The 259,108-nt window shown below is 39.0% G+C and overlaps 3 protein-coding genes and 1 long non-coding RNA gene across 17 annotated transcripts in view; 2 read left to right on the top strand and 2 right to left on the bottom strand.

Moving 5' to 3' along the window:
• The window catches only part of NAGK (N-acetylglucosamine kinase), an 8,915-nt gene extending 7,757 nt beyond the window's left edge, over window positions 1–1,158 (top strand). Inside the window, exons 8-9 of the mRNA XM_057558689.1 lie at window positions 103–181; window positions 840–1,158. Coding sequence (XP_057414672.1) covers window positions 103–181; window positions 840–1,030 — 270 coding nt within the window. The 3' untranslated portion in view covers window positions 1,031–1,158. The remainder of the gene's footprint in view (window positions 1–102; window positions 182–839) is intronic.
• A 3,682-nt stretch (window positions 1,159–4,840) lies between these two features.
• PAIP2B (poly(A) binding protein interacting protein 2B) lies at window positions 4,841–53,217 on the bottom strand. Of its 2 annotated transcripts, none has more exons than XM_007175536.2 (4): window positions 53,048–53,217; window positions 14,764–14,912; window positions 11,495–11,671; window positions 4,841–10,518 (listed from the first exon to the last, which is right to left on the bottom strand). In XM_007175536.2, exons 2-4 carry the CDS (start codon window positions 14,899–14,901, stop codon window positions 10,462–10,464), a joined length of 372 nt encoding a protein of 123 aa, XP_007175598.1. In that variant the 5' UTR covers window positions 14,902–14,912; window positions 53,048–53,217; the 3' UTR covers window positions 4,841–10,461. The 2 variants fall into 2 exon arrangements, with proteins under 2 accessions (XP_007175598.1, XP_007175599.1); XM_007175537.2 differs by having other exon boundaries at window positions 53,083–53,217.
• A 17,537-nt stretch (window positions 53,218–70,754) lies between these two features.
• LOC103000812 (uncharacterized) lies at window positions 70,755–87,034 on the bottom strand. 4 transcript variants are annotated; one of them, XR_009009839.1, is made up of 6 exons: window positions 86,974–87,034; window positions 86,762–86,864; window positions 85,748–85,903; window positions 75,871–78,440; window positions 72,962–73,136; window positions 70,755–71,614 (listed from the first exon to the last, which is right to left on the bottom strand). It is a non-coding gene; the product is annotated as an uncharacterized LOC103000812 (long non-coding RNA). The 4 variants fall into 4 exon arrangements; XR_009009840.1 differs by having other exon boundaries at window positions 75,871–76,780; window positions 77,492–78,440; window positions 86,762–87,014; XR_009009838.1 differs by having other exon boundaries at window positions 86,762–87,014.
• Window positions 87,035–157,434: 70,400 nt separating this feature from the next.
• ZNF638 (zinc finger protein 638) lies at window positions 157,435–258,867 on the top strand. Of its 10 annotated transcripts, none has more exons than XM_057557838.1 (28): window positions 157,435–157,546; window positions 169,403–170,918; window positions 175,287–175,348; window positions 181,366–181,404; window positions 182,164–182,456; window positions 183,603–183,877; window positions 185,260–185,406; window positions 186,331–186,453; window positions 219,750–219,808; window positions 220,037–220,089; window positions 227,875–227,925; window positions 229,810–229,881; window positions 230,680–230,766; window positions 231,034–231,102; window positions 231,475–231,515; window positions 233,547–233,678; window positions 235,562–235,690; window positions 237,586–237,627; window positions 238,125–238,259; window positions 239,413–239,538; window positions 243,807–243,844; window positions 248,092–249,316; window positions 249,902–249,967; window positions 251,838–252,792; window positions 253,602–253,706; window positions 256,069–256,170; window positions 256,912–257,030; window positions 258,548–258,867. In XM_057557838.1, exons 2-28 carry the CDS (start codon window positions 169,605–169,607, stop codon window positions 258,611–258,613), a joined length of 5,925 nt encoding a protein of 1,974 aa, XP_057413821.1. In that variant the 5' UTR covers window positions 157,435–157,546; window positions 169,403–169,604; the 3' UTR covers window positions 258,614–258,867. The 10 variants fall into 10 exon arrangements, with proteins under 10 accessions (XP_057413821.1, XP_007175597.2, XP_007175595.2 ...); XM_007175535.3 differs by having other exon boundaries at window positions 157,435–157,556; XM_007175533.3 differs by lacking the exon at window positions 258,548–258,867 and adding an exon at window positions 258,281–258,541 and having other exon boundaries at window positions 157,435–157,556.
• Window positions 258,868–259,108: the final 241 nt, after the last annotated feature.

The raw sequence follows: 259,108 nt of genomic DNA, 5'->3' as shown, positions 1-259,108 counted from the left end.
GAGGGAGAGCGACTGGGATAGGTCAGGCTAGTCTTAAGAAACTGCCCCTCTGGCACTAGAGAGGCTTGCTTGCCCCCAATATCCATTTCTGCTCTCCTCCAGGTCTTGTTCCAAGGGGAGATTGGCCTCCCCATCCTGTGTGTGGGCTCTGTGTGGAAGAGCTGGGAGCTGCTGAAGGAAGGTGAGTATAGGGTGGGGGGCAGGTTGAGACAGGCAAGGGCAAGAGATGGGGCTGGAAAGGGGGTGGCCTGGGAAAACAGCCTGCCCTGGGGAGGACTTGGGACCTGGGCCCTGAGGCCTGGACAGGCCACTGATGTCTCAGACCAAGACCCTCAACCTTCACTCTTCCAGGGAGCCCTTTAACAGTGTCCCATCCAGCTTCCTTGAACTCTTAGAAAGACATTCTCTTCCAAAGGATTTATTAAATAGGCACCACCTTTTAAAAATTAAAGACAAATCTAACTTGAAATTGGAGCTTCTGACCAGCATGTGGTGACATCCCAGTCACCATAATCCTAGCTAGGAGGAAAGAAATGTGCCTTCTGCAACCTTGCAGCTTGTTTCAGGCGGCGGTGTGGTTTCCATTAGATACTCTGAAGTAGCTCCAGGATCCCTGATGCTACCTAGGAACCCCCGGGAGGCATCGGGGGCTGGGGGCCTCGGGCTCCAGCGCCCCACAGCCGTTACTGGATTCACGCACCCTGGTGCAACCATCTGTTAGGGATTTGGCATGTGGGACCTCCACAGGATGCCTCAGGGCCTGGGCCTCTTCTTTCCCTCCCTCTGTCCCCACCTTCTCCCTGGTCTCTCACCTCCATCCTCTACGTTCTTTCCTCCAGGTTTCCTTTTGGCGCTGACCCAGGGCAGAGAGATCCAGGCTCAGAACTCCTTCTCCAGCTTCACCCTGTTGAAGCTACGGCACTCCTCTGCCCTGGGCGGGGCCAGCCTAGGGGCCAGGCACATCGGGCACCTCCTCCCCATGGACTACAGCGTCAATGCCATTGCCTTCTACTCCTACACCTTCTCCTAGGGGGCTGGCCCTGGCTCCACCCACTCCAAGCCCAGTGGACATTGGGTGCTGGAAGGCAGGAGGCTTTTCCTTTTCTTTTTTTTTGAAAAAGAAACATATAGAAGAAAATAAACGCACTTTACCCACTCCCCAGTTTTACTGTGTTATCAAGCACGTTTGCTGTGTACATCCTCAGCTCACCTGCCAGCAGGTATCCCAGAGGGCTCAGAGATGGTCTTAGCCCAGGGTTTAAAGTCCCATCCCCAGATGCTTGGCCTGTGGTCTGCAATCGGCTCGCCACACGGTTAGGCAGATAACCTGTGTGCTGCCCCTGCCCACCACGTTAGATACTTAACGCCATGTGGCTGCCAGTTAACCTGTGATCTCAGTTTTCTCCAGTCAAAGGTAAGGGTCAAGATCGCTGCCTGACCATTTTAGTGGAACTAAGTGTTGTCCATGGAAAACATCACCAGCAATAACCTTAGATATATCACACCCTCTCTTGATAGTCCCAGTAGGATTTAGGGGACAGAGGACAATTCTAATCTGGGAGAATTTTTACCTCACTGGATTTGGTACTTACAGGTAAACAGCACATTCTGCAGTTGTTCTGCATGAATGAGTTCTTAAGAAGTTGTGAGGATGGCTGAGATCCAAGAAGGCCAGCTAGACACAACTAGGTGGCCTGCCTGTTCCTGGTGACTGCTGGCCTGGCTCTGGTTACAGGATGACACTTTGTTGTGTGGCAGCGGGAATGATGAATGTCAGTGAGGGGCAGACATGATTTCCTGTCCTCTGGATACTGCCGTTTGATTGGTCAAGACAAGCCCAGAGCTTCCTGTTCTGCCCATGCTGCTTGGCGAAGACTGAAGCCAGAGTCTTGATCCACAGTCGCTGCCTCTCCAGGTGTCTGGAGTGTAAGCTCTTAGAGGCACGGATCATGTCCTAAGCGGCAGTTCTCAAACTGCTGTGCATCAGTTACTCACGAGCTTGTTTTAAACTCAGGTTTCTATTTTTTCCCCCTTCCATAAGGTGTCTGATTCAGTAGGTCAAGGATGAGATGAGATGGGGAATTTTCATTTCTACCAAATACCCTGGGTAATTTCTGCTGCAGAGGGGAGCTCTACCCAATAATTTTGGAGCTCTGATTAGGCTCTCAACGGGGTCTTGAATACTTGTTTCCCAAGTCGGATGACACTTATTTCACTGTCTAGAACACAACGGTAGCGGCTCTTGTCCCATCAACTCTAGCTCAACACAACAATAAGAACTCAAGACAAGTCCCTTCTGAAGGGACAGCCAGCCCTCTTCACATCTAGGTATGGTCCAGACCACTGGGGTCAGCTCTCAGCAAGTCACCAGTACGTCATCAGCTAAAAAGCTTGCAAGGAGTCAGGGACACAGCAGAGTGCCTTTGCTCCATCTCATAGTCATAATAACACTTACTGATGAGTGGTGAACTTTGGAGAAGTCTTTTCACATGATCTCAGGACCAGGATCAAGCAGTATTTCGGATTTATAATCTAAAACTATTGATGAAGAGTTTAAAAAGAGACATATTTGGGCTTCCCTGGTGGCGCAGTGGTTGAGAATCTGCCTGCCAATGCAGGGGACATGGGTTCGAGCCCTGGTCTGGGAAGATCCCACGTGCCGCGGAGCAACTAGGCCCATGAGCCACAATTACTGAGCCTGCGCGTCTGGAGCCTGTGCTCCGCAACAAGAGAGGCCGCGATGGTGAGAGGCCCGCGCACCGCGATTAAGAGTGGCCCTCGGGCTTCCCTGGTGGCGCAGTGGTTGAGAATCTGCCTGCCAATGCAGGGGACGCGGGTTCGGGCCCTGGTCTGGGAAGATCCCACGTGCCGCGGAGCTACTGGGCCCGTGAGCCACAATTACTGAGCCTGCGCGTCTGGAGCCTGTGCTCCGCAACAAGAGAGGCCGCGACAGTGAGAGGCCCGCGCACCGCGATGAAGAGTGGCCCCCACTTGCCACAACTAGAGAAAGCCCTCGCACAGAAACGAAGACCCAACACAGCCATAAATAAATTAAATAAATAAAATTTAAAAAAAAAAAGAGAGTTCCTACTCTCGCTTTAAAAAAAAAAAAAAAAAAAGAGTGGCCCTCACTTGCCGCAACTAGAGAAAGCCCTTGCACAGGAACGAAGATCCAACACAGCTGTAAATAAATAAATTAATTAATTAATTAAAAAAAAAGTTAAAAGCAACATTAAATGGCAACTTAAAAAAAAAAAAAAGACATATTTATGTTCTTCAGGGTACAGCCATCACTTCCTTACCATTGCCCAGGCTCTGCTATTCCAGATGGACAGTGGAGGGCTTAGAGCACAGCAAGGAGCACAGCTTGATGGACTTCCTAGTGCCAGCTCATAAGTATTCACTAAATATTAGTTGAAAAAATGAAGGCAGTGTTAAACTGCACAAGGTCACTTTGTGTTCCTTTTTCCTTTGGCCAAAGGAGATGTGATGGGGTAGCTTATTCTCCAGTTAGTTAGGCTCTGTTACACAGAGGTTGCAGTGCAGAAGGTCATAAGTGATTTTTGATGAGATTCTCCCCCTTTAATTTTAAACTTATAATCTCCTTCACTAATAAGATATCAGGAGCAATTAATGGGATTCCGCACTGCCAGGGCATTGAATATGTATGTATTCATCTCATCTCAGCTTATAACAGCCAAACAAGAGAGCTGGGAACAAGAACTGGACTTGAAGAGGCCGGCACTGCCTTAATCTACCTGTGTGATCTCGTGGACAGCACAGCCTCACCTGCGCCATCCATCCAGCAAATGTTCACTGAATGTCTTCTACCTGTGATGAGTGCTCTAAGGATTTTCAGTATAAGGATTAAAAATGAGTACACCGTTACACCTTATACCAACAGAAAGTTGGTAAAAATTTATGGACTGTACTGTTTACAATATCTGCACTTCTCTTTAATGTACTTAGTTTAATGAAAATTTTAAATGAATGAATACACCATTCACATCTTTAAGGCTGTGAATAGTTCAGGCCCTGTATAGACATAACTATCTCAAAAAGCTGTAAATAGGCAAGTCAGCTCAGATTTTTTTAAACCTGATTGTAGGAAGGAGGCAAAGAAAAGACAGCACTCAAAACAAAACCCATTGGCTATGGTCTGGTCCCGTGATCTTTTTACCATAAAATAAAGCCCCTCAGAGAATCATTGGGAGATTCAAGCTAGGTGTAAACCGAGTAAGAGTTACTAAACTAACCTCCACAAGAGCAAGGATGATGTCTGCTTGTTAACTCCAGCAGCCCTGGTACCTAGGACAATGCTTGGTACCTAGCAGGTTCTCAAACTTGTTCAGTAGTTGAAAGGCAGATACAGAAGCCCTTTACTTGTTTTCTAGATGAGTCAGTTTTGCCCAGGAACAGGAAAATATCAGCTATCCAATTGCCCTTCAAACCCAAGGATTTCCTGTTACCGCCTCTGAGCAAAGCCACACACATTATTGCCACTGTCACTACCATGTATTAAGTGCCTATCATATGCCAGGAAGTATTTTGAAATTAAATTTGGTCTAATTTTCACAATAGCCCCAGGAGGAAGGTGTCACACCTTTACGAATAAACAGGTTCAGGCCAAAGGCACAAAGTGGTGGAGGTGGGATTCACTCAGGTCTGTGACTTCCAAGACAATGCTTGTACTACTTTGTAACACTGTTTAGAATGGAAAATCACGCAACTAAAACTGTGATCCATATTGAGACAAAATCAAACACACCCCACATATACGCCCCCTTGTAATATGATATGATGACCCAACTGTAGGAAAAAGGGTACCACTGCCAGCAAATGCATTTTATTCTCATTTTAATGAGATTTTCAACAGCTGCCATTTGGTTTGTATAGCAAATTTTTTAAAAAGTAACTTTTTTTCCATTTTTGATATTTTTATGAAAAGTATTTTCTTCAATTTTAAAGCCCTGCCCCTCCCCCAAAGTATTAATAACTACCATGTGATGTGTATTTAGGGGAAAAAAAAGGAACAAAAACAGCTTTTAAAACACTTGAGAAATAGGGATAAAGGTCCAAAGTCCAGGCCTGGGCCTGCTGGAGGTGCTAAGCTGCCCTGGCACGCTCGGCGCTTCACCGTCCACAACAGCAGATGCGTGGGCCGTGCACAGACCCGCTGGGATGTACCGCAAAGGCCACTCCCTTTCTCCTCCTGACCGCCTCTGCTGACTGTCCTCTTTCCTTCCAAATCGGTCTAACAAAGGCAGCACGATCTTTAACACAAGTTCAGCTGTGTAATGGAGACGACGCTATTGAGCAAGTTCAGAGATTCCTCCATTTTGTCGGGGAGGAAAAAACATTCAACACAGTATTGATGGTTTCACTTTCTTGTCCACTCAAACACATTCTCATTAACTTATTAAGCTAATCATCAGATGCTTCAGAAGCCCGATGTGTAGACAGCACAGAAGTTTCATGTAAAAAGGAAGTTGCAAAATTATAAAAAATTTCTGCAGCAGTTCAGGCTCCTCGCGGAGCTTCTGATGACGAAGCTGGTTCTGATAGGCAAGTCCCTTTGACATGCGCAGCAGCCCCGCCAGGAGCCCTATGGTCTCAGGGGTCCATTGAGACCACAGGAGGTTGAAATCCAAGTTTAAAAGACCCCCTGCTGACAAAATATATATCCATCGATGGAATATTATTTAGCAATAAAAAAGGAACAAACTACTAACACAAGTTATGCCATGGATGAACCTCGAAAGTATATGTAAATGAAAAAAGCCAGATACAAGAGACCACATTTTGTGTGATTTCATTGAGATGATGTCCAGAAAAGGCAAATTTATAGCGACAGAAAGATTAGTGATTCCCTAGAGCTAGGAACAGGTATTATCATGTAAATAGGCATGAAGGATCTTATTGAGGGGGATGAAAATGTTCTAAAACTGAGAACTGTATGGCTGTGCCACTCAGGAAAGTTATTAGAATCACTGAATTGTACACTTGAAATGGGTGAATTTTATGTTATGTAAAATATGCCTCAATAAAGTTGTTTAAAAAAAAAAGTCCCTGTCTCGCAAACCACCCGTCAAGCATTAAACATTTCTGAAGGCTCACAATCAACAGGACAGGATTATCAATTAGTGTTGAGTTACAGCGTGAAAACATTGTACTCTTATAGTACATAGCCTAGAATGTTTCTTTACTATTTATAATAGTAAAAGGTAGCCAGTAAGAAGGGAGGATTGGGGAAGAAAACTCAGCAGACCTCACAAATGGGACTCCTAGTAACAAAATCTAAAGGGGCTTTTTCTTTTAAAATAAAGATGGTGCATCTGTCCCTTTGTAGATTTCTCTTCTGTCCCCTGGGGGTAGGGTGGTGAATCACTTGGCTAACGCCCCATAGAGATCAGTGTACTCAGCTGTCCTGTTTGTATGACCCCACCCCCCCTAAAATCTCGACTGGGGACAGCAGTGGGGGGCTGGGCAGTGAGGGCAGAGGCCAAGTAACAAGCAGGAAACTTGAGTGTTTCCTTGGGTCAGCCTCCTATTCCCCTGTCCTTTGTCACTAATTGCAGATTCAAGATGGGAGAAATAAAGACAGAAGATTAAAAACAAAGGGGGGGAAAAAAAAAACCTTACAAAATTGTGATGAAATTCAAAAGGCAGCAGAGCACCGGCTGCAGAAAAGTACTCTGTGTACTACACAGGGACCAGGAGAACTAATGATCTCTGCGAGGCGAAACGATTCCCATGGGTAACCGTGGGCAGAGCTAGGAGGAGACCAAGGTTCCTGATGCTCACCAGATCCCAGTCAATCCTCCTGTTCTCTCCATCAACTTCCCAAACTAATGAGGTCCACATTTATCCCAGAGGAGAGTGGCTAGGAATACACAGTCTTTCCCAAAAGGTGCACGTCTCCAAATCTTGGTCAAATTTGTCAGGTCTCTGCCTGAACCCATACATCAACATAACCTAACCAAGCAACATTCTTAACCCGTGATGCCAGGACCCTTATTGAAGAACACTTGCCCCCTCCCATCTCAGGAGTGTAGATTCCTGGGCTCCTGATGTTTATACATGGGCTTTGCAGCAGCACCAATGCAAGAAGATCCAGTCAAGCTGTTTCCTTTGGCTACTTCTTCACACAACTTTCCCAACATATATTAATTTCTACTCTGAAGTCAGAGTGTTTGACTCACCTCCTTACTTCCCAGCATCTTCAAAATCAAGACAGAACTTTGACATTATAGCAATACACAATTTGAAAAATGCTGATTACCTCTAAAAACATTTTAAAGTTATAATTAGCATTGTAACCTTAATTAAAGAGACCCCAGCTGTTATGACTTTGGAAACTAAAGGTGCTGCAAAGGTCCGCCCTTTTCCTTGCAATCTTTTTGGGTCTGACCTTATGTGATCCCCAAAAGTCAACTGCTGCAGTCAGAAACTGCTCCAAAGACCCAAAGGTGCAGGTGTTCAGGCCTAGGCTGTATCTATCAAGTTTCCTGCTGCAGTTCAAAGGGCAGGAGAAAATAAAAGGCATTTCTTTTGTTTTTTACCCCTTGAAGAGCAAGAGATAAAATCATTTTCATTTTGGAGTTTTAGAGTCCAATAATCACAAAATCAGTCACTAATAAACTAACAAACACTGGGACCAGCCAGAATTGGCAATTGTTGAAAATACATATTCTGTTTCTATACTTAAACTTCCAGTTGCCAATTAAAAAAACTTAGAGTAGTGGCTTAAATTCAATATCAAAATCATCACTTATAATACCAGCTTCATCCTTAAAAGGTAAAGGTGTCTAGTTTGGCTTGCACCCAGAACCTCTCCTATGAGGAAAAGTCTGAGATAGAGGTTCCCAGCCTTTCCCCAGTGAAGATCCAATAAGACCCACACGCATTTCCTGTTAAGGACTTGGCAAACTCTGACTATAGCTGGGCCTGTGATCTGGGTGACAATTGTGCTCCCACCTCACAACATAGAATAGATGGAGAAAAAGGTCACGCTGCAAGAGGAACCGCTGGAAGCACAAACCTACACATTTGTGTAGGGGGTCGCACTGCTAGCTGCTTCCTGATCCTGAGTCAGCGCACTGTGTCTGAGTGGGACCGGAATGGCCAGCCCGCAGGTTCCACTGCTTGGCTGGAAGGAAGCTTTCTTAGTTCTGACCAAATATGCCTTGTGGAACCACGCTGACATCCTAGATGAAACCCCACAGCAGATGGGAAAACAAGCCCTTTGAACTACACCAAATACCTTAGCCTATCCTGGTGTCGGAAGGGCAAGCCTGCTTCAGGATGAAGAAACGGCTCGATCTGGATCCCTGGAGGACTTCCCAGACCAGGAGCCACAGAAGAATCCATGGTGCTCTTTGTGATGGAGACACCATGGTCAAGACAAAGGCTCTTTCTGCAATCCCAACACATTTCCAGCAGCCTTCAGAAGTCTGAGCTTGGACAAGTTAATGCAGATTGAAGGAGGAAAAGCAGCCCTGGAAGAAAGAGACCTCTATTTCTGCACTTCCAAGGTCCTCTCCTTATTAGAGGCAACAATTCCAGCTGAAAGCTGAAGCTGGAATTGAGACATTTCTTTATTCGTAGCCCTCCCTGAAAACGAGTTAAGAGTTCCATTCTCTCGAGGTAGAGACTTTGGGAATTCATGAGCACATCTGACAATACGAGCTCCCTAAACCACTCTCCCATGACATGTGACCTAACAAGGAAGGGCATTTTTCAAATGATGCCATCCTAAAGACTCAAACAAGGAAAAGATGTGGGTTCATATTTTCAATCTGACATTAACCTGTGGCTGTTCAAAAAGTCAACAAGGGACCTCATAAGAAAAAGGAGAAATTCTTAAATTTTCCAAACCCTAGTCCTTTCCTTCCAACCTCTGTCCCACATCCACATACTGAATTTACACAGACTTGATTTCAAGCTACATGATCTTTTCCTGATAGGCCTATCACACAAGACAGTGGCAGTCATACAGAAGCCACTGTCCTTCTCAGGCCCCTGCAAGTCCTTGCCCATCCTGGGAGAACGGCCAGGACTGGACATGCTCTCTTTTAGACCTGACTCTCCCACCGACTTCTCTAGCACACAAAGGCAGCTCCTGGGCCAAGTTTAGTTCCTTATGAGTATCAACAATGACAACAAAAACCCCTGTGACTTGTGGGCAGGAAAGGAACATACCCAGGAAGTCCAACCTAGAAAACTCAAAAACCTGGGTATGTGGGAACAGCAAAATTTTACAACTGCCGAAACTGTCCTGGTGGGTCACACAGTCGCAGGGTCAAACGGGAGTCACTCTCCTAGGCTTTTTTGGAGTTCTTCTGCATAATTCTGTAAGGTGGGAAGAAGCATCCAAATTGTGAACTGAGCTTCTTGCTAGTGTCCTGAAAAATACATTGAGTTGTGAAAGTGCATAAACCTTTCTAAGGAAAGTAAAGTACCAGGTGGACCAAGTCCTCATGGGGCTGGAAAAAAATTGTCGAAATAAATTTAAGACATAACTAACAGGATTCAAGGATGACTTCTCCAGGCTGATGCTGATGGCCAGCACCACATGCCTCTCATACACCTTTGGTAACAATATCTTTTCTTAAAAACAGAGTGGAGTTGGGGTGGAGAGGAGACAGGGGACTAGACACCATGAGACGAAATGGCAAATCCACTCTAGTGCTCTTTTACCTTGTAAATTTTGAGTCTGATGGTAGCTGTAAACAGAGGCTTAAGAGTAGGCCAACAGTAACTGAGCGACTCAGGTGACAATCACCAGCCCAGTCCTCTCCTTCTGCTTTACAACTTTCATCAACCAGATGGTTGATGATAGTTGCTTCTATTGGTTTCCAGTACTTTAAGCCTGTGTTTTCTTGAATGGGGTTCAGGCAGGGAGACATGGGCTCAGCAGGCCACTGGTAATCCCAGCTCATCACAGGAAACTCCCAGGGATCAGGGAGCTGTGCATTCTGGTTTACAACACCTGCTTCTTCCTCTCGCCCCTCTTCCCATCCAGCTTAATAGACTGAGTAAGTAGTGCTCTAGGTGTTCATTGCCCTTGGTAAGTATACAGCAGAGCGGGAAGGGCATTCTTAAACACCCAGATTTTCTTGGTCAGCTTATTTTGTTTAAACACATACAGCAGAACATTCCTGATGAAGGACGGGGTGGGGGGGGGGCGGGAATTGCAATTTCCCTAAATCAAAAAGCTAATAATAATAGGAAATTGCTCCAAATGAAAGTCAGTAGAACAAAAGAGAAATACTCAGAGCCTTGTAGAGAAAGACTGAGCACATTAGTTACTCCAATCACAGTGTCGAGTTAAACCACTGTCCCCTTTCCCCGCTGTGCACCCCTTGCCCGCCCCGCCCCCCTCTTCAGCTCCGCCTTTTTTGTGCAGCGCTGTCCCCAGATGTGGGGACGTACAAGTTCTCCTCAAAGCTTTCTGTCAGCTCAGTACTTCACTCCTGGAATAAATTCCTTGGCATCCGGGTTCAGGTTACTTTTGCTCTGAAATAAGAACCAAGAGATAATAAATCCCAAGGCAAGCTGCACTTTAAAACGTATTTTCTCCTTGCTTCCGTCATTACCAGTACCTTCCTCTCAGCCTCAAGGAGAGAAAAAATAGAACTCCTTGCAACTCAAGCTGTTGTTGAGTTGTTCCTTGCTGGGCTGCTCTCAATGTTCTGATGTACTAAGCCCTGCTGACCTCATTTTCTCCTTCCTGCTTTAGACTCCTGTTCCCTTCATGATGCTTTCATTTAAATTTCATTTAAATTTGACTCCAAAAATAATTTTTCTATTTATTAGTACCTCAACTTGATGAAAATCAGAGTACTCCATCAAACTAGTTTGGTTACCACAATCCCTATTTTTTTTTTTTTTCTCATCTTTCTGTACTCTCTGGTTATCTACTCTCTTGTGAATATCTAAAATCTCATCAAACTGCAGGGCACAATCATTCAGAAAGTGAGTTGTGTGAGAACAATATCACTTACAGAATTCTGACATTAGGTCAACATGGAATGCAAGGAATTTATTTATCTGGGCTTCTAATTATAAGTGGAAGATGGTCTCTTAGGAGTATATTCCTTCCAAAGTGAACAGGCAATTTTTATAACAGCATCATTCAAAATTATAAATACAGATTTGTGGGATTGTAAAAGAAAAGGACAGCAGCAAGTGATAATTTGAAACCAAACCTCTTCCATGTTCAAATTTTTATCCTTAATCCCAGTTCTGCTTTGAAAAGCCCATGGGAGAAAATGAAGTTGGTGATGCTGCAACCATGACGTTTGCACAGTGCTTTAAGAGGTGCAATGCATCTTCAACGCACCCCCTTATTAATGCCCAGGTGATGAGTGAAGAATCAGCGGCTCAGAGGGCTCCACAGCTTGCCCAAGGTTGTAGGGCCAAAAAAGAGTCTGTGACTCTAAATCCTATATTCTTTTCACTATGTCACATGTGGAACTACATATGCTCTTACCAAAATATCTTCAGAATCATGACCATCACTGACTGACAGTCCATTTAACTGTTGTTGCAACTGTCCCACGGCCTGAGGCAGGTCTCGCGATGGAATAAACCAGTCCTGGTCTTCCTCATCCAGCATCTCCTGGAAGCAGCGGTCCAAGAATTCTTGCTCCTGCAGCTCCTCTTCCACCTAGCAAGCAAAGGGGAAGAGCTCAGACGTACTGCCCCAGTGGGGCTCACACCTTCCAGTTTTTTCTCTACCTCTTTCTTTCAGAGGTTGTTACTCTGCAGTTAAGAATGATCTTGTGGACTTCCCTGGTGGCGCAGTGGTTAAGAATCCACCTGCCGGGACTTCCCTGGCAGTCCAGTGGTTAAGACTTCGCCTTCCAATGCAGGGGGTGCAGGTTCGATCCCTGGTCAGGGAGCTAAGATCCCACATGCCTTGCGGCCAAAAAACTAAAACATAAAGCAGAAGCAATGGGCTTCCCTGGTGGCGCAGTGGTTGAGAATCTGCCTGCCAATGCAGGGGACACGGGTTCGAGCCCTGGTCTCGGAAGATCCCACGTGCCTTGGAGCAACTGGGCCCGTGAGCCACAATTACTGAGCCTGCGCGTCTGGAGCCTGTGCTCCGCAACAAGAGAGGCCGCGATAGTGAGAGGCGTGGCGCGCGCACCGCGATGAAGAGTGGCCCCCGCTTTGCCACAACTAGAGAAAGCTCTCGCACAGAAACGAAGACCCAACACAGCCATAAATAAATAAATTAAAAAAAAAAAAAAAAAGAATCCACCTGCCAATTCAGGGGTCACGGGTTTGAGTCCTGGTCCGGGAAGATCCCACATGCCACGGAGCAACTAAGCCCGTGAGCCACAACTACTAAGCCTGTGGGCCACCATTACTGAAGCCCGCGCGCCTAGAGCCTGTGCTCCGCAACAAGAGAAGCCACCACAGTGAGAAGCCCGCACATCACAACGAAGAGTAGCCCCCGCTCGCCACAACTAGAGATAGCACACACACAGCAACGAAGACCCAACGCAGCCAAAAATAAATATAAATAAATTAATTAATTAAAAGAAAAAGAATGATCTTGTATGAGATCTACTAAGAATTATGATGCTTCTAATGACAGGCTAGAGAAAATATAACTTTTAATTTTTCAACCAAATTCCATCAAAAATAAGGCTGAGGAAATAGTCAAAATAGCAGAAATTCCAGGTATTCACAGATCTTCTAATATGTGATACAGATATTTTCCACTCATATGGCACTTACAGAAAATCATTTTAAAGCTTGAAATTCTTTTCTCAATCTTGTTGAGAAGCGATTCTTCCTAAATTTCCCATCTTTCAGCTATGAAAAGGGTACAGGAACTATGTAACTAGACCACTACCTGGATAGTGGAGATTAAATCAAAACCAACTCCCAGCTTCTGGCCCACTTTTCCGGTAATGAGGCCCCTACATGACTTTCATAAACTTAGAAAGATATAAAGAACACTTTTTTGCATACCAGTAGAAAATGATGTCATCAACGCAGTATTCTTTCAAAACAAGAAGAAGTAATATGAGTATTTACACAACTGCATATTTCTTTTTTTTAATTAATTAATTAATTAATATATATATTTTTATTTTTGGCTGCGTTGGGTCTTCGTTGCTGCACACGGGCATTCTCTAGTTGAGGTGAGCGGGGCTACTCTTCATTGTGAAGTGCGGGCTTCTCATTGCAGTGGCTCTTGTTGCGGAGTATGGACTCTAGGTACGCGGGCTTCAGTAGTTGTGGCATGCGGGCTCAGTAGTTGTGGCTCACGGGCTCTAGAGCGCAGGTTCAGTAGTTGTGGCACACGGCCTTAGTTGCTCTGCAGCATGAGGGATCTTCCCAGACCGGGGCTCAAACCTGTGTCCCCTGCACTGGAAGGTGGATTAGTAAACACTGCGCCACCAGGGAAGTCCCCAACTGCATGTTTCTTAAAGACTGTCTTAATCTAAAGCAATATATAGCTAGGATATTTTACACTTTTTTGCAGACACTGTTAACTCTTAAGAAAGAGTATGCTTCACTCTGGAGGTTAAGTGTGATTTTAACAGGCTTCCCGCTTCTTGTTTGGCCATCACTTTCCTGCAGGAAGCCTGGTGACAGATTCACAGTTCACTTGAGCCACCACCAGAGGGCTGGTCAAGCAAAAATAATCACCCAAGCCAGCCAATATAGTTAACCTCATGAATTCAAAGGAAAAGTCACTGGTAGCAAGACTTAAACATATTATTTCAACATTACAATTAGCCACACTTTTCTTTTTTTAAATATCAAGTACTTAAAATAACGAGAAAATATTTCCAAGCTACAAGATTTAACCTGACTGCTCAAGATGTGCCCTTCCTCTCCCCAAGAGCGTAACAACATGCTCCCTGGTATTAAATCTACCCTTATTCACAGGCACAACCCACGAAAATGGTTACCTGGGCCCAGGGGTGTAACAGGAAGCATGGCCTATGTACTATTCACACAGATCATACCACAATGGGCCACATGGGGTGGTAACTCCTGGCTGCCCCCCTAAACTTGTTTCCTTCTCCCCAAAGCACCAGGCTGTTCAGTTAAAATCACATTTCCTGTCTCTCATGCTGGATATGGCCATGTAACTATTAATCATGTAATGTCCCCAGAAGGGATGTGAGCATTTTGGCATCACTTGGTTAAAAAGAGATCTTTGCCTTGACATTTGACGCTCTGCCTTTCCTTGTGGCTTGACTTCCAGCTATCCTGCATCTGATAAAATGCCCTGGGCGCGGCAGAGCAACATCATGGAGGGCACCGTGCAGTTGCAGAGTCACCTGTCTACCTGGAATGCTTACCTTGGGCTGTTAATGCCACAGACATATAAGACAATGAATTATTGCTGGATCTTTGTGGAAGCAGTCTAGCCTTCCCCACCTAATACACTCTCTATCTCAGACTTGCATTCTGCCAGTCTCTGAGTTCCTATGTGGGGCATGCCAAGCTGGCCTGTCTGCACACAGCTGCTGTTTCCCAGAAGTCTACACCAAAACACCATGGTATTCGATCCTCTTTTAATTAGCATGGAAGAAATATTTCAGTATCGTCCTCCAAGGTATCTTCAATCTGGTCTCAGCAGCTGAAGTTGCTTCTTGGTCAGCCCCGACCAGGCTTCTACATATTTTCAAGTTGTTCTAAAGCCAATGAACCCATTTCTCTTGTAACAGACTGACGGTAAAATACTATAGCTGTTGAATTATACATCTCATTAGCCTTCCACTTCTTTACCTGTCTGTTGAAATCCTCTTCATTCTCCATCCACATGTACTCTGCAAATGGGTTTTCCTTCTCATCATGACCATTTAACCCCTGGTCCTCTTTGGATTTTATATTGGGTGATGTATTCGCCACACTGGATCCATTCATTATGATAGAACCTAAACAGGAGCAAAAGAAAGGATAAAATGATACAAGGATCAAGGAAATGAAAAGATTCTTCCAGATGCTTCTGAAGTTCTAAATCAAAGTTATTAACTATAGATGAATAGAAACTGCTAGTCTATAACTGTTACAAAACTAGCCATATCCTCTTACCAACTATACAGATGCACGGTGCTTTAAGAGTTAAAAGAAAAAAACATCTAGGCTCAGTTAGCCTTTCTAAGCAAGCGGGTTGGGGGCCGGAGGTGGGGGGTATTTTTTCAAGCCAAATTTCTGTAGGTTCTAGAACGTAACCAAGATCACACAGCTTCCTTATTAACGTTTAACTAGGTAGAGAAAATGCATTCTTAATAAACACTGTAAACAATTGCCCCTTATTCTGATTCTTAAGCTGTGTTTTTCTTTAAAACATTTTTCAAAAATAATACATGTTAATTGTATTGAAAAGCGAAAAGGAGAAAAGTTAAGGTCACCAGTTGTCTAACCATCTAGAGTTAAAAATGATTAACAATGTGGTGGATATAAGCTTCCTGACTTCCCCTACGTGTGTACATATACACACACCCATTCTCCAAGGAGGCATTCGTACAGTAACAGCATGATGCACCATCCTTTGCTTTTTCTCATTTCTATGTTAATACAGCCACGCTGTCATTTGGTGTATTTCCTGTATTTCTGTATTATAAAGGTTGGATGAACTTCTGGTGTTCATTTTTTCTAATGATTTCCTTAGGATAACTCCTAGAAATAGAACTGCTGTATAGGAAAGAACGTTTGTTTTTTTTAAGGTTCTTGATCTATTGCCATGCCGCCATAAGAATTTAAATTCCCACTGGTATTATGTAAATGCCTTCTCTGCACTCATGAGTATTATTATTTTTTAAACCATTGCCAATTTCATATAAGAAAACTTGCAAGTTATTGTTTACATTTACATTTCTTTGATTTTTACTGAGGCTAAGTATTTTGAGATAAGCTTACTAGCCATTTATATTTCTTATATTGTAATTTTTCTGCTAAAGTACTTCACCCATTTTTCTCTCAGGGTATATATATCATTTCCTTACCTTTTGTAAGAATTTTTATTACATTTGTCATCATTTTTATTTTTCATAAACTAATTTATAAATAAAAATTATTTTTCGCTTAATTTTTTGGTGGCAGTTTTTACTGGCTTTAATTTTTGTCTGCAGTTTGTGTGAGTGTCTGTCTATGGCTTTTCAAATACGTACGTATTTTTAAAAATTGGTTACTTTGGTTTCCAAATCCATTTTGATGTGTTCGCTATCATCTGAAATATGTCTTTTTTCTGTACTTTATTTAAATCTTAACGATTCTTTAAAAACCACTGCAAGTCTTTACTCACTCTATACCACCTCCCCTAAGCTCTTGTATGTAATGAGCATGGTGTTACTACTACTTAATTGTTCTGTTTCATATGTTTAATTTTTCTCTTTCCAATTATAAACTCCTGAAACACAAGATGTAGGTTTCTATATTTTGTAACCTACCTCAGTATTAGGAACTCCATATCTACTGTGGATCATCGTGTTTAGGCGGATCATCGTGTTTAGGCAACTTTCTCTTTCTAGCCTGTCTCCTTCCAGTCTCAACTCAATCCCCTCCCAACCATCCCTGGGGCATTTTTAAGTTTTAACAAATTATTTCCTCACTCATTTCTATCTTGGCAACACTCATGAAAAAGTCCTTCTCTGCTTCTGGGTACACTAAAAAAATTATTGCTTACTCCCCTTTAAAATTTTTGCAATTTTCTAACCTGTTATGAACATTAGAAAATCTCATCTTCTTAAAAGACAAAGTAGAATTGTGAAGAGTAATAAGAATAGATGGAAACACAGCTCAGTGATAGCTCAAAAAGAATTTAAGACAGAACCCATTTAATTCACTGTTGGTTTAAATAGGGCACCTAGTATGAAATATATCAGTTTAACATATTTCAGATAGAGACAAAAGAAATCAATGATTATTCCAAATATTGCTCCAGAATAATAATTCCATAAGGCTGTAAAAGGGAGGAAACCAGCTCTTGACTTTCACCACTTCCATTTGCAGCATTACAATGATAGAATCAAGTCTGCTCTAAATGCCAGGGCAACTGCATAAGTAGGTATTCCTAGTCAGAGACCTTTTTTTTTTTGGCTGCATTGGGTCTTCGTTGCCGTGCATGGGCTTTCTCTAGTTGCCGCAGTGGGGGGTTACTCTTCTTTGCGGTGCGTGGGCTTCTCATTGCGGTGGCTTCTCTTGTTGCAGAACACGGGCTCTAGGCGCACCATCTTCAGTAGTTGCAGCATGCAGGCTCAGTAGTTGCGGCACGCGGGCCCTAGAGAGCATGGGCTTCAGTAGTTGTGGCGCGTGGGCTCAGTAGTTACAGCGTGTGGGCTCTAGGGCGCGTGGGCTTCAGTAGTTATGGCGCACGGGCTCAGCAGTTGTGGCGCACGGGCTTAGTTGCTCTGCAGCATGTGGGATCTTCCCAGACCAGGGATCAAACCTGTGTACCCTGCATTGGCAGGTGGATTCTTAACCACTGCGCCACCAGGGAAGTCCCAAATCAGAGACTCTTAAAGGTCTTGAAACTTGCTGGGTAGCAGATTACATTCAGTATATATAGTATTTCCAAAGATTCATTTGGCAGTTGTTTACCACCAACACTGATTTCTCCCCACATTATGGAAATCACCCACAGAGAATCAGAGTTCAGTTTTCTGAAACATCTGCCTTTGCCCAAAAAATAAATCCTGAGTGCACATGACCATAAGGAAAAAGGGAAGACAGAGGAAGAAAGAACAGAATAACCCTGCGAATTCAAGACCAAGGCAGAGCACAGAGAACAAACTGCAGGATACACCTTCATGAGAAAGGGAATGGAAAATTACCACAAACGCAACATGGGGATTATCCAATTTAACACAAACACTTTAGAGAAGTTGAAAACACTGAGATATGAGACTGTCAATACTAGGAAAGTGGTTCTCTCCACAGTAGGTTATACAGTATTGATTCGTATTTTATACCATTCCACCTGTGTTTTCCACACAATTGGGAAGTTTGGTTTCTCTAAATAGCAGCAATCCAACAACTTAATTTGTGCAGTGTTTAACAATTTATAAAGCACTTTCATATCTATGCTGTAACTTAAGGCACATAATCTGTCCAACCTCACTTTTAAAAAACCACCCAGACAGTGCTAAAGTAAGACCAAAGAAGGTACTGGTTCAGGGGTTAAGCAAACTGGGTTGCTGGGTTAGTTCAATAACAACACTGGTTTGTGGGCCTTCTGGGTGACAGTGAATTGGTGCTTAATGTGCCCCTCGACTTTAGAAGTGGGGTGGGAATGGGGAGATTTTGCTGGAGAATGGTAACTCCTAGGTAAGACACTTGGGGAATGCCTTCCAACTTGAGGAAGACACCAGGTAAGATACCACCATTGCCTGTAACTTCCCAGACTTTCCTGCTTCCGAAGTTGCATGTTAACATTCTCTTTCTGTTTCCAGCCCCTCTCCGGCTCACCATCCATCATGCGTGCCCTCCAACAGCACAGTGTTTCTCTAATCATCTTATTTTGATTTTTTACGTTCATTATTTCACTTGATCCTCCCACACCAAGGCATATCATTGTGAAATTCTAGTGTAGTGGAGACAAAGAAAATACCCCCAAAGCTTCCAGAGATGGGGGGAAATGCTTGGTTACATAAGCAGATCACAAATCAGAATAGCTGCTACGTTGTCAGCTACACTACGGAGAGGCGCATGTGAAAAGGAATTCAATCTTATTAACAACCATGTGATTGACTTTAGAAGTTCATCTTCCCCCAGTCAAGCCCTCAGGTGAGACAGCCATTCCAGTTGACAGCCTGACTGTAACTTCATGAGAGACTCGGAGATAGAGGCACCCAGCTAAGCTGTTCCCAGATTCCTGACCCACAGGAACTGTGAGATAATAAATGTTTGTTGTTTTAACCTGCTAATCTTTGGGGTAAGTTGTTATATAATAATAAATAACTAACACAGGTATTCAGTAAACACTGACAACTATCTCTGCCACATAGACCACCAGTTGCCACATCTTTCCACTTATCTATCAAGAAGTCAAATGTGCAGTCTGAAGTAGGTCATTACTTGAGAAGTTCTTCAAGAATTAGACCTCAGCAGTACATAAAGTAGTTGGTGTCTGGTCTGTGTCTAAACTGCATTATGAAATCTAAGAACTATTTGAAACTTCTTCCCCCTCTATCTCACTTTCCCTCTTACAGACACGGCAAACATGCTGAAAATGGAAAATAACGATTGTCATTTGGCTGAAGATGGGAAAGCATGTAGTCCTGTTCATAGTCAAAACAGGAGTGCTAAGCTCCTGCCAAGCATTTGATTTAGCACTTTACCATGGTCAAGGGTTTGTGTTTAAGATATTTGGCTTGAAACAGAGGCCTTGGGTCTCAGCCACAAAGAACGTCAGGGCTTTTAATGTATCTAGGATATTTCTAGAATACATACTTCATCAGTTCAACACTTTGAAAAACCACAACTTTCAGATACAACATGTTCACACCAAAAACTGACTATTTTTTTTAACCTAAATGAGATTTTTTCAGAAGCTATAAACCTAGATCGTGCCCAGGATAACAGTCTGACTGTCAAGAACACTTGGAACTTTTGACTCAATTACTGGGAAAAAGTCAATTGAGTAGCTGATATAAAAACTAGTCTCTACTATTCTGTTTCCTACAGTTTTGTTAACTTCATTCAGTCTGGTTAATACTGGTTAATAAAAATTAAACATTATGGACAACAATTTTACATTTTATTTTACTTCAAACATGCTGCCACTAGATTCAGGTTCTGTCTTTTCCCAGTTACATCTTAGCAACTCAGGTAATTAGATGCACTCACTCACTAATATCTGTGTGCCTATCTACCCCGGCACTGTGCTTGACTGCTGCTTTGACAGGGTACACAGTCCTTTCCCTGGTGGTATTTACATTCTCTCAGGAGAGAGACAAGCAAATAATTAAGAATAATTACTATTAAATTAAAAGGAGAAGTAAAAGGGAGTATGAGAAGACAACAGGAAGACCCAATCTAGTCCAGGAGTGGGGGACGGTTAGGAAAGGTTTCCCTGAACAAGCAACATTTAGACTGATACCTGAAGAACTTAAGTTAGCTAGCAATAGGGAGGAGAGGGTAAAGCATGTGCAAAGACTCAGAGGCAGGAGGGAACTTTCAGGAACTACAAGAAGGTGGGTATGTATATAGTTGGAAGGTCAAAGGAGAACCAGAGGGAGAATTGCCAAGGAAGGGAAATGAGGTTGCAGAGGCAGATGGGGCCAGATCATGCAGGACATCAGAGGCCACATGAAGGATTTTAGATATCATCCTAAAATCAATGAAAGACATTAAAAAGTGTTCTCAGTAGCATAGTGACATGACTCAATTCATATTTTGAGATCACTCAGGCTGCCACATGGACAATGGATTGGAGAGACTGAGAGTGGATAATGGGAGACCAGTAAGGCAGCTAATGCACTAATCCAGATGAAGGAAAAAAAAAAAAAAAAAAAAAGAGGTAGCTACTTGGACTAAGATTATGGCAGTAAGAAGAGAGTAGGTAGATTCCAAAACTACTTTAGGTTGTTCTGGTGAGGAACTGGATGTGGGGAGACAGGGTGAGGAAATATCAAGGATAACTTTGGCACAAGCAACTGGGTGGGTGGTAATGTTACTCACTGAGCTAAGGAACTCCGTGGGAAGGGCAAATTTTTCTTGGGTGGTGATGGGGAGTCGAGGTATAAAGGGTGATGCGTTCTATTTTGGACACATTAAATGTGTAATGCCTCTGAAACACTCAAATGGTGACATAAGTAGGTTGTTTATATGCATCAGTAGGTGAGGTATGGCTAAATATAGAAATTTGGACTAGCTGTTTATAAATGGTAACAGAAGTCATGGGACTAGAAGATATTGCCTAGAGAAAAAGGGCAAAGTGAGATGAGAAGAGGGTCCAAGACCCAGGCCTGACAAGTGTGAACATTTTAAAAAGTCAGTTACAGGAGGAGATAATATAGAAAAGGAGACAGAGAAGGAAACCAGAAGAGTGTGCCATCACAGAAATCAAGGGAGGACAGAACCCCAGAGTAGTGAGTTGAATGGTAGCTCCCAAAAAGATATGTTCAGACCCTAATCCCTAGAACCTGTGAAGGCTACACTGTTTAGAATAGGGGTCTTTGCGGATGCAACTAAATTAAGGACCTTGAGATAAGTAGATCATTCTGGACTATCCCAGTGGGCCCTAAATCCAATGATGTGTCCTTATAAGAGAAAAGCAGAGGGAGATTTGAGACAGAGAGAAGGTGGCAGTGTGACCAGGGAGGCAGAGATTGGAATGATGTGGTCACAAGCCAAGGAATGCCTATAGGCACCAGAAGTTGAAGAGGCCAAGAACAGATTCTCCCCGACAGCCTCCAGAGAGAGAGTCCAGCCCTCCCAACACCTTGGTTTTTGACTTCTGGCCTCCAGAACTGCAAGAGAATAAATTTATGTTGTTTTAAGCCACGAGTTTGTGGTAATCTGTTACAGTAGACACAGGGGACTGACACACCCAGTAAGGCAGGTGTGTTGAAGGCTGATGCAAGGTCAAAAGGAAGGCTGAAGAGTGTCCACAGAATTTAGGACCATGGAGGTCTCTGATGACCTTAATGAAAGCAGTATCCATAAAGAGAAATGAGGGAGAAAGTCAAATGGATGAGGTATGAATCGCAGTGACAGGAAGTATTAGATACTCTCCCAAGGAGGCCAGCTGCCAAGGAAAGGAATAGGAATGAACAGGAACTGGAGGGGTGAGAGGTCCCTGGAAACTTTAAAGACTGGACAGTCTAGAAAATGTTTAAATGTTCACAGGAAGAGTCTAGTAGAGACAGAGAGGCTACAAATAAAAGAGAAAGAAGGAATAACTGACAGTGTAGGCCATCGGAAGGTAGGAAGGGATACGTCCCTACATTATTTTATCCTTCCAAAACTCTTGAGAGGTAAATAGGCCATAGAAAAAACACTGAGTTCACTGAAACACTTGAAGGTTGAATTAACTGTGATCACACAATCAATAAATGGTGATGCAGGGAATTCAACACACATCTTCTCTGTCCTCCTTTCCTCCTTCCCTCCCTCCCACTTGCTGACTCTATTCCAGCCACAGTATTTACTAACTCTTCCCTGAGGACACTGGCGTCTTTCCTCTGGGCCTTGCAGAGGTTATTCCCATGATCTGGAATGCTTTTCCCTCAGATGTCTGACTCATCTGCCTCGCTCTAGACTGTTCAAATTCCACCTTCCCAGTAAGACTTATCCTGTCTACCGTTTAAGCTGAAAGCCTTGCTTCTCTCTGCCCACAATCTCAACTCACCATATACTGCTTAATCTCCATAGCATTTATTACTGGCTAACCTACCAGATAATTTACATGGGTTTCTGTTCTCCCCTCCAACTGGAAGATAGGCTGCACAGACTCAGGAATTTTGCCATTATTAAACCTAGTGGAGGCCCAGCAGAACTCTAGGGTCAGCCAGAACTGGGCACAATTATAACTCTTGTGATTTGATATTTCAGCGGTTTAGCTCAGAGCCAAGCCAGTTATTAAAGAGGATCTTTTCTGCTATTTTAAGCAGCATGGTAAATTTGAGGTAAACTTAAATTTTCAATAATTACAGAGCAGGTATGAACTCTTCCTTTGTTGCTCCAGACACATGAACCTGGATGCCAAATCCATCCTCTCTGGGTGGAGTGGGAATGTATGAAGATGACTGGCCTAAGTCTCAACTGAATAAAAAGATGCCCCGAAAGACATTTAAACATTTTCAAAAACTAAAATCATAAAGTGTGGTTCCTTATCACACATCAGGGATTATCTAGCCTCCAGTGTGGTCGGAGTGGTGAGGGGACAGAGACACATATAGAGAAGCCAGGGTGAGCCACCCCATCTCTCCCTCCTCTGGACCTTAGTTCCTCCTGATTGTCACTCCTTACACTCAAAACAGATTTCAGGAGTCAGCACATGCAGCCATAATGTGTGCCTAATTCCACATTCCAGTCACTGGGACACAAAATTTTGGTGTCTTAAGTCTTGCTCCCACATCACCACTCACATATGTCAGTTCTTCCTCTACAGCTGAGTCAGTGAGTAAAGACACATAAACAGAAGCAGATTAACACGAACAAGATTTTATTGACATATATATATGTACATAAAGCTGGGAAAGAGAAGGGCCCATTGGGGCAAATGCATAGGGGGAGAGGAAGCATCTGAAAACTGCAGTGGGCATCCTGCCAGTTCCAAGTCTAGGGAAAACTGGCCAGGAGCTTGGGTGGCCAAGTTAACAGTCAAGCCAGGGATGGCACAGGGGATGATACAGCCAGCTCTCTTCCATTCTCCTAACTGGAACTTCTCAAGTCTGGTGTAGTTCTGAAGTGGGCTCATATGCTCCTCACCCTCCAGCACACACACACACACACACACACACACACACACACACACACTCTTGCACACCCCTGAGGTGTGGTCCTCCGGCTTGCTGTAGGAAGAGAGGAGGTTAAGTTTCACTTAAAGGGGCTGAGCCGCTTTCCAGTGAGGCAAAGTCCATTCATGGTGACACACAGTTTGCAGAATAAGATCTGCTCTTCATTTGTTGAGTTTCTTCAGAGAAGAAAGGAATTCGCTGGTGGCTCCTACGAAGCCCTGGGCAGGTTATGCGGCTGCCAGACTCCTATGAGCACAGGCACAGCTGCCCTGACCAAGGCCTGCAAACACAATGCTGGCTCGTCTAAGTCAGAGAGGTGCCCTGACTCGGGGACCCCAGTGTTCTTCCTGAGAGTGGCGCTTCCTCTCTAAGTATGGATGCTGCTGTCCCCCATGCCACCACCTGGGTGTTGACCGGGAGGCCTTGGGTGCTTTGTATGAATGCGGCACCAGAAGTGTATCCAGTCACAGCAGGTGTGGTGCTGTCCCCCATCGCCCACCCCATTCTCTGCACAGATGGGTTCCAAGTCTGATGGCAGTTATTGACACAGGGCCTCCCAGCACCGGTGAGATGTTGTGCCCTCCATCCGCACCACCTGTGTGTTGGCCAGGTGGGTCCCAGTTGTAAGCGGGAATACCAGGTCCTCCAATCATGGGCATGATGTTGTTCCCTCCTATATGACCACCACCTGGATTGTGGGCAGGTGGGCCCCTTGTGTTTGGTAATAAGGTAGAACTAGAAGTGTGTTGAAACCCACGGGTGGTACCCACACTTGCAACTCCAACAGATGTGGTGTACTCTGATGGAAGGTGGAAACTGACACGTCCCTTGACACAGATTTCTTCTCCTTGGTGATGGAGCTTTTAAATGTAGATTTTCTACATCCAGATGGGCCCTGGGTGCAGTGATGGAAAGTGGCCTCCAGTCGTGGGGATGGTGTTATCCCCTGCCATCACCATACCACCAGTATTCAGCCCAGGTAGGTCCCAGGTATTTGGATTTAAGGTGGAATCAGGTATGTTCCCAAATGCTGAGCTGGTGCCTGCCCCTCCTACTGCAGCAGCCTTGCCGTGGTCGGGTAGATGGCAGGTTGTCTGGCCCAAAGTAGGAACAGAAGCGCTGCTGGGTGCCCCACTTAGTCCTGCCCCAAAGTTAAGTGGTCTGGATTCCTGTGAGTGAGTGAGGCCTGGGGCTGACACACTGACTCCAAGGCTCCCACCGGCCGTAGGGGCTGCAGGTCCCATGAACAGTGGGCCCGGTGTGGTGTCGGCAAAGAGCGAGCTACTGTCCCCAGTACTGGGCATCCTGGTGGCAACTCCAAAGCCAGTAGCAACGGACACAGCCCTGGGGAGAATGCCTGGGTTGTCGCCAAAGGCCGGCTGTGTGTTGCTGGTGGTGGCAAATAGGGAAGCTGGCAAAGCTGACTGCATGATGCTGACTCGCGGTGGCTAGGCTGCAGGGGCGACTAGGACTTTATCTTGTGCTGGGGCTACTGGGTTTCCCAATAGAAAATAATCGTTAGGCCTCTGCCCATCGTTGGCCCCAAATGTGGCCTGAGATGGGAGACCTGGGTCCAAGAGAAGCTTGAAGTGTTGGTCTGTTGGCCGATGTTGCAGGTAAATGAGTCAAGGCATGGGCTGAGGCATTGCTACCACTGGGTGGTGTGTTCTCCGCAATAGGAACAGCCGTGTGAAATGGGTATTGGTTCTCCCTGGAGACAGGGGCAGACTGGAAAATGACAGCCTAAGAAGGAGGTGTGGTGTCCATAGCTTCGGCGTCAGAGGTGTTGCCTGCTGAAGCACCGATAACGGCTGAAGCCATAAATGGGGGGCTGGGGAAAACAGGAGCCGAAGCCGTAAATGGGGGGCTGGGGAAAACAGGAGCACCAGGGGGAGAGGCTCTCTGCTGCCCGTAAGAGGTCCCAAATATGGGCTGAGGGTTGGTTTGGGGGCCAAAGGGATGGTTAAAAATTGAGGTGGCGCAGGGAACCATCGGCACAGGTGGGGTGATGGACACTGGTACCCCTGCAGGGTGCCTCTGCTCCACCCTGAAACCTGGGGGAGACCTAAAAATGACAGCTTGGGAAGGGGCAGTAGTGTCCATGTCAGTGACATCAGGATCTACAGTAGGCTGGAAGGTCAAACTTCCAGATGCCGTGACCATGGTGGAAGGGATTGCCATAGAAGTCATGGGCTGCCCAGTTAGAACAGGGGGATTGGGCTTCCCTGGTGGCGCAGTGGTTGAGAGTCTGCCTGCCAATGCAGGGGACACGGGTTCGAGCCCTGGTCTGGGAAGATCCCACATGCCGCGGAGCAACTAGGCCCGTGAGCCACAACTGCTGAGCCTGCACGTCTGGAGCCTGTGCTCTGCAACAAGAGAGGCCGCGATAGTGAGAGGCCCGCACACCGCGATGAAGAGTGGCCCCCGCTTGCCACAACTAGAGAAAGCCCTCGCACAGAAACGAAGACCCAACACAGCCAAAAAAAAAAAAAAAAACCCAGGGGGATTGATGGTAGGGACTGGGAGAGGAGTAGGTAAGTAGTAAAGGAGGAGTAGAATCTACAGAAATGGGTGTTGGGGGTTCCTTTTCATGGGACGGTGGCTGGACCTTCCTTATATTATTCAGGATCTTGTTCCACTGACACTCAGTGTTCTTCTCCAAGGTGCCTGGGTTTTCGGCAAGAGTTAAGCACTGAAGCTAAGGAGGAGGGGGCCACTCACCTCGATCCCTTGTCAGTGGCAGGGGCGACCTCAGCCCTGGCGGGGGGGACCTCAGCCCCAGCAGCAGCAGAAAAAGCGGCAGGGGAAACTTCCGCTTGCAGGGCCTACTGCTGGTAGACACCAGAGAAGGGGACTTTCTTGATGGGATGTCTGAAGATTTTTCACGCTGCAGCTCCTTCCCAGACATCAGTGAGCCTGGTGAGTTGGGCCGGTGGTCTTCACCCAGCACTTCTTTTGTTGGCCTCTCCAGCAGCAGGGAGCAGCATGTGGTTGGGGCAGAGAACACCATGGCATGGGATTCAGGCTTCCAAGGAGGCAGGACATCTCCAGGATCTCTATCTGAGCAGATGACATGGCTTTCTGAGGAGGAGCTCACTGGAGACATCCGGGCGTTCTCACTCAAGTTGTCTTCTGGGTGCTCGGGAAGGAGGTCCAGAGGCTCAGGATCGCACTTGAGGGAAGTGAGGACTCCACTGGTCTCCTGGGGCCTAGATGTCAATGGTATATCCCCATTGCTACAGTGGCCCCTCTTCCGATCGTCCTCTCCTTCGGTCTCTGTGTGATCCTCCATCTTTGCCATGCCTCTTCGGGACTCTTCTTGGACCTTCACCTCACTCTCCTTTGGGCAAGGAAGTGGGAGGTGACTGGATGGTACCTAACCATCTGGATGGCTTCCTAACCTTGACTACCTGCTCAGGTGGTGAATGAAGGAGGGTAAATTTGTGCCCCAGTGGAGGAATCTTGATGGCTGAGTGGCCGAACCTGATGGAATCACGAGCAGACAGCACGGGCTTCTTGGGCGAGTCCCTCCAGTTCACCAAGGGAAGCATCCCCAGATGGGAGTACCTGGCCTGCTGGATGGGATACTGCCTTTTTGGCGTGATGTAAAAGCCAGACGATAAAGGCACTCGGTCCTGGGGGGACAGCCTGCGACCAGGGCAGAAGGCAGGCGCTGGAGCAGCGGGGCGGTCCCGGTCAGATATGGCAGCCTCCTGGGAGGGCAAAACCAGCGGGTGACAGCCCACCAGGGCCCGCAGCGGGGCCAGCGGCGGTGGAGCCAGGTACGAAATTTACAGAGTAAACTGCCTACGTAGAAGCGGTTGTGTGCCAAGCAATCCGAGAATAGAGTGTGAAACTGGGAGAGTTTCTCCCTAGCTTCTAACTTCTCTTGAGTTCTAGCACGTACTGGACGCTGGATGGCTCAGCCTGGCGCTTGTGACATGTCCATTTTACCTGTCACAGAGAAAGGGCGGGCAGGGCGGGGGGTGTGGTAGGGGGCACACGCAAGCCCAGCCTGTGGAGAAACCCAGCCCAAAGGCAAAGGGCAGGGCCCCAGAGCCCGACCCCTTCTGGACTTTCTAGCGGCTGGGACTTCTCACTGTGGGTGGCAGGTGTTTGGCACCGGATGGGCCACCATGCGGAGACTGTTGGGGACTGTGGAAGCCTTCTCCTGCAGAGCTCACCCTGCCTGGGCACCGGCTCTGCAGGCCCCCTCAGCGCCTGGGTATGTATCGGCCAGCCCTTCCCCCCAACGGGGCCCAGAGGCCAGAGCCTGCTCAGAGCTGAGGGCAGGAGCCGCCCAGATCTTGCCAGGGTGTGGTCCGCCTCCTCTGGGGACCCCCCCCAGCTTCGCGAGGCCTGGAGACAGGAGCACCTTCTCCAGGGCTGCTCAGCTGCCAGCATCACCATGAGCCAGGCGGCGAAGGTTTCTGAGCAGGGGATACAGAGCCTTGACCCGACTGGATGCTGCACCCCACAATGTCCCTTCCTGGCAGATAGGTTCTTTCTTCACTTCTTTTTCGAAATTTGGTAAAACATTTAAACCTTCGACTGTTCTTCAGCGTATACAGTTGGTAGTGGCTTAGCCGGGATTTGAACCAAGCCTGTGTGACTCCAGAGCTCGTGCTCTGGACTGTGGTGCCTCCTTATCACATATGCTTCATCTGTTACTTCTTTTTTTTTTTCTTGTAGTCCTTATGATACTTAGCCCTAAGTGCCATACCTGTAATGAACACATACACTGCCCTGTAGGAGGTCTTCTTTTGTTCAACTCATGAACTGGTCATCCACCACACTGGGTTCTAGTCTCAGAAGATACAGGTCAGGGACCACCAGTTGTCAGCATAGCACCATCCCACCTTTTTTTTTTTTTTTTTTTTGATGAAAAGAGCAATTATTTAATGCTTACATAGTAGAGATGTCTGAATGCATAACATACAATTACCAGTAGGCAATAACATGGAAATTACAAAAAAAAATTAAAAATTAAAAAAGAAGATTGACCTATATAAACCTAAGTGTAAGGATGGACTTTATTTTTTTTAAAAAGTCTTTTAAGGACAAATTACAAAGTAAAAGCAGATCACTATGTAGAAACCTAGTGAATACATTTTGTGCATGAAAGCTTTATCAAAGTCATTCATTTAACAATTTCACCCCCTTCACAACGGTATCAGTTATAATGCTCTTCTTCATAAGGTTATTATACCTTTATTTCAAACTATAATTACATGTTATTCCCTCAAGATAAACTTTTAAACACCTAATTTTTAGCTCCTAAGAACGGCACCTCTGAAAGGGGCAATTCCCACTCAGTCTCTGGTGGCATTATTCCAAACTCATTTCTTTCACCAATCAAAAAAACTTTCAAAATGTTCACTTTTAACATGAAATCTTTCCACCAAAAAGTGTGGCCACATTTTGTTTTCTAATGACTACATATAAAGATGAGTAGCAGCAAGAAAAGAAAGATGGAAATTAAAAGGCAGCCACTTAAATAAATGTATCAACTGTACAGAAGAGATATTTGGCTCATGGCAATTTAAAATATTGGCAACTGGGGTAAATTAATAGGCAGATGCTTGAGTCATATATGAATCTGTGAAGAGAATGAAGCTGGCCCAGTATGACCAAGTAGGATAATCATTATCACTGCACTTCATTCTTTGCAACAAATACTCTAAGCCAACAGGAAATATGAGTTATATTTAGAATCCCAATTAGAACATGCTAACCACTTTTCTTTCAACAATTTTCTGGGTTTAGTACAGTCATTTGCTTTACTTATACTGTCTTATGAGTCCTTTCTTACCAATCTAAGTGTATGACAACTGTAAAATACTTTAAATGACAAGGCTTTTCCAAGGTATATTTGAAAATGGCGGTATGAAAAGAATATTCATTTGTTTTGTCTAGAAAGAAGCAACATCCCACATTTCTAATTGAGGCTTGCAGCCCAGATTTTCCCTTTGGTCTAGTCTGAAGGATCCAGATATGTAAAGATTATATTCTAGATAAATCATGGGCTATCCTGAAAGAAATTCACCAGTGACTTATTCCACATGGATTAGAAGCCAGTTTCTCTGGCCTTCCTGGAGTATATCCAGTAAGGCATCTCATTCATGTCTAGAAAGCAAATATATCATTTATTGCAACTTCATCGTAGAGCGATGTATTGGTTTAAAGTACAATCAACACAATTTGGTCATTGTGAGTATGCCAGCTGGGTCCACTCTTTACTACACATATGTAACTCTAGAGATTCTTATGCCCAAGAGAGGAGACATACTCTTGGGTGTCTAGGACAAGGGAAACATGTGTTATTATTCAGGAGCTGGAAGCTTCAGCATGACAGGAAAAAACTGAAAAATCCTGGTCTACACATCACTTTACCTTGTTTGAATCTTGTTTCTTTGGCTTGCTTCATTGGAGTGTTTTCTCTCTCCTGGGGCTGACATTGTGTGTTATGTATCAGGCATGTGACATGTAGAAGTTTTAGAACCCAGAATCATATAGATCAGTAAAAATTTATTTATATATTTTAGCTTAAAATCTATTTAAATTAACACTGGGCATAATTCATATATTACAAAATTAGTTTGACCCTCTGCTCATGAGATTCTTTTAATGGTATGTCAAAGCAAATCTGAACTTCCATCCCCAATAATCTTTGAGGTTGGAGGATACAAAACGTTTTGCTCAGACCTAAATTCTGTCTGAAAAAAAGGGGTAAATATTATAAGCCCTTTCTAACCTCGCCAGGAGCAGAAATGATTTACAGCTGTGGCATTTAACCATAATTTCTTGATCTCATTTGAGAAGAGTTCAGTAAGAAACAATCTCTTGATTTTTGTTTGTTTTGTTTGTTCCCTGTTTTCTTGTCTTGCTTACCAGCAATCCATTGTAATTCATGAGTTAGTATGGCAGCAGGCTGAGTGCTCCCTGGAGCTCATTAAATGCACTTTTTTTCCTAAAATGACTTTTGTCTCCTTGTTTTCAGCCCCTCTTCTTTCCTCTGCCCTTTACTATAACCAGAGCTCAGCAAAAGCTGACTGGCTTTGTGCAGACCCTACTTAGGGTAGTCTTTTCTTTATTATTTTATTCATTGCTACTCCATTTCATTGTTTGCTTTCTTGAAATGTGCTGAAATCTTTCTGTGGTTGATGACTTCCACAATCTCTTGGCTTTTATTGGTTTATTAATTTTGGTATTTCTACACTTTTATTTAAATATGGTTTCAGGAGGAACAGAAAGTAAATATGTTTCCTAGTCTACCATCTTGAGCTGAAAATCCCTGTGGATTTTAGCATCCAATGTTCCCATGGAAAAAAACCCAACCTCAGCATTAATAGATGTAACACTCAAGATTTCAGCTTTTCTTGAGCAATCACTAAGGATTTAATATGTGGTAATTTCTAATGGGAGAATAATAACTATCTCATGGAGTTGATCTGAGGATTAAATTAGATAATGAACATGAAAATGTAAGGTTTAAAAATCTATAAAAATGTTTTTTGTTATTTGATTTGTTGCTATTTCAACTTTACTTGTTTATTCTTTTGACTAGCTAATTCATTCCCATGAGTCAAAATCTAAATGCCTGGGATTCTTAATTAGTAATAGACAGTTGCAGGGTGAGCATGAAGTCAGAGCTGAACGAAGAGCACTGGGAGAGAGAGTTTATCCATTACAAAGCCTTACTCCACGAAACATTCTAACTCCATGGCAGGAGATTTTCACTTCCCTGATGGCAGAAGTATAAGTCTCCCTGTCCAAACAGTTGCTGGATAAACCTACCAAACTCTAACTTTCGGACTTTGTTTTTGTTTCCTCTTCTAATTTTTCACAGTCATGTATATGTGTGTGTGTGTGTATACATATAAACATACACACACATTTTAAAGCTACATAAGCAATACAGGAAATAATTTTGTAAAGCCTTTTAAATACATGTTGTCAACAAAGAAATAATGCAGGAGGCTGCAAATAAGAAAACCGTTCATTTGGGACTTCAGAATTGCAATTCAGGAGTCACAGATTTGGGAAACCCTGAAAGAGTATTCCAAGGAAAAGAAAGAGTCAGGGGCTCGTAAACACAAAAAGGCATGAGATTGTTAAAGGTTGCCTTGTGAGAGGGGCAGAAAACATATGTGAAGGCATAATAGCTGAAAACTTCCCTAACCTGGAAAAAGAAACAGACATCCAGCTCCAGGAAACAGACAGTTCCAAACTGGATCAATCCAAAGATGGCCACACCAAGACACATTGTAATTAAAATAGGAAAAATTAAAGATAAAGAGAGAATATTAAAAGCAGCAAGGGAGGGCTTCCCTGGTGGCACAGTGCTTAAGAATCTGCCCGCCAATGCAGGGGACACGGGTTCAAGCCCTGGTCTCGGAAGGTCCCGCATGCCACGGAGCAACTAAGCCCACGCATCACAACTACTGAGCCCACGTGCCACAACTACTGAAGCCCACGTGCCTAGAGCTTGTGCTCTGCAACAAGAGAAGCCACCACAATGAGAAGCCCACACACCGCAACGAACAGTAGTCCCCACTCACTGCAACAAGAGAAAAGCCTGTGCGCAGCAACAAAGACCCAAGGCAGCCAAAAATAAATAAATAAATAAAATAATAAAATAAATAAATTAAAAAAAATAAAAGCAGCAAGGGAAAAGCAATGAGTTACATACAAGGGAACTCCCATAAGGATGTCAGCTGACTTTTCAGCAGAAACTCTACAGGCCAAAAAGGAGTGGCACAATATATTTAAAGTGATGAAAGGGAAAAACCTACACCCAAGAATACGCCACCTGGCAAGGCTTTCATTTGATGGAGACATCAGAAGTTTCACAGAGAAGCAAAAGCTAAAAGATTTCAGCACCACCAAACCAGCTTTACAAGAAATGTTAAAGGGACTTCTCTAAGCAAAAAAGAAAAGACAACTAGAAGCATAAAAATTATGAAAGGAAAAAGCTCACTGGTAAAGTTAAATATACAGTAAAGGTAGTAAATTAACCACATACAGAGCTAGTAGGAAGATTAAAAAACAAAAGTAGTAAAAGTATCTATATCTGCAATAAGCAGTTAAAGGATTCACAGAACAAAAAGATGTAAAATATGATGACAAAAACAGTAATCGTGAGGGGAAGGGAGTAAAAATGGAGAGTTGTTAAAATGCATTTGAAATTAAGAGATCAACAACTTAAAATAAATATATATTGCTATAGATAAACCTCATTGTAACCACAACCCCAAAACCTATCATTGTAACCACAACCCAAAAACCTATAATAGGTACACACACAAGAAAGAGAAAGACTCCAAATATAACACTAAAGATCGTCATCAAATCACAAGGGAAGAGAACAAAAGAATACAGGAACAAAAAAGAACTACAAAAGCAATTAACAAAATGACAATGAATACATACCTATCAATAATTACTTTAAATGTAAAGAGACTATAGGCGCCAAGCAAAAGACACAGAGTGGCTGAATGGATACAAAAACAAGACCTTTACTTATGCTGCCTACAAGAGACTCACTTCACATCTAAGGAAACACAAAGACTGAAAGGAAAGGGATGGAAAAAGGTATTCCATGCAAATGGAAATAAGAAAGCTGGGGTAACAATACTTATATCAGACAAAATAGACTTTAAAACAAAGACCGTAACAAGAGACAAAGAAGGATATTACACAGTGATCAAGGGATCAATCCAAGAAGAAGATATAACAAATATAAATATATATGCACCCAACATAGGATCACCTAAATACATAAAGGAAATATTAACAGACATAAAGGGAGAAATCAACAGTAATGCAATAAGAGTAGGGGACTTTACCACCCCAGTTACATCAATGGACAGATCACCCAGAGAGAAAACCAATAAGGAAACATTGGCCATAAATGACACATTAGATCAAATGGACTTATTAATAGATATACATAGAACATTCCATCCAAAAGCAGCAGAACACACATTCTTTTCAAGTACACAGGGAACATCTTCCAGGATAGATCACATGCTAAGCCACGAAACAAGCCTCAGTAAAATCAAGAAAATTGAAATTATATCAAGCATTTTTCCAACCACAATGCTATGAGACCAGAAAGTCAACTACAAGAAAAAAACTGCAAAAAACACAAACATGTGGAGGATAAATAATATGCTACTAAACAACCAATGGATCACTGAAGAAATCAAAGAAGAAATTTAAAAAATACCTGGAGACAAATGGAAACAAGAACACAATGATCCAAAATCTATGGGATGCAGCATGAACAGGTAAGTTTATAGTGATATAAGCCAACCTCAGAAAATAAGAAAAAAATCTCAAATAAACAACCTAAACTTACACTAAAGGAACTAGAAAAAGAAGAACAAAATCCAAAGTTAGTAGAAGGAAAGACATCATAAAGATCAGAGTAGAAATAAATGAAATAGAGACAAAAAAAAAAGAAAAAGAAAAAGAAAAAAAAGAAAAAAGAAAAGATCAAGGAAACTAAGAACTGGTTCTTTGAAAAGATAAATAAAATCAATAAACCTTTAGCCAGACTTATCAAGAAAAAAAAGAGGGCCCAAGTAAATAAAATCAGAAATGAAAAAGGAGAAGTTACTACCAACACCACAGAAATATAAAGGACCATAAGAGACTACCACAAGCAACTGCATGCAAATAAAATGGTCAACCTAGTAGAAATGGACAAATTCCTAGAGATGTACAATCTCCCAAGACTGAACAAGGAAGAAATGGAAAACATGAACAGACTAATTACCAGTACTGAAATTAAATCAGTAACAAAAAAACTCCCAAGAAACAAAAGTCCAGGACTAGATGACTTCACAGGTGAATTCTACCACACATTTAGAGAAGAGTTAACACCTTTCCTTCTAAAACTACTCCAAAAAATTGCAGAGGAAGAAATGCTTCCAAACTCATTCTATGAACCAGCACCACCCTAATACCAAGAAACCAACAAAGATACCACAAAAAAATAAAATTACAGGCCAATATCACTGATAAACATAGAGGCAAAAATCCTCAATAAAATACTAGCAAACTGAATCCAACAATACATTAAAGGGATCATACACCATGATCAAGTGGGATCTATCCCATGGATACAAGGATGGTTCAATATCTGCAAATCAATCAATGTGGTACACCATATTAATTAATAAATTGAAGAATAAAAATCATCTAATCATCTCACTAGATGCAGAAAAAGCTTTTGACAAAATTCAACATCCATGTTTAAGAAAAACTCTCCACAAAGTGGGTATAGAGGGAACATACCTCAACATAATAAAGGCCATATATAATAAGCCCACAGCTAACATCGTATTTAACGGTGAAAAGCTGAAAGCATTTCCTCTAAGATCAGGAACAAGCCAGGGATGCCCACTCTTGCCACTTTTATTCAACATAGTGTTGTAAGTTCTAGCCATAGCAATTAGATAAAAGGAATCCAAACTGAAAAGGAAGAAGTAAAACTGTCACTATTTGCAGATGACATGATACTGAACATAAAAAAATCCTAAAGATGTCACCAAAAAACTACCAGAGCTCATCAATGAATTTGGTAAAGTTGGAGAATACAAAATTAATATACAGAAATCTGGTGCATTTCCATACACTAACAACAAACTATCAGAAAGAGAAATTAAGGAAGCAATCTCATTTACAATTGCTTCCAAAAGAATAAAATACCTATGAATAAATCTAACTAAAGAGGTAAAAGGTTTGTACTTGGAAAACTATAAGACACCAGTGAAAGAAGTTAAAGATGACACAAACAGATGGAAACACAGTCCATGTTCACAGATCGGAAGAATTAATATTGTTAAAATGACCATATCACCCAAGGCAATCTATAGATTCAATGCAACCCCTATGAAAATACCAAGAGCATTTTTCACAGAATAAATAAATAATAAATTCAGACTATACTACAAAGCCACAGTAATCAAAACAGTATGATACAAGCACAAAAACAGACACATAGATCAATGGAACAGAATGGAGAGCCCAAAAATAAACCCACACACTTATAGTCAATTAATCTATGACAAAGCAGACATGAATATACAATGGGGAAAAGACAGTCTCTTCAATAAGTGGTGCTGGGAAAATTGTACAGCTACATGTAAAAGAATAAAATTAGGACATTTTCTCACACCATATACAAAAATAAACTCAAAATGGATTAAAGACCTATATGTAAGACCAGAAACCATAAGACTACTAGGAGGAAACATAGGCAGAACACTCTTTGTTGTTGCTGTTGGTTTTTGTTTTGTTTTTTTGGCTGTGCCACATGGCTGTGGGATTAGTTCCCCGACCAGGGATTGAACCCATGCCTCCTGCGATGGAAACGCGGAGTCTTAACAACTGGACTTCCAGGGAAGTCCTGGCAGAACACTTTTTAACATAAATTGTAGAAATATTTTTTTGGATCTGCATATAATGGATCTATATAGTGGAATACTATTTAGCCATAAAAAAAGAATGAAATTTTGCCATTTGCAACAACATGGATGGAGCTGGAGGGCATTATGCTTAGTGAAATAAATCAGACAGAGAAAGATGAATACTGTATGTTATTACTTATATATGTGGAATCTAAAAAATAAAACAAATGACTACAACAAAGTAGAAACAGACTCACAGATATAGAGAAGAAACTAGTGGTTCACTAGGGAGAGGGAAGGACATAGGGGCAAGACAGGGGTAGAGGATTAAGAGGTACAAACCACTATGTATAAAATTGTATAAAATAAATAAGCTATAAGAATATATTTTGCAACACAGGGAATATAGCAACTCTTTTATAATAACTTTAAATATAGTATAATCTATTAAAATTTTGATTCAGTATGTTGTATACCTGAAACTAATATAATATTGTAAGTCAACTACACCTCAATTTAAAAAAATAAAGTGTTCAGAACAGTGCCTTGTATATCGTAAGTAATCAGTGTTAACTTTCATTTGACTGTAATTAATAAGTCCCGATTTTACTATTTAACAGCTCACCTCTATAATTTTGCATACATGTTTGCCTTTAATGGTGATTGCTGCTAAATTACCCTGTTACTGCTACTTAATGGAGTGCCCAGTTCTCTTCTATTGGCTCCAGAGATTTCTCTACTATTCCAATAAGATTGATGTCTGCATTACATTTGTTACCTGTAGATTAATAAAAGAATATTATAGGCTTCACGTTGGAAAAAAAGTTGCCTGGTGAGAACTGTGACTGACTCTGACACGAATCAGAAAATATTTGTCCTTAAGGCACAAGTTGTTTCAGGGTAGGGGTCCGGTAAGTAGATAGACTGTTACAGTTATTTTAGGGCAAAGGTCAGATAAGTATCCTGAGTTTTTGGCAGATGTTCTGGATGACTTCATCAGGTCAAAAGGTCAGATTCCATCCAGGCTGAGACATATATAAGTCACACTTCATTAATGGCCTCCCAGCTCCATTTTAAAGAGCTCTCTTAGCAAAACCGACTCCATTTTGATTTTCTTTCCACAATGTAGAACATAGTTTCATATACCATGTTATATTTTGAACTAAAGTAATTTATCTGTCTCTTTGTTTTACAAAGTCTTCTTTTACTGAGTAAATAAACCCAACAAATTTTCTCCATCATTTGGTGGAAGATCAAGGTGCAAAGGAGGCAGAATGAGTAGCTCAACTTTTTTGGGGGGTGGGGGAAGTATAGGGAGAACAGGTAGGATATGTATATGGAGATTTTAAAAACAAGTTCTAGGTCAGTCTCGAGTTAGAATGACCTTATCCCCTCTGTTTCCACTTCATTTGTTCTCGGAGAAGCTGCATTGCCTTTAACAGAAAACAAGGAAGTAATCACTCTGCTAAGCTTTCCTATATTGACCTCAATACACAAATGTTCCATCCTTTCACTGGATGCAAGAAAAGGGCTTGCAAATAGAATGTTAATACGCTTGTTAAGCAATATGACTTGTTAGTCCTGAGCCAGGGCCCCAAATTTGTATTTTTGCCTATTAACTGCTATAGGTGATTCTGATACACAGAAAGACTAAAGACTAAGAACAATTCCTGTAATACAGTGGCAAACACTACGTGGAATAGTACAAATCCCAATTTCCCTAATTCTTACTAATGTACAATAGTTCGCAAATTGGTGTTTTACAAAACATCAGTCTTGTGAATGCCCTTTGCAAAAAATAAAAAAAACAAACAAACGGTGGTTTCCAGTGGTTAGGGCTCTGTGCTTCCACTGCAGGGGGCACAGGTTTGACCCCTGGTCAGGGAACTAAGATCCCACATGCTGCACAGGCATGGCCCAAAAAAAAGAATCCATGGCCAAGTAAATTAACTGCTCTGAGAAGTCTTAACTACCAAGCATTTCCCTAATTAATTAATTGCCTTATTTATCTATTCATTACATTGTTATTCTAACAACTCACAAACTTTTAGAAACAATGTCTAGAATGTTCTGTGATATTACTATTATCCTACTGGAAATGTACAAAACAGACATAAAATGCTCTCCATAAAGCATTTAAAGGCACTTTCAAAGGTAGAATCAACACTTGACTACAGTCAGTGGCAAGTTCTACTTCCCCAGGTAAAGTCCATCAATTGTCCTCCCAGGATAACATCAAGTGGTGGTTATCATAGGGACCTTGACTTCTCCATATACAGCTCCAACAAGATATTATATACTATTAACAGAGAAAATATTGCAAACTGAATCTTTAGCAGATAACATTAATCAAAACATTCCTATGGGGCTTCCCTGGTGGCGCAGTGGTTGAGAATCTGCCTGCCAATGCAGGGGACACGGGTTCGAGCCCTGGTCTGGGAAGGTCCCACATGCCGTGGAGCAACTAGGCCCGTGAGCCACAACTACTGAGCCTGCGCGTCTGGAGCCTGTGCTCCGCAACAAGAGAGGCCGCGATAGTGAGAGGCCCGCGCACCATGATGAAGAGTGGCCCCCGCTTGCCACAACTAGAGAAAGCCCTCGCACAGAAACGAAGACCCAACACAGCCAAAAATAAATAAATAAATTAAAAAAAAAATAACAAATGTTCAAGTACAATTGGTGTCTTTAAAAAAAAAAACATTCCTATGGGCAAATTATTACATATGAAATATGTGTAACTTTTCTGAATAACAAAGGCTTTTAAATGTCTTAGACTGATCTGAGGACAGTTTAGCTTGTTTTTTAAATGCGTAATAGTATTAGAAATGCCATGGGACTTCCCTGGTGGCACAGTGGTTAAGACTCCGCGCTCCCAATGCAGGGGGCCCGGGTTCGATCCCTGGTCCGGGAACTAGATCCTACATGCATGCTGCAACAAAGGAGCCAGCGAGCCACAACTAAGGACCCCTTGAGCCACAACTAAGGAGCTCGCCTGCTGCAACTAAGACCCAATGCAACCAAATAAATAAATATTTTTTAAAAATTTTTTAATAAAAAAAAGAAGGAATGCCACTATAGAAACCTAAATACAATCTCTGCCTAAGGTCTACCCCACCTGCATCACCATTTCACATTTGATTATACCTACATTAGAGTAAGCATTACTTGTTATTTGTTTTGGGAACAGTCTATTTATAACCTTAGACGTTTCTCGAGGGCAAGAATCAAGTCTTTTACACTTTTTAGTATGCTTTTATGTGCCCAATAGGTCTTCAATAAATAATTTGTTGACAAACTGCCATTTCTAGAATGCTGTATTCTAAATCTCATTTCCTAGGAAGGGAAGTCCATGCCTTCAGGGGCCTGGATTTGGGCTGAGCATTCTTCACTGAGTATCAACAATTATTCCCCACAGCCAGTGACAATATCACTCAGGAATCTGTTTTTGACAGGTTAAATTACTCTTGAGGGGAAAAAAAATCCTAATTCTATTCTTCAAAAATACTTTACATGTTCTTATTTACTATTTGAGTGTTTAATAACACCAGGTGGCTACAACATTCTCTTCACGAGCTGCAGGCTAGGTATAAAATCTTGCCATAGAGGATTATGTAAACTGGAAGAAATCCATACCATGGATCTCAACAAAAGTCACCAAAAAGGACCACATGCTCATTTTATTTGATATATTTCTAGAGAAAAGAATTGTCTTCCACAGCAAAGTGGGGAAAAAGGAGCTAAGTAGTCTAAATACATGTGTAATGAGATAGAGAAAACTGTATTCACTGGAAGTCTTTTTAGGAAAGGTACCATTCAGGGTGGCAGAAACTCCTTGAAAATTAATTTGGGGTAGAAGGTGAGTCCTTGAGGGGCCAGGGTAAGAGCAGAATTGTTTCATGGGAGAAAGGGAAAGATTTCCCTGGTTAGTGGGAGCACAGTACTGGAACAAAGTAAAGATGAAAAAATTAAGAGTGATACATTTCAGGTAGTGAAAGGCCTCATACTGTGTAATGTGGACTCTACCCTAAGACATTCAAATTTTGGTAAAACTACTAGGCCCATATAAGGCTTAGAAGCTTGTGGATTTTTTGGTGTGGAAATCATTGATGAGGAAGGATTTGATGTTTAAGTTGCAAGAATGGAACAGAAGCAGATCATGAATTGGGAAAATATTTTTTAAGCAAGCTTATCCAGAACCTCTAAGGCAGTGGTCCCCAACCTTTTTGGCACCAGGGTTTCGTGGAAGACAATTTTTTCACGGACTGGGGCGTGTGGTCGGGGGGAATGGTTCAGGCGGTAATGCGAGCAAATGGGGAGCGGCAGATGAAGCTTCCCTCGCTCACCCTCCGCTCACCTCCTGCTGTGCGGCCCGGTTCCTAACAGGCCGCGGACCAGCACCAGTCTGCCGCCCGGGGGTTGGGAACCCCTGCTCTAAGGGAAAGAGAGGGTACCATGGGACAATTAAGTTACACAGAGGAAGCAAGTAATCTACCCAAATACCAGGGGAAAAAGATGAGAATAGAATAACAGCTCTTCCAAGTACTTCACTAACATTCTCTCTTAACCTTCACAGCAATCCTGTTGAGATAGATGCTATTATTATCCTGGTTTCTCAGATGAATTCTCTGACATTCAGATATTTGTTAAAGCAAGGTACAATCTAGTGAGTGCCAGAACTGGGGCTTAAGGTTAGGTCTTTCTGTCTCCAAAGCCCATGTTCTTAGCCACTACCTTACACTCTTACTCTTCCCACTTTAGTTCTAGAATGGCTCTGATATAAAACTCTGATTTTTCTCAAATACTGCAAATGGGAGTAGGGGAAGCAGGCTGAAGAAAAACGCTACTCAACAAAAGGACTAGGTCTTTGGAAGGAAAATACAAATAAGGATACATCACACACTAGTGTGTTACATCAAAATAAATTATTCCCTACCATAAACATACAAAGCTCCATTTAATTTGAAGCTTGCTGGCACTTTTAGGATGAGAAAGCAGACCTCAAATAGGTCTATCCTATCCCTTATGTACAATTCCAAAATCCAAAAAGCTCTAAAAACTAAAAATTTTCCATACACTTCATGTCAAAACTCAGTTGACAGTATAACTTGGCCTGAACTGATGTGAAGCTATATATAGCCTTAATTTACCTCACCTAGTGTGAATACTCTTGTTTTGCTCAGAAATATTAATGTGTGCGACTAAGGGTTCTGCACCAGACCCCCTCAGGCATTACATAACATACAGAGAAAGGATCTCTATAAAATCTGAAAATTTCTGAATTCTAAAACTTATCTAGGGCTTCCCTGGTGGCGCAGTGGTTAAGAATCCCCTGCCAATGCAGGGGACACAGGTTTGAGCCCTGGTCCGGGAAGATCCCACATGCCACAGAGCAACTAAGCCCATGCGCCACAACTACTGAGCCTGCGCTCTAGAGCCCACAAGCCACAACTACTGAAGCCCACGCTGAGCAACAAGAGAAGCCAGCACACCACAATAAAAAGTAGCCCCCACTCGCCGCAACTAGAGAAACCCAGCGCACAGCAACGAAGACCCAACGCAGCCAAAAATGAATAAAAAATGAAATTAAAAAAAAATTAAAAAAAAAACTTATCTAGCCAAAGATTTTGGACCCTCTATGGACCTGTATTCCAAAGTATTTTAGAAAGAATTTCCAAAAATGGAAATCAGATCAGAGATACTCAATCTTTAGGATTTCACAGACTAGGAAATTTTCACAAGTATTTTGAGGAGAACATAAGATTGCAATTTGTTTTAACTAAATAAGGGTAATAGAAAACATCCTTATCAACATAATTTTATAAAGGGATATTTTAACATCCAAAAACATAGGAAGGCCTTAATCCAATGCAAAAAAACAATTCTTTGTATTAATAAATGCAATTTTATGAAAAACACTATGTGGTCCTAATTTTTTTACTTTTACCATGGCTGGTGAAAATTCACCTAGGACCAGCACTGGTCTGGTCTGAGGCATAGAACCCAGCTGGCTACATAAAATTACTTCAGGCAGTTATTTAAAATGCAGCCCCCAGGCTCCGTTCTAGCAGATCATGATTCAGAAGGTCTCGGGGTGGGGCCCCCAAATCTATATTGTGCATTAGAACGCTAGTGGCTTGTTTCTGCTGTGCAACAAGCTTCAGAACCACTGGCCTGGTCTGTTACGATCTAGTTCTCCTCTCCTTTTTCTCCTCCTAATTCTCCTCTGTGGGGGTGGGAGCAAAACAGGAATGTTTCCAAGTAGGGAGTCTGCCAGCCTGCTGTGTATGACACCAGTTATTCCGCCAACAGTCGATGTTGAACCAGCTGGTCAACTTTAAAACCGAGGGTGTCAGCAGTGGAACAACAAAATTAGGTAGCAGACAAGTGAGAGAAACTTGTTGAAGGAAAACTCCTTCATGAAAAGGTGTGGCTTCCAGAGCTGAGGCCTAAGTTCAGCACAGGTATCTTTGTCTTAGTTAAAATAATAACAATAATAATCATTTAAAAAATATATATGTGTATGTATGTGTATTTTATGTGTGTGTGTGTGTGTGTGTGTGTGTGTGTAAATGTGTGTGTATATCTATCTATTCCTTCATAGCTGTCTCCTGTATCCAGCTTCTGTGCCAGGTCTATGATTTTGGCCTTCATTTTTCATCTTCAGAGGGATTATAAGAATTACTAGTATTACCTCAAACGATGTAATGACAAATCACTAAAAAAAGAATGAAAATCCATAGTATGCTTGATGTTTTATGAAGCAGGTGATATTCTCCAACATATAAAATAATTTCAGTGAGTTCTCTCTTTTTAAAAAATAGTTTCTCTTATTCTCTTAAATTACTGTTTAAAAAATGTTAAGACTAAATATAGCTAATATCTTTAAAAACACAAAAACTTTCAATTTAATAGGCACTCAAAGTTCTTTCCCAGTTAAAAAAAAAATCAGGCCCTTCTAAGCCAAGGCTAAATGTTAAGTGGGAAAGACAAAAGGGACATATAAATAACCCCCATTCTCATGGGATTAATCACTTAATCCTATTTGACCAGAATCCCCTGGTATCCAAGCTCTGCAAATGAAACAAAATTTCTCACTTGATATCTGGCTAGGACTTCCAATCATGAAAAAAGAATTGTGTCATATCCCTGTATGCTGCTCATTACCTGAACTCAAACACTATGCTGAGCAGCAGCAGAGTTGAATCTTTCATGATCTGCCCCATAACCTGTGCACTTCTTATACTCCCAAATTTAGCTTTCTCTTAGAACCAGATTTCTAGAATTTACAGTTAGTATACAGCAACTGGTCACAAAATTTAGTCCCTGGCCTAGCAGCATCAATTATCACCTGGGAACTTGTTAGAAATGCAAATTATCAGGCCCCAGCCCAGACCTGTGGAATCAGAAACTCGGTGGGGCCCAGCAATGTGATTGTGAAGCACCACTGGTCTACAGCAAGTAGAAAAATATGCTTCCTTCTATAGGTCCAAAGGCAGGGGTACTGTATATCCTATCTTGATATGAAATAAAGACATCCGATTAAAAGACATATTCTCCTCACAACTCCCACCCTCAACCCAATGTGTTTTATTTCAAATGAGTTAGATAACAGCACAAGCAGCAATCAGAGATTTAGTCTGAAATAGATACTAACCAGGTATCAGTTCCCACCCAGCCTGATTTCATGCAATACCATTTACATCCTCTTACACCTAAAGTTCTAAAAAAGGATCTTCAAATATGCGCCTAATACACTTTAGTGATTCTATAATAAAACATCAGCTAGGTCTGAAGATATCAAACTTACTAAAGAAGAAAAGTGGAATTATTTGCTACATATTAGAACTGCATTCAACAGGGAGTTAAACTTCAGGATTTTTTTCACCTTTATACTTCCAAAGTTAATAGAATTAAACCAGAATACCCCATTCTTCAAAATCTTCTAGCTAGGTAGATTTTTACTGCATTACTTCTTGCTTTCTGTGGGGATAAAGCAGAGCCCTGGTAGGCACATTTAGTATATGTGCAACACCTCAGAACTAGACAGTTACATCTGGTAAACCCTCAGATGGTGAGTGTAACCTCAGCACTAGCTTTGGTGGCAAAAAGACACTGAGAACACCACTATCAAACAAAAGTAAGTTCTCATTAGATAATTACACTGTTTTGCTTCTGTTTACACTGCAATCACTATGTTAAAACTTCACTTCCCCTGATTTTAATGCATTTTATTTTACGTATTTATTTTTGACTGTGCCACGCGGCTTTCGGGATATCGTAGTTCCCCGACCAGGGATAGAACCTGTGCCCCCTGCAGTGGAAGCACGGAGTCCTAACCAGTGGACAGCTAGAGAATTCCCTTAATGCATTTTAAAGGGTGGGCAAGACCAGTCTATAGTCCACAAAGTATCTACTTTCAAAAAGCAGGTAATCCCCGTGCAACTGCTTCAGAACACAGACAAATGAAGAGAACCTTCTAATGATTAGTATACAGGTAGCTCAACACATTAAACAGAACAAAAATAACACAAAAGAAAATCACAGGCCAATTTCCATGTTACAAACATATAATTTCAAATAAAACAGGATTAAATAAAGTGAAGCAATTTATTTAAAAATAAAGCAAAACAAAAAAGTTCTGATCAAATAGGGTTCAGCCCAGAAATGCAAGGATGGTCTAAAATTAAGAAATATGAAAATGTATTTTACCATACTAACAGGCAAGGGAAAAAAACTACATGAGCATCTCAATAGTTGGGAGAAATATATATATAATTCTATTTTTTTTAAGTTTATATGCATTAAAAAGGTCCAAAAAGCAAAAAATAGAATGTTTGGGGTAGAAAATAAAAGATATTTTTCTTTATATTTTGTTTTCCGTATTATTATAAAAAAAGTGTGCTTTCTTTTATAATCAAGGAGAAATGCTATTTTCATTGATACATATTCAAATCTTTTCCTTTTCTTATTTTTCCTCATGTATGTATGTCACATATAAACTAGAGGGCTTGAATTTCCTGCCCCTTGAGGTAGATTAGACCACTTTGGGGATGTGCACTAGATAAAACTGCCCTACCTTCATTTTTTTTAAAGGTCCTCTTATAGCAACATGGAAAAAATACAATTAGATAAGTTTAGAAATATTAAAAGTATAAATACAATTAAAAATAATATGTATGCATATGAAAAAATACTATAAGTGAATATGAAAAAGAAAGCAATGCAGCTATTGAAGCAATGGGTACTGCCATTTGACAGTTTCAAATAGTTTCATTGTTCTCAAAATATTTTTTAAATATACAAAACTGAGTAAAAGAAGAAAAACAAGGCTGCCACTCCTTCCTGGGGCCTCTCTTCCAATCTTTTCTACTGTTGCTATGTATTCACCTGGTACCAAAGAGATGGGCAGCACCTCAGATCCCTTTTTCTTCTCTCTTTTTCCTAACTCCATTTCATTAATTCATTCACTCATTTTTTGAAAAGGTAATACAAAAACATGACTCAAAAATTTTTTTAATATATAAAATATATATGAGGGCATATGGCAAAATCCCATTCCCACTCCTATTTCTTTCATTGGTTTCTTATATATCATTTCAGAATTTCTTTTGCAATTATAAGCAATGTATATTCTTATTGTACCCTTCTTTCTCTCTTCCTCATTCTTTTTACAACTATACAATATTCCATGATTTGGATGTTTCAAGGTTTATTTAACCAGCTCCTGTTGACACACTGGAGTCATCCTTTTCATGCTATTACAAACAATGCCAAGCATAACTATGTACATATATCAAGTTCATTTCTGAATGTGCCTTGCATGAAGCTTCTGAAGTGGTGCAGGATATTAGATAACCACAAGGTCCTACGTTCACCAGGCTGAGAAGTCAGCTCCTTTTCGTATTATAGTTCTCATTATATACAGCAATATGTAGCAAAAGATTTAACAATTCCTTGAACCAAGCAAATGTACTCTTAGGGGACTTATAAAAGTAAAGTGACTAAACAAAACACCCAAGATGAACCCATTTCTTTTAAATAATGCAGACACACACATCCATCAAATATATCCATCGAAATGTTAATCATCTCAGTATGGTAGATCTATGAAGTGCTTTGTAGCTTTTCCCTCCTTTTGCCTATCAATGCTTTCTAATTTTACAATGGTAAATATGTATTATTTCTATAATACAAAATTAAAAACTAAAAATAAAATGTTAATGAAAATTAAGTTGGATACATTCCATTCCTTCAGTCTGCCTTTTATTTGCATAGTGCCTCAGAGTTCATAAGGTATGTTTATATGCATCATTTAATTCTTATACTAACCCTATGTACTTTCATTTTGTCAAAATGGGAAAGGAAGAAAAATGTAAAAGGAGGCCACAGATGGTTAGACAGCTGTGCCCAAGGTCATTCAAATAGAAAGTTGGCAGTGACAAATCTCAAACATAGATCTTCTGACTTCAAATTCAGTGAGCTATCAAAAACATGATCATTGCTTCCTTAATTTTAACAATACCTTGGGAGTTAATCACATAATCAGAATTTGACAGATGAATTAAAATTATACAGCAAGGTCATTAATTAATGCTCATATAACCAAATCTTATTGAAAAGAGAACATTGGCATACAACCCCAAAAATTCCAGAGTCAGAAGAGGGTGTCGATTTTCAGTATCCTCTTAAATAAATTACCCATCTGGCAAAATATGTCTAACATAGCCTAAAATGAATGCATAATAAAAGAAGCATTCTCTCAAGGTGGAAGAGTACCACTTCCAAAATGACCTCTGCCTTTGCCACCACCATGGACTCCTGCTCTAGTTCTGCAACGCCCCAGGGTGTCTCTGATCACCTTAGAGAATTTCAAAATATGAATAAGCCATACTTTTCAAGGGAGGGTGTGATCATATAACAATTTTTTTTAAGTTTGGGACTTATTGACCAAGATGATGATATTTTGGCTAGACTGTATTCTTTCTCTCCAAATGTCTCTCCTTCTTTTCTATAAGATTATAGAATTATACACTATTTTACAGTGGACATGGAGACTGCCGATAAATCTTGGTTTGGTAAAAATATATTTTAATTCATCATTCCTCAAACTATGTCTCATGTAATCCTGTTCCAAAAGATGTTTAGGTATGCTGCAGGGGTGGGGATGGGGAGAGAAGCCATGGTTAAATACAACGTAGCCCTTTTGGAGAGGCATGCTTCACAAAAGACATTAATATAATAAAGGCTCTAGAGATGTCCTGCATTTCAGAAACCTTTGTTTAACCCAGTTTATTTTGACACAAAATTCTACTATGGCATAACTATTCACATCTTATGCTCAGAGAAACTGCTTGAATAAATGTAACTATTACCTGAACGCCCAAAACAGATATGGCAAATATGGATAATTCTTAAATCTTTCCTACCACAAATTATCTTCATAAAGTCCTTATTTTCAGTATAGTGCACCCCTACTTCTTTACCTACCAAGGCCCAGCTCAAATACCACCTCATTTGGGACTTCCCTGGCGGTCCAGTGGTTAAGACTTCACCTTCCAATGCAGGGGATGCGGGTTCAATCCCTGGTCGGGGAGCTAAGATCCCACATGCCTCGTGGCCAAAAAACCAAAACATAAAACAGAAGCAATATTGTAACAAATTCAATAAAGACTTAAAAAAAAAATACCACCTCATTTGAGAAATCTTCCCCCAGTGTTCCATACCACGAAATACTCCTTTCTCCTGGTTTAGATAGCATTTTATTCATATCTCTATTACTTCACTTACATAATAAATCAGTTCATCCATCTGTCTCCTTGTTAGCTTGTGAGCCACTTGAGAATAAGTTTGATTACATTTTCAGCACCTTGAACAGTGTAGGACACATATGAACTTCATGATGAAGTAAACAATTTCACTACAGTGCAATAGTTCCCAAAAGTCAATATTTGTATTTCTAAACTGTTACTGATACCCTGCCAACAACTTGAGAATATTACACTTTCTCCCTAAAATTTGCATCCATTACTGAGCGGCTGTGGTCATAGTTAATTCAGGTGTGACAGGTCTTCTGGCCAAGCCCACTGATAGTTTTTTCCTGAGGTGATTTTTGTTTGTTTGCTTTTTGTTTGTTGTTTTAATCTACCAGGAGCATACAGTAAACTTCATTATCTTTTTATATCTCTGCCTTTGCACCTGCTAGTCCCTACTTGGATTACTGCCTCAAGGTTTTATTCACCTGGAAAACATTCCTACTCATTCTTTAAGAATGTGCTTAAACAATGCCTTCTCTGGGAAGCTTTCCTATCCTTCCATACTTTTAGGAAGAGTGAGGGAATTCCTCAAGTTAGACATTTGTACATTTATTACCATGTATCAGGCACTGAACTAAGTGCCAAAGATAGAGGATGAAGATGTTAACCCTCCTGGGCGGAGCACAGTCTAGTAAGGAAGACAGCCACGTGAACAAATAACCACACTATAATAATGTTAAATGCAATACCAAAAGGAATATCTATGCAATATTTGACGTGTGTCAGGTACTTTGTTAGGTGCTTTATTAAACACTGTCTATGACCATGTTAGATAGGTATCTGAATTGGACAGAAGTCCACGAAAAACTCTAAGGACCACTCTATATTCAGTTGTTTTCTGAAGAAACTGTCTCCAAGGGGTTCTTTTTGTATATGCTACAGTCTGTGTCATAAATAATACATGAAATTAATGCTACTTCTTTGGCCACAAACTCCTGGACCAGACTCAGAGCTCTAACTAAGAACAATCTACAGGTTGAAATTGAGGGCGATCACCTAGGACATGGCCTGGTTCAATATTCTGCTCAACAGGGGTTCTCCATTTTAGAAGGTGACAAACCAATCCAATCAGATACTCTCTCTTAGAAAACACAAATGTTGGGTGAACAAAGTAAAAGAAGGTAGGTCTCCAGAGCTTAAATCCTATCCTAAATACTGCTAAGTTATTGTTCTGTAAGGTTGTGAAAGCACTAGGGCCAAGGGACAATATGGTGGCTAAGATGATATCCCATTCTAGTTTACATTAAACCCTCATCATCAAAAGTAATATGTGTGTCTCTTCCTTGCAACCCACAAGGGCCTAGCACATCAGATCACCACTTTTGAAATTAGGAAACAGGCTTTAAAAGTTCAACAGTTTGACTAAAGTCACTCAGTTGGTAGGTGGCAAAGGCAGAAATTAAAGACCAGATCAGTATGATTCTTCTAGAATATCCTGCCAGTTACATGGGTAAATGGCCTCAAAATCAACTGATAACAAGTAGAGAGGCTCAAAAGAGTGTATGCAGAGTAGAACAGAAATGTTCTGGAAATCAGTATGCTAGGGGATGTGAAGTGGGAGGGACCACAAAGGGTTTCACCTTGGTCAAGTTAATCTCTAATTCCAAACTAGACCTCTCTCCTGAGCTCCAGACTGTTAGCTGTCTGTCTTTCTTATTCAAATTTAACATCTGTAAGAGCAGCAGCTTTTTTTAAAAAAAATATTTATTTATTTATTTGGCTGCGTCAGGTCTTAGTTGCAGCACACGGGATCTTCGTTGCCGGTGCAGGATCTTTAGTTGTGGCACATGGAATCTTTAGTTGTAGCACTCAGGATCTTTAGTTGCGGTATGTGGGATCTTTAGTTGTAGCATGTGGGATCTAGTTCCCTGAACAGGGATCCAACCCAGGTCCCCTGCATTGGGAGTGTGAGTCTTAGCCACTGGACCAGCAGAGAAGTCCCGAGCAGCAGCTTAATTGCTAGTTTGTTCACCACAGTCTAAAACAGAGCCTGGCTTATAGTAAATGCTTAATAAATATTTGTTGAACAAATGAATAAGAGAATGAACTCTCAAAGAAGCTAAAGGCACATTCTACAGTGGATTGCAGGGAAAGTTACCATAAAATAGATTCCAGGGCTTATTTACAAGTACAGCTGATACTCATTATTTGTGGATCCTGTATTTGTGAATTTGCTTATTTGCTAAAATTTATTTGTAACCCCCAAATCAGTACTGATGATGCTTTCACAGTCATTCATGGACATGCACAGAATGTCAAAAATTTTGAGTCACTCCTGAGCACGTTCCCAGCTAAGGTCGAACTAGGCAGTGCTCTGCTTTTTAGTTTCAGCTCTCATGGGGATGACTAAGGACACAGACAGTAGGGGGCAGTGCAGTGTAGTGCAGGAAGCTCTGGCTCATGGGCCAGTAGGGTCTGAATCCTAACTCTGGCACCTCTTAGGGGTTGGCCTCAGGCAAGTCACTTAACACTTCTGCACCTCATTTTCTCTTTTGTAAAATAAGGAAATAGAATCTACCAGGATGAGTTGTATTTAGGATTTAAGATTAAATCTATGTGAGAAATGTACATATTTTCACTAGGAGCAATGGTTCAATATTCACTAATTTAGTGTTCTGCGTGATTTTATAGATCATAATCACCATGAATAATGAGGATCAACTGTAATTACTTATAACAAGGTAACAAAAAAATACAGAAAATAATTATTTGGATGGAGGGTAGGCAGTGGGAAGCTTCAAGAAGATTTTGAAATAGAACCCCACCAGGCACATAAGACGTGGAAGAGGCTTTCAAGAAGAGAGAACAGTACCTACAGAGAAAGGCCCAGGTATGTGAAATAAACAGGTAGTTTGGGAAACGGCACTTTAGAAAGTCTAGAGCAGTAGGAGATGAGGACAGAACACCAGGCCACAGTGCTTCTCTTTGCCCTGTACACACCTTATACTGCAGAAGCTCTCCCTCTGCATTTAATTCTTGGTTTACAGGTCTCTCTTCCATCAAACTATGAGCTCCTTAAAGACAAGGTCTCTAGAAGAAATCATAACTATAGTGCTCTAAATTTGCAAACGAGTAATTACTAAGCACCAACACACCTGAAAAGACTGAACTTTGGTTTTCAACTGCAGCCTTATACCAACGCACAATAGTGACCAACTCATAGGACTTAGTTGATGACTGCTAATAATTCTGTCATAATTTTTTTGTTGTTGTTCTAGACATCTGGACATTTGTTAGTTTTAAGATCTTCCTCTTTTCAGTGTGATTTTCTGTATTAACAGGGCTCAAACATATGGTCCTTTAGACAATGCTGCCTCTTTAAAGACTCCTTTTAATTCACTCTATTAGACTTATTTCTTTATATACAAGATACAGTCTTAACATAGTAAAATACAAGGAGGCATATTGATATATATGTCACAAATAGGATAAGGAAAACAATAAGAATTTTTCACAAAAGCTTGCAAAATTCTGGCCAAAACACAGTGGACGTGACGTTAAACTCACTGCTTACATTTCCCCACTAAGAACTAGGAAAAACAACTGCGATTTATGTAAAGTCATGAAACTAAGCACAGTTAGAATCTACTAGGCTTTGTACACGTGTGTTTTCTTTCTTCCCTCTTCCCCCCCTGCACACAGGGTAAAGGACCTATCAGGCTTCTCCCAGTACTTCCATTTCCTCCATCTCCTCAAACAAAATCCTCACTGTCCAACATCTAAATTAATATTTTCAAAACTCTAAGTCTCAATCAAAACTGAATATGATGTTACTTTTTCCCCATAAAATTCTTGGCATATTTTATTTAGGCACAACATAATTTATACTTTTATCTAGAAACATATGGCTACAACCAACCCTATTGAAACCCAAACTGATATACTATGAAGGTGAATACAAATTCTCTGTGAAAGGGGAATAGAGAGTGCTGTTTTTAAACAGATTTAATGCTATATTATCCATAGGCTGGGTGTGATCAAATCACATAGCGCCATACAGCTAAAGCATGTCCTATATTTCATGACAAAGTAGGGAGTCAAGCCTTTACTTACACTGCAAACTCTCGGACACCCCAGTTAAGTTGTTTAAAGTATAACCCAATTCTACCTACTTAAAAAATAATAATGAGGGCTTCCCTGGTGGCGCAGTGGTTGAGAATCTGCCTGCTAATGCAGGGGACACGGGTTCGAGCCCTGGTCTGGGAAGATCCCACATGCCACGGAGCAGCTGGGCCCGTGAGCCACAATTGCTGAGCCTGCGCGTCTGGAGCCTGTGCCCCGCGACGGGAGGGGCCGCGATAGAGAAAGGCCCGCGCACCGCGATGAAGGGCGGTCCCCGCACCGCGATGAAGAGTGGCCCCCGCTTGCCGCAACTGGAGAAAGCCCTCGCACGAACCGAAGACCCAACACAGCCAAAAATAAATAAATAAATAAATAAGAAAATCCTTTAAAAAAAAATAATAATAATAATAATAATGATACATTTAAAATTTTCTTGCTTCCAGTAAACCCTTCTCATTTGCATTTTCAAAAATTATCACCAAAACAACTATAATGGGACAGATTCTAGAAAGGATATAATGATCAATGCCATTTTCAGGAAGGGAAGAATGGGTTATCATTAACAAAACCGATTAAAGTCCCCAACCTTGAAAAGCTCCCTCTACAGTGTATTCTGCCTCTCTTGTGTTCACCTTCCAGCAGCCTGGAAGGGGCAAGTAGAAAATGTTAGTTTCCATGAGAGATGAAGATGAAATTTAGGGGATGGGAGGGAGTAAAGGGCTCACTCGCTTAAGGGAAGGATGAAGACAAGTGGCCAAGGTCCCTAACTCAAATTAGGTATCAAGAATGAAGGTTAGAGTAACGCGGGAAGCACAGGGAGTTTAAGAAACGCAAATAATGCAGGGGGACCCGCGAATGGGGGAGGGGCGAAAATGCGCAACTCCTCCCCCTTCCCACCTCCGGGAGGAGGACGGCAGGAGGCAGCACTGGTCAATGTGCCTGGCAGTGTTGCACACGGGCAGTAAAGGGACTCGCAAGCCAGAGACTTCAGTCCGAGTATTAGAAGGGGGCTGAGTGGGGGTCAGGGAAGTTGGGGGCGGAGGAAGAATAGCGCGCCGGTGCGGGGAGAAAGGGACTAAAGACCGCCTAGCGCCCCCGAGGGGCAGGGACTGACCCCGGCGGATGCCCCTTCTCGCCGAGGGCCACGACGTGGGACCCGCCGGCTTACCCTCCTCACAGGAGCTCGGGGAGGCGCGCCCCACCCCTCACAGCCCGGACGGCAGCGGAAAGAGAGGCGCAGGGTGCCCCCAGAGCCGGGAGAGCGGCGCTTCCCGCGGGTCCCCTCCCCGGCAGCCCGGGCGCCCGAGCCCACCTGGGCTGACCAGAAGCCCCTCCTCCAGGCCGTACTCTGCTACTCCTCCGAGAACCTGAGCCGTCGCCGCAGAGATCGCCGTCGCCAGAACAGTCTCGGCCTGTAGTACCAAAGCGTGAGCCACAGCACCCGAGGAGCGCCGCTATCACTCGCTAGGTTACCTCTTGCTGCACACTGGTCCTCACCCCGCCCCCGAACCCAAGCCATTGGTTGTTGGGCACCGCCCCATTCGTCTATTGGACCAACGAGGATGCCGCTCAGTCACCTAGAAGGGCACGTGTGCTGCTTATTGGCCTAAATGTGAAGCAGTTCCCGCCCACTCCCTCAGAAGTTCCAGCTTCTGATTGGTGTTAATGTCTGTCTTTTCGCTCCCTGAGTTCTTCCCCTCGGGGTGGAGCACCTCCTTGAGAGAGACACCAGCTCTGATTGGCTGAAAGGACGCTACGCTAGTCCAGTATAGGCATTGGGCCAAGGATCCTTCGGGCCCCCACGTGGGGGAGGAGCCCAAGGCGCAGCACCTCTGGGTTTGTTTACAGAGGCCCTTGCTCCCGTTTTCTTCCATTGGCTGAGCCAGCAGCCGCTCCCACTGGGTTGCGCCACTCAGCCTAGCACGGAGGGGCGTGGAGGCGGGCCTCAGTGGGTTTCCCCCCAGCTGTCAATTACCAAGGGAGGCGCTTTGAGCAAGGCTGACTGGGACACGGTGCGGCCCTCCGTTGAGGAAATTTGGGGAGTTGGGCTCCTTGGAGGGGCTGGAGGGAAGCAGAGGCACTCTTCACATTTCTAGAGACAAATCTAGCTTCCTGAATGTTAAAAAATGTATAAAACCTTACTATCCCCTTGGATTTACGGTGTCCAATCTTTGCTTGCGAAGGACTTTGAATTTTATCCTTCAGGAAGTGGGGATTTCTTTATGGAAATCCTTACACATCTTTGTCTCTCCCCACCTCTCATGTTAACTGTGTACATAACACAAAGTAGAAGCTTAGTAAGTGATTGCAAAATGAGTGGATACATGATAAAAATGACAAGAACAGCTAAGTAAGCTCATTAAATAATACAGTAATTAAATAAATATATGTAATATATTAAATATAATAAGTAAATACATAAATAATTAAATCATTCATTTAACAAACATTATTGAGCATATGCTATGATGTTCCAGGCTCTGATCTAAGCTCTGGGTATATGATATGAACAAGACAATGAAGATGCACCCAGGGTGCTTATTCTCTAGCTGAGGAAACTGACAATAAACAAGTAACCAGTAAGTAATAAAATGTCCCAGTCAGAATGACCATCATCAAAAAGTCTACAAACAATAAATGCTGGAGAGGGTGTGGAGAAAAGGGAACCCTCCTACACTCTTGGTGGGAATGTAAATTGGTACAGCCACTATGGAGAACAGTATGGAGGTTCCTTGAAAAAATAAAAATAGAGCTACCATATGAACCAGTAATCCCACTCCTGGGCATATACCCTGAGAAAAACATAATTTAAAAAGATACATGCACCTGAATGTTCATTGTAGCACTATTTACAATAGTCAAGACATGGAAGCAGCTTAAATGTCCATCAACAGATGAATGGATAAAGAAGATGTGGCACATATATACAATGGAATGTTACTCAGCCATAAAAAGAGTGCAATAATGCCATTTGCAGCAACATGGATAGACCTAGAGATTATCATACTGAGTGAAGTAAGTCAGACAAAGACAAATATCATATGGTATCACTATATGTGGAATCGAAAAAAAGGGTACAAATGAACTTATTTACCAAACAGACTCACAGATTAAGAAAACAAACTTATGGTTACCAAAGGGGAAAGGTGGTGGTGGTGGGGGGGATAAATTAGGAGTTTGGGATTAACATGTACACACTACTATATATAAAATATATGATCAACAAGGACCTACTGTATAGTACAGGGAATTCTACTCAGTACTCTGTAATAACCTAAATGGGAAAAGAATTTGAAAAAGAATAGATATACATATATGATGTATAACTGAATCACTTTGCTGTACACCTGAAACTAACACAACATTGTAAATCAATTATACTGCAATATAAAATTAAAAAAAATTTTAAACAATAAAATATTCTTTGACTAAGCACTACAAAGAAAAATAAAGCAGGGTTAAGAAATGGTTAAGGGAATGGCTGTTTTAGGTTTAATAGTTTAAGAGCTGTTTGAGGAAGGAGCATTGAACAGAGACATGAATAAGGTGAAGAAAAGGGAAGAGGGTACCATCCCCAGGGCCATTATGCTGCACAACTCTAGAATCACTAGTCATATTGCTTCTTGCATTTCCAACTTGGGTTATTAGGTATATATCCTTTTAGGATTGTGTACTCTGGTTTTAAGCTTTATCTGATTAAATAAATAGATCTTACAAGAAACACGTCTCTTTTAGAAAAAAAAATCTGTCTCCAAGATGACTTCCCCATACCCTCCACTGCTTATTTTCCTAAGGTGGCTTCAGGTGTATAGTGAGAGAGGGACTTACATGATCCACAGCTTTGAAAAACAGAGTCTTCAGGTCAGTATGGTGTCCTTGCACAATCAGAAGTACTCTTCAAGGATGAAGATTTATTGCCAGGATAGCAAAGGGATGTGGGGAAGAGTTGGTGGGCTCTTGTTGCTTCCCTCCATACTACTGACACTGTCTCTTATAACTTCGTGACTGGATATCACTAATGATAAAGTCTTAAAAGCAGATAGAGAAAAAAGGTACATCACATGGTGGAGGTGGGGAGGGGGAGACAAGAACTACATCAGACTTCTTATCAGAAACTATGGAAGCCAAAAGACAAGGGGGAGGTAGCTTTGTGGATATTTGGTGGTAGTATACAGACTAGATAGGAGTCCATAGGGACAGAAAGGAAACAATAACCAGTCATGTAGTTATAGGGGATGGTGTCATCTGGAGAGAGGGAGACAAGAGGAGTCCACCAACCCTTCCCCACATCCCACTGCTGTCCTAGTGATAAATCTTCATTCTTTAAGGGTATTTCTTTTATTTTTACTGTGGTAAAATACACATAACAAATTTTTACTATTTTAACCATTTTAAGTATACAGTTCAGGGACTTCCCTGGTGGCGCAGTGGTTAAGAATCCACCTGCCAACGGAGGGGACATGGGTTCAATCCCTAGTCCAGGAAGATCCCACATGCTGCAGAGCAACTAAGCCCGTGCACCACAACTACTGAGCCTGCACTCTAGAGCCCACGAACCACAACTACTGAGCCCACGTGCTGCAATTACTGAAGCCCTCGTTCCTAGAGCCCCTGCTCCGCAACAAGAGAAGCCACCTCAATGAAAAGCCCATGCACCGCAACAAAGAGTAGCCCCTGCTCGCCGCAACTAGAGAAAGCCCGCGTGCAGCAACGAAGACCCAATGCAGCCAAAAGTAAAATAAATAAAAATTTAAAAGTATACAGTTCAGTGGCATTAAGTATATTCACATTGCTGTGCAACCATCGACACTGTCCATCTTCAGAATGACTTCATCATCCCAAACTGAAATTCTGTACCCATTGACCAATAACTTCCCATCCTCCCCTTCCCTCATTTACTGGAAATCATCATTCTATTTTCTGCTCTATGAATTTGACTACTATGGATACCTTGTGTAAGTGGAATCATACAATGTTTGTCCTTTTGTGTCTGGCTTATTTCAGTAGGCATAATGTCTTCAAGGTTCACCCATGTTATATAGCATTATAGCATGCATCAGAATTTCATTCCTTTTTAAAACTAAATAGTATTTGATTGCATAAATATATGCCACCTTTTGTTGATCCATTCATCTGCCAATAGAATTTGAGCATTGTGAGTAATGCTAATATGATTGTACAAATATCTGTTCAAGTTCTTTCATTCTTTCAATTCTTTTGGGTATATACGCAGAAGCAGAATTGTTGGATCATATGATAATTCTATGTTTAATTTTTGGAGGAACTGCTGTTTTCCACAGAGGTTACTCCATTTTACATTCCCACCAGCCGTGCATAAGGGTTCCAATTTCTCCACATCCTTGTCAACACTTTCTATTTTCTGTTTTTTGTTTATAATATAATAGCTATCCTAATGAATGTGAAGTGGTATCTCGTGGTTTTGGCTTGCATTGTCCTAATTATTAGTGATGTTGAGCATCTTTTCATGTGCTTTTTGGACATTTGTATGTCTTTGGAGAAATATCTATACAAGTTCTTTGCACATTTTAAATTTAGGCTGGTTTTTTGTTGTTGTTTGCTTTTGAACTGTATGAGTTCTGTATGTATCTGGGCAGTAATCTCTTATCAGATATATGATCTGCAAATATTTTCTTCCATTCTGTGGGTTGCCTTTTCTCTGTTGATAGTGTTCTTTCAATGCTTGAAAGTGTGTTTCTGGAGGGTACAGTGGAGGCTAGTAGGCAGACAAGTAATTTTTTTTCTGAAGGAGCTAAGCATTCCTTGTAGGCTCTGTTTAAATTACTTAATCAGACAAAGCTTTAAACCAGAGTGGTTTAAACTACTCTGAAGCCTGCACGCCTAGAGCTCATGCTCCGCAACAAGAGAAGCCATGACAATGAGAAGCCTGCGCACTGCAACGAAGAGTAGCCCCTACTTACCACAACTAGAGAAAGCCCGCACACAGCAACGAAGACGCAACACAGCCATAAACAAATAAATTAATTAATTAATTAAAAACATAAGAAGAAGAAGAAGAAAGAGGAAGACACAGAACCAAGGAAAGCAGGAGATCTAACAGAAGAGAAAAATGAAGGGAATCCCGAGAAGGACAATGAAGGGGCAGTAGCTGTGCAACAGGCCTAGAGAGCAACCTGCTTGCAGTGAAGAAGAGAAATTGGGACTCCAGGAGTGATGTCTCCCAGAAAAAAATGGAATGGATATGTCAGCTATATGTATGGCCATATCAACAGGCAATTTTATAGCTGCGGATTAGTTAGTGATAAATTCATAGAAGACTAAGAGGGACTTATAAGTGTGAGAAAAAGACAAAAGAAAAGGCACATAATTATACTACTCTTGGTGGCTTAGCTACAAACGATAATAGCAAATACACACATAGCACTTACTATGTGCCAGGCACTATTCTAAATATTTTACATTTATTAACTCATTTAATCCTCACAGTAGCTCATTTTGCCAATAAGAAATCTTTGACAAAGAGGTTAAATACCTTGTCACACAATGTGTTCATTTCCTCTTGTTGCTGTAACAAATTACCACAAACTTAATCGTTTAAAACAATACACATTTATTATCTTACAGTTCTGGAGTCTAGAAGTCCAAAACAAGTTTCAATGAGCTAAAATCAAGGTGTCTGCAGGCCTGGGTTCTATCTGGAGGCTCTAAGGGAGAGCCCATTTCCTTGTTTTTTCCATCTTCTGGAGGCCACCTACATTCCGTGGCTCGTGGCCCCTTCCTCCATCTTCAAAGCCAGCAGTGTAGCATTTTCTCTCCCTCTGACTTCTGCTTCCATCTTCACCTCTCCTCTCTCTGACTCTGATTCTTCTGCCTTCCTCTTAATAAGACCCTGGTGATTACACTGGGCCCACCTGGTAATCAGGATAATTGCTCCATCTCAAAATCCTTAACTTAATCACAGCTACAAAGTCCCTTTTACCATGTAAAGTAAAATATTCACAGGTTCCAGAAATTAGAGCATCAGCATCTTTGAGGAGACATTATTTAGCCTATCACACACAGCTAGGGGTGGAGGCAGGATTCAAATCCAGATACTGTTATCTCCAGAGTTCTTACTCTTATCATGCCCTGTTGCCTCTATGACAATATTTACATAGTCAGAATCATGTTGGCACTGAATATGGATTCACGCTGGGAAGACGGGGAGAGGGAAAGTATGTAGTGAGTGGCGTAACAGAGCTAATTCCCCTTATTTTACAGTGGAAAGGCATTAGATAGACTAAATAGATAGTCTAAAACTAAAAAAAAAAAATCCAAGAATAAATATATAACCAGATTATTAATACATGAGGATACATCAAAAGAAAAGGTAAAAAGGTTGAAAAAGTTGCCTCAAGGATGGAGGAGGGGACTGGTGATTTTCATTGGAAGCCTTGGAAAGCCAACTGATTTTGTAAAACATGCATAGGCATTAGTTTGATTAAAGAGATTTAATTAGAAACCCATAAGGTGTGAATATGGGACCCTGTTTACGGAGTTTCTATTTGCAGTGTTCACCCTGCTGGTTTTTGCTCTCATGTTCCCCGGCTCCCTGACCTTGTCTCAGGATCCTATTTCTTGGCTCTGGCTCCTTGCATGATGGCTAGATTTGGCCAAGTTCCTCAGCCCTGGCACCCTTCCTTGGACACAGCTTTGGTATTTGTCCTCCAGCTGCAAGTCTGGGCCTCTGAGTAGCTAAACCTCCACTGTCAGAAGGGGGACAGACAAGGACTAGTCTAGCTTTGGTGGGTTCCAGGCATGACATGTGGGCAGAGCAAGTCTTTCTGATTTTTATGTGGGCTGAAGCCAAAAGGTAGAGACCAGAATGAGAGGCAAAAGTAGGGATCCTATACCTGGGAGCTCATCTCAGGGGAAACGCAGAGAGCAGGAGTCAGGTTGTAGAGCCAATGTAGGATGAGTGAATAGGGGTGAAAGAATGGAAATTTCTTCCAAGAACAAAGAGAGACAGAGGGGCCTGGGGCACTGGATGGGCCTTGACTAGGGGTGACAACCAAATGGGCCATAGCAAATAGGTCCTGGGCCTCTCGTTAAGATCATTAACAAATACTCCAGTATTTTTTTCTAGACTCATGGTAGATTGTACTTTTCCTTCCCTTTTAAAGTCATGCATGGACATGTGATTTGCTTTGGCCAATGAAATGTAAATGGAAGCAATATGTGTTATTTCTGAACAGGCGTCTGACGAGCCAGCATATTATATGCCACATCTTCTTCCTACCACAGTGATCATGTAACAGGTGTTGAGATGGAGCCTCCATCAGCTTGGGTCTTTTGAGTAACTACAATGAGCACAGCCCCCTGCCACCTCACACTGGACATAGAGAATGAGTGACAAACTTTTGTTATATTAAGGCTCTGAGATCTTGGGATTGTTTGTTACCACAGTCTGACCTTACCTATCATGGCTGATGTACCAGAGCAGTGAGTACAAGGCCGAGTCTTTAATAAATAGAGTGGTCAAGCCCAGAAAACCAGGTTCATTCAGTGGACACAAAGGGCAGGAACAGAGTCTCAGATGATGGCAAAGTCAAGAATCAAGAGCTGAGGAGAGCTGGGATGAAAACAGGTTGGAAGTAAAATTGAGGATGCTAGTTAATCCCTAGGGAAGGAACTGAATTGAAGTGAGCAATCCTTGTCTTTCTTGTTCTCTCAGTTCTGACCCACAGGCTGGTCTGGTGGATTTGAAGGCTCCAGGTCAAGTGGACATGAGAGTAGTTGAAGCATCATGACTATGCAGGTTGGTAGTGCAGGGGGATGTGGAAACATGGTGGGAGTGCTCTGTCTAGAGAGCTGGACATAAACCCTGCAGGGACGAGGAGCTCTGCAGAGGCACCCTGATGGTGATAGTAGGTTTCCTTTGAGCCTTTGAATGAGATGCTCTGTTTGGTCATCACTGTGTTTGGTGGGCAGTGTTCAGGTAGACAAGGATGTACCCTTCTAAACTGGGAGGCGAACTGGCGGCTAGGTCAGAAGTCAAATGACTCTGAAGGAAGATGACCTCACTGATTAACAGATTGGCTGTGGAGGCACAGATAGGGGTTAATATGGAAAATGTCCACGATAGGAGGTTGGGTCAGAAGCATGAAAGGAAGCGCTGGGAGTTGGAAAGGATGCATGAATTCCTCACGCTTCCCACACATTCCTTGACTTCAGGATGAAAGTCTCACATAGAGGTAATGCACAGGATGTCATTTTTGATTCTGTACTTTACAGACTATATTCAGGGCAGGTTAAAGCTAGCCAAGAAGCACGGTGACAGAGCATCAACCTGAACACATGCTCCTTGAACACAGGCAGTTTTGGCTGTCTAGAGTGTATGAGATTGAAAACTCAGAGCATTAAAAAGAGGCGGCCTGCCTGGTGTGAACAGAGCTCCCTGCATGTGGCAGCTGCTACAGGCAATGATGGTATGTGTGTCTTAGCCTCAGATGTGGGTCCCTTAGGAAACTGTGACTAAAAGCTGATTTTAGGCTGGAATTCCATTTCCTGGGATAATATTTGACCTCCTCTGGGGTTATCTTCCATGAGAAATGGGCACAGAGTTGAGGTTACCAGACCTGACATCCCCCATGAGATACAGTTGCCCCCATAACTTTGTAATAAGCTAAGAGTCTATGAAATACCAGACTGGCTAAGGTCAGGGCAGAGATTAAAGCCTGCAGCATCTGGATTATAGAGCAACTTTCAGGGACCTAACAAATCACACTGCCTTCTGAATGAGTCAACTGTGGTGCTTTCAGAGTAGGAAAGGAGTGAATGAGCATTAGTAATATCAATGCCCCTAGATATGATGATAAATTATTTTGAGGCCTTGGTAGTCTTGGTGGGAGTTCTTTACAAAGATCATTGGAGTCTTGCTGGGAAATTGGTGTTAGGGTTTGTGAGAAGAGCTTCAGCTTCAGGCTAGAAGAGGGAATGCAGCTGCTTGGCAAGAACTCAGGCTGGGCACAAGTTCAACTGGGCACTTTACTAGGGAGGGTGGTGATAACGGGGTCACTCCTCAGCCTCCCTGTAGGTTGTATACATCTGGGATCTCTGGCATTGAAGTGGCAGGGGAGCTGGGGTCCCATGGGGCCAAGCAATGTTGGTGGATAGCAGGCATGTGTCCTTCAGGAGATGCTCTGGTTGTTGGTCTTGTCTAGAGAGGCCAAGGGACTCAGAGAGTGTGGGCAGCATGGGACTAATAGTAGCTGGCTTTGGACACATTGCCCCAGGAACAGCTGGAATGAAGTGATATGGGTCACTGTCCTCTCTCCCTGCCCCTCCCTCCATTTCAACCTCAGCAATATTGCCTCATCTCTTCCCTCCAACCATTTTTTAAGAAGAGTGGGGCCAGTTAACTGCAAACCTTTGTTGTGTTGAGTCAAATGTGCAAGTGGTATATGTGACACCTATAGTCCTTCTCCATGCCTCTCCACACAGTACATAACTCTTCCTCTAAAGAAACATCGAACAAATATTCCTTAAGCATTGATTTAATGGAGCATCAAATCATTAGCTTCGCTGGGCACCTGTGTGTCCTGATCTGGCCCTTCTCTAACTACTCTAAGAAGGAAGACTCTGCCCAAGTACAACTGGAATGCAGAAAAACCCTTTTTGTAGTTGAGCCTGGAGCATAGTACCAAACATATAGTTCAATGAAGCATCAATTTGAAGATGCCAGATGGAGAGACAGGAGCAGGAATGAGGCCATGGAAGAGTGGTCAGCAACAGCAAATACAGGGCAAGACTGGCATGGGCTGAACTATGATCATCGGATCCTCCATGGTGCTTGAAATCCCGTCTAACCCACCCGCCATGAGCTAAATGCAAAAGTGTCCCATCTCCCTAGATGGGGACCCCAGTAGACCTCGGCGGCATAGTTTGGCCAATGTTGGCACCGGTTTGGTCAAGCAAAGTAGAACAGCTGAGAGAAAGAGATCCAAAGCAGGGTCCAAAAGCAGTCCAGAAGAGAGCCAAAGCCAAGACTGAAGATGGCAATGGTGTCAGGTCGGAGAGATGACAAAAATCAGACAAAACCTAAAAGTTTGAAGCCAGGTGAAAGGAAGGTGAGGAACAAAGGCCAAAAATGGGGAAAGGAGTCTAGCCAGGACTTGTAAAGAGGGCTGAGATACCCAGAGTTCTTTTGTGTTAGGCGTAAGCCTAACACAAAATAGGAGGGGATATTATGTAATTAAGAACACAAGTGATACTAACAGTAGTAATCTAATGGTAATGATGATTTCAATGAGCATTTAAAAAACAAGCTAAAACAGCTGTAGAATACATTTGGAATAGTTGGGAACATATGAATGCGTACTAGATGTTAGCATTAGGGAATTATCGTTCATTTTGTTGGCGTAATGGTGGTATTGTGGTTAATAGGGAGAATATTCTTAATTTTTTAGAGCTACAAGATGAAATATTTAAGGATAAACTCTCATGATAACTGAAATTAACTTTGAAATGGTTTAGCAATACACACATATATACATATTGGTAAAGTCAATACGACAAAATGTTAACTAGTTTTGGACTCAAGTAATGAGAATATGACTGTTTGGTATACTAGTCTTTCTACTTTTCTGTTTAAATATTTTTCTTAATACAAGTTAAAAACAAGAAGGCTAAAACATTAGCTTTTATAAATGGATCAATCAGAAACTAAAATACAACTATGTAATAAATGATTATACTAATGAGAAATCAAGACTATGTGGGTGAACATATTATCAATTATTAGTGTTGACCAGAAACTTTTGGCATAAAAGTTTGGCAGAATCTTTAACATAAAGAGACTTTGCAGAATAAACTTGAGGTTAGAGCTGGCTGATAAAATATTGATAGTTTCCGAATTTCTCGAGAAGTTTCCTAGGTCTATCCTGATTTCAATGATCTAAATATTCATTTGCAAATTCATCTATTTTAAGCACATTGGGAGTAATGATTTTTTTCTTCTCCTGAATGCTTGCATCTATTACGTGATCCTTATTTTTAGCCTGCCATTTTTAATTACATGTTGTGACTGCCTGATTTATTCCTCAATAAAATTGCCACCTCTTTAATGGTCATGTTTTAGAATTCTTGATTTCTCTACCTCACATGCACATGTCCAACAAGTATCTATTTATGGATGAACTTTAAAGATTCATGTTTTGAATATGAGCCCATAAACACCACCACTACCCAATTTATCTTTCGCAAGCCTTTATGTTTATATAGGAACTTGCATTCTGAGAGCAAAGCTCGTCCACATTCCCAGCGATCAGAAGGGTTCCACAATACTTTGTGAACCAAAATTCCAAGAATGCCTCCAGGTTCCAAATTTACCCCTCCTGTAATAGAAAATCCAGGGCTGACCTCTTCTGCTGAGGTGGTAGTTTCTGATTACACAATATCGTGTTCCCTTCCTGGGGTTGCAGGAGCCCAAATAGTCTTTTGAGAACCTCTCGCCTACATAGAAACACAGACTGTTCATTTATCAATTAGAGCTGTCAGCACAGCAAGCTGGCAAGAGAGAGAGCAGCTTCTGACCCTGGGCAGGGAGCCCTTGGCAGAGCCAGGACCTCAGGGCCTAGGGAAATAGGTAGGACAAGTGACTCTAATTTGTTACTTCCCCAGCACTTATTTGCATCTTGTATCCTGGCAAACAACATATATATTAAGCATACTTATATGGTAGAGAGGAAAGTTAAACAGGAAATGTAGGAAGGAGGTAAGAACAGGAATGGTCTGTGGGTCTCCAAGAGCTCAGATCTAGGTGATGCTGCCTCATCCATTCATCCCTCCATTCAGCATCTACCTACTGACCATTTATTCTATACCAGCTACAGACTTGGTGCTGGGGACTCACTGGTGAATGTGACCTGGTTCTTGTCTTTGAAGAGCACACAGTGAGTGCAAAAGACCAAAATATAAATAAGAACAACAACAGGTTTCAGACTTTATGGGGCATAGAGAGGACATACAAATAGAAATGGAATAAACTGTGGTCTCCACAATTTCCACCTGCCCCTTTGCCCAAAGGAGCAAAATTTCCTGTTTCAGCTAATGCTAATGCTGGGAAGAAAAAAAAAAAACAAAAAAAAAAACCTAATGCTTTCCAAGATTCTTCTTTGAGGTTTTCCATCATCTGAACAGGAATTCCTGAAATTCCTCAAATTTTTACGGTACATGCTACCAGGTGTGTTTTATTTTGGCCTGTAAATTGTGTTAAGCCTGGGATGGCTATTTAGGTATTACATGTGTATAAATCTTGTCACCCTGAGATCCCTTACTTGATGGTGGTGATTATCTTGTACTCTCACATAATGGCAAGCATAGCACTAATTATATAATAGCTACTCCAATAAAAATTTTAAAAAAAACTTTCCTTCATCTTTTCACTGTATATAGTTTTAAAAATATGTATCTATAGAGGTGTTGAGGTTTTGATGTATTTAATATATACCCAATGATATGATTGGTGTACATATTAACTCCTTATTAGTCATATTTGCTACACATATATTTCAAGTACAGCAATTTAGTAATATCATTTTGCATTGAGTGAAAATTTTTTAATTTCATAGAGTTGATTGGCTGGCCAGATTTATTCTATTGCATCAATGCTTACAAGGATTTTCCTTCCAGGATCTGATGCTAATTTCTCTTTTATTTCATTGCTTTTTAATGTATTTTACTACTTTTTTGTATTTCACTCCTTCATCTGGAAGTTAGTCTGGGCTATACACCACTTACCATGATAACATTTATTAAGTAATCCTCATTCAGTTATTTCAGTGGTGTCTCTTTTTGTTAAGTACTAAATTTTGACATACTTCCGTTCCATTCATCACAGTCTAATTTACAGAAGGATACTGTGCTATTTTGACTATAGCTGCTCTGTTGTACATTTTAACATTTAGTAGGGTTAGACTCCTTCTGTGCTATTCTCTATGTTTTATTTTTATTGTTTTGAATTTTATTTTATTTTATTTTTTTATACAGCAGGTTCTTATTAGTTATCTATTTTATACCTATTAGTGTATGTATGTCAATCCCAGTCTCCCAGTTCATCCCGCCACCACCCCACCTCCCTCCCCCCACCGGCTTTCCCCCCTTGGTGTCCATACGTTTGTTCTCTACATCTGTGTCTCTATTTCTGCCTTGCAAACTGGTTCATCTGTACCATTTTTCTAGATTCCACATATATGCATTAATATACTATATTTGTTTTTCTCTTTCTGACTTACTTCACTCTGTATGACAGTCTCTAGTTCCATCAACGTCTCTACAAATGACCCAATTTTGTTCCTTTTTATGGCTGAGTAATATTCTCTATGTTTTAGAATAATTTGTTTCTTTCACCCAATTATTCTTTCTGATGCAAAAATTGGGCAGTATGCCCTGAGTCCAGCTAACTGGGGTTTTCAGAATGGCTCTAGTTATGGGGCAGGAAATTATGTAGTTCTACCAGAAGAAACAAGATGCAACACAGTGGCCCAAACCTACAAGTGTGTGTTTGGGGGGGTGGAGGTGGGCAGCATGGGTTCAAGGTAGAGAACGAGAAAAGTGCAGGGAGTGCTACGTTTCTCGGGCTATATGGAAATCCTGGGTGGACAGGAATGAGATATATTTAATTATTTTTAAATTAATAAAAATATTATTTTAATATTTTTCAAATTTTAAAAACTGTTACTGAGAAAATTGTATGTTATGTTAATAAACATCCAATGATTCAGAAAACTAAGAAAATGAAGCCAAATGTGTCCAGAAATACCAAGGATAAATGCTATTAATAGTTCCTTCCACATACCTCTCTCTTAGTTTAACTACATGCACTTACACACACACACACACACACACACACACACACACACACACAGATGGGACCACTGTACACATGATGTTCTCTAATTTCCTTTTTTCATTTGAAAACATATTGTGGGCATCTTTTCACGTTAATGTATCTAGACTAACATCATCTTTAATATATGTGTTTGTATGTAGGTCATAATTTATTTAATCAGTTCCCTATTAATGAACTTTAGTGTGTTATTTCCTATATAAAAATACTGGTATTAACACTCTTGCAAATATATCTTTAGAAATTTGTATTGTTCATTCCAAAGGATAATTTATAGAAACAAAATTGCTGGGTAACTTTCTCCCCAAAGGTAATCATCATATAGAATTTTGTGCTAATCATTCTCTTATTTTACTTTATAATCTACCTCACCTGTATTTATTCCTAAATGCCCACATAGAAGCTTTTTAAATTCCAGTGTAAGTCAAACGTATCTATTCTCCTTTATGATTTATGACTTTTGCTATATGCTTAGAAACATGTCTCTCATCTATATATTCACTGTATTTTCTTTTTGTACTAGTTTCAATTTTTTCCATTTAAGTGCAAAAATAACCTGGAATTTATCCGTTTGATTTAGGAATAGAGGTAGGAAATCCAACAAATTTTTTTTCCAGATGGCTAACCAGTTGACCCAATAGCATGGTTTAGAATAATCTTGTTTCTTAGCAAGGATAATACAACCCCTTTTTCTGCTCCCTTGTAGAAACCAAGGAAGATGTGGTTTTGAGTTAAGAGTATAATTCAATCATTAAGAGCGTTAGAGGAATCTCCACAGCCTTAGTCAAGGCTTTGTGCAACTGAGGAAGGGCCATAAAGAGGCAACGGGCTTCTTTTTCTCAGCAAGCCAGAATGAGCACAATCTGTAAACCAAGTAAGGGGAGAGAAACCAACAGAGCTCTGCATAATAATGCGAGGCCCTGACACCATGAGAAGGTGCTCTAGATGAAGTTAAGAAATAGCCCTTCCTCCTTAAGGATATATACTGAATTAGGAGTCATATGTGTCTGATTTAATAGTTTGTTCTTTTGTTCATTCATTCATTTATTCAACAAATATTTATTGAGTGCCTCCTGTGTGTCATGTACTGAGGCTGGATTTTAGGACCTATTTGTCCCTTTGGCCAGAGCCCAACTATATGCAGTGGCCCTGGGCAGGGAGGCTATCACTCGAAAGGTGACACGAGCAAATATCTGAAGGAAGTGAAGGATAATTGGGGGGAGAGCATTCTAACTAGGAGGAACAGAAAGTACAAAAGTCCTGAGATGGAAAAATGCCTGGCACATTTCAGGAAGGCAAAAAAGGCCCACATGGCCGGAAAGTAGTAGGGGAGGGAGAGTAGTAAGCGATGAGGTGAGGGTGGTAAGTGGAAATGTAGATCGTGTAGCACCTTGCAGGCCATTGTAAGGACTTTGGCTTTTACTCCGAGGTGATTTGACCTCTCTTTAAAAGGATTTCTTCAGTTGCTGGGTGGGAAATAAATTGCAGGAGGAGCAAGAGGCATGCAAGGGAGACCAGTAAGACAAGGGATGATGGTGGCCTGAACCAGGTGTCAGCAGTGAAGATGCTGAGAAGTAACTAGACTCGGGGTATATTTTTAAGGCAGAACTGGCAGGATACGCCACTGGATCGGATGTGTGAGGTGAATGAGATGAGTCAATGAAGTGACTGGGCTTGTGGGCGGCGTTTGGTGTAGTTTGTGTGGCAGATTGCATTTTCTACCGACGGCCACAGTATCTCCCATCTCACACGCTCATCTACACTGTGACCTGACATTCTTCCAGTTGAGCGGTGATGTCTACATCCTCTCCCCTTGAATCTGGACTAGTTTGTTCATAAGCAACAGAATGTAGTAGAAGTGACACTGTGTGAATTCAGAGGCTGCCATAAATGGCTGTGTACTTTCCACCTTGTGGAAGCACTTGCGCTTGGAACTCTGAAATGATGTAAGATATCTTCCTACCCTGAGGCTGCCAAGCTAAGAGGAAACCAAAGCACGAGGCGAGGCTGGGCTTAGGTGCTCTAGTCATCAGTCCTAATCTTCTCCCCCAGCCCAAGCACCATACACGCAAATGAATGAGTCCAGTCACTGCCTATGGAGACACCCCCAGGTAAGGCCCTAGACATCAAGGAGCAGAGACAAACTGTTCCTCCTTTCCAAAATCTCTGACCCACGGAATCCACAAGTCTAACAAAATGGTTATTGTTTTACATCAGTAAGTTTAATAACTGGACACTGTCGGGGTTTGGGCTTTAATCTGAAGGCAACAGGGAATCATGGAAGTGGTTTCAGGATATGAAGAAACATGGCCGCGCCTGGGATTTAGAAGGCACATTCCAACAGTATCGCATACAAAGCCTCAGTGCTGCACAACTCCAGCCAGCCCCAATAATAGAGCTTGCAATGGAGTGATGGTACCTAGAGCCACGTGGGGCAGCAACTCTGGCTGCTGTGGATGAACTGCCCACAGCAGAACTCGAAGGAAGTGAACGACTAATGAGGTCAGTATCATTATCCAGGAGGGAGAAGAGGAGGGCCTGGGCTAGAACGTTTCAGAAATGTTTCAGGACCTACTGGACCCTGAGGCAGATCCTAAGGGTGAGGTAAAAGAAGATTTTCAAAAATAAAAAAGAATGCCACTCTTCTCACTTATTTTTGTTGTGTTGCGGAAAATACAGTTAAAATTTTCATAAAAATATGCTACTTATGTTAATATATTTTTATTGTCATTTTAGATCACTTGGCTCACGGAAGATGGTGGTGTAATTCCCCAGGCTGGAGACCATAGGAGAAGCAGCCAGTTTGAAGGGAGAGATAATGGTTAGGATTTGGATGGGTTAAGTTTGAGATGTCTGAGGAATGTCTAGGCATCATTTGGACATATGACACAGGGCTGGGCTGTAAATAATGTCTTTGGGTGTCAACAGTATATATTTAGTAATTAAAGCCATGGAGGTGAATGATGTGGCAGTTGGAGAAGTTATACAATGAGAAGAAAGAAAGGCCTAGGACCGAACACTGAGGAATGAAGATATGTACAGTTCAGGCCAAGAAAGAGGACCTTGTAAAGAATATTTAAAAAAATTCTTTATTGGATAAGTGGTAAAAGAAATAGAAGTGTCTGGTGTCAGAATAACCAACAGAGGGGAACATTTTAATAAAAAAGAAAATGGTCAATAATATCCCATATCTTAAAGAGCAAGGAGGATGAAGACTGAAAATTGGCCACTGAGTCTGGTAATTATAAGGTCGATGGTACCTCAAGAGAGAGCAGTTTCTGTGGAGTGGTGGGAATAATGAACAACAGGCAATGGATAAGGACTTACTGCAGAATGAAAAGAAACAAGAGTTCCCTAAACAGGCAGGGAAAGAGAAAAGAGCATTGAAATCGAAAATGGCAGAGAGAGGAGGGAGAAGGGGTGGATGAATGGGATGACTCAACCCTTTGTCATTTCACTGCAGGCCTTTGTCCCTTACAGAGGCAGGATTGTGCAGTGGTTAGGATAGGCTTTGGAGCCAGGGCTGCCTGCATTTGTATCCCAGCTTCACCACCATTTACTAGCTATGTAAACTTGGGCCAGTTACTTAACTTCTTTGCCCTTAGTTTCCATATCTGGAAAGTATCATTGTAACCACTTCTTAGGTTTTTGTGAGTGCTTAGAATAGCACATAGTAAGCACCCAATAAATGTTAGCTATCAGTAATATTACTATTATCATCATCGTTCCTATATTTGTAAATTCTGGCTTTTTCTCTCAGGAAAAGCTCTAGGGTAGTGATTTTCAAAGTGTGGTCCAGGGACCTCTGTGGGTCCCTCAAACTCTTTCAAAGAGTCTGGGAGATCAAAACTATTTCCATAATACAAAAACATGGTTTGCCTTTTTCACTCTCATTCTCTCACAGTTTTCCAGAGGCAATGTGATGTGTGATATTGTAACAGATGGATGCAGAAACAAATATGAAAACCCAGCTGTCATCTATTAAGCCAGACATTAAAAAGATATTCAAAAATAAAAAAGAATGCCACTCTTCTCACTTATTTTTGTCGTGTAGTGGAAAATACAATTTTCATACAAATATGCTACTTATGTTAACATATTTTTATTGTTATTTTAGATAATTTCAAACTAAACATTTAAAAATTTATCCATTTAAATTTCTAATACAGTAAATATTCAAAAGATGTCATCCACATAGACAAAAGTTCTTTGAGGTCACCAATAATTTTTTTTTTTTTTTTAGCCGCGCCGTGCGGCATGCAGGATCTTAGTTCCCCGACCAGGGATCGAACTCGCACCCCCTGCAGTGGAAGCTGGAGTCTTAACCACTGGACTGCTGGGGAAGTCCCCAAGGTCACCAATAATTTTTGAGTGTAAAGGGAAACTGACACAAAAAGTTTGAGAATCATTGCTCTAGGGACTAAATCAGAATCAGAGTAGGAAGTATTAACTAGTTTGTACTCCTGTCCTGTCACACAAGACAACTTGCCTTCCCCTAAAGAAATGATTTATGTTCAGAGCTCTGAATTTTTCCTTGTGCTGTTCTCTCAGTTTAGAATGTCTGTTTCCTTTTCTTTGCCTGTCAGAACTCTGCTCGTCCTTTAAGACATCTATAACCCAAATTTCACGGGCTTAAGGTGATATAGGTCCTCAGCTGCCCTTCTCAGAAGCTGCCCAGAATCAAGGGTGCTTATGCTCCTTCCCCAGTCTCTTTCTTTCTTTTTTTTTTTTTTTGTGTCCCAGTCTCTTTCTTATTTATTGTCTCATAGTTTCTGTGGGTCAGGAGTCTGGGCTGGCTTAACTGAGTCCTCTGCTTCACAGGCTGCAGTCAATGTATCGAATGGGGCTACGGTCATCACAAGCCTCAAGAGGGAAATGATTTGCTTCCAGGCTGACTCACATGGTTGTTGGCTGGATTTAGTTCCTCACTGGCTTTTGGCTGGAGGCCTCCCTTAGTTCTCTGCCACGTGGGGCTCACTGACATGGAAGCTTGGCTTCATTAAAGCATGTAAGCTAAGGAGGCAATAGAGAAAAGTCCAGTAAGATGAAAGTCTGTTTTTTGAATCCCCATCATGGAAAAAAAATTTGCAGTATTCTATTTGTTAGAAGCAAGTCACTAGGTCCAGCCTTCATTCAAGAGAAGCAGATACACAGGGGCATGAATAGCAGGGTCATTGAGGGCCATCTTCAAAGATAGCTGCCTCACTCATTTTCCCAGATAATGCACCTGAAACTCAGTGAGGTTCAATAACAATAATCAAGGTCACTCAGTTAGTAAATGGCAGAGCTGGATGTGAACTTAAGTCTTTCTGACCCCACAGCTTACCTCTAGCACTTATTTCACATATTCTTTTTTTTTCTTCTTTTCATGCAAGTCTTTATTGGGGCCCCTGCTGCAGCAGCGGGGAGCGAGAACAAACAACAGGTTCCCTTGCTTGCTCGCTCCCTGAGGCGGGGGTGGGGTGGGGGGGTGAGCTTATTCCTTACATGGGGTGAGGGTAGGGGTGTGTCCAGGAGTCAGGCCGGAGGGGTGGCTTAGGTGTTTTGCCCACCTCTTAGGTGGTGTTGTGTGCAGGGGGCAAGCCGAGCACCCTACTTTTTCTCCTGGCTCTTCAAAAGCGGTAGTTGGGTTTTTGATCTCTTTGTATCTTTTGTCCAGAATTTGCTCCAACTGCACATGCATGCAGTTGTTTTTAGTCCCATACAGTTTCTTTGTATTCTGTTGCTGGAGGACAGCACGTGCAAGCATTGCAGCACTGCAGCAAAGGGTCCTGGGTCCCAGCCTGTCTCACTCCCTGCTGAGAGGCTCTACACGCTTATTCTTTTTTAAAAAAACATTTATTTATTTATTTATCTATTGATTTATTTATTATTTGGCTGCACCGGGTCTTCGTTGCGGCATGGGTGATCTAGCTCCCTGACCAGGGATCGAACCCGGGCCCCCTGCATTGGGAGCATGGAATCTTAACCACTGGACCACCAGGGAAGTCCCTACACACTTACTCTTTTTTTTTTTTTTAACATCTTTATTGGAGTATAATTGCTTTACAGTGGTGTGTTAGTTTCTGCTTTATAACAAAGTGAATCAGTTATACATATACATATGTTCCCATATCTCTTCCCCCTTGCGTCTCCCTCCCTCCCACCCTCCCTATCCCACCCCTCTAGGTGGTCACCAAGCACCGAGCTGATCTCCCTGTGCTATGCGGCTGCTTCCCACTAGCTATATATTTTACGTTTGGTAGTGTATATATGTCCATGCCACTCTCTCACTTTGTCACAGCTTACCCTTCCCCCTCCCCATATCCTCAAGTCCATTCTCTAGTAGGTCTGCGTCACACTTATTCCCATCACACTTACTCTTAAGGGGTAAAGGCTGAAGGTCTCTTCTGAAACTTCTTCCTGCTGGACAGGGGCCACAGATCCTAGCGTACCCTGGAGGTGTAGAAGTCCCTTGCTGACTGTTCCAAGGACCTGTAGGGACCTGGGTTGAACTCCTTGAGCCATCATGAGCCTTACTTCAAACTGTTGGAGTCTAAAAGACATGAACTTAATCAAAAGGTTAAACAAACAGGGGCTAAAAAGGAGAAGAACAACAATAGCTATTAAAGGGCCTAGAAAGGGAAGCAACCAGGGTAACTTTGGGAGGGCTTCCTTAACTGTTGACCAGACAGGGGGCGACGTTGCCCCTGCCAAAAAGCCATTCTGCTTGGTGTATATTTTTGTTAACCTCGGGGCTAAAGTTTCGCATGTTTCTCAATTTTTAGAATGGACGGTCTGGACCTGTTGGTCCCAGGTCTCCTTCTTGGACCGAAAAGTCTTACTCACAGGTTTACAACAGTAGGAAAGACAGCAGAGTACTAGGTGAAATATGGCATAACTCAGTATGACTGAAAAGAAAAGGGTTAGAAGAAAATGAAAACCTCCTGCCAGAAAGTTTTTTACACCTTGTGGTATCCAAGAGAACAAACTAGAGAGCGAGTTTTCAATTTCCCTGCCCATATTGAATAGCAAGAATTGGTGGTTACTTGTCTGCTGAAGCCAAGTGGCTTGCCGTCGAATTTTCTCAATGTTGGTTTCTACTTGGTATGGGCATAAGGGCTGCTTTCTTTACCTCCCGATCTGCCCTGTTGTTCCCTTGGGTAATTTGAGAATTTTCCTTTTGATGTCCGTGGTAGTAAATGACTGCTACTAGTTTTGGTTTTTGAGCCGCTTCTATGGGATGTAAACTCTTAGCCCCATATTTTACAGGGGACTTTTTTGGATTTAAAAGTCCTTTTTCTTTCCAGATAGCTGCATGAGCATGTAAAACAAGGAAGGCATATTTCCAGTCTGTACGTATGTTTATATTTTCTTTTCCCTAAGGTTAAGGCTCGAGTTAGGGCTATTAGCTCAGCCCTCTGGGCTGAAGTGTTAGGTGGCAAAGGTTTTGCTTCTATAACAGTATGCCATCAGTAAACCATTCTTCCTCAGGGTTTTCTATGGCCTGGTCTGTTAGATCAGGCCTACGGCATAAACATGGTCAAGGGTTTCAAGGCAGGAATGTATTAGCTCTGGGCTTTTCCGCCGGCATTAGTATAGCTGGGTTGAGGGTGTGGCAAGTTTTGAATGTTAGTTCTGGGGAGTCAAGGAGTGAAGCCTGGTACCTAGTAGGGTGGCCTCCAGTTAGCCAGTGGTGGCCTTTAATCTCCAGAGTCCCTTGTACTTGATGAGGGGTCTGGACTTCCAGCGGCTGTCCAAAGGTAAGCTTGTTAGCTTCTTCCACTAATAAAACAGTGGCAGTTCCCACCTGGAGGCAGCCAGGCCAACCTCGGGCCACAGAATCTAGTTGTTTGGCAAAATAGCCTATATGTTGAGGAGCTTCTCCTAGCTGTTGTACAAGGACCCCTCGGGCTGTCTCCTATTTTTCAGCTATGTACAAGATAAATGGCTTTTTTTAAACTGGGGACACCCAGAGCAGGAGCTCTGGTGAGGGCCTGTTTGATATTATTAAAAGGTTTTTCTTGTTCCCCAATCCAAAGTAATGGTTTTATATCTGGGTCTTTAGTGGCTTCATATAGAGGCTTAGCCATTAGTCCGAATTCTGGAATCCAAATTCTGCAAAATCCTGCCACACCTAAGAAAGTACAAAGATGTTTTTTTGTCTTTGGGGTGCTGAGGCCTAATATAGCTTGTTTTCTATCTGGAGATAACTGTCGACTTCCAGGGCTTATAATATATCCCAGATATTTAACCTGTTGTTTTGAGATTTGTGCCTTTACTTGGGAGACCCTGTAACGCCGGGTCTCAAGGAAATTAAGGACTTCAGTGGTATTTTGATCTGAGGCTCCATGGAGGGGCTACATGTTAATATATCATCTACGTACTACAGAATGGCCCCTTCTTTCAGGTGTATTTCCCTTAGTTCTTTTCCTAGGGCCTGGGCGAACAAGTGTGGACTATCTCGAAACCTCTGAGGCAATACTGTCCAGGTATATTGTTGCATTTGGCCTGTGTGGGCGTTAGTCCACTCCAAGGCAAACAGATACTGAGATGAGGGATGAACTGGGATGCAAAAGAAGGCATCCTTGAGATCAAGCACAGTAAACCATTTGGCATCTCCAGGAATCTGGACTAATATAAAGATTGGCCACAAGGGGATGTATAGGGACCACAGCCTCATTTACTGCTCTAAGGTCTTGTATCATTCGATATTCCCCATTTGGCTTAACAACGGGCAGAATAGGGGTATTGCATTGAGACGGACAGGGCACTGGGAGGCCATGTTTTAAGAATTTATCCATGAGGGGTTGCAAACCTTTTTTTGCTTCCAACTTTATGGGGTACTGTCTCTTGTTAGGATAAGCGACTTCTGGCTTAAGGCTAATTTTTACAGGTTGGATGTTTATAACCTTCCCAGGGATTCCTTTGTCCCAAACTGCAGGGTTTACTGAGTGTAGAATATGGCTGTTAATAGGACCTTGTTCTTCCAGCTGATTTGTCTTAGTCAGAATCAAGAAAAAGGGCTGCTCAGGACCTCCTAATCATAATATGGCTCCGAGGCAGCCCAGAAGATCTCTCCCAGTAGTGGGGTAGGACACTCAGGCACAACTAAAAAGCCATGTGAGATCAAATGCTGTTCAAATTGACAAGTGAGCCAGTGAAGAAACGGGTGGAAGGCTTTCCATCAACACCAGTCACAGTACAACTTTTGGAGGAAACAGGCCCAGTGTGAGAGATCAGGACAGAGTAAGTGGCTCCCATATCAATTAAAAAACTGGTTTTCTTACCTGCCACCTTTCTCAAGGACCACCCGGGGCTCCTCGATGGAGATAGACATCTCGTTGTGGGGAGCCGTCAGAATCCCTGGGCTGCCTCAGTCGTCCAGCATGCTGTCTCGGGAGTGGGAGCCCCCCTTCCTCTTCAGGACTGAGGACAATCCCACTTTCAATGACCTTTTTGTTTGCAGACTGGGCATGGACCAGGGGGTTCCTTTTGGCACTTTTGGGCCCAGTGGCCGGTTGACTTACATGTGAAGCATTCCCCCTTGCTGTTTTACCTCCAGGCGGATGGTTAAACTTCCTTGGCCCCCTTGGGTCGTCCTGAGGTTGCAAGACATGGCTGACAGCTATGGCCATCAGTTTAGCTTGAGCGCTGGCCTTCCTGTTTTTACGTCGGGTTCTCTCTTCTTCCTCAGCTTGATCTCGATTATTAAATACCCCAAAGGTCCTCTAGGAGTTGGTGCATTGGGGTTTGGAAGCCTAATTGTAACTTTTGGAGTTTCCGCCTAATATCAAGGGTGGACTGGCTGATAAAATGTTGTCCCAGCAAGGATTGATCCTTGCGAGTGGATGGATCAATGTTAGTAAATTTTCTAAAAGCCTTCACAAGCTGCCCCTGAAAGAGGGTTGGATTTTCTTTTTCTTCTTGGGTCACTCCTTTAAGCTTTTCATAGTTAACTGGCTTTCTGATACACTTTCTCATCCCTTCTAATACACATTGGATCATGTGCTTCCTGACTTCTGTTCCCTCTCAGGAATTATAATTCCAACAGGGCTTCTGATTTGGGACTGCATCTCCACCCATAACAAAATGTTCGGATTGGTCCCTGGCAAGCTGGTCACCGTGCCCCTGGGCTGCTGCCCAAATTCTCTGTTTTTCCTCAGGGGTACAGCAAGTAGATAGGACTATTTGGACATCCTTCCAAGTTAAATCAAAGGCCAGAGTTAGGGCCTCAAACCCTTCAACAAACTTACTGGGGTCTTCAGAAAACCTGCCCACTCTCTTTTTGCATTGGGCTAAGTCAGTTAAAGAGAAGGGCACATGTACTCCGATTGTCTCATCACCATTTGCCACTTCCCTAAGAGGGCATAATTTTCCCGATCCTGGGTGATAGGATGTTCCATTACAAGTTACCCTGGTGGGACTAGTCTCTCCTCCCTGGGGTAACAGAGGGTATAAAGGGACACAGGGAGGCGGAGTTTGGGAGCCGTCAGAGGGATCTGGAGAAGTAGGTGCCTCTGGGGAAGTAGGAGGCTCTGGAGAAGCAGGTAGCTCTAGAGAAGCAGGGGAAACTTGGTTTGCCCCCCTGAGAACTGGGGAAGGTTAGAAGGAGATCATCTAAAATGTCAAGAGTGCTTTCTGATTCCCCAGGCTTTTGATTACAGGAGCTGCTTAGAGCTGGGTTTTGGTAAAGGACCATGAAGGCTTAGACATAATGAGCCTCAGTCCATTTTCCCATCTGTGACAGTAAAGATCCAATTGCAAGATGGTATTGTAATTTAGAGGCCCATTTTCAGGCCATTCTTCTCCATCCCCCAACTTATATACAGGCCAGGCAGTGTGACAGTAGAGTTTAAGTTTTTCCCTTTTCAGCCCATCTATTTTTAAAATTTCAATTTTTAAGGATACATTCCAGAGGTGTTTCTCCTGGCTTAGAAGAGGTTCCTCCCGTGTTGAGTAACCTGCAACCAAGAGCGCTCCTAGAAGTGAAGTCTGGCATCTCAGAGACGTTTTACCAGGAGGCTTTTGTTGGAAGGGGGTCAAAGTGTCCTCCGAATTCCCTTCTTACCTAATGGGATTTTTGAGCATCCTCTACTCTCCCACTGCTGAATCAGATGTCTCTTGTCATCAGGCCCTCGTGCAAGGGGTCCCTGATAGGGGGCATTTGAACCAGTGCTAGTGCATTGCCAGGGCTCTCCTTGAGGGGGATCTGTTGTCTATAAAGCTTGTGTCCTGTAACAGTTTTCCCTGTGTTGGGGTGTATTCCTCGAGACTGAACATCTACAAAGCCTAGGATGTGTGCTGCTTGGATATGGGCTGCTTGGAAGTGGCCAGCCCAATAGGTAGTCTGTAACAAGGTATAGGCTGCCAAGGCCTGGAGTGAAGAGGGTCCTAGAGGTGCAAAAAGGAACTCCTGGAGGAATTGGAGTTGGCTGCAATGGAAAATGCCACGGGGGTCAGGACCTGAGGGCCTAGAGGTGGGAGTATTCCCACAGGGGATTTTTTGGACATAGAGCAAGTTGAGAAACTAGACAGAAGAAGAACCCAAAACCCTTTCCCTTATCTTTTTGGTGGCTGTGATAAAATTGGGGAGAGCCTGATGATTCCATCTCACACAGGCAACAGTGAGTTTGGACAATGTTTCCCATATAATTTAACATACCAAATGAACCCAATTAGGTTAGGATCTCTCTTTGGGATATTCCAGGGGCCCCTTGAAGCACCCCAAATTTAACTGGAAGTCAAAAGAATTTCAATTGGAATTTGATATTTGGGAAGTCTGTCAAAAATCTCAAAAAGTTTTAAAACACCTGGTCAGATAGAATCATAAGTCGCTGTGAAGCAATTATTCCTTGAGCTAAGGTGAAAAAAAAAAGATTTCAAAAATAAAAACAGATCACTTAAAGGCACAGAAACTCACACAATCTGATATCAAAAGCGGCATTCCAGGAAAACTTTGTTCTCTTATAAGAGAGAGAAACCAAATCCAGTCTTGCATCAGCCTACTTTTAATAAAATCCATTTACCTAATTAAATTTAATCCAACCTTAGAAAATCCTGACCACATACAAAATTCTTTTCTCAACGTTCCTTTTCTGCGAACCTTCTGCACCTTTCTGTAGCCATACTTTATCCCTCATTCTTTCCATTTAGAAACAGCCAGCTTTAGGACAAAATCACCTTTTTTTTCCTTTCAAGAAAATATATTTCCATTCCTCATACCTTCTTTTCTGACACATCCGACTTTCCTTAAGCAACCATGAACTGTCTTTTTCGTTAGCATTCTATAGATTGGTAGAGAACATCTCAAGGTGGCACCAAAGAGCTTTAGTTTCCCTCTCACAAGAAGACAAAAGTAGGTAAATTTAGACCTGTTTAGCAATTAAAGTTCTCAACATTTTATCTTATTTGAAATGGTCTGGATATTCAATGACTTCCTATCATTTAACTTAATTTAAAGTTACCAAAATTTGGAGGGATTGTTTTAGATGGACATTTCCAAAACATAATTATTCCTATAGAGTTTACCAAAAAGTTCTTATCCCAGTTACATTTACTTAATAAGTTAATAATATCAGGTAATTTTCCCTGTTGACAAATTTCATAACAAAAACAATATGCACTTACTGACTTCAGTAACCCTAGGTACAATAAAAGTATTATACTTAATGTTGATGGCTCTAAAGACAGGTCTGTATTAATTAAACCCACAAGCTTAAGTTAGCTTTAATACCAGATATTAATTCAATATTGAGTATTTTCCAGATCACATGAACCCGAAATGTATTCTGGTGAGCCTCTTTTATATTTCTGAGAATGTATATAAGTGCTTGATTTCCTTTAAGCAAATTAAATACAGCTCATTTACAAGTTAATTTTTATATGAAGACAGACAGAACCAGAGACCTCATAGTTTTCCTGCTTGAATTTAAAATGGCTCTGTTTTTTCTTCTTCAGTCTGGGGGACTACAGATGAATCAGGTAGTTCCTGAGAGCCCAGGCAGAATAGTTACACTGCAAAGGCAGAGGAGAGAGATGCAAGCTCTTCCAACCCAGGCACAATAGTTACATTGCAAAAGCAGAGGAGGGAAAAATGCAAGCTCCTGTCTTTTTTTGTTTGTTCTTTAAAATCCCACCAAGTAACCCAAGGTTGGAGTTTCAGGCAGTGTGGGCTGCATTTATATTTCAAGGTTTAAATACTCCACCATGCCCACAATTTCGACAGAGACTTGCAGAAGCAGGTGGACAGACAAAACTACGTAAAACAAAGATACCAATGACAAAAACTTAAAGACACAAACAAGAAGTTTTCAGGATAAAGGGGATGGCAGTGCAGGTATAAGGATCAAGGGAGGGCTTCCCTGGTGGCTCAGTGGTTAAGAATCTGCCTGCCAATGCAGGGGACACGGGTTCGAGCCCTGGTCCTGGAAGATCCCACAGGCCGCGGAGCAACTAAGCCCGTGTGCCACAACTGCTGAGCCTGTGCTCTAGAGCTCGTGAGCCACAACTACTGAGCCCACATGCCATAACTACTGAAGCCCGCGTGCCTAGAGCCCGTGCTCTGCAACAAGAGAAGCCACTGCAATGAGAAGCCCGCGCACCGCAACGAAGAGTAGCCCTTCTACCAGTAGCCCTGGTTCTTTCTCAACCAGAGAAAGCCCGCGCATAGCAACGAAGACCCAACGCAGCCAAAAATAAAAATAAAAAATAAATAAAAATTTTTTAAAAAAGGATCAAGGGAGAGGTAAAGGGAGGAGGGACAGATGAGACTGTAAAAGAGAAAGAGACAGCAGGAAAATAAAGGTGAGGCTACTGGGATGATAGGACTTCCAGCCACTACAAGATATGAGGTTTAAACCTCTATCACTCTCATAAATCTCCTATCAGGGAGAGACTGCTGGACCAGGGTCTGCATGGTATGAGGCGAGCCTCTCCCACCTCTGCTTGTCACCCATCAAGGTGAGCCATTGCTGGCCAGAGGGAGCATGGTCTCACAAGCTGAGAGGAGTGATGCGGTAGCTGCCCGATGTCCACTCTCCCGGAAGGAGAGGACAGAAGTAGGAGAGGATCGAGAGAGGAGAAGCAGAGAGATATCAGGAGAGGGAAAAGGACAAAGGGGAGGGGAAAAGCATTGCCTGAATGAGGGTACTGAGGCCCCCAGGGGCCAGGAAGGCAGACTTACCAAATGCGGTGATGCTGAAACAAGAGGTTCAGGTTGCCACTTGTCACCCTTGGGGAAGCTGCATTCAGTGGTCCTGGAGATGCCCAGATCCTCTCCCCAAAAGGTGACAACAGCCCCACATTAGGCGCCATAAATCTGATACCGACCAGGGTTCTTGACCTTCCCCAATCAATAGAAATTGACCGGAGGCCAGACAAGAAATTCAGGCAAGGCTTTACTGGGGCCCCTGCTGCAGCAGGGGGGAGCTTGTTCGGTTCATTTCATATATTCTTACCTTGTCACTTGGCTATCTCCCTTATTCAACTGAAGCCTTATTAAGGGCAGGGAATGCTTATGTTCCTTAAAGTGACAAAACTGTTGGTGAATAGATGGATGGATGAATACATGAATCAGTTAAAATAGTCCATATGTTGGAACTGTGCAGACAGAAATTGCTGGACCAGGGTTCAAAATAAAACAGGACTGTAAAACAGAGCATGGGTCCAAGTGGGAAGGGAGGAGTGGAAATGAGCAGAGGAACATCCCAGACACACTGCTGACCCCTTGGAGTTTCTCACATTTTTTACCTTCTTTGTGAAACATAGCCTATGTTTTGGTGAACAGAGGCAAATCCTGAATATTGCCAGAATTTAGACAGAATGGCTAAGAATGCTCAAAAGGCATTCTGAATTAAGCTAGATCTACTTCCCACCCCAAATGTACTTAACCTGTGTATTTATATGTATTTAACTCAGAAATGTCCTAACCTATGTCACTGTGCTGCTTAAAAGGGGAAAAAACGGTAGCAGCCAAAATATTTATGCTAAAAGAGGCTGAAGGAGCAAAAAACTTCATGCAAATCTGAATGTTTGGATTATTTCTTCACCTCACAATAACTGAGTTATTAACATATTAATAAAATATTGCCTGCAAAAGGTAACATTTCTAATAACCCTGATTTTTTTGGTGGATATTTTGATATATATTTTATCCATGTAGTTCCATCGTTCCTGCTTTTCATGGAGCCTCTGTAAGATGCTTTCAAATATGATGCTATGCTATTGAAAGGGGATTGGCTTCCGCCACGCTTACCAGTTAAGTGAGAGCTCTCGGAGAAATAGTTGCTGGACCTATCACTTCCTTTCTTCTACTGTACACTTCGATTTTATGTTTCTTCTGGTCAGGGTCTTGTAGAAGGCACAACTGAAGAACTGAGTAGAAGCAGTAATAGTGCAGCCTCTTATATGAAGGGGAAGAAACTAGCAGTCAAGAAATCCATAGTCTGGGACTGTTTGTGACATCTGCACTTAGAGCTGGACCGAAAGTATTAACCCACTTTACACAGCAATCATCACAAAGAACTCTTTCTGAAAAGTGGGAGTGGGATTAACAACACTCCTGAAATATAAATTTTTGAAGTTATTCTGTTGACTAGATCAGTGCAATATAAGAATCTACCCTAGAGAACAGTCACCTAACCAGTGGTACTAGCTTTTGTTGTTTGCCTAAAAATATGAGCATAGCAGCTAGCTGAGCAATTCCTCCATGGCCTGAGTACCTAGAGACATAAATTTAATGGCTAAGCCCTGGAGCTCTAACTATCTGACTGTCCCATTTTAATTTCCAGTTCTGTTAATTCAGCAAGGAAACTTACAGAAAGTTATCTGTCTCCAGAAAATCCTACGCTTATGAAAACGTTTACACACTTCTGCGAGATTCTGTAAGCTTGCCGGTATTACAGTGTTGAGAGTCGTTATTTGGAAGCTTAGTCCTGAGAGGAGGAGGACCAAAGGTGACGGTCTCTGCAGTTTAAGCATTGTACAAGTAGCGGCTTCCTGATAGTGGAGCTGTGCATTTAAAAAATTCTGCAGTCGTCAGAGAGAAAATATTTTTTTTTTCTGCAACTTTTGCTTAAGTGCTCAGGTTGTTACTGTTTATAGGATTAGGTAGGTCATTCACCATTGTCAAGTTACATTTGCAATTGCTGAGCAAGACTCCTTTAGCCATAAAACTATGCTAACCTCTCCAGGACATTCATTCCTTAACTCTTTGCTGACAGTACACAAGTTATCATATAGCCTGCATGGGAGCGTGAGGTACAGTTCTATTTTCAGCTCACCCTCTGGCTTGCTCTATAACCTTGGCAAAATCACCTCTAGGCCTTGTGCCACAGACCTGCCATCTATCTGTCAGTTTGGGCTGGTTAGTAACCCTCCTCTGGCTAAGTCAGTGGAAACGATGAATTCTGAAGTTGGGCAATTAAGAACTTTGATGTGCCCACTGAGAGTCATTTACAATATTAATTCTTTTCTCTGTGAACTTTTCTCACAGACCAGTTCTTGAACATTTGTTCACATTTTTGCTCTAATAACACTTCAACAAACACTCAGAACAATTTTTCTAAAATTGGACAGCCCAACTACATTCCTTCCAGCCCTGCTGCCAAGAGAGAATGGATGTTAATTTTTCCATCTTACCTATTCATTTCCATTCCCTCCAGCCATTATCCACAGTGTACCTGAACATCACTTCCACTGGATTTTGCTGTGGCAGGGGCTTAGCCATGATCCATTCGTTCTGTTTTAGTCAGTGGATGGGGATCAATATTGTTAGAACAGACGAGAATTTTTTCTTTTTAAATTCATACATTTAAGCCTCTCCTAAACGTAAAACATCTACATTTACTTCATGTTATCTTCTCATCCTTATGTAAGGCACATGTCAGGTAGAGCTTCCCTTCCCTCTGTAATCTAAATAAGGTCTTCCCGAACATCCAATCTGGGCATGTAGAGCTATTCCCAAGATTACCGATAATTTCTGAGAGACTCACTTTCTTCTATCTTCCCTGGCCCTGAGCCCCTGTATCCAACGGTGCTGTCCTTTCACTATTCCAACTGCCTCAACTTCAGTCTCTTCCTCAGTTTCTACAAAACTCCACTCACACAGAGCTTTAGAGAGGTTTTCAGATTTGAGAAAACAACTTAAAATTTATATATTAGACACTCCTACTCCTTTAAAAGTCCCATTTCCCACCCAGTCACCAGAGACTTCCCACCAACCTTTAGTCAATGCAGCAACCCAGACTTTTCCTCCTCTCAAATCCTCTCTCCCATCCCTCCCTTGCTTGGCCCATCTCTTCTCCCTCCTCTCTCGCTCTCTCACAGGAGCAAAAATAAATTCCCCCCGTGTTTCCAGGCAGAGCAGCTTTTCTTGTGTTGCTAGGGCTTCTGCTCATACCCATGTTTTCAGAGTCTCACCTTATACCAGAAACAGCTTATGAGGATATTTTCCCAAACACAGTTGTTTTTTTTTTCCTAAGAAGAATTCTGGTCCCATTTATTACTAAATTTCCTCCTCTTTATACTCAACAGTGTACATGTATTTATGTACAGTCATTAGAGTTTAGAAACTAATTTGTATTCTACTTTCTCATTATTTTGGATGTACTTTTTCCCATTCATTAATGCAGTCCATGTTTGCTACTTTACTAAACACCCTTCCAATTATCATGTATTTGAGTTATTTCCAGTTTTATTTTGTTTTGCATCATGAATAGTATTGCTATAAACATTTAGTGAAAATTGATTTTTCTCATTTGGATTATTTTGAGGTATCCCCAAATGCGGATTATGGAACAAATATGAATAATTTCATAGGTCTTGTGTTTTGCCTCAGTACTTTCAAAGACAGTTGTCCTAGTAAATAATTTTATCAGTTTAGGAGTTAGCCATTTTTCTTAGCTCTGCCAATATTCTCCTTTGTATTTTCAATTAGCCTTGCAGTAAGGTTAATCATTTCCCCAAGATTAACTTCTCTGAGTTTCTTCATGTATGAAATATTTGGTCACATACTGTGACCTCTTGTTTAGTGAAGTCTGTGTATTGGTTCTGTTTTTAACACTTTTTTTGAGATATAATTCACATACTGTATAATTCATCCATTCAAAGTATATAATTCAATGAATTTTAGTATATTCAAATAGAACTATGAAACCATCACCACAATAAATTTTAGAACATGTCATTACCCCACAAAGAAACCCTGTACCTCTGGTCATTACCCCCAATCCCTTCATCCACCTCCAGCCCTGGGCAACCATTAATCTTTCTGTTTCTATAGATTTGCCTATTTTTGGATATTTCATATAAATGGAATCATATAATATGTGGTCCTTAGTGACTGGCTTCTTTCACTTAACATAATGTTCTCAAGGTGTTTCCATGTTGTAGCATGTATTACTCCTTCATTTATTGAAGAATAATATTCCATTACATGAATATATCATATTTCTTTATCCATTCACCAATTGACAGGCATGTGGGTTGTCTCTACTTTTTGTCTACTAAGAATAATGTTGCTATAAACATTCATGTACAAGTTGTTGTGCGTACATTTATTTGGGAGTATATATGTAGGAGTGCAATTGCTGGTAACTCTATGTTTAACTCTTTGACTGTTTTCCAAAGTGGATGCACCATTTTACATTCCCACCAGCAGTGTAAAAGGGTTCTAGGGAACTTCCCTGGTGGTACAGTGGTTAAGAATCCGCCTGCCAATGCAGGGGACACAGGTTCAAGCCCTGGTCTGGGAAGATCCCACATGCTGCGGAGCAACTAAGCCCATGCGCCACAACTACTGAGCCTGTGCTCTAAAACCCGTAAGCCACAACTACTGAGCCCACGTACCAAGACTACTGTAGCCCGTGCGCCTAGAGCCCATGCTCTGCAACAGGAGAAGCCACCGCAATGAGAAGCTTGTGCACCGCTGCGAAGAGTAGCCCCCGCTCACCACAACTAGAGAAAGCCCGCGCACAGCAACGAAGACCTAACGCAGCCCCCCCCCAAAAAAAAAAAATCAAATCCAGTATGTGTAAAAAAAATAATAAATTAAAAAAATAAATAAATAAAAGGGTTCTAGTTTCTCCGCATTCTTGCTGTATTAGTTTACTAGGGCTGCCAAAACAAAATATCACAGACAGGGTGGCTGAAACAACAGAAACTTACTTTCTCACAGTTCTGGAGGCTGGAAGTCCCAGAACAAGGTATCAGCAGGTTTGGTTTATCCTGTAGTCTCTCTCCTTGGCTTGGAAATGGTCACATTCTTGCTGTGTCCTCACATGACCTTTTCTGTGTACATGCATATCCCTGGTGTCTCCTCCTCTTTTTACAAGGACACCAGGCATAGTAGGTTAGGTCCCCACCCTCATGACCTCATGTCACCTTAGTTACCTCTCTAAAGGCCCTATCTCCAAATATATATATTTCCAACAATTAAGAAAAAAGACTAACATTATTGAATAGAAAAATGGGCAAAGGATACAAACAGAATGTTTACAGAAAGGAAATTTCAAAAAATTAAGTTTGATAAATACTGTACAAAGAGATGTGGTGAAACAGGTGCCCTGATAAATTGCTGTAGGAGCATAATTGAAACAACAATTTGATGGAATACTGTGCAATCATTAAAAACAATGAAAGTTGTCCAAGATATAGTGGTAAGTGAAGAAAAAGCAAGGTGGCAAAACTGTGTAGAGTACAGTGTGTATGTGTGTGTGTGAGAGAGAGAGAGAGAGGGAGAGAGGAGACTGAGGGAAGAGTAATGAGTATATATATATATATATATATATATATATATATATATATATATATATATATATATATATATATCACAGAGTCTCTCTGAAAAGATATGCAGGAAATTTGTTAACAGTGGTAGCCTCAGAGGTAAGAAAACCAGGGGCAGTGGATGATGGAAATTTCCTTTCATTGCATATCATATATTTTTGACGCTATTGAAAAATTAACTGTCACATATGCTATCTAGTCGTCTTTAAGGAATAAAGAAAAAGAAAATGATGCGTGGACTGTTCTCCACTGTGAATCATGGCCACTAGAATTCCAGGGTATCATGCCCTTTAGCTCTCACCTGGCCTAAATCTCCTCCATGCTCTCCTCTCCTCCATTGCAAAACATGACTTTTGATATTGGAATGCACCCCATGCGGGCTCCCCTAGTTACCTGTTTCCTTCTGCACCCGACTGTCTGGGAGACCCTCTAAAGTAGGGGCTGTTTCCCATTGTCATGCGTCCGCAAGCACTGGAGCTGGGCCTCGATAGGTGTTCTATAAACAGCACACGAAGAAATGTTTGTCTAAAAAGGGAAAGAAAGAGACCCCGCAAGATCAGAAACGTGTCCCGCACTTCTTAGACATTCACAGATCTGAAACCCACTATTCCACGCCGGGTCAAGTGGAGACCCGGGCGCCTCTTGGTCGGCGGGGGAGGACCTCGGAGCCCGCGGCGTCGCTGGGAAGCCTGGTCCGCTCCGCCCCGCCCCTGGGTTCCTGCGCTCCGCGCCCATTGGCCGCCCTCGGGGGTGAGCGGCCCCGCCGCGCCGTTCCCTGCGCCCTGGGGCCGAAGGGGCGGTGTGCGCGGAGCGCGGAGAGCTGCGCGGATGCTGCAGGAGCGCCTCCGGCAATGCCCCGGCACCGCGTTCCTGCCGGGGCTACAACCCGGGCGGCAGCTGGGGCCGCGGCGCCGAGCTACGTCTCCGCGACTGCCGCGGCGCCGCCGGTTGCGGACTCGCTGAAGCGGTGAGCGCTTCCTGGGCTCCCCGCCCCTTTCTGTGCTCCGGCTCAATTGGCAGTGGGTGGGTAGGCAGGGGCGGGCGGGCCGGCAGGGTCCGAGCCAAGGCATTGTCGCGTCGCGGGGTTTGGACCCCGCACCCCACTCCACCCGGTGACTGTCACTCTCCAGTCGTCTCGTCTTTAGCGCTAAGCAAGTTGTGTTTGCGGAGGCGCCCAGCCGGTCGGCTAGCAGTGGAACGCCTCACGGGCACTTGTCACTCGACTTCGCTGTCCCAGTAACTCTTCTCGCATCTGGACAGGCTCCGTGGACGCGGCGCTGCCCGGGCGGGTCTTAGGAGATTCCGATTATGTAAATAATCGTTGCACTGCGGGGTATTGGAGTCGGGGTGGGGTGAGGAGGGGTCGCCAGAGAGCCTAAGTTTCGCTTTAAGTCAATGAAATAGCTCGGATGAACTCAAGCTCTTTCTAAAGATTTCTCTTTTAAAAATTTACACCGTAGAATTGCATAATATGCTGTATTTCAGCCAAAAATAGTGTTTGATATCAAGGTAGTCGTTTAAAGGCAACACTGACACTTTTGTTTTCTAAGTAACACGTTTTGAGCTTTCTTTTTTTAGAGTAATACGTTTCTTTCATTAAAGGAATTTCTCAAAGTACAAAACAACAAAGGAAAGAAACCATGCGTCTCAAAGTACAGAAAAATAAAAGAAAGAAACCCTGCGTACCGTTTTGAGTCATCAATCTTTTTTTTTTTTTTGGAGCCATCATTTTTGAGGGATTTCCCCCCCAGTTTGCTTAGGCTTGTTTTCACCCGCAACCGCATACCCAGGCTCCAGATTTTGGAATGGGGTAAAAAGAGCGTGCGCCCCCTCCCGGCTCCCACTGGATAGCGGAGGGAAATCGGCCACGCCTCGCAGCCCCCCTCGGCCGCGGACTCGGGTCTGTCCCCCAGGAGCGGACGGCCGCCCGGCTGTTGATCGCAGCGGTCTGCGTGTTCCAAGAGTCCCCAGGAAGCCGAGCTGCACACCTGTTACGACACTGCTCAAGTCTCAGTCTGGGGGGCACTTCGTAGCAGCATCGGCTCTTTCTTTTCACCTTTGTGGCCTGAGTCTGTCTCCGGCCCTTACAGCAATTAAGTGAATTGCTCTGACAATCCAATACCAGTACTGTACTGCCCTCTCCCAATCTCTGTGGCTTTTGTTGCGAGTTGATGGGGGCCGGGAGTGAAGAGAATGAAACACATTTTGCAGAACGCGTGTCATGCTTCTCGGCGCTGGTTTCCGGGTCCAAGTTCTGGTGGCATTGTTTCAGTCGGCTTTGCCCTTTTCAAAGCCCCCGTGGGTTAGTTTGAATCAAAAAGGAATGCTTATTTCTTAGCCCGTAAGGATGAGGAAAAGGGATTGCTGGCTTGAGAAAAAGGTGCTGGAATTTAGACTGCCTCCTTCCGAGATTCAGATTGTGGATTTTTAAAAATGAGGGCATGTTGGAGATTGTCGAATACTGAAATTTTTGTTCCTATTAGGGAGTTGGAAAATAGAAATACCTCTCTCTTTTATTCAGTAATTAGGAAAGGTGTAAGCCCTTTAAACACCCTTTAAAATTGTGAAAGCTTCTGTGGATTCTCTTGTAAAATCAAAAAGAACCCTTAATTTATCTTTTCTGTAAATCTTTTTTTTTTGCATATGCTTAAAGTACTTGGATTGTGTTTGGTCGCCCATAGTTGTTCGGATTCAGAGTGACTTCTTATCTGAACTTTAAGTGTATTTTAGGGAGGGGAGTTAAGGGAGCTATAAGTGTAGTGAACCTTTACCTTTGGCTTCTGGGGACATTTTGTGGTGGCCAGGAAAACTTATTTAGTACTGATCTATGAGAATAGAATGGTTTAAAGAATTTGTTGGGGATTGCTCTTTTTGAAAAAAGTTACATTATGTTCATTATGATTTCTAGAATTGTATACTATGCTGTATCTCACCCAAAAATAATTTTTGATGTCAGTTGTAGTCATCAGAATGCAACAGTGACACTTGTTTCTTAAGTAATAAGTTTTAAGCTTTATTATTTTATGGTAATACCACTATTTTCGTTAAAGAAATTTTGCCAAATACAGAAAAAATAATGTATATTGTTTGAATCATCAATTTTGAAAGATTACTTTTTTCCTAATTTACTTAGGCCTGTTGCACCCACAGCTAAATACCCAGGTTCCAAATTTGGAATGGTGTTAATAGTGTTGAATATGCAATTTGGGAGACTGGGGGCTTATTAAAAAATGTTATTTTTCTCCATTGAAACGTCAGCACCAGCAGAGACTATTACAGCATTTTCTCCTTAAAGAAAGGGATGTTGGGACTTCCCTGGTGGTGCAGTGGTTAAGAATCCGCCTGCCAATGCAGGGGACACGGGTTCCATCCCTGGTCTGGGAGGATCCCACATGATGGAGCAACTAAGCCCATGCACCACAACTACTGAGCCTGCACTCTAGAGCCCGCGAGCCACAACTACTGAAGCCCACGTGCCTAGAGCCTGTGCTCTGCAACAAGAGAAGCCACTGCAATGAGAAGCCCGCGCACCGCAACGAATAGTAGCCCCCACTTGCTGCAACTAGAGAAAGCCGGCACGCAGCAATGAAGACCTAATGCAGCCAAAAATAAAATAAATAAATTTATTTAAAAAAAGAAAGGGATGTGATGATAAAATGCTATAATTTTGAATATTACAATAACTAACATTAATGCTGAAGTTTTTTAATGGCAGTAAGTTGGAAGATTTTGAGAACTTAAGTCTGTCATCTCTCAGTGATGTGTCATTCCTAGAAGAGTTTATCATAGAGATCTCTCTTTGAGGCCTCAAAGATTTTCTTTGCAGCATTCATGTAAGAGCTGTGATTTGATGTTAAGGCTTGTCAACTTCTTTTTGAATTTTTGACATGTTACATGAGCAAAATTTTGCAGTTTGAGATTTGGGGATTTACACAGATCAAATTAGTAAAGCATCCTTTGTCATTTCCCCTAAGTACTTTTTATTTTCTTTCCCATTAAGAGTTAATTAGGTTTTTGGAAGGCATATCACTCATACTTATGAAAATTCTTTAATATTTTGATACATCTGACCCAGCAATTCCACTTCTGGGAATTTATTCTAAGGAATGGATATGTACACAGGGTTAGTTACTGGATGTTTGTTGCAATGTTGTTTATGATGATGGAACTTTGAAAAAACTAATTGTCCCTAAAAAGGGAAATGGTAAAATAATTTAAATCATAGAATATAATAATTCATACTATATATTAATACAATGTAAATCTGTACAACCATTACAAATCATGTTGTGGAAGAAATTTGACAAAATGAGAAAATGGTCATAATATCAGGGTAAAAAAGAACAACTTCTTTACACCTATGAATATAATCCCATTTTGGGTAAAAGAAGTATAAAAAGATTGAATTGTAGTGAAGATAATACTTGATTCAGGCTTGCCACTTTGAGAGAAATTCTTCTGCATAGTATAGTGCTAGACTGCAAGAAGGAAAAAGGAAAGGCTATATTCACATATCTAGGCACCGAAACCATTCTATCTCTGAAATAATCATTGACTACCTAGAGATGAATGGGGAGTTTTCAAGTGTCCCTGCTTATCCACAAGGTTTACTCCTTTTTATTTTATTTGAGCCTCTATAATCTTACTATAGGTTAGTGGATTTACTATTGTGAGGATTAAAAGACTGGCAAGTAGGCTCTCAGGTTGGCATGTAAGTGTGCAAGTTCAAAATATGTGATAAGATTCCACTGTATGTACATCAAAATGTTTTATCTCTGGAGAGATGGGATTTGGGGGTATTGTTTTCTGTATTTTCATTATTTCCCAAAATATTGAAAATTATTATATTTTAATTTTACACCAAAATAAAGAGGTATAACTTAAAATTTAAAAAAAATTTTTCAGGTGGGCAATCATTTCACAGGGTTAAAGATCAAAAAGTTAAAAAACAGTATACAATGGAAAGGCTCCCTCTTTCCCCTGTTCTTCATCTCCTCAATTCCTATTCCTTCAATTTGCCTGCCCTGGGTAGTCATTATTACCAGTTTATTGCTTGTCCTCCAGAGATATTTCATGCATTTCCATATCAAAATAGATTTACATTTTCTCCTTCTTAGATATATTTCCGGTTTTCTTCCATTGCTTTTTCCACTTGACAGTGTATCATAGAGACATTTTTTGTATCAGTACATACAGAGCATCCTCAATAAAAGTGTTTTTCTTTTTTTTTTTAATTTTATTTTATTTATTTTTTTTATACAGCAGGTTCTTATTAGTCATCAATTTTATACACATCAGTGTATACATGTCAATCCCAATCGCCCAATTCATCACACCACCCCCCCACCCCCCCGCCACTTTCCCCCTTAGTGTCCATACATTTGTTCTCTACATCTGTGTCTCAATTTCTGCCCTGCAAACTGGCTCATCTGTACCATATTTCTAGGTTCCACATATATGCGTTAATATACGATATTTGTTTTTCTCTTTCTGACTTACTTCACTCTGTATGACAGTCTCCAGATCCATCCACGTCTCAACAAATGACTCAATTTCGTTTCTTTTTATGGCTGAGTAATATTCCATTGTAAATATGTACCACATCTTCTTTATCCATTCGTCTGTCAATGGGCATTTAGGTTGCTTCCATGACCTGGCTATTGTAAATAGTGCTGCAATGAACATTGGGGTGCATGTGTCTTTTTTTTTTTTTTTTTTTTTTTTTTTTAAGATGATGCATATTTTGCTATCTCTGATTCTAGTTATTCTAGTCTTTTTTTTTTTTAATTTTTATTTATTTATTTATTTATTTATGGCTGTTTTGGGTCTTCGTTTCTGTGCGAGGGCTTTTCTCTAGTTGTGGCAAGTGGGGGCCACTCTTCATCGCGCTGCGCGGGCCTCTCACTATCGCGGCCTCTCTTATTGCGGAGCACAGGCTCCAGACGTGCAGGCTCAGTAATTGTGGCTCACGGGCCTAGTTGCTCCGCGGCATGTGGGATCTTCCCAGACCAGGGCTCGAACCCGTGTCCCCTGCATTAGCAGGCAGATTCTCAACCACTGCGCCACCAGGGAAGCCCACATGTGTCTTTTTGAATTATGGTTTTCTCTGGGTATATGCCCAGTAGTGGGATTGCTGGATCATATGGTAATTCTATTTTTAGTTTTTTAAGAAACCTCCATACTGTTCTCCATAGTGGCTGTATCAATTTACATTCCCACCAACAGTGCAAGAGGGTTCCCTGTTCTCCACATCCTCTCCAGCATTTGTTGTTTGTAGATTTTCTGATGATGCCCATTCTAACTGGTGTGAGGTGATACCTCATTGTAGTTTTGATTTGCATATCTCTAATAATTAGTGATGGTGAGCAGCTTTTCATGTGCTTCTTGGCCATCTGTATGTCTTCTTTGGAGAAATGCCTGTTTAGGTCTTCTGCCTATTTTTGGATTGGGTTGTTTGTTTTTTTAATATTGAGCTGCATGAGCTATTTATATATTTTGGAGATAAATCCTTTGTCTGTTGATTCGTTTGCAAATATTTTCTCCTATTCTGAGGTTTGTCTCTTCATCTTGTTTATGGTTTCCTTTGCTGTGCAAAAGCTTTGAAGTTTCATTAGGTCCCATTTGTTTATTTTTGTTTTTATTTCCATTACTCTAGGAGGTAGATCAAAAAAGATCTTGTTGTGATTTATGTCAAAGAGTGTTCTTCCAATGTTTTCCTCTAAGAGTTTTATAGTGTCCAGTCTTACATTTAGGTCTTGAATCCATTTTGAGTTTATTTTTGTGTATGGTGTTAGGGAGTGTTCTAATTTCATTCTTATACATGTAGCTGTCCAGTTTTCCCAGCACCACTTATTGAAGAGACTGTCTTTTCTCCATTGTATATCCTTGCCTCCTTTGTCATAGATTAGTTGACCATAGGTATGTGGGTTTATCTCTGGGCTTTCTATCTTGTTCCATTGATCTATGTTTCTGTTTTTGTGCCAGTACCATACTGTCTTGATTACTGTAGCTTTGTAGTATAGTCTGAAGTCAGGGAGTCTGATTCCTCCAGCGCCGTTTTTTCCCCCCAAGACTGCTTTGGCTATCCAGGGTATTTTGTGTCTCCATGCAAATTTTAAGATTTTTTGTTTTAGTTCTGTAAAAAATACCATTGGTAATTTGATAGGGATTGCATTGAATCTGTAGATTGCTTTGGGTACTAGAATCATTTTCATAATATTGATTCTTCCAATCCAAGAACATGGTATATCTCTCCATCTGTTGGTATCATCTTTAATTTCTTTCATCAGTGTCTTATAGTTTTCTGCATACAGGTCTTTTGTCTCCTTAGGTAGGTTTATTCCTAGGTATTTTATTCTTTTTGTTGCAATGGTAAATGGGAGTGTTTCCTTAATTTCTCTTTCAGATTTTTCATCATTAGTGTATAGGAATGAAAGAGATTTCTGTGCATTAATTTTGTATGCTACAACTTTACCAAATTCATTGATTAGCTCCAGTAGTTTTCTGGTGGCATCTTTAGGATTCTCTATGTATAGTATCATGTCATCCGCAAACAGTGACAGTTTTACTTCTTCTTTTCCAATTTGTATTCCTTTTATTTCTTTTTCTTCTCTGATTGCCGTGGCTAGGACTTCCAGAACTATGTTGAATAATAGTGGTGAGAGTGGACATCCTTGCCTCGTTCCTGATCTTGGAGGAAATGCTTTCAGTTTTTCACCATTGAGAATGATGTTTGCTGTGGGTTTGTCGTATATGGCCTTTATTATGTTGAGATAGGTTCCCTCTTTGCCCACTTTCTGGAGAGTTTTTATCATAAATAGGTGCTGAATTTTGTCAAAAGCTTTTTCTGCATCTACTGAGATGATCATATGGTTTTTATTCTTCAGTTTGTTAATATGGTGTATCACATTGATTGATTTGCATATATTGAAGAATCCTTGCATCCCTGGGATAAATCCCACTTGATCATGGTGTATGATCCTTTTAATGTGTTGTTGGATTCTGTTTGCTAATATTTTGTTGAGGATTTTTGCATTTATATTCATCAGTGATATTGGTCTGTAATTTTCTTTTTTTTGTAGTATCTTTGTCTGGTTTTGGTATAAGGCTGATGGTGGCCTCATAGAATGAGTTTGGGAGTGTTCCTTCCTCTGCAATTTTTTGGAAGAGTTTGAGAAGGATGGGTGTTAGCTCTTCACTGAATGTTTGATAGAATTCACCTGTGAAGCCATCTGTTCCTGGACTTTTGTTTGTTGGAAGATTTTAAATCACAGTTTCAATTTCATTACTTGTGATTGGTCTGTTCATATTTTCTATTTCTTCCTGGTTCAGTCTTGGAAGGTTATACCTTTCTAAGAATTTGTCCATTTCTTCCAGGTTTTCCATTTTATTGGCATAGAGTTGCTTGTAGTAGTCTCTTAGGATGCTTTGTATTTCTGCGATGTCTGTTGTAACTTCTCCTTTTCATTTCTAATTTTATTGATTTGAGTCCTCTCCCTCTTTTTCTTGATGAGTCTGGCTAATGGTTTATCAATTTTGTTTATCTTCTCAAAGAACCAGCTTTTAGTTTTATTGATCTTTGCTATTGTTTTCTTTGTTTCTATTTCATGTATTTCTGCTCTGATCTTTATGATTTCTTTCCTTCTGCTAACTTTGGATTTTGTTTGTTCTTCTTTCTCTAGTTCCTTTAGGTGTAAGGTTAGATTGTTTACTTGAGATTTTTCTTGTTTCTTGAGGTAGGCTTGTATAGCTATAAACTTCCCTCTTAGAACCGCTTTTGCTGCATCCCATAGGTTTTGGATCTTCATGTTTTCATTGTCATTCATCTCTAGGTATTTTTTGATTTCCTTTTTGATTTCTTCAGTGATCTCTTGCTTATTTAGTAACATATTGTTTAGCCTCCATGTGTTTGTGTTTTTTACGTTTTTTTCCTGTAATTGATTTCTAATCTCATTGCATTGTGGTCAGAAAAGATGCTTGATATGATTTCAATTTTCTTAAATTTACTGAGGCTTGATTTGTGACCCAAGATGTGATCTATCCTGGAGAATGTTCCATGTGCACTTGAGAAGAAAGTGTTATCTGCTGTTTTTGAATGGAATGTTCTATAAATATCAATTAAAACTATCTGGTCTTTTGTGTCATTTAAAGCTTCTGTTTCCTTATTTATTTTCATTTTGGATGCTCTGTTCATTGGTGTAAGTGAGGTGTTAAAGTCCCCCACTCTTATTGTATTATTGTCGATTTCCTCTTTTATAGCTGTTAGCAGTTGCCTTATGTATAGAGGTGCTCCTATGTTGGGTGCAAATATATTTATAATTGTTATATCTTCTTCTTGGATTGATCCCTTGATCATTATGTAGTGTCCTTCCTTGTCTCTTGTAACATTCTTTATTTTAAAGTCTATTTTATCTGATACGAGTATTGCTATTCCAGCTTTCTTTTGATTTCCATTTGCATGGAATATCTTTTTCCATCCCCTCACTTTCAGTCTCTATGTGTCCCTAGGTCTGAAGTGGGTCTCTTGTAGACAGCATATATATGGGTCTTGTTTTTGTATCCATTCAGCAAGCCTGTGTCTTTTGGTTGGAGCATTGAATCCATTCACGTTTAAGGTAATTATCGATATGTATGTCCCTATGACCATTTTCTTAATTGTTTTGGGTTTGTTTTTGTAGGTCCTTTTCTTCTCTTGTGTTTCCCACTTAGAGAAGATCCTTTAACATTTGTTGTAGAGCTGGTTTGGTAGTGCTGAATTCTCTTAGCTTTTGCTTGTCTGTAAAGCTTTTGATTTCTCCATTAAATCTGAATGAGATCCTTGCCGGGTAGAGTAATCTTGGTTGTAGGTTCTTCCCTTTCATCACTTTAAGTATATCATGCCACTCCCTTCTGGCTTGTAGAGTTTCTGCTGAGAAATCAGCTGTTAACCTTATGGGAGTTCCCTTGTATGTTGTTTGTCATTTTTCCCTTGCTGCTTTCAATAATTTTTCTTTGTCTTTAATTTTTCCCAATTTGATTACTATGTGTCTCGGCGTGTTTCTTCTTGGGTTTATCCTGTATGGGACTCGCTGCGCTCCCTGGACTTGGGTGACTATTTCCTTTCCCATGTTAGGGAAGTTTTCGACTATAATCTCTTCAAATATTTTCTCAGGTCCTTTCTCTCTGTCTTCTCCTTCTGGGACTCCTATAATGTGAATGTTGTTGCATTTAATGTTGTCCCAGAGGGCTCTTAGCCTGTCTTCATTTCTTTTCATTCTTTTTTCTTTATTCTGTTCCATAGCAGTGAATTCCACCATTCTGTCTTCCAGGTCACTGATCCCTTCTTCTGCCTCAGTTATTCTGCTATTGATTCCTTCTAGTGTAGTTTTCATTTCAGTTATTGTATTGTTCATCTCTGTTTGTTTGTTCTTTAATTCTTCTAGGTCTTTGTTAAACATTTCTTGCATCCTGTCGATCTTTGCCTCCATTCTTTTTCCGAGGTCCTGGATCATCTTCACTATCATTATTCTGAATTCTTTTTCTGGAAGGTTGCCTATCTCCACTTCATTTAGTTGTTTTCCTGGAGTTTTATCTTGTTCCTTCATCTGGTACATAGCCCTCTGCCTTTTCATCTTCTCTATCTTTCTGTGAATGTGGTTTTTGTTCCACAGGCTGCAGGATTGTAGTTCTTCTTGCTTCTGCTGTCTGCCCTCTGGTGGATGAGGCTATCTAAGAGGCTTGTGCAAGTTTCCTGATGGGAGGGACTGGTGGTGGGTAGAGCTGGCTGTTGCTCTGGTGGGCAGAGCTCAGTAAAACTTTAATCTGCTTGACTGCTGATGGGTGGGGCTGGGTTCCCTCCCTGTTGGTTGTTTTGCCTGAGGCACCCCAACACTGGAGCCTACCTGGGCTCTTGTGGGGCTAATGACAGACTCTGGGAGGTCTCACGCCAAGAAGCACTTCCCACAACCTCTGCTGCCAGTGTCCTTGTCCTCACGGTGAGCCACAGCCACCCCCTGCCTCTGCCTGAGACCCTCCAACACTAGCAGGTAGGTCTGATTCAGTCTCCCCTGGGGTCACTGCTCCTTCCCCTGGGTCCCGATACACACATTACTTTGTGTGTGCCCTCCAAGAGTGGAGTCTCTGTTTCCCCCAGTCCTGTCAAAGTCCTGCAATCAAATCCCGCTAGCCTTCAAAGTCTGATTCTCTAGGAATTCCTCCTCCCGTTGCCGGACCCCCAAGTTCGGAGCCTGACGTGGGGCTCAGAACCTTCACTCCAGTGGGTGGACTTCTGTGGTATAAGTGTTCACCAGTCTGTGAGTCACCCACCCAGCAGTTATGGGGTTTGATTTTACTGTGATTGTGCCCCTCCTAGTGTCTCATTGTGGCTTCTCCTTTGTCTTTGGATGTGGGGTATCTTTTTTGGTGAGTTCCAGTGTCTTCCTGTTGATGATTGTCCAGCTGCTAGTTGTGATTCTGGTGTTCTCGCAAGAGGGAGTGAGAGCACGTCCTTCTACTCTGCCATCTTGGTTCAGGACCCTAAAAGTGTTTTTCTAAAAAATGATCAGAACGGAAAGAGAAAATAAAGACAGAAAATGGACCTTGATCAAAACTTCTTTTTGTTTTGTGTTTTTTTATTAACAATGTTCATTTCTTTTTATTTATTTATTTAGGCTGCACCGGGTCTTAGTTGCAGCATGCGGGATCTTCGTTGCAGCACGCAGGCTCATAATTGCGGCATGCAGCCTACTTAGTTGAGGCATGCGGACTTCTTAGTTGCGGCATGCAGACTCCTTAGCTGCGGCACACATGTGGGATCTAGTTCCCCACCAGGAATCGAACCTGGGCCCCCTGCATTGGGAGCATGGAGTCTTACCCACTGGACCACCAGGGAAGTCCCACCTCGATCAAAAAATTGAAAAGACAATTAAAAGAAGAGTTTTCCTCATGGTTGTTGGGGTATTGAGTACAAGACTCTCTTGCTTAGTGAAGAGGAAATTGCTCTGAGTACTGATGTAAGGAATCGTAAAACCTAGTTTAATTAGCCAAGAAATTATTTTTTAAATGTTACTTCAACATCGAAGTAATAATATATATCATTGAAAAAATAAATCGATTCTTAAAATTTTACTACAGAAATGTGGGACACATTCCTCTTGAGTGCTTGTTTATTTCCTGGGAGGCAACTACTTTCAACTCTTGCAACTTTTCCTACTAGTATTTACCTCTGTCTTTCTAAAAAGAATATAACTACTTCTTGATTTAAATGATTTAATGGCTTTTTTGATAAATTGAGAACTAATAAATGAAGATGAGGATTTAGCTCCTTTTCTCTCTATTCTATTTTGACTTCTTCCATCCTCTCAATTGAGATTTTTATCTCAATATTTAGTTAAATCAGTAGTGAGGTTTTATATTATTATGACTAGGTAAATATGATTAACCTTTCAGCCAAAAGATAAACTAAGATTGTTTCTTTCATTTACTTAATTTTCTATTAATGTATGGTTGATTTTTTCCAGTTACTCAGATGCCTTAAACAAATGCAGGAATCTGTCAATTTCATTTTTTCCTTAAGACTTCCTTTCTCTAGACCTCATTCTTTTTTTCCTATTTATTTATTTATTTAGCGGATTACATTCCATTATAGCTTATTACAAACTGTTGGGTATAATTACCTGTGCTATACAGTAAATCCTTGTTGTTTATCTATTTTATGTATAGTAGTTTGTATCTGTTAATCCCATACTCATAAATTTGTTTTCTATGTCTGTGAGTCTGTTTCTGTTTTGTATATAGATTCATTTGTATTACTTCCACATATAAGTGATAACGTATAGTAGTTGTGTTTCTCTGTCTGACTTATTTCACTAAGCATAATATTCTCTAGGTCCATCCATGTTGCTGCAAATGGCAAAATTTCATTCTGTTTTATGGCTGAATAATATTCCAATATATATGTATCACATATTCTTAAGCCAATAGGCTGTTGATGGGCACTTAGGTTGCTTCCATATCTTGGCTACTGTAAATAATGCTACTGTGAACATTGGGTGCATGTATCTTTTCAAGTTAGAGTGTTCACTTTTTTTCCCAGATATATACCCAGGAGTGAAACTGCTGGATCTTATGGTAGTTCTATTTTTAGGTTTTAAAGGACCCCTGTACCGTTTTCCATAGTGGCTACACCAATTTACATTCACATGAACAGTATACAAGTGTTCCCTTTTCTCCACACTCTCTTTGGCATTTCTTTGTAGACTTTTTGGTGGTAGTCATTTTGACCCATGTGAGGTGATACCTCATTGTGGTTTTGATTTACATTTCTCTAATAATTAGCAATGTTGAGCATCTTTTCATGTGCCTGTCAGCCATCTGTATATCTTCTTTGGAAAAATGTCTATTTAGGTCTTCTGCCCATTTTTTTATTGGATTGTTTGTGTTTTTTTTGATATTGAACTATATGAGGTGTTTATGTATTTTGGATATTAACCCCTTGTTAGTTGCATCATTTGCAAATATTTTCTCCCATTCCGTAGGTTGTCTTTTTGTTTTGTTAATGGTTTCTTTCACTGTGCAAAGGCTTTTAAGTTTGATTAGGTCCCATTTTTTAATTTTTAATTTTATTTCTTTTGCCTTGGGAGACTGATCTATGAAAATACTGCTGTGATTTATGTCAAAGACTGTTTCACTTATGTTCTCTTCTAGGAGTTTTATGGTGACATGTCTTACATTTAGGTCTTTAAACCATTCTGAGTTTATTTTTGTATATGAGAAAATGTTCTAATTTCATTGCTTTACATATAGCTGTACAGCTTTCCCAGCACCACTTGTTAAAGAGACTCTCTTTTCTCCATTGTGTATTCTTGCCTTAGTTGTCATAGATTAATTGAGCATGGGCTTATTTCTTGGCTCTCTATTCTGTTCCATTGATCTATGTTTCTGTTTTGGTACCAGTACCATGCTGTTTTGATTACTGTAGCTTTGTTGTGTGTAGTCTGAGGTCTGGAAGGGTTATGCCTCCAGCTTGTTTCTTTTTTCTCAGGTTTGCTTTGGCAATTCTCGGTCTTTTGTGATTCCATAAGTTTTTTAATATAAATTTATTTATTTAGTTAGTTAGTTTTGGCTGCATTGGATCTCTGTTGTGGCACACGGGCTTTCTCTAGTTGCGGCAAGTGGGGGGCTACTCTTTGTTGAGGTGCGTGGGCTTCTCATTGCAGTGGCTTCTCTTGTTGCGAAGCATGGCTCTAGGTGTGCGGGCTTCAGTAGTTGTGGCATGCGGGCTCAGTAGTTGTGGCTCGCGGGCTCTAGAGTGCAGGCTCAGTAGTTGTGACTCATGGGCTTAGTTGCTCCACGGCATGTGGGATCTTCCCAGACCAGGGCTCAAAACTGTGTCCCCTGCATTGGCAGGCAGATTCTTTTTTTTTTTTTTTTTTTTTTTTTTTAAATTTTTTTTAATTAATTTATTTATTTTTATTTATGGCTGTGTTGGGTCTTCGTTTCTGTGTGAGGGCTTTCTCCAGTTGCGGCAAGTGGGGGCCACTCTTCATCACGGTGCGCGGGCCTCTCACTATCGCGGCCTCTCTCGTTGCGGAGCACAGGCTCCAGTCGCGCAGGCTCAGTAATTGTGGCTCACGGGCGTAGTTGCTCCGCGGCATGTGGGATCTTCCCAGACCAGGGCTCGAACCCGTGTCCCCTGCATTGGCAGGCAGATTCTCAACCACTGCGCCACCAGGGAAGCCCCAGGCAGATTCTTAATCACTGTGCTACCAGGGAAGTCCCCATATAAATTTTAGGATTATTTATTCTAGTTCTGTGGAAAATGTCATGGGTATTTTGATAGGGATTGCATTAAATCTGTAGATTTCTTTGGATTATATGGCCATTTTAACAATATTAATTCTTTCAATCCATAAGCATGAGATATTTTTCCATTTCTTTGAATCATCTTCAATTTCTTTTATCAGTGTTTTATAGTTTTCAGTGTATAGGTCTTTTACCTCCTTGGTTAAGTTTATTCCTAGTTTTTTTTTTTTTTGATGTGATTTTATTTAATTAATTAATTAATTAATTAATTAACGTCTTTATTGGAGTGTAATTGCTTTACAATGGTGTGTTAGTTTCTGCTTTATAACAAAGTGAATCAGCTATACATATACATATATCCCCATATCTCTTCCCTTGATGTGATTTTAAATGGGATTGTTTTTTACTTTCTCCTTCTGATATTTCATCACTGGTGTATAGAAATGCAACAGATTTCTGTGTGTTAATCTTGTATCCTGCTACCTTGCTGGAATCATTTATTAGTTCTAGTAGTTTTTGTGCGGAGACTTTAGGGTTCTCTATAGAGTATCATGTCATCTGCAGATAGTGAGTTTTACCTCTTCTCTTACAATTTGGATACCTTTTATTTCTTTTTTTTTTTTTTTGTCTGATGACCCTAGCTGGGACTTCCAATACTTTGTTAAATAAAAGCGGTGAGAGTGGGCATCTTTATTTTGTTCTTGAATTCAGCAGGGAGGCTTTCAGCTCTTCAACACTGAGTATTTTGCTGGCTGTGAGTTTGTCATAAATGACCTTTATGATGTTGAGATATGTTCCCTCTATACCCACTTTGATGAGAGTTTTTATCATGAATGGATGTTGAATTTTGTCAAATGTGTTTTCTGTGTCTATTGAGATGATCATGTGGTTTTTGCCTTTCCTTTCGTTAGATCTCATTCTTCATACTCTGATCTGGTCTGGTTCTAGGTTTGCACCAACCTAAAGATTAGGATCTTTAAAGAGATAAGAAAGGAGGTTGCACCCATGAAATAAGAATTGGATGCTATGGAAAGAAACAATCAGAGAAGGGGAAAGTGCTCTATAAAATTAAAAATATGATAGCCAAGATGGAATTTTGAACTGAAGGGAGAAGATAAAGTTCTCTCAATTTGGTGCATAGCTGGGACTTTCCTTCACGTCTCTCCTAGTTTGGATCCTTTATTTGGATCCTGGTTTGGTTTACTCAATCACTTTGGTGAAGCACTTAGTCCAGTTACTTTCTAAGAATGGATAAATTTTCTAAGTCCTTGTGTGTCTCAGAAATGTCTTTATTCTACCCTTATACTTGATTTCTCTGGCATGCTTCTTCTGGTACACTCCTCTCTGGTATTCTGAAATTTTATGGTTATGTGACCTTACTGTGGTTCTTTTTTTCCATTTATTGTGTTTTGGCTCTTTCAACCTGAGGCCTCTTTTTTCCTAGTCTGGTGAAATTTATTTCAATAAGTTTTTTCTTTCCATTTAAAATGTTCTCTCTCTCTCTCTTTTTTTTTCTTTAATAAATTTATTTATGTTATTTTTGGCTGCATTGGGTCTTTGTTGCTGCGTGCGGGCTTTCTCTAGTTGCAGTGAGCGGGGGCTACTCTTTGTTGTGGTGCGCGGGCTTCTCATTGTGGTGGCTTCTTTTGTTGTGGAGCACAAGCTCTAGGTGCACAGGCTTCAGTAGTTGTGGCTCGCGGGTTCTAGAGCGCAGGCTCAGTAGTTGTGGCGCACAGGCTTAGTTGCTCTGCGGCATGTGGGATCTTCCTGGACCAGGGCTCAAACCCGTGTCCCCTGCAGGTGGATTCTTAACCACTGCGCCACCAGGGAAGTCCTCTCTCTTTTTTTTTCCTGTTTATTTGTTTTTGTTTTTGTTTTGCCACACCACGTGGCTTGCGGGATCTGGAACAGGGATTGAATGCGGGCCACAGCAGTGAAAGCCCAGAAGTAACCACTAGGCCACCAGGGAACTCCTGTTCTTTTTCTTTAGTTAAGTATTTTAGACCTCCTGGATTGATCCTTTAGTTTTCTTCTCTCTTCTGTTTTTTATCCTTCTCCTTTTTTTTTTATACTTCTCAAGGCAATTTTTTTTCAACTCTATCTTCTAGCACTTCCACTTCTATTCAGTATTTATTTTTGATTATCATATTTTAAATTTTAACCTCTCTTGTTCCCTGATTGCTTCTTTGCATTTTATGGATGCAATATATTTTCTTATCTTTTTAAAGATATAAATTATAGTTTTATTTTTGGAGTTTTCTTTTGCTTTTTTCATTGTTTCTGCCCTTTGTGGTCCTTTTTCCTGTTTGTTTGGCTTTTCAGTTTCTTCAGGGAGAAGCCTCCAGTCCTCTGTAGTGTGGGATATAATCCTAGGTGTCGACATTCTGGGAGCAGGGCCAATGAAGTGGAATATGTCGAGATTACCTAAGACTACCCCCAGGTTCAGTGATTCACTAAGAGGACTCACAGGACTTGGCATGTAGTCATACTCACAGCTATGATTTAATACAGTGAAAGGATACAACACAAAATTAGCAAAGGAAAAAGGTAGGTGGGGCAAAGTCCAGAGGAAAGTAGGCACCAACTTCCAGAGTCCTCTCCCACCGGAGTCACACAGGTTGTGCTGAATTTTATGCACCAAAATTCTAGACTCCCAGAAGGAAATCAGGTGTTCGGCACAAACCACATTGTTTGTGTTTAGGCACATTAAACCGCTTCTATCAGTTAGGGAATGGTGGGAACCTTCTTGAAATCAGAGTTTCCAGATACCAACCAAAGGCTAGCCTTGCAAACAGGCCTTTCAAAGAATAGCAGTCTTAGGCCTGCTATGTGAATTCTTTCCTGAATAGGAACTGAGGGCCCCACAGTTTAATATACAGTTGACACTTGAACAATATGGGTTTGAACTGCGCAGGTCCACTTGTACACATATTTTTTTAAATAAATATATTGGAAAAATTTTTGGAGATTTATGACAATTTGAAAAACTTGCAGACAAACTCTGTAGACTAGAAACATGTAAAAAATTAAGAAAAATGTATGTTATGAATGCATAAAATATATGTAGCTACTAGGCATAAGGTGAGTGATATTTAATATAAAATTAATGTGTTAGTTTTCTTACTGTTTTATAACTTTGATTTCAAAGAATTACATTACCATACAGTATGCCTCTCTTTCTTCCTCTCTCCTAATTGGAGAAATTGTGTATCAGGCTATCATCACAGGTAAGTGGTTTCTTTAAAAACGTAACAATGCTTCCAATACTGTATTATGAATATGACTGTATTACTGTATGCCATAAAAATTTTATAATGACTTATTTATTAGTGTATAGACTAGGCTTACCGTGAAATAATCACATTGATTACACTAGGCTACCATAAAACAATCATGTTGCTTCTTCATTATCAATGCATGAATCGTTATACCTGTAAATAAATATAAATTTCTTTTTCACATTATCCTTTCATTTTTGATGTCTGGTGTTAGTAATACATATAATATCTACAGTGTTTTGTATCTTATAAGACAATATGATGTAGATACTTATAAATGGTTGTAAATTACAGTATCAGTAAATACAGTCCAGTACTGTAAATGTATTTTCCCTCCCTTATAATTTTCTTAATAATGTTTTCTTTTCTCTAGCTACTTTATTGTAAAAATACAGTATATAATACATATAACATACAAAATATGTGTTAATCGACTGTGTTATTGGTAAGGCTTCTAGTCAACAGTAGGCTAGTAGTATTGATAGTTAAGTTTTGGGGGAGCCAAAAGTTATAGGTTGATTTTCTGCTGCATCAGGGAGGTAGGTGCCCTTAACCTCACATTGTTCAAGGGTCAACTGTATAGGCTTTCTCTTAACCTCCTTATCTTCTGCCTGGTGCCCTATCCTTACCCTCTACTGGTAACCTGGTGGCCGGAACCTTTCACCTGCTGTAGGTGACAAAGTCACCTGTTTGCAACAGGGTAAGAGAGTGGCCCTGGGTGAGTGAATATCTAACATTTTGCTGTTTACTTGTCCAATAACTAGGTGACTGGTTCTCAAAGTGTGGTCTCAGGGGGGCTCCTGAGACCCTTTTCATAATAATACTTACATGATGTTTGCTTTTTTCTTATAAGCATACAATGGAGTTTTCTAGAGGCTATATAGTGTTACAATAGACTGAATGCAGAAATATAAGCAATGCCACTCTTCTCACTAATTTATTTTTTGTTTTGGAAAATATGGGTTCTTTTCATAAAAATCATGAGCTTATTATTTTTAAATGGACTAATAAATGGAGTAAACATTTAAAATAATTTGAATTTCTCAGTTTTTCTTAAGATAATAAATCTAGATAGATATAACCTACATTTCCTATTCTTCTGAGTCTAGCAGTTTGTCCTTTTACTAGTTGTCTATCTATACCTGTGTTGTCCAGTATGGTAGCCATTAGCCACATGTAGCTATTTAAATATAAGTTAATTAAAATGAAATAAAATAAAAAATTCAGTTTCTCAGTCACAGTAACCAAATTTCAAGTGTTCAGTAACCACATGTGGGTTGTGGCTACTGTATTGGGCGGCACCGATCTAGACCATTTTCATCATTGCAAAAAGTTCTGTTGGACAGTGCTGATCAAAGCTGTTAATATTTAGAAGCTGTTCTTATCTCTTCCCCTTATTCTTTTCTACTCTCATGCTCTGCTTACATTACGATAGCTGAGCCTATATGCATATATTATTGGTTCATAAAACATTTCATCACCACCAGGGCAAAGGGACAGGACAGCCTTTCCTAGTGCACACACCCATGCACACTTGTGAAGTGGAGGTGGTGTTGCCATATATGCAGTGCAGACCTGTGCAAAGCACTATGCAGTGAAGCACATTCACAAAAACTGCAATGTGAATGGCTCCCACTGGAGGTATGCAGTGCAGGGGCCCTGAGTGCCTCAAAGAGGCAGGATTTGAATCCAGGTTTGTGTAATTCTACAGTCTGTGCTTTTTAAAAACTTTGGTTAAGATCACGCAATCAATCCCTCTTGTCCTAGATATATGTGCTGTCGGAGGAAAACTTTCAGAAATGGGTAAAATCATGGTTTTTATACAGATATAAAATGAACAAGCATTAAACATTTTATTTAACTCACTGATTAAATGAGGGAACCAGTAAGATGTTACAGCCAATTCAAAGGGAGAGTTCAAAGGGAGAGTCCAAAGAACGGACACGTTTATGGATCAGGACTATTGAAATGAATGTGCAGAGAAGGCAGAACTGGCCTCTTCCATTGTAGAGGGAAGTCAGTTGACCCTCCACCAGACAGAATTCACATGCCTAAAGGCAAGAGTTATTTTGCATCACTATCAGTTTTCTTCAGTAGAAACTAATAAAGTAAAACAGCTCAACAGCAATCAAAGGCTAGAATCAGATAACCTGGGAGGGCGTCATCTAAATGCAGCATAGTTTTCCACTGAAGCACACATCTTCTCTTACAAAACCCATCCAGCAAATTTTGGATTTTAATTTGCCTGCCCATGTAGAATTATCTAAATGAAAATTCTGGTTAACAGAGAAGTTACATCTAGCGTTGAATTGAATCAATGTGTATTCTGGGTTCGTTGTGTTTGCTAGGTTACTTGCTTGTTTTAAGCAAGTTGTTTAGGTTTATATGGCAAATCAGTGATGAGCTGAATAGATAATTTAGAAGGTTTCTCGCTTTGGTCCCAGAGAGGTTTCCTTACTGATACAGTACTGAGAATGACTAGCAGTTTTTTTAAGTTCAACACTGCCTGGAGCTTGCGGGGGCATCAAACTTAGTAAGTCTCAGTCCTATATTTTCGTTGGAGAGACAGCCGTATACATAGCAAACCATTGTACCGTGTGATAGGTACTGCACCAGAAGTGGGAATGGTGTGATGTAGAATCACAAACAACGAAGCAATGAAATCTGGCTAGGGAGTTAACATTTCGTCAGGGCCTTGGAGGACAACTAGAATTTAACCAGAATGACTTTTCCATTCATACATATATGAGAACTTCCGATTGTACTTCCAAGTAAAAAGCCCATCTCCTAGATGATCCCCAGACCTAGCTTCCTGGTAGTCGCAGCCTTTGTAGGCTCGTTCAGCATTGTATCAGGATTGCTTTGTATACTTACATACACAGTGGTGGAAGTGGCAGCATACGGATTCCAAGACTTGGTCATAAAATCCATTGCTGCTTCCATCGTGGTCTCTTGGCTTTCTTGCTCTGAGCGTGACCAACTGTCACGTTGTGGGAACACTTGAGCAGTCCTATGAAGAGGCTCCTATGGGAAGAAACCAAGTTTACCCTCGGCCAACAGCCACCCAGCCAAAGAGTATTTCCTAGCTTCCCTGGCATCTAGTTTTATCTTTGTGAGTAAGTTCTTGGGAGCAGGAGAGATGTGTGCAACTTCTGTTACTTGCCTTTAAAACATAATTTTGCAATCTGTTTTTCATGATCACTTCCGTAAGGAGCCTTCTTAGACTTTTTTTCCCTAATTGCCCCCATGAAATTTTAATACCACAGATGTATATCTATTTATGCACTGTATGTAAATATCTGTGCTTTAGCCATAAAAAGACTAAAGTTTTTTTGCTCTTCCACCACCCGTGAACCAGATTTTGCCCCTTGGGGGCAATATGTCCTTTCTGAGAATGCATGCTTTAATGGGCTGGGTTTGTTCTCCCCTTCTTCTCTTTCTTCCTTCTCATGGGCAGAATTGTGCAGTGAGCTAACTTCAACTAGGCAGACAAAAAGAGAATGCAAGCAACAAGGTAGAAGGAACCTGGATGCTTAGACATCATCACAGAACAAAGCTGCTAGCCTATGTCTAGACAGTTAACTGAGAAAGAAACCTACCCTGATCTCATTTGACCCATTTTATTTGGGGGCCTTTATTACAGCAACTTAGTCTGTATACTAACAAATATGCCTCCCATTTCTTCAAAATTGTTTTAGAAATTTAAAAAATGTCTCTTCTATTAGTCCATGTCACCCAGATCTGCTTACCCATGGTACAGAAACATTATTAACCCTTCTGCCATTTGCAAGCACCTTATGATTACCAGTACTGCAAATTGTATACATATTAACATTATTTTATTCAAAATTTGGGCCCCTCTAAGTGATATCTCGTAATCATTAAACCAAGGTGTTACCATGCTTTATCTCATAGCATATATTACTAATTTGCTGTAGTTTTGCTTTGCTGGGTTTTTTTTAACCATTAGTTTTGAAGCAGTAGAGTGTACTTGGAGCACGTTACAGGATCTTCATGAACATTTTAAGGTACATTTCAGAAACTTGAAAAGAGAGTATTTGAGAATTTAATTCCCCAAACTTCAATAAAATGATAAGAGAAGGGAATAAAAAAGGCAAAAGAGAGGGGAACAGGAGACCACAGTAATTTCAAGCATCTTTTAGGGCAGTGATCCCCAAAGTGTGGTCCCTGGGGCAGCAGCGTCTGTATCATCTGGGAACTTACTGGAAGTGCAAATCCTTGGGCCTCACCTCAGACTTACTAAATCAGAAACCCTAAGGATGGGGCCCAGTAATCTGTTTTAACAAGCTCTCTAAGTGATTCTGATGTGTGTTCAAGTTTGAGCAGTACTTCCTTCAGAGAATGGAGATTCCCTTGAAAAGTAAGCCAGTTCACCACTGTCCTTCCCTCACTCTCCATGCTCAGTATTTGTTGGCACCAGGGGCCACAGAAGACGAGAATGAGATGTGCAAGCAAGGGTATCCTTTCATCTTGAGGTGGCCACCAGTAACATTCTGATTATCATGCTTTCATGCATCTCTGTATGTATATACATGTGCATATGTTTAATTTTACACATATGAGATCATATTGATATTTTTTAGTAGTCACTTTTTGGTTAATCTTTCCCTTCTTACGTTCCACATCTTAACAATGTGATCTTATATTAGCAAAATAATATGTATATTTCAGCAATGTGTATATTTTGTATATAGCTACACTTTTCTTTATGCTCATATATATATCATACATAGACACAAGTTTTTCTCTTTTGAAGTAATTCATCTAATCAAATTTTCTATTATTTCATGAGTTAATTTTTATAATTTATATTTTGCTGAGAAGTCATTTGTTTTCTTTTGGTTTTCAAATTTGTTGTCATGGAGTTGCACATGATATTCTCTTGCTGTTTATTTAAGCTCTTTTATGTCTTCTTTCTTCTTTCTGATCCTATGCATTTTCATTCAGCCCTCTCCCTCTTCCCCACTATTTACCGAAATCAGGGTTTTGTTTTTTGTTCTTCCAAAGAGCAAGCTTTTGGATTTATATATCCTTGCTATTTTTTAAAATTTACTCTTAGGTTTATCTGTATCAATTCCTGCTTCCTACTGTATTCTGCTGTTTATCCTTTTTCCTTACTTTGCATAATAATTTCCTTACATTTTTTAAAAACCCTATTTAATGATGAAGGCATTTAAGGCTCTAAAATTTCCTCTGAGGACTGTTTTAGTTCCTAGAGTGGTATCTCATGGGTCTAAATTTTTCTCCTTTTCATCACCTTCAAAATGGTTTGAAATTTCACTTCTGATTTCTTTGATTGAAACATTATTTAGTAGTATGTTTGTTAATTTCCAAATATTTATGAGTTTAAAAAATCTTTTTTACTGGGCTTCCCTGGTGGCACAGTGGTTAAGAATCCGCCTGCTAATGCAGGGGACACAAGTTCGAGCCCTGGTCCGGAAAGATCCCACATGCCACGGAGCAACTAAGCCCGTGCGCCACAACTACTGAGCCTGTGCTCTAGAGCCGGCAAGCCACAACTACTGATCCTGCATGCCACAACTACTGAAGCCTGCGGGCCTAGAGCCTGTGCTCCGCAACAAGAGAAGCCACCACAATGAGAAGTCCACGCACCGCAACGAAGAGTAGCTCCCGCTCACACTAACTAGAGAAAGCCCGCATGCAGCAACGAAGATCCAATGCAGCCAAAAATAAAATAAAATAAATAAATTTATGAAAAAGAAAAAAAAGACCCACACATAAAAAAGAAAATTAATGTAAATGGGTAAAAATATATTAACTTGATTACAGATAGTGCTCCTGGAATAGTGAATAGCTGGGGTTAATACTGGACCATGTTGGAAAGAGAAGTCATAGATTTAATAATTTGTTTATTGCAGATTTTACTAGGAATAATTTTAGACCAAAAGCTTAAAAATGCAACCAATATAGTAATTATCACCGTAAATTGGATACTGATTCCTGAACTTAAGATGTTTCAAGACTTTGCAGTACTTATGGTATGCACAGCTCTAGTTTCCAATATGTAGCTTAGAACTCATAGTGCTTTTTTAACTGTTATAAGAAATCAATCTGGGGACTTCCCAGCGGTCCAGTGGTTAGCACTCTGCGCTCTCAACGCAGGGGGCACCAGTTCGATCCCTGGCAAGGGAGATAAGATCCCACATCCCGCATGCAGCACAGTGCAGCCAAATAATAATAAAAAATAAAATAAAATGGAAGGAGGAAAAAGGAAAAAAAAAAGAAATCAATCTGTACTTGTCATTCAAGGGAAAATCTTTGCCCTCAGTTTACCAGTGATGAATGGCTCAATGATTTGGCTTGTTTGGTTGACATTACGGCTCATCTAACTACTGCAAATACAGGGGCATTCACAAGGAGTGCAGCATTTATATGATTCAGTTCTCTCGTTTGTAGTAAATATATATGATTTTGGCAAACTTTTTTTTTTTTTGGCTGCTCTGCGCAGCATGCGGGATCTTAGTTCCCCCACCAGGGGTCGAACCCGCACCTCCTGCAGTGGATGCATGGAGTCTTATCTACTGGACCACCAGGGAAGTCCCTGGCAAACATTTTTTTATGGAACAATCTGGATCACTTTCATATGCTGAAGTTGGTTTCCAGAAATGAAAATTATGGCCTTAACTTAATTCCCCAAATTATGGAATTTAAGACTGAATTCCAAGCAGGCTTTTTGATTTTACACTTTATGAAAATGAACGTTTTTCAATTAATAGCAATAAGGTGAATGGATAGCTACAAATGAAAGTATTAAAAACTAAATATTGTAGGGCCTTTCCTGGTGGTGCAGTGGTTGAGAATCCACCTGCCAATGCAGGGGACATGGGTTCGAGCCCTGGTTTGGGAAGATCCCACATGCCACGGAGCAACTGGGCCCGTGAGCCACAATTGCTGAGCCTGCACGTCTGGAGCCTGTGCTCCGCAACAAGAGAGGCCGCGATAGCGAAAGGCCCGCGCACCGCGATGAAGAGTGGCCCCCGCTCACCGCAACTAGAGGAAGCCCACGCACGCACAGAAACGAAGACCCAACACAGCCAAAAAATAAATAAATAAATTTATTTTTAAAAAAACAAAAAACAAAAAAAACTAAATATTATAACATCGGAGCACGGAACTCTGCAAAGAGCTTTGAATTATCCTAAATTTAAAGAACTATGCAAGAACTTCATCTTTGTTTGAAAGCACCTGTGTTTAAGAAGAGTTTTTTTCTCTTATGAAACTCAGTTTTAAAAAAATACTGCTCTTAGTTCAAGGATTCAGGGCTGAATTCTATATTATACATCGCATGTTAACTACATTGACATCTTGGTACAGTTTTAGATCAAAAATATGTGAGCTACCAGAAAAATTTAATAATTAAGTTCCTATTTTTTAATTTGTGTTATTTATTTATTTTTGGCTGTGTTGGGTCTTTGTTTCTGTACGAGGGCTTTCTCTAGTTGCGGCGAGCGGGGGCCACTCTTCATCGCAGTGCGCGGGCCTCTCACTATCGCGGCCTCTCTTGTTGTAGAGCACAGGCTCCAGACGCGCAGGCTCAGTAATTGTGGCTCACGGGCCCAGTTGCTACGCGGCATGTGGGATCTTCCCGGACCAGGGCTCAAACCCGTGTCCCCTGCATTGGCAGGCAGATTCTCAACCACTGCGCCACCAGGGAAGCCCCAATTTGTGTTTTTTGAGTTTCAAATTTATGATCTATCATAAATGCTTGCATTATGTTACATGCCTAAATCATAGTTCATTAAAAATAATGTTTGATTCTATTTCTGGCATTGAATTTTCTGTTATCTTGATCACTTCAATTATTTGTTACTAGCTTGCCCCCTGTGGGTATTTGAGTTTTCGACCTTTGTCATAGTTGAAAGGTAAAATCTTAGCTGTGTCTTTGGGGAAGATGCCTGTGAAAATATGGTGATCACATCATTCTAATTAATTTTACACTGTTACCACTTTTCCTTAACTTAGGCATTAAATATATTTTCTTGGTGACTTGTTTCATGGTGGCAGTTTTAGGAACTGAAAATTGAGCATTTATGCTTATTTATTTCAACATTGTAAGTACATATTAGACAACTCAGTATCATGGGGCAAGAGCTTTTCCCTTCACCCTTCTCTCACCCCCTGTAGACTCTTCAATGAAAATTCCCTGTGAAAACTTCTGGGCAAAGCATTGAAAAATAACACCCATAAGCTGTGATAGGATCAGAGGCTCCACCCAGACTGTTTAGATGGGTAATTCTGTTCAGGTGAGGAACCAGAGGTTGTGCTATGTTTTGTAATAACTCCCGAGTTTCTGTCGTTGCCTCATTGAAATTCTTTGGTTTGGGATCAGTCGTATGCCGTCTGTGAGAAGCTGCCTGGTACTCCTCTCTCCCTGGCAGCACTATCCTTGCCTTGGCTCCGATGCAGCTATGGCTCTGCCTTCTCAATTGCTTGCTGTGTTTGCCTTTTCATAGAATTATAGACTTTAAAGAGTGTAGTAAAACTTTTGACCACAGAAGAAAAAGGTTTTGTCTAGTTTCTAAACTCGTCCAAGGAAAACAGAAAAAGACGATGGAAAAAGTTTTTCTAAATCTTATGTAATTTGTAGGTACTGAATTGTCACTATTCATATTTCCTTTGTTCTTCTCTAAAGTTCAGTGTCTATTTGGGTGTTTAAATTTTAACTTTGCTGACTGATTAGAAAAAATACGTTTATTTAAAGAAATGACAATATCAAGGGGTAAAATGGCAACTCTCCGCTCTTCACATTTCTCCTCGCTCCCTTTTGATCCTTCTTTGGGGTCAGATAGGTATAAGGGGAGTTGTGTTTCTGAATCTGTTCTTCAGTGGTTCTCAAGTGTGATGCCTGTGCGAATAGTTCCCCATACCACCTGGGAACTTACTGAAAATGCAAAATCTTGGGGGCCATCCCAAACCTACAGAATGAAAAACTGTTGGGGTGTATGTGGGCAGCAATGTGTGGTGATTGTGGCTTACACTAAAGTTTGAGAACCACCGTGCTATATGACTTGAATTATACCTCTGTTAGCTTTGTACATGGAAACCTAGAAAAGTTTTCAAACTCCTTTAGTGTCTTTGTGCTTTCCTTTCATTGCTTTGGGAGTCTGAGATAAAGTATATATATTGTGGTAAGCTGGGGACCTTTATCCTAGCTGGCTGGGACTTTGTGGTCCCTGCAATCAGTGAACTGCCTTGAATGATAAAACTGATTGGTGAGGCAATGGATGAGACAGAGATGCCATGGGTACTTCCAGAAGAAGTCAGTTAGGTCTGGCATCCCAGGAACTATTGATCAGAAGGGAATCTAGTTTTGAGAGATGGCCAAGAGCAATTATTCTCATCTTGATTAGTTAGTGTATGTAATTCATTAGAGAAAAAAGAAAGTCTGAGTATATGACTTTGCATGCGAAATCGTGTGTTTAGTTTCTTTTTATTGTGGTAAGATATACATAACATGAAATTTACCATTTTAATCATTTTTTTTTTTTAGTTGTTTTGTTTGTTTTTTTATACTGCAGGTTCTTATTAGGCATCAGTTTTATACACATCAGTGTATACATGTCAATCCCAATCGCCCAAATCAGCACACCACCATCCCCACCTCATCGCAGTTTTCCCCCCTTGGTGTCCATATGTCCATTCTCTACATCTGTGTCTCAACTTCTGCCCTGCAAACTGGCTCATCTGTACCATTTTTCTAGGTTCCACATACATGCATTAATATACGATATTTGTTTTTCTCTTTCTGACTTACTTCACTCTGTATGACAGTCTCTAGATCCATCCACTTCTCAACAAATGACTCAATTTCGTTCCTTTTTATGGCTGAGTAATATTCCATTGTATATATGTACCACAACTTCTTTATCCATTCGTCTGTTGATGGGCATTTAGGTTGCTTCCATGACCTGGCTATTGTAAATAGTGCTGCAATGAACATTCGGGTGCACGTGTCTTTTTGAATTACGGTTTTCTCTGGGTATATGCCCAGTAGTGGGATTGCTGGGTCATATGGTAATTCTATTTTTAGTTTTTTAAGGAACCTCCATATTGTTCTCCATAGTGGCTGTATCAATTTACATTCCCACCAACAGTGCAAGAGGGTTCCCTTTTCTCCACACCCTCTCCAGCATTTGTTGTTTGTAGATTTTCTGATGATGCCCATTCTAACAGGAGTGAGGTGATACCTCATTGTAGTTTTGATTTGCATTTCTCTAATAATTAGTGATGTTGAGCATCTTTTCATGTGCTTCGTGACTGTCTGTATGTCTTCTTTGGAGAAATGTCTATTTAGGTCTTCTGCCCATTTTTGGATTGGGGTGTTTGTTTCTTTGATATTGAGCTGAATGAGCTGTTTATATATTTTGGAGATTAATCCTTTGTCCGTTGATTCATTTGCAAATATTTTCTCCCATTCTGAGGGTTGTCTTTTCGTCTTGTTTATGGTTTCCTTTGCTGTGCAAAAGCTTTGAAGTTTCATTAGGTCCCACTTGTTTATTTTTGTTTTTATTTCCATTACTCTAGGAGGTGGATCGAAAAAGATCTTGCTGTGATTTATGTCAAAGAGTGTTCTTCCTATGTTTTCCTCTAAGAGTTTTATAGTGGCCAGTCTTATATTTAGGTCTCTAATCCATTTTGAGTTTATTTTTGTGTATGGTGTTAGGGAGTATTCTAATTTCATTCTTTTACATGTGGCTGTCCAGTTTTCCCAGCACCACTTATTGAAGAGACTGTCTTTTCTCCATTGTATATCTTTGCCTCCTTTGTCATAGATTAGTTGACCATAGGTGCGTGGGTTAATCTCTGGGCTTTCTATCTTGTTCCATTGATCTATGTTTCTGTTTTTGTGCCAGTACCATATTGTCTTGATTACTGTAGCTTTGTAGTATAGTCTGAAGTCAGGGAGTCTGATTCCTCCAGCTCCATTTTTTTGCCTCAAGACTGCTTTGGCTATTCGGGGTCTTTTGTGTCTCCATACAAATTTTAAGATGATTTGTTCTAGCTCCGTAAAAAATGCCATTGGTAATTTGACAGGGATTGCATTGAATCTGTAGATTGCTTTGGGTAGTATACTCATTTTCACAATGTTGATTCTTCCAATCCAAGAACATGGTATATCTCTCCATCTGTTGGTATCATCTTTAATTTCTTTCATCAGTGTCTTATAGTTTTCTGCATACAGGTCTTTTGTCTCCCTAGGTAGGTTTATTCCTAGGTATTTTATTCTTTTTGTTGCAATGGTAAATGGGAGTGTTTCCATAATTTCTCTTTCAGATTTTTCATCATTAGTGTATAGGAATGCAAGAGATTTCTGTGCATTAATTTTGTAACCTGCAACTTTACCATATTCATTAATCAGCTCTAGCAGTTTTCTGGTGGCAGTTTTAGGATTCTCTATGTATAGTATCATGTCATCCGCAAACAGTGACAGTTTTACTTCTTCTTTTCCAATTTGTATTCCTTTTATTTCTTTTTCTTCTCTGATTGCCGTGGCTAGGACTTCCAGAACTATGTTGAATAATAGTGGTGAGAGTGGACATCCTTGTCTCGTTCCTGATCTTAGAGGAAATGCTTTCAGTTTTTCACCATTGAGAATGATGTTTGCTGTGGGTTTGTCATATATGGCCTTTATTATGTTGAGGTAGGTTCCCTCTATGCCCACTTTCTGGAGAGTTTTTATCAGAAATGGGTGTTGAATTTTGTCAAAAGCTTTTTCTGCATCTATTGAGATGATCATATGGTTTTTCTTCTTCAATTTGTTAATATGCTGTATCACATTGATTGATTTGCATATATTGAAGAATCCTTGCATCCCTGGGATAAATCCCACTTGATCGTGGTGTATGATCCTTTTAATGTGTTGTTGGATTCTGTTTGCTAGTATTTTGTTGAGGATTTTTGCATCTATATTCATCAGTGATATTGGTCTGTAATTTTCTTTTTTTGTAGTGTCTTTGTCTGGTTTTGGTATCAGGGTGATGGTGGCCTCATAGAATGAGTTTGGGAGAGTTCCTTCCTCTGCAATTTTTTGGAAGAGTTTGAGAAGGATGGGTGTTAGCTCTTCTCTAAATGTTTGATAGAATTCACCTGTGAAGCCATCTGGTCCTGGACTTTTGTGTGTTGGAAGATTTTTAATCACAGTTTCAATTTCATTACTTGTGATTGGTCTGTTGATATTTTCTGTTTCTTCCTGATTCAGTCTTGGAAGGTTATACCTTTCTAAGAATTTGTCCATTTCTTCCAGGTTGTCCATTTTATTGGCATAAAGTTGCTTGTAGTAGTCTCTTAGGATGTTTTGTATTTCTGCGGTGTCTGTTGTAACTTCTCCTTTTTCATTTCTGATTTTATTGATTTGAGTCCTCTCCCTCTTTTTCTTGATGAGTCTGGCTAATGGCTTATCAATTTTGTTTATCTTCTCAAAGAACCAACTTTTAGTTTTATTGATCTTTGCTATTGTTTTCTTTGTTTCTATTTCATTTATTTCTGCTCTGATCTTTATGATTTCTTTCCTTCTGCTAACTTTGGATTTTGTTTGTTCTTCTTTCTCTAGTTTCTTTAGGTGTAATGTTAGATTGTTTACTTGAGATTTTTCTTGTTTCTTTAGGTAGGCTTGTATAGCTATAAACTTCCCTCTTAGAACCGCTTTTGCTGCATTCCATAGGTTTTGGGTCGTCGTGTTTTCATTGTCATTTGTCTCTAGGTATTTTTTTATTTCCTGTTTGATTTCTTCAGTGATCTCTTGGTTATTTAATAACGTATTGTTTAGCCTCCATGTGTTTGTCTTTTTTACGTTTTTTTCCCTGTAATTCATTTCTAATCTCATAGCGTTGTGGTCAGAAAAGATGCTTGATATGATTTCAATTTTCTTAAATTTACTGAGGCTTGATTTGTGACCCAAGATGTGATCTATCCTGGAGAATGTTCCGTGCGCACTTGAGAAGAACGTGTAATCTGCCGTTTTTGGATGGAATGTCCTATATATATCAATTAAATCTATCTGGTCTATTGTGTCATTTAAAGCGTCTGTTTCCTTATTTATTTTCATTTTGGATGATCTGTCCATTGGTGTAAGTGAGGTGTTAAAGTCCCCCACTATTATTGTGTTACTGTCGATTTCCTCTTTTATAGCTGTTAGCAGTTGCCTTATGTATTGAGGTGCTCCTATGTTGGGTGCATATATATTTATAATTGTTATATCTTCTTCTTGGATTGATCCCTGGATCATTATGTAGTGTCCTTCCTTGTCTCTTGTAACATTCTTTATTTTAAAGTCTATTTTATCTGATATGAGTATAGCTACTCCAGCTTTCTTTTGATTTCCATTTGCATGGAATATCTTTTTCCATCCCCTCACTTTCAGTCTGTATGTGTCCCTAGGTCTGAAGTGGGTCTCTTGTAGACAGCATATATATGGGTCTTGTTTTTGTATCCATTCAGCCAGTCTATGTCTTTTGGTTGGGGCATTTAATCCATTCACGTTTAAGGTAATTATCGATATGTATGTTCCTATGACCATTTTCTTAATTGTCTTGGGTTTGTTTTTGTAGGTCCTTTTCTTCTCTTGTGTTTCCCACTTAGAGAAGTTCCTTTAGCATTTGTTGTAGAGCTGGTTTGGTGGTGCTGAATTCTCTTAGCTTTTGCTTGTCTGTAAAGCTTTTGATTTCTCCATCAAATCTAAATGAGATCCTTGCTGGGTAGAGTAATCTTGGTTGTAGGTTCTTCCCTTTCATCACTTTAAGTATTTCATGCCACTCCCTTCTGGCTTGCAGAGTTTCTGCTGAGAAATCAGCTGTTAACCTTATGGGAGTTCCCTTGTATGTTATTTGTCGTTTTTCCCTTGCTGCTTTCAGTAATTTTTCTTTGTCTTTAATTTTTGCCACTTTGATTACTATGTGTCTCGGCGTGTTTCTCCTTGGGTTTATTCTGTATGGGACTCTCTGCGCTTCCTGGACTTGGGTGGCTATTTCCTTTCCCATGTTAGGGAAGTTTTCGACTATAATCTCTTCAAATATTTTCTCTGGTCCTTTCTCTCTCTCTTCTCCTTCTGGGACCCCTATAATGCGAATGTTGTTGCGTTTAATGTTGTCCCAGAGGTCTCTTATGCTGTCTTCATTTCTTTTCATTCTTTTTTCTTTAGTCTGTTCCGCAGCAGTGAATTCCACCATTCTGTCTTCCAGGTCACTTATCCGTTCTTCTGCCTCAGTTATTCTGCTATTGATTCCTTCTAGTGTAGTTTTCATTTCAGTTATTGTATTGGTCATCTCTGTTTGTTTGTTCTTTAATTCTTCTAGGTCTTTGTTAATCATTTCTTGCATCTTCTCAATCTTTGCCTCCATTCTTATTCCGAGGTCCTGGATCATCTTCACTATCATTATTCTGAATTCTTTTTCTGGAAGGTTGCCTATCTCCACTTCATTTAGTTGTTTTTCTGGGGTTTTTTCTTGTTCCTTCATCTGGTACATAGCCCTCTGCCTTTTCATCTTCTCTTTCTTTCTGTAACTGTGGTTTTTGGTCCACAGGCTGCAGGATTGTAGTTTTTCTTGCTTCTGTTGTCTGCCCTCTGGTGGTTGAGGCTATCTAAGAGGCTTGATGGGAGGCTCTGGTGGTGGGTAGAGCTGACTGTTGCTGTGGCGGTCAGAGCTCAGTAAAACCTTAATCCACTTGACTGTTGATGGGTGGGGCTGGGTTCCCTCCCTGTTGCTGTGGCGATCAGAGCTCAGTAAAACCTTAATCCACTTGACTGTTGATGGGTGGGGCTGGGTTCCCTCCCTGTTGGTTGTTTTGCCTGAGGCAACCCAACACTGGAGCCTACCGGTGCTCTTTGGTGGGGTTAATGGCAGACTCTGGGAGGGCTCACGCCAAGGAGAACTTCCCAGGACCTCTGCTGCCAGTGTCCTTATCCCCACGGTGAAACAGAGCCACCACTCGCCTCTGCAGGAGACCCCCCAACACCAGCAAGTACGTCTGGTTCAGTCTCCCCCAGGGTCACTGCTCCTTCCCCTGGGTCCCGATGCACACATTACTTTGTGTGTGCCCTCCAAGAGTGGGGTCTCTGTTTCCCCCAGTCCTGTCACAGTCCTGCAATCAATTCCCACTAGACTTCAAAGTCTGATTCTCTAGGAATTCCTCCTCCCTTTGCCGGACCCCCAGGTTGGGAAGCCTGACGTGGGGCTCAGAAACTTCACTCCAGTGGGTGGACTTCTGTGGTATAAGTGTTCGCCAGTCTGTGAGTCACCCACCCAGCAGTTATGGGATTTGATTTTACTCTGATTGCGCCCCTCCTACCGTCTCACTGTGGCTTCTCCTCTGTCCTTGGACGTGGGGTATCCTCCTTGGTGAAGTCCAGGGTCTTCCTGTCAATGAATGTCCAGCAGCCAGTTGTGATTCTGGTGCTCTCGCAAGAGGGAGTGAGAGCACGTCCTTCTACTCCGCCCCATTTTAATCATTTTTAAGTGTACAGTTCAGTGGCATTAAGCACATTCACATTGTTGTGCACCTATCATCACTATCCATCTCCAGGACTTTTCCATCATCCCAAACTGAAATTCAGTACCTATTAAGCAATAACTACCCATTCCTCCCTCCCTGGAGCCCCAGGTAACCACTATTCTACTTTCTTTCCTATGAATTTCACTATTCTAAGTTCCTTATATAAGGGGAATCATACAATTTTTGTACTTTTGTGTCTGGCTTATTTCACTTAGCATAATGTCTCCAAGGTTCTTTTATGTACAGTAGCATGTCAGAATTTCATACTTTTTAAAGGCTGAATTCCATTGTATGTATATACCACATTGTGTTTATCCATTCACCTGTGGGTAAACATTTGGGTTGTTTCTACCTTTTGGCTCTTGTGAATAATGCTGCTATGAAAATTGGCATACAAATACCTGTTCAAGCCCCTGCTTTCGGTTCTTTTGATTATTTACCTAGAAGTGGAATTGTTAGATCATATGGTAATTCTATGTTTAGTTTTTGAGGGACTGCCACGTTGTTCTCCATAGTGACTGCACTATTTTACATTCCCACCAGCAAGGCACAAAGGTTCCAGTTTTTCCAAATATTTTCTTTTTTCTTTTTTCTTTTTTTTATAATGGCCCCCCTAATGTGTGTGAAGTGGTACCTTATTGTGGTTTGGATTGTATTTCCCTAATGATTAGTAATATTGATTTCATGTGCTTATTGGTCATCTGGATATCTTCTATGGAGAAATGTTTATTCAAGTCTTTTGCCCATTATTTTAATTGGGTTATTTTTTTGTTCATTTGTTTTTGAGTTGTAGGAGTTCTTTATATATTCTGGATATTAGTACTTTATCAGATATACATTTTGCAAATATTTTCTTCCATCCTGTTGGTTGCCATTTTACTTTTTATACTGTCCTTTGATGCACAAAAGTTTTAATTTTGATGAAGTCCAGTTCATATGTTTTTATCTTTTATTACCTGTGCATTGAATGTGTAGATCCCTTTGGGTATTATTGAGATTTTAACAATTTTAAGTCTTCCAATACATTTATTTGTTGAGTATTTTTATCGTGAAAGGATGTTGAATTTTGTCAAGTGCTTTTTCTGTGTCAATTGAGATGATCATGTGGTTTTTCCCCCTCGAATTCATTTTATGGAGCTAGTATTACCCTGATATCAAAACTAGACAAAGAATTAAAAAAAAAGAAAAGTACAGACCAACATCCCTCGTGATATTGAAGATGCAAAATTCTTAGCAAAATATTAGCATTAGAATTCAACAAGATATAAAAAGAATTATACACCATGATCAAGTAGAGTTTATTCTGGGGATGCATGGATGGTTTAATACCTGAAAATTAATCAATGTAATCAATCATATTAACAAGTTAAGAAGAAAAATCACATGGTCATATTAATCGATGTAGAAAAAGCATTTGACAAAATGTAAAATACATGCATGATAAACACTCTCAAAAAATAGGAAGAGAGGAGAACTTTCTCAACTTGGTAAAGAGAATCTACAAAAAGCCTACAGCGAAAATCATATCAGTACTTAATGGCGAAAGACTGAATGCTTTCTCTTTAAGATTGGGAACAAGAATGGTCTGGGAGTTATAGCAGAGAATAAAAGACATACAGATCAGAGAGGAAGAAATAAAACTGTCTCTATTTGTAGATGACATAATTGTCTTCATAGAAAACCCCAAGGAATCAAAAGAAAAACTAGAACGAATACATGAGTTCAGCAAGGTTGCGGGATACAAGAAAAACATACAAAACTCGATTGTATTTCTAAATGCCAGCAGTGAACACATGGACACCAAAATTAAAAATATAGTGCCATTTACAATTGCTCCAAAAATCTGAACTACTTAGGTGTAAATCTACCAAAAAATGTACAGGACTTGTTTGCCAAAAACTATACAACACTGATGAAAGAAATCAAAAATGATCTACATACTTCTTTGGAAAGAAATACCGTGGATTGGAAGACTCTACATAGTGAAGATGTTGATTCTCCCCAAATTGATATACAGGTTTAATGCAATTCCTATAAAAATATCAGCAGCTTTTTTTTTGGAAAATCTAGGTAAGTTTATTCTAAAGTTTATATGGAAAGGCAAAGAACCTAGAATAACTACAATTTTGAAGAAGAATAAAATGGGAGAAGTCAGGCTACCTGACTTTAAGACTTACTATCTTTAGCTACAGTAAACAAGACTGTTGGTATTGCTGGAAGGAGAAACACATAGATTAACGGCACAGAATAGAGAACCCAGTTATAGACCTACACAGATATGTCCAACTGATTTTTGACAAGATGCAAAAGCAATTTAATGGGGGAGATAGCTTTTTCAGCAAATAATGCTACTGCAAGTAGATATCCACAGGCAAAAATATGGGCTTTAACCCAAATTTCACATCTTATACAAAAATTAACTCAAAATGGATTACCGACTTAAATGTAAAATGTAAAACTCTGAAACTTTTAGGAAAAAAAATACATAGTAGAAAATGTCAAGATCCAGGGCTAGACAAAAAGTTCTTAGAACTAATACCAAAAGCACAGTCTAGAAAAGGAAACATTGATAAATTGGAATCCATCAAAATTAAAAACTTCTGCTCTACAGAGGACCTTGTTAGGGGATGAAAACAAGCTACAGAGTGGGAGAAAACGTTTGCAAACCACATGTCTGACAAAGGACTAGTATTTAGAATATATAAAGAACTCTCAAAACTCAATAGTTAAACAAAAATCAGTCAAATTAGAAAATGGGTAAAAGACATGAGGAGACATTTCAACAAAGAGGATATGCAGATGGCAAGTAAGAACATGAAAAAGATGTTCAACATCATTAGCCATTAGGGAAGTGCAAATTAAAACCACAGAGAGATATCACTATACAATTATTAGAATGGCTGAAATAAAATATAGTGAAAACACCAAATACTAGCAAGGATGCCAAGAAACTGGATCACTCATGCTTTGCTGGTGAGAATATAAAATGGTACACTCACTCTGGAAAACAATTTGGCAATTCTTATAAGACTAACCATGCAATTACCATACAACCCGTCAGTAGCCCTTGGGCATTTATTTATCCTAGAGAACTGAAAACTTTTGTTTACACAAAATCCTGTACACCAATGTTCCTAGCAGCTGTATTCATAATAAACAAAGATTGGAATCAACCTAGATGTTCTTTAAAGGATAAATATTTAAATTATGGTACATCCATACTATGGAAAACTATTGGGCAATAAAAAGGACTGAATTATTGATATGTGCAACAACCGAGGTAGATCTCCAGACAATTATGCTAAATGGAAAAATCCAATCCCAAAAGGTTACACACCATATGACTGCATTTATATAACATTCTTGGATACAAAAATGGTGAACAAATTAGTTGTTGTCCCTGATATGGAAGAAGGTGATTGTGAGAGGGAAGTAGATGCGGGTATAAAAGGGCAATGAGAGGGATCCTTGTGATGGACGTGCTCTGTATCTAGGCTCTATCAATGTCAGTATCCTGGTTGTGATATTGTACTATAGTTCTACAAGGTGTTACCTTAGGGAAAATGAAATAAAGGATACAAAGGACCTCTCAGTATTATTTCTTACAACTGCATATGCATCTACAATTATGAAAAGTTTAATTTAAAAATTGTCTGTAGACAAATTCAGCAAAGTAGCAGGTTCCAAAGTCAACACACAAAAATCAGTTGCATTTCTATACACAAACAATAAACAATCTGAAAAGGAAATTTCAAAAACAATTCCATTTACAAAAGCATCAAGAAGAATAAAATACTTAGGAGTTAACTTAACCAAGGAGGCAAAAGTCTTGTACAATGAGAACTATAAAACATTACTGAAAGAAATTAAAGAAGATATAAATAAATGAGTACATATTCCATGTTCATGGGTTGGAAGACTTACTATTTTAAAAATATCAATACTACCCAAAATGATCTACACATTCAATGCAATCCATATCAAAATGCCAATGACTTTTTTTTTTTTGCAGAAATAGAAAAACCCATTCTAAAATTCATATAGACTCTCAAGGGAACCCCAAATAGCCAAAATAATTTTGAAGAAGAAGAACAAAACTGGAGGATTCAGACTTCCTGATTTCAAAATTTAGTACAAAGCTACAGTAATCAAAAGTGTGATACTGGCATAAAGCCAAACATATAGACCAATGGAATAGAATAGAGAACTCAGAAATAAACCCTTGCATATATGATCAAATGATTTTTGCTAAGGGTGCCACGACCATTCAATGGAGGAAGGATAGTTTTTTCAACAAATGGTGCCAGGAAAACTGGATATCCACATTGCAAAAGAATGAAGTTGGACCTTTACCAAACACCATATAAAAAAATAACTCAAAATGGATCAAGGATCTAAATGTAAGACCTAAAGCAATAAAACTCTTAGAAGAAAACATATGGCAAAATCTTCACGACATTGAATTTGACAATGATTTCTTGGATATGACACCAAAAGCATAGGTAACAAAAGAAAAAAATAGACAAATGGACTTGATGAAAATTTAAGAATTCTGTGCATCAAAAGACACCATCAGCAGAGTAAAAGTGCAACCCACAGAATGTGAGAAAATATTTACAGATTATATATTTGATAAGGTATTAATATCCAGAAACTATACAGAATTAAAACTCAACAACAAAAAAGGCCCAATTCAAAACTGGGCAAAGGACTTCCCTGGTGGCGCAGTGGTTAAGAATCTGCCTGCCAATGCAGGGGACATGGGTTTGAGCCCTGGTCCAGGAAGATCCCACATGCTGCGGAGCAACTAAGCCCGTGCACCACAACTACTGAGCCTGCATTCTAGAGCCCGCGAGCCACAACTACTGAGCCCCTGCGCCACAGCTACCGAAGCCCACGTGCCCTAGAGCCTGTGTTCTGCAACAAGAGAAGCCACCACAATGAGAGTAGCCCCCACTCGCCGCAACTAGAGAAAGCCTGTGTGCAGCAACAAAGACCCCACGCAGGGCTTCCCTGGTGGCGCAGTGGTTGAGAATCTGCCTGCTAATGCAGGAGACACGGGTTCGAGCCCTGGTCTGGGAAGATCCCACATGCCACGGAGCAGCTGGGCCCGTGAGCCACAGCTGCTGAGCCTGCGCGTCTGGAGCCTGTGCCCCGCAACGGGAGGGGCCGCGATAGTGAAAGGCCCGCGCACCGCGATGAAGAGCGGTCCCCGCACCGCGATGAAGAGTGGCCCCCACTTGCCGCAACTAGAGAAAGCCCTCGCACGAACCGAAGACCCAGCACAGCCAAAAATAAATAAATAAATAAATAAATAAATAAATAAAATTTAAAAATAAATAAATAAATAAATAAAAGGCTGCTAGTAAAAAAAAAATTGAAAAAAAAAAAAGACCCCACGCAGCCAAAAATAAAATAAATAAATTTTAAAAAGCAGGATCTCAAAGATATATTTGTAAACACATGTTCATAGCAGAATTATGCACAATAGCTCAAATGTGGAAGCAACCCTATTGTTCATCAATGGCTGAAGGGATAAACAAAATGTGATATGTACATACAGTGAAATATTATTTAGCCTTAAAAAGGAAGGAAATTCTGCAATATGCTTCTCAAAGATATGAGTCTCAAAGAAGTGACCAGAGCAGGAGGAAGCTTTTATACATTTTAGACAAAGAAACAATACATTTGTGAAGAATTGACAAGGCAAAGGTTTGGGCTAGGGACAGTAAATGGTGAAGAAGTAAGGTTTCTGCAGCCTTCTGGTCCCTATATTCCTTGACTCTGGTTGATAGGGATTTCTCCCTTCCTCCTGGTACAGGGAGGATACCTTTCACATAAAAAGGTTTATCTCTTGCTTTCAGGGAAGAAGGGCAGGGGTGGGGGCTGAGGGGGTGGTCAGAGTGATCTTGCTTCTGCCGTCTTCTCAAACTCCTTCAGCTTAAGAGCCACATTTTGGGGTGGCATGTCCTGAACCCCATCATGTGTAAATTGGTAGAAAGTACTTTGGAAAAACTGTTTGGCATTATCTACTAAAGTTGACCGAGAATTTTTACTCCCTTGGTTTATATTAGGGTAATCAACCATCCCAGTTTGCCTGGGATGAAGGGGATTTCCCTGGACATAAGACTTTCAGTGCTAAAACTGTGAGAGTTCTAGGCCCCCCGGGACATTTTGTCTCCTAGTGTATAATCAAGAGATGTGCATACACATGTGCACCAGGAAACGTTCAAAGGATGTTCATAGTATCATTATTTAGAATAGTTCCAAACTGCAAACAAACTGTTCAAAAACAAAATTCAAATGAGTAAATTTTAAAAACCTTATTGATTTTATTCAATGATTCATGAATTGGGCAGCATCCCATCCAGCAGATAGAAATGCGCTCCAAGAAGCTGTACAAAATGAAATATTTTTATAGGCAGAAGAGAGCAGGACAAGCAAGTTCTACTAGCAAAAAGTGGATTGACTGTGGCAAGGTCGCTTTCCTTTAGGGGATGATGGGAGTCTATGTGACAGATTACCTCACTAGCCTTGACCAGGTAATTCCAGATTGACCGGTTTAAGATTCTGTTTCCAGAAAAGCTGAAAGTATAATCAAGTATTGGTTTGGTGATGTGGGGCTTAGCGTAAGTAACTCCATTTTGAGCCTGTTGTCTTGTTTTTAACAAACCCAAATGCCCTCCAACAGTGGAACAGTTAAATTATAATATGTTCAAATAATGAGATATTATGCAGCAATGAAAATGAACAATGAGAATGTAACCATATAGGTGAAATTCACAAACACAACATTGAGTGAAAGAAGCTATTACAAGAGAATACATGCTGCATGATTCTAATTATATAAAGTTTAAAAATAGAGAAATGAAATTAAAATGTTTAGGAATGCAAGATTAGGTGGTAAAACTATAAAGAAAAGCAAGGAAGTGATTATCATAATTGCCAGGCCCATAATAGTGGGCCTCTGAAGGGGAGGGAAGGGATATTATTGAGAAGGGGCAAGGACCATCTTTGCAATGTTTAATTTCTTGACCTTGGTAACAGTTATATGGGTATTTACTTTGTCATGAATTACTAAGTTATACATTTTTGTTTTGTCTTTTTTTCATGTATATATGTCATATTTCTCAAAGAGCCCCCCTCCCTCCTTTCCTCCCTCCCTCCCTCCCTTCCTCCCTCCCTCCCTCCCTTCCTTCCTTCCTTCCTTCCTTCCAAGATTTAGCCTTGCTGGGGAAATATTAGAGAGCAACAATAAAAAGAAATCATTGCTCACCAGGAATATGATGGTAGTATCCTCTCACAGGTATCGTCACATAAACTATTGCAAACCTTCAAACCATTCTCCACAATGAATGATATCTGGCATTTATCAGTCAGAATAATGGCCGTTTCAAAATAGACATCTGATTATGCTCTTTGGCTTAAAATCCTTCCACAAAGACTGGTTAAGTATACTCTAGGATAGCTCCATAAAATGAAATATTCTGCAGTCATTAAAAAGGATGAGGTAGAGCCCTTTGTATTAATATAGAATAATCTCAAAGAATTAAGTCAAAAACAAGGTGCAGAACAGTGTTTAAAAATGGGTTGATATAGTGGAATTTCATCAAAATTCATTTAAGTTACTCAAAATCAACCAATTCATGGAGGTGAAAGAAAGAGAAATAATATATTATTAGAGAGGGCCAAGGGGACTGCCGTTGCCGTTTTCCCACTTTTTGAATATATAGTCCACTCTATAACAGTCTCTGGAAATAGTTTGTGAATAATTTTAAGGGTTTTTTTTTTTTTTTTTTCAAACATCTTTATTGAAGTATAATTGCCTTACAATAGTGTGTTAGCATCTGCTTTATAACAAAGTGAATCTGTTATACATATACAATATGTTCCCATTTCTCTTCCCTCCTGCATCTCCCTCCCTCCCACCCTCCCCATCCCACCCCTCTAGGTGGTCACAAAGCACCGAGCTGATCTCCCTGTGCTATGCGGCTGCTTCCCACTAGCTATCTATTTTACATTTGGTAGTGTATATATGTCCATGACACTCTCTTACCCTGTCACATCTCACCCCACCCCCTCCCCATATCCTCAAGTCCATTCTCTAGTAGGTCTGTGTCTTTATTCCCGTCTTGCCACTAGGTTCTTCATGGCCTTTTTTTTTTTTTTTTTTTCCCTTAGATTCCATATATATGTGTTAGCATACTGTATTTGTTTTTCTCTTTCTGACTTACTTCACTCTGTATGACAGACTCTAACTCCATCCACCTCATTACAAATACCTCCATTTCATTTCTTTTTATGGCTGAGTAATATTCCATTGTATATATGTGCCACATCTTCTTTATCCATTCATCTGTCGATGGACATTTAGGTTGCTTCCATGTCCTGGCTATTGTAAATAGAGCTGCAATGAACATTTTGGTACATGACTCTTTTTGACCTATGGTTTTCTCAGGGTATATGCCCAGTAGTGGGATTGCTGGGTCGTATGGTAGTTCTATTTGTAGTTTTTTAAGGAACCTCCATACTGTTCTCCATAGTGGCTGTATCAATTTACATTCCCACCAACAGTGCAAGAGTGTTCCCTTTCCTCCACACCCTTTCCAGCATTTATTGTTTCTAGATTTTTTGATGATGGCCATTCTGACCGGTGTGAGATGATATCTCATTGTAGTTTTGATTTGCATTTCTCTAATGATTAATGATGCTGAGCATTCTTTCATGTGTCTGTAGGCCATCTGTATATCTTCTTTGGAGAAATGTCTATTTAGATCTTCTGCCCATTTTTGGATTGGGTTGTTCGTTTTTTTGTTATTGAGCTGCATGAGCTGCTTGTAAATCTTGGAGATTAATCCTTTGTCAGTTGCTTCATTTGCAAATATTTTCTCCCATTCTGAGGGTTGTCTTTTGGTCTTGTTTATGGTTTCCTTTGCTGTGCAAAAGCTTTTCAGTTTCATTAGGTCCCATTTGTTTATTTGTGTTCTTATTTCCATTTCTCTGGGAGCTGGGTCAGAAAGAATCTTGCTGTGATGTATGTCATAGAGTGTTCTGCCTATGTTTTCCTCTAAGAGTTTGATAGTGTCTGCCCTTACACTTAGGTCTTTAATCCATTTTGAGTTTATTTTTGTGCATGGTGTCAGGGAGTGTTCTAATTTCATACTTTTACATGTTCCTGTCCAATTTTCCCAGCACCACTTATTGAAGAGGCTGTCTTTTCTCCACTGTATATGCTTGCCTCCTTTATCAAAGATAAGTTGACCATATGTGTGTGGGTTTATCTCTGGGCTTTCTATCCTGTTCCATTGATCTATATTTCTGTTTTTGTGCCAATACCAAACTGTCTTGATTACTGAAGCTTTGTAATATAGTCTGAAGTCAGGGAGCCTGATTCCCCCAGCTCCATTTTTCGTTCTCAAGATTGCTTTGGCTATTCGGGGTCTTTTGTGTTTCCATACAAATTGTGAAATGTTTTGTTCTAGTTCTGTGAAAAATGCCAGTGGTAGTTTGATAGGGATTGCATTGAATCTGTAGATTGCTTTGGGTAGTAGAGACATTTTCACAATGTTGATTCTTCCAATCCAGGAACATGGTATATCTCTCCATCTATTTGTATCATCTTTAATTTCTTTCATCAGTGTCTTATAATTTTCTGCATACAGGTCTTTTGTCTCCTTAGGTAGGTTTATTCCTAGATATTTTATTCTTTTTGTTGCAATGGTAAATGGGAGTGTTTTCTTAATTTCACTTTCAGATTTTTCGTCATTAGTGTATAGAAATGCAAGAGATTTCTGTGCATTAATTTTGTATCCTGCTACTTTACCAAATTCATTGATTAGCTCTAGGAGTTTTCTGGTAGCATCTTTAGGATTCTCTATGTATAGTATCATGTCATCTGCAAATAGTGACAGCTTTACTTCTTCTTTTCCGATTTGGATTCCTTTTATTTCTTTGTCTTCTCTGATTGCTGTGGCTAGGACTTCCAGAACTATGTTGAATAATAGTGGTGAGAGTGGGCAACCCTGTCTTGTTCCTGATCTTAGTGGAAATGGTTTCAGTTTTTCACCATTGAGGACAATGTTGGCTGTGGGTTTGTCATATATGGCCTTTATTATGTTGAGGAAAGTTCCCTCTATGCCTACTTTCTGCAGGGCTTTTATCATAAATGGGTGTTGAATTTTGTCAAAAGCTTTCTCTGCATCTATTGAGATGATCATATGGTTTTTCTCCTTCAATTTGTTAATATGGTGTATCACATTGATTGATTTGCGTATATTGAAGAATCCTTGCATTCCTGGGATAAACCCCACTTGATCATGGTGTATGATCCTTTTAATGTGCTGTTGGATTCTGTTTGCTAGTATTTTGTTGAGGATTTTTGCATCTATGTTCATCAGTGATATTGGCCTGTAGTTTTCTTTCTTTGTGACATCTTTGTCTGGTTTTGGTATCAGGGTGATGGTGGCCTCGTAGAATGAGTTTGGGAGTGTTCCTCCCTCTGCAATATTTTGGAAGAGTTTGAGAAGGATAGGTGTTAGCTCTTCTCTAAATGTTTGATAGAATTCGCCTGTGAAGCCATCTGGTCCTGGGCTTTTGTTTGTTGGAAGGTTTTTAATCACAGTTTCAATTTCAGTGCTTGTGATTGGTCTGTTCATATTTTCTATTTCTTCCTGGTTCAGTCTCGGCAGTTTGTGCATTTCTAAGAATCTGTCCATTTCTTCCAGGTTGTCCATTTTATTGGCATAGAGTTGCTTGTAGTAATCTCTCATGATCTTTTGTATTTCTGCAGTGTCAGTGGTTACTTCTCCTTTTTCATTTCTAATTCTATTGATCTGAGTCTTCTCCCTTTTTCTCTTGATGAGTCTGGCTAATGGTTTATCAATTTTGTTTATCTTCTCAAAGAACCAGCTTTTAGTTTCATTGATTTTTGCTATTGTTTCCTTCATTTCTTTTTCATTTATTTCTGACCTGATCTTTATAATTTCTTTCCTTCTGCTGGCTTTGGGGTTTTTTTGTTCTTCTTTCTCTAATTGCTTTAGGTGCAAGGTTAGGTTGTTTATTCGAGATGTTTCCTGTTTCTTGAGGTAGGCTTGTATTGCTATAAACTTCCCTCTTAGCACTGCTTTTGCTGTGTCCCATAGGTTTTGGGTCGTCGTGTCTCCATTGTCATTTGTTTCTAGGTATTTTTTGATTTCCCCTTTGATTTCTTCAGTAATCACTTCGTTATTAAGTAATGTATTGTGTAGCCTCCATGTGTTTGTATTTTTTACAGATCTTTTCCTGTAATTGATATCTAGTCTCATAGCGTTGTGGTCGGAAAAGATACTTGATACGATTTCAATTTTCTTAAATTTACCAAGGCTTGATTTGTGACCCAAGATATGATCTATCCTGGAGAATGTTCCATGAGCACTTGAGAAAAATGTGTATTCTGTTGTTTTGGGGTGGAATGTCCTATAAATATCAATTAAGTCCATATTGTTTAATGTATCATTTAAAGCTTGTGTTTCCTTATTTACTTTCATTTTGGATGATCTGTCCATTGGTGAAAGTGGGGTGTTAAAGTCCCCTACTATGATTGTGTTGCTGTCAATTTCCCCTTTCATGGCTGTTAGTATTTGCCTTATGTATTGAGGTGCTCCTATGTTGGGTGCATAAATATTTACAATTGTTATACCTTCCTCTTGGATCGATCCCTTGATCATTATATAGTGTCCTTCTTTGTCTCTTGTAATAGTCTTTATTTTAAAGTCTATTTTGTCTGATATGAGAATTGCTACTCCAGCTTTCTTTTGATTTCCATTTGCATGGAATATCTTTTTCCATCCCCTCACTTTCAGTCTGTATGTGTCCCTAGGTCTGAAGTGGGTCTCTTGTAGACAGCATATGTATGGGTCTTGTTTTTGTATCCATTCAGCCAGCCTGTGTCTTTTGGTGGGAGCATTTAATCCATTTACATTCAAGGTAATTATCGATATGTATGTTCCTATTCCCATTTTCTTAAATGTATTGGGTTTGTTATTGTAGGTGTTTTCCTTCTCTTGTGTTTCTTGCCTAGAGAATTTCCTTTAGCATTTGTTGTAAAGCTGGTTTGGTGGTGCTGAACTCTCTCAGCTTTTGCTTGTCTGTAAAGGTTTTAATTTCTCCATCGAATCTGAATGAGATCCTTGCTGGGTAGAGTAATCTTGGTTGTAGGTTTTTCTCCTTCATGACTTTAAGTATATCCTGCCACTCCCTTCTGGCTTGCAGAGTTTCTGCTGAGAGATCAGATGTTAACCTTATGGGGATTCCCTTGTGTGTTATTTGTTGTTTTTCCCTTGCTGCCTTTAATATGTTTTCCTTATATTTAATTTTTGACAGTTTGATTAATATGTGTCTTGGCGTGTTCCTCCTTGGGTTTATCCTGTATGGGACTCTCTGTGCTTCCAGGACTTGATTAACTATTTCCTTTCCCATATTAGGGAAGTTTTCCACTATAATCTCTTCAAAAATTTTCTCAGTCCCTTTCTTTTTCTCTTCTTCTTCTGGTACCCCTATAATTCGAATGTTGGCACGTTTAATGTTGTCCCAGAGGTCCCTGAGACTGTCCTCAGTTCTTTTCATTCTTTTTTCTTTATCCTGCTCTGTCGTGGTTATTTCCACCATTTTATCTTCCAGGTCACTTATCCTTTCTTCTGCCTCAGTTATTCTACTATTGATCCCATCTAGAGTATTTTTAATTTCATTTATTGTGTTTTTCATCATTGCTTGGTTCCTCTTTAGTTCTTCTACATCCTTGTTAAATGTTTCTTGCATTTTGTCTATTCTATTTCCAAGATTTTGGATCATCCTTACTATCATTATTCTGAATTCTTTTTCAGGTAGACTACCTATTTCCTCTTCATTTGTTAAGTCCAGTGTGTTTTGAGCCTGCTCCTTCATCTGCTGTGTGTTTTTCTGTCGTCTCATTTTGCCTATCTTACTGTGTTTGGGGTCTCCTTTTCACAGGCTGCAGGTTCGTAGTTCCCGTTGTTTTTGGTATCTGTCCCCAGCGGCTAAGGTTGGTTCAGTGGGTTGTGTAGGCTTCCTGGTGGAGGGAACTAGTGCCTGAGTTCTGGTGGATGAGGCTAGATCTTGTCTTTCTGGTGGGCACGTCCACGTCTGGTGGTGTATTTTGTGGTGTCTGTGGCCTTATTATGATTTTAGGCAGCCTCTCTGCCAATGGATGGGGTTGTGTTCCTGTCTAGCTAGTTGTTTGGCATAGGATGTCCAGCACTGTAGCTTGCTGGTCGTTGAGTGAAGCTGGGTCTTGATGTTGAGATGGAGATCTCTGGGAGATTTTTGCCGTTTGGTATTACGTGGAGCTGGGAGGTCTCTTGTGGACCAGTGTTCTGAAGTTGGCTCTCCCACCTCAGAGGCACGGCCCTGATGCCTGGCTGGAGCACCAAGAGCCTTTCGTCCACACGGCTCAGAGTAAAAGGGAGAAAAAATAGAAAGAAAGAAAGAAAGAGGCTCCAACCGGGCAGCCCTAAGGCCGAGGCTGGACCTACAAGCGACCTCATCCAACGGGAAAGATGAGAAGTGTGTAGCAGGCAGGGGTGCCTGTGTTTTGCTCGGCGTCCAGAGAAAGGGCAGCAGCGAGCGCCTGGTCCCGAAGACGCTGGAACGTGCTGGGCCGCGCCGGTACGCTCCTCGCCTGGCGTTACGCTGCACTCTCAGTTCAATCATAAAGAAGGCTCAGAAATTCCTGGGTGGGTCCAAGGGAGGCACAAGGTGGCTGTGGGGTCAGCTGGTGGCCACAATGATCACATGGTTCCATCTGATGGGTTTTCAGCTCGATGTGGAATAGTGAATAAAAGGGTCAGTTCATCCTCAGGGTTCCTGGAATTGACTCTCGAGGCCGCCATCTTAAGGGTTTTACTAACCATTTATAAAGAAGAGTTATGCATGATTTGAGAGGCCAGACAAATGAACGGTAGTGGTTTTCCTAACTATCGTGCTGGATTATTAATTTTAAGAGAGTGTCTCGCCCATTGCAGGATTTTTATTTATTTTTTTAATTGAAGTATAGTTGATTTACAATGTTGTGTTAATTTCTGCTGTTCAGCAAAGTGATTCAGTTATACATATATATACATTCTTTCATTGCAGGATTTTTAGTACATCTGGCCCTCAACCATTAAGTGCCAGTAGTTCCTGAGTTATTGAGTCAAAGAACCACCCTTACAGATCTTCAAACATTAGTGGGTGGGGCAGGGGTTAGGAGCGTACTGTCTCAGGTTGAGAACACTAGAAGAACAAAAGAAGAAAGAATATAAGGTCATAGAGAAAGAAAGCTGAGTGAAGAAGAATTAGAGGAACTGACCACCTGGTCTTTAGGATTGGTTGCACAAAACTGTGAATGCTGTATTTGAATAAGGAATTTTCAAAGATTATTTTGACCATAAGCAAGGCAGAAAAGCAGGTAAGCTGGGTTCATTCAAGTTCTCTCTGGGGCTTAAGTTGGGCTCTCAGTTGCCAACACCAGGGAGCTGCCAGGAAATGGACTTGTGCCTAAGGGACTCATCAGTCTTCCCTTCTGACCCTCACTCGGAAGTGTTCCCCTGAGACCTGCACTTGCCTTGTCTCCGCAGTGCCAGCTGGTCCCTCCTCCCTCCCAGAAGAAGGAAAGGGGAAATACCCTTGAGGGGGAGACTAATTTAAGATTTCTAATTTGATACAATGTGTTACTGGAGTTAACTAAGGAAACCCAGAATGAATTCTGCATAAAAACTGTCTTGAGACTGTTATAACTTGTGAAAAGTCACACGGACTTCCCTTCAGAAGGGGCTTGGTGGGACTTCCCTTTCTGGTTTTGGGCATGGCCATCCTTTGTCTAGCACTTTAGTGATAGACTGGATTATGCCCAGTTTTGGTTTCTACACTTTTAAAATGATGTAGATTAATTCAGGAGCCGGTGGAAAGGTGATCAGAGCCCAGCCCAAAGGTTTAAAGTTTTCAGTAGCGATACTATAAAAGACCACAAGATGGCAACAAAAGAACTCTAACATGCCACTTTTTTTTTTTTTTTAAAGCTAGATTTGGGAGAGGCAATTATCAGATCAGATGTTCCTTGATGAAAACAAGAAAAAGAGTTTAAGAATGTCTATATTTTAGGTGGTGTGATGAATTGGGCGATTGAGATTGACATGTATACACTGATGTGTATAAAACTGATGACGAATAAGAACCTGCTGTATAAAAAAATAAATTAAATAAAATTCAAAAAAAAAAAAGAATGTCTATATTTAAAAACTTACGGAATGATCAAAATACTTGCTGTGGTAAATTTTTGCAATGCTTGCTTATTGTTTAGGCGAAGGATTTCATACATGTTAAAGAACAATATTGTGGTATCACTTATATATGAATCTAAAAAAACACCTCAAACTCATAGAAACAGAGAGTAGAAAAGTAGTTTCCAGGGACTGGGGGATGAGGGAAATAGGGAGAGGTTGGTAAAAGGGTACAAACTTTTAGCTATAAGAGGAATAAGTTCTAAGGATCTAATATAAAACGTAACTATAGTTGATAACACTGTATTGTATAATTGAAATTTACCGAGAGTGAAACAAATATTCTCATAATATATATGTGTGTGAATCTAGTATATATATCATTTATATAGATATATACAATATATAGAGTTAATTAATATATCCATCACTATATAGAGTATAATATATATAATATATATAAATATATATATATATATATAAGGATCTTAGTAAAATATATATATGTAAAGCCACATGTTGAGATGGCAGTGTCACAAGAAGGAACCATTTCTTGGTTCCATGGACATGGACACTCTGTGACTACTTGGAACAGAACCCTCTACCAAACTGCATTGGACGGGTAGCACAAACAAAAAATAAACTTTGTTGTGTTAATTTAAATATATCAATATATATGTATATATACACACGTATGTGACGATGGATGTTATATGGTGATGGATGTGTTAATTAACTAGGTGGGAGGAAGCCTCACAATTATATCTATGTCAAATCATCATGATGTACACTTTAAAAGTCTTACAATTTTATTTGTAGAGTTACCTCAACAAAGCTGAGAAAAAAAAAAAAGAGCAATATTGTTAAGTGAGTTAGATATTTGTTTCTCAGACTTTAACAGGTGTCAGTATTGCCTCTTAGCTTTCTGCCCTCCTTTTCTCTCTTTTCTGACCTCTGACCCTTTCTCTGCTTCCACCAAGACATTATCAGAGGAAAACAATATAACAAAGTGGTGAAGGGCATGGGTTATGGAGCCCTAGTGCTTGAGTTCAATTAGAGACCACCAGTTATTAACTGTGTGACATTCAGCAAATTGCTTAACTCTGTGCCTTGGTTCCTTTGTCTGTAAAATAGGGATAGTAATAGTGCCCACTTCATTGGCTTATTCTCAGGATTAAATGAATTGATATGTGTAAAAGCACTTAAAACAATGCCTGGCATAGAAAAATGTTAAATCTTTATGGAATTAAGGTTTCAAATTTTTCTACTCATGTATAGAGTTACGTTGTTTTAATTTATTAAGCAGATGAGTTAACTGTTTGAGGATTTTCTCGTTAAAAACAAAAAACAAAAAAACTTATAGGGAATTCCCTGGCGGTCCAGTGGTTAGCACTCTACACTTCCACTTCAGGAGGCATCTGTTGGATGCCTGATCGGGGAACTAAGATCCTGCAAGTCACGTGGTGCGGCAAAAACAAAAACAAAAACAAAAACAAAAAAACCCCAAAAACCAAACTTTTAAATCAAATAGTTGCTTTTGCTGTAGGTGGCATTTAATAGCTTTTTTTTTTTTCTGTCAGTCATGTTTCCCTATCTTCCACCCTTAGATAAGTCACTGAAGAGACGATGGCATGAATTTTGTTTATTTATATGGAAGACTTTTATTAAAGGGTTTAGGGTTGTTATATTCCAGAAAGTGAAACAAGAAAATAAAAAGACAGATTAAAGCAGAATAGATTTTTATTTTATAGATATTTGCTATCTGTATAGAAGAAAGACCTTTTCAATAATCCAGAAGGTTTTTTTTTTAAAGGATACTATGCTTACTTATTTAACCATTTCAGGATAATATTTTTTTAGGGTTTTTAAAAAATTGAAATACATAGTGATTTAAAATTTTTATAGATTATACTCCACTTATAGTTGTTATAAAATATTGGCTATACTCCCTATGCTGTACAATATATCCTTGTAGCTTATTTATTTTATTCTACTTTTTTAAAAATTAATTTATTTTTGGCTGCGTTGGGTCTTCCTTACTGTGTGCGGGCTTTCTCTAGTTGCAGTGAGCGGAGGCTACTCTTCGTTGCAGTAAGCAGGCTTCTCATTGCGGTGGCTTCTCTTGTTGCAGAGCACAGGCTCTAGGCACGTGGGCTTCAGTAGTTGTGGCACACGGGTTCACTAGTTGTGGCTCACGGGCTCTAGAGTGCAGGCTCAGTAGTTGTGGTGCACGGGCTTAGTTGCTCCGCGGCATGTGGGATCTTCCCAGACCAGGGCTCAAACCTGGATTTTTACCCACTGTGCCACCAGGGAAGTCCCCTTATTTTATACAGAGTAGTTTCTACCTCTTAATCCCATACCCCTATCTTGCCCCTTCCCCTTCCCTCTCCCCACTGGTAACCACTAGTTTGTTTTCTGTATCTGTGAATCTGTTTCTTTTTTGTTAAATTCATTTGTTTGTTTTCTTTTTTAGATTCCACATATAAGTGAAAGCATCCAGTATTTGTCTTTCTCTGACTCATTTTACTAAACATACCTTCCAGATCCATCCATGTTGTTGCAAATGGCAAAATTTCATTCTTTTTTATGGCTGAGTAGCATACCATTGTGTACATATATATCTTCTTTATCCATTCATCTATTGATGGACACTTAGGTTGCTTCCTTGTCTTGGCTATTGTTAATAATGTGCTGTGGGACAGGAATAAAGACACAGACGTATTGAATGGACTTGAGGACGCAGGGAGGGAGAAGTGTAAGCTGGGATGAAGTGAGAGAGTGGCATGGACACATATACACTACCAAATGTAAAATAGCTAGCTAGTGGGAAGCAGCTGCATAGCACAGGGAGATCAGCTCTGTGCTTTGTGACCACCTAGAGGGGTGGGATAGGGAGGGTGGGAAGAAGACGCAAGAGGGAGGAGATATGGGGATATATGTATATGTATAGCTGAGTCACTTTGTTATACAGTAGAAACTAACACACCATTGTAAAGCAGTTATACTCCAATAAAGATGTTAAAAAAAAATAATGCTGCTGTGAACATTGGGGTACATGTATCTTTTCAAATTAATGTTTTTGTTTTCTTCAGATATATACCCTGGAGTGGAATTGCTGGATCATATGGTAGTTCTATTTTTAGTTTTTTGAAGAACCTCCATACTGTTTCCCACAGTAGCTGCACCAATTTACATTCCCACCAACAGTATACAGGGGTTCCCTTTTCTCCAAATCCTCACCAACATTTGTTATTGTGGTCTTTTTGATGATAGCCATTCTGACAGGTGTGAGGTGCTATCTCATTGTGGTTTTGATTTGCGTTTTCTGATGATTAGTGATGTTGAGCATCTTTTCATGTGCCTGTTGGTCGTCTGTTTGTGTTCTTTGGAAAAATGTCTATTCAGTTCTTCTGCCCATTTTTAAATCAAGTTGTTTGGTTGTTTTTTTTTAATATTGTTGAATGAGCTGTTTATGTATTTTGGATATTGACCGTTTATCAGTCATATCATTTGCAAATATCTTCTCCCATTCAGTAGGTTGTCTTTTCATTTTGTCAATGGTTCTTTTGCTGTGCAAAAGCTTTTAAGTTTAAATAGGTCCCATTTGTTTAATTTTGCTTTTGTTTTCTTTGCCTTAGGAGAGAGATCCAAAAAAAAAAAAATTGCTACAATTTATACTGTTGTTTTTTTTTTTTCTTGTCTTACCTCATTAGCTAGGACCTGCAATGTAATGCCAAAAAAAGCAGGGAAAATGGGTGTAGTGATTGAACGGCATTCCTCAAAATTCATGTCTGCCTGGAAGCTTAGAATGTGAACTCATTTGGAAATTGAGTCTTTGCAGCTGTAACCAAGGATCCCGATGAGGTAATACTGGATTAGGGTGGGCCCAAATTCCAATGAAAGCATTCTGATAAGGGCAGAAAGGACACACACAGCCACAAAGAAAAGGTGATGTGAAGAGGAAGGCAGAGGTTGTAGTAATGTATTTACAAGCCAAGGATTGCCAGTGACCACTGGAAGCTGGGAAAGAGGGACATGTCCCTGTTCCTCCCTCAGAGCTTTCAGGAGTAACCAACCCTGCCAATACCTTGCTTTTCGATTTCTGGTCTCCTGAAATGTGAGAATACATTTCTGTGTTTTAAGCCACCCATTTTGTGATTGATTGATTGATTGATTTTATAAATTTATTTATTTATTTATTTTTGGCTACATTAGGTCTTCGTTGCTGCACGCAGGCTTTCTGCAGTTGTGTCGAGGGGGCTTCTCACTGCGGTGGCTTCTCTTGCTGCAGAGCACTGGCTCTATGTGTGCAGGCTTCAGTAGCTGTGGCACGTGGGCTCAGTAGTCGTGACTCGCGAGCTCTAGAGTGCAGGATCAGTAGTTGTGGCACACGGGCTTAGCTGCTCCCTGTGATTTATTATTACAGCCCAGGAAACTAGTGCAATGGGCATCTTTATCTTTTTTCTGGCATTACTACTGTATTTATTTATTTAATTTCTGTGTGTATGTGTGTGTGTTAGCTTTAAATCTGAGAGAACTTTTAAAAATTACATTCTTTTAAAAAATTATTTTGAATAGGCAATGTATTTAAATGGTTCAAATTTAAAAGGTATAAAAGGCTATACTCCAACCACCCGCTGGACACACTGTTCTGCCTCTTATTTTTTGCTTGTCACTAAATATAGCTCAGGGATTATTCTTGATCATTCTACAGATTCCTTGGTCATCTCTACAATTTCACAGTATTTTTATTTGTTGAATGTACCATAGTATTTAAACTAATTCCTTACTGGTGGATATTTAGGATGTTCTCAATTTTTTTGCAATTACAAATATTGCTCAGTGAATAATCTTATATGTTTGTACAATTATGAGTACATCACCAGGATAAATTCCTAGTAGTAGAATTCCTAGTAATTCCTAGGAATTGCTGTTTCAAAGAGCATGTGCTTTTGTAATTTTTTTTTTTTTTTTTAACAGCAGACACCACCATTCTTTTTTTTCTTTTTTTTTTTTTTTAATATTTATTTATTTATTTATTTATGGCTGTGTTGGGTCTTCGTTTCTGTGCGAGGGCTTTCTCTAGTTGTGGCAAGCGGGGGCCACTCTTCATCGCGGTGCGCGGGCCTCTCACTATCGTGGCCTCTCTTGTTGCGGAGCACAGGCTCCAGATGCGCAGGCTCAGTAATTGTGGCTCACGGGCCTAGTTGCTCCGTGGCATGTGGGATCCTCCCAGACCAGGGCTCGAACCCGTGTCCCCTGCATTGGCAGGCGGTTCTCAACCACTGCGCCACCAGGGAAGCCCCTGCTTTTGTAATTTTGATAAGATATCGCCAAATTGTCCTCCATAGAGATCACAACAGTTTACACTCCAAATAGAAATATATGGGGGTGCTGCTCTCGGCCTTAGCGCCATCATCTGATAAACCTCCGCGCCATAGGAACGGAGTAGAGGAAGATGCGAATGCGCATGCCGAAGCGCAAAAGAAAGTTGAAGCGGATGTCCGAGTAAACTCTTACACCCACGGAAGCCACAGGAGCAGAAACAAGGGAAGCCAGAGGCCAGGGACGCTGGTACAAATTGTTGGACTGCATGCCTACTGTCTAGAACTTGTCTCAATGGATCTGAAACATCTATGGCCATTCTGATGGCCTTGACCACCTTTGAGAGACCCACCTTGCTCTTATCAAAACAGCCTCTTTTGGTCCTTTGCCCTGGACCTGGGACATTCTGGACTAGTTCTGTTCTCAGTTGTGACAATGTAACATGTGTACAATAAATTGTCTCTCTTGCTATCTTAGCTGAAGAAAAAAATATATATATATGGGGGTGCTGGTCAGCCACACTCTAACCAACGTAAGTCATACTTTTTGATCTATGCTAATCTGATAACAATAACAATGAGTTTTTTTTTCCTTTTTGATTTATAGGTCCTGTGTTGGGAAACTAGTCCTTTGTTCGAAATATGCTTTACAAATATTTTCCTTGATAATTTACTCTTTAATAACGTTTTCCACACTTTCTGATTTTGTGAATTCTTTTGTAAATTGTTTTTTTTCCCTTGGTGCTAGTATGTAGTTGTGATAGGTGTCAAGCCAGAAAAAAATAGAAATTTAGCATGCCTGAGAGATTGTATTTTCAAAGAATCCTTATGTGACTTCGGCAATCTTTAGTCAAAACTTGAGGGCTCTTATTCTGTGTTTCAGGTAGAATTTTAAATCTGAGAACTGTATCTTGATGGACACATAAGTTTTGCAAAGTTTTTTGCTTCGGCACGAGGAAAACACTGTGGTCATTGTAAAAAAAAATAAATAAATAAAGTAGAAATAACAATAAGCAGGAAAAAAACCCTCTCAATCTCTTCCACTGTTAACACCAGGCTTTTTATGACATATACTTTTGGATATATGATTGCATATATATTTTGTTGTTTAAAAACGGGAACATACTATAGATACTTTAAACTTTTTCAACTAATTGTACAAATCTAAAAAATGTAATAGGTTAATAATATTCTATTATATGAATATAAAACAGTTATGTGGTCTGTCCTCAATTATTGCTGCATGCTCATCCTTTTCTTCATAGTTATTCATTATTGCCTATTCTCAACACTTGGCCTTGGCCGTCTGCTCTTCTCACTCAATATTATCTCCCCAGGTCATCTCATCCATGGTTTTCAGCTTCAATTATTAGATACATGCCAGTGACTTCCAAATTTACATCTCCTAAGCCTCTTCTGAGCCCCAGCCTAGGTATCTAACTGCCTATTTAGCACTTCTAATTGTGTCAAAGACACCTCCAACTCTGCATATACAAGCTAGACAGAACTAATGAATCCCCTCTCCCCCAAACCTGGCAGTCTTCCAGTGTTCCCTGTCTAAGTGAACAGCAAGATCATCTGTCCCACTGAATAAGCCATAAACTTAGGAATCACCATTGCTGCATATTTCACCTCTCCCCTCTATCTACTGTATTACCAAACCATACCAGTTTTTCCTCTTAAATATCTCAAGTCTTTCTTGTCTTACTGTTTTCAATGCCAGCGTCTTAGTCTCTGCTATGATCTTTGGCCAGACCAGCTGGTTTCCTGGACCCAATCAGGTATTTTTTGTTAGATACAATAAAAATAAGTTACTGGAAAAAATGAAATAATTAACAAAGGTATACAAAGTACAAGCCTCACATTTTATTAGATTTAACAGACATAAAACTTCTCTGTCAAATTGGTATAAAAGTTTCTGAACACTCTTGATGTTTGCACGTAACTTGATGTGTTGCATCCCCAGTGCTTAGCACAATGCCTGGCATATAGAAGACATATAGAATAAATAAATTAAGAAGTATTTGTGAAACGAAAGATATAACTTTGGCAATTTGGGGACATTTAAGTTGTTTCCAGTGATTGGCCATTTTGAATACTATGAGAATGTTCTCATAGTATAGTTAAGTCTTCATTTCTTTCTTTTTTCTTTAATTGAAGTATAGTTGATTTACAGTGTTGTGTTAGTTTCTGGTGTACAGCAAAGTGATTCAGTTATACATATATATATATATATATATACACACACATATATATATTCTTTTTCATATTCTTTTCCATTATGGTTTATTACAGGATACTGAATATATTTCCCATTCTATATATAGTAGTTTGCATCTGCTAGTCCCAAACTCCCAATCCAACTCTCCCCCGACTCCCTTCCCCCTTGGCAACCACAGGTCTGTTCTATGTCTGTGAATCTGTTTCTGTTTCGTAGATAAGTTCATTTGTGTCATATTTTAGATTCCACATATAAGTGATATCATATGGTATTTGTCTTTCTCTTTCTGACTTACTTGGTAAATTGGGAGGTTGGGATTGACATATACTGTACACACTACTGTATATAAAATAGGTAACTAATAAGGACCTACTGTATAGCACAGGGAACTCTACTCGATTCTCTGTAATGACCTATATGGGAAAAGAATCTGAAAAAGAGTGGATATATGTATGTGTATAACTGATTCACTTTGCTGTACCCCTGAAACTAACACAACATTGTAAATCAACTATACTCCAATAAAAATAAAATAAAATAAAAAATACGGGTGTTCCCTGGCTGTCCAGTGGTTAGGACTCTGTGCTTCCACTGCAGGGGGCCTGGGTTCAATCCCTGGTGGGGAACTAAGATCCCTCAGGCCACGCGGCACAGCCAAAATAAATAAATAAACTAAAATAATAATAATAATAATAACCCTGTCAACCATAAGTTTGTTTTCTACATCTGTGACTCTATTTCTGTTTTGTAAATAAGTTCATTTGTACCATATTTTAGATTCCACATATAAGCGATATCATATGATTGTCTTTCTGTGTCTGACTTACTTCACTCAGTATGGCAATCTGTAGGTCCATCCACGTTGCTGCAAATGGCATTATTTCACTCTCTTTTATGACTGAGTAATATTGCATTGTACATATGTACCACATCTTCTTTATCCATTCATCTGTCGATGGACACTTAGGTTGCTTCCATGTCTTGGCTATTGTAAATAGTGCTGCAATGAACCTTGGGGTGCATGTATCTTTTCGAATTATGGTTTTCTCTGGATATATGCACAGGATTAGAATTGCTGGATCATATGGCAGCTCTATTTTCAGTTTTTTAAGGGACCTCTATACTGTTCTCCATAGTGGCTACACCAGTTTACATTCCCACCAACAGGGTAGGAGGGTTCCCTTTTCTCCACACCCTCTCCAGCATTTGTTATTTATAAGTCTTCATTTCTTTAGGATCAATTCCTATATATAAAATTGCTATATCCAGGGTGGATACATTTTTTAAAAAATTTTTATTGGGGTATAATTGCTTTACAATGGTGTGTTAGTTTCTGCTTTATAACACAGTGAATCAGTTATACATATACATATATCCCCATATCTCCTCTCTCTTGCGTCTCCCTCCCATCCTCCCTATCCCACCCCTCTAGGTGGTCACAAAGCACCGAGCTGATCTCCCTGTGCTATGCAGCTGCTTCCCACTAGCTATCTGTTTTACATTTGGTAGTGTATATATGTCCATGCTACTCTCTCACTTCGTCCCAGCTTACCCTTCCCCCTCCCCGTGTCCTCAAGTCCATTCTCTAAGTCTGCATCTTTATTCCTGTCCTGCCCCTAGGTTCTTCAGAACCTTTTTTTTTTTTTTTTTTTGGATTCCATATATATGTGTTAGCATATGGTATTTGTTTTTCTCCTTCTGACTTACTTCACTCTGTATGACAGACTCTAGGTCCAAGGGGTGGATACATTTTTTTTTTTTTTTTTTTTTGGATACATTTTTTAAAGAGGTTTTTTTTGGAAATTCCCTGGTGGTCCAGTGGTTAGAACTCGGTGCTTTTACTTTGGGGGCCCGGGTTCCATCCCTGGTTGGGGAACTAAAATCCCTCAAGATACGAGGCGTGGCCACAATATTTTTTTTAAAAAGGTTTTTGTTAAGCTAAATTGCCTTCTAGAAAGACTGCATCCCCATCGATATTGAATGGGAAAGCTCATTTCTCTTCCTTAGGAATAGACCTGTTTCTCTGTTAAGCGCCTTCAATCAATTTGACTGTTTCAGTCTTGGCCTCTGTCTTCAGGCAGCTTTGAGGTGGGGAGGCACAGCTTATCTTCCACTTGTCCCCAGTCTGCATCCCAGAGACTGGCTCACCCATGTGGTATTTACCTTCGTCCCACCTAGAGCCGTTTGGGGTGGGCTGGAGGAGGCAGGAAGGACCTTGGCCCTTCAGCTGTCCTGGTTCTTTGGCTCTTCCTGGATCCTGATCAGACCTCCCATTGTGTCTCCTTCTTTACTTTAGCATGCAGTAGAAGTTTTGGCTTTTGCACCCTAGGAAGGTTATTATATCTGACTCACACCATTTTGGGATTTCTGTCTAGGCAATAAAGGTACCTCTTTGCAAGGCTATCTATCGTATTTCCTATTTGCTTTCAGATGGACCAGTTTGACTGAAGTTTGTTCTTTCCTGCAAGAATTATATTCCAGAAGTGGCCTATTATATGACTTAGAATAGTTTTTGACTTTGAGATACAGAAAAAAACAATTCAAACAAATTTATTGTCTTATGTAACCGAAAGTTCAGCAGTAGGGTGGGCTTCAAACTGCTAAACATCAGCAATGGCTCCTTTATGTCATTATAGACCCAAGTTTATTCCTCTCTTCATCTGCTGTTATCAGCAGAGGCTTCATCCTAAGACAGGCTTCTTGTGGTGGCAGGGAAGCTGCCAGTAACTGTGGAGAGCACCAGAGACTTCCTTGGTGATTTCTTGGAATAGAGGCAGGGAGGGTCTTTCAACTAAAATGAAATAAATCTTTTCCCTTAGTCTGATTGGAACAACCTAAGTCATGTGTTCACATCTAAAATTTTCTAAAATCCTCTAAAGCTTTAGGTTTGATAGGCACAAAGTCGGTGTTCCAAGTTACAGCAGTTTTAACGAGCTCCTTTGTAACCACAGAATAAGACTTGTTACTTCCCAGCCAGGGATAGAAGAATCCTCATGGCATTCCATACTGTAAGGTCTATCATTGCCACCCCTCCCCTTTTCCATATCAATTTATATATTAGTTAGGACTCTGGTTTGCAAGTGACAAATACCCAACTTAAACTGGCTTAAAGAAAATGGGAATTTATTTACACATGGAACTGACAGGGCTGTGGAATAGACTGGTTTGGGGCATGCCTGGATATAAGGGCTCAAGTGATGTCATCTACGTCCTCCTTTTCTCTCTAATAGGTTTCCTCCATTTGGTAGTCATGAGGGCCACCAGAAGCTCAAGACTCACATGTTATCAGTTTAGCAACCTTGGCAGAAAGAGAGCTTCTTCTCTGATAAGTCTGGCAGAAAAATCCCAGAGAAGATTCTGATTGGCTCTGTCCTCATTCCTGAATCAACTACTGTGACCATGGGAATGGAATATGCTGACTGGTCATGTGTCTACTGTGGTCAGGGGAGGCAGATCAGCCACACCTAAACTATTTAGAAGTGGTTCCCTTCTGGAAAAGGATTTGGTTACTGGAAGAAGGCAGGATGAATGCTGCGAAGGCAAAAATAACAGCTGCTCACTATAATGGTATTTTAGCAATTCGAAGGAGGTCAATTTGGCTAGAGCAGTGGCTCTCAAATTGTGGTCCCCAGACCTACTGAATCAGAAACTCAGCAATCTGTGTTTAATAAACCCACCAGGTGATTCTGATACAGGATAAAGTTTGAGATCCAGTGATAAAGAGGTTTCCCTCAGGGGCTATGGAAGTGCAATGGAGCTAGCAATTAATTCTGGGTATGGGGGTATTTCTTAGGGGAGGTGGAATCTATTTGGGTCCTAAAGTAGGAGGTGGACCTCATGTGTGAGGAAATTTCCATTTCGTACTCTCTAACTTCCTACTTTTCTTTTTCATTGAAGCCTGGCTAATGCCAATTTACCATATTTATCCTGCCTCTTTGAGCCACTGTGACTCATCTTTTCTTTCTCCTAGAATATCCTTCTTTTTCTCCTCACTGATTCAAACTCTAGCCATCCTTGAAGGTTCAGCTCAAACTTTTGTCTTTTCCAGGAAATCTTACCTGATAATCTCAATTTTCACATGCTTAATGATTCCTTATATACCAGGTACCATGGTAAGTACTGGAATTGCTTAAATGAATTATACTCCCTGGTTTAAAGGCTATATGCATATTTTTAAAGATGCCATTAGAATGCCCTCTAAAAACGGCTCTACCAGTTTACATATTCACCAGCATGTGAGGCTGCTTAGTTCCCCACATGCTCATCACCACTATAGACACTATCAGTCTTTCTCATTTTTTTAAAAAATTTATTTATTTATTTATTTATTTATTTATTTATTTATTTTTGGCTGTGTTAGGTCTTTGTTTCTGTGCGAGGGCTTTCTCTAGTTGTGGCGAGCGGGGGCTGCTCTTCATCGTGGTGCGCGAGCCTCTCACCATCGCGGCCTCTCCTGCTGCGGAGCACAGGCTCCAGACGCGCAGGCTCAGTAGTTGTGGTTCACGGGCCCAGTTGCTCCGCGGCATGTGGGATCTTCCCAGACCAGGGCTCGAACCCGTGTCCCCTGCATTGGCAGGCAGATTCTCAACCACTGCGCCACCAGGGAAGCCCTCAGCTTTTTATTATTGCTATTTGCTTGATATATGTTTTTCCATCCTTTTACTTTCAACCTGTTTGTATCTTTGAGTTTAAAGTGTGTGTCCCATAGAGAAAATATATTTGGAGATATATTTTTATCTATTTTGATGATCTCTGCCTTTTGATTGGATTCTTTAATCCATTCACATACAATGTTATTATTTATGTGATTGGATTTATTTCTGCTGTTTTACTTTTAATTTTCTGTTAGTCTCATAACTATTTCCCTCCTTTATTGCTTTCTTTTGTATCATGTGGATGTTTTCCTACTGTAATATCTTAATTCTTTTAATAATTTTTTTCATTATATAGATATTTTTGAATTATTTTCTTAGTTGTTGCTCTAGGGTTTACCATGTACATTTTAACTTTTCAGAATCCATTCAGATTTATACTGACTTATTTGTAGTGATATTTAAAAGCATTACTCTTGTGTAGCTCTAGTGCCTCTTCCCCTTTTTGGTGCTTTTAAAATAACGTTACTTTATATATGTTACAAACCCCAAAATATATTGTTATAAGTATTACTTTATATAATTTTATGTCTTTTAGGGAAGCTGAGAGAAGAAAGGACAGCAAGTGTATATTTATAGAGTTTGTTATAGTAATCTTCTTATTTACCATTTTTGGTTCTCCTCATTTGTTCCTGTGTTTTCAAGTTACCACCTGGTGTCATTACCTTACTGAAATACAAATTTGCTTCCATTCACTTCCTTCTATTATTGTCAAATAGATTACATTTCTATGTGTTGTAGGCCAACAAAACAATTATATACCTGTTGTTTTAAAAGTTGATTTTTAAATCACTTAAGAGAAGAAAGAAGAATAAATAGGCATTTATATTGTCTTTCATAATTACCTCTACTGGTATCTTTGCTTTTTCATAAGGATTTGAATTACTGTCTGCAGTCTCTTGTTTTCCACCTTAATAACTTCCTTTCGCATTTCTTATAAGATAGGTCTTCTTGCAACAAATTCTCAGTTTTTGTTTGTTTGGACTGTCTTTATTTCACTTTCATATTTGAAAGATAGATTTGCTGGATAGAAGTTTCTTGGTTGACAATTTTTTTCCTTTAATACTTTGAATATGTCATTCCAGTGCCTTTTGGCCCCCATTGTTTCTGATGAGAAATCAGTATGCAATGAGTTGTTTTTGTACTGCTGCTTTCAAAATTCTTTTTGTCTTTGTCTTTCAACATTTTTACTATGATATGTTTGTGTGTGGATATATTTGTGTTTACATGACTTGGTCGAGCTTCATGTACGTGTAGAATAATGTTTTTCATCAAATTTGGAAAGCACTTGGACATTATGTCTTCAATTTTTTTTTTTTTCTGCTCTTTTCTCTGTCTCCTCTTTCCTCTTCTTCTGGCACTTACATTATGCATATGTTGGTGCACTTACTGGTATCCAGCATTTCTCTGAGGCTCTGTTAACTTTTCTTCATTCTTTTTTTCCCTCTGTTCTTTGGGTTGCATAATTACCATTGGTCTATCTTCAAGAGAGCTGATTCTTTCTTTTGTTAGTTCAAACCTATTGTTGAGCCCCTCTAGTGAACTTGTCATTTTAGTTATTGTGCTTTTTTATCTCCACAATGTTCATGTAGTTCTTTTTAAAAGTTACTTCTCTCTCTTTATTGACATTCTCTATTTGTTGCAATGTTGTCATACCTTTGTCTACTTCTTCTAGCATGGTTTTCTTTAGCTCTTTCAATATGTTTATAATGGTTATTATGAAATCTTTGTCTGTTAAATCCAATATCTGGGCCCTCTCACAGCCAGTTCCTGTTGCCTATCTATTTTCCTATGTATGAGTTAGTCACACATCCTGTTTCTTTGTATGTCTTGTAATTTTTTGTCATTGAAAACTGGACACTTAAGGTAATATACTGTAGCAAATCTGATACTGATTCTCCTTCTCCCCTGGGACTTGTTTGTTGTTGTTTATTTATTTATTTGTTTAGTGACTTAACTATTTTAGTGAAGTCTGTTGCCCCTGCAGTGTGCAGACCCTGTACTTGCTCCTTAGAGATTATAGCCTTCAATGTGCACAAGTTGCCCTGGGATGACAGTGTTTTAGCAGTGCTCTCTTTGACTGTCTCTTTCCCTGATCTCTCTGTTAAGCTGTCTGCCTCTGTTGGTATCACATCCACCTTTTAGGCTGATTTCTCTATTGTTTCGGACATAAATTTCTTTATAATCTGGTCCAATTTAATTTGGGCTCCTTGGCTGGTGTACTTTTTGAGACTAGTCTCTGACATGTCGTCTGTCCCCAGGAGGCTATTTTAACTTTTTCTTTCCCTGGTTCTCTCTGTTAGACTTGCTGATCTACCAGTTTAGCTTGCTGATATTATGAAGCTATCAGCCTTCCTCTTAATTTCTTACCCAATTTCTCCATTATTTCTGAGATTGCCAGTGTAGGTTTGAACTTCCCTACACTGTTTTAAATAAAGTCATTTCCTCTGAGGAGAGCTTAAGAGCTCTCTGTTGTTATGACTGCCTTCCTCCCTAGGCAAAATCTCTGAGGCACTGCTCCAGAGCAGGTGTTGGGGACAGTGGCCCACTTCTTTTGGAATGACAACTCTGCTTATGAACAGGACTTTGGGTGGGGGCAGTAGCCTCTGGTCTTCTTGGCTTGCCTCTCCTGGAGTAAAATCTCTGTCCTACCAACAGATTGGGACAAGAGCAATTAGGGCCACAGTATTTTTGGCCTGCTTCATCTGGGAATGAGCCTCCAATTTATGAGTGTGGTCTGGGCTTAAGAAGGGAGCCCTAAACCTCTGTGCTGCACTTGCCTGAAATTTAGCCTCTATAGCACAGAGCTGGGAAGGAACAGAAATGTTGGTGGCCCATCCTTCTTGATGGGGGGGATGCCATATCCCTTGGGAGTTAGGGGAAGAGGGAGCCCCATCCTCTTATCAGTAGCAACTGGAGTAGAGCTTCCATCACACTGAGATTGGTGGGAGTGGCAAGTGAGTGGGCCATGGGTAAACTGCCACAAACTCTCACTTCTTATCAAGATTTAGTAGATTTTCTTGAATAAATATTTCTTCATTTGCCATCTAAACTTAGGACAATTTACAGACACTTTAAATGATTGTTTTTTAAAAATAATTTTCACCAGTATGTTTGGTTCACTGGGGAGTATGTCTATAGAACTCTTCATGCTTCCACTCTTGAAGTGGATCTTTTTCTGGAATTGCTTTTGTAGCTGGTATGTAGACTCTACACAGAATGTATAGGGGTAAGGAATTCATAAGATGAAAATCCTGAAGGTAAAGGATTATTCTCATTTTATGCTTGTGGAAACTATTATTATCGCTTAAATTAGAGTTCAAGTCAAAATTCGATTGTTTCTAAATCCCAGGTCTTTGTTCACTGATTGATATATCATGCTGTTTTTTTTAAAAAAATTATTATTTATTTATTTATTTTTGGCTGTGTTGGGTCTTCATTTCTGTGTGAGGGCTTTCTCTAATTGTGGCAAGCGGGGGCCACTCTTCATCGCAGTGAGCGGGCCTCTCACTATCGCGGCCTCTCTTGTTATGGAGCACAGGCTCCAGATGCACAGGCTCAGTAATTGTGGCTCACGGGCCCAGTTGCGCCGCGGCATGTGGGATCTTCCCAGACCAGGGCTCGAATCCGTGTCCCCTGCATTGGCAGGCAGATTCTCAACCACTGCGCCACCAGGGAAGCCCTATCATGCTTTTGATTTGTATTTTTAATGAATTGAGACCCCAATCTTCAGATAACAAATGCATTAGTTATGTCGGCTACATAAAAAATTACCCTAAAACCTAATGGCGCAAAACAAAAATATACTTTTAAAAAAATATTTTATTTATTTATTTTTGGCTGCATGGGTCTTCGTTGCAGCATGCAGGATCTTTTTTTTTTTTTTTAACATCTTTATTGAAGTATAATTGCCTTACAATAGTGTGTTAGCTTCTGCTTTATAACAAAGTAAATCAGTTATACATATACAATATGTTCCCATTTCTCTTCCCTCTAGCATCTCCCTCCCTCCCACCCTCCCCATCCCACCCCTCTAGGTGGTCACAAAGCACCGAACTGATCTCCCTGTGCTATGCGGCTGCTTCCCACTAGTTATCTATTTTACATTTGGTAGTGTATATATGTCCATGACACTCTCTTACCCTGTCACATCTCACCCCACCCCCTCCCCATATCCTCAAGTCCATTCTCTAGTAGGTCTGTGTCTTTATTCCCGTCTTGCCACTAGGTTCTTCATGGCCTTTTTTTTTTTTTTTTCCCCCTTAGATTCCGTATATATGTGTTAGCATACTGTATTTGTTTTTCTCTTTCTGACTTACTTCACTCTGTATGACAGACTCTAACTCCATCCACCTCATTACAAATACCTCCATTTCATTTCTTTTGATGGCTGAGTAATATTCCATTGTATATATGTGCCACATCTTCTTTATCCATTCATCTGTCAATGGACATTTAGGTTGCTTCCATGTCCTGGCTATTGTAAATAGAGCTGCAATGAACATTTTGGTACATGACTCTTTTTGACCTATGGTTTTCTCAGGGTATATGCCCAGTAGTGGGATTCATGCAGGATCTTAGTTGCAGCATGCAGGCTTCTTAGTTGTGGCATGTGTTGCGACATGTGAACTCTTAGTTGCGGCTTGCATATGGGATCTAGTTCTCTGACCAGGGATCAAACCAGGGATCCCTGCATAGGGAGCTTTTAGTCTTACCCACTGGACCACCAGGGAAGTCCCCAAACTACACTTTTTTATCCTTACTGTTTCCATGGGTAAGGAATTCATAACTGGGTAGTTCCTCCTTAGGGTCCATCATGAGATTGCTTTCAGGATGTTGATTTAAGCTGCAGTCATTTATGCTTCACTGTGGCTGGAGGTTCTGTCTCCCAAGTGGCTCAATGAAATGGCTGCCAATTTGGTGGTAGTTGTTGGCTGGAGGCTTTAATTTTTCTCCTTATGGGCCTCTCAAAGGCTGTTTGGATGTCCTCATGACATAGCAGCTGGCGTTCCCTGGTATGAGTAATCCAAGGGAGAGAAGGGAGGGTCAGTCAGAGGCTACCCTTTTCATGACCTAGCCTTGGAAGTCACATAGCATCACTTGCACCACATTCTATTCATTAGAAACAATCTGCTAAGTCTGACCTACATTCAGAGGAAGTGGAATTAGGCTCCACCTTGTGAAGTGAAATGTATCAAAGAATTTGTGGACAGGTTTAGAAACCACCTTAACAAGAAGAGGCAAACAGATTTCTGGTCACCATTGCACTAGCTTTGACAAAAACTCAGAAAAATAACTGCTTGTTTTTTTTAAAAATATTTATTTATTTATTTGGTTGCACCAGGTCTTAGTTGTGGCAGGAGGGCTCCTTAGTTGCGGCTCGCCAGCTCCTTTGTTGCAGCATGCATGTGGGATCTAGTTCCCTGACCAGGGATTGAACCCAGGCCCCCTGCATTGGGAGCATGGAGTCTTATCCAATGTGCCACCAGGGAAGTCCCAACTGCTTGTTTTCTTGAGTTAGTTTCTAAAATTCTATATATGTTATACCTGGGTACACACCTTATAGTCTGGCATGAATGCTGCAAAATTCAAGTATCAGAACTAAGTATTCTCGATGTTTATGTTCTGTTGCAGGACATGAAATGTTGTGGGATTTCTCAAACTTTCATCATGGCCCTGTGTCTATCCCAGTCATTGGATTTGGATTCTAAAGACAGAAGGAAGGCAATGGTTGCCCCCAAATCCTATTTATTAGGACAGTTGCAATTGAGATGAAATGGTGATGAGATTCTTTATGTCATTGAAACAAAGCCCCATTTATGTTAACAAATCACAGGAAACAGTTTGTGATGACTATTCTTTTTCTAATACGTTCAGGCATTGAGCTGTGGCTGTGCTGAACAGGCAGAAGCTGAGCTTTGGATAGAGCTGCTCAGGACTTGTCTGGCCAATCAGAAAACAGAGTGGGTAAAAGTAGAGGATGGGGAACTGTAAAATAGAGTAATGGTGAGAAGAGGATGTGGGGTAGCATACCTTTTTTTTCTGTTAAGAATATTGACATTTTTAGATGGGAATGAGAATTTCCATAAGTGGTCCAAAGAGACTAGATGACATAAAAGCTTGGCATAAAAACATGAATACAGTAGACTCTAAGGGTAAAAATATATTTTGCTTTGGAATGCCATGAATATTGGTGAGCATCTTTCAGTTTACAGGAGATTTCCAGGCTCACATCTTATAGGCAAGTTAATCTAGTCCCCTCCCTTATAAGAAATTGAAATCCAGTGAGATTAGTATCAGAACAGGGACTAGAAAGGTAACTCTTTTGATTCCTAATCTAGGGTTTTATTCAGTGTTCTATATTGCCGTAAGGGGTTTATAAGGCTTTGCATTATCTGGTTCCTTGCTATCTCAACTTGTTCTTTCTTTACATCACTTCACCTCAGCTGAGCTGGCTTTCATGTTATTCCTCAAACACACCCAACATGCTCCGGTCCCAGGGCTTTTGCACTTGATGTGTCCTCTATTGGAAAGCTCTTCTTCCAGATCTCTGTGTGACTTTCCTCCTCCCTTCCTTTATATCTCTGCTTAGCTGTCACCTCACCAGGGAGGACTTCTCTGATTACCTTATTGAAAGCATTACCCAGCCCCTGCTTCATCATTTTCCCTTACATGCTTTATTTTCCTTTAAAGAAGTGATTACAGTTAAATGAGATCATATGGGTGGGCCCTAATCCAATATGACTGGTGTCCTTATAAGAAGAGGGAGAGACACCTGGGATGTGTAGGCATACAGAAAAGCCCACATGAGGACATGGCAAGAAGGTGGCCAGCTGCCAAGGAGAGAAGGCTGAGGAGAAACCAAACCTGTCCACACCTTGATTTTGGACTTTCAGCCCCCAAAACTGTAAGAAAATAAGTTCCTGTGGTTTAAGCCACCCAGCCAGTGGTATTTTGTTATGGCAGCTCACGCTGACTAATACAGCCTGTAAGTATTCCCTGTTCCCCTCCACTCATCTCCTCTGTCTCCTCTTACTCATGCTGTTGCAGCCTTATTGGCTTGCTGTTTCTCAAATATGCCAAGCTGGCTTTCACCTCAGTGCTTTTGTGTTTTACATTTACTCTGCCTGTAATACCCTTCCTCCTGGATATCTCTCCTGCTTATTCCCACACTTCATTCAGATTTCTGCTCACATGCTGCCTTCTTAGTGATGCCTTTCTTGACCATCCTATTTAAATTATAGCTTCTGTCACCTCCTGGTTCCCTATGTCCTGATCCCTATGCTTATTTTTATCCATAGCACTTAACACCATCTGACATACTACATACTTACTTGTTTATTGTCTGTCACCCCAATCAAGGCTGTAGGTGTCATGAGGGCAGGAGTTAGTGTTGCTGTCTCGTTTGCCACTGACCCTTTGGTACCCAGAAGGGTTCCTGGCATAGAGTAGGCCCTCGAGTAATATTTGTTGGATCAGTTAATGAATGAACAAATGGTACTGGCCCATAGGTAGACAAATAGATTGGTAGGATAGACTAGAGAGTCCATAAATCCATTTTTATATACAGGAATTTAATAATGTTTGATTGTTGTTTTTTAAGGGGAAGGAGCATTTCAGTGAAGGGGGAAAATGGTGGTTTACTTAATATCTGGAAACTTCATGATGGATCTAACACATTTGGAAGAAAACAAAGGTAGGTTGCTACTTCATGTCACAAGAAGAATACATCTTAAATTAATTGAACATCTAACTGTAAAAAATAAAGTTATAAAATTGTAAGCAAAAATATAGAAATTTTAGAAGAATTTTTATATAATTTCCAGGTGTATATGCTTCTGGGGGTGAGATGAGCCTTCTTAGACCAGAAACAAACAAAACAAAAACCCACACCATTTAGAAGTCATAAAGGAATAGATGACAAATTTGATTATGTATAAATTTTATAATGGCAAAAGACACTCAGAAACAAAATATCAATGTGGAGAAACCCATTGCAACATATTTGACAAAGGGTTATATTCCTTATATACAAGCACCATCTCCTGATAAAAAAAGAGACAATCAGCTCATTAGAAATAGCAGTAAAGAATATTAAAGGTTTTTTTTTACCCATCAGGGTCATTCACCCTTTCATCAAATATACACTGATTTTCTACTGTGTGCCAGGTATCGTTCTAGGTATTTGAGATAAAGCAGTGAAGAAAACAGACAAATATCCCTAACATCATAGAGCTCATGTTCTAGTGGAGGGAGATAGATAAGAAATAATAAGAGCTAAACTATATGGTATGTTAGAAGGTGATATGTGCTATAGAAATAAAGCCATGTAAGGGGGCAACATAAAGGAAATGAATTTAAGAAGTTAGTTTGCCAACTCTAGGGAAATGAATTAGAAAACCTAGATGAAATGGATGCTTTTCTGGGAGAATGTAAATTATAGGAATGATTGTGGAGGAAAGAGAAAAATTGTAATCAAATTATATATCATAAAATATCTAGAGAAAGTTGTTCAAGAGCAGCCGCTAGAGAAAGCACCAGAAGAGATATTTCAAAGGTGAATTCTACCAAACTTAGAAAGCAGACAGGTCCACTGATTTTTAAACTACGTCAGTTTAGAAAAAGAAGTGAGGTTGTGGAGAAATGGTCATTCTTTTACATATTTAGTGACAGTGGGAATTTGTATAGGCTTTTTGGAAAGTATTCTGTCAATATCTAGTAAAATTAAATATCTATCTATCTATCCATGTCCTTTAATCTAGCTGTCTCACTATTGGGATTCTTGCCTTTGGAAATAAAAATATTAGTTGGTAAGGCTGTTTGTATAAAACAATGTTTGTAAGTATCAAAAAGACTGAAAACAACTCTAATGTTCAGCAGGTTGAATAACTGATGATAGAGTCATACTGTGAATCTTATGCAACTATTAAAAAAAAGAGGATTTATATGGTTTACTTGGAGAAATGACAGTAATCAGGAAAGCAAATAGCAGGGCAATGTGTAAATCTTTGGAAAAAAAAGAATGAAGAACATTTCCCATTATATGCAATTAACACGTTTGGGTATGTTTGTATGAATATAAAGAAATATATGGAAGGAAATAATCACACTTTTAACATTGGTTATTTGGAGTTTTGGGAGAGCTTCTTGGCTTTTTCTTTGTTGTTTTTGGCTTGTTGCCTCTATCAGGACTTTAAGTTTGAAAAGAAAATCCAGTAAGATATATTTTATAAAAGACTTTTCTTTCAGCCTTTTCTATGCTTAATGTGAATAAAAGAAATGCATCTACTTGGGTTCTAGCAGTTGCTCGTAGGTGATGTGAATTGCATGGTATCCAAGGGACAGGACTTGTGTATTCTACCAGATTTTGCCCAATGATTGAATTTTTTTGTTGGTGTAGTAGAGGTACTTTGAGAAGTTACTCAAATTCTCTCAACCCAAGGTTTTAATCGGTAAAATAAAGGTAAAAAATATCTACCACATTAGGTAGGTATTTTTATTATGAAACGACTCAAAGGATTTTCCAGGTGTTAAGTTTTAGCTCAGTTAGCTTTAATTGAATTCAAATTTCCTGACGTTTTCAGTGGCTATGATATGCCTCGCATCATTGCAAATTTATATCTATTGATTTGATATTGAAATATTAAGTATTTCTATATCTATGTTTAGAGGATAAAGGCAAGCGAAATCTTAACCATACAAAGCATTACGATATCCAATGCCAGATGAATACTATGTATTTTAATGTATTATTGAAGGCAAAAATGATCAGGGAAGACTTCATGGAGCTGAGACAATGCAGGTCTTACATATGCGCATGATTTGAACAGGACAATACAGGACAGGCACAGAACAGGCAGAGGCTCTGATACCGGTGCCTGAGTTTTGCCGGGGAGGCCTGCAACGCCACACGAGAGAGCGCCCCCTTCCGGAACCGAGTTCCTCGTGCCCCTTTCTCGTGCCTCCGGGCGAGCGCGGTGCCGGCGGTACGCAGGCGCCGCGAGCAGCTGAGGGCTCGCAAAGGCTCGACAGGAGCGCATGCGTGCGGCTCTTTGGAGGCGGTAGCTTCTTCGGCGTCGAGACTGGAGGCTGAGTCTAAACTGTGTGGGGCGCAAATGGGATCCGGCTGTTAGTCGGGTAGGCATAGGTAGGACGGCTGCCTTGTGGGGAGCAGGGGGCTGGAAGGCGGGAGCCCGTAGCGTGGAGGTCCTGAGCCTTTGCTTTGCAATCCGGGCCGACTATTGTATCTGTGTCGCAGCGGCTGCGCACAAAATGGCGGCGGGCTGACGGCGGGGGCGGGAGGAGGTTGGGGGACCCCCGGGATGGGAAGGGAGCTCGGCTGCCTCGCCACCGCGTCGTTTCACCGCACTGCCCCCGGAGGGCCGGGTCGGGGCCCGTGCTAGGACCCTACTTCAGGAAGAGCCGCCTGACGCCGTTTGCACTGGGTGGAGGAAGGAAAACAGCCCTTTGGCAAGGCCGTGGCGGCCCCTTCCCCATCCGCGCAGGGCCTGCCGAGAGCGCACCAGGCCTGACAGCCGGAGGAAGCGGTGGTGAGGGAGCATCGCGGAGGGAGTAACCATTCCCGTCGGGCCTGGAAGAGAGGCGGTGGAGCTCGAGCTGAGCCCTTTGGCGAGCGATATTGTGCAAGAAGCGTGGAGAGAAGAGCGTATTTGTGTTTGGGGCTGGGGAAGGGGGAGTTGGGGTTAAGAGGGAATCTACGATCCAGCGGCTTTTGCTGGTCGGGGTTTCCTCTGCCTGCCTTGTGCGGGCCTGAAAGCAAAGAGAGTGTCACCTCTGTGCGGGATACCGAGGGCTCGTGAACTGCTCTGATACTTATTTGCAAATTACTCAGAGGAATCCAGAATGCGGATCGTTAGTGATTTAGTTTTGCGTGATTCCTAGCTTGGGCCCCGTTCTGTTCAAGGTGGGGGGAGAATGTGTACCACACACAAGAATCCTGGAGGACATCTGAAACAGATCTTTTGTTGTTTGGGATAACTGTGAATAAGGGAGACATATTATTACAAGATCTTTAGTTGAAGTAGACAACGAAGGCTGCCTCAAGCTATTTTTCTCTTAATTTAAAAATTTGCTCTGAGGCAAAATTTGGGGGGAAAGTAATATTTTAATCTGGAGGAGTTCTGAAGAAAAATTTGTTAGCAGGATCCGGCGACTTATGTTGATTCAAATTCTTTTTCTAACCAGCTTTGGAATTGTGCACAAAATTTTTTTTTCTTTATTTGTTGTAAAGGCTTAACTCATTTTTCAAGGATGTTTGCTGGGTCAGATTTGCAATTAAAATTGATAACCTGAAAAACAATTTACAAAAAAAGTGAGTTCAATGAAGTTTATACAGAAAAATGAACGCATAATTTACATTATTTCAACATAGCTTTAAATATTGTTGATGATTAGGTATTCTAGACTTAGTGGGCTTATGTTGCATTCTTTTTCCTTTTGACAGCATTTCATATACACTTTATATTCTCATACTCGGTGATATACACTTAAATAATCATGAGAAATTATCATGTTAATACACAGAAATAATGCTGGGCCTTCTTGATTGTGTTGGAACCAAGTGAGGGTAAAGATAAAACAGTTGGAAGAAACCACAGAATCTCGTTCGTTTTTATTAACTAGTTTTCATGTCACACGTATCTATCACCTTGAGTAGTGGTTGTATTTTAGTTTTGTAATCTCTTGTATTTTGTTATGGAGGGTGTATACAGCATATACTCAGGTTTAAAAAAATACTTCTTACAATCAGTGATCACTTTGTACTTCATGGCTGTCTTAAAAATTTTCTCTTGGGTGCTCTTAGGAAGGTGATCTCTGGAATTTTTTTTATGTAGTGAAAGAAAATGAGAGACAAACAGTTTAGTGGAAAGAGAATATAGGCTTTGGAATCAGAAGATCTGGCTTCGAATCCCTGTTTTCCTCTTACTGTATGAGTGAGATTTGGGGTAAGTTATTTTAGTCTTTCTGAACTTTTGTTTCTGTATCTGTAAAATGGTGATAATACTACTTCCTGCTTGGGATTATTGTGAGGATTAAGTTAGAAAAGGTATAAAAAGCCCCTATCCTTTGGCAGGTAGTAGGTACTTAATAAATGTTAGCTGTTACTATTGTTGCAAGTTTTTAAGTGCTTAGGCAGCATCTTTTAATAGAAAATTGCAACCTGTGGATACTACCTCTTAATTAAAAAGAAGAGGCTTAAAGGAATTTAGGTTAAATTGATAGAATTTTGGAGCTGAAAGATCATATAATCTTTCATTAAAATATTTTGTTCATCTGTTGATATAAACTTATCAAAATATATTGTATCCATTTATTTATATGATTGTTACGTTCATCTTTGTATCTGTCCCAGTGCCTGGTATGTATTAGATGCTCACATGTTGAGTGAACGAACTCAGGTGGTGGTTGCCACAGTCTGGATAAGAACACAGGCCCTTGGGAGTCCAAATCGTGCTCTTTCTACTGTGACTTAATGTATACTGGTCAAGGTTTGGAAAATATCTGTCCAAGTAATTAATAAAGAGCTTTATATACTGAGAAACAGGGCTTCCAGTATGGGTACCCAGTAATATATTTTGGGCTGTTGTGCAAAGAAACAAGCTACTGAATGTTGAAATGTGGTGGTTTAGAGATCCTCCAAACTGAAAGTAATTATACTTGTGGCTAAAGCCAATAAGCCCTCTTTGTATCCAACTTTACTTACTCTTTCATTGCTTCAGCTTTATTTACTGTAGTCTGAAATTTGTGATTGAAATGAAAATGGAAAGAAGATAGGTATATGGAAAATAAGAGAATAATGGAAAGGAAGAAATAATGGTAGGGAAAAGGTGAGGTACAGAAATAAAACACAGCTCTTATGATCAGTGAGGATCAAGAGCAACGGGCTTTGTATTGAAAAGAAATGTTCAGGGAGTATAGGAGAAGGGGTTTTAAGGTGCATATATTTTGATGTTTTCTTAGTGCTTACCTTTGGGTGTGTACATTTTGGATTATTTTTCTACTCTTTTGAGCCCCTTAAATAACAAAGTATATTTATTGTTACAGTCATTCTTAAGTTTTCATACTTTTTTCTTGCCTTATTTCCACAGTCTTCATTTTATTAATCTTGCAACTGATTTCCCTGTTGTCCTTGCTAATGAGTGAATGTTGCCAACTTTCTATTCTTTTGAATTTCTTCACTTAAAAAAAATTTTTTTTTTATTAGGGAAAATTTTAAAGATACACAAAAGCAGAGGGTATTTTATAATGATTCACCTATCACCCAGCTTCAACAATTATAAGCTAATGGTCAATCTTGTCTCTACCCTCCATCCTGTTATTTTTAAGCAAATCCCATAACATATCATTCATCAATTTATAGTTTAGAATTTTTCTCCAAAATATTTAGGAAAAAACATGCATATCACACCTAAAGTAATAATAGTTCCTTAATATCAGCGATTCGGTCAGTATTCAAATCTCCCTAATTGTTTCTTATACACCACACACGTGTCTGTGTATACATGTATTAATTTAATTCCTATTTCTACTACCATTTTGAAATTTTCAGAAATTACCCACGTCTTAATAAAAGGAACAAACAACTACCTGCTTCTTAGGTAAAGCATTTTGTTTACTAACATTTTTTGAGCATCTGTTGCATGTCAGAGGGTATAATTTTAATCATTCTTCACATCAACATTCTGTGCTGTTATACTGAGTCTTGGGTTAATCAGCTTGCTGAGGCTCGCATTTTTAGCAAGCAACAGGATCAGAATTAAAGCACTGAGTCCAGGGTCTAAGTTCTTAAAAAACACTATGCTATGTTAGTGTTAAATTTTACTTATGGGAGTTACCCAATTTTGCATGAAGTCACTTGCTGGCACCCCTTGTAGCGGGTGGATATCTTCAGATCAGTGGAAATTTCCCCAAAGATGAGATTATTATGGATTGCATAATGGGCTGACTAACAGTCAATAGTTAGGGAGTGAACATGTTACAGAAGAATAGCCAAATCCGAAAATGTGCTTAGGACTGATGCTCTTTATCGTTGCCAGCTTTTTGTCTGTTGCCATACTTGCTTATAGTCCTTTTTTGACCTAGTACTAAGGTGTTAGATAGCCTGGTATTGGGTCATTTACTATTTGAATGAATTAAAGTGCTGGCTGACAGGGGAGTTCCCTATTTCCCTTCCCTTTATCGTTTTGCGTGCTTGCATGCACACACACGCACCCTTATTTTTTTCCTGAACTATCTTGAGAGTAAGTTGCATGTATTGTGCTCCTTTACCCTTTACTAGTTTATTAATTAGTGTAATAGTTTATTTCCTAAGAATAGGATGTTTTCTTTTGTAGTCATAGTGCCGTTATCAATCTCAGTAAATTTAACATTGATAACATTTTTTACCATATTCTGATTTTGTCAGTTGACCCAATAATGTTTCTTATAGCAGTTTTTTCCCCCCTCCAGTACAGGATCGGTCTAGGATTAGGTAATTGCATTTAGTTGTCATGTTTCTTTAGTCTTCCTTGCTTTGGAATATTTCTATAGTCTTTTAATCTTTTTGTGAAATTGCCATTTTCGAAGAATACTATTTGCTTTCTTTTTTTTTTTAATAGAACATTTTTCATTTTGGATTTTTTTGATGTGTCCTCTTGAATAGATTCAGATTATGCATCCCTGGAGAGAAAAATCAAATTGCTTTGTTCCCCCATGGTATCAGATCTGGAGGTGTAGGAAGTCCATCTGCCCCTCATGGATAATATGTTGTTTGATCACATGTTTGGTCAAAATTTGAGGTTTTTTCTCCCTTGAACTACTTGATCTGTGGAGAGATATTTTAAGACCATGCAAATGTCCTATTCCTCGTCAAAATTTCACTCAGGATTTAACATGCATGGATGATTCTTGCCTGAACCAATCTTTACATTACTGTGATGGTTATAAAATAATTTTCCAACTTAGCATTTCCTCTACATTTACAGTGATTGATTGGTGTGGCGTTATGGACTCCTGGTTTTCTCAGTGGTTACTGTCCAGTTCTTTCTTGCTTTATCTTATTCCATATATATATCTTGTTTTCCACAGTGAGAACCCTGGTTCCCAGCACTATCAAAACATTTACTTATATGTTCAATCCCATGATATATCTAAAGTAATTTAAGAATAGCTTCATCCATACCACTGCAAAAAAAAAAAAGCAAAAAAAACCCAAACTACTAAAAAGGGTAAGAATTTGTTTGTAGTTCTCAGTTTTCTCCCAGCTCCACCAAAACTGAGGGTGTTATAGATCAAATAGTGGGTTCATAAATTACTTGTTTTTAGTTTAGTTTTCTTTTTCACCTTCAGTGAGTTACGGTATTCATTTGAAAAATGAATTAGTTTGCTTTCAGTTTTAGCTTTTTTCCTTCTTCCCATCCTTGATTTAATTTTTTTTTAAATTTAGTTTGTTAACATGCTTCTGAAAGTCAAAATTATATAGTAAGACATACTCCATGAAATATGGTTCCCATTTATTTCCTTTGAGTCCTGTTTTCTGTGTTATCCTACCTATATTTCTTTTTGTAACCATAAGCAGATGCATGTGTTTTCTCATTTCCATTTTTTATATAAAGTAACATTATATATGTTCTTTTGTACTTTGTAAAGACTTTAAGGCATTTGGCATTTTAAGGCATTTGGTCGGATAATTTTGGTATGCTTAATTGAAGATTTTGGAAACCCATTTTAGGCAGATGGGAACATTTTCTGGCTCATGCACTTCATGAAAGAAGTGAACAACCAAATGGCAGGAAGGGTAGGGATGCAGTTTGACTTCAAGAACAATTGGAACTGGGTAGTGAATGTCTTCAGTACTATATTTACCTCTTGGTCCTGCTTACCTATTATACTGGCTTTCCTTTTTTCAGTATTCGTGCTTTCTCACTAAGGCAGTGAGTATGCTGTCAACAGCATTTTGACAACAGAATTTTATCAGTGTTCACCATTTTTCTCATTTCTAGTTTAAAAAAAAAATCCCAGAAAAGATTTCTTTATTCCAAGTTGGATCTAGTAGTTTTTCTTGGACTAATGTGTTGTATTTGTTGAGGGTAGCAAAGTAATAAGCAGGACCACCAATGAACATCTCAGGGGGGCATCATTTACTGTGGGAATACAGTGTTGTCTGTAGAGACCCATTTATGTATGCAGTATACATATTCCTGAAAAAGAAAAAAGCATCTGATTATACTCACATACCCTGTTTATCAAAAAAGTTGTTTTCCTGGAAATAATAGCTTTTAAATCATTGCTATATAAGGTTGTTAATGGTGATCTGTTCCTGGTATTGTGCATTATTAGCAAGTTGATCTTCCATTTTCTTTCAGATCTGAAATCATGATGGTTACCAATCCTTCCAGGTAGCAGTGAAGTTTGATGATGCCCTTCATGATAAAAACAATGTTTCTAGTTTTCTGCTTATTTTTTTCTTTCTGTTTCTTTGACAGTTTCATTGAGGTGTACCACGTTTTGGCATTTTTAACAGTTTCATTGAGGTGTACCACGTTTTGGCATTTTTAACATCCAGCATGGTACTCGTGGCACCTTCAGAATTATGACTTGTGTACCTTTTGTGAGACATGAGAGGATAAAACTAAAGGCAGAAAAGAGTTGGCTGAGTGGATCTACCTATATACTAGAGGAGATTAGAAGATTGAGTACCAGTCAAACTGAGAAAAGCACGGAATGACGTGTACTCTTGTATTAACTGGCCAGTGTAATACTTGCATTCTTAGGTGTGAAAGTAGATATTATATATTTTGAAACAAACATTTGCTCTAACACAGGGTATCAAATGAAGTATGTGGGTATATACCTAGAAAATAATGTTAATTGTAGTTTTCCCTTCGTGGTAAGATTATAGAAAACTTTTAATTCTTTTCTGCTTGTCAAGAGGAGGATTTTTCTTTCTTTTGGGGGAGGGTGTTAATGAACATGTATTGCCTTTTTTAATAATTAGAAAAAACAAAGCTACAAAATTTAAATTTTATATATCTAGAATACAGCATGGAAAGAACACCAAGAGGAGTCACAGGTTCTGTTTGTGACCTTGCCACTTAGTTCTAAGGCTTTACTTAACCTGTAAACTTGGATTCACTTGCTTACTGGGTTGTTGCAAGGCTCAGATGAGATAACGGATATCAGATTGCTTTTTTATTTATTTATTTATTTATTTATTTATTTATTTATTTATTTATTTATTTATTTATCTATTTTTGGCTGTGTTGGGTCTTCGGTTCGTGCGAGGGCTTTCTCCAGTTGCGGCAAGCGGGGGCCACTCTTCATCGCGGTGCGGGGACCGCTCTTCATCGCGGTGCGCGGGCCTTTCTCTATCGCGGCCCCTCCCGTCGCGGGGCACAGGCTCCAGACGCGCAGGCTCAGCAATTGTGGCTCACGGGCCCAGCTGCTCCGTGGCATGTGGGATCTTCCCAGACCAGGGCTCGAACCCGTGTCCCCTGCATTAGCAGGCAGATTCTCAACCACTGCGCCACCAGGGAAGCCCCAGATTGCTTTTTAAACCGTGAAGTGCTATAAAGTTCAAGTATGGGGTTTGATAAGTCTTTTCATTATGAATCTAATGGAGCCATTATGATCTGGCTGACTAATTTTTGATGATGCTTTTATATTTTTAGATTTCAGATTTCTTTATGAATATCTGTAAAGAAAATTAAGGATTCCCTTCCATCTGAAAGACTATCAAAATAGCAGGTAGTGGACATCTCAGAAATATCTCATGGGATATCATGGCGATTTTTAAAAAAATCTGTTAAGCCATTTCTTCATGTCTGCCTCAAGAACTCAGTTTCTACTAGATGCTTCTAAAAGAATTTTTATGGTTGACATTTTATTGAATATTTCATTTCTTTTCAGAGTGGCATATTTTCGTTCTTGATAGGACATAGAAGAGTTTTTAACTGCTACTTGTCAAAATAATAATCCTTCAGGAGTTCAGAATGTTTTGTGACCATTAAATATCCTGTTTTTGAAAACCATTAAATATAGGAAAATAAAATGTTGATTGAAAATAGCAAATAGCATAGTTCATACAATAAAGTTTGGTGTACCCTCTTCCCCTTCCCATCCATGTATGTATGCACATACACAAAACTAGAAGAAATTACATCAAAATATTAGTTCAGTGTTGGTAATGGTTTTACTGGTAAGCGTTTCATTTACTACTATTTATTGTTTTCTTTAACAATCATCTGTTATATCATCAGGAATAAAAATTTATTTTAAAGGGTAAGTGTTATTTAATTGCAGTTGTGTTCAGAGGAGTTAATAATTAAGAACTCAGATCCCAACTCAGATTTTTCCAAGTTAGTTTAATGATTTGATGTGTTGGCTCTCTGTAAATTTCATTAGGTGAATGAACCTCTTTATGGCCAGAACTCCCAGAGTTAAGTGAAGAAGGCTTTATAATTGTTGTCTTTATTTGTTCAGTTGTTTTCCAGGTGTTAATGCCAAATTTACCCTTGTCTTCCTGGTTCTTGTTGTTTTTTTTTTTTTTTTAAAGGAAGCAAGTTTTTTGTTTTTTTTAAAATTTATTTATTTTTTATTTATTTTTATGGCTGTGTTGGGTCTTCATTTCTGTGTGAGGGCTTTCTCTAGTTGTGGCAAGCGGGGGCCACTCTTCATCGTGGTGCGCGGGCCTCTCACTATCGAGGCCTCTCTTATTGCGGAGCACAGGCTCCAGATGCGCAGGCTCAGTAATTGTGGCTCATGGGCCTAGTTGCTCCGTGGCATGTGGGATCTTCTCGGATCAGGGCTCGAACCCGTGTCCCCTGCATTAGCAGGCAGATTCTCAACCACTGCGCCACCAGGGAAGCTCTCTTGTTTCTTATCACATTGTTTTCAGGTTTTATCAGTTTCATTCTCAAAAGACTGAGGGTTTATTTTCTTTGGTGTGGCATAACCTAATTCTTAATCAGCGGTTTCATATCAAGAGTCCTTTGCTTCTTTTGCTTAATTTTACTTTTTTCATCTCACAAATAGTTTAACTTTTTTCCACACAGAGAAAGAGTGAAATATGAAACTGTTTAATAACTAATAAGTCAGCTGAGTCAGGTGGGAAGGAATGATGTAGGGGAAAATGAACTAAAATGAGATTTTAGATTTAATCTGCGTGTTATTTATACATTGCCTGTTAATCATAGCAAATTAGCTGATTTTGGCTTTTGTTAGACTTTGGTGTGATAATACTAAATTCGATTGAGAAGTATGAAGCTACGTTGGTTTTATACTCTCCCACCCTCTTTTTTTGTTTTGTTAAAAATGTCATACTTAATATTTAGCACTTTAATTTTTTATTTTGGTAATGTTCAAACACGTAAAAAAGTAGAGAGGAAAGGTGATAAATCCTTTTGGACCCGTCACTCAGCTTCCACAACAAATATTTTTGCCAGTTGTGCTTCATCTAACTTCTCACTCGCCAAACCCCACCCCTCACTCCCGCCGACATGCACTCTTTGTTTTCTAGATTATTTTAATGAAAATCCCAAATTCATCATTTCACTTGCTAGATACTTGAGTCAACATTTGATTCTTTAAATGCCAGTGCATCATCGAATCTATGTGGATAACTGTAGATTTTCAGTTTATAACAGCCAAGGAAAAAGTGTTAACGTTAGACTGGAGCGTACTATTGTGTAGCTGGGAAGCTTGCCTTTTTCTGATCATTTTGCATTTTGAGTTTTTTTTTTTTTAAGATATTGACATTATCGGGAATTAATTGCTTCAAAACACTTTTATAAAGCACAGCTGGCTTTTTGGATTGCTTTTACTTTTGGGCTTCCAGAGCACCTATTGTGTTGTAGTTCTTCCAGGATAGGTTTTGTGTTCAAGAGATTTAACTCTATTCTTCTGAATCTGTTAAGATAGAAAGAGGTTGTATGTGAATAGAGATAGAAATTATTTTTATGATTTCTGCTTTTACTCATCTCTTACCCTTTTTGCCCCCCTAAATTTAGCTACCCTCTGCTTTGCAGAGGCAGAGATTAAAAGGTATTGATGCTTAGGAGTGAGATTTGTCTGCCTGAAAGACCCCTGCTCAGTGGAGTGAGGGGAGGGAGAGTGAAACTAACATTTATTGGGCAGCTCCTTTGTTAGACACTGTACATGTTTGTATTTCATCTTAGTCCTTAACAGTAATCCATAGAGGAAGATACTTTCCTTTTTTACAGATGAGGAAACTGATGCTCTGGAGATTAAGTAGCTTGCCCAAAATCTTAATAGTAAATGGTGAATCTGGTAGAATTCAAACCCTTCTCATCTGACATGTAGAGATAATTACTAGCTTAGAAATGAATTTGAACATTGCATGTATTACTGCGTTTATTAGATTAATAGCTTAATGTGTGCCATAGGAGATGATCAGAGAGATTCTTGTGGGGTGGGACTTGGAAACAATCTTGAAGATTGAGTTTGATTCAGAGAGCTAGGAGTATTCTAGGTAGTGAGGTATGAATAAAGTATGGAATGTGTTGAAAGTGGTCAGGAGATTGCAAATAGACCAATTTGGCTGTAGTAAAAATTTTTCATTAAGTATTATTGGCTAGGAAAGTGTGAAAGGTAGATTGGGATTAGGTTATATACTAAATGCCAGGTTGACAAGTTTGGACACTATCTTACGAGAAGCAGTAAAGTGGTGAAGATTTTTATGTAGAGGGGTGATAATAAAAGAAGTGTTTCAGGGATATTAATCAGTAACGACAGAATGAATTGAGATGGAGGCCAGCTGTGGTATAGAGTGATGAGAGCTTGCAGTAGGGTGGTGGTGGTGGTGAAAGGAGAAAGGAAAGTATAAGAGACATCGACAGGAATACGTAGAATTTTATGATTAGTTAGAAATGGAGAATAAAATGTTTTTGAGCCTCATTGACTAAAGGAATTGGTGTAGAGAACAGAGGGTTGAAAATGGATAGTTTTGGGAGAAAGTTCCAAAGTCAGTAAAAACAGTAGCTAAAAGTTGGCATAAAGGAGAGAGGTTCTTGGCAATTTTTTTTTTTGTCTTCATAGATAATTTTATTAAATAGTCCTGGGGTTAATGAAGAATCACATATCTTAACTGAAACTATATTTTGTCTTGGTCCAGAATTTTATAGCTTTGTCAGAAACATGCAGTTAATAAGTTTAATTAGTTTTAAAATTTTAAATCATCCTAGCAAGCTGTTTCATCTTATTACAGTGTTTTATTCAGAAGCCTTAACCTAGGCTATTCTACATTTTAAAAAATTTGATAAACACATGTTTAGTAAGACCTTGTTATCTGAACTCTTACCCCAGTTCCCTCAAAACTCTAGAAGATACTCATCCTATAAAACTCAACTCAAACACTCATGACCTCTTCCAGAAATAAATCCTTTTATGATGCTTTTTAGCATTGTTGTAATAATGAAAAACTCTATTTTGTTTTTCTTGTTAGATTGCTTGCACTTTGGCAGGAATCATGTTTTATTTGGCTTGAAAACTCCATAATGACTGTCATATTAGACAAAAAATGTTTAATAAATTGAATGATTCTGAACTCATTCCTTTCCACTAAAATCAAAAAGAAGGGGGAAAAAGATCTATGATGATAAAGAAACAACTTCTGAGAACTTACCACAGCAACTGAATGTATATTCTCACCCCATCCCCCAGTGGCATGCAGGATTTGGACACTTCTAAGAAGTTTTAAAAGGAGTTGTAATTACCGCTCAGCACCTAGGACAGCACCCAGTGCAACGCAGTGTACATGAACTCTGGCTTGAGGTTTGGGGTTTGTGTTCTGGATTCGGGAAAGAAAAGAAGAGAAAGTTTTGGGGAAAATTTAAAATCCTCGTAAACACTCTAAAAGTGTATGAAATGCAGAATGGTTTCATGGCTTTGTTTCAAAATGTTTTACACTGGCTGTAGAACCCACTTCATGAAGTAGTTTGAGTTAAAATGATCTAATATTTGTGTTTTAACTTTCAGCTTTGTGTTATTCTTGGAAAATTTCGCACCACTTGTGAATTCCTTGAACCTGGGCATTGCAAACCCACTTCTGTTGGGCCCATCTCCTTTGCACTTTGCTCAGATTAAGACTCAGTTGGCGCTTCAGCAGCTGAATGCCGTTGCCTCACATAGTTCAACACCACCTTATACTTTATTAAATCAGGCTTTCTTGAAAATAGCCATGTCGAGACCCAGGTTTAATCCTCGAGGAAACTTTCCACTTCAGAGGCCACGAGCACCTAACCCTTCTGGGATGAGGCCTCCAGGACCATTTATGAGGCCTGGATCTATGGGTCTTCCAAGATTTTACCCAGCAGGGAGAGCCCGTGGGATACCACACAGATTTGCTGGCCATGAATCTTATCAGAACATGGGACCACAGAGAATGAATGTTCAGGTAACTCAACACCGAACTGATCCAAGATTGACCAAAGAAAAATTGGATTTTCATGAAGCACAACAAAAGAAGGCGAAGCCTCATGGTAGCCGGTGGGATGATGAGCCTCATATGTCTGCATCAGTGGGAGTGAAACAGAGTTCTGTAACGCAGGTTACAGAGCAGAGTCCTAAAGTACAGAGCCGCTATACAAAAGAGAGTGCCTCAAGTATTTTAGCAAGTTTTGGATTATCTAATGAAGACTTAGAAGAACTCAGTCGCTATCCTGATGAACAACTAACTCCTGAAAATATGCCATTAATTTTGAGGGATATAAGAATGCGAAAAGTGGGGCGCCGATTACCTAATTTACCTTCTCAGAGCAGAAATAAAGAAACACTTGGTAGTGAGGCAGTTTCGAGTAATGTGATTGATTATGGGCATGCAAGCAAGTATGGCTACACAGAAGATCCACTTGAAGTACGTATTTACGATCCTGAAATTCCAACTGATGAGGTCAAGAATGAATTTCGGTCACAGCCGAGCATTTCTGCATCTGTTGCTGCTCCAAATGTGATATGTAATTCTATGTTTCCTGTTGAAGATGTGTTTCGACAGATGGACTTCCCCAGTGAGTCCTCCAATAATCAGTCCTTTTTCCCAGTTGAGAGTGGAAGCAAGATGTCAGGCTTACACATTTCAGGAGGACAGTCAGTCCTTGAACCTGTAAAATCTGTCAGCCAATCCATTAGCCAGCCAGTTAACCAGACAATGAGTCAGTCTCTGATTCCTCCTCCTATGAACCAGCAACCGTTTTCATCGGAATTAATTTCAGCTGTAAGCCAGCAAGATCGGATCCCACGTGAACCTGTCATTAATTCATCTAATGTACATGGATCGGGAGGAAGTAAAAAGAATTACCAGTCAGAGGCTGACATCCCCATTCAGTCTCCCTTTGGGATTGTGAAAGCATCATGGCTACCAAAGTTTTCACATGCTGATGCCCAGAAGATGAAGAGACTTCCAACTCCTTCTATGATGAATGATTATTATGCAGCGTCTCCAAGAATATTTCCACATTTGTGTTCTCTGTGTAACGTAGAATGTAGTCATTTGAAGGTGAGTGTTTTTAAAGATCACTGTATCATGATACTCAGCGCCCAAGTTTCCTCTAAATTCTCATGTATGCTGGTGTTAACTAGTCATTAAGGAAAAGGCAGAAATTTTGATTGCAACATCAACACTTAGTTGTAATCTTAAGTAGCCTGGCCTAAGTACTGAATTGGGTGTTAGGCTTTGTGTATTCCTGTGACTGGGCACACCACATGGGTCTGTCCATTTATTTTGAACTTCTGAGACGTTATCCCAGAAAATGCAACATAAAATTGATATGACATAAACTGTACTTATAAGACAATGTCACATGAGTTACCTTTATCTAAATGAGAGAATCTGTTAGTATAAAAATAAAAACTTGGAATAAAACATTTGTACTGCACACTTTTAAGAGACAGTCTATTGTAGCCTTGCATGTATCTATCGGTCTTGGGCTAAAGAGAGTTAATGTTGATTTAAATATCTTCTGATTCTGTCTGAATTAGGATTTTTAGCGTTTCATGAGGAGGAGCTTCCTCAAATAACCTAATCCATAGCAAAGTTGAGTCAAGATGAATTATTCGGACCAGCTGTGGGCTCAGAGCATAGAGTGTAGAATGATAGAACTTTAGAGAGAAGAGTCTTTAAAAAACAAAGAAGCCTTAGGTGTCTTCATGGTTAGTATAGTTAGAATGAAGTGTTTTACAGAGGTGCTGAAGAGTAATGTAGACTATACTGTTTGATAGTAATCATTGGTGGATTTGAGTAGAAATTTCCAAGTATGTTTTATTTACTTACATATGTTTGGAAACCACTGTTTCTTCTATTTACTAATGTGATTTGAAGATGTATATTATTCAATACAAGTGGTCAGGAAGGAATGTACTTCCCATGGGAGAAAGCTTTGATTCAAGGCCATAGCATTGGTTGTATACTTTGAATAGGCTTAAAAGTCTTTCGGTGTTAATTCTCTTGTTTTTTCTCCTTCCAGTGCTGCCCTTTTATTGCCTTTCTATTTCCCACTCACCAGGTTTCAGCCAACAAGAATCTGATACCTAAAACTGATGCTTTTGTCATAAAGGTTAACGCCAGCAAAGGAAATCAGCATTCTATCTCATTTTAGCCATATTTGCTGAGTTCTAATAAAATAATAATTGCCTTGCCTTATCACAGGGGATAGCAAAGTCTTGAAAAATCTCAGAATAATTTATAGCACTTAGTTAAAATCTGTAAGTAGCCCTGGCCTAAGTACTGAATTGAGTGTTAGGCCCCCTGTATTCCATTTATTTTGAATTTCCAGTTAGTCATGATAAATCCAAGAAAAATATCTTAAATGTTTTAATTTTTAATCTGGTGAATAGAAAAGATATACATTTATTCAGTAACTATTTACTGATTACTAGTTTTTTACATGACTATATTAGGTGCTGGGATGGAAATAAAGAACTATATAAAGTTTACATGTTGTTCTTAAGCAGTTTTTACAGTCTCACTGAGGAGAAAAATTATACACCTAAAGAATTTTTTAAAAATTGGAGGGTAACAAATGGTTCATAATTGTTTGGTTATGCTGTAGGGGGAGAGATATTTAATATTTCTGTTTGATTGCAGACATATCAGTTCAGGCTAGCATTATCAATTTACTGACACTTATTGTGTATTTAGCAGTATGTAATTAGAAAGTATAATATACTTTCTGACATCAGAAGACTTCCGTACTCCAGTTAAATAAGACTGATTGAGTGACTACTGCACTAAGTCTGTCTGGATTAGAGTGGTCTGGGAGGGAAGACTTCATGGAGTAGGTTGAAGATGGGTCTTGAATGATGAGTAGGCTTAGATATACCCAGGGGAGGAGGGATGACATTTCAGATAGGAGCAACAACAGTAAGTTTGAGGGGCCTTGAAAAGCTAGCCTAAGGAGTTTAGACTTGAGGTGAGAGGCATTAGGAAGCTAATTAAGGTTCTTGACATGCGAAGTGACACATTAAAAATGTCTTTCAGGGAGATAAATCTGACTGACGTGTACAAGATGAATAGAAATGAGAAGAGAGAGGGTAGGGCACCTAATTCGAGACTTCCCTAGTTATTCAAGTATAAGTTGGTGAAAGTATGAATTACTATGATAAAAGTAAAAATTAGGAAAAGAAATCATTTAACGATTATTAGAATTCACAGAGATTGATTGCCATTTTAAATGAACAGATACCTTTTAATAGAACAACACAATGGACCTAACTAATGAATTCTGCACTACTGGATGACAAATGATAGGGATGTGTGAACATGGACTTAGGTAGTACAAACTACCTCTCTTGTTTCTGTGATATATCTTGCTGCCTTGTAAGTGTGCATGTATTTGACATTATAAATATGTAACCAATAAATATAAATTACCAACTGCAAATTTTTTCTTGCTAAGTAATATCTGACAATATGTTCCCCATCTCTGAGTCTTTAAAACTATAGCCTGAAAAAGACAACAAGAAAATGTGAAATTATTTTTTTTCTAAACTGGGTTTCAGACAGAGGAGGAGCCGACCTTAGTCTAGAAGTTATGTCTTTTTGACTGTCACAGTTGGTTTAGAAGCCATGTCTTTTTGACTGAAATAATTCAGTTTGAGAAAATACTGACAAAAGATTTTTGAAATAGTTGGTGGATAGAGAGTGAGCTCTGATATGGGTAGGTATTTTCACAGTTTGATTCTGGGCCCACTCAAGTCTACAGTCCTTGCAGCATCTCCTGCTTAGTAGATAATTATCACTTTTTCTCTGGAGAGGAGTACTGCTCTTGGACCCTTGTCTTACTGGAGAGTCTAGAAATTGGGGTGGTGTACATCTATTTACTGAGCTTAAAAGCGAGTAATGTCAGTGAGTAAAGTGGACCTATTAAAAGGGTGTGTGTGTGTGTGTGTGTGTGTGTAGAACTGGAGAGAGTATGCCCTAAGTAAGTTAGCTGTCAGCATCACCTGTTGGTTGCTATATCAAATACATGTCTAGTATTAATTACATCTTCATATTTTTTCAAGAAAAGCTGGAAATCTCTGGATTTTTAAATATCGGCAATTTATTCAAATAAAACACTTTATGGTCCAAATAAGTCATGCCCAACTTGATACCTGCCAGTGTGTCTGATGTAAGCAATATCCAGTTAATGTCAAAGACATGGGTTTAACAGTACTAAAGACTCTTAACTGCCAGTCTCTTCTAGCTTTCTAAATATTTGTATCACTGAGCAGGATATGCAGACATTTCTTTTTTGCAATCCACAATGAGTTACATGGCTTAATGAAATAATTTAGGGTTTGTCATAACCTGCTGCTGAGCATTGCAAATAGCATGCACTTATTTTCAGATAGTTCTCAACAAGGCAGATTCCAAAATTAGTGTCAACTGTTGTTTTTAACTCTGGATATTTCTAGTTCGTCTTTGGCAATGACAAACTAAAATGTTTTTGAAATGGAAATGAATAACATTTTCCTCAAGGAAAGCGTTAAAATATGGAACTGTTCAGTAAGTTTTCTGCCTTTCCAAATGTTGGAGAAACAATAAAACATTGAGTAATATACACATTGCTTTTAACTAACTGTTTCGTTTGGGGGACTGTATCTTTGAAAACTGTATTGCCTTTAAAAAAAAAATCAGATGTATCTTCCAGGAGCTTTTTATGGATATGGAATGTAATTTTAGGGCAGCTTTGTGACACATGAAGTTATGTATAAGAAAGCATTTTGTTCATTGTAAAGCTCTATATGTAAGGGATATTATGTCTTTGAAATGATGTTACTTTTCATTATATCCTGAAAATAAATTAGATTTGATCAGCAGCATTTTTTCATATTTTTACTAATCTTATCCTTTGCCAATACATAGTGAGTACCTTGTTTGGAATAGTATTGGCCTAAGAGGTAGGATTTTTTGTTGTTAATGTTGTTAGCTTGAATTTTAGAGTTGTAAGGCATTGAGACTATATTTTAGAGACTATATTTTAGACTATATTTTATAGAATGATACCATTCTATTTATAGAATTTTTGGTGTTCTCTGTAGTAGTGTTTTATATTTGAGATGAGTTATTTCTGATCCATGCTTTTATTTTCTCCAAGTTTACACGTATATTTGACTTCAAAACGAGTATCCATGGGTATGATTTTAAAAATGTTTTCTATACTAAAATGTTTTAAAATGGCATCAATGAGTTGGTATTAAGTGCTTTTGTTTGGAGGCCTTTTATTTTTGTTTGTGAAAATTTTTATTGTAGCCAAATGGTATTTATAACTAGATTTGGTTAATTTTTGATAAAACAAAGTATACTGTGTCATGTTAAAAAGCCTAATTTCATTAGTCAAATAAGGAATGTTCTAATTTGTGCACTCTTCTCCTTTTACAATAGGATTGGATTCAGCATCAAAATACATCTACTCATATTGAGAGCTGCCGACAGTTACGTCAACAGTAAGAACAATTTTTTCCTTTTTTATAAGTAGCAAATTTACAAAATAAATAATGTTTCAGGTATGACTGCTTAATACCTTTAGTGTGGTACTTTGGAGAAAAATATTTTTTTAGAAAGCTATTGTGTATTTGAAATATTAATATACAAATATATTTAATCTTTTCCCCAAAGGAGAGAATTAAATATGGTCCTTTCTTCTGACTCCTTCCTAATTTAATCCCAGTAGGTAACTTTAGTATCATTGGTTCATTCCTGCTGGCTTGCCTTCCCTTGGGATGGTTTATCTTTTTCAGAGCACATAGTCTACCCTTCTCCTACACTTCTTCCCCCTCATCCCCACCCCTTTCCCAAAGGATAAAAAACTAAAAACCACCCAAACCAAACACTAGTCGTTAATTTCAGGTCTAAACCTCTCCTGGTTTAGAACCTATATTCAGAAAAAACCTTGAGTAGGAGATGAATAAGCTAGATATGGTGCTTCCTCAACATTGGTTCTTCAATTCTTTGACCTTTTCCTTCTTTAAGACAGGGCACCTATGAAGGTGAAAAGTGTGATATTAACAGTATTCTCTAATATCACCTGGAGTTACATAAAATTAAATTGTGCTCCTTTTAACATCATTAAATATACTGATATAGTTGTGTGTCAAATTCCTGGTCACTATACTGATGATAATAACATGTTCTTGAGCAAATGGATTTGTGGCAGCTGTTTTGGTTTTTTGTTGTTGTTCTTTATGAAAATATCAACAAAATTTTTTGAGATTATTCAGGACTCTTCTAGTCATATGTGATAAACCTAACTCAGACTAGTTTTTTAAAGTAAGGAAATTTATTAGCTTATTTAACTGGGAAGCTTAAGGAGTGTTTCTAGTGTCAGGAACAGCTGAATAAGATGCTCAAACAAAAATCAGAGTGTCAGAAATATTTTCGTTTCTTGGCTGTTCTCTTCTGCTTTAGCCTCATGAGAAAGGCACACTTTTCTCCACAAAGCAAAGTGACCCCCTTAGTTCCAGACTTAAGTGATCTGTATAGCTAGCAATTCCAGGAGTTAAAAAATAAATAAAAACACTTCTTTCCTCATAAATTTTGTGGAAGTCCTTGGTTTGACTCTTTTGGTTCACTGTGGGTTAGTTGTCCATCTCTAAACCAGTTATAATGGTTGCAGGAATAGGGTACTGTACCTCAGTTGGTGTCAAGTGTTGAGTGTGATATAAGTCCTACCTTAATTGTATAGACTAATAATAGAGTTGCTTACCTGTATAGATGTGTGCACACAAACATTGGTTATCATGCGGAGATAATTTGTTACTTAAATTGGATAGGCCTTACTGCCACTGTAAGTGGAAAATCTCTCCTAAGCCACAAATTTTCCCATGGGATGTCTCATTTTTATGAAGGTAAGGGATTTAGGTGGGAGTTAGTTAGTTGCTGTAGGTAGGCATTAATGCTAGTAAGAGGATTCTAGCTACATGCACTGTCATTAATTTACTACATCAAATGGCATTTATGCCTATTTAAAGACTTTTGTGTAGATAAGCCTTTTTTTTTTTTTAATGCACACAGGATCCTGATTTTTTTTTTTATTTATTTTTATTTTTTATTTTTGGCTGCGTTGGGTCTTTGTTGTGTGTGGGCTTTCTCTAGTTGTGGCGAGTGGGGCTGCTTTTCGTGGAGGTGCGTGGGCTTCTCATTGTGCTGGCTTCTTTTGCTGCAGAGCACGGGCTCTATGCATGTGGGCTTCAGTAGTTGTGACACGAGGGCTCAGTAGTTGTGGCTCATGGGCTCTAGAGTGCAGGCTCAGTAGTTGTGGCCCATGGGCTCTAGAGCACAGGCTCAGTAGTTGTGGCACACGGGCTTAGTTGCTCCGCAGCATGTGGAATCTTCCCGGACCATGACTCGAACCCCTGTCTCCTGCATTAGCAGGCGGATTCTTAACCACTCTGCCACCAGGGAAGTCTCCAGGACGCTGATTTTAAAGCATGTGCTTTCCATGCCTGCTACTTCATTGCTTGTTTTACATTTTTATGTTTTTCAGGTTATGTGCTCTTGAATAGTTTCTTTATGGCTTTCTATTGCAAAAAAAATTTAACAAATATGTTAGATTTGATTAGGTGCTTTGGATTTTTCCATGGCAAAATATATGCTACTTCATTCTTTTTTTTAAGCTGCGTTGTGTTTCTAAACCTTAATCTGTTTAGTCATTCCTCTGCTGATGTATATTTAGGTTCTTATTCCTTTTCTTAAGGCTGATTATCTCTTCTCTCTCGTTGTCTTGGATCTTTCTGGATTATGACATACGAGTAGTTGGTTAACTTGAGAAAAGATAATAGTGCATTAAAGTTTTAGTATTAAAAATAAATAATAAGAGCTGTATGCTTATTGTGTGCTGGGCGTTCTTCTAAGTGCTTTACACAGTGTCTTTAATCTTCAGAGCAACCCTATGAGATATATGTATAATGATTATTTGTGATTTTACCAGTGGGGAAACTGAGAGGCAACTTCCCTACTACAACACAGCAAATAATTGGCACAACTAATCTGTCTAACTCATGGATCTTTGCTCCTTTTTTTCCTCTCAACATTTTATTTTGAAAAGTTTCTAAGCCACAAAAAAGTTGAAGGGATAATAAACATTCATATAGTCTTTGTCTTTATTAACCAATTATTAACATTTGACATATCTATTATATCTTTATATGTACATTTTTAATATTATAGTTTTTGAAAACTACTTGAAAATAAATTACAGACATTATGACACTTTACTCCTTAATTCAACATCTGTCTCTTAAGAATAAGGAAATTTTTCTACAATGGTTATGTGTTATAACCACAGTATAACACAGTGATTAACAAGGATTTCATAATGCCTTCCAGTACATAGGCCAAGTTCAAATTTTGCCATTTGTTTCCAAAATGCCTTTATAACTATCTTTGCCTACCCCACCCCTACACTTTTTTTTTAGCATTAAATTTTTTTTATTGGAGTGTAGTTGCTTTACAATATTGTGTTAGTTTCTACTGTACAGCAAAGTAAATCAGCTGTATATATACACATATCCCCTCTTTTTTGGATTTCCTTCTCATTTAGGTCACCACAGAGCATTGAGTAGAGTTCCCTGTGCTATACAGTAGGTTCTCACTAGTTATCTATTCTATACATGGTATCAATAGTGTATGTATGTCAATCCCAATATCCTTTTGAGGAGGATTTTTCACAGTGGTTGACTTCTGAAATGTCCACAAAAGTTGTCTTGTAGAATATTCCACATTCTGCACCTTTTTGGTTTTTTTTCCTCTTTAAATTCAGGTTGAACAGTTTTGTCACAGAAACTTTATAGGTGATGTGTATACTTACTGCATCACATTGGGATACAGATAATGTCGTTTACTTAGGTTCTTGTTCTTAGCCATTATGTTTATATTGCTTATGTATCATGCTTCTGAAACACATTTTAAAAAACTAGTTAGTACCAAATGTAAAATAGATAGCTAGTGGGAAGCAGCCTCATAGCACAGGGAGATCAGCTCGGTGCTTTGTGACCACCTAGAGGGGTGGGATAGTAGGAGGGAGGGAGACGCAAGAGGGAAGAGATATGAGGATATATGTATACGTATAACTGATGCACTTAGTTATAAAGCAGAAACTAACACACCGTTGTAAAGCAATTACACTCCAATAAAGATGTTAAAAAAAAAAAACTAGTTAGGCAATATACAGGCAGTCCAAACTCTATTTGCAGAATAGTATGTATGCTTTATCTTTCTGCTCTGGGCAGCAGAGACAAGAATATGTATTCTAGCAGTTAACCTAGTTCTGAAACATCATTTCACATCTGAAACATTGTTACCCACTCTTGAACTGGAAAGCTCTGGAAATTTAATAACTTCTGTGTGTCCACAACCAGCTATATTTCCAGCATTGTACATAAGAGAAAGCTAAGGCTTACTCATAGTAAGTAACTGGCTTTCAGATACATGGCCATTAAGTGGCAGTACCTACACTTACACCCAGCTGTGTTTGATTCCAAAGGTCTTGCTTTAGTTTTTTTTTTTTTTTCTTTTGGTCTCACCACATGGCTTGTGGGATCTCAGTTCCCCAACCAGGGATTGAACCCAGGCCCCAACAGTGAAAGTGCCAAATCTTAACCAGGAGACCACCAGGGAACTCCCAAAGGTCTTGCTTTTAAACACAGTAACATGAGACCGGAAATGTATCTTCTTAGATGGTACAGAGTAACAAAAGTTTTTAAAAATGTAGTAGTAGATGAAACAAAATTGTTCATGTTTTAACAATTGTTGATGCTGGGTGATAGATACATTGGATTGAAGTTAAGTTTTTTTTGCCTTCGTAGTTTGTCACATTATAGTTAGAAGATGCATCATGTCTGCTCTTAAAGCAGGAAGAAGTGGGCAGAAGCTTTCTCAGAAGTCTGCCAGTGGTTTTGCACCTATGGCTGTCTCATTGGTTTGAACCTATCACTGGCTATCTTCTAAGGAGGCTGGGAAAGCAAATATTTAGCTTTTTTAGCCTTTGTTGTGGAGGCAGGCATGGGAAAAGAGAGTTGAGAATTGCTTTTGAGTTAACCTGCTAACAATGTCTGAGACAAATATCAACAAATAAAAACCACTTTACCTTCAGTAAGGTTTTGACCTCACTTTATTTTCCTGCCAGGTGACTTGTTGAGTCTGCTGCCTTCATTTCCTTACCTGGCTCTCCTCTTGGTTGCTGAAATTGTATTTTTGAACATCAGTGATTCAGTAATTTAATTTAATCACCATTTCCAGTTAACTTTTAAGAGTCCAGAGCATCTAGAAAAGATGAGGATAAAGATGTCTTTTTTTTAGGCTTCCATGATGTTGCTGTTCCCCCTACTTTTTCTTTCTGTAATTAACCCTTAATCTCTTTCATTGGTGTATCTTTGTCTGCTTTACTCTTAAGTGTTAGTGTGCATAAGATTCTGTCCTCAGCCCTCTTTTTTCCCGCAAACTATTCTGTTTATCTCACTCATTCTTAGTAGTATAGCTGATGCCTGATTTTTAATATCCCAGCCCTCATCTTTTTCTGTAATCCAGATATTTCCAGTTGTTCTGAAAACATTCCTATGTTCCCTTCACTTCAGAAATGTTTATTGTTCCCCGTTGCCTTTTACTTATGTGCAGCCTCCTTAACCTGATTTCAAGGACGTTCATAGTTTGTCTCTGAGCTGCCTTTCCAGGTTTTCCCCCTCATAATTGCTTTTCGTCACTTACATGCTGCAGCCATACCGGTTCCTGGAATAGAACACATGTTTTGCCTCCAGTGCTTCTTTTATGTATCACCACTGTATGAAACCTAACCTGATCCATGCCTATTAACAAGACCTTTCGCCACATGGCTTGTGGGATCTTAGTTCCCCTGAAAAGCAACCTTTTTCTTTGAATTCTCCCCTGAATCCTCCCACTAGATCCTCTCTTGAGGAGCAATTGGTACAGTGTAAGGGGCACTATTCATGTCTTATTCTGTAGAGTGGTGTCCCCTGGGGTTCTGCAAAGTGGGTGAACTGTCTTTAACCCCTACCTAAGCTTGTGTTTTATACCTCTTCTGTACCTCTCAACACTTTTATGTGTACTGCTTGTTTTACCTAAATAAACATCGAGGCCTTTGAAGTATAGGGAATGTGTTTCTTTTCCCTGAATTGCCTAATAAATCACTGTGTTAACTTTGGTTTTTTATCTTTTTTTAATCTTTTTAAAAATATTTTTTAAATTTTTAAAAATTAAAAAAAAATTTTTTTAATTTTTATTTATTTATTTATTTATTTGCTGCACCACATGGCTTGTGGGATCTTAGTTCCCCAGCGAGGGACTGAACCCGTGCCCTTAGCAGTGAAGCACGGAGTCCTAACCACTGGTCCGCCAGGGAATTCCCTTAACTTTGGTTTTGAACAGTCCTCTTGATACATTGCAGGGAAAGATTGAGCCTTATAATCTTATTTTAACTGTTCATTAATATTGTTTATTCTCAAAATAGGTATCCCGATTGGAATCCTGAGATCCTCCCATCAAGAAGGTAGTTATTTTTTTTAATAGTGGTATTATTGAAATTTGATTTTCTTTTAAAAGTAAACAAGTACTTTTTTTTTTTTTTAAAGGTACTGTTTTGAATAGAGTCCTGTTTTGACCATTTTTACTTTTAAACAATAGGCAAATGCAACCATCTCAATGAATCTTTCTTTAATTACCCCAGTTTAAGTGTGATAGCTCCCATCTGTGAACTTCTTTTTTTTTTTTAAGTCTGTTCTGAAAATACTTTATACTTTAATACTTTTTATTATTATTTTATGTTTGTGGGATCTTAGATTTGAAGGCTGGGAATGGGGTTCCCGGTTCAATGTGTAGGTATACAAGTACAACAGTCAAAAGAAATATTTGTGGATGGCATAATGTTTCAGGAAAAATTGTTGAAAAACATTTGTTTATGTAAGTCATTTCCTAAATTCTTCATGTAATATAATACTTTCAAAACATAATTGGATATAATAGTGGTATAGGAAAAATGCAAGAAATTGATGATAATATTCTTTTGTAAATTAACAAAACAGAGGAATCTAAGCAATGAGAGAGGTGATCATCTGCTCTGATTGTTTCTTACTCATCTACAAGGCTGCATTGCATCATGTCAAACAGGTTTTTGCTTTACGTAAATACATGGTATCAGAATTTGGCGTTGTTAATAGTCTGTTTTTAAGAAGATAAATCTGTCATTTAATATAGATTTAAATTTATGTTAAATTGATGAATCTTGTGGTTTTTTTCCTACACTTTGTAGAAATGAAGGCAATAGAAAAGAAAACGAAACTCCAAGAAGACGATCTCATTCTCCCAGTCCTAGACGTTCTAGGAGATCAAGCTCAAGTCACAGATTCCGTCGATCCCGAAGCCCAATACGTTATATGTACAGACCAAGGAGTCGAAGTCCAAGAATTTGCCATCGTTTCGTTCCTAGATACAGATCCAGATCCCGTTCACCGTATCGAATGAGAAATCCATTTAGAGCTAGTCCAAAATGCTATCGATCAGTTAGCCCCGAAAGGACATCAAGGAGATCAGTGAGATCATCAGGTACACTTATGGTTGTGAATAATAAGTACTTATTTTGACTAAATTTTTTTAGTTTTTTTGTTTGTTTGAATTTTTTATTTCTATTAAGCTTGAAATGGTGACTTATATACTACTGTCAAGATTTTTTTAAATGTTGACATTTTGAGGTATTTGGCTCAGCTCTTTTTAAAACTTTCAAGGTTTTTAAGAGATGGAATGTTCTACTTTATTGAATTTTAGAATTTCTATATGAAATCTAACCCACATCCCAACCTGTTTCATTCTTCTTCCCTTTATTATGTATCAGAAGAAGTGTGGGAGACTGTATCTATCCACCCAACATCAAACTTAAAAACCAAGGATATACAAACATCTTAGTTTGCTTTAGTAATTGATTATAGACTTGTCTTCGGTGAATTAATTTGAAACATTTTAAAAATTATTCATATTTTCAACCTGTGTCTTTGTATTGGTTTAGTGACCTTTCTGGAAATAGCTCTTATATAATTTTTTTCTGAGATCTTTGCAAAGGTCTGTGAGGTCTTTCCTTTTCCAACTACATGTCTTTGTGAAGCTGGATTTTTCTTTTAGTATTTCAGCTGAAATAATGTATCCAGCAGATTGGATGCAGAAGCAGATACGAGAATTCAGACTTTTTTTAAGACCAATATTAAAGTATTTGGAAAATATACAGTGGTGCTACTCATCTAACTAATTTTTGTTTTGAAATTAAAGTTTTTTATAAAAATATATTATTTATATTAACATAGGAGTTTATTATTATTAAATGAATTAATATTTTAAAAGTTCTATTTTAGTTTCTTAAATGGTAAACATTGATAAATTGAACACAAACAAAACTCTTTGGAGTCCTCAGTTTTTAATAGTGTAAAGGGATACTGAAACCAAAAGTTTGAGTACCACTGGTATAAGAGAAGCTCACTGAATAAGGGATCTTCATGTTTTTATATCTTCACTTTTGAGTGAAGAATTAAAGAAGAATAATTTTGTGTGTGTGTGTTTGCCACCTGTTTGGCCTAACAATAGCTCAATGTGATAAATATTTGGACAGTTGAGAGATGATTCTTTTTTTTTTAATAATGTGATGAGATGTTTCCTACCTTAAGTTCTTTTCAGTTGAAGTAGTATTTATATCCTTTTTACCAGACAGAAAAAAAGCATTAGAAGATGTAGTACAACGGTCTGGGCATGGGTCAGAATTCAGTAAACAGAAACATCTTGAAGCAGTTGATAAAGGACACTCACCAGCACAAAAACTTAAAACTGTCAGTGGAGCAAAGCCATCAGTTAAATCTACGAGCTCTACAAAGAGTGATTCAAATATAGGACGTTGTACTCGTTACAAATCAAAGAATCTTGAAGATGACACCTCACCAGAAAGTAAACAGGTGTCTGATAAAGCTGTTTCTCTACAACGTAAGGTCAGTAGTTCTTTGTTAGTGGAAGTGTGTGCATACACTTGTTAATATGACAGAGAAAACAAAGTTTTCAGCATTTTTAATTTTCATATTTCCAAAAGTTTGAAATCGTGACTTGTTATGTTGATATGGAATATTTATTGGTTTCTCTTCTGAATATAATAAAAGTCCAATAAAGTCCTGTAGATTACAAATCCTAGAGGTTTGGCATTTGATATATCAAAAGTGAAAAGATTTTGACGGTTTGGTGTTTTTGGCTAACCACACAAACAGATCCTTGTGATAAGTTTTGCTCCCTGATTGGGGAAATGGATGTAATCAGCAGCATTAATGAGGTTTTATAATCTTTGTTAGTAAGTTATTAGTGAGTCTCTGCTGAGAATTGGTCATTTTTAATCTGTTTTATACTTTTTGCAGTACAGTTCATAAGTTAAATACTTCATTGTCCAGTGTAGAATACTAGTCTCTTTTCCGGGTACTAACTTATTGGTGTATTTTGATGGTATTGCTTTATTGTATATGTTAATGAAATTACTATTATAGCAGATAATATATAAAGCATCCTGAGACTATCAGAGTAACTCCTGATAGGCCAGATTTTCAAATGTTTATTATATTGTAATAGTAACAAGTCTTCAAGTATTTAGGTATACATTGCTCTTAACATTGTCTTAACTTTCAACAACTACAGTTCCCTGCCCCAGAGAGCTTATATTTAGAAGGATAAACTTAAAATAATCAACCTGCAATTACAGGATTTTGAAGAGCATTAATTAGGAAGAAATGTTGAGTACAGGGCATTAATCTCGAAGAGGCTTAGTTATTCTGTAACGTTCTTTCATTTTGTTTCTAGACTTCTAGATGGTGGCGGTGGAACTTTTAAAAAGTTTTTTCTTTTTGAGTCAATTTTTAACATAGGTGGCAAATTTGATAAAGTATATTTAAATGGTATGTAGTATAAATCTTTAAAAATATTATGCCCATCTAGATAACATTTTTAATTATTAGAACACAGAGTAAGTAAAGCTATAATTTCAGCTTCACTAGTGATGTGCCATGCAGATTCATACGGAAAAATACTCTTTAACAGTTTTGGACCATTTCATTTCATAGGTCTTCTTTGTTACAAAATGCTTCTAAACAGAGAAGAGCATCTGTGATTGGTTACCCATAAACTCTGACCACTGTTGGGTTTGAGTGGTAAAATGTAAAACATATTTCTTACTACTTTTCTTTGGCCTTTAAAATTTTTTCAGATATGCTAAAATATGTTGAAAAGACTGCTTAAAGGACTAAGATTAATGGTAGAAGAAATTATAGTGGGAATTATTATAACTGTACTTTGTCACTTAATTTGGTTTAATTTTCTTTCATCCCAAAAAAAGCTTCGGAAAGATCAGTCTTCACAGTATGGTCCCGTTCTTCTTATATCTGATTTACCAGAGGATGGCTGTACTGAAGAAGATATTAGAAAAATATTTCAACCATTTGGAAAAGTTAATGATGTCCTGATTGTTCCATATAGAAAGGAAGTGAGTCATTTAGTCTGTTCTAAAATTCATACAAAGTCATTATTTTATAAAGACTGTTGTTGGATCTTATAGCTGCTTTTCCTGCATACACAATTGTTAATTGAGTTATGTAAATGTTTGGATTTGAATGAACAAGGTCCCTAAGTACTGCTTTATATCGTTTCAGACAGCACACTGTTTTTTTAGAAGAGCACACTTTTTCCGTGAAGGGCCAGATAATGTTTTAGGCGTTGCATATTATAGGATTTCAACTATTCAACTCTGCTCTACAACTCTGTTGTTGTACAAACACAGTCATAGATAATATATAAATGAATGAGCATGGCTGTGTTCAAAAAAATTATTTACAAAAACAGGTGGCAGGCCATAGTTTGCCATTCATTGCTTTAGCACACCAGTAAGGTCATATTAAAAAAATGATTTTATCTGTACAGTATTTTTTTACATATGAGTTGTATTCCTATAACTCGCATAATAGGGTTCACCAGAACTACAAACCCTAGGTTAAGCAGAACGTAAAAAATTGTGAGGTAAGACAACGGAACATAGTTGGTATTGTTTTCTTTGTTGCAAGAACCCTTAAAAAGGTCAGACTTAACAGCAGCTAGACCAGATCCTGCCTTCTCTTCGATTGTTCAGTGAGCCCTGCCTTCGCATTTCTTATTGTTCCATGATCCTGCCATGGACCCATGCTTCCTTCTTACCTTGGTAATGGTATAGAAATTCTGTAAGGTTAAATGTCCATTTCATGTGTGAAAACATCCTAAGCATCAAATTGAACTTTAGCAAAACAAAAAGAGGTGAAAGCAACGAGGACTTGAGGTAATTTCAGTTTTATATTCCACAAAGAAGTATTATATTAGGTCATACAGAGAAATTTAAGGTAGATTTTTGTGACTAAAAGTGGAATACATTTCATTTTAGGCTTACTTGGAAATGGAATTTAAAGAGGCAATTACTGCAGTCATGAAGTACATTGAAACAACACCACTTCTGATAAATGGGAAAAGTGTGAAAGTATGTGTTCCAGGAAAGAAAAAGTCACAGGTAAACTGAATTTAGTTCTTACGTGATTCATTGTTGATTAATTTTTTGGTTAAGTATGGCACATACTGAAAAAGGCATAAAACAAAAATGTTCACTCCACAGATTAGGTATAAATTCAAATACATTGAACATAGCAACTTCTTTATACATACGTATATATATCACACTGTAAACAGTATTAAATGATAAGCAATAGACTAGGGGAAAATACTTAACAGAATTAGCAAAAGTCTGTGAAACCTCTACCTGAGTCACAAACTACAACACTGACAACGTCCTGGAAGCCCCTTGCATACTTCTTTTGAATACTTACTTCGGGGCAGAGGGGAGTGTGTAACCCCACCTTGGTTTCTAATACCGTACTTGAGTTTTGCCTGTTTTGAAGTTTCTATAAACAGAATCATAGTGTATATATTCTTCTGGGCCTTTTGCTTCCTTAGAAGTATCAACGTTTATGAGTTTAGTCTTTGTAGATCATTTTCTTTGCTTTAGTTTATATATCCATAGATAATGTCTATAGAAGTACTTAAAAATATCCAGTAAGTTTTGCTTTGTGTACATGTGTTCTTTTTATGTTATTTTCTTTTTTTTTTTAGTTATTTCTGAGATATACATTTTAAAGTAATAACTAGGATTATGACTTATAACATTGTACCAGAACATATAAGATTTTTAGAAATTTCATGTAATGTCTGAAACATTTATATTAACATATTTCCATACAAATAACCCAATGAAAGTTTAGTATTAGTTGTTTTTGTTTGTTTGTTTTTTATACTGCAGGTTCTTATTAGGCATCAATTTTATACACATCAGTGTATACGTGTCAATCCCAATCGCCCAATTCAGCACACCACCATCCCCACCCCACCGCAGTTTTCCCCCCTTGGTGTCCATATGTCCGTTCTCTACATCTGTGTCTCAACTTCTGCCCTGCAAACCGGCTCATCTGTACCATTTTTCTAGGTTCCACATACATGCGTTAATATACGATATTTGTTTTTCTCTTTCTGACTTACTTCACTCTGTATGACAGTCTCTAGATCCATCCACGTCTCAACAAATGACTCAATTTCGTTCCTTTTTATGGCTGAGTAATATTCCATTGTATATATGTACCACAACTTCTTTATCCATTCGTCTGTCGATGGGCGTTTAGGTTGCTTCCATGACCTGGCTATTGTAAGTAGTGCTGCAGTGAACATTCGGGTGCATGTGTCTTTTTGAATTACGGTTTTCTCTGGGTATATGCCCAGTAGTGGGATTGCTGGGTCATACGGTAATTTTATTTTTAGTTTTTTAAGGAACCTCCATATTGTTCTCCATAGTGGCTGTATCAATTTACATTCCCACCAACAGTGTAAGAGGGTTCCCTTTTCTCCACACCCTCTCCAGCATTTGTTGTTTGTAGATTTTCTGATGATGGCCATTCTGACTGGTGTGAGGTGATACCTCATTGTAGTTTTGACTTGCATTTCTCTAATAATTAGTGATGCTGAGCATCTCATGTGCTTCGTGGCCGTCTGTATGTCTTCTTTGGAGAAATGTCTATTTAGGTCTTCTGCCCATTTTTGGATTGGGGTGTTTGTTTCTTTAATATTGAGCTGAATGAGCTGTTTATATATTTTGGAGATTAATCCTTTGTCCGTTTGCAAATATTTTCTCCCATTCTGAGGGTTGTCTTTTCGTCTTGTTTATGGTTTCCTTTGCTGTGCAAAAGCTTTGAAGTTTCATTAGGTCTCATTTGTTTATTTTTGTTTTTATTTCCATTACTCTAGGAGGTGGGTCAAAAAAGATCTTGCTGTGATTTATGTCAAAGAGTGTTCTTTCTATGTTTTCCTCTAAGAGTTTTATAGTGTCCAGTCTTACATTTAGGTCTCTAATCCATTTTGAGTTTATTTTTGTGTATGATGTTAGGGAGTATTCTAATTTCATTCTTTTACATGTAGCTGTCCAGTTTTCCCAGCAGCACTTATTAAAGAGACTGTCTTTTCTCCATTGTATAACTTTGCCTCCTTTGTCATAGATTAGTTGACCATAGGTGCGTGGGTTTATCTCTGGGCTTTCTATCTTGTTCCATTGATCTATGTTTCTGTTTTTGTGCCAGCACCATATTGTCTTGATTACTGTAGCTTTATACTATAGCCTGAAGTCAGGGAGTCTGATTCCTCCAGCTCCGTTTTTTTTCCCACAAGACTGCTTTGGCTATTCGGGGTCTTTTGTGTCTCCATACAAATTTTAAGATGATTTGTTCTAGCTCCGTAAAAAATGCCATTGGTAATTTGATAGGGATTGCATTGAATCTGTAGATTGCTTTGGGTACTAGAGTCATTTTCACAATGTTGATTCTTCCAATCCAAGAACATGGTATATCTCTCCATCTGTTGGTATCATCTTTAATTTCTTTCATCAGTGTCTTACAGTTTTCTGCATACAGGTCTTTTGTCTCCCTAGGTAGGTTTATTCCTAGGTATTTTATTCTTTTTGTTGCAGTGGTAAATGGGAGTGTTTCCTTAATTTCTTTCAGATTTTTCATCATTAGTGTATAGGAATGCAAGAGATTTCTGTGCATTAATTTTGTATCCTGCAACTTTACCATATTCATTAATTAGCTCTAGCAGTTTTCTGGTGGCAGTTTTAGGATTCTCTATGTATAGTATCATGTCATCCGCAAACAGTGACAGTTTTACTTCTTCTTTTCCAGTTTGTATTCCTTTTATTTCTTTTTCCTCTCTGATTGCCATGGCTAGGACTTCCAGAACTATGTTAAATAATAGTGGTGAGAGTGGACATCCTTGTCTTGTTTCCGATCTTAGAGAAAATGCTTTCAGTTTTTCACCATTGAGAATGATGTTTGCTGTGGGTTTGTCATATATGGCCTTTATTATGTTGAGGTAGGTTCCCTCTATGCCCTCTTTCTGGAGAGTTTTTATCATAAATGGGTGTTGAATTTTGTCAAAAGCTTTTTCTGCATCTATTGAGGTGATCATATGGTTGTTATTCCTTAATTTGTTAATATGGTGTATCACATTGATTGATTTGCATATATTGAAGACTCCTTGCATCCCTGGCATAAATCCCACTTGATCGTGGTGTATGATCCTTTTAATGTGTTGTTGGATTCTGTTTGCTAATATTTTGTTGAGGATTTTTGCATCTATATTCATCAGTGATATTGGTCTGTAATTTTCTTTTTTTGTAGTGTCTTTGTCTGGTTTTGGTATCAGGGTGATGGTGGCCTCATAGAATGAGTTTGGGAGTGTTCCTTCCTCTGCAGTTTTTTGTAAGAGTTTGAGAAGGATAAGTGTTAGCTCTTCTGTAAATGTTTGATAGAATTCACCTGTGAAGCCATCTGGTCCTGGACTTTTGTGTGTTGGAAGATTTTTAATCACAGTTTCAATTTCATTACTTGTGATTGGTCTGTTCATATTTTCTGTTTCTTCCTGGTTCGGGCTTGGAAGGTTATACCTTTCTAAGAATTTGTCCATTTCTTCCAGGTTGTCCATTTTATTGGCATAAAGTTGCTTGTAGTAGTCTCTTATGATGCTTTGTATTTCTGCGGTGTCTGTTGTAACTTCTCCTTTTTCATTTCTGATTTTATTGATTTGAGTCCTCTCCCTCTTTTTCTTGATGAGTCTGGCTAATGGCTTATCAATTTTGTTTATCTTCTCAAAGAACCAACTTTTAGTTTTATTGATCTTTGCTATTGTTTTCTTTGTTTCTATTTCATTTATTTCTGCTCTGATCTTTCTGATTTCTTTCCTTCTGCTAACTTTGGGTTTTGTTTGTTCTTCTTTCTCTAGTTTCTTTAGGTGTAAGGTTAGATTGTTTACTTGAGATTTTTCTGGTTTCTTTAGGTAGGCTTGTGTAGCTATAAACTCCCTCTTAGAACTGCTTTTGCTGCATCCCATAGGTTTTGGGTCGTCGTGTGTTCATTGTCATTTGTCTCTAGGTATTTTTTGATTTCCTCTTTGATTTCTTCAGTGATCTCTTGGTTATTAAGTAACGTATTGTTTAGCCTCCATGTGTTTGTCTTTTTTACGTTTTTTTCCGTGTAATTCATTTGTAATCTCATAGTGTTGTGGTCAGAAAAGATGCTTGATATGATTTCAATTTTCTTAAATTTACTGAGGCTTGATTTGTGACCCAAGATGTGATCTATCCTGGAGAGTGTTCCATGCGCACTTGAGAAGAACGTGTAATCTGCTGTTTTTGGATGGAATGTCCTATAAATATCAATTAAATCTATCTGGTCTATTGTATCATTTAAAGCTTCTGTTTCCTTATTTATTTTCATTTTGGATGATCTGTCCATTGGTGTAAGTGAGGTGTTAAAGTCCCCCACTATGATTGTGTTACTGTCAATTTCCTCTTTTATAGCTGTTAGCAGTTGCCTTATGTATTGAGGTGCTCCTATGTTGGGTGCATATATATTTATAATTGTTATATCTTCTTCTTGGATTGATCCCTTGATCATCATGTAGTGTCCTTCCTTGTCTCTTGTAACATTCTTTATTTTAAAGTCTATTTTATCTGATATGAGTATAGCTACTCCAGCTTTCTTTTGATATCCGTTTGCATGGAAAATCTTTTTCCATCCCCTCACTTTCAGTCTGTATGTGTCCCTAGGTCTAAAGTGGGTCTCTTGTAGACAGCATATACATGGGTCTTGTTTTTATATCCATTCAGCAAGCCTGTGTCTTTTGGTTGGAGCATTTAATCCATTCACGTTTAAGGTAATTATCGATATGTATGTTCCTATGACCATTTTCTTAATTGTTTTGGGTTTGTTTTTTTTTTGTTGTTGTTGTTGTTTTATAAATTTATTTATTTATTTATTTTTGGATGTGTTGGGTCTTCGTTTCTGTGCGAGGGCTTTCTCCAGTTGCGGCAAGCGGGGGCCACTCTTCATCGCGGTGCGCGGGCCTCTCACTGTCGCGGCCTCTCCTGTTGCAGAGCACAGGCTCCAGACGCGCAGGCTCAGCAGCCGTGGCTCGCGGGCCTAGCCGCTCCGCGGCATGTGGGATCTTCCCGAACCGGGACATGAACCCGTGTCCCCTGCATTGGCAGGCGCACTCCTAACCACTGCGCCACCGGGGAAGCCCCTTGGGTTTGTTTTTGTAGGTCCTTTTCTTCTCTTGTGTTTCCCACTTAGAGAAGATCCTTTAACATTTGTTGTAGAGCTGGTTTGGTGGTGCTGAATTCTCTTAGCTTTTGCTTGTCTGTAAAGCTTTTGATTTCTCCACTGAATCTGAATGAGATCCTTGCCGGGTAGAGTAATCTTGGTTGTAGGTTCTTCCCTTTCATCACTTTAAGTATATCATGCCACTCCCTTCTGGCTTGTAGAGTTTCTGCTGAGAAATCAGCTGTTCACCTTATATGGGAGTTCCCTTGTATGTTATTTTTTGTTTTTCCCTTGCTGCTTTCAATAATTTTTCTTTGTCTTTAATTTTTGCCACTTTGATTACTATGTGTCTTGGCGTGTTTCTCCTTGGGTTTATCCTGTATGGGACTCTCTGCGCTTCCTGGACTTGGGTGGCTAATTCCTTCCCATGTTCGGGAAGTTTTCAACTATAATCTCTTCAAATATCTTCTCTGGTCCTTTCTCTCTCTCTTCTCCTTCTGGGACCCCTATAATGCGAATGTTGTTGCATTTAATGTTGTCCCAGAGGTCTCTTAGGCTGTCTTCATTTCTTTTCATTCTTTTTTCTTTAGTCTGTTCCCACAGCAGTGAATTCCACCATTCTGTCTTCCAGGTCACTGATCCGTTCTTCTGCCTCAGTTATTCTGCTATTGATTCCTTCTAGTGTAGTTTTCATTTCAGTTATTGTATTGGTCATCTCTGTTTGTTTGTTCTTTAATTCTTCTAGGTCTTTGTTAATCATTTCTTGCATCTTCTCAATCTTTGCCTCCATTCTTATTCCGAGGTCCTGGATCATCTTCACTATCATTATTCTGAATTCTTTTTCTGGAAGGTTGCCTATCTCCATTTCATTTAGTTGTTTTTTTGGGTTTTTTTCTTGTTCCTTCATCTGGTATATAGCCCTCTGCCTTTTCATCTTGTCTATCTTTCTGTAACTGTGGTTTTTGGTCCACAGGCTGCAGGATTGTAGTTTTTCTTGCTTCTGCTCTCTGCCCTCTGGTGGTTGAGGCTATCTAAGAGGCTTGATGGGAGGCTCTGGTGGTGGGTAGAGCTGACTGTTGCTGTGGTGGTCAGAGCCCCCCGTAAAACTTTAATCCACTTGACTGTTGATGGGTGGGGCTGCGTTCCCTCCCTGTTGGTTGTTTTGCCTGAGGCAACCCAACACTGGAGCCTACCTGGGCTCTTTAGTGGGGTTAATGGCAGACTCTGGGAGGGCTCACGCCAAGGAGCACTTCCAGAACCTCCACTGCCAGTGTCCTTGTCCCCATGGTGAAACAGAGCCACCCCCTGCCTCTGCAGGAGACCCCCCAACACCAGCAGGTATGTCTGGTTCAGTCTCCCCCAGGGTCACTGCTCCTTTCCCTGGGTCCGGATGCACACACTATTTTGTGTGCGCCCTCCAAGAGTGGGGTCTCTGTTTCCCCCAGTCCTGTCGAAGTCCTGCAAAGTGTGATTCTCTATGAATTCCTCCTCTCGTTGCCGGACCCCCAGGTTGGGAAGCCTGACGTGGGGCTCAGAACGTTCACTCCAGTGGGTGGACTTCTGTGGTATAAGTGTTTGCCAGTCTGTGAGTCACCCACCCAGCAGTTATGGGATTTGATTTTACTCTGATTGCGCCCCTCGTACCGTCTCACTGTGGCGTCTCCTCTGTCCTTGGACGTGGGGTATCCTCCTTGATGAAGTCCAGTGTCTTCCTGTCGATGATTGTCCAGCAGCCAGTTGTGATTCTGGTGCTCTCGCAAGAGGGAGTGAGAGCACGTCCTTCTACTCCGCCATCTTGGTTAATCCTCTTATTTTCTTATTTACTGAAGAATGCCTGCTTTGGAGCACACATTTTTCAATCACTAATTTGATTTGGAGATCAAACCATGTTAGTACCTTACAGATTTTCCTTATTCTTTTAAGGTTATATGTGGTGTTACTTCCTATGAATATACCACAGTTATTTCATCAGTTCCTTATGGATTGCTATTTAGGTTATTTCTAGTTTACTATAAATTGCTATAAATAGGACTTTAGTTAACTTCCTTGTATATGGCTTTCACAGGCCTTTCTTAATGCATTTATGATAATGTTTTTTAAGGTGATATCTATCGTGGAATTGTGGGTTTTAAGGTATACAGTAATAAATAATATTAGATTGCCTGTTAAATAACTAATAATTTATAGTCTGATAATTTATGAGTCAGTGTTTCTCTATTATCAATGACATCTTAATATTTGCAGTTTTAAAATCCAGTATGTAAAAAATGGTATCTAGTTTTGATGATCATCTTTAGTTTTGATTTGGGTTGTTTTTTCTTTTTTGTGTGTGTATCTATTGTAGTTTTTGGGTTTGCTGTTCCCATGAGGTTTTGATATAGCAGTCTATATATGTACAAGGTTGCTTTAAGTTGCTGGTCTCTTTCCCACATGAGACGTTCCTTTAGCATTTGTTGCAAAGCTGGTCTATCGGTGCCGAATTCTCTTAGCTTTTGTTTGTCTGTTAAGCTTTTGATTTCTCCATCAAATCTGAATGAGAGCCTTGCTGGGTAGAGTGTTCTTGGTTATAGGTTCTTCCCTTTCATCACTTTAAATATATCATGCCACTCCCTTCTGGCCTGCAGAGTTTCTGCAGAGAAATCATCTGATAATCTTATGGGTGTTCCCTTGTATGTTATTTGTCGCTTTTCCCTTGTTTTAATAATTTTTCTTTGTCTTTAATTTTTGTCCATTTGATTACTATTTGTCTCAGCTTTCCTCCTTGGGTTTATCCTGCCTGGGACTATCTGCGCTTCCTGGACTTGGGTGACTGTTTCCTTTCCCACGTTAGGGAATTTTTCAGCTATGATCTCTTCAAACATTTTCTCAGGTCCTTTCTCTCTCTCTTCTCCTACTGGGACCCCTATAATGTGAATGTTGGTGCATTTAATGTTGTCCCAGAGGTCTCTTAGACTACCTTCATTTCTTTTTTTTCTTTATTCTGTTTTGCGGCAGCGATTTCCACCATTCTTTCTTTCAGGTCATTTATGCATTCTTCTGCCACTGATTCCTTCTAGTGTATTTTTAATTGCAGTTATTGTGTTGTTCATCTCTGTTTGTTTGTTCTTTAGTTCTTCTAGGTCTTTGTTAAACATTTCTTGCATCTTCTTGATCCTTGCCTCCATTCTTTTTCTGAGATCTTGGATCATCTTCACTATCATTATTCTGAATTCTTTTTCTAGTAGGTTGGCTATCTCCACTTCATCTAGTTGTTCTTCTGCGGTTTCATCTTGTTCCTTTATCTGGGACATATTCCTCTTCCGTCTCATTTTTTCTAACTTTCTGTGATTGCGGTTTCCGTTCTGCAGGTTGCAGGATTGTAGTTCTGCTTCTGCTGTCCTCTGGTGGATGAGGCTATCTAAGAGGTTTGTGCAGGGTTTCTGATGGGAGGGACTGGTTCCTGCCTAGTGGTAGGTAGAGCTGGGTAGAGCTGGGTCTTGTCTCTCTGTTGGGCAGGGCTGTGCTCAGGGAGACTGGTCTACTGATGGGTGGGGCTGTGTTCTGCACTGTTGGTTGTTTGGCCTGAGGCGACCCAGCACTGGAGCCTACAGGATGTTTGGTGGAGCTAATGGCAGCCTCTGGGAGGGCTCATGCCAGTGTGTACTTCCCAGAATTGCTGCTGCCAGAGTCTTTGTCCCCGCAGTGAGCCACAGCTGCCCCCTGCCTCCGCAGGAGATCCTCTAATACTAGGCAGGTAGGTCTGGCCCAGTCTTTTATAGAGTCACTGCTTTTTTCCCCTGGGTCCTGGTGTACACATGACTTTGTGTGCACCCTCCAAGAGTGGAGGTTCTGCTTCCCCCAGCCCTGTGGAATTCCTGTGATCAAACCCTGCTGGCCTTCAAAGCCAGTTTCTCTGGGGACTCCTCCTCCTGTTGCTGGACCCCCAGGCTGGGAAGCCTGACATGGGGCTTAGATTCCAGTTTGTGGGTCTCCCACCCAGTGGGTATGGGATTTGATTTTATCGCGATTGCACCCCTCCTGCCCCCTCGTTGTGGGTTCTTCTCTGTCTCTGAATGTCGGGTATCTTTTTTGGTAGGTTCCAGCGTTTTTTTGACGATCGTTGTTCAGAAGTTAGCTATGAACAAAGTGGTGCATGTATCTTTTTGAATTACAGTTTTATCTGGATATATGCCCAGGAGTGGGAGTGCTGGATCATATGGTAATTCTATTTTTAGTTTTCTGAGGAACCTCCATACTGTTTTCCACAGTGGCTGCACCAAATTACATTACCACCAACAGTATAGGAAGGTTCCCTTTTCTCCACACCCTCTCCAGCACTTGTTATTTGTAGACTTTTTAATGATGGCCATTCTGACTGGTGTGAGGTGGTACCTCATTGTAGTTTTGATTTGCATTTCTCTAATAATTAGCAGTGTTGAGTATCTTTTCATGTGCCTATTGGCCATTTGTATGTCATCTTTGGAGAAATGTCTATTTAGGTCTTCTGCCCATTTTTCAGTTAGTTTTTTTGTTGTTGAGATGTATGAACTGTTTCTATATTTTAGAAATGAAGCCCTTGTCGGTCGAATCATTTGCAAATATTTTCTACTATTCTGTAGGTTGTCTTTTCGTTTTGTTTGTGGTTTCCTTTGCTGTGGAAAAGCTTGTAAGTTTGATTAGGCCCATTTGTTTATTTTTGTTTTTATTCTGTTGCCTTTGGAGACTGACCTAAGAAAACATTGGTATGACTTATGTCAGAGAATGTTTTGCCTGTGCTCTCTTCTAGGAGTTTTATGGTGTCACGTCTTATGTTTAAGTCTTTAAGCCATTTGAGTTTATTTTTGCCCGCGGTGTGAGGGTGTATTCTAACTTCATTGATTTACATGCAGCTGTCCAACTTCCCCAACACCACTTGCTGAAGAGACTGTCTTTTTCCCATTGTATATTCTTGCCTCCTTTGTTGAAGATTAATTGACTGTAGGTGTGTGGGTTTATTTCTGGGCTCTCTATTCTGTTCCATTGATCCGTATGCCTGTTTTTGTACCAGTACCACACTGTTTTGATTACTGTAGCTTTGTAGTATTGTCTGAGTCTGGGAGAGTTATGCCTCCTGCTTTCTTTTTTTTCCTCGGATTGCTCTGGCAATTCTGGCTCTTTTATGGTTCCATATAAATCTTTGGATTATTTGTTCTAGTTCTGTGAAAAATGTTATGGGCAGTTTGATAGGGATTGCATTAAATCTGTAGATTGCTTTGGGTAGTATTGCCACTTTAACAGTATTAATTCTTCCATTCCAAGAGCATGGTGTATCTTTCCGTTTCTTTGAATACTCTTTTATTTCCTTTATTAATGTTTTATGGTTCTTAGCATATGTGTTTCACCTCCTTGGTCAGGTTTATTACTAGGTATTTTATTTTTTTGTGTGCGATTTTAAAAAGGTATTGTTTTTTTACATTCCTTTTCTGATATTTCATTGTTAGTGTAAAGGAATGCAACCGATTTCTGAATGTTAACCTTGTATCTTGCTACTTTGCTGAATTCACTTATTAGATCTAGTAGTTTTTGTGTAGAGTCCTTAGGGTTTTCTATATATAGTATCATGTCATCTGCGTGTAGTGACAATTTTACCTCTTCCCTTCCAATTCACATACATTTTATTTCTTTTTCTAGTCCGATTGCTGTGGCTAGGACTTCCAATACGATGTTGAAGAGAGAGTGAGAGTGGGCATCCTTGTCTTGTTCCAGATTTAGCAGGAAGGCTTTCAGCTTTTCACTGCTGAGCATTATATTGGCTGTGGGTTTGTCATAAATGGCTTTTATTATGTTGAGATATGTTCCCTCTATTCCCACTTCGGTAAGAGTTTTTATCATGAATGGATGTTGAATTTTCTCAAATGCTTTTTCTGCATCTATTGAGATGATCATGTGGTTTTTGACTTTTCTTTTGTTAATGTGGTGTACTACATTGATTGATTTGCATATGTTGAACCATCCTTGTGAACCTGGGATGAATCCCACTTGGTTGTTGTGTATGATCTTTTTTATGTGTTGTTGGATTTGGTTTCCTAATATTTTGTTGAGAATTTTTACATCTATATTCATCAAAGATATTGGCCTGTAATTTTCTTTTTTGGTGGTGTCTTTGTCTGCTTTTGGTATCAGGGTGATGGTGGCTTCTTAGAATGTCTTTGGGAGTGTTCCCTCCTCTTCAGTCTTTTGGAAGAGTTTGAGAAGAACTGGTGTTAGTTCCTTACATGTTTGGTAGAATTCACCTGTGAAGCCATCTTGTCCTGGACTTTTGTTTGTAGGCAGTTTTTTTGTTACAGATTCTATTTCAGTTTTAGTGATCTGTCTGTTCAAATTATCTGTTTCTTCTTGATTCAGTTTTGGTGGGCTGTATGTTTCTAGAAAGTTGTCCATTTCTTCTTAGGTTGTGAAATGTGTTGGCATATAATTGTTCATAGTATTCTCTTATGGTTTTTTGTATTTATGCAGTATCAGTTGAGATTTCTCCTTTTTTATTTCTTTTTTTGTTTATTTGGGTTCTCGCTCTTCTCTTTTTGGTGAGCCTGGCCAGAGGTTTGTCAATTTTGTTTACCCTTTCAGAGAACCAGCTCTTTTTTTTTTGTTGATTTTTTTTTTTAATCTCTATTTTATTTATTTACTCCCTGATCTTTATTATTTCCTTCCTTCTGCTGACTTTAGGTTTTGTTTCTTGTTCTTTTTCTAATGCTGTCAGGTGGTAGGTTAGGTTGTTTACTTCAGATTTTTCTTGTTTTTGATGAAGGCCTGTATCGCTATGAAGTTCCCTCTAAGAACTGCTTTTGCTGTGTCCCATAGATTTTGTATGGTTGTGTTTTCATTGTTGTTTGTCTCAAGGCATTTTTTAATTTCCATTTTGATTTCCTTGTTGACTGATTGGTTTTTTACTAGAGTGTTATTTAGTCTCCACGTAATAGTTTTTTTCTCGTTTCTTTTCCTGTGGTTGATTTCTAGTTTCATGCCATTGTGGTCAGAGAAGATGCTTGAAATAATTTCCATACTCTTAAATTCGTTGAGGTTAGTTTTGTGACCTAGGATGTGGTCAGTCCTAGAGAATGTTCCATGTGCACTTGAAAGGAATATATATTCTGGTTATTTTGGATGTAGTGTCCTGAAAATATCAATTAAGTCTAACTGTTCTATTGTATCATTTAGTGCCTTTGTTGCCTTATTGATTCTCTGTCTTGAAGATCTGTCCATTGATGCGAGTGGGTGTTAAAGTCTCCTAGTATTGTTGTATTCCCATTGATTTCTCCCTTTATGTCTGTTAGTATTTGTTTTATGTATTTGGGTGCTTCTGTATTAGGTCCATATATGTTGATAAGTGTAAAATCCTCTTCCTGTATTGATCCTTTTATCATTATATAAGTGTCCTTTATCTTTCTTTCTAGACTTTGCTTTAAAGACTATTTTGTCTGATATGAGTATCGCAATTCCCGCTTTCTTGTCATTTCCGTTTGCATGAAATATTTTTTTTCATACCCTCACTTTCAATCTGTGTGTGTCTTTTGCCCTAAGGTGGGTCTCCCGAAGGCAGCATATTGTAGGCTTTTGTATTTTTGTCCAGTCTGCCACTCTGTGTCTTTTGATCAGAGCATTCAGTCCACTGACATTTAAGGTAATTATTGATACATATGTATTTATTGCCATTACAAACCATGTTTTTCAGTTGATTCTTTGTTTCTACTCTGTTTCTTTCTTTTTCTTTTTGTTTTTCTTTTTGTGGTTTGATGATTTCCTTTTATTTTATGCTTGTGTTCTCTTCTTTTAGGTTTTTGTGAATCTATGTTTTTAATTTGTGGTTGCCCTGTTTTTCAAGTATATTAACCCCCTCCTATGTCTGCTTGCTTTAGACTGATAGTCAGATAGGCTCGAACACGTTGTAAAAAAAAGAAAAGAAATCTGCATTTTCTTACTCTCCTTCCCCACATTTTATGATTTTTTTTTTCCTCAAACATCTTTATTGAAGTATAATTGCCTTACAATAGTGTGTTAGCATCTGCTTTATAACAAAGTGAATCAGTTATACATATACAATATGTTCCCATTTCTCTTCCCTCTTGCATCTCCCTCCCTCCCACCCTCCCCATCCCACCCCTCTAGGTGGTCACAAAGCACCAAGCTGATCTCCCTGTGCTATGCGGCTGCTTCCCACTAGCTATCTATTTTACATTTGGTAGTGTATATATGTCCATGACACTCTCTTACCCTGTCACATCTCACCCCACCCCCTCCCCATATCCTCAAGTCCATTCTCTAGTAGGTCTGTGTCTTTATTCCTGTCTTGCCACTAGGTTCTTCATGGCCTTTTTTTTTTTTTTTTTTTTTCCCTTAGATTCCATATATATGTGTTAGCATACTGTATTTGTTTTTCTCTTTCTGACTTACTTCACTCTGTATGACAGACTCTAACTCCATCCACCTCATTACAAATACCTCCATTTCATTTCTTTTTATGGCTGAGTAATATTCCATTGTATATATGTGCCACATCTTTATCCATTCATCTGTCGATGGACACTTAGGTTGCTTCCATGTCCTGGCTATTGTAAATAGAGCTGCAATGAACATTTTGGTACATGACTCTTTTTGACCTATGGTTTTCTCAGGGTATATGCCCAGTAGTGGGATTGCTGGGTCGTATGGTAGTTCTATTTGTAGTTTTTTAAGGAACCTCCATACTGTTCTCCATAGTGGCTGTATCAATTTACATTCCCACCAACAGTGCAAGAGTGTTCCCTTTCCTCCACACCCTCTCCAGCATTTACTGTTTCTAGATTTTTTGATGATGGCCATTCTGACCGGTGTGAGATGATATCTCATTGTAGTTTTGATTTGCATTTCTCTAATGATTAATGATGTTGAGCATTCTTTCATGTGTCTGTAGGCCATCTGTATATCTTCTTTGGAGAAATGTCTATTTAGATCTTCTGCCCATTTTTGGATTGGGTTGTTCGTTTTTTTGTTATTGAGCTGCATGAGCTGCTTGTAAATCTTGGAGATTAATCCTTTGTCAGTTGCTTCATTTGCAAATATTTTCTCCCATTCTGAGGGTTGTCTTTTGGTCTTGTTTATGGTTTCCTTTGCTGTGCAAAAGCTTTTCAGTTTCATTAGGTCCCATTTGTTTATTTGTGTTCTTATTTCCATTTCTCTGGGAGCTGGGTCAAAAAGAATCTTGCTGTGATGTATGTCATAGAGTGTTCTGCCTATGTTTTCCTCTAAGAGTTTGATAGTGTCTGCCCTTACACTTAGGTCTTTAATCCATTTTGAGTTTATTTTTGTGCATGGTGTCAGGGAGTGTTCTAATTTCATACTTTTACATGTTCCTGTCCAATTTTCCCAGCACCACTTATTGAAGAGGCTGTCTTTTCTCCACTGTATATGCTTGCCTCCTTTATCAAAGATAAGTTGACCATATGTGTGTGGGTTTATCTCTGGGCTTTCTATCCTGTTCCATTGATCTATATTTCTGTTTTTGTGCCAATACCAAACTGTCTTGATTACTGAAGCTTTGTAATATAGTCTGAAGTCAGGGAGCCTGATTCCCCCAGCTCCATTTTTCGTTCTCAAGATTGCTTTGGCTATTCGTGGTCTTTTGTGTTTCCATACAAATTGTGAAATTTTTTGTTCTAGTTCTGTGAAAAATGCCAGTGGTAGTTTGATAGGGATTGCATTGAATCTGTAGATTGCTTTGGGTAGTAGAGACATTTTCACAATGTTGATTCTTCCAATCCAGGAACATGGTATATCTCTCCATCTATTTGTATCATCTTTAATTTCTTTCATCAGTGTCTTATAATTTTCTGCATACAGGTCTTTTGTCTCCTTAGGTAGGTTTATTCCTAGATATTTTATTCTTTTTGTTGCAATGGTAAATGGGAGTGTTTTCTTAATTTCACTTTCAGATTTTTCGTCATTAGTGTATAGAAATGCAAGAGATTTCTGTGCATTAATTTTGTATCCTGCTACTTTACCAAATTCATTGATTAGCTCTAGGAGTTTTCTGGTAGCCTCTTTAGGATTCTCTATGTATAGTATCATGTCGTCTGCAAATAGTGACAGCTTTACTTCTTCTTTTCCGATTTGGATTCCTTTTATTTCTTTGTCTTCTCTGATTGCTGTGGCTAGGACTTCCAGAACTATGTTGAATAATAGTGGTGAGAGTGGGCAACCTTGTCTTGTTCCTGATCTTAGTGGAAATGGTTCTTCTGCCTCAGTTATTCTACTATTGATCCCATCTAGAGTATTTTTAATTTCATTTATTGTGTTTTTCATCATTGCTTGGTTCCTCTTTAGTTCTTCTACATCCTTGTTAAATGTTTCTTGCATTTTGTCTATTCTGTTTCCAAGATTTTGGATCATCCTTACTATCATTATTCTGAATTCTTTTTCAGGTAGACTACCTATTTCCTCTTCATTTGTTAAGTCCAGTGTGTTTTGAGCCTGCTCCTTCATCTGCTGTGTGTTTTTCTGTCGTCTCATTTTGCCTATCTTACTGTGGTTGGGGTCTCCTTTTCACAGGCTGCAGGTTCGTAGTTCCCGTTGTTTTTGGTATCTGTCCCCAGCGGCTAAGGTTGGTTCAGTGGGTTGTGTAGGCTTCCTGGTGGAGGGAACTAGTGCCTGAGTTCTGGTGGATGAGGCTAGATCTTGTCTTTCTGGTGGGCACGTCCACGTCTGGTGGTGTATTTTGTGGTGTCTGTGGCCTTATTATGATTTTAGGCAGCCTCTCTGCCAATGGATGGGGTTGTGTTCCTGTCTAGCTAGTTGTTTGGCATAGGATGTCCAGCACTGTAGCTTGCTGGTCGTTGAGTGAAGCTGGGTCTTGATGTTGAGATGGAGATCTCTGGGAGATTTTTGCCGTTTGGTATTACGTGGAGCTGGGAGGTCTCTTGTGGACCAGTGTTCTGAAGTTGGCTCTCCCACCTCAGAGGCACGGCCCTGATGCCTGGCTGGAGCACCAAGAGCCTTTCGTCCACACGGCTCAGAGTAAAAGGGAGAAAAAATAGAAAGAAAGAAAGAAAGAGGCTATAATATAGTGAAGTAAAATAAAGCTATTGTAAAGCAAAGCTATACAGACAAAATCTCACCCAGAAGCATACACATATACACTCACAAAAAAAAGGAAAAGGGGAAAAATTAATATCTCCTGCTCCCAGAGTCCCCCTCCTGAACTTGGGATGATTCGTTGTCTGTTCAGGTATTCAGCAGATGCAGGCACATCAAGTTGTTTGTGGAGCTTTAATCCGCTGCTTCTGAGGCTGCTGGGAGAGATTTCCCCTTCTCTTCCCTGTTCGCACAGCTCCTGGGGTTCAGCTTTGGATTTGGACCCGCCTCTGCGTGTAGGTCGCCTGAGGGTGTCTGTTCCCCGCCCAGACAGGACGGGGTTAAAGGAGCAGCTGCTTCGGGGGCTCTGGCTCACCCAGGCCGCGGGGAGGGAGCGGTACGGAGGAGGCGAGGCGAGCCTGCGGCGGCCGAGGCCGGCGTGACGTTGCACCAGCTCGAGGCGCGCAGTGCGTTCTCCCGGGGATGTTTTCCCCGGATCCCGGGACCCTGGCAGTGGCGGGCTGCACAGGCTCCCGGGAGGGGAGGTGTGGAGAGTGACCTGTGCTCACACACAGGCTTTTTGGAGGCGGCAGCAGCAGCCCCAGCGTCTCACGCCCGTCTCTGGGGTCCGCGCTGATCGCCGTGGCTTGCGCCCTTCTCTGGAGTTCGTTTAGGCGGCGCTCTGAATCCCCTCTCCTTGCGCGCAGCGAAACCGCAGCCCGAGCCTCAGCTCCCAGCCCTGCCCGCCCCGGCGGGGGAGCAGACAAGCCTCTCGGGCTGGTGAGCGCCGCTCGGCGCCGAGCCTCTGTGCGGGAGTCTCTCCGATTTTCCCTCTGCGCCCCTGTTGCTGTGGGATCCGCGCTGATAGCCGCGGCTCGCGCCCTTCTCTGGAGTTCGTTTAGGCGGCGCTCTGAATCCCCTCTCCTTGCCCGCCGCGAAACAAAGAGGCAAGAAAAAGTCTCTTGCCTCTTCGGCAGCTGCAGACTTTTTCCCGGACTCCCTCCCGGCTAGCTGTGGTGCGCTAACCCCTTCAGGCTGTGTTCACGCTGCCAGCCCCAGTCCTCTCCCTGCGATCCGACCGAAGCCCGAGCCTCAGCTCCCAGCCCCGCCCGCCCCGGCGGCTAAGCAGACAAGCCTCTCGGGCTGGTGAGTGCTGCTCGGCGCCGAGCCTCTGTGCGGGAACCTCTCCGCTTTGCCCTCCGCACCTCTGTGGCTGCGCTCTCCTCCGTGGCTCTGAAGCTTCCCCCCTCCGCCCCCCGCAGTCTCCGCCCGCGAAGGGGCTCCTAGTGCGTGGAAACCTTTCCTCCTTCACGGCTCCCTCCCACTGGTGCAGGTGCCGTCCCTATTCTTTTGTCTCTGTTATTTCTTTTTTCTTTTGCCCTACCCAAGTACGGGGGGAGTTTCTTGCCTTTTTGGAGGTCGGATGTTTTCTGCCAGCGTTCAGTGGGTGTACTGTAGGAGCAGTTCCACGTGTAGGTGTATTTCTACTGTATCTGTGGGAAGGAATGTGATCTCCGCGTCTTACTCTTCCGCCATCTTCTCTATCATCCACATTTTATGATTTTGATGTCCCTTTTTACATCTTCATGCTTATCCTTTTGCTGTTCCTTGTGTTTATCATTGCTTTCACAAATAGGGTGTTTTTTTTTGTTTTGTTTTGTTTTTTTCTTTTTGATCTGTATACTGGCTAATTTAAGTGATTTACCTTCCAATTGTGATTTCCTCCCTCCTATTTCTTCTTGCCTCTTTTCCATTTAGAGATGACCTTTCAATATTCCTTTAGGATAGGCTTAGTATTGCTGTATTCTTTTAGTTTTTGCTTGTCTGAGAAATTCTTTATTTCTCCTCCTATTCTAAATGATAGTCTTGCTGGGTAGAGTATTTTAGGTTGCAGATTTTTCTCTTTCAAGACTTCGAATATATTTTGCCACTCCTTTCTGGCCTGCAGTGTTTCTGAGAGAAATCAGCTCATAGCCTTATGGGGGTTCCCTTGTGATGAACTCTTTGTTTTTCTCTTGCTGCCTTTAGAATCCTCTCTTTAACTTTTGCCACTTTTATTACGGCTTGGAGTAGGTCTCTGTGGGTTCATATTGTTTGGGACCCTCTGTGTTTCCTGTATCTGGATGTCTGTTTCCTTCTTTAAGTTTGGGAAATTTTCAGCCATAATTTCTTCAAATACATTTGCAGTTCCCTTTCTCTTTCTTCTCCTTCTGGAATCCCTACTGTGTGTAGATTGACCCACTTTATGTTATCCCATAGGTCTCGTATATTGCTTTCATTCTTTTTCATTTGGCTTTCTGGCTGCTGTTTGGTTGTGTAATTTCTGTTAGTCTTTTTCCCAGGTCACTTATTCTTTCTTCTGCATTATTCATTCTGCTATTCATTGCCTTGAGCTCAGCTTTTGTCTTGGCAAAGGAAGTTTCTAATTTTTCTTGGCTCCTCCTTATAGTTTCATTCCTTTTCACAGTAATCAGCATTTCTGTCAATAGCCTTTCTTAACTCTTTCAATATTTTCATTACCTCCTTTTTGAACTTGGTATCTATTAGACTGAAGAGGTCTGTTTCATTGTTGGTTCCTTCAGGGGAATTTTCTTGGTTTTTTAACTGAGAGTGTTTCCTCTGCTTCTTCATTTTGCTTATGTATCTCTTAGTTTGTGAGTTTAGGGGGAACAATTATCTACTGTAGTCTTGGAGGGCTATTTATAAGTGGGAGTGTCCCTGTGTAGCTGGTGCGGATTTAATGTTTTTTTGGCATGAGGGCTGTTTTTGGTTTGGATGCTTGCTGTCTCTTTCCTTAGCATGTGCTGGCTGTTATCCCCTTGATAGGGGTTGCGCAGGTGCACAGCTCCTGCAAGCTCCCAGGAAGGCAGGGACAGCAGTTTGCTCCCAGTTGTAGGTCACTCCACAGTGGCGGTGGTGGTTTGCACACCCCTGGGGAGGTGGGGGCAGTGGTTGGCACTGGGTCGTGAGACTCTCAGCAGCAACGGCGGGCCATGCACGCTCCCAGGGCAGTTGACCCCGATCGTGGGACCCTTGGCAGTGGTGCGCTGTGCAGGCTCCTGGGAAGGTGGGGGCATTGACCTGCACCTACTCACAGGGCCCTTGGCATCAGCAGTGGCTCACACCCACCCCTGGAGCTTGTGTAGGCAGTGTCCTGCCGCCTGCGAGTACACAGAGAAAGAAGCTCCTATGGTGGGCCAGCCTCCTCCTCATGTACCCCCCAACAGCAGTGGTGCCTTGCCTCTCTGGTGGGCCCAGGCTTCTTCCTGGACTTCCTCAGTTGTGGTGCACTACACCGTAGCCCCCTCAGGGCTGTCTTCACTCAGCCAACCCCAGTCCTCTCCCCAGAGTCTGACCTCTGAAGCCCGAGCCTCAGTACCTAGCCCCCACCCATCCCAGCAGGTGAGCAGACAAGCGTCTCGGGCTGGGGAGTGCCAGTCGGCATGAGCCTCTGTGCAGGTCTCTCCCCACTTTGCACTCCACACACCTGTTGCTGTGCTCTCCTCCGAAGCCTCCCCTCTGGCCTGGCTGATCTCCCCGCCAGCGAGGGGACTTCCCAGTGTTTGGAAACCTTTTCTCTTTCACAGCTCCCTCCCAGAGGCACAGGTCCTGTCCCGATTTCCTTTCTTTCTTTCTTTCTTTTTTAAAATTTTTATTTATTTATTTGTTTGTTTGTTTATTTATTTGTGGCTGCATTGGGTCTTTGTTGCTGCGTGCGGGCTTTCTCTAGTGGCGGCGAGCGGGGGCTACTCTTCATTGCAGTACACGGGCTTCTCATTGCGGTGGCTTCTCTTGTTGCAGAGCATGGGCTCTAGGCGCGCAGGCTTCAGTAGTTGTGGCACACGGGCTTAGTTGCTCCGCGGCATGTGGGATCTTCCCGGACCAGGGCTTGAACCCTTGTCTCCTGCATTGGCAGGCAGATTCTTCCTTTCTTTCTTTTCTTTTTTTGTTTGCCCTACCCAGTTACATGGATTTTCTTGCCCTTCTGGAAGTCAGAGGTCTTATGTCAGTGTTCAGTAGATGTTCTGTGAGAGCTGTTCCACATGTAGATGTATTTTTGATGCACCTGTGGGAATTCCACGTCTTACTCCTCCACAATTTGATCCCATCTGGTATCTAGTTTTAAGTTGCATTTTCCTGATTATTACTGAACTTCAACATCTTTTAATATAATTACTAGCTATTTCTATTACTTGTTGTGTATATCTTCTCACATTGTTCTGTTAGGTTATTTGTCTTTTAAAAAAATTTCATCTGAAGGTGTTCATTATCCTAGACACTAACTTTGTATTATACAGGAGAAGTATTTTCTTTTAGACTATTGCTTGTATGTATACATATATAAAGTTTTAAGTAATTTCAGTGTACTCAAGTTTATTGCTTTTTTCCTCTTAATGGCTTTTGCTTTCTTTCATCTTGTTTTAGAAGACCTTTGTACCAGTGCCAAAAAGATATGCTTTCGCGTTATTTTTTAAATCTGTGATTTGCGGTATAATGTGTGAATAGTATCAATATTGTTTCCAAAATGGGTAACCAATTAACCGAACACCATTTATGCCTGATTTGTCTTTCCTCATTGATTTGGAAAGCTGTCTATGTGTATAAATTATCCTATACACACAGATCTGTTTCAGTCTGTTTATTTTTGTACAAATACTGTATGGTTTCAATTATTGTAACAACTATAACTTTACAGTATTTGCCTAGTTTTCTAATAGAATCCTTTTTCTTTGTTCTTGATTTAAATTTATTTTGGTTAATCTTAAACATTTACTCCTTAATATTTGTTTTAGAATTAGTTTAAGTTCTCTGAACAATCTTACTGAGAGTTTAATTGATACTACATTGAATTTGTATTGATGTCTTTTTTTTTTTTTTTTTCCACACACACACACTGTATTTTATTTTTACAAGAGATAAATAGACTGACACCAAGCATTGTACATGGATGACCACAACAAAAGCAACAATGATTGCAATTACCAAACATGAAACACAGTTATACTATGTCATAATATTGACATTCAGTCCAGTAATCCTCCACTGTAACAGCTCCTTTACTTTGCAGTGAAAATTGATTTGTATATTCTTTTCCTCTGAGTCCTTGTGGGATTTTTTTTTTTTAATTCAGACAGAAAGTCACAAAAATTATACTCATCCTCATCAGTTCACTCAGTCCCATGTAATTAATTTCTTTTTTTTTTCATCTTGATCTTTTGTTAGCACTTTTATGAGTTCATCAGTTTTTCATTAGAGTTCTGAAAATGCTTATTCATTCAGTTCAGCAGTACAGTCAGTTACCAGAAACCTGTACTTGTCAGAGTCTTTTCCATGAATTTCTTGAAGATGAAACCCTTTTATAGGAACATATTTGCAAAATCATCAGAGTACACCCAGAACTGTCTGTAAATGACAAAAGACTTAAAAATGACCATGGTTAAAGATTTGATGAAAGTTCATAATAATGCAGTTGACAAGAAAATTAGTTATTTCTGAGATATACATTTTAAAGTAATAACTAGGATTATTACTTATAACATTATACCAGAACATATAAGATTTTTAGACGTTTCCTGTAATGTCTGAAACATTTATATTAACATATTTCCATACATATTTCCATACAAATACAAATATAAGATTTTTAGAAATTTCATGTAATGTCTGAAACATTTATATTAACATATTTCCATACATATTTCCATACAAATACAAATATAAGATTTTTAGAAATTTCATGTAATGTCTGAAACATTTATATTAACATATTTCCATACATATTTCCATACAAATACAAATATAAGATTTTTAGAAATTTCATGTAATGTCTGAAACATTTATATTAACATATTTCCATACAAATAACCCAATGATAGTTTAGTATTAGTTGTTTTGTTTGTTTTTTTATACTGCAGGTTCTTATTAGGCATCAGTTTTATACACATCAGTGTATACATGTCAATCCCAATCGCCCAATTCAGCACACCACCATCCCCACCTCATCGCAGTTTTCCCCCCTTGGTGTCCATATGTCCATTCTCTACATCTGTGTCTCAACTTCTGCCCTGCAATCTGGCTCATCTGTACCATTTTTCTAGGTTCCACATACATGCATTAATATACGATATTTGTTTTTCTCTTTCTGACTTACTTCACTCTGTATGACAGTCTCTAGATCCATCCACTTCTCAACAAATGGCTCAATTTCGTTCCTTTTTATGGCTGAGTAATATTCCATTGTATATATGTACCACATCTTCTTTAGCCATTCGTCTGTTGATGGGCATTTAGGTTGCTTCCATGACCTGGCTATTGTAAATAGTGCTGCAATGAACATTCGGGTGCACGTGTCTTTTTGAATTACGGTTTTCTCTGGGTATATGCCCAGTAGTGGGATTGCTGGGTCATATGGTAATTCTATTTTTAGTTTTTTAAGGAACCTCCATATTGTTCTCCATAGTGGCTGTATCAATTTACATTCCCACCAACAGTGCAAGAGGGTTCCCTTTTCTCCACACCCTCTCCAGCATTTGTTGTTTGTAGATTTTCTGATGATGCCCATTCTAACAGGAGTGAGGTGATACCTCATTGTAGTTTTGATTTGCATTTCTCTAATAATTAGTGATGTTGAGCATCTTTTCATGTGCTTCGTGGCCGTCTGTATGTCTTCTTTGGAGAAATGTCTATTTAGGTCTTCTGCCCATTTTTGGATTGGGGTGTTTGTTTCTTTGATATTGAGCTGAATGAGCTGTTTATATATTTTGGAGATTAATCCTTTGTCCGTTGATTCATTTGCAAATATTTTCTCCCATTCTGAGGGTTGTCTTTTCGTCTTGTTTATGGTTTCCTTTGCTGTGCAAAAGCTTTGAAGTTTCATTAGGTCCCACTTGTTTATTTCTGTTTTTATTTCCATTACTCTAGGAGGTGGATCGAAAAAGATCTTGCTGTGATTTATGTCAAAGAGTGTTCTTCCTATGTTTTCCTCTAAGAGTTTTATAGTGTCCAGTCTTACATTTAGGTCTCTAATCCATTTTGAGTTTATTTTTGTGTATGGTGTTAGGGAGTATTCTAATTTCATTCTTTTACATGTGGCTGTCCAGTTTTCCCAGCACCACTTATTGAAGAGACTCTCTTTTCTCCATTGTATATCTTTGCCTCCTTTGTCATAGATTAGTTGACCATAGGTGCGTGGGTTAATCTCTGGGCTTTCTATCTTGTTCCATTGATCTATGTTTCTGTTTTTGTGCCAGTACCATATTGTCTTGATTACTGTAGCTTTGTAGTATAGTCTGAAGTCAGGGAGTCTGATTCCTCCAGCTCCATTTTTTTGCCTCAAGACTGCTTTGGCTATTCGGGGTCTTTTGTGTCTCCATACAAATTTTAAGATGATTTGTTCTAGTTCCGTAAAAAATGCCATTGGTAATTTGATAGGGATTGCATTGAATCTGTAGATTGCTTTGGGTAGTATACTCATTTTCACAATGTTGATTCTTCCAATCCAAGAACATGGTATATCTCTCCATCTGTTGGTATCATCTTTAATTTCTTTCATCAGTGTCTTATAGTTTTCTGCATACAGGTCTTTTGTCTCCCTAGGTAGGTTTATTCCTAGATATTTTATTCTTTTTGTTGCAATGGTAAATGGGAGTGTTTCCGTAATTTCTCTTTCAGATTTTTCATCATTAGTGTATAGGAATGCAAGAGATTTCTGTGCATTAATTTTGTAACCTGCAACTTTACCATATTCATTAATTAGCTCTAGCAGTTTTCTGGTGGCAGTTTTAGGATTCTCTATGTATAGTATCATGTCATCCGCAAACAGTGACAGTTTTACTTCTTCTTTTCCAATTTGTATTCCTTTTATTTCTTTTTCTTCTCTGATTGCCGTGGCTAGGACTTCCAGAACTATGTTGAATAATAGTGGTGAGAGTGGACATCCTTGTCTCGTTCCTGATCTTAGAGGAAATGCTTTCAGTTTTTCACCATTGAGAATGATGCTTGCTGTGGGTTTGTCATATATGGCCTTTATTATGTTGAGGTAGGTTCCCTCTATGCCCACTTTCTGGAGAGTTTTTATCAGAAATGGGTGTTGAATTTTGTCAAAAGCTTTTTCTGCATCTATTGAGATGATCATATGGTTTTTCTTCTTCAATTTGTTAATATGGTGTATCACATTGATTGATTTGCGTATATTGAAGACTCCTTGCATCCCTGGGATAAATCCCACTTGATCGTGGTGTATGATCCTTTTAATGTGTTGTTGGATTCTGTTTGCTAGTATTTTGTTGAGGATTTTTGCATCTATATTCATCAGTGATATTGGTCTGTAATTTTCTTTTTTTGTAGTGTCTTTGTCTGGTTTTGGTATCAGGGTGATGGTGGCCTCATAGAATGAGTTTGGGAGAGTTCCTTCCTCTGCAATTTTTTGGAAGAGTTTGAGAAGGATGGGTGTTAGCTCTTCTCTAAATGTTTGATAGAATTCACCTGTGAAGCCATCTGGTCCTGGACTTTTGTGTGTTGGAAGATTTTTAATCACAGTTTCAATTTCATTACTTGTGATTGGTCTGTTGATATTTTCTGTTTCTTCCTGATTCAGTCTTGGAAGGTTATACCTTTCTAAGAATTTGTCCATTTCTTCCAGGTTGTCCATTTTATTGGCATAAAGTTGCTTGTAGTAGTCTCTTAGGATGTTTTGTATTTCTGCGGTGTCTGTTGTAACTTCTCCTTTTTCATTTCTGATTTTATTGATTTGAGTCCTCTCCCTCTTTTTCTTGATGAGTCTGGCTAATGGCTTATCAATTTTGTTTATCTTCTCAAAGAACCAACTTTTAGTTTTATTGATCTTTGCTATTGTTTTCTTTGTTTCTATTTCATTTATTTCTGCTCTGATCTTTATGATTTCTTTCCTTCTGCTAACTTTGGGTTTTGTTTGTTCTTCTTTCTCTAGTTTCTTTAGGTGTAAGGTTAGATTGTTTACTTGAGATTTTTCTTGTTTCTTTAGGTAGGCTTGTATAGCTATAAACTTCCCTCTTAGAACCGCTTTTGCTGCATCCCATAGGTTTTGGGTCGTCGTGTTTTCATTGTCATTTGTCTCTAGGTATTTTTTTATTTCCTGTTTGATTTCTTCAGTGATCTCTTGGTTATTTAGTAACGTATTGTTTAGCCTCCATGTGTTTGTCTTTTTTACGTTTTTTTCCCTGTAATTCATTTCTAATCTCATAGCGTTGTGGTCAGAAAAGATGCTTGATATGATTTCAATTTTCTTAAATTTACTGAGGCTTGATTTGTGACCCAAGATGTGATCTATCCTGGAGAATGTTCCGTGTGCACTTGAGAAGAACGTGTAATCTGCCGTTTTTGGATGGAATGTCCTATATATATCAATTAAATCTATCTGGTCTATTGTGTCATTTAAAGCTTCTATTTCCTTATTTATTTTCATTTTGGATGATCTGTCCATTGGCGTAAGTGAGGTGTTAAAGTCCCCCACTATTATTGTGTTACTGTTGATTTCCTCTTTTATAGCTGTTAGCAGTTGCCTTATGTATTGAGGTGCTCCTATGTTGGGTGCATATATATTTATAATTGTTATATCTTCTTCTTGGATTGATCCCTGGATCATTATGTAGTGTCCTTCCTTGTCTCTTGTAACATTCTTTATTTTAAAGTCTATTTTATCTGATATGAGTATAGCTACTCCAGCTTTCTTTTGATTTCCATTTGCATGGAATATCTTTTTCCATCCCCTCACTTTCAGTCTGTATGTGTCCCTAAGTCTGAAGTGGGTCTCTTGTAGACAGCATATATATGGGTCTTGTTTTTGTATCCATTCAGCCAGTCTATGTCTTTTGGTTGGGGCATTTAATCCATTCACGTTTAAGGTAATTATCGATATGTATGTTCCTATGACCATTTTCTTAATTGTTTTGGGTTTGTTTTTGTAGGTCCTTTTCTTCTCTTGTGTTTCCCACTTAGAGAAGTTCCTTTAGCATTTGTTGTAGAGCTGGTTTGGTGGTGCTGAATTCTCTTAGCTTTTGCTTGTCTGTAAAGCTTTTGATTTCTCCATCAAATCTAAATGAGATCCTTGCTGGGTAGAGTAATCTTGGTTGTAGGTTCTTCCCTTTCATCACTTTAAGTATATCATGCCACTCCCTTCTGGCTTGCAGAGTTTCTGCTGAGAAATCAGCTGTTAACCTTATGGGGGTTCCCTTGTATGTTATTTGTCGTTTTTCCCTTGCTGCTTTCAGTAATTTTTCTTTGTCTTTAATTTTCGCCACTTTGATTACTATGTGTCTCGGCGTGTTTCTCCTTGGGTTTATTCTGTATGGGACTCTCTGCGCTTCCTGGACTTGGGTGGCTATTTCCTTTCCCATGTTAGGGAAGTTTTCGACTATAATCTCTTCAAATATTTTCTCTGGTCCTTTCTCTCTCTCTTCTCCTTCTGGGACCCCTATAATGCGAATGTTGTTGCGTTTAATGTTGTCCCAGAGGTCTCTTAGGCTGTCTTCATTTCTTTTCATTCTTTTTTCTTTAGTCTGTTCCGCAGCAGTGAATTCCACCATTCTGTCTTCCAGGTCACTTATCCGTTCTTCTGCCTCAGTTATTCTGCTATTGATTCCTTCTAGTGTAGTTTTCATTTCAGTTATTGTATTGTTTATCTCTGTTTGTTTGTTCTTTAATTCTTCTAGGTCTTTGTTAATCATTTCTTGCATCTTCTCAATCTTTGCCTCCATTCTTATTCCGAGGTCCTGGATCATCTTCACTATCATTATTCTGAATTCTTTTTCTGGAAGGTTGCCTATCTCCACTTCATTTAGTTGTTTTTCTGGGGTTTTTTTCTTGTTCCTTCATCTGGTACATAGCCCTCTGCCTTTTCATCTTCTCTGTGTTTCTGTAACTGTGGTTTTTGGTCCACAGGCTGCAGGATTGTAGTTTTTCTTACTTCTGTTGTCTGCCCTCTGGTGGTTGAGGCTAAGAGGGTTGATGGGAGGCTCTGGTGGTGGGTAGAGCTGACTGTTGCTGTGGCGGTCAGAGCTCAGTAAAACCTTAATCCACTTGACTGTTGATGGGTGGGGCTGGGTTCCCTCCCTGTTGGTTGTTTTGCCTGAGGCAACCCAACACTGGAGCCTACCCGTGCTCTTTGGTGGGATTAATGGCAGACTCTGGGAGGGCTCACACCAAGGAGAACTTCCCAGGACCTCTGCTGCCAGTGTCCTTATCCCCACGGTGAAACAGAGCCACCACTTGTCTCTGCAGGAGACCCCCCAACACCAGCAGGTACGTCTGGTTCAGTCTCCCCCAGGGTCACTGCTCCTTCCCCTGGGTCCCGATGCACACATTACTTTGTGTGTGCCCTCCAAGAGTGGGGTCTCTGTTTCCCCCAGTCCTGTCACAGTCCTGCAATCAATTCCCACTAGACTTCAAAGTCTGATTCTCTAGGAATTCCTCCTCCCGTTGCCAGACCCCCAGGTTGGGAAGCCTGACATGGGGCTCAGAACCTTCACTCCAGTGGGTGGACTTCTGTGGTATAAGTGTTCGCCAGTGTGTGAGTCACCCACCCAGCAGTTATGGGATTTGATTTTACTCTGATTGCGCCCCTCCTACCGTCTCACTGTGGCTTCTCCTCTGTCCTTGGACGTGGGGTATCCTCCTTGGTGAAGTCCAGGGTCTTCCTGTCAATGATTGTCCAGCAGCCAGTTGTGATTCTGGTGCTCTCGCAAGAGGGAGTGAGAGCACGTCCTCCTACTCCGCCATCTTGGTTAATCTCTGCCTCCTTAGGTCTGTATTGATGTCTTTACAATACTAAATCTTTCTGTCAAAAACGTGGTTTATCTCTCCATTTATTTAGGTTTCATTTAGTGTCCCTCAGCAAGTTTTACATGTTTTTTAAATAAATTTATTTATTTATTTTTGGCTGCGTTGGGTCTTCATTGCTGTGCACGGGCTTTCTCTAGTTGTGGCGAGCAGTGGCTACTCTTCGTTGTGGTGCACGGGCTTCTCCTTGCAGTGGCTTCTCTTGTTGCAGAGCATGGGCTCTATGTGCGTGGTCTTCAGTAGCTGTGGCACGAGGGCTCAGTAGTTGTGGCTCGTGGGTTCTAGAGGGCAGGCTCGGTAGTTGTGGTGCACAGGCTTACTTGCTCCACGGCATGTGGGATCTTCCTGGATCAGGGCTCGAACCTGTGTCCCCTGCATTGGCAGGTGAGTTCTTAACCACTGCACCACAAGGGAAGTCCCACAGTGTTTTCCATAACATTCTTTTGTAATGTTTCCATAGCGTACATTTTGGAGGAAGTGTTAAATTTAACTTTTATTTATATTTACTTGTATACATCATAAATATTATTTCAATTGCTATTAGAGAAAAGAGTTTTTATTTATTTTTTTCTCTTATGTTTTCTGGTTAGTTACTACTAGAGTAACCCATTGTCCTAGTTTACTAACACCTGCTATATACATACCCATTCCATTGTCCCATTGTCCTGATTTGAATAATGAATTACATGGTGACCCTAGTTATTACCAACTTAGAATTTCTTTCGTTTTCAATTAACAGAAAAGTTCACCAGTGTTTTATTAAACAAATACGAGGTTTATTTATCTCATAACAGGAAATCTGCAGGCAGGCGGTCCATGGCTGGTGCAGCAGCTCCATACTGTCTTCAGGAACCCAGCCTTTTTGGTTTTCTCCTCCACTGTCGTTAGCGCGTACCTTTCATTCTTGTTTGTAAGATGGTTGCTGTACCTTCTGGTATTGTTTCTGTCTTCCAAGCAGAAAGAAAGGAATAAAAATCAAGAGCAGGATGGATTTTTATCCCCCCCCAACCCCTCCAGGAAGAACGAGTTCCCCAGCAACTTTAACCTACATTTGGTTTACCAGCACTGTGACACATGGCCATGTCTAGTTGCAGAGGAGAATAAGGGGAATCAAGAATTGAATGCATAATTTAAACATTTAAACTTTATCCTGTAGACAGTTAAATGTTACTCAGGGTTTTCAGCAGTGCTATGACATAACGAAATGGATGGATTAGAAAGATTCATCAGGACGTGATCTGCAGAATGAATTAGTTGGGCAAATGACTCTGAAGGCAAAGAAAGCTTAGCAAATTGATTAAAGGAAAGAAGAGAAAAGATCACTGATCCAGTTAGAGTGCTCATCTAGCCAATCAGACTATTATAATAATAGTAACCGTTTGGAGCAGATTAGTAACCTTGAGAATAGAAAGGAGAAATAGCTTATACCAGTGACTCTCAAGCAAGACTGGCTGATCATTAAATTTGGAGAACTGAGGAGATCAGTCTTCTTTAATTCTAAAACGTTTAATCTGGGAAAATGGGTGACTAAGGATACATTTAGGGTATTAGAGTATTTCAAACAGTATTTAAAAAATTCTCTTGGATGACTTATTGATAAGTTTGGTAAGGCAGCAGTGTAAGTCAGATAGCCCAATCATATTTATTTATTTATTTATTTTTGGCTGCTTTGGGTCTTTGTTGCTGTGCATGTGCTTTCTGTAGTTGTGGAGAGCAGGGGCTACTCTTAGTCACAGTGCGTGGATTTCTCATTGCAGTGGCTTCTCTTTGTTGCAGAGTATGGGCTCTAGGCGTGCAGGCTTCAGTAGTTGTGGCTTGCGGGCTCAGTAGTTGTGGCTCGCGGGCTGTAGAGCACAGGCTCGGTAGTTGCGGTGCACAGGCTTACTTGCTCTGCAGCATGTGGGATCTTCCCCAAAGAGGGCTCAAACCGGTGTCCCCTGCATTGGCAGGCGGATTCTTAACCACTGCGCCATCAGGGAAGTCTCCATATTTTACTGTTTTGATTTTCATAGTCATGAATGGGCTAAGTATCAGCACTAGAAACTAGAAAACATGCCATCTACCTGTCAGAAACGTTGATGTTCTTCAATTAAATATGGTTTGGATGGTGCTGAAATGAAGCCTTAGAACGCTAACTCCTGACTTCTCAGTTGTGACTGACCAGAGGGGATCCCTAACAGAACTCTGGTTATGGCTTCTTCAGATTAGAAGTATATGGTACAGTCTTTCTGGCCTGTTATCACAGGGGAAGACATTAAGTTTTCCTAATAGAGCAAGCCCAAAATAGGCTTGAAACTCAAACTAGAAAAGAAAGGGCAGCCCTAAAGGTTTCTTGATCCACATCTTAATTTTGGCATGAATAGTCAAAACTACAATGAAACTTTTCTGCCCACGTTTGATATTTCATGTTAGGATAGCCTTGGACTCTGGCTGTGATTCATAGAACATTCTCTTCATTTTGCTACTTCTTGGAGTCAATAATGAAATGTTAGAGAAAAGGTTAAAATTTTCTACATCCCTGTATTTAAGCCTGAAAGATTAAAATATGGGTCTGCACAACTCTGCCAAACTCAGTAACCTTGTCTTTAATCATAAGCCAGCATAGACCTCAATCCTTAACAGTGATTCTTAACCAATCTCCTGAAAGCAAGCATTCTTCTTTTCCAGAGAAATGGACACATGTTGATACTCAAAATTTTCCTTAAAGGAACAGGAGCCCTTGATAAAAAAGTAGAATCAGACTTTCCAACAAACAGAACCCTTGTAATTGTAAAATAGTGCTGCAGGTCAAGCCTTTGCAAACACAAGACAAACAAGACTTAAAAAATTTTAATTTACTGTTTTCAGCAAGATTCATGGGGACATTACATCTAAAACCTAGAGCAAGCAGCCAGCTTAGATTTAAGAAGACTGAATGGAAACAAAAGCAGTGCTGGGAAGCAGTGAACAGTGGTTTGAGTGTTATGGAAAATCTAATGAATAACAAAGAGATAAAACTGCAGAGATACAAGCAATTCAGAAGAGAGTTTATTTTTATTTTATTTTTATTTATTTTTTTTAATTTTTTTTTTTTTTTTAGTTTTATTTTAATTCAGAAACTATTTCTTGAACATCTGTTATGTGTCTGGCAGTATGGTACATGCAGAAGATGCAGTGATGAACGAGGCAGATGTGCTTCCATTCTTCTTAGAACTTATTGTCTATTAGGGAAGGTTAAAAAGTCTAAAATGATTAAGAGGAAAGGCATGGTGGATACATCTAGGAGACCCAATCTGCATATAACTGGAATTCCAGAAAGAGAACATCACTTAAAAACTGGTGAAGATGTTAATTTTCATAGTTATAAAGGTGCAAGCTATAGTGATCCAGGCAGAAACAGTATAAACGTAAAAAGTAGACTAGCCTCAGATAGCCAAGCAACACATTCTCAAGGTTGAGTGGAAAAAAGGATTGATTGTAATGCAGTACATGCATTTCAAGTCAAATCCCAAGTTGTATGCTAGGATGGTATTCTCAGACATGTATGGGCTCGAAGAACATTTCATCTGTCTTATCTTTCTGAAAATACTACTATCAAAATGAACAACTTAAGAAATGGAGAAATTAATATAAAATGATTGGTGATGAGTAATGAAACCATTTAAGCATAAAGATCCAAATAGTCATTTGTATCTTTATAAAATAACATAAATTGTAAAAAAAAAAAATTACTTAAAATTAAAAACAATAATAATTTTGGTCTAAAATATGTCATCAGAAATGGGCATGGGGACTTCCCTGATGGTGCAGTGGTTAAGAATCCGCCTGCCAATGCAGGGGACACGGGTTCAAGCCCTGGTCCAGGAAGATCCCACATGCTGTGGCGCAACTAAGCCCGTGCGCCACAACTACTGAGCCTGCGCTCTAGAGCCTGCAAGCCACAACTACTGAAGCCCGCGCACCTAGAGTCTGTGCTTCACAACAAAAGAAGACACTGCAATGAGAAGTCTGCACACCGCAACAAAGAGTAGCCCCTGCTCGCCACAACTAGAGAAGGCCCGCGCGGAGCAACAAAGACCCCACGCAACCTAAAATAAATAAATAAATACATAAAAAATTTTTTTAAAGTGGCATGTAAGCCAAGTTGTAAGGGCTTTTAAATTTATACAGAAGAAATCAGTGGTTTCACATTTCTTTTAAAACTAAAGATACCTATTAGTAGAATAAAAGTAGGAGGATGATTATCTTCTAAACCATTGGGGTGAGGAAGATGTTTGGGATAAAATCCCATATAGAACAAAAGGAAATGGCAAGGATGCCCCAAAAGAACAGAAACATAAAATAACATGACAACAATTATTGTTAAGTTCAGATCAGTTTAACACATTTATTGAATGTTCACTAATTGCCAAGCATGATTTTAGGCACCAGTGATAGTGAAGAGGAGAAAGACCACAAGGAAATTAAACATATATATATATACTATGTCTATTAACAACGAGTGCTGTGGAGGAAAGTAACAGAAAAGGGAAATAGAAGTGCTCTTTTTGGGGAATGAGGAGCCGTGCAACTTTCAATAAGGTAGTTATAGAAGGTCTCATTGAATAGGTGATATTTGAACAGACACATAAGGAGGTGAAGGAGCAAACTGTTCCTTGGATTGAGAGCATTCCAGAGAAGGAACAGCAACTGCGAAAGGCCTCTCAGGTCCATGCCTATGTAGTTTGTTTTGTTTGAGAAGTATAAAGGATGCTTAGGATTGGAAGTAGAGAAGGATAGGGAGAAGTATATGGTAGTTTGGGGGTAGAGAGTGCATGGAATGTGTGGTGTAAACGCTTAAGTATTAGCTTTTTCTCTGAGTGTGATGAAAGGTTTTGAGTTTAGGAATGGCAAGATCAACCTGGTTCTGTGTTTAATATGGAGTGAGGGTGGGTGAAAAGGCAAAGACAGAAGCAGGGACCATTATGAGTCTATTATAGTAATTAAAGGAAAAGATGGTCGTAGATTGGACCAGAGTGATAGCAGTTAGACATCAGAAATATTACAGCACTATTTGAAATAATGTTTTTGAAAGGTAGTGATAAGAAAATGTAGATAAGTGATAAAAGGCAGGATGTAAAATTACACTGTATGATCACAAATTGAAGAATTTCTATCTATAAATAGAAAATGGTGATTAGCATTTATACTTTAGGGTAGGAATATTTTAGATTTATGTACGTGTGTGTGTGTTCTTATGCTTTTGTGTATTTTCTAAATGGTTTTTTATAATTGGGGAAGAAACTAAATTTTTCAAAATATTTTTCTTTCATAGAACAAAGAGGTGAAGAAAAAGATATCAGATTCAAAGAAAACATCTGCATCTACTTTAAAGTAAGTAATTCCATCATCTCCAATGTGAGAATGACTACGCATATGAATTAAAATTTTTTAATTTTTACAATGACATTTTTAATATATTTTATCATCCTGACTTCAGTTTAAATGGGACATCATTCAAACTGAATTATTTTAAACTTTTTTAATTTTAAGCTTTGCATCTTTAGAAGTTTTAGAAGTTAGAATTTTATTCTTTGCTAAATTTTTTTCTCCTTTTAATAGAAAAGAGACAGACGCTTCCAAGGCTGTTGAAACTGTGACTTCAGCTTCTGCTAGTAAGTTGTTACTTTCAGTACTCCTCCAAATGAGTATGTTTTGTCAGATGACTAGAAACTTCTTGTAAGATGATGCTAGGAAAACATTATTCATTGTGCTTTAGGAGAAGGGGGACCCACACTGGCCCCTGTATTAAGCTAATGGTTAATATTAAGCAGTTTAATTATGAAATCTCTTGTGGAATAAATATAAGGACTCAATGAGATAATGTATGCAAAATACCTATCGTAGTTACATAGTTAACAGCTATTTAGGTTAATTTTGCAGTATCTGTCTCCATTCCCTCCCAGTAAACTGACAAGACAAAACATAAAGGTATGTTAAGATTGCTTGTGTGGTCCTCTTTGATTTTGAAAGTCTGCTAAGGACCAAAAAGTAAACAAAAAGACTAAACAGAAATAGGTGATATTACACTCATGTGTTAATTCTTTACACCCAGGCAAATACTTCAGGTCTTTATTATGAATCTAGCTAAATGAATTTTGCATACAATTTTAAACCCAGTTTATTTATTTTTTTCTCAGTCCATTTAGGATTGGAAATGTCAAGAGAAAAAAGTTATTGCCAAAACATACACTCTTGAATCTAGTAAATAGTGTGATAGTGAAGGACAAGACAGAAAGGCTGAAATAAACAATATATTAGGAAACTTAAATTGTGTTTCGTATGTTATCTTTTCAAAAGGTAGGTAGTTTATGGATTTATATTCAGAATAGATAAAGAGTTTTTGGTATTAGAGCTAATATTCAAGTGACTGGAAAATTGGATTGTGTAGCATATCTCAATTTTCCATAATGTTTAGTTGGATAGTGTTCTGAAGTTATTGGAAGTTAGTGGAGGTGACTATGAGTGGCTTCTGGAAGGCAATAAATTTTTACTAAAGTTTTAAATGTGAACGTGTAAACGGATAATGTTTAGAGGCAGAAGATTACTTCAGTTAGGGAGATAACATAAAAAAGGTAACAGAAAGGCCTTGAAGAGTAGTGCTGGGGTGTTTTTTAATTTGACCCCATTAACAGCATTTCTCAAAATGTGTTGCGTGAAAGACTTATTCATAGAACATGTTTTGGATCAGGTAAAGTTCAGGATATGTATTATACCTTTTTTTTTCCTTTATAAAATAATCCACAAACACATTCACTTTATGAAATCCTGCAGGAAAGAAACTTATTTAACTTTGTTTAACCCACTGTTTCCAAAGCTTGGATAAGTGCACCCCATTTTTTCTGTGTAAGACCTAGTAATAATTGGTACAAACTCTGGGAAATTTCCTTAGAGAATAAAGAACCACTAGTTGTTTAGGATTCTCATGTAGATTGGATACATGGAGTGATTGAAAAAGCCTATTGAGAAAACATTTGGGATTCACTTTCAGGTAATTAGGACCTGATATTAAAAGGTTAATTTAAATGATCTGGGATGCTAAAATCTGAATTTTTATTATATAGAATTTTTTAGTGGAAAAAATATAAAAATTTAAAAAATAATTTAAAAATTTCAAGGTTTCAGGGAGGATGGAGTTTTCTTTTTTTTTTTTTTTTAAGGATTTTCTTATTTATTTATTTATTTATTTATTTATTTTTGGCTGTGTTGGGTCTTCGGTTCGTGCGAGGGCTTTCTCCAGTTGCGGCAAGCGGGGGCCACTCTTCATCGCGGTGCGGGGACCGCTCTTCATCGCGGTGCGCGGGCCTTTCTCTATCGCGGCCCCTCCCGTCGCGGGGCACAGGCTCCAGACGCGCAGGCTCAGCAATTGTGGCTCACGGGCCCAGCTGCTCCGTGGCATGTGGGATCTTCCCAGACCAGGGCTCGAACCCGTGTCCCCTGCATTAGCAGGCAGATTCTCAACCACTGCGCCACCAGGGAAGCCCAGGATGGAGTTTTCTAGATGAATGTGGTCATGTTGATTATAATAAAATTTAGCTGCAGTGATTTCTTTGAACTGGGGGAGAACATTGCTGAATATCAGGTATCAAGGAATATCTATTGGAGATATCATTTAGTCAATCACATGGCATTGAAAGTGGGATACTTAGGAAAATTTTTTGTTAAGTTTAAGGTCTGAAATTTGGGAATGGCCCTAACATAATAAAGGTAATGCGTAGGGGGAGAAGTGCTTCAAGTTAAGTACTTCCTCCCTTCGAATATAAATGTAGAAAGAAAGAGAGGAGCCCAAGGCTGAGAAAGTGTCAGGTGAGAAAGGTAAGATAGCTTTTTGAGATCAGCAATGTCAGATTGAAGAGGGATAGGAAGTCAGGGTAGTTTTAAAGAGAACTTTGGTTATAAGCACAAATCAAAAAGGATGTAGGAAAGTACAGGGAGGGAGCAAAAGCCTAATTTTATCAGAAAGGGAAACTTTAGAACTTTTACCCAGTGCTAATTACTTACTTACTGAGCACTCGGCTATATACCCATAATTAGAGGCGCTTTATAAAGTGGTTAGGATACATCAGAGTTATTTCTAAGTAGCTTATAGTTTAACTTGTGCCAGAAGACAGAAAACAAGGGAAAGAAACCTGCCGTGGTTACACTATTTATAGTAGGCAATTTGTTATCTCACTTAATATTTCAGACCACCCTATGAGTATAGTTCATACTGTTCTCGTTTGATAGATGAGGAAGCAGATTCAGAGAGGTTAAATGACTTACTCAAGGTCACATGGAAGAGTTAGGATTCAAACCCAAAACTGTATGCTTCCCAAGCTTTTCACCTATACTAAAGTACCTCTCTGAGAATGAAAACTTGTTCTATATCTCCTTTGATTGCTCTTCTTTTATCTTCCCTTCATTGTTTCCCTAAATGTCTGTTCCTCTTCTCATGTCCTACTTTTCTTGCTGGTCGATTTCTTTCCTTTCCATATCTTTAAGGACCAATGACATCTCCCATACATACATAAACCTCTTCTGCCCCCTCAAGTTTATGCCTCATTTTCTTGTATTATCTAACAACACCACTAGTTATCCAGTGTAGGAATCTGTTAGTAATCCTTTACCCTGTCTTGTCTTCTTTTTTGTCCCACCCAGTTCAAACTTAAATAACATCGTTCCTCTTCTCCTCCAATAGGTGGCTGATTCAAATTAGTTCTCTCTTGAATATACCTCAAATTATCTCACCTTTACTCCATCACAGATGTAAATGTTTTAGTTTAGACTCACATTTGAATTTTTGAAGATAGCCTCCCGACTGGCGATTTTTATTCTACTCTGCTCCGGTATTAACACTCTTGCCCTGAGGTCACTTTAAAGCAGATCTGATCATTCCACTCCTAGTGACCCACAGGGGAGAGCCCAAATTCTTCATAATGACCCCTTCCCCTTTGGCCCAGATGACTTTTTCAATCTCTTGTCACACAACTGTATATTATGTTTAAGCTACTCAGAACAGTTTATTTTCCAGCTGTGCTATTTCATTTCTTGTGTCTTTATGCTATCCATTTGTGTGGAATCATTGTCTAAATTCCAGTTAACTTCACTTAGTAAGCACTTATGAAGTAGCTATTTAGTAGGTGCCAGGCCTCGTGCAAGGTATTGAAAATACAAAGTCAATTAAGACTCCTTTTGGAGGGTCGAGGTGGGGCAAATTCTAATTTATCTTTTAAGGTCCATCTCAGATGAAGCTTCTTTGTGATACCTTCCCTGACTCTTAGGCAGTTGAATGCTCCCAACTCCCTCCTAGAAATACTGTATTGTGTACATTAAATCACTTGGTATTAATAGGTTGTTAATAAGTCTGTCTCTTTCACTTGGCTGGGTAAGGGAATATTTGTAGTTTTATTTTTCTGTACCTTAATATCTAATGTGGTGTAAGGGTTAATGAATAAATATTTGCTGGAGGAAGAGTATAGGGATACTCAAATCACATTTGTATTAGTGTTATAACTGAACCCATGGAAGGCAACTAGAGAGTATCATACTAAGTGAAGTAAGTCAGAAAGAGAAAAATAAATACCATATGATATCACTTATGTGGAGTCAAAAATATGACACAAATGAACCTATTTATGAAAGAGAAACAGAATCACGGACGTAGGGAATATGTGGTTGCCAAGGGGGAGGGAGTCAGGAGAGGGATGGATTGGGAGTTTGGGATTAGCAGATGCAAACTGGTGTACATAGACTGGATAAACAACAAGGTCCTACTGTATGGCACAGGAAACTGTATTCAGTAACCTGTGATAAACCATAATGGAAAAGAATATGAAAAAGAATGTATATATTTGTATAACTGAGTCACTTTGCTATATAGTGGTAATTAACACAACATTGTAAATCAGCTATACTTCAATAAAAAAAAATAACTGAACCCATGGAAAAACACATAGTGAACCAGAATTTTCTGATTTGTCATTCTTGATTTAATGATTTTTTTCTTCTGTAAGATTTTATTGGTTTCCGTTTTTTTTTTTTAAGTGCATGTCTTTTTATCTTTTCAATTCCCAGATGAAAATGACTTTTTTTGTTTCAGTCAGTTATTTCCCCAATAAAAGCACTCTGCCCAAATAGTTCCCACATGTGAGTTCCAGCAAACCTTAAAGGAAGTAATAACTCTAGTTCTGATTTCAACTATTCCATAGCATGCAGAGGAAAGGAAAACATTCTTTAAAAGGGAGTATGGAGGGAGGGGAAACAGGAAGGAAAAAACAGGCTAATACCAACATCGAATGCTGACAAAGATGCTGCACACTTAGCACAATGGCTAAAATAAGAAAATAGTAATACCAAATGCTATTGAAGATGTGGAGAAGCTTGTACATTGCTGGTGGGAATGTAAAATAGTATGGCCATTCTCGAAAAAAGTATTGTAGCTTTTTAACAAAACTAAACATGTGCTCACCATAGGACCCAGCAGTTACGCTCTTGGGCATTTATCTCAGGCAAGTGAATTACATTTCACAGAAAACCAGTACACAAATATTTATAGCCTCTGTATTAATAGACAAAAGCTGGGAACAACCCTAATGTCCTTCAGTAGGCGAATGGCTAAACAAACCGTGTTATGTCTGTAGCATGGAACACCTACCACTTAGCAATAAAAAGGAATGAATTATTGATACATACAACAACTTAGATGGATTACAGAGGAATTGTGCTGATTTAAAAAACTCAATCTAAAAAAATTATGTATTGTAAGCTTCTATTTACATAACATTCCTGAAATGATAAAATTAAAGAGATAGAGAACAGATTAGTGGTTGTCAGGGATTCTGGGGGAGGGAGGAGATGGCTCTTTCTATAATGGGTAGTAGGAAAGACCCTTGTGGTGGAACTGCTCTTTATCTTGACTGATGGTCACAGTAATCTACACGTATGTGATAAAATTTCATAGAACTAAATATACATTACGTGCATGCAATCTGGGGAAATTGGAATGTTTGTAAATTTTATCAATGTCAGTTTCCCGTTTATGATATAGTACTTAGTTATGCAAAATATTACCATTAGAGGAAACTCCTTGAAGGGTATATGTGATCTCTCCCTATTATTTCTTACAACTCCATGTGTATATACAGTAATCTCAAAATTAAAAGTTAGAGAAATGTTTTAAAATGCTGATAAAGCTATCGTAGTAAACTAGAATTATAGAACAATTTCACTTCTGAATATTTGATGTAAAGTTTTAAAGTAAAATTTTAGTGTCTGGAAGTACCTTAAATGAATAACATAGTATGCCCAAGATGGGGAGGGGGGTCATGTCAGAAGTATAAAGATGGTTCAAAATTAGGAAATCTGTCAATTCCATTTACTATATTAAATAGAGGGAGATAAATGCTGAGAAATTCTTAAAGTAGGTGACTACTTCCTTAATATGATAGTGTGTTTGTGTATATATACTTTATTTATTTATATACATAACAAATACACATATATCAAGTCAAAAGCCAGCATATGCTTAAGAGTTAAACAGTGGAAGCATTCCCATTAAAGTTAGGACCAAAACAAGGGATACTCATCATCACTTCTATGAGTTAAAATAAATATTGTTCTAAAACTAATAGCCATTAGCCGGTGCACTACAAGTCAAGAGGCATAAAAATTGGAAAGTATGATAAAACATTATTGTTTGCAAATATGTATGATGGAAAACCCAATATAATCTATTGAAATGCTATTAAATAATTAGCCATCCTAATTCTCTAAATTACTATAAAGTTTTAATTGCTTTATTACATAAAAAAGAACCATTCATACTAATATACTAATAAAATATTAATATACTAATATTAATATATTAATAAAATATTCCATTTATAATAATAAAAAAGGTAGAAGCTATGAAAAGAAAACTTTTAAATACTAAGAGGCATAAAATAAGGCTTAAATGAGAAAACAGCTCATTTTTGGATAGAAAGCCTCTCACCATTATAATATGCCTTTTTTTCCTATATTAAAAGATAAATATTAGGAACCTAATACCAGTAAAGATTTTTTGAATCTATATAAGCTGATAATAAAGTTTATACATAGAATAGACAAGAAAATTCTGCAAAGGAAGAGTAATTAGGACAGACCAGCACTAACAGATATTAAAATACATTACAAAGTTAAAAGATTTATATAGTTTCATCTAGTTGCATAAATAGACAAAAGATCAGTAGGACAGAATAGATTCCACGGATACTCCCCCAAACATATGGAATATCAGTAAATCATTATGGTAATATTTCAGATTAGCAGGGAAAAGATCAATTATTCATTAAATTGACTAGCCTCTTTGTGAAGTATATAGTTTATAGTATCAAAATAAATTACAGGGACTTCCCTGGTGGCGCAGTGGTTAAGAATCCACCTGCCAGTGCAGGGGACACGAGTTCGAGCCCTGCTCCGGGAAGATCCCACATTGCCGCGGAGCAACTAAGCCCGTGCGCCACAACTGCTGAGCCTGCGCTCTGCAGCCCGCGTGCCACAACTACTGAAGCCCGCACGCTTAGAGCCTGTGCTCCACAACAAGAGAAGCCACCGTAATGAGAAGACTGCGCACCTCAACGAAGAGTAGCCCCCGCTCGCCACAACTAGAGAAAGCCCGCGCACAGCAACGAAGACCCAACGCAACCAAATAAATTAATTAAATAAATAAACAAATAAATTACAACTGGATCAGAGATTTAACATGATACATAGACAGCAGTTAAAAGTATTGAAAGAAAATGTGGAGGGTTTTTTGGTTTGTTTTTAATTTCAGAATGAGAAAGTCCTCCCGTATCAGGAAGACACTGATTACATGAAAATGTTTTTGTATAAGTATTTCTCATAACTTTTTAAAAAGTTGTTACCTATATGATACAGATTAATTTTAGTGTATAAAGAACTCTAATAAAATCCTCAAAACCCAAAAGATAAATTGGCAAATATTAAGAATAGACAGATCACAAAAAAATAGAGATAAATTACACATATGAAAATTGACACAGCTTTACTTAAAATTTATGAAACAAAGATTAAATCATACTAGTTTCTAGCTCAGATTGGAGTGATTAATAACTTCTTTTACATACTGTGTTTGTGTGGAAATGGAAAGCCCCACTCTTGTATACTATTGATGGCAATATTAATTGGTACAACCTTTCTGGAGGACAATTTTATGTTTGTTAAAATTTAAATCTATCCCTTTGTCTCAGCAAGTCCATGGCTGAGAATTTGCCTATAGTTATAGTTCCATGGGCATACAAAGATGAGTATAAGGATGTTTCTTGCAGTGTTTTTACCAAAATTATGCTAAGTTAGCTCTTTCCTAAATCTAAGTGATGTTTTTTTAATGTGTTACTGATATATTTTTCTTGTTATTTTAGCCAAACCTGGACAAACCAAGACATCTGCAGCCAAAATAAATAAATCTTCAGGTATGTTTTCTATATTAAGATCCTAGACATGTTAACTTTAAATTATTTAAGCAGTTTTTATCAGTAGTCTTGGATCTCATGTGACACAGTGTGTGCTGAGTATATACCAATCTGTGAAATGTATAGTCATCTAGAAGTTTTGAGAAAGCAGGTTTAGTAGATAATGCTCTTTCCTTGCAGTGATTATCAAAATAAAATAATTTAACTGGCAAACTGTTTCTCATGATGAATATTGGTGATATTTCCACCTTTCTCTTTTATTGAGGTCTTCTCTGTTTACTTTCTTTTATAAACAAACTTACAGCAAATTATGTTCTCTTTGCATTTTTTATGGGCTATAGTGGATTTTAAAGTAATCATTAATTTTTTTCTCCTTCCCCTAGCATTTTCCCCATTTCTGTTTTTCTCCCATTTCTGCTAAATGCTGGTTAATTCAGAGTCATCTTTTTAAGAGGATAGAGATCAATGTATTAATTGTCTTTATAATGGTAGGAAGGAAAGGAAGCGGTCTTGAACCACTGTTAGTGGCAGATCCATAATTGTCATATAGTAGTTTCTTAGAAGCAGTAATCTGAGGGAGTCAGGTGTGGCTAGAAAACATGTTTTGAAGATGCACTTATTTAGCAAACAGTTTGATACTATTTTAATAGTAAGATTATAGGAGTCATTGGTGGAAATCTGGGGGAGTGGGTGCTAAAACCAGTAGCTTCCCCCTTGAGTGTTGGAAATTAATTCTAGATAGTTTTTCCTTAAGTTCTGGTACCCAACTAGAAGTAGTAAAGTGAATCAACTTGTGGTAGTAACATAGGATAGTGAAAGAAACACCTTAAGAGCTCACTGGGGCTAAGGTTACTGCAGTGTGACAAAACGGGAATGACTAAGAAATGACTGGTTGAGTGACAATCTATAAAGATTGGTATTTCTCTTTTTGAGCAAAAATTAAGGTCTGTCTTTGGATATAAAGGGTGGATTTGTAAACTATTCTGATTAAATTTTGCAGATGTCAGTAATTCTTTTTGTTTGTTTAATAACTTCAAAAGCATGATCATATTCTCACAAAAGGTCCTGTTAGGTAGTTAAGGCAGTTACCACCCTGGTTTATAAATGGGGAAACGTGCACAGAAATCAGTAAATTCCCCCAGACTTCACACCTTGACTTGGAATTCAACTTGAATTCACTGACTTGTGATCCTGGGCTTTTTCCTTATACTACCTTGCTCGTTGGGCATCCTGATTTTCAGAGCTAAACCTCCTGTTGCTCTCTGAATGAAAAAGTTTTTGACTCTGGTAATCTTTTTAGTGACACTTAGATGATCACAGTCTTTATAAACAACATCATTTTGGAATATAAGCAACAGTAATATACATATGTACAAAGAAGGGTCAGAACAGTTTAAATAATCCTGCTCAGATAGGGCCCATTAGGAATGAGTCAAAATAGTCTTTATGTGGCCTGACCATGATGTAGGTATTCTTAAGTGCTTTTTAATCAACTGGGAGCCAAGGAAGCATGAGCTGGGAGGTCCTCAATGTAACTGCTTTTGGAGCCATTAAAGTCATCGTGGGATTGTGTTTATATCCTTGAAGTTAGTAATTTTGCTTCTAATTACTAAGTTGATTCACACATTTAGAGATCTGTGTAACTGGCCTGAACGCTGTTTTTTAAGTACCCCAAAGGGGAGGTGAATTCTTATTTCAGTGATATTTTTCTTCCTAAAGAAATTATCATCTCTAATTTAGCAAATGACCTGTGTCCCTAAAGATGATAGCATTTTATGTTTTGAATAAAATATAGTTTGTTGCTCTTATATTCTTTGTGAGGTTCTTTGGGAATTGTTGATACTAGTTAAATAAATCAGTTTTGACTAAGCTTTTGTGATTTAGGGAAATCAGCGGGTTCTGTAAAATCTGTGGTAACAGTAGCTGCTAAAGGTAATAAAGCTTCAATCAAAACAGGTAAGACTGTTGGAAAAGAGAGGTTATATTAAGTTTATTCTTAATTCTGCGTTAAAGAATGTAATAAATATGATATCAAAAGCAAGTTTTAATTTGTAGTATGTAATAACATCTTGAAAAGTTTAGTAAATAATTCTTTGATATTTAGAACCTGACACATATAGGACTTTCGTTTTTTGATGCTTTGGTCTTTGACAGTATCTGCCATTGCAGATATATTTTTGTTTAGGAAACATTTCTGACAGCCGTATAATCATAGGTTGCTCTGCCACTTCCCCCCTGTTTAATCTTTTATTTACTCATTTTTTTAGAGCTGTCACTTCATAATACCTTCCCCAGCTTGTAAAATTCCTCTGATATTTGTTACTTTAAAGATTTTCTTTCCATGTTACAAGGATGTATCCTCCATAAAGAAATGGAACACTAAATTGTAACATGTTGAAAATAACATGATCCATTTATTAATATATTTTTCCAATTGACTAATGTAATTTTAAAGAATCTTTGTGGAAGTTATAAAATAATGATTTTTGTGTGTGTGATTATGGTGTGCTTTTGCCACATGAGGATTTAATAATTTGTGAATCATTAATAGCCCTCAACAAAAGTTGTATCTCAGTTTAAATTTGCTTTTAATCTTATTGGTAAACAGATACTGAAAATAAGTGGAAATAAGTATGTGGAAAAGAGCTGCTTTTATAATAAAGTTGAACTACTTATTTACTAATATATTAGTATGAAACATGCTAAATGACTGAATAGACCCTTAGAATAATGGTTCAACTCTACTTTTAAAAGCAAAATCTAGTGGAAAGAAGTCTCTAGAAGTCAAAAAGGCTGGAATTATCAAAAACAAAGACGCCAGTAAACCTGTGATTGTACCAGGTAAGCTTGAAATGCTGTCATGCAGTGCTTTCTTTTCATTCAATTCTATTGGTATACATTCTAGGTATATTTTGAAATTGTTGCTTAAGAATCTTCAAAAGGATTATTTGGTGTTTCAAAGGAAAACTGTATTAGCTTTGTCTTAAATCAGGTCAGCCTAAGGAGACTTGAAGTAACAAAATAAACTAGCTTAAGTTCCTGTTTAGATTCATTAGTTTAATTATATTAGTGTTTTTCTAGACTATTAAAGCAGACTATTTCATGCAGAAAACTCTGAAATAAAGATGAGTGTGGAAGTCAAAGCCACTGAAAATGGTGCTAAAGAAACTATTTCAGGTAGGTCAATAGAAATTTTATTTTGTTCTCTTATGTTTAAAGATAGAAAATTAAATTTTAGGAAAATAATTTTGTGTCTCATATATATTTTTTCAATACCAGAGTCATACCTAAGTGAAATTAAGAATATTATGATTCAGATCTTCACCTTGTCTCTTGATTAGTCTGAAATTTTGCTCTCAGAAGGAATAAAACAATGTATTATTGAAAAGTCAGTGTTACTTATGTAGCTATATCCTACTTAAATTCTCTAGTCTTTTACCCATTGTATACATTTTCATGTAGCTACTATTTAATCCATTGTGGAATAAAGTGGGATCTTGATAAATAAAGTATATCTGTGTGAATTCTTATTTTATTTTGTCTCTTAAGAAGCTGCTTTGGAGGCCACAGAAAATGAACCAGTTAACAAGGTCAGTTTTTATATTTTACTTATTTTTTTAAAGCTTAAGAAATTTTGACACAATGTATTTTTCTCACTATAAACCTAGGTAAAAAATACACAGATTTGGTATGGTGAAAAATCCTGGTCATTGGAGACTTTTAAAATATGGCTTGAGTTAAAAAAAATCTTGAGTTACAGAAATTTAGGTGCAGATTATCAATAAATGTACATGTTACTGAGGATTACTTTTCACTGAGAAGAAAATGTTAGGCCAGTTGGGTTTTTGAGTAGAAAACAGGTTGTCAAATTAGAACCAATGGAATTTTGTGAAATTTCTTTTTTCTTAGAAGCAAATTGGAGATACGTTAGTATTTAGAATACCATTTATTTTTTGTGTTTTTAGAGGAGCAAGTGGGGTTTGCAGTTCTATTTGAAGGGCATAAAGTTCACTTTATTGTTTTCGTGTGCTTATATCTGTTATTATGAATATATTAAGATTTCATTAATTTAGACTTTACTGGTTAAGATCTTGAGATCCTTCAGGTGCTCAGGATAAGTTTATTTTAGACTGGTTGCTCCATTCTTCGAGTAGTAACTTAAGTAAGTAGTATGTGTTAACTTACTGTTTTGTTTTAAGAAGAATATTGTAAAACACCAGTAGAGTATCTTAAATTTACTTACTGCACTTTAGAAGGAATCTTTTTTTTATATATATATAAATTTATTCATCTTATTTATTATTTTATTTTTGGCTGCGTTGGGTCTTCGTTGTTGCACGCGGGCTTTCTCTAGCTGTGGCGAGCAGGGGCTACTCTTTGTCGCAGTGTGCGGGCTTCTCATTGCGGTGGCTTCTCTTGTTGCAGAGCACGGGCTCTAGGCACGCAGGCTTCAGTAGTTGTGGCACACAACCTCAGTAGTTGTGGCTCGTGGGCTCAGTAGTTGTGGCACATGGGCTTAGTTGCTCTGCGGCATGTGGGATCTTCCCGGACCAGGGCTCGAACCCGTGTCCCCTGCATTGGCAGGCGGATTCTTAACCATTGTGCCACCAGTGAAGCCCAGGAATCATTTTTGAACACAATTTACTTGCTAGTTAAAAATCATTCTCAACTAGCTTATGAAAATTATAATGTCCCACCTTCCCCCACCAAAAGAAAAGTCACAAATTGCCAAATTTATGCCTTTGGGGATTTCACCAACATCCACTAAAGGAAAAGTTGGCATTTATGAGAGTCATCTTGAAGAATAAAATAGATCTGAGAGAAGAGAAGGCAGAAATGAAAGTATTTACTTTGTAGTGCGGATTGGGTTATGGGGTAAGGATCATAAGAGACTAGGTAAGCTTTTTTATATTGCCAACAAGGGATTATTTTACTCAGTAAGATAAAAGAATATGCACTGATTTGGAGCATGGGGATCTTAGCATCACAAGGCACAGGAATGGCAACAGTACATGAAAGGAAGGAGCTGTAGTCAGAGACGGGCAAACCTGTGTTTTTTTTTGTTTGTTTTGTTTTGTTTTTTTTAATTTTTGTATTTTATTTTATTTATTTTTTTTATACAGCAGGTTCTTCGTAGTTATCCATTTTATACATATTAGTGTATACATGTCACTCCCAGTCTCCCAATTCATCCCACCAGAACACCCCCCCACCACTCTCCCCCCCTTGTTCTCTACACTTACAGAGTGACGTTAAGTCAGAAAGAGAAAAACAAATATCATATATTAACGCATATATGTGGAACCTCGATAAACCAGTTTGCAGGGCAGAAATAGAGAAACCTGTGTTTTTAAATTTATTTTTAAGCAGTGGTTGCAGAAGAGAACTGAAGACCTTGACTAGATGACAGGTGGTATGACTGAAATATTCTGTGTACTTGAAGAGTGGAAAAGTGCATTTTGTTTTGTTTTTAATTTGTGGTTTAGACCAGCCTTCTGAATTAATCAGATTTAGTATTAAATATAATTTAAATACTAACATAACATATGATCTGCAGTGTAAATTTAAGTAAATATAACAGCAGTTAAGTTTTAATGTCAATTCTTAAATTGGTTTTGAAGGAAACAGAAGAAATTTGTGTGGTACTTATTTCTGATTTGCCTAATAAAGGATATTCTATTGAAGAAGTTTACAACCTAGTAAAACCATTTGGTGGTTTAAAGGATATTTTGATTTTATCATCTCATAAAAAGGTAAGAGTTGAAAATAGTTGTGAATTCATGTTGTCTGCAAGCACATTTTGAAAAACATTAACTTCACAAAACTAGGACAAAAGGGTTTAAGAGCAGCACCTCAGAATAAGCTGTCTCAAGTTAAGGCATTTTTAAAATATAAAACACAGATAATCCTTTATTTTAAAAATATATTATTCTAATCAGATGTAGTTTTACGATGGGAAGGATGGATTTCCCCATTAAAGTTTTGCTCAAACATTTACTTTAACAGAAAATACTTTACATCTGTAATATGTTAATACAAAGTTTTTTAAACAACTTATAAAATTTTGTTGAGCACTCTTTACTAGTATTTCTTTTTGTTTTTTTACCAGTTATACTCAAATGGGAAATAACCATTTTCAGACTCAGACTAGTGAAGTCATCAGTATTTAGAACAACCTAGATTTATCTGTATGTCTTCAGTTTTCTATAATGAGTATATATTGCTTTTGCAATTTAAAAACAAAACAAAATATTGTTAATAATGAACAACTTGTGGAAGGTATTTTATAGGAAGTGAAATTTCAGGGAAGTTTAAATAATGGAAACAACACCGTTAGAGTGGTGGGAAGTAGTGTTCTTACTATAGGAAGGAGTTAATGATCACTAGAGATTTTTGAGAGTCAAGCAAGTGTGCTTAAGAAAACAAAGTAGGAGGGGAGAGTAAGTGTAAGTAGTCACATGCAGTTTTACCTTATGTTAAAAGTAGATTATTTGAATGGTTGTACAACTCTATAAATGTATTAAAACCCATTAAATTATACACTTAAACAGGTGAATTTTATGATTTGTAAACTGTATTTCAATAAAGTGTTTTCTAAAAAGCACATTATTTGTAATGTTTAGAGATGGACAAGAATAAGAAAGAATACATTTTTTAATGTAAGAATTTTATGTGATGATACATTAAAATAGGGGAAAATTGTGGGAATCTAGGAATGAATAATTCAAATTCATACTTTGCATCATATACCAAAGTGGATGTGTATGTAGATAAATACAGAATCCAAATACAGAAAATCTAGATTATTTATGCCCAGTTTTGATTAGAGTTGAGTAGAATTATTTGGAGATTTAATTTAATTTAATTATTTGGAGATTTAATATTTTTCTAGATGTTATATGGAAAAATATCAGATTCAGTCATAAAAACATTTTAAACATTTGTGAAACTAAAATTAACATAAAGCAAAATGGAAATAAAAAATTTAAAATATTTATGTAAAATGAGAAACATGGTTCATATAAACATGCTATAAAATATTAGAAGTTTAATAAATTGGCAAATGACATAGATAATTTATTTTTAAAAATTACAACTATAAATAAAAATATGGACTATTTCCACCTCATTAACTATCAGACATATGGAAGAATGTTCAATCTCTTTACTTACCCAGGTATGAAAATTAAAACCAAAATGTATAGAGTTACAATTTTACACTTATGAAAACAACAAAATAAAAAATAACTTGGTAACCATTACATGTTTCTTTGATTCTTTCATTCCTCATATTTCTCATATTTTGTCAATCATTAAATTTATTTACTCAGGAAATGTTCATTAAATGTTTGCTACATGCTAGATACTGCTCTCGGTACTAAGGGTATAGTGATGAATAAGATAAATAAGATTTCCCTAGTGTCATTTACTACAATGTCCCTTATTTCTCTTTAGTATTGCCTTATGAGTTCAGTTATTCATTATTTCTTGGTTATGGTCGTAATGTTCTAAGGAATGCTTTTTTTATCTTAAAAACATTTACTAAGTTATTCATTTGACTCTTAAGTATTAAATTTTTTTAAGAAAAAGTAACTTAAGATTTATTTTTTCATTCTTGTAATTTGTATTTTAAAAGGCATTTATAGAAATAAATAGAAAATCTGCAGATTCTATGGTAAAATTTTATACCTGCTTCCCAATATCACTGGATGGAAATCAACTCTCAATAAGTATGGCTCCTGACAACATGAATTTAAAAGACGAGGTAAATAATAGACTTACCATCATATTTACTAGAATATTATTAAATTTTAAAATCAGATTTATTATAATCCGTTGTGTTTTCTAGTTTTCTTCTTTGGGTCACATATTTTCTCTCAAAACACTGAGAAAGCATCTTCCTGTTTCTCCATAGTTGCCCATCTCATAGTTTGAGAGTTACCTCCATATTGAGGGAATCCAATCCCTCATGTATGTTGGAATGGAAAAAAAGAGTTGAAAACAGTAGAGAACCCTATTCTTATCTCACTGCCATTATCTGTCATCCAAACTGGAATTCCAGAGGTTACCATTATAATTTTTTCCTCTCATTTCTCATAACCAGCTGGTCACTAGGTCTGGTCTGTTTTAACTCCTGAATATTTCTGGAATTTGTTCCCTCTTCATCCCATTCACCATTGCTTCACTTCTTTAAAACGCTGGCTAAAATAGTTATTCTTTATATCCTCTACCTTCAGTTTTATCTCCCTCAAAACCTTTTTCACAAAGTCATAATTGGCGTACAATTCAAATCTCTTCAAATTCAACTGATTTAGAAACCCTTCATTGTTTCTGTGTGGCCTACAAACATTTACTGCTAAGAGGCATGGAACAGAGGTACTAGAATCTAGAGGAAGGTGGAAATGCATGTATTTTTTTAAATTAATACTTATTGGAGTATAGTTGCTTTACAATATTGTGTTAGTTTCTGCTGTACAGCAAAGCGAATTAGTTATACGTATACATGTATCCACTCTTTTTTAGATTTCCTTCCCATTTAGTTCACCACAGATCATTGGGTAGAGTTCACTGTGCTATACAGTAGGTTCTCATTAGTTATCTATTTTGTACATAGTAGTGTGTATATGTCAATTCCAGTCTCCCAGTTCGTCCCACCCCCCCACCCCCACTTGGTAACTATGTTTGTTCTCTACATCTGTGACTCTGTTTCTGCTTTGCAAATAAGTTCATCTGTACAATTTTTCTAGATTCCACATATAAGCGATATTATACGATATTTGTTTTTCTCTTTTTGACTTACTTCACTCTGTATAACAATCTCTAGGTCGTCCTCATCTCTGCAAATGTCACTATTTCGTTCATTTTTATGGCTGAGTAATATTTCATTGTATACATGTACCACATCTTCTTTATCCATTCCTTTGTCTATGGACAATTTAGGTTGCTTCCATGTCCTGGCTATTGTAAATAGTGCTGTAATGAACATTGAAAATGCATGTATTTTGAAAAAGCCTTCCATTGAGAATCACTCTAATGTGATGTAATTGCTGGGGTGGTTTTATATATATCAGTAGTGTCAAAAAGAAAAAAAAAATTAAGAACCGTAGTCTCATGAGATAAAGTTCCTTTTCTATACATTTAAGCCTTTTATCAGCTAGCTTCTCCCAGCTTTGACATCCCTGTCTTGTGCCACTCTTGGCCTCTTTATATAATTCAGCAGCACCAAATCACTATACACTTAATACCCTGTGATGTTTTTTTTACTAGCCTACATCTCTGTTCTTCCTCATCCCCTATTTTGCTTAGCTGACTTTTTGTTGTGTAATTTGAATTGTCTTACTGTCTGCTAAATTAAATCTCTTACTCCTTGTATATGAAGTTGAGTGTCTTCCCCTAAATGGTACCACCTTATTAGTCTTTAATGTACTTAGGGGATTAGGAAGAATTAAAGTCTATGGGTAGGGTGGGACTTAGATAACTTGTTTTAGGAAGAGGGAAAGATTTTTGGAAGGAACAAATTTTGCTTACTCCTCATTTTATGAAGTAGTTCTTAATGCTTATTCATATAGATTATTTTATTATATCAGTAAATCTTGACTAATTAAATATACAAATAAGAAAGAGCTTACACCTTCAATCTTCCTCTATTTGCCTTTCTAGGAAGCTATATTTACAATGTTGATTAGAGAAAATGACCCAGAGGTGAGTTTTGCATTTAAATGCTTTTGTACACTTGTTTAATTGATAGAAACATTGGTTGTTTTATTGTTCACCTGTCAAGAATTAAAGAAAATCTTAGCACTAGTTTTAAAATATTGAGGTGATGGAGATGTCAGATGAGTCTTCTCTTGGTAAAAATAAGAAATAGAGGGTAAAGGAGTCCTAATGTGCAATAATTTTTAGATTCTGGAGCCGTATTAACTGACGGGTAAATATTCGGTATATTAAGTGTTTTGGGTACATATTGATAGAAGAAAGATTATACTTCCTTTTTTAGTATATTGTTTCACTGATTATTCACATCTAGTACTAAGACCTCACTATCTTTACCCATATAGTCATTTTCTTACTCTTGGCAGAGGACATCACCTGACCTCTGAAAAATAAATTGTTAGTCTGTGTTTTACAGTTTGATACTTTAGCTGTTTCTCTCTTTTTCTATGCTGTCTCCTAAAAAAAAAAAAAAAAAAAAACTACAGGCAAATGTAGATAAAATTTACGATCGATTTGTACATCTTGATAACTTACCAGAAGATGGACTTCAGTGTGTACTTTGTGTTGGACTTCAGTTTGGAAAAGTGGATCACCATGTATACATGAGTAATAAAAACAAGGTAACAAGGTCACTTCTATTTTCGCTGTATGTTCTGTAGAGAATATATAATTGAACCCTATATTCTTATGGTCTGTAACTTTTAATTCAGCTTCTGAACTGAAGCACCTATAAACATTATTCAGCCTCTTAGCAGAATTATGATATACCATCATATTTTCTCCTGGGCTGTGGCAGGAAGGAGGAAGAACTCTTAGTTTGAAGGGGAAATAAAAACTTGCACAAGGGAGAAAGGTAATACGTGCAAAGAGCATTATCTTTTGGGGAAGTGCAGACTTGTGTTCATCTAGCCTTAACTACCTTTGTGACCTTAGCTAAGTTGGTTTACACTTTTAGTTCTTATTTATAAAATGAAAGGGTGTCAACCAGGTATTTCTAAAGTCCCTTTACATTTTCTGTGCCCTCTGTCTTCTCTGTTTAATTCAGACGTGTCCATGAAAATTAGATTTTGGTCAACCATGTATTACCTAGAAAGGTAGAAAGGGTTTTATAGCAAAGTTGACAGTATTTGCTTCATAAAAAATACCTAATTGACCAAATAGCAGATACTAATTTCTTTGACATGTTTAAGAAATTTCTTTAACCATGTTTAAGTGTCAGTTCAGTGGCATTTAAGAATATTCACGTTGTTGTGCAGCCATCACCACTATCCATCTCCAGAACTTTTTCATTTTCACAAACTAAAACTCCCTGTCCATTAAACAGCAACTCTCCATCTCCCCTTTTCCTAGCCCCTGGCAACCACCATTCTACCATTTAAATTTCTGTCTCTGAATTTAACTACTTTAGGTACCTCATATAAGTGGAATCATACAATTTTTGTCCTTCTGTGTCTGGCTTATTTCACTTAGCATGTCTTCCAGCATGTATTGTAGCATATGTCAGAATTTTCCTTCTTGAGGCTGAATAATATTCCATTGTATGTATGTACCACATGTGTTTATCCACTCATCTGTTGATCGACACTTGGGTTGCTTCCACCTTTTGACTGTGAATAATACTGGTATGAATATGGGTGTACAAATACTTGTTCCAGTTCTGGCTTTCAATTCTTTTAGGTATATACTAAAAAATGAAATTGCTGGATTCTATGGTAATTCTACTTTTAATTTTTTTAGGAACTATTAATTAATACTTTTCTGTCTTTTCCAAAGGCAATTCTTCAGTTAGATAGTCCTGAATCTGCTCAGTCAATGTACAGCTTTCTGAAACAAAATCCACAGAACATAGGTAACCATGTATTGACCTGCACATTATCTCCAAAGATAGACTCAGCAGAGGTAAGATTATTTTCTATCAACTTTTGTGCTTTTAGAAAATGAGGAAAGCATAAAGGTCATTCTCCCAAAGCTAGAAGATACACTCTGAAGCTGATTTCGAGAATGATTCTTGGACAATAGTCAAACTCATTCTGAGTTTAGATACTGTTTCTTTTAAAAATTTATTTTGCAATCATTATTCCAATTTTCATGGTTTATGGAACAGTATAAATTTGTATAAATGAGAATAGATTGAGGTAATTTTAGAAAATGTAGCGTATTCATTCCGATGCTTACTATGGACATATGTGCAGAGTGATGCCATATACATAGCATGATTATCTCCAGAATGCAGTCTACATTGAGTCCATTTTGACTTCCTCCTGATAGAAGTTTTTTTCTTTTACTTGTTTAAATTATTATACTCTCTTCTTTCATAAGAAAGAAGATTTTACAGGTTCTTGGCTTGCACAGTAATAATCTTTGAAAACTATGAATAGTCTACCTTTGAAAGAATTAAATTGAAACTCAGATGTTTTCTCTTTCTAATAGTTTCATTGTATCTCAATAGCAGGAGATAAATAGGGCCTTATATTTGGTGTCTGCTGGTTTTTGTTAATCTGCCAAACTCGTGCTTGCTCAAGAAAGAGAAAATTCCACCATCTAAATCCAGATTAAATAGAGCACCTATAAGTAAATGAATGCATCATGATACTGATTTAAGCACAAATTTTTTTTTTTAAATTTATTTATTTTTGGCTGCATTGGGTCTTCGTTGCTGCGTGCAGGCTTTCTTTCGTTGCAGCGAGCGGGGGCTATTCTTCATTGTGGTATGCAGGCTTCTCATTGCAGTGGCTTCTCTTGTTGCGGAGCACGGGCTCTAGGCACACGGGCTTCAGTAGTTGTGGCACACGGGCTTCAGTAGTTGTGGCACACGGGCTTAGTTGCTCTGTGGCATGTGGGATCTTCCCAGACCAGGGCTCGAACCCATGTCCCCTGCATTGGCAGGCGGATTCTTAACCACTGGGCCACCAGGGAAGTCCTTAAGCACAAATTTGTGTGGCTTATTTAACCTGATTTCAGAAAAAAAATTTTTTTAAGTTTTTAGCATTTTTTTTTTCTCAGCAGAACATTGTATTTTTAAAACTTTGTGTTGTGGTATGTTTCAAGTTATTACTTTCAACTATGTTCAGAATTACAGTAAACACAGACTACGCATAAATTTTTCTTCCAGAATTGTGGTCCCAAATTTTTAAAGAAAATGAAACAAGTGGAAATTATATGAAACTTCTGCCTAAATTAATGCTTTATTTCCCACATCCTAACTCAACCTCATTCTTACAGCTTATTAAATTGAAGAGCACATTTAACTTATTATAAAAGACTTATTAGCTCCACCACTGATAAGCTAGCCTTGTAATCTTGAGCATGTCACATAATGTCCATTATATCCATTTAACAAATCATAAATTGGATAGTAGAGGCAGGTGGACTAATTTCAAGGTGTTGTAATAGTCTATATGAGAGGTAATGAAAGCCTAAGCTAGACTATGAGGTGGAAATAAATCCTGCCCCCAGATTTTTTTAATAACAGTTTTTAAATTACCATGTTTATAATGAGTTAATTAGTATCCTATGTTACCCTCCGTTCAATATCCTCCCCCCATTTTTGTTACCTGTAATGTTACTTCCACATGTAGTACATTACAACCTTTAATTCTATAACTATAGTTACCTTGCATACAGAGTATGAAGGCTTAATTCTAAGTACAGAAACCCAGGACCTGCATTTTTGATATCTTGATTATGAAGATATTTACTGCAGAATTTAGTAATGAGAGTAGGTCTATAAAGAAAGAAATACGTGTAACTTGCACACTTGGAAGTGACTCTCTTATACTCCCGGTCTTTTCTCAAAATGATGCTGTGTTTTTGTTCAGTATTTGGGTTATGGCTTTCCTGTACAGTTTAGGAGTTGTTTTTTTGTTGTTGAAAGGAAAAAAGAAGACTGTCTTCATGTTACTCGGGTCACATAACTTAATTACTATTTGTTGAATAGAATATGCTCTCTTCTTAGAGCTATTCTTCTGACACCCTGTTCTAAATTTATGGCCATTTGCTTTGTAAAGGCATCTATATACCTTTGATTTTCTTTTTATTGCTCTTCTGAGTTACTTCTGTTATTTCTTGGACTATGTATCTCCTACTCTCTTGGATTACTTTCTGTTTGCCAGAATATATTGTCAAATAATTTTCCCAGAAAGTATGTATGGCCAGTAAACTTTCTAAATCCCTGCATATTTGGAAATGACTTTATTTTTCTCTTACATGTTTCATTGATGGTGTGTCCAGGTGGAGAATTCTGTGCTCAGATTGTTCTTGCTTTTATTGTTTTGTTTTTCTTAACCAGTGTTGTTAAGGAGAAGGCTGATTCCAATCCTACCTCTATGTAATTTTTTTTTTCTCTTTGAAACCTTTTAGCATTTATTCCTAATTCATTTAGCAAATAGTTATCTAATTCCTTCTCTATGCCAGCACTGTTTTAGATTTTGGAATACATTGGTAAACAGAGAAGTCAATGGCCCAGTCTTCAAGGAGCTTATTTTATATACACACACACACACACACGTATATATACGTAGTGTGAGGTGGTAAAAAGTGCTATGAAGTGCTGTGGAGAAAAATCAAGAAAAAATGATAGAGTGTGCTGGATGGCGGGGTGTGCAGGGGGATATGTGTATTTTAGAGTGGTCAGGCCCCTCTGAGAAAGAGTTATTTGAGAGACCTGAAAGAAAGAAGTAAGAGAGCGAACTCTACTAACGTATCAAAGAGAAGAGGTTTTTAGAGAGAACAAGAGCTAAGGCCTTAAGGACGTATTTGGTGATTCGGGAATTCCAAGGAGGATCAGTATGGCTGGTGCAGTGAGCAAGGTTTTAACTTGGTTTGGGACTTATTTCCTATATCCTGCTTAGATCATTCATTGAATTTATGAAATCTAAAAATTAGTGTGTTCCTTCACCTGAGGAAAATTTTCCTCTTATGTCTTTGAATATTTCTTCTCTTCAGATTTTAATGTTCTGTCTTTCTGGAAGTAGCACCTGTACTGATATTATGGATGCTATATCCTATTGAATTTTTTTTTAGAAAAATTTTTTAGAGAGTATTCTTTAGAGTTGTTTTTAAAGCAGTTCTCTGAAATATCTTCAGTCAGCTTTGTATGCTTGATTTGTTCTCTCTTGTGCATTTGTTTTTCTCTTCTATTAATTTATGAATAAAGAAGCAAGTTAGCTAATACAGGTATCTGGTACAGATTTTCTCTACTATCATATAGGTTGGTTTTGGTTTTGGTTTTGGTTTTGGTTTCCTCTAACAAGTTTCTCCCATGAATGAGAAGACCGCTTGTAAGCACTGTGGATGGGACTTATCAACTGCCATCTTTAATTTTCTTTATATACCATTACAGTGTAGAGTGGATACCTTACCAGATACCCTAGTAAAGAAGGCCTTTACTCTGGGACTCCAACACCCACACCGGGAACCTCTCTAGAAATATTATTCAGTTTCTATACAATATAATTCTCAGCTTTTAATCTGAGAAAATCTAGAGAAAGATAATTCTCGACTCAGCACACGATTCCCCACAGAAAAAGCCTTCAGCTAGTATATGTAAGTTCTAAAGGGCAGATATTTTTGCTGTTTTGTTCAGTGATGTATCCTAAGTGCCTGGATCAGTGCTTGGCATAAGCACTGAATTTTAATTCCTCCTTTCATTTTGGGCCCCAGGACATTGCTTTCTTGGTGGTTCAGATACATGTTTAAAAGGATTATTGTTAAATTTTGTCCAGCACTTCTGTGTGTTTTGAGTAGAAAGCTTTCTAAGTCAACTAGTCTCTCATAAATAGAAGTCTTTTAAAATAATAATTGCACAAAAAATACGTTGATATTTCAGGTTACTTGTTTTTATTCTTAGCAAAAGGTAGTATTTCCAGGCTTTTAAAGTTAAAATTTTCTTATTTATTATCAACATTATGGAAACTTATTTTTCTCATTAATTTCTGTGTGTCATTTATTCTGTATAATCTTATTTAGAGATCTTTATCTAAAAATGGGAAAAAAATTCTAGAACCTGATGGTTATGTGGACACTGAAAACTATCTGTTTTGATATATTTTTAAGGTATGGGTGTTTTTTTTAGCTTAGATTTTAAGAACTGAAAACACTGCATTGATGAGTTAAATATTTTAAATCCAGTAGAATATCCTCTAATAAAATGTGGAATTATATTACAGGCTGAAGCTGAGAAAGACCCAGAACTAGGGAAAAAAAGGTATGTTGCTTTAAGTTTGCTAACAGTTTTTATAGTATGTAGTTAATTACTAAATATTATTTGTGTATTTTATGGTAATTGTTCACTAGTAACAAAAAGTTTGTATCTTTTATATGAGTGTTATGAGGGTGTTTTTTGTTTTGGGGTTTTTGGAGGGCTCTGTTTGACCTAGGGGCTTTTTTTGTTATTATTTTTTGTCTCTTTCAGATATTTACTGATTTTTTTTTTTTAGGAGAAGTGAATGTGTACACACAGTTTGAATTAAATATATAAATTTGCCTTCTTTATGAAATGTTTTGCTAATTCTCTTGAACAGCTCAACTCTGTTATCAGTGTTATATTCTTGTTAGATTTTTCTATTCCAAAATAGTTAGGCACAGTAGTAATTTTAAGTTTGTTTGTATAATCCTTTTAAATTTTCATTGAGTTTTTAAAACCAGAAAGATAGTATTTAGTGTGTATTTTGGTATAAAACAAAATAATATGTACACTGCTTTATATTTTCAGAGGGTGAAAGGTTGTTCTTCAGAGTCTATACAAACTGGTAACTCGCAACTTTTTTTGACCACATATAGTATATCCTCTTTGTAGTGACTTTCTCATCCTGATGAATACCACACTCATCACCACCCTTGTCCCACCAATGAATAACCTCCCTTTTACTGCTCTTCATTGGGAATCACTGATAGAGAATTCTTTCGCTCTTTCATACTAAGTGATTTACCCTTATTTCTTAGTCAGTGTAGTAAGAGCTTATCAGTTTGAAAGAGGAGTTTGAGTGTATAAATATGGAAAGTTTATTTTATTTGATACACTGCCTAATTATAAGATGCCTGAAAAACAGGATGTCTTACGGATTTTTCTTCTCAGTAATTTTTATAAAATGAGACTTTTAAATGATAAACATGATTATGAGTACATTAAAATATATCGGTAACTTTAAGCAATAGGTTGGCTATACATATCCACACAAACTTTAAGTTGCACATCAGCATACCAATTATATTTACATGCCTAAGAAGTAATAACCAACAGCAAGCAGTGTTTGCTACAAAAGCCCGCAAAGGGCTGAATAAGTAACAATGCTGCATGTAGTAGTATAGATAGACCTGCACTTTGGCTGTAGTAACTCTGGCTGGTAAGTAAGTAGGCTCTTCCAAAAATCCATTTTATATATTTCATTTGACAGTTTCTTTCACGTCCAAAAGAATAGTTACTGTGTGCGTTTGGTCATTTTCTCTTTCATTGTTTTCACTTATCTTTTAAAATCAGATATGTCTTAATGAATTTACAAATAGTTGTCTAGTCTTATTAATTTTTAAAGTTCTAGCACTAATAATTTCTTAATTCCGACTTTGCAGTTGTTTTTTTCTGACCTGTATGATGTTAGAGAAAAAAGACATGGGATGTGGCTGAATACTTCACATTTCTTTATTGGAGTAAGCTGATCCTGAGAAAATACTGGTCCTTGTATTTTTTTTTTAAGCACTTGTGGATGCTAATTCGTTAATATGATCCTCTTGTTTATAGTTAATGTAAAGTATTTGTTTCCTTTTTAAAAGAAATCTCACATGGATATATTAATAATTTAATAAAATTCTACATTTTCCCTGTTTTAACCAACCCCCATGTGAACGTTATTTATTTATCATATGATTAAGGCTCCAAATAAGGGTGCAAGAGGAAATGTTCACCAGTTCATTAATAATGTTGGGCAGTACTCAGTGGCCCTCTGAAATAAATACTGATCTTCACTGTTATGTCTCAGTCTAAAGTTTCTCAGAAAGTATATGGTATGGTGTTAACCTTTGTTCTCATGGCCAGCTTTTATTATATACCTTCTCTGAAGATTTTGAAACCCTGGTTTTATGGAGGGATGGGGTAGGACAGGGGAGTGGGAAATTAGATACCTCTATCCTGAACCCAGCCTTTCTGGAATCCTTTTTTGGTCCAGTTTCCAGAATATGATTTTGTTTTCTTTATTCTTTTAAAAGACTTGTTTTTTATACTCTGGTGTTAATAATTTCATTTATTTGACATCTCAAACTGACTTTCCAAGCTAACTTGATGAACACTGAAGCTTTTTACCGTATCAGCCAGAAAACTAGATACTAATTTTTGGAAAAATAAATCCTATGAAGAAAGCACGATAATTTTAAAAGACTGGCACACAAGAACAAATATGGAATTAAGCCGTTTTCCTAAGTAGGTTCATGCTGTCTGTTTCAAGTGTGATACTGCATAGTGATTCATTTTGTATAAAAGATAACAGCTTTTTAAATTTACTGACAAACTTTAAATGTGGTAAAGGGGGAGGACTTACTGTATCCTAGAGCCAGGAATCAAAATCTCCATTGTTCTCCTTCTAAAGCCCAGTAAATTGGTGTTTTTGTATAGCTCTAGTTTGTAAAGCCTTTAGGGTTAATATGCAGTTCTGTAATGAGGCAGGAGTTTGAATTTAATGTTCATTATTGGAAATGAGTCTTGTAACTTAAAAATGAAAGCTTATTTCTTGAGAAATAATATTCACATAACTGCTTTAACTGAATATCACAACTTTTTCTTTGTCATATTTGTGTTTGGCAACAAGTTTTTTTTTTACTTTTCCTAAGAATTTGGAACACCAAAAATCAGCCATTGGTATTTTTTAATATAAGGGATGTGAATCATTTCAAATACAAACCTTTAAACCCTTTCAGCATACAAAGGATAGCTTATACAGTTGAATAGAATATTATTTGATAAAGATCTATGGTTACTGACTTTTTAACTTAAATAAATTCCTCAAACTCTTTGCCTTAATGGCTTTTCTTCAAGAGGTGTTTCTCTGATCTCTTAGAAAAGTTTTCTCCTCTGGAAGTTTAAACTTAACCATCTTTGGAGGAGGGAGGAATAGTTTATTGGCTCATAAGATTAGGCCCTGATGTGGTAGCACTTACTTTTTCCAAACTTCTGAAATATTATTAATGTCTCAGGACACGGACACCATCTTGCAGTAACTAAAGAGTATATAGCCACCCTTTGAGAAGCATATCAAAAGGGATGTCTCATCCCCTCCTTCCTTGAATGGTAGGAGGAAAAAGTCAACACTGAGATATTGATATGGCAGGATCACTTTCTGGAGTCTTTCTCCAACCTGTACCTTCTAATGTAATTAATCAGATGTATTTGTTAAACATTATTGTGTTGACAGAGTGCTGGATGTTGTCTTCAGAAGCTAAGATTTTCCTTATTACTATTCAGGATAATCTCTTATCCATGGAGCATTAATATAAAAACAGTTTATTCTGTCTCTGTCTCAGTGAAAATAGTTGTATCGCACACTTTTATTTTTATGTTGGATTTGGGAGGACCTTGATGAATTAGATCAGTTGCATATATTTGCCATGTATTTCCTCCATTTCTTCTAAATAATTTTACTTAAAATTTTAAGCTATGTATTAGAATCTTAAATTAGTCTCTGTAACTGGAAGGATTTCTTTTAACAAATTTCTTCTTGTGATATAGCCAAAGGCACATACTTTATAATAAGTACACATGTTTATGTTAAGGTGGTTGTATCAGCTTTGCCTCTAACTTTAAATCTCCAACAGAGTATTTAAAAGATATTTCCAAAGAAAGTTTTCTTTTAAGTATTACTAATAAATACAGTTCTTGGGAAATTGAAAACAAATCTGTTTCACACCCAAAAGAAAGAGGTGACGTGTTTAAGATAAGTGTGGCCTATCAGTTTCTGTTTCTGTTCCTTTTATGTAAGGCTCACTTACAAAATTGTAAATAATGCATGGATCACTAGTTTCACGAACCATAAACATATTTTATTATTTCAGTTACCACTGTTGGGGAGATAAGACCTAATAATAATTTGAGATGTCTGAAATTCGCATTCAGCCTTCTGGTATCAGGGGCAAACTTGACACAGAAGGAAAAAAAAATGGTTATAACTTATATGAGTAAAATGATCATATCAGTGGTCATAATATTGCCATAATTTCCTTTGAACTAAAAAGAAATCTTTAGTGCAATGGAGGATCATTTTAAAATTTTATGTTATCTGTATATTTACATCAAAACTTCTTAACCATTATTATGCTGATTGGCTGGATTTCCCAGTGCTTATTGCTCTTGTATCAGGAAGTCTTAACAATTAGCATCAACAGGATTATTTATGATGGTTGAATTCTCATCATAGTTTGATTTTTGTTTGTGTTTTTGTTTGTGTTCTTTTTGTTTTTAAATACTTTTAGCCCTGACTTGAAAAACCGTCCAGTTGTTGAAAGTGAGGTGCAAAGAGCAGCTGATAGTCCCTCCGTTAAACCTAGTGAAGTTAAAGAGGAATCTATTCCCAGCATTCAAACAGAAACTTTTATACAACAGGAAGAGCCTTGTGAGGAAGAACCAGAAAAAGCACTGTGTGTCTCTGACTTTGCTATTGAAACATTTGAAGTTGAAACTCAAGGAGAGGAGGTCAAAGTGGAAATTCCTCTTGTAGCATCCACTCCAGCCAGTATTGACTTATTCACTGAAAATGGAGAGCAGTCTGTTTTAAATCAGCAGGTGTATACCAGTGACTTTGAGAAGGAAGAGGCAGAAATTATTAACCCTGAAACAGAATTAACATCATCTGATAGTGCATTTATAGAAGAAAGGAACATCAAAGGAATTCTAGAAGACTCTCCATCTGAAGCAGAAGATTTCTTTTCTGCAATTACACAGTCTATGATAGAAGCTGTAGCTGAAGTAGACAAACATGAAACTGTTTCAGAAATAGTACCATCTACTTGTGTTGTGGCCTTAGTACCTGGAATTTCCACTGGGGATGAGCAGTCAGTGAGCACAAAGGGAATTTCTGCAAAAAGTAATATGGATGAAAAGGAGGAGAATGAATTAAATACCAAGGGAACCAGAATGAATCTGCAAATACGAATAGAGAAGGCTGAAAAGAATGATGATAAGATGGTTGCAGAGAAGTTGGAAAAGATTGTGGCTGCAATGAAAGAAAAGCCTGCAGAAAACTCAGTGACCAAGGCATGCCCAAATAAAGGAGTGGTTCAGGCCAATAAGTCTGATGAAACTAGTAAAATTAGTATGCTGCCTGCATCAAATGCATCTAGCAGTAAATCAAGCATCAAGGCTGGTATGGTCTCTTCTCTAAAGGCAAAAGCTACAGCTTCAAAATCTGAAAACCAGAAAAGTTTTCTAAAATCTGTACTCAGAGATCAAATAAATGCTGAAAAGAAACTTTCAGCCAAGGAATTGGGTCTCCTTAAACCTACAAGTGCCAGATCAGGCTTGGCTGAAAACAGCAGTAAATTGAAACCCACTCAGAGCAGTGTTACCAGAGGAGGCAGTGGAAGGATCTCAGCCCTGCAAGGCAAAGATTCTAAACTGGATTACAGGGATATTACAAAACAGTCTCAGGAAACAGAGGCTAAACCTTCCGTCATGAAACGGGATGACAGCAACAATAAGGTGAGGAGGGTAGGAAGAATGTTCAGAGAATCTTTGAAGTGATTAGCTCTCTGTTGTAGCTAAGGAGTAGGAGATGTAATCTTGTTTTATGCTTTCATCTGCTCACTCCCTTCACCCCCAAGCTCCCTTTTCCCTTTCTTAAATGACTCCATTGATTTAAGCCAGTAGACACTTAGAATAATAAGCTCAAGTTTGTAATTTATTAACAGGTGTGAAAGCATTATTTGGATAAAATGTGGTCAGAAATAAAACTTTGCATTTAAAAAAAAAAAAAATCTGCATTGAATCTCCTGAGGTGATTTAGCTTCTGAAATGGGAAACCGTTTTCTCTTTTAAATTGAAGCTTCCTTTATCAGCTTACTGATGGCCCTACTTAGACAGTAAAACTGAATTTAACTACAGCTTATGGAGATGATGCCTATACTGTTAAATGATTGTTGACTTAGCTTGGTATACCTGTTAAATATTTGTATAATTGAATGTGTTTGGGTAATATTTGCTTTTTGAATTCTTTTTGTGTTTTAAAGAACATTAATAACCTAGTTGTAAATTCTGTTTTTCTGTATTTCTTATTTAATATTTCAGACTTTGACTGGGCAAAACACTAAGACTCCTAAAAGCACCACTGGTAGAAGTTCCAAACCCAAAGAGGTAAGAAACAATCTACTAACACAGACCCATCTATTCCATCATTCCATAAAAGAGTTCGTCCACCTTGTAACTTGTGTCTCTCCTGTAATAATTAGTTTGATATAGAGCAAGGGACAGGAATGAGATAGTATATTTTTGACCCCACCACCAGTTCATTTTCTGACCTTGAGCTAGGCTAAATAGTTTGTTCTTGGTGTGGAGCAAAAAGTTACACAGGGATGGAAAGGGGATTAGAGTAGGAAGACACCTCCAGTCTCACATCAGTAGGAAGGGGTTGTAACACAGAATAAAACCATCTATGTAAAGGAGGTTGACATTTGACTTGAGTCCTCTCCATTTTGTTATCCTTTTGGTACCACTCAATTTAACCTAACTAGACGGGCTTTAAGATTTACTTTCTTGGTACTGACTTCTACTGCCAAATAAACATGTTACAATTTATATTTGGCTGTTTGGTATTTTAGATTTCTGTTATTCATAGAATATTTTTTCAGTTATTTTACTTTTTTCCCCTGGTAGGGCATAAATTTGGGTCTACTTTATTAGGGCAAGGAGAAATGTTAGTAGTTTAAGAAGCAGAAGGAAGGATTATGGTTCTTCCATGGCTTAATAAATTGATAGTACAGTTGCTTACACATCCCCCCTCCTGCCCTAAATTTACTGCGTATGTATTCTAATGCCATTATTATATTTACTAGTAATTGACCATTGATAGTGTACTAAATGTGTAGGAGGCCTGCCAGGAATTTATTTTCTTTAGTAATTGGCACCATTTTTCAAATTACAGATATTATTTTTTTTCAAGTGCAGTTATATTTGTCATTAAGTCTTAGTAATAAATTTTCTGTATAACTTTCTCAAAATATAAATCTTATATAGGCATACCTCAGAGATATTAGAAGTTCTGTTCCAGACCAGAATAGTAAAGTAAATATCTGAATAAAAGTGAGTCACACAAATTTTTTGGTTTCCCAGTACATGTAAAAGTTATGTTTATACTATACTGTACTCTATTAAGTGTACAGTAGCATTGTGTCTTTAAAAAAATGTGCATACCTTAATTAAGTACCTTATTGCTAAAAAATGCTAACCATCATCTGAGTCTTCAGTGAATCGTAATCTTTTTGCAGTAGTAACATCAAAGGTCACTGACCAGAGATCACCATAACAAATACAATAATAATGAAGAAGTTTGCATATTGTGAGAATTACCGAAATGTGACACAGAGACATGAAGTTATCAAGTGCTGTTGGAAAAATGGCGCCAATAGACTTGTTTATCACAGGGTTTCCACAAATCTTCAATTTGTAAAAAGTAGTATCTGCAAAGTACAATAAAGCAAAGTGCAATTAAGCAAAGTGTGCCTGTATCTTAGTATTACATATCTTAAAATATGTATTATGTATCTAAATTGATTGATGGAATAGTTAGCTATTAACTTTCTAGTTGCATTTGAGGTGCTTTTAGTAGTCCATGAAGTCTCCAAAACACTTGCTAGATATCATTTAACATATGGAATGGTAAATTCTTTATATTATGTTAATTGTTTGATTAATGCTCTTAATGTAGTATTTTTGTACATCATATTTCCAATTCGCACGTCATTTAGGAAATAATTGTAATCTTACTGAAATTAAGTAAAGGTGGAATTAGATTGCTATTGTTAGGATTTTACCTTTGGCATTGTTTACTCTTTGGATTTGTTTGTGGGGCTTTGAAAAATAACTAATTTCAGCTTTAGGAAACATCTCTATACTGAAATTCTCACAAATGATAGGTATGTCATGCACATTTATTGAGACTGTATGGAACCTAGCCAGTTATCAGTAGTTGTTCACAATTCTGTGAGTTTTTTTACCTTTCCAACAGGAACCCTTATTTCCATTTAATTTGGATGAATTTGTTACTGTGGATGAAGTTATAGAAGAAGTGAATCCTTTTCAAGCCAAGCAGAATCCACTGAAGGGAAAAAGGAAGGAAGCTCTCAAAAATACCCCTTCCTCTGAACTTAACTTGAAGAAGAAGAAGGGGAAAATCTCTGCTCCTCGTGTTGTTGAGGGAGAATTATCTTTTGTAACATTGGATGAGATTGGGGAAGAAGAAGATGCAGCTGCACATCTAGCACAAGCTCTAGTCACTGTGGATGAAGTAATTGATGAAGAAGAAATAAATATGGAAGAAATGGTAAAAAATTCAAATTCACTTCTTACATTAGATGAGTTAATTGATCAAGATGATTGCATTTCCCACAGTGAACCTAAAGATGTTACTGTACTGTCAGTGGCTGAAGAACAAGATCTTCTCAAACAGGAACGCTTGGTAACTGTGGATGAAATTGGAGAAGTAGAAGAGCTACCTTTAAATGAGTCGGCAGACATAAGTTTTGCTGCTTTAAATACTAAAGGAGATGAGGAAAATACTGGAAGGGATTCCATTGGGTTCATTTCTTCTCACATGCCTGAAGACCCTTCTGCTTTAGTTACTGTAGATGAAATACAGGATGACAGCAGTGATCTGCATTTAGTGACATTAGATGAAGTAACTGAAGAGGATGAAGACTCTCTGGCAGATTTTAACAACCTTAAAGAAGAGCTTAATTTTGTTACTGTTGATGAAGTTGGAGAGGAGGAAGATGGAGACAATGATTTAAAAGTTGAATTAACACAAAGCAAACATGACCATCCCACCGATAAAAGAGGGGATAGAAGAAAGAGAGCTGTGGACACAAAGAAGACAAAACTTGAAGCTTTGTCCCAAGTGGGTCCAGTAAATGAGAATATTATGGAAGAAGATCTGAAAACCATGATTGAAAGACACTTAGCAGGTAGATACTCAGAAGTGGTAGCTTTTGTTTTATAGGGGACTACATTTAAAATTTTTTAAAATATATGTTACAACATTACCAATAATTTCACTGTGTATTGACATAAGAAGCCAACAGATAGTTATGGCCAAGTGATATTTTCCGAAGAAATATGTTCAAGTTTCACAAATTTCTCTTAGTTCAGACCCTGCCCCAAGTTACTGTATCTCAAGAAAAGATAACAAAACCAGAAAGCAAACTAGAATACCCAGATTAGAATTGGAATGAAAATGATATGTTTGTATTATTGAGAAAATACAGCTTTTGATAAGTAGAAGGCTGTTTATACCAGCCTGCCTCCTAGTTTTTGCTTAGACTTAGGATGTGGGAAAATTTGTGAAGGTACCATTTCACTTTTAAGTAATATTTTGATGGTATAGAATAGTAGGTCAGCTCACTTTCAGTACTTTAGGGAGATCAAAATAATTTCGAATACAAAAATCTTGAAAAATTTAACCAAACTAAGAAAAAATACTAGAAAGGTCCCACAGTCTTGAACAAAATAGAAAAATGTGGGTAGGCTCCTTGAGAAAAGCAGGTGGTAAAGTGGAGTTTTGATCCGGACAAATGGGAAAATAAAACGAGAATGCTTAGACTAGTGCTGAATTTTTAAAAACAGAATTCTCCTATTTTATATTAGAAATAGGTTTCCTTCCCAAATTTGAGTAATATCTATCTTGTTTGCAAAAAAGGTGTTAAAGTTGTTTTTCAGAGTTAAAAGCAATTTAAACACTGTTACTGTAGCAATAAATTAGACTTTCTCTTTAAAGCTCAAGTGCCAGCCAAGAGAGTTAGAATTGGGAAAACGCCACCATCAGAAAAAGCTGTTACGGCAGAACCAGCAAATGATGAAGAGGCCTTCCAAATTAGTGAAGGTAAAGCAGGATTGATAGAAGTGGGGGAGAGAGTAACGCAATATGAGGAGGTGGTTAAAGTTCCAAAGATCTACTGTCTAAGAAGAAAAGTAGAAAAAGAGTCAACAGAGCAGGGATGGGAGTTGAGGGAGTGAGGGAAGGCAGCCCATTAATGATTAGATCTGGATAAAGATTTTTATCTTTGCAATTATAGAGATAATGGAACATAATGGAATGGGATAATAGAGAATAATATGGGATCCTGTTATAATAGAATGTGACAAATTTTTGTGGAAATGATCCACAAAAGGTTATTCTGACCATGTTGCAGCATCAAGTAAAAATTATTTATTAGCTAGCTTTTATTTGTGTACCAGATCTCTTGCTTTGTGGATGCTGCCGAGCAGACAGCCAGTGAATTAAATAAGATGTCTTAATAACAGTGCAATTCATGTTGAAACAAATAGGGAACAGTGTCTAGAATACTCCAGTTACTTAACAAGTATTTGTCATTGTGTCCATATATTCATAGCAAAATCCTAAATCCCTTGTACCGTTCTCTTTGAAAACAGCACCCTCATTGCCCTCCTGCTTTTGTATCCTATGTTCTCTAAGGAAAAACTACCAACTGTGATTCAGTCGCATCTCATTGACCTAGCTCTCAGCTGGGTCCTCAGTGCTGCTCCACAATTTATTTAGGCCTCCTTCCTTTCCCATTTCCTAACCAGGTGTAATAAAAACCTAAAACCCTTCTGCTTGTCATACTGGATTAAGTTTTTTTCTTCTTAATTTAGTCTTATTTGACTTCTCTGCATCATTTGTTACTGTTGATTATGTACTCTTTCTTGATGCTCTCTCCCTTGGCTAAGTGGGTACTCCTCCTTTGTCTATTCTTCTCCATTAACCTCTCCTTGATACCAAGCCATAGTCAGTGTTTTTACTAACTGACAAATGCTTCTAGCATAATTTCATGAGGGCTTTCCCCCCTCGGGATTTCTGTTGTGATAGGGCAACTTCAGCTACCAGCTTGCTTAGAACTGCCTCATCTCAACAGAAGAATAGAGAAAGAATCATTTCTTTACTGCTTTTGTAACCATTTATTTTCATTAATAGACAATATATTTGATGAAAGAACCTAGCTTAAGAAAAAGTCATTTTTTAAATAATTTTAAACTTAAAATATTTGTTTTAATCTTTTAAATTATTATGTAATTATATATAATATGTATTATTGTTGTTGTTATTATTAGATAAAGGTGCCTTTGGAGTGGCAGCAGCATATGTGTTTGAGGAAGTATTACTCTGTTCAGGGTTGTAGCAAGACACTGGAGGCTGTTTTAAGCATCAAGTCAAGAAAAGCGAGACAGCCTTTTCAATCGACTCTTTGGGACTTGATGACTGGTAAAATGCAAGGAGTAAGAGAACAGTAAATAACGATTTCATAGTTTCTAACCATCCCCTCAGATTTGGTAAAGAGTAGCCCAGTTACATGGGGAGAGCACTGAACTTGAAGTCACAAGTCTCTGTCACTTACTGGCTATGCATCCTTGGACATAATCAGTTTCTTACCTCTTTTGGTTTTGCTTTCTCCATCTGTGAAGAAATAGGGATAATAATGATTTGACCTGCCTGTCTCACACGAGATAAAAGCTAAATGAATGATATATATGTGAGAGAGATTTGTCCAGTGCTTTACAGCAGTTTAGGTATTTCAGCTACTGAGGGTAACCAGAATTGCTTGGAACCAGTTTTTGTTTTTGTCTTCCCCCAAGATCCTGTTAGGCATTTTGCTGATCACATTGAATGCTTCTTACATGTTAATTCACTTTGCTGGGTTTGAATGTTTGTAGTTTCACTTGTGATTCAGTCTAACAAGGGTCTTAGTCCATCAGTTTAGGTTTTGTTTTTTTTGGTTGGAAGGGTTTTCAGTACAGGGCAGCAGAATTATTCTCTGCTCTTGTCCTTTTCCCCTCAATCCACACTCTTCACCCACCCCATCACTTTTGCATACACACGTTAACTCTTGCCAATAATATAGAACTTGAACTTCTTCCATTACCTTTTAAATTTTTTCCTTAACAATGTGTAAATAAAATATGCTGCTAAGCATTAGTCCCATATCCTTAAATCTATTTAATAAGGTTGAACAGATTTACCCATTTATTCCTTATATAAAGACTCTTAGAAGAATAGTCGGGTAGGATTAACCAAGAAAGGTTTACTTAGAGAGGTGATCCATAAATTAATCTTTTTTTTTCATAGATTAATCTTTGAAGGCAGAGATTATCTGATGTTAGCTTCAGATAACATCACTTAGTATAAAATCTATAAATCTATTTTGAATAACTTTTTTTTTTTTCCTTGAAAAATTTAATGAGTTTAGTTGATGAAGAATCTGAATTAATGGATTCAGAACCAGAACAAAAACGCAAGAAGATTGAGGACTCTTCTTTGGGGAAATCAGTGGCATCTGATGTCCCTGAAGGTAAAGTAAAAATGACATTTTTTCCTTATCCATGTGAAATAAAAATTCAGAACCATAATAAGTGTTCTGTTGTTTAGATGAGTAATGCAGTGACCTTGCTTAGATGATTAGAGTGGAAATTAGCAAGCTTTGCACACTGGCATTTCTGAGAACAGTTTATTAAGCTGTGTTTTTACCTGGCAAAGATATTTTTATTGCACTCTTGAAGTCTGGGATATGTACTTTCTTTGTTGCTCTGGTAAGAATTGAGTTATCCTTGCCCAGGCAGAAATTCCAGTTGAGTAGGACATGCTGGAAAAGCTTAGCTAGCAAACTTTGTTCATGGCCAGCTCAGATGAGCTAAGGGGCACCTTATTTGTTTACCCAGTGTATTCCTCAAGCAGACAGTCGACTATCATTTTGCCTCTTCTCCCTGTTTTATTTTAACAGTAGATTCCTAAGAGGTTTATTTCAAAGACTACCAGATTCTTTCCCAGTGAACTGCTATTCTGAAGGAGTTCCCTGCCATTCCTGGAGGCTCTGGAATATTACAGAATTTGTTTAAAAATAAAGACTTCGGTTTTGTGATTAGAGGCTTAATTGCTCTTGATCCCTAGATACATAACAGTGTGTATTATGTTTGTATATAAGTGTATACTGTGCTTAGTATGTTTATCATGTTTAGATAAATTAACACAGCTCTAGATAAATCATCGTTAATTTTTTTCCTTCCTCTTCCCCCTCTCTCTTCCTGTCCTCTAGATTTAGACTTTCTTGTACCAAAGGCTGGATTCTTCTGTCCAATTTGTTCCCTCTTCTACTCAGGTGAAAAAGCAATGACAAATCACTGCAGGAGTACACGTCATAAGCAAAATACAGAGGTAGATATTTTTAATTTTTAACTCATCAAATCTTCAGGTGGTGGTATCATAGTCAAACTACTGAAGTGTCCACACAAAATGTACATTCTTTCCTTTTGGACGAACTTTTTAAGGTTTGTTTATTCCTCTTAAGTTTATTCCACTTAAGTTCAAAGTACTATTCATGTCCTTCACTGTATCTTGCCAGTAACTCCTAGTTTTTATTCCTTTTCCTCTGGCAACGTTTGCCAGAGTAGATTTTGCATATCACTAGTCCCATGTGACACTCCATTAAAGTGTGGGAAACTGTATATTCTGATGCCCTCTTGCAGAGTCATGGACACATAACATGTTAAAGTTTCAGACTTGTCTAGCCAAAGAATCCACTTAACTTTATTTAATCCATTTCCTCACTACTACCACCCCTTTTTTTAGTTGTACATGTCTTTGGGACACATTTAGATTAGAACTCTAGAGAATCGTCATTAGCCATTGTTGAAACAGTGGTTCTGATTCCTCCTGAATGTTTGAGAGTTGCTTTATATATCCTCTGTATTGAATTTGTGGCACAGACACTCATCTAACATTCATTGAGCTGTTATTTGCTGGAAGCTTGTTCAATCCCCCAATCAATTTTATGAGGTGGATGCTATCAGTTCCAATTTTGAAGATGAGGAAACAGGATTGAAGAGTACCTAATCCCCAAGATCACATAGCTAGTTAGTGGCAGATTTAGGATTTGAACCTACCTTTGTTTTATTCTAAGCTTATGCCCTTAAACATTGTGCTGTGCTACCTATGCTCTTAACATGCCACTTTTCCTCTTGAAATCTTCCACTGCCTTCATATTACACTTGGAATAATATCCAAACTTCTTATTGTGGGTCTGTAAGGCCCTTCGTGATCTGATTTTTTTTCTACTTCTCTGACCTCACTATTATTGCTCACTCTGTTTCAGCTTTTTTGGCTCTTTTTTTTTTCGTACATGAAAGGCCCCTTGGCTGCCTTTGCACCTTTATATTGCTGTTCCTTTGCCCTCTCCCAACCCCCCTTGTATAGCTGGTTCTTCCTCATCTTTTAGGTCTCGACTCAAATAACAGCTTCCCTGAAAGACCTTTGACAAAGAAAGACCTAGCTAAAGTAGAACACTCCTCCCACCCCAAAAAACAGTCAATCTCATTTACTTTACAGTCTTTCTTTCCTTTATAATACTTACCACCACCCCCTAAATTATCTTGTTTATTCTTTTATTGTTTCTCTTCCCCCACTAGAATGTCAGCTCCATGAGGTAAGGGGCCTTATCTATCTTGTTGACCACTGAGTCCCCCAGCATCAAGATAATGCATAAGTATATCATAAATATCAGATGATTCACGAATGGAAGGAAGGAATGTTAATGTAAGGCACTGTGTTTCTAATCTTTATTCTGTAGGATCAAGCTCTTTAAATTGTAAATACAATGAAATATATTAGATACGTTTGTAACACAGCAAAGCAACATCTAATAAATATTTTATATTATGAATTGCTTTTAACAGAAGTTCATGGCCAAGCAAAGAAAGGAAAAGGAGCAGAATGAGGCTGAAGAAAGAAGCTCTAGGTGATTGGGGGAAAGGGGAAAAAATTCATTAGAAATTCGTTTAGGGTCCAGTTGATTTGTGTATTTTTGTTATCACTTAATTTGTAATTTTTGTTTCAGAAGCAAATATTCATGTTGTACAAATTTCTGATTGCCCTTGATGTAGAGAGACTGAAGGGGAAAGTATGATGGGTTTGATTTTTATATCAAATCATCAGGCATGGAGAAATATCTTTTAGAAGTGTTTAAATAAATGTTCCTACTGTATATTTAAAATACCATGTTGTGTTTGTGGCTGATTTATTAAAGACTTGATAGCCTCTGCAGACAGGCTTCTCTACAACCACTGAGACTTGGGATGTTTGGGGATTCTTCTTGTGTTACTGGAAGTCATAGGCATGACAGTGTTTGGCTTTGCTTCAACTGGTACAGGTCAAAGATTTCTTAAAACTCTCAATTTTTCTGGATAAAATTCAATTACGGCATGTTTGGCTCAGGTAGGTTTGAGTAAAACCTTGCT

This window comes from Balaenoptera acutorostrata, chromosome 12, assembly GCF_949987535.1.
Source record: "Balaenoptera acutorostrata chromosome 12, mBalAcu1.1, whole genome shotgun sequence".
NCBI lineage: Eukaryota > Metazoa > Chordata > Mammalia > Artiodactyla > Balaenopteridae > Balaenoptera > Balaenoptera acutorostrata.
The sequence above is the reverse complement of the archived record's forward strand: the minus strand, read 5'-3'. Positions and strand labels throughout refer to the sequence as shown.

What these genes read in the sequence shown, in the direction of transcription:
- PAIP2B (XM_007175536.2), bottom strand. Translation starts at nt 14,901, where the DNA reads ATGAATGGATCCAGTGTGGCGAATACATCACCCAATATAAAATCCAAA. An exon ending in AAGAGGATTTCAACAGACAG is followed by an intron (nt 11,672 to 14,763) that starts GTAAAGAAGTGG and finishes TTTGCTTGCTAG; the next exon opens with GTGGAAGAGGAGCTGCAGGA. An exon ending in ATGATTCTGAAGATATTTTG is followed by an intron (nt 10,519 to 11,494) that starts GTAAGAGCATAT and finishes TTCTTATTTCAG; the next exon opens with AGCAAAAGTAACCTGAACCC.
- ZNF638 (XM_057557838.1), top strand. Translation starts at nt 169,605, where the DNA reads ATGTCGAGACCCAGGTTTAATCCTCGAGGAAACTTTCCACTTCAGAGG. An exon ending in TGCTAAAGAAACTATTTCAG is followed by an intron (nt 231,103 to 231,474) that starts GTAGGTCAATAG and finishes TTGTCTCTTAAG; the next exon opens with AAGCTGCTTTGGAGGCCACA. An exon ending in ACATGAGTAATAAAAACAAG is followed by an intron (nt 238,260 to 239,412) that starts GTAACAAGGTCA and finishes TCTTTTCCAAAG; the next exon opens with GCAATTCTTCAGTTAGATAG.